A 288,358-nucleotide genomic window follows, 5' to 3' on the forward strand; every position below is an offset into this window, starting at 1 on the left:
TTGATGTGGTATTTTGTTTAGGAGACTTGTTAGAGAATTGTTATTTTTATTAATTTAATAATGTTTTTCCTAATTATATTTTGACTCATAATCTTGTACAGATACTTAACGAACCAACTCGCATAACTCAAAATTGAAGCAAACTTATGGATCCAATTTTTATCGGTGATACCACATTAGTTACACTCTCTGCCGATACAATTTCTGATCACAGACTTGTATTTGTTGACTTAAAACTAAAATCTAACAAATCTGCATCAAAACTTGTTACGTATCGTTGTTTTAAAGGTTTTGTTTTAAATGATTTTTTGTCCGATCTCTACAATTTGCCTTGGATGGACATTGTTTATGAAAATGATATAGACAAAAATGTATTTCTTTTTACTGATTTTTTAAAGCCACTTTTTGATATTCATGCTCCCTTTAAAGAATCTGGAGTGACAAAACCTCATGCTCCGTGGCTAACAGAAAATTTGAAGTCATAAAGGAGCGAGATAAAGCCTTACAAAAATTTAAGCGTACTAAAGAACCTCAAGATTGGGACCCGTACAAAGAACTGCGTAATATTACAGTGTTTCTACCAATCCAAAAAAAAGGCATATCTCAATTTTATTTCTTGACAGAGAAACAAAAAAACATGGCCAGAACTAAGATCTTTAAATGTCCTAAACTAAAATGATAGCAAGTTGCCTCCTAATTTAACAGATCCAAATTTAATAAACCAGCAATTTTCTCAATCTTTTAACAGCAGATCTAATGACTGTGACAAATTTATAGAATTTTACGAAAACAACAAATTCAGCGCAAGAGGTTCATAAAATTATTCAAAACATGGAAACTAATGCTTGTGGCACAGATAATTAAAATCACGTCATCTATGTTGAAATATTGCAGTCCTTACAAAATTAATATTGTTAACAGTAGCATAGAACAAAATTATTTTCCTCAAAGTTGGAAAATTGCAATAGGAATACCTTTACCAAAATCAAAAAAACCAGGGACCTTTAATGACTTAGCAATACTATAGTGATTTTACCTGCCATGTCGAAAATAATGGAGAAAATTTTATACAGCCTGTACTCATATTTAAATGATAATGGTATGATCTCAGAATTGCAAAATGGGTTTCGTAAGGGGTATTCCGCCAAACAATGTTGGCTGTTGTAACTGATGATATAATTGAGGCATTTGATCATGGAAAGTATTCTTATACTATTAGATTACTCCAATGGACTATAGATATGACGTCGACTCATTGTCACTTATTGCATCGTATTTCTCTAACACGTCACAAAAAGTGTTTGTTAATGGTGTGTACTCGAAGTCTAGTGCCATATTATCATGAGTACCTCAGGGCTCTATCCTTGGTCCTCTTTTCTTTATTATTTACACGTCTGAACTTATAAACTCTCTTCATGTCGGAAAGATACAAGCTTTTGCTGACGATAATCTCTTCAAAAGATCAGTTTGATACTTGTAACGAGACTATTAATCATGAACTAAACAACCTAAAAAAACTCTCTAAAAAACACGGCCTTCAACTAAATCCATCAAAATCAAAACTTATGCTGTTTGGCAAAAAAAACGAAAACGAATATTTAAAAAATAATATTAAAATCAAAATAGATGACCAAATATTACCATTTTGTAATTCTGCTCGTAATCTGGATGTTATACTTGATTATCAGCTTAATTTTTCCGATCATGTTAAGCAACTTCTACAAAGGTCATATACAGGGTGTCCGGAAGCTAGATGCAATCCTTTAAGGGGGTGATAGCTGACTTAATTTCAAACATAAGCTAAATATGTGTAGGTCAAAATTTTTTATGGCAATTTTTGCATTTTTCTCAAGAAATACCAAAATCTCACACTTAAACGGTAATTACAGAGGCGCAAGTTACAAGGCTTAGCTAAAGGTTAAACCAATCTCGATCAGAATTAGCGACCCTAAAAACTACAGTATACTCTAGCGATACTCTGAATGAATTTGAATTGAATATTAATAATTCAAATTAAAATGAATTTTTTGTCGCCTTTGTATATTTTCTTACTTTACTATACTTTCTACTGGTTACGTCGTCCTGAAGAAGCCAATAAGCAGAAACAAGTATTGATCTATCTAAATAAATACTAACTCTTTATTATTCTGCTTTAGATTTTGCGGATTATCTCGTTAACTTTTTTCCTTGTATATAACATACTGGACTTGCAGGCGTTGTTTGTATAGGTTTGATAGGTTGGCGGTTAATTGGTTCAGGGCTTAATGTGATATTATCATGTGGAATCTAAATATTTTACTTAAAGTATGCCAATAAATTCTTGTTTTTAGAGTTATGTAGCTTCTGGCTTGATAGGGGTGATATTTAGAATTTAGAAGGGCTTATCTCATTTTAAATATACAACATACTACAATAAAAATTTTGACAACATCAGATTTTCATAAGCTCCCAGCGGGTTCCTTTGAATGAAATACAATGATTTGATGACGAGATATGAGATATCCGAAGAAGTAATAGTAACGATGAACTATTATCAAAGTTAAAAGGGAATTTCATTCAAGGTTGAAAATAAGTAATCGCAATTAGTTAGAATAAAGAAATAGAAAAATTAATGTGTTTGAATAGCGTTATAATAGTTTGAATAGAAATAGAAAAATCATGCATATAATATCAACGTTGTTCTAATGTCTCCATTGCATAACACCCTGAAGATATTTTTTAATCTTGTGCTATACTTTGCAGAATAATCCTGGGATGTTATCTAAATATCTCAAGGTTATATGCCTGCGGTAGGTGTCTTTTCGGTATTAGAGATTACAAAAATATACCATATTAAACAAGTGTAAAAAAATTAATTCTCGAAATAAGTTACTCTTTGTATAATTAGTTATATATAAATTCATGCTTTATTTAGTAACGAATTTTAAAACAATACTCTGAAAATAGATGGATAATGCGACGCGTAAAACCCATCGAAATAACAGATTTATATAGGTCACAGATACTTTATTTAATAATCGTTCCCTGATCGTGCCCAACTGTTTTCGACATTTTTAAATTTAACCGGAAATCGGTCCAAATTATTAACAGCATGTAACGAAAAACATCATTTTCATATCAATTGACACCCAAAAAAATTCCACCGAATAATTTTTTTTTGGGTTAATTAACCCTGACGACCTATTTAGGTCGCCTATCTATATTGTTTTTTCACAAAAGGCATTTCTGTCCAGCTAAAGTCTTTTAATGAGAAATACAAGTTAATTGGGGTAAAGATTTAAACGAGATGATGATATAGGGATCAAAAAGAAATTTTTTTGCCCTAATAAATCCAACATTTTCGGTCACTGAAAATTACTTTTAACGAATGTAAGTGAAATTGGTTCCACTTAGAAGTTTATAAATTTTTTTAAGATGTTTCCGCTTTATTTCATGCGTAATTGGCGTTTTTGTCATTTGTCTTCCAGGCAGTTAAACAGAAAATTAACAGTTAATTAGTTACCGATCTAAGGAACTTAATGAAATAAAATTGAATGTTCCAATGGTTTTAATAAACTTTTCCAGTTTATCGAACGGAGGACTGAACGGTGTGGTTCCCTCTAATTCTCTCTCAAAGTGTCGAACGGAGGACTGAACGCATTTCTTAAGTTTGTAAAAAGTCTAAGATAAAATATATCCTTATTCTGTTATCAATTTCAGCTTACAATAGAAACAGAGATAGAAAAATTAAGCAGGAAAATTGGGAGAACCTGATTGGTTCCATGGTCCTGTACCACAGAATTCAACTTCTTGTCTTAGAGAATATATTTGTAAAATGGGTTCCAAACGATAATGGCAATTATTAACAGTTATGATCGATTTCCTTCATGATAAAACTCTATAAATATAACGTCACTTAAAATATAAATGGTTTTCTTACGTCATTGGACCTCGATGTCAATAACAGTATAAAATAAATCGAACTGAAGTTCTTCCCTGTTTAGTTTCTATTATTTAAGTGAGCAGCTAATACACGTTCGGTTTTTAATAGCTCCTTATATGCGGCCCTGTTGACGTAATTTCTCTATTATGCAACGGCTTGGCAAACGTCCAAAAGATGTCGAGTTTTTAAAAGATATACGGCACATGGCTAAATTTTAGTTAATCAAACAAAAACTTATTGAGTGACTGATAGAAGGTTACAGAGCTTTCTAGTTTGTCGAACGGAGGACCTTGTCCTGTATTGTAGTCAAATGGGTCGGACGAAGAACTGAACGATCTTTCTTATAAAAAAAATTACCAATTTTTCATTTAGGAAGGAAGGAAGACTCGATGTTTGTCTTTAATTGCCATTTTCATTCCAGGGAGTAAACCAGATAATTATCTTTAATTAATGAAACGAGACAGAATGTTAGAAGACATTATTTATTCAGGTTTGTCGAACTGAGGACGGAACGGTTGGCCAAAGTCGACTTGGATTATCTAGTCAAGGTTAAATGTGTCGGACGGAGGACTGAACGATCCTCCGATCTAAATCCGGAATTTTTCACATTTTCTTTCTTTTTTTTCAGTTCTTTTTGGTGTAAATTGGATCATTACAGGACAATGAAGAATTCTTATGGATAAAAATCATTATTTACCTAAGAAAAATATAATTCCCATAAGTACTGGTACCCGAATTATAGAAATATTTTTTTTTTAAGACCTTATACTATTTATTTACATTTTTGATACAATAATGCCATTAAAGTCTTATAAAAAAAATGTTTATTTTTACGACTAACACAGCTAACGACCTAATATTTAAATGTAACATAAGCAGAAAATGCCCAAAAAAAATCACTTTTAATATGCAATCTTAAGACAATTTGCTACCAAGTAAAACTCCAAGACAGTCACAGTAACAGCATACCAAGTGACAACAAAATCGTATCGAGTGGAAAATAGCGGATTTTGTTGCGACCCATGTATATAAATTTATTAGAAAAGTTCGTTAACATAATAAATAGAAAATAAAAACATCAATAAACAAATGGATCAGACTATTATCACTTTTTTCTGATGGCCAGGCCGATGCCCACCATTGCTCCAACTGCTAAGACAGCGCCTCCCGCCAGTGCCATACCTAGGAGACCCTCTTTTTCCATTTTCTTTTTTATGTTTTGTTCAAGGCTTACTACTTGTTGGTTACCTGTAAAAAAACATCACATTAAAGGAAATAATTTTTTTTTTCAAATATAAATCGTTACTGGATCTATGGTACACATGTACAAAGCTACCTTAAAATGATTGTGTGTAGTACATTATTTGGTATCTACTACGAGGTAGTCTTTTAAGTTTTGCATATGCAGCTGGATTAAAACAAAAAATAACTTTTAACGACTTTATTGTTTTTCAAAGTATTCTCCACGAAATTTAATGCACTTTTGCATGCGCTCAAACCAGTTGTCAAAGCTGTTATTCCACTCGTTTGTGGGTACTGTCAAAATTGCATTTTTAAAGGCGTTAACTGCTTCCTCTGGCGTCTGAAACCTCTGACCACGCAGTTCATTCTTGATTTTTGGAAAAGTATAGAAATCGTTGGGACTTAGGTCGGGACTGTACGGAGGATGATTCAATAATTCGACGTTTTGATAAGTTAAAAATTCAATAGTTTTCCGGGCTGTGTGCAAACTTGCATTGTCTTGGTGGAGGATGATTCGTCGTTGTGGGTTCGCTTTTCGAAGCTCAGCGATGACTTTCGGCAAACAAATGGTAATGTACCAATCGGCAGTAACAGTTCGTTGATTCTCCAGAGGAATTGTTGCAACATGACCTGCTTTTGAGACAAATGTTGCAACCATCTTTTTGGATACACTTCGAGAACGAATGACTTTTGTTGGCTTTTCTTCATCTTGAAATACCCATACAGACGACTGACGTTTATTTTCAGGTTCATATGAGTAAATCCATGATTCATCACCACTGACAATGCTGTACACTTTTTTAGAGTTTCCTGCCTCAAAGCGGTCTAGAGTTGTTTGACACCACATCACCCTAGCTTCTTTCTGTTCTTCAGTTTACAGATGCGGTATCCAGCGGGAAACTAATTTTCTTACCCGTAATTCTTCATGCAAAATTTTTTGAATTGAGGTCTTTGAAATCGCCAATGAAGCCTCAATCTCACGATATGTCACATGTCGATCTTCCGTGATAAGCATACGCACAGCATCGATGTTTTCTTGGGTGACAGCCGTTTTTGGTGCACCTGACCTTGGATCGTCGCTAAGACTAACCCGTCCACGCTTGAATTCTGCATACCAACGAGAAACTGTCGACTGATGTGGTGCTTCATTACCGAAAACAGAAATCAACTCAGCACAGCATTCTTGTTGAGATAATTGCCTTCGAAAATTGTAAAAAATGATGGCCCGAGAATGTTCTCTGTTTAATTCCATGGTATGCGCAATTTGCTACCTTTAAAAATTCACTGTAGCTGTAAAACTATATGTATCGCACTGACGTTTTGAATTTAAGAAAAGTAAAGTTTGACTAATGACATTTGATTAGTGACGCCCTCTATATTTCTATATGCAAAACTTAAAAGACATCCCTCGTAGTATCAGAAAACGAATAATCATGAAATCAAAATTTTATCCTTCATGGGAATCTGGTATCTTTTCTTCCTGCCTTGTTAAGTTATTCTTCTTCCTAAAGGTGGAACACAAGCTAATCTCTCTGAACTTCAAAAACTAAAATCCTGGTGTGACTCAAATGTTCTTTTTCTGAGCTTGACCAAAACTAATGTCCTTTAGTTGTAATGGGGACATCCTATTGAATAAAATATTGAAATTGAGTGTTGCTCTGGGGCAAAATTTCTGGGTGGTGTTATTGATGAGAAACTTAGTTTTAAGCCTCATATTGAATCCACTTTAAGAGAGTGTAGCGTTTTATTTATGGTTGCTTTTATAATATTACATTATTTAATATTGTATGAAAATAGTACTGATCGCGACATCTAGTGTAGAGTCGGTTAATGACCTTGTAAAAAAATAAAAACTTCTAGATGGCGTTAGGTATTGGCATTTTCGATGCCGGTTTTCTTTCCAAGTGATGTGTTCTTCAGGTGAACAAGTTCAATTTCTAGAGGTTGGGATTGGACCCCACGGTTACCTAATAGCAACACTAACCATGTAATGTGAAAGATTACTTTAATACACTTTATAAAAGACCCCTCTCCACAGATGCTTGATTCCTATTCTTTGTAAACATTTTAAAAGACTGAACTTGGACATTCGTTGGCAAGGACAGTCTATGTTGTCTTGGTTGAATCAAGGCTAAGAAATGGAATATGATTTTAAGGATTTTGAAGCCATTGTCTAATCGACTCTCTTTGTTCTCCAGAAAAGACCTGAAAAGATACATCTGTGGACCGAGACCATTGTAGACCTTTGTTTAAACAGAAAAAAAACCTTAATTTAGACAGTCTCTCAGTTTGTTTTTTAATGATACATCATGTTTTTGTACTTTTAATTTACTAATATTTATTCTTTTACTGTAGGTTTAATTTTTAAGTTAAGCATTTTATTTGTACTTGGAATATTTTATAACTTATTGTTGCTTGGTCAGGGAGGCTTTGTCTTTTGATAATATTTTTTGTTTCGACTTTGACTACTTATATAACTAGTATTGTTTGCAAAAAGAATAAAATTCAGGTCATTCATGTTTTTTTTGATAAGCTGTTATTAAAGTTTTCAATTTTCAATTTCCAATGATGAGTCTTTAAGAGACACAATCAAAGGCTTTGGTCAGATCATAAAAAGATGCCACTCAGTCCATATCTGGTTTCGAATCTTCAGTCGCACATATTTGTTCAGAGTGAGAAGACCGTCTATTGCTTGGTTGTAGATTGTTTGTTATAGAATGCACATTAATAAATAAATTGTGACTTTTTAAATACTTATTTCATTAGAATTACTGAATAGATATATGTATACAAGCCCTATAGAGTTATTAGAAATGCATGTAATTACTACTATATAAGAGTTGTTCAATGATGGATTTTAATTTTATAAAAGTGTGTTTAACCAATTTTGCTATTTGTTTCTATCTCTTTTGTTGCATGTAAATGGATGATTATCTATTTTTTTTAGTGCTTAGTATCTGTATGGGTACTAAGAGAAGATCCTTCCTCACCTGAGTAGAATAGCAAGGACGAGCTTAGCGTCGGGATACATTCCCAGTAGCTGGCGAAGGGCAAAAGTCACCTTCATACCGAAAATAGGAAAAAAAGATGGGACTGACCCTAAATCTTTTAGACCTATCAGCCTTACGTCTTTCATTCTGAAAACAATAGAAAAAATTGTAGACAACCATATCAGGAATGACATTCTGGAGAGAGCACCTCTACATCAGTGTCAACATGCTTATAGAGCGGGCAGATCCACAGAAACCGCACTATATCAACTGACACAAATCATCCAGAAAAGCCTGAATGAGAAAGAAACAGCCATCTGCGCCTTTCTAGATATATCTGGGGCATTTGATAACACGTCACATGTAGCGGTAAAAAATGCCCTGGAAAAAAGAAATTTGAACAAAACCATAATCCGACGGATTTGTCAAATGCTTGTCACGCGTACGGCTGAGACTACTGTGGGCGAACAGACCACAGGCATCAAAACTACTCGTGGCACGCCTCAAGGAGGGGTAACTTCACCCTTACTATGGAGTCTAGTAGTCGATGAACTACTTGAGATATTGACAAATCTCGGTTTCACCTGCATAGGATATGCTGATGATATCGTTATTATAGTCAAAGGCAGGTATAAGGGCACTTTATACGACCTCATACAAAGAAGCCTAAGCATCACGGAAGAATGGTGCACATCAGTGGGGCTGAGCATAAATTCAGCGAAAACTACTATCGTACCATTCACTCGTAAAAGGAAAATGCAACCCACCAGGGACATCCACCTGGGCGGACAAGTTGTACATACATCGGATGAAGTAAAATATCTAGGAGTGACACTGGATAGTAAGCTTAGTTGGAACAAGCATCTAGAATTCACAGTAAACAAGGCCACTAAAGCCATTATGATCTGCAGGAACCTAACAGGTAAAAACTGGGGATGCTCCCCAAAAATACTGCGATGGATGTACACCATGATGGTTAAACCCATAATCACATATGGGGCAGTGGTGTGGCATGACACTACAAAGTTAAGTACAGTAAGGCGTAAACTTGACAAGGTTCAAAGACTTGCATGCGTATGCATTACAGGAGCTATGAAAACATGCCCCACAGCAGCACTGGAGGTCATAGTTGACCTGGCACCTCTTCACCTGGCAGTAGAGGGAGCTGCTAAAAGGGCCATGTTCAGATTAGCAAGGGATAGAACGAACAGTAGGGACATTGATCAGAGAGCCTGGGTATCTCAAACAAGATCCATTCCCCTGTTCGATCTTCCCAAGGACGATATAACTCGGGAATATCACTTTGTTAGGAATTTCAGTACAAAAATTGACAGCAAAAGTGACTGGGAAAATGGATCTGTCGCCCGCTCACTTAAACAGAATACTATCAAATGGTACACAGATGGTTCTAAAACCGAAAAAGGAACAGGAGCTGGAGTATTTGGGCCTGGCACCAAATACTCAGAGCCACTGGGAAAATACACCAGTGTCTTTCAAGCGGAAATACACGCTATAGAAAGATGCGCTCAATTAATCCTGAACAAAGACTACCTCAAGCAGGACATCGCAATCTTCACCGACAGTCAAGCAGCCATAGCAGCACTGAGTTCACATGTCATCAGTTCTAAAATGGTAAGAGACTGTTTGGGCAAACTTAATGAGGTAGGAAAGAGAAATAAAGTCACAATATTGTGGGTACCTGGACATACAGGTGTGCAAGGTAACGAAGAAGCCAATATTCTGGCAAAAAAGGGATCTGGTTCTCAATTTGTAGGACCGGAACCTTTCTGCGGCATAGAAAAGAATACTTACCTATATGAGCTTACAAAAATGGAGGATCAACTCAGAGAAAGCCTCTGGGATGATCATCCAGGGTTGAGACACTCCAAGATGTTCCTTGGAACCCTCGACCCAAAAAAATCTAAAGCTCTAGTAAGTTTAACTAAAACTAAACTACGGATTGTCACAGGATTCCTAACAGGGCACTGTCACCTTCGAGAACACCGCAGGAAACTAAAACTAGAACAGACAGGTGAATGCAGATTCTGTGGGGAAGAGGAAGAGACCCCAGAACACCTAGTAACTGCATGCGAAACAGTTGTCGAAAGTCGTGCCATGCACCTCGGTAATTATGAAATTCCAGAAGGAAATATCTCATTACTGGAACCGTCACAACTACTAGCCTTTATTAAAGCCATAGGATTGTACGAAGTAATTTGACTTGAGAATAACATCAAGCAGTAATTAGAAAGGGGCACACAATAGATCTTTTAGGTCGCAGTGAAACTTCACCCTTATTTTAATCTAATCTAATCTAATCTGTATGGGTGCATTTCATTTAGTATTTAATTATTTTTCAATATTTATGCTTAGACAAATTATTAAATTTTTTGTCAAATCATTCAAGTTACATTAAGAACTGTCATTTCAAAATCAGCTTAATTAATGTTTCCAGCTTTGTAAATAAGAGTGTCGAGCTCTTTGTACAACTGGTCACAAACAAGTCTTTAAGGTGGCATAGATGTCTAGTGGCGTGATTGATTCCAGCTAACTGAAGTTCAAAGTTTGATTTTATCAAATGCAACAGTGACAGTTATTATATCATACATTTTATCAGTATTGAAATATAGGAACTATCATTATCAAAGCATTGCTTAATCACCTTATATTAATGTAGGATAACAACACAAAAAGCTATGACTCACCGGGTTCAATTGATAAAAATGACCTCACATATTCCAGAGCTTTGGTGTATTCTTTGAGCCGAGCATTACCAATAGCTAAATAGTACAAATAGTCTCTTTGTCCCTCCTCATGGGTTTTATACAGTTCCTCGAGTAAGACTATGCCCTTTTGTATATCGGCAGGGTATTTGCTTCGGACTAAGCACCAGGCATACTCAAACTGTGCCTTGGGGCTTACATCACTTTTGCATAGTTGTTCGTGGTAGATTTTTTCAAATTTCTAAAAGCATTTAAGGTGTGAATTTTAATGAATTGATTTGAAATTGTGTAATCTTCAAAGAATCCCTCGACTTAATTCGGTTATTGATGATATTTAAGGTGAATGGGTTGGACTTACTTTTAAATCCTCCGGAAGAACCGTTTCGGCTAGAATATCAGCGGTATCGGCCATTTTTGTAGTTTTTTTTTTTTATTAATAATTTTCAATAAATTTTCGGCAATGATACGTCAAAACAATAATCAGTTTTATTTTTGTATGACATTGACAGCATTAACATTTATGTGGCGTCCTCTTGCGGTAAGCATCCAAGGCTAACTGAAAAGTCAGTAAGGAAACTGCTTTTTGTGTTTTAAATTACAGATGCCTGTAAGAGGGCAACTAGTTAGATTTTTTTTCTCAGAGATGGCCATATCGTGAGAAAAATGGTGGAAAGTTATGGAAAACACAAGAAAAAAACTTCAAATTTTTTGATGCAACTTCTAAGAAATAGCCCTAAAGATATTAAGTTACAGATGCTTAAAATGAGCACGTTACTTATATTTTTTTAAAAAGACAGCGTTTCAGATGTGGCGCCACCTAGAGAAATATTTATGTAACACTTTAAAATAGTAAAAGAAACCTAGAAGAAAACTTCTTTTTGAAGCTTCAAATTATAGATTCCTTTAAAAACCAGATGTTAGTTAGTGTTTTCTTTAACAGATGGTGCAAGAAAAACTACTTTTTAATCTTTCTAATATGAATACCTTTAAATACTAATTAACAGCTGCAATTTTTAAAAAGTAGCGCTATAGATATAAAATTATAGATGCTGGTAATGTGGTTTATAATTTAAACAACAAAAAAGATAGCGCTTCACATGTGGCGCCATCTAGAGAAATTTTTACGTGCAATTGAGAACAGAAATGCTTCTTCTAGAAGCTTCAAATCATAGATTCCTGTAAAAAGCAGTAATTAGTTGCTGTTTATTTTAAGAGATGCTGCTGTAAATACAGCGGCCTCCTGTGAAACCTGTTTTTCTCTCTCCAGAGATTAGTAAGAGTATCTGGATTGTGTAATGTTAGTTTATTGCTGTAAATTTCTCATCTCTGTAAAAAGATCTTTAGTAAAATGTTTTTCTAAAAGACGGTGCCCTCTAGTATGTGTCATTGGAAGTAAAAGTTTAACACCGTAAACTGATTAAAAAAAAATAATTTTTAAAGCTTCAATTATAGATCCCTGTAAAAAAACAGTCGTTACTCAGATGTTGCGCTGTAGGTATTACATAACAAATGCTTGAAATGAGGTTGTTAGTTATGTTTTTTTCTAAAAGATGCCGCTTCAAATGTCTGTGTCAAGTGTGTGTGCGATTGTGCGAGTTTATTTCTTGAAATTACAGATTTCTTGAGTTAAAAATTTTCTTGAATGATGGTGCCCTCTAGTACGTCTCAATGGGAGTAAAAGCGTCGTTTACAGATTCCTGTCAGAAAAGATGATATTGATTAGTTATAATATGATAGCTTAAAAATATATTAAGAGGTGTCGCTTTTGACGTCCACTAAGCAAATAGGGTCACTGGATTATGAAAGGTAACATTTCACTTGGACAAGCTAGGAGAGAACAGTCAAATTATTTTATCTAAGGGGGGTTTGTCCTCAAACTATTATTTTATTTACATGAGAACAATCTGCGTCACAAGTTGAAGAAAAACTTAAATTTATTATTTTGCGTTCAAGCTTTATGGAGTAACTGTCTTATGACATCGTTGACATATGACATAGATGACAGATAACAATAGTCAAGTTGGATTTATAATTGCAAGATATAATAATACGCCTTAAAGGCCTTGACAGAATCACTAAATTTTTTGATACTGTGCATCTATTTCATACTCTTTTAAGTAATTTTGCGCTTGTTCGAATTTGTCCTATATGTGTACCTTTTGCGGGACATGTAAACGCAGCCTAGTGTTATCTGTCATCTATGTCAAGACAGTCATTTACCCCAATAAAATTGAACTTAGGACAGGAAACTTAGGTTTATCTTCATGCTGTGACGTAGCATAATATCGGTTATTTAAAAGAATATTTTAAACTCATAAGGTTACGCCCATCAATATAGCTTGTATATATCTTCATACTATTGCTATGTGGCATTAATGTTTTAAAAAATTGACAAAGGATGACAAATACAACAATAAAAACGTACGACCTATTATGCCCCATTGTCGTAGCCAATGAGAGCCGGCGTCATTGTCTGAGCTTAAACTTTGGTTCGTTAAGTGTGAGTTTTGCCTAATTTTAAAGAGAAGGCACTCTGTTATCTGTCATATGTGTTAATTGTCAAGAATGTCATTTACTCCATAGACCATAAAGCCAGGACGGAAAACTCAAAGTTTTTTAACCAATCAGCCAAATGGTGAAATAAGAAACACACATTTTAGACATTTCAAATGTTTTTATTTATAAATTAGTATAATATAGTTTAGAGATAAAACCTCTGTACTCTCTATGTACAAAATGTCTATGGTATATATTACTATTCACATAATATAAAAAAAAAACACTAAATTTACAGTATTTTATTATGCCACTACGAAAGTAATTTATTATAATGATGACTAGTTTAAAATTGCAGTAGTACGTGGATTATAAATTGGGAAGTAAATTTATATTTCTTGACTAAAAGTGTAAACATAGCCTTACTTGAGGTTATTGTGTAATCTGTCAAGACTGTCATTTACCCCGTAAAGTATGAATTTAGGACAGGAAACTTGAGGCTTCTCTTCAGGCTGTGACAACCGCTCGTAGCATAATATCGGTCATAACAAGAATATTTTAAACTCATAAGGTTACACCCATCATTAGCTAACTTTCTATTGCTATGTGGCATCAATGTTTTAAAAATTTACAAATACAACAATAAAAACAGAGGGCCTATTATAAATGTCGAATTGTCAATGAGAGCCGGTGTCATTCATCACTGGCATGAGTTTAAAAATCTTGAGTCTTTAAGTGTGAATTTGACATTATTATAGAGAGATGGCAGGCACTCTCTTATCTGTCATATATGTCATTTTGTTCATAAAGTATAAACCCAGGACAGGAAACTCGGAGTTCGTTAACCAGTCAACTAAAAGCCAGAGGGTGAAATAAGAAACACACATTTTAGAGATTTCAAATGTTTTTATTTATAATTGAGTATAATATAGTTTAGAAATAAAACCTGTATGTACAAAATATATATGTTATATATTACTATTTATATAATAATAAAAAAAAACACTAAATTTACAGTGTTTTATTATGCAACTTTGAAAATAATTTATTATAATGATGACTAGTTCAAAACTGCAGTAGTACGTAGATTGAAGTTTTGAAAATAAATTTATATTTTTTGACTAAAAGTGTAAACATAGTCGTACTTGAGGTTAATGTGTAATCTGTCAAGACTGTCATTTACCCCGTAAAGTATGAACTTAGGACAGGAAACTTTAGGCTTCTCTTCAGGCTGTGACAACCGCTCGTAGCATAATATCGGTCATAACAAGAATATTTTAAACTCATAGGGTTACACCTATCATTAGCTAGCTTCAATCTATTGCTATGTGGCATCAATGTTTTAAAAATTTACAAATACAACAATAAAAACAGAGGGCCTATTATAAATGTCGAATTGTCAATGAGAGCCGGTGTCATTCATCACTGGCATGAGTTTAAAAATCTTGAGTCTTTAAGTGTGAATTTGACATTATTATAGAGAGATGGCAGGCACTCTCTTATCTGTCATATATGTCATTTTGTTCATAAAGTATAAACCCAGGACAGGAAACTCGGAGTTCGTTAACCAGTCAACTAAAAGCCAGAGGGTGAAATAAGAAACACACATTTTAGAGATTTCAAATGTTTTTATTTATAATTGAGTATAATATAGTTTAGAAATAAAACCTGTGTGTACAAAATATATATGTTATATATTACTATTTATATAATAATAAAAAAAAAACACTAAATTTACAGTGTTTTATTATGCAACTTTGAAAATAATTTATTATAATGATGACTAGTTCAAAACTGCAGTAGTACGTAGATTGAAGTTTTGAAAATAAATTTATATTTTTTGACTAAAAGTGTAAACATAGTCGTACTTGAGGTTAATGTGTAATCTGTCAAGACTGTCATTTACCCCGTAAAGAATGAACTTAGGACAGGAAACTTTAGGCTTCTCTTCAGGCTGTGACAACCGCTCGTAGCATAATATCGGTCATAACAAGAATATTTTAAACTCATAAGGTTACACCCATCATTAGCTAACTTCAATCTATTGCTATGTGGCATCAATATTTTAAAAATTTACAAATACAACAATAAAAACAGAGGACCTATTATAAATGTCGAATTGTCAATGAGAGCCGGTGTCATTCATCACTGGCATGAGTTTAAAAATCTTGAGTCTTTGAATGTGAGTTTGACATTATTATAGAGAGATGGCAGGCACTCTCTTATCTGTCATATATGTCATTTTGTTCATCCAGGACAGGAAACTCGGAGTTCGTTAACCAGTCAACTAAAAGCCAGAGGGTGAAATAAGAAACACACATTTTAGAGATTTAAAATGTATTTATTTGTAAATAAGTATAATATAGTTTAGAGATAAAACCTGTATGTACAAAATGTCTATAGTATATATTACTATTTACATAATATTAAAAAAAAAAACACTAAATTTACAGTATTTCACATACTTATACAACCACGAAAATAATTTATTATACTGATGACTAGTTCAAAACTGCAATAGTACGTAGATTAGATATAATGGAAATAAATCAATGTCACTGTCTAGAAAATGTATAGAGAGAAAAAAAAGAACAGTTTTCTTACAAAATAATAAATATTTTATATATAGACATTTATTTTATAGAATCGTACTCTTTCATATATTTTATTTATGTACATATAGTTTATATTTAAATAAATACAAATTTGTTTGTTTTTTTTTCCATCTAAATTGATATATTTACAAGATAAAATTTTAGGAGGGGGACTATTTTATGGCCTAAAAACATGATCCGTAAATATTTTATAAAACAGGCAGATTTAAATATATTTCGCATTTATTCGAAAATATAAAATCTCCCCACAATGCCGCTCTATTTATTCGGTGTTTTATTTGATTATGACCTTTGTGTACTTGCGAATAAAATAAATTTTATATTTCTACTGTCTAAATAAAAAAAATATTTATACATACATATAAAATTTTATTATTTTTGAAATACACAAAAGCAGATTCGGTAAAATTTTAATACATTTATAAAGGCGACCGTTAAAATATTATGTATAATAGTATTTCCTTTATACACGTTTTTGTACAGTAATGGCCTCGGGATTTTATACAATATAATAAAATCCAACACTGCACATAAAAGCGTTGTTACCCAACGGGCACACACCAAATTATTATGCCCAGTATATTAGTAATTTACTAATTGGTCAGTCAATAGTGGTACCTTGTGTGCCCAGGTGTTCGAGGTACCATAAATAAAGATAAAAAAGCCTTTACGTGTAGTCGGTGAAAAAGTAACGGACTTTATTTTATTGACCCTTTTGACTTTTTTATCGCTAGGAAATAACTGGAAAATATATGCCAAGAAAAAGATTTCTCCTATCAAAAACTGAAAAAGAGCAGCCGTTTTTTATAAAATTAGTTCAGAAAAAAATAAAAAGTTCAGTTTTATATGGATATATATAAAAGTCCCGTCAATACGGTCCCAAATACTTTAAAACTTAGAGGTCACAAATGACTTTCTTAAGGTTATATACCATCTCGTTTCTTAATAATAATGATATTGGTTTTTCCGGTTAATTAATCATATTTAGTGGCTTATTTTTTCACTATAAAAATCCTTAAAAAGAACTTAAAAACTTTGATGAAATCATGGTAAAATCAATCATGTTTCACATGAGACTGGAATTGAAATAGGTCCTGACCCCTGTTTCCTAGTTTTGACAGATAGTAGTTGCCTCTAATTATTGAATGAATTCTAGGTTAGGTCGATCCACTTTGATTTTCAACACTATAACATATAACATAAAAACATATGGTCGAATATCGAATTTAAAAAAATAGAAACGTCAGCACTATTCAAGAACACACGCTTTTCTCAAATAATATTTTGAGAATCTTTTTGATCCCTGATTATTCGTTTTAACAACTCGTAGGGTTTTTAACTATTGACAGATTTTTTTGACCCCTGTCATTATATCACTTTTTCGTGTTTATGACAATAAAGGCAAAAGTATATTTTAATTTTAAATTATTTCTATAGTTTTTACGTATGCTTTTTTTTTCAAAAAGGGAACAAAAAAGATTTAAATTATTGTATTTCAAAATGTAATTTTTTATTATCGCGCTAAAAATTACGCGTCTGTATCTCCTAATTTATAGTAATTGACAGATGATAGAATATAAGAAAATTATAGAGTATATTTTCCCTTGTTGAGGATATTTTTATATGCGAAAATACTCCCATAAGTTTGATTTAAGACCAAAGTCACGTAATTGTTTTTTTTTTTGCTATCGATTATTGATCGACAATTTCTTTGCTAAATCTCAATTTTTTTTCGAACAAATATTGTAGGCAGTTCATTAACATAAGTCGAAAGGTAGCCTCGTTTATCATTTACTGAATATACAGGGTGATTTTTATAAGAAGGTCATGCTTTTGGGGGATGATAGGGGACGTTAAAATATAACTTTTGATATAAGACACTATGGGTCGGAAATGCCTCAGAAGCAAAATACAGGGGGTTAAAGTTTTTAAAAAAATGAAGAAATTAATTTTTAGTTTTTTGACTGTTTAAGATATCGGTGTCAAATTTTCTCAATAAAGCTACCTAATAAAGATGCCTTAAATGTAAAAAGTAAATGTTTTAGTTTCAACCAGTGGCATAGATCAGATAGGCATTAAAGTAATTTTTTAATAAAGAAAAATAGTGCGCCACTGATAATCAAAAATTTTAAGAATCCTTGGTTTATTTAACAGAAAAAAAGGTATGCTGCATCTTTTTCCCAAAAGGCACCATTTTATCACAATTTAAAAAAAAATAACTTTAATAAAAACTAAGGAAAAAAAAAATTGGATAACGTTAAAAAATACTAAATAATAAAAATTTATAATTAATTTAAAAGGTGCTCAAAGTGCCCGCCATTTTATTGGATACCGAGCCTGCAGCGTAATGTTAAATTGTTGGAAAACTGCCTCAAGTGTCAATAAGGCAAATGCCAACGTTGTCAGAAGTCAACTGCTCAAAAGTATGTAAGCCAGGACAGAAAATACGCGTGCTGTAGATTGCACGGACAACTTGTCATTTCTGAGACCATCGTGAAAATTAATAAAAAAATTTACGGTACTGCACGGCTTACAAAATAGTCCTAATTTAAGTTTTCACTGCTTTGTAGCCCGTCAAAATCATTTAACTGTTTTTTTTTCCTCTCGATCATTGTTTGACAATTTCTTTGTTAAATCTCTTTTTTTGGATCCAACTATTGAACCCAATTCATTAAGGAAAGCCCGGTTATGATTTACCGAACCTATAAAACAAGGAAAGTGTAAACGCAGCTTCAGTTTTGCTGTCAATACGCCAAACGTCAAAGTTGCCATAAGTCAATTATTTAAGAGTGTGTATAGCAGGACAGCAAATTGCATGAACAAACTTATAATTTCCGAGCCAATAGTGAAAACCTTCAAGTGCTATTACAAAATGTGAGAGCATAAATTGGGTTATACTATTAAAAAAAATAAAAACTCAGAGAGCATACGTTGTATAAGGGTCTGGACACATAGAACTTTTATGAAGAAAATTAATTAGAAAAGGTAAAATATTTATCTAATGGAATTAAATAGGCAATTTCTATTCCAATTTTTAAGTCTATAAGTTTCTTGGCTTTTGAGTTATGAGCAAATGGTGATTATCTTTCGGCAGAAAATTAAATTTCACTCTATAACCTGATTTTTTTTAGCACCTTGCACATAAATTAAGAACGCTAAAATAGGTATCAAACTGAATTACTTTGGCATATTTTTAGGAAAGAAATTATATTTTAATCCATAGTATGATTTTTAAGAAATTTAGAGACTTTAAGAAAGAAAACCGTCCAAAATATGCGCAGAAGATTTAATTAAGGCGTACACATAACACTGTAAATGTAGCCTAATTTGTATCAGTCTAAATCATCTATCTGAAGGCTTGTCATATGTCAACTAAATGTCATTTAAACGACAATGAAGTTCTTCTATTTTGATTGATGAATTCGTCTCATTGCAGGGAATTATTTGATTTTTCTTCGAGATGTACTGCCTGAACTTTTAGAAGATGTGCCATTGGATGTTCGGCAAATAATGTGGCTTCAACATGATGGTTGTCCGGCACACTATGGTCGCGTTGTCAGGGAATATTTGAACCAAAGATATCCTAGACGTTGGATTGGGAGGGGAGGCCCAGTGGCTTGGCCAGCGCGCTCCCCCGATTTAAATCCCTGTGATTTTTATTTGTGGGGTCATTTGGACCAACTTATTTATTCTACACCTGTGCCAGATCAACATGATCTTTTGGCTCGCATTGCAGTAGCTGCAGGCGAAATTAAAAATAGGGGTGAAGTTATTCAGAAAATTCACGACAATTTAACATTACGCTGCAGGCTCTGTATCCAACAAAATGGCGGCCACTTTGAGCACCTTTTAAATTAATTATTAATTATTATTTAGTATTTTTTAACGTTATCCAATAAATTTTATTTCCTTAGTTTTTATTAAAGTTATTTATTTTTAAATTCTGATAAAATGATGAAATAAAATTCTTAAAATTTTTAATTATCAGTTACGTACAATTTTTTTTTTATTAAAAAATTACTCTAATGCCTATCTGATCTATGCCACTGGTTGAAACTAAAACATTTACTTTTTACATTTAAAGTATCTTTATTAGGTAGCTTTATTGAGAAAATTTGACACCGATATCTTAAACAGTCAAAAAACTAAAAATTAATTTCTTAATTTTTTTAAAAACTTTAACCCCCTGTATTTTGCTTCTGAAGTATTTCCGACCCATAGTGTCATATATCAAAAGTTATATTTGAATGTCCCTATCATCCCCCAAAAGCATGACCTTCTTATAAAAATCGCCCTGTATAAAACCAGGAGTGCAAACGCTGCCTCAGTTTAGTTGTCAATAAGGCACATGTCAAAGTTGTCAGAAGTCAACTACTCAAAAGTATGTAAGCCAGGACAGAAAATACGCGTGCTGTAGATTGCACGGACAACTTGTCATTTCTGAGACAATCGTGAAAATTAATTAAAAAATTTATGGTACTGCACAGCTTACAAAATAGTCCTAATTTAAATTTTCACTGCTTTGTAGCCCGTCAAAATCATTTAACTGTTTTTTTCCTCTCGATCATTGTTCGACAATTTCTTTGTTAAATCTCTTTTTTTGGGTCCAACTATTGAACCCAATTCATTAAGGAAAGCGGGGACATGACAGCCCGCTTATGATTTACCGAACCTATAAAACAAGGAAAGTGTAAACGCAGCTTCAGTTTTGTTGTCAATACGCCATACGTCAAAGTTGTCATAAGTCAATTATTTAAGAGTGTGTATAGCAGGACAGCAAATTGCATGAACAAACTTATAATTTCCGAGCCAATAGTGAAAACCTTCAAGTGCCATTAAAAAATGTGAGAGTATGAATTGGGATATTCTATTAAAAAAAATAAAAACTCAGAGAGCATACGTTGTATAAGGGTCTGGACACATAGAACTTTTATAAAGAAAATTAATTAGAAATGTTAAAATAGTTATCTAATGGAATTAATTAGGCTATAAGTGTTTTGGCTTTTGAATAATGAGCAAATGGTGATAATTTTTCAGGAAAACATTAAATTACACTCCGTAAGCTGATTTTTCTTAACACCGTGTAAATAAATTTAAAAAACGCTGAAATAGGTGTCCAAAAGCAAAAATTTGGTACAAATTTGTGCAAATTTGGTATCAATGTTGGTATGGTATAAATTTGGTATGTGTGCAATCTGTGTACAAATTTTCAAATGTGGTGATAATTTTTAGGAAAATAATTAAATATAACCCCATAACCTGATTTTTTTAACATCTTGCACATAAATTAAAAAACGTATCAAATTGAAATGATCTGCCAATTTATTTTTAGGAAAGAAATTTAATTTCAATCCATAGTCTGATTTTTAAGAATTTTAGAGACTTTAAGAAAGAAAACCGTCCAAAATATGCGCAGAAGATTTAATTAAGGCGTACACATAACACTGTAAATGTAGCCTAATTTGTATCAGTCTAAATCATCTATCTGAAGGCTTGTCATATGTCAACTAAATGTCATTTAAACGACAATGAAGTTCTTCTATTTTGATTGATGAATTCTTACTAGATGGCGCACTAATTGGGTTTTACGTTTTTATCTGCGCTTGCTTCTAATGAAAGGCTTAATTTATAAATTTTGCATAAAAGTTCTGTATTTAAATATTTTTGTTTTATAAGAAACATGGAGCACATCAAGCTACCCCTTAATTAAAACGAGGTTTTAATGCTTCAATTAAAACAGGTGTAGAGCGCATAGCACGTAAGGCCTATCTACCTTTAGTACTAAACTATTGAAGGCAGATCCATAAAAATAACTTCCATAATCAATTATGAATGTTATGTAAGACTTATAAAAAATTAAAGCCGTCGTTACCTCAAATCCCCGTCTAAAGAAAGTTAACTCTTTTTCAACAATTAGAAGACATGCTGTTAATATGCGCTTTCTAAGTATGTTTTTTTGTCTAAATCATTTAAACTTGTATTTTGTTATAGTAATTCAACATGAATTTAATTCTTCAATATCAATTTTCTCAAAACAATGTATTTTTGAATTGTGACACTTTTATAGCGGAGAGTGCGATTTCCAGTTATTTCGTTTAATAATAGCCTTATAACATCATGGTCGTCGATTCAAACACGCTTTACAAACCGATTAATTATAATTTACAGAAAAAAAAACCATAAAAAAATCTTACAAATCTATATTGTACAGTCTTATACTTATATCGTAAAAAATCACATTTTGTGGAATGGATTCATTCTTTTATTGCTCAGTCCGCGCAATTATTTTAAGATGCCAACCGATCTTTGTGCACGCTTCAAGCTCTAATTTGTTGATTTTAATAACAAAAAAAAATCTCAAACTCTTCCTCAGACCTCTACAGGCCTAAAATCAACAAATTAAACTTGTTCTCTTAACGAGGCGGAAACAAGTCACTAGGACAGTCGTACCTGCGCGGACAAGTACCGGGATCGATAATATTGAGAGTCCGCATCGAATGCGCCCTACAAGCGCCATCATTGGTGCGAATATAAGTGAACCCGGTGGCGGGCAAGGTGCCCCCAGGACCCCTAGGGCTCCGAGCACGCCGCCCCGCTTCGCCCTCCAGACAAAACACCCCTGAGGGCGGCGCGCTCAACTCTAGCTACAACTCTGTTACAGGAATATGCTTGATCGGCAACTGTCCCGTTCTCAACGTGTACTCATCCTCCGAAAATGTCTTTTGGTACTCGTGCTCCTTGCGACTGATCGCCCTTTTATTAAACTTATAATCCTTTAGAGCATCTCGTACTTTCAGCCGATACCTGAACAGAAACAACCCTAATACAGCTAAAAGAATTACGGCACTAACACAGAAAGTTACTATGATGACCCTTTGGTTCGGATCGCCGAAGGAGCAACCCAAATCGTCACTGGTTAAGGATTTTAATGGTTTATCGCGCAAGTTTAACGGACTGGCGCACTGCACGTTCGTTAAGTTCTTTTGGTTAGCGAGGTTTAGCAGCCAGAGCAGTTGGCAGTCACAATTTATTGGATTGTCTGTGAGCTCTAGTGCACGCAACTCGTTCCACGACACCACCGACTCCGGAAGGCTTTTAAAAGCGTTTTCTCGTAGCACCAGGTGCCGAAGGTTCGGTAGCCCCACTAAGGCACCCTCGTCTAAGTTTTCCAGCTTCTTATTGCTTACCAGCAATATAGTTTCTAGGTTCATGTTATCTGTGAAGGCTCCCTTTTCGATATGTTCTAGGTTCTTAGCACCGGTAATGTCTAGCTTTCTTAAGTTGGTCAGGCTCTTAAAAGCTCCCTTTGGTAAAGTGACGTACTCATTTTGCCCAATGGTGAGCTCCTCTAAGCGAGATAAGTAGCTCAACTGATTGGTTGGGATCTCTTTCAGTCTGTTGTCGGCTAGATTTAGGTTTCTTAGGCCAGTTAAACTTCGGAAGGCGTGTTCGCTTATGTTAGTGATTCCGCCGCTGCTTAGGTCCAAAACGGATAACTTGCTCAGACCCTTAAAGGAGTCGTCAGGTAGAAAGTGGAAGGCATTGAGCCCCACGTGGAGTTCAGCCAAGCTATTCATCACTGGGAATGACGGAGTTGGTACTGAGGTAAGTAAATTGTCATCCAAGAATAAAACCCTTAGGCCCAACAGACCATCAAAGGCTAAAGCATCAATTTTGGATATCCGGTTTTGTCCTAAATTAAGCTCCTCAAGCTTTGGAAGTATCGAGAAAATCCCTTGACTAAGCTCTTCCAGGAAGTTCTCTCGCAAGTTCAGCACAGTCAAGGCCTTAAGGCCTTGAAAAGTCTTGTTATTAATTGAGGAAAGTTTGTTCTTGTTCAGGTGCAGCTCCTGGAGTTTCTCTTGGTGAAAGAAGCTCTTGGTAGGTATGTTTACCAAGTGGTTATTAGACAGGTCAACGTACTGTAGATCCTTGTAGAATTGGAATGCGGCGTCCACCGTTTTGATCTTGTTGTTACGTAGCACCAGTCTTTGGATGGCAGGGTTCAGGGTTATGGGGATGACATCCAGTTTGCTTCGTTCACAATGGACCACGTAAGTGTCATCGTTGCACATGCAGCCTGCGGGACAGCCGAGCATGCTGCCTGCTATGCTTGGACCTGGTAGCAGAAGTGAGATGAACAGGAGGAACAGCATTGCTTTGAGGGTTATGATCTGAAACAAAAAAAAGAAGTTGTTAAATTGGGGATTTTTTTTAAGGTAATTTTGTGTCTTAATAGGACATTTATGTCAGATTAATGATTAAACGGATAATCCCAGTATAAAGCGAATCCGAATAAAGAATATCGCCTGAAAGGGAGAAAACATCCCCCCGTCGGTTCAGTACCGAAATATAAATCCGGTATACATTTCGCAGCTTTTTGTGCCCTCTCTTTTATTTACTTATGAAACGTTCTGTACCCTCTCGGCGGGTCTTTTAGTATACAAAAAATCGACTGGGAAGGAGCCATAAATAAAATTACTTTCACTGTATCTTTTATATAAGCGCCTGAATATAATTTCAATGGATTTTAATATTAATTTTTCAGGTTATGTTACCCCGGTGAATTCACCTTCTGTTTGGGCCCGCTATAAATTTAATTTAGAAGAATGAATTATTTTTATGTGGAAATTTTGTACGGAGGTGTGGAATTATTTTTCAATTTAAAAGCACTGGTTTTCTCATAATGTATTTTTTATTAAATACTATATTAATTAAAAAAAAATGCATTCTCGAACTCCCCCTGTTCGTTCTCTGACCACGCCCAGGTTTATTTGAATATATGGTTTTTTAAAAACACCGTTTGACACTTTAACGATTAACATTTTTAAGAAAAAAAAACACACATTTATTATCATTTTGTATGTTTAATTATCATATACACCTGGACTACACAACGCCTACCGCAACTCTTGACATTCTGCGCATATTTCCTCTTACTCTAAACCAATGCAAATAAGTAGCACAGGTGCATGCTTATTAATCTTTTAGTCCAAGCGCTTTTGAACTTTATTTCTTTGTTCATTATATTTTTTATTTAATAATTTTAACAAAAAGAAATATTAGTTAATAAAAGATAAACTGGTTATTTCTTATTAAACATTAAAGCAGTAATAAACACATACATATGTATGCTTTAAACTGAAATAGAAAGTGTTGTGCCTACATTCTTAAGCCTAAGAGTAGCAATACTTTTGTATAGTGCACGTGTTTATGTAATAAAATAAACCCTGAACTTAATTCTATTTTTTTCACTCATAATTTCATTGCAATATAATTATTTAAATTAAATCTAATTTTGTGCTGAAAAGAAATATGTTAGTTCATATTGAAAATGTTTACCTTTTTTACGTTTGAGATGTTAGACTGACTCTCTTATGTAAGTCATATTTATTGTTCTTTATAGTTGCAATTTTTATTTAGGATAGAGTAATTCTTTTGACTGTAATTTTGTTTAAGAGAAAAATAAATCAATTTATCATTTTGTCGTACCCTTTATATATAAACATACTTTTTATTGTCTTGAAGTTTCTCCTAAATAAGTCACTAAAATATAGGACCAAATATTGAGAAAAAACAAACGAGTTTTATTAGTCACAGGCCGCTACCTGGTAATAAGTTTGTATTTCTTCAAATAGTACGAATGATAACCAAATTTATTTTATTAGTTCATATAATGCATAAGATTTAAAATTCAATTTTAAAAAGTTTATGTGTAATTATCATATATGACCGGACTACACATCGCCTACCGCAACTCTTGACATGCTGCGCATATTGCTTCTCACTCTAAACCAATGCGAACAAGTAGCACAGGTGCATGCTTATTAATTTTTTAGTCCAAGCGCTTATGATTTTCATTTCAATTTCTTAATTATAATTAATTTATTATTTCATAATTAATTGTTTCGAGCTTTATATCTTTTTTTTTTTAATTAATTTGAATATTATTATAACGCGTTTCTACCTTGAAATGTGAAGCAATGACATATGATCTGATTATTTTTTATTAAATATTAAATATTCATTCAAGCAGGTATAATAGCCTGGATTTTGGATATTTTAAGTACCAGTTCTACGCAATTAAAGGAAAAAAATAATAAACGTGGAAAACTGAGTCTATTTAAGTCACAATACAACAATTATCGACTTATGATGATGTATACATCTATAAAAAAAACATGCACACTAAGCGAAATACCAATTTACTTGGAATTCATATTATTTAATAACAATTAATGAGTACGTAATGTAAAGTTTACCGAATAACAAAAGATGCCCTAGAAATTTAGTAATAACTAATTGTTGCTAGGAAAATCAATTTTACACAAGTCTATTTACTTGGTTTTCAGCGGTTAAAAAAATTTTGAACAAATTGAAACATAAACACTTGGACTAAAATAGTGATGAATACTACACGTGTTATTACACATAATTTTGTACATACGTAATTTATTACGTTTTCAGCATTAAAAAAAATAAACCTTATTGAACAATTCGATACATAAATGCTTGGACTAAAACAGAGATGAATACAATATGGTATGATTAAGAGTGAAATATAAAATGTTGTGCGACGTTTTTAAGCATAGTAGTGGCCATACTTTTATACAGTCTGCGTGTTTAGGTAATAAAATAAACACTTATTTAAATTTTATAATAAAAACATTAACTAATGACAAACATTAATTAAAAACGTGCACGCATTTCATTTTTGTATATTGCAGGTCCACTATCCAAATTTAACTTTTAGTTATCAGATACTCCCGGACTATACAACTGAACCTACCGCATCTCTTCATATCCTGCGCATATTGTATTCTTTTAGTACAAGCGCTTACGATCGTTATTTCAATTTGTTTATTACAACTTTAAGAAGAGACAAGAAATGTTAATAATCCATATTTCAAATGCTTCTTGCCTATTTATTGTGTTATTCTTCAATGTCCAGCTTTCAATACCATACAACTGCATGTACCATACATAACATTTTGATAACCTTATTCTAAGTCAAAGTTCATAAAGACGTTTTTGAATCTCATTAATAAGCTAAAGACCAGGCTTCATATAACCAAGTTCCCAGCAAGTCAAACTTTTTTACTGGTTCTGCCTTCCTCATATTGTCTTTCTTATGTTGCTGTTAATTCCCATAAGTCGGCCGTGTATGTCCAGAGGCCTTTGGAGGTCATTCATTTCATCTTCTATTAGGTCTGTGTCCTCTGCATACCATAGTGCCACTTTTTGGAAAATATTTTCTATAGTAAATGTTAAACAGTGAAAATAGGTCACATTCCTCTCATATACCTCGAAGGGTTTTATGTGACAATTCTAAGTACAGCTGGATGACCTATTTGAATTATATCAAATCACCTCAATATTGGAACGAGTTTATGACGTTGCACTCAATCAAATGCTTTTTTTGTAACCTATGAGATACATCAGTTAATTTTTTTCTCAGATATCACAGATATAAATTTATTTTAAAAGTATTTCATATCGAAAGCCAAGCCACTATAACATTTAATATTCTATTTTTAATTGTCATATCATACACGCCCGGACTACAAAACTCCGCCTGCTCTGGACATGCTGCGCATGTTTTCTCGCACTCTAAGCCAATACAAACCATAGGTGCGTGCTTATTAATCCTTTAGTCCAAGCGCATATGATTTTATCATTCATTTTTTTATTTAAATGCCTGTAGTTAATTCCCATTTTTCAGGCATTTCTCTTTTTGGATTTATTGATTTAAAATAGATATATTCTATAGCTATCTTTCAGCTATTAATAATTGACATTTACCAAATTACGGTTCCCTTAAAATAATCAATATGGTTTCTTAAATCATCAGGTTGTGAGTGAAATTAATATGGCGACAAACGAGAACAGTGGATGAACAACTTTTGACGTTTATAGAATAAAAAATCATCGAAAAACGTTAAATGGCCGACAATAGATAATCTTATTAATCATGTATTATTGCAAATTTGTAAACACCTTTTCAGCATTTTTTTTTTTAAATATATAGAGCAATTTGATACATAAACGCTTGGACTACAACGGTGGCATTATGTTATAATTTAGAATAAGACAAAAACCGTTTTGCACCTTTTTCAAAGCGATGCTGGGTGTGCTTTTATAGTCCGTGACTCTTATAGGTAATAAAATAAATACTTAGGTTAATTCATACTTTATGCCATCATTAATGGCGAAATGTCGAATTAAAGGCAGTTAATTTGAATTGTGCACCCTACTGAGTAATTTCAGACATAAACGCTCGCACTAAAACAGTAACAAATACACTATGTTATGATGAACTAAGTGTTCTCAATGCAGCGGTGGGCGGACTTTTATAGTATGCGCGTTTAAGTAATAAAATAGAATCTTAACTTAATTATATAAGATATATATGACAAAAAGGATTAGCTAAATTTAAAATGCTACCTTATTTCAGCGACTTATATTACCATTATTTTACGACAAACCAATAGTCCAAACATTTATTGCTAAAAAAACCCTTACGACAAGCACCAGATTATCCTAATTTTCAAAACACTACTTGCATTGTATTCAAACTCTTACATAATATTCAATTACCATTTAAAAAAAAATGTGCCTCATTTGAATGCCCCGTTGACCCAAATACTTGCGGTGTCTCATATAATTCATACGATTATTAAACTTAAACTAAGAGTTATAAATAAATATGAATTTAAGAAAGAAAACGGTTACTCAATGTACGAACGCCATTGGGTCTCGGCGTGCCTAAACATAAACTGATACATTATTAAAATCAATTTAGTTACAAGACGCCCATTAATCATTTGACGCCATGCATTATCTTATTAATATTTAAGATGAAGAAGCGTCGGATTTGAAACGTGGATATTAAAAGTTTTGAATTAATTATGAGGCATTAAGATGCCGCCAGGATGGGGTCTTTTAATTTAGACGGCTAACGAGTCAAATTGTTCATTTATTTATGGTCTTTTGACGCTCTGTAGGCGTGTTAATTTTTTACGTTTGATCGGCCTATAAAATAGATAATTTTAATGAGGTTGGAGATATTTTTTCCATTTGCGACCGGACTATTGGATAATCGCTCCAGTAATAGAGTGGCCCATGATAATTACTGTGTAAATTAAGGACTATTTTCTATTGGACTATTCGCTGTGACTAATTCATTATTGTAAGTCGAGAAGTAATTTTTAGATGGGACCGTATTGTCTTCGGATTAGTTACGACTCTTTGGGTTTGTTCACCTTTTAAATCGACCACCAACGTGCACAGGTTCGATCTGTCGAGATTTTTGCATGGGAAAACAAACTCTCGTTAATGGTTTGTCAGTTTACACGAATAAGCAATTATATTTAATTAATTTAACAAGGAATTTGTATCATTCTTTACCAGGTGCACCCTTATGGCTTCATTCACAGATAAGCTTACTTCGATTTAAAAGAGAAGTTGGAAGTTTACTTTGAAGAGCTCTATATTAGATCCAAATGCCTCTTAGGGAGATTAGTTTTTCATCCAAGTTTACACTAGACTGATGTAAATATTCTAAGTATATAAAGTCGTTTCAAATGCTCAGGAAATACTTTTAAGTGGTCTAAGTATGCCTAATTTCTTGAAATGATTGTAAACATGTTCTTCTAGAAACTTGGGTCAAGTAAACTTGTTCTAATGCACTTGCTTTGCGTTTTTGTCATATAAGTAATTGTTCTGTTTTATTTGTTCAGTTCAGGCCTTTTTTAGGTGGAATTGCTCCCTAGAAACCACTGCTAAGTAAGATTCATTTATAACTTATTGTAGGATCTTAATTTACTACTTTTGAACTTTGAATTTTCTTAATTTGCGCTACTGACTCCATAAAATAAATATTTGTCGTGTTCAGGCCTTTTTTAGGCGGAACTGCTCTGTAGGAACTAATGCCAAGTACTTGCTCTTAATTAACTTTATAAGTCTGTTTTTGTAATGTAAATATTTATTACGTTTTTCCAGGTACTTTCTAGTCCGCCAGAATAATTTTTCAATTTAGAGTCGTTTTAATTTGCCCTACTGATTCCATAAAATAAATATTTGTCCTGTTCAGGCCTTTTTTAGGTGGTATTAATCCTTAGGAACTACTGCCAAGTTTTATGCTGCTTTGTTACCCTTGTGTCTTAATTTACTTGACTAGTGCAACATTAGTATCAAATATCTAAAAATAAGTTGTTTTACGAATAAAAAAATAAATTTATCTACCAAAGCGAGGAAAACTAAAGGAGTCATTAAAATGTACAAAACAAACGGGAGCTTACAAGATAAAACCTTTCCGACCGGTTTAATGCCTTTTTACCCTGTTTGTTTGTATAATTTTTTTATACGAGAGCATTTTTGTATATTTTTAAAACAACATCGCGAAGCAATTATAAAACTCGTTGCAGTGAAAAAAACTAGAAAAGCAAATTGGCGAGGTGTCATTTGAAAATTGTCATTCGTTTTTTTGTTGTTAATTTCAAAGCGAAACTACTCCTAATTAAACTGTTATAGTTTTGAAAATGTATTAATAAAAGCGTTGGCCCTTAATCTTGTGGAAAATACAATTCAACTGGGAAAACCGGGAGGCTAAAATCCATTAGATTCAATTATCGCGAAGTGGCGAAAGGAGTCGAAGAGAGAAAAGAATTCCAGCAATAAAGCATAAACAAGTGCTTTAAGGGGATTTATCGCAATTTCATCGCGTAACTTAAAAAGTAAGATAAAACCGGAAAAAGCGTCTAGCTGAGACTCGCAATTATCTACAATAACGAGAACGAACAATAAATGGACTATATTTTCAGGGTGCAGATTAGAAATAAGAGCAGTTATTTGCAAAGCCTCTTGGACTACAGAGCTACACCTAGTTCAGGCCTTTTTTTAGGTGGAATTGCTCCCTAGAAACCACTGCTAAGTAAGATTTATTTATATCTTATTGTAGGATCTTAATTTACTACCTGTAATTCTCTTAATTTGCCCTACTCACTTCATAAAATAAATATTTGTCGTGTTCAGGCCTTTTTTGGGTGGAACTGCTCTCTAGGAATTAATGCTAAGTACTTGCTCTTAATTACCTTTATAAGTCTGTTTTTGTATTATAAATATTATGTTTTTTCAGGTACTTGGGTCATTGCCAAATTCTCCAGTATGCTTATTAATCCTCCAGGATAATTTTTTTTTCTCTCTTGGTCTTGTTATAATGTAGAAGTTTACTTTGTTGAACAATAGTCCAAGTGTTCATGCAGGTTGGCACATACGACGTTTATATCTGGCCTTTTGGTTGTGAATTTACATGATGATTTACTACTGGATATCTTTTGAACTTGGAGTTATATTAATTTGTCCTACTTATATAATAAATATTTGTCCTGTTCAGGCCTTTTTTAGGTAGAATTGCTTCCTAGGAACTACTTCCAAGTAATTGCTTTTAATTAACCTTATAAGTGCGTTGTATTATATCAATATTTATGCTTTTTCTGTATATAAATATTTATGTAATTCCTCCAACATGCTTTCGTTGCTGTTGCTGTAATGGATAATCATCTCAAAAAATTTTAGTTTCTTTTTAAATTACTTTAAATTTAGATGTAGATGAATAAATGAAAGAAATGAGGATTTCTGAATTGCCAGATCAGTTGTATCATTAATAAACCGAACAATGTTTAAGAGCATCTTTTCGTTATTTTGGCACAAAATACCATTAAAATGGAAACTACCTTTTTGCCTTCAGGAGTACCTCTATAAGCATCTGGACTGAATGAGTTCTAGTTGAGATCTAAATTTTTGCGATCTGTTCAAAACTTTTATTACGGAAGTGCCATAGTTACTATCAGAATGTCAAAACCAAATTAAAAAATTAGTACCTTACAAAGGCACTTGATTCCGGTATAGAAGGGCGAAATAAATTTAAAAAACTCAACTGTCCAGCAAACGTTTAGCACTTATAAACTATGGATAGTAGCACTCACACAATTAATAAAAATACCGGAGCAGATTATATACCGTTTATTCTTGTTTTTATTTTTATTAATATAATAATTTATTCTCTCGACAAATGATTAACGAGTATATAAAAGACCTGGAACTAAATTCCAACAAACCAATATTCGTCAGTTAGATGCTTCTGGGTTTGGGGAAGAATAAGCTTAGGTGCTCATCCTACCTACATTTCAGCAAGATACTTTAAATGCTGACATTTACAACGGTATGTTTTGCCCCATTTGTTGGTAATAAGTTTTCATTAATTCATAATATGCTCGACCACACACAGCCCTCATAGTAAGAAGGCTCTTGCAAGATACGGATACGGATGTAATAGATTGGCCAGAGAGATCGCCAGATCTTAATGCATTCGGAAGGACTCCGCCAAAAACCCTGGAACAGCTATCTGAAATGCTTATAGAAGAATGAAAGGGTATTTCTCAAGAGTATACGAAATTTTACTAGCAGCAAGTTCAGGAGAATCAAAGAAACAAACGCACAAGAAAATGACAGATTTACATAGATTCTTTAAAATAGTTTATAAAATGAGAAGCCACGAAAGTTGGCATACACGACGTTTATATTTGGTTTCTTGGTTGTGAATGTTCAAGCCTATTTTAGGTGGAATTGAAAGCCAGTTTAACTGCCTATAGAAATCCAAGTATTTCAATAAAAACTGTCTCAAACAAAAATAATAATTTCAGTCGAGGTAGTTGAAAAATTATATAGCTTAACTGCTTAAAAATGGATTGCCTAGAAGAAATATATTATTCTATTTAGACCAAGCAGTTGGTACCTGATACTCTTAATTTTTTACCATTTTTTTGGGATTACCAGGAACAAAATATTCATTTCATTTATTCCAGGAAATTTGTCACTACCAGCTATTTTATTTGATCGTTCTAGAACTGCCTGGAAAAGAATAATATTTTGTTTATTCTAGGTAGTTAAGAACTAAAATAGCTTAAATGCCTAAAAGGGGATACTTGGTCTTTCTGCAACTGCCTGAAAGAAACATATTATTGTATTCATTCCAAGCTATTGAGCATAGTGTAGTTGCCTGAAATAGAATACAATTATTAAGATTCTTACTTTAATTCACTTCCAAAAAAATAAAAAATACCAGTTCCTTTTTGCCACTATAGGCTTCCACTGCCATTAATTTTTCAATCATTAACAATGACTATAGACGACGAACTTAGCACTTTCCGTTTGACCTTTTGAACCAAGATATCTATCCATGCTTGATAAATTACATTTATTAAGCATGCTCTTTACCAATATTTCTATTTAAGAAAATGCTTCTTAAGACATATGTTCCAAAGTACTTGTTTATCCTGTTCAGGCCTTTTTTAGGTGGAACTGCTTCTTCTGAACTACTGCTAAATACTTGCTCCTAATTAACTTTATAAATTTGGTTTTTAATATGAATATTTATCCTTTTACAGGCAGTTGAATTATTGCCAATTCTTTCAAGATGCTTTAAAAAATTAATTGTTACCAAAATGTCAACTATCCATGCATGGTTAATTACATTTTTCAAAATATATCAGCCTTTTTAAAGATCTTTACTAATATTTCATATTTCCGTTTCATAAAATGCTTCTTACAGCAACTTGAGTCAAGTCAAATTGTTCCAAACTACTTACTTTGCGTTTTCGAAATATAAACGTCTGTTCAGGCCTTTTTTAGGTGGAATTGCTCCCTCTGAACTACTTGCTCCTAATTAACTTTATAAATCTGTTTTTTAATATGAATATTTATCCTTTTACAGATACTTGAGATGTTGGCAATTCTTCTAGGACGCTTTAAAAAATTAATTGTTACCAAAATGTCTACTATCCGTGGATGGTTAATTGAATTTTTTAAAATATATGAGCCTTTTTAAAGCTCTTTACTAGTATTTTACATTTTCATTTAAGAAAATGGAGCACTTCCTTTTCTTATCTTTCTGGTGTAGCCTCCAGGTGATATTGCCTTTGCCTGTGCTTGCTATTTGCAAGAATAAAAACTGCCCAAATAACAATTGTGTAATAAAATTATGAAAATGTTCCATTTATCTCAAATAATGGAAGTAAAATCAAGTGGAATATAAATATTTATTATGTTCTTTTTATCCAGTTCAGGCCTTTTTAAGGTAGAATTGCTTCCTAAGCCTTTTTTCCAGGATGCTTAAAATGAACCAAAATGTCTACAAGCCATGCTTTGTTAATTAGATATTTCAAAAGGGAATATTACTTTTACCTATGCCATTTGCAAAACTAGTCCATAAAAAAATAAAAAAAGTTGCCCAAATATCAAACGTTCAATTATGAAAGCGTTCCATTTATCTGGATAATAGCTGGGCAAACTCAGTTCCCAAGTAGCTGGCAGAAAAATATTATAATCCAGAAATACCTGATGACGACTTATTTTTCACAGGGACAAAAACATTTCATATATCTTGTTTCCTCGCCCGAAAGTAGTTTCTCGAATATATCCCGGGGACGACTAAAAAGCGATTCGAAGATCCCGCGTATAAATACACGGCAAAACAGCGCCTCGAATAATGGAAAAAGGGAGAAAACAGGAGCGTGGAGGCGACTCGCCCCTGGCCCAAATTCAAAAATAATTCCACATACTCCCCCGAATTCCCTTAATATTTTTTTTATATCAAATTTGTTTTTGATACCGAAATTTGTAATTCGGATACACAAACTTGTATTCGTTCCTGCGCCGGTTTTAAGGCGCGGAGGATTTTTTTTATTCTTATAAAAATAAACTTTTTGCCTGTTTTTTTATATCTCATGGATTCACTGGTCTGTAAAAAATTCCTTGTTTGTTCGAATCCAGTTTTTGTTTTTTCAAGTAAAATATTTACTGGGGACTCTTTCGAACTGAAGAGCAATCAATGAAAAACAATTAAAAAATGCTAAAGTCAAAGAAATCATTTGAGATTTTTTTTCGTTGTATTTGCTCTCGATATTTACAACTCTATAGGAAAAAATACTCATATCTTAAGCTTCTATGCAAAATATTATTACATATACGCGCTGACTATAAAACTCCACCCATAGCAAGTTTTAAATATCAGACGCAATAGCGTTTATCTCACTCTGAACCATCGCATGTCCTACAGCTATTTAGCCCGAGCGCATATATCATTAAGAAATCTTAAGTATGTCAATATATAATGAATGCTTTATAAAAATGTATTGAAATTGACAACAATGCATCAGCTAAAATATATATACATATATTTTCTAGTCCGTCTAGAAAGTATTCGGATTTTTTTAATTCTTCTAAAAATAAACTTTTTGCCTGTTTTCTTTATATCTCATGGATTCACTGGTCTGTGAAAAATTCCTTGTTTGTTCGAATCCAGTTTTTGTTTTTTCAAGTAAAATATTTACTGGGGACTCTCTCAAACTGAAGAGCAATCAATGAAAAACAAATAAAAAATGTTAAAGTCAAAGAAATCATTTGAGATTTTTTTTCGTGTCTATTTCGTTGTATTTGCTAACTCTATAAGAAAAAATACTCATATCTTAAGCTTCTATGCAAAATATTATTACATACACGCGCCGACTATAAAACTCCACCCATAGCAAGTTTTAAATATCAGACGCAATAGCGTTTATCTCACTCTGAACCATCGCATGTCCTACAGCTATTTAGCCCGAGCGCATATGTCATTAGGAAATCTTAAGTGTGTCAATATGTAATGAATGCTTTATAAAAATGTATTGAAATTGACAACAATGCATCAGCTAAAATATATATACATATATTTCCTAGTGCGTCTAGAAAGTATTCGGATTTTTTAAATTCTTCTAAAAATAAACTTTTTGCCTGTTTTTTTATATCTCATGGATTCACTGGTCTGTGAAAAATTCCGTGTTTGTTCGAATCCAGTTTTTGTTTTTTCAAGTAAAATATTTACTGGGGACTCTCTCGAACTGAAGAGCAATCAATGAAAAACAAATAAAAAATGTTAAAGTCAAAGAAATATTGTGAGATTTTTTTTTCGTGCCTATTTCGTTGTATTTGCTCCCGATATTTACAACTCTATAAGAACAAATACTAAACTTAGTAGTAAAACCTCTTATAATATCTTAAGCTTCTATGCATAGTATTATTACATACACGCGCTGACTATAAAACTCCACCCATTGTATGTTCTGGAGTCGTTTAGCCCGAGCGCATATGTTATTAAGAAATCTCAAGTGTGTCAATAGAAGGCTTGAGCTAAGTCGTGAATTTGAATTCACAGGTATAACTGTTAACGCGATTTTCTATTCGCTGTGAATATAACCTGTGAACGTGAATTCACGATTGAGCACCGGTTGGCGAGTTTGCTTATCGTGTAGTTTAATATCGTGGCAGTGAATTCGCATAATAATAAGAAAAGTATTACTATTCTGTGTTTATTGTGTTAAGGATAGTTCATACCCAGATGCAAATGTTAAGGGGGCTAAAAGTAAATAAAAATTGCAGGCAATAGCATTGACAATGACAACAATGATTCCTTGTCCCATTTGAAAAAATATATATTTTCATAGACATTTTTAAAGATAATATCACGATGTCCTAATAAGAAATAATTGTCTTTAAAAGTTTAAAATAATGATAAAAACAAACATATTTTAATATTTGACCTTCCGCAGAAATAGATAAATTAAAATCATAATAAAAATAATTTATAAAAAATAATTGTTCTCTCGTTTTTCCCCACAAACGAGAGAGATGGATAAACGATATAAATACATATATTTTTGTATTATTATTTTCTTATATACTATCCGCCTTATTAGTATCCCGAATTTTGTTTTGATTTGAATTTCTTCTAATTTTAATATATTTTCTATTCGTAGCATTTTAAGACAAAATTAATGCGTCAAGTAGATTCTGCCGATAGTGGACTATGATGGATAAAACGGCATAATAACAGTAGCTATCAAATATTGTTGACTGAAGTATTCTGGTTTTATGTCCGAAACGTTAAAAAACTAATGCAATTGATTGACAAGTGATTTCGCAGAAACAATTTAGTGAAATTAGGTGGAAAAAATCGAGCCTAGGGCCTTGAAAACTGACCAGCAGATTTAGAGATCAACGGAGAATAAATGTGTGTCCAGAAATTGTCCGCATGGCACTCAAAAGACAAGGGTATATGTCCAGGAAACCAAAAAAAGATACCTGCAATAACACCTCTACAACAGCACCGAAGAAGGGAGTTTTCAGCAACATTCTTATACCTGACGAGAGTTGCTTCCAGATTGGTGCAAACCATCTCAAAATCCTTTCAAGAGAAAATGTTACCGCTTAACTTTCTAAATTTCCTACTAAAATATTGGTTTGGGGAGCAATATCTCAACGTATTAATGTATAGATAGATCTGTTAATAGTGCAAAGAATTATGATATTTAAAATGGCTCATGCTTTATATCTAGAGATTAAATTTTTGGGAGATGTGCCTTTCAATTATTAAATGGTCCATTTTAATACATGCCAAATATTTATGACTGGAAAAAATCTCTACTTATTATTTTCTTGAAGTTGTGCAGTTATTCGAAAATTTCAGCGAGACTTACAAATTGTCATTTTAGGTCACCATCCCATCAAACTATTTCATTTTTACCGAAAATAAGTCCAAAAAAATTCACTGCCTCCCGGACTATATATAGGTATATGTGTTGCCAATGTACGCAAGCCATATGCGCCGCAAGCTTTCCCATTGAGGTAGGAGGAGCTTATTAGTCCAAGCGTATATTCTAAAAATATTTAAAAAAAATGTAGGCGTAGACAGTAATAAATAGGCATTAAACAATCGCTTTCAACCACTTTTCGATATAGCGTGACTATTCGAAATTCATAAGTTAACCGAGAGACGCCTTAGCGTGATAGTCGCTATTTGGTCGTTTTTAATACCGTTTTCTCGAAAAAAAAGCGTGTCTTATTCGAATAAGAAATTAACCACGACGAAGGCGAACATCGTATGCCGTCGGGGACATTTTATCTGTCTCCTCTCGTTTTATTTTGTGTCCTTTGCATTTTAATTTAAAACCGGGGGAAGTATTAAGGGCGAGCTTTGTCTTAAGATTTATTTAGAGCGCGTATTCATTTTGTGGAAAATTTGCGGGATTTTCCGGCGGGAGAGAAATGGGTTTATAGAAACAAGCTTTTTTTCCATGTCCTGTTCGCTGCAGAATTTTTTTTTTTAAGGTGAAATTTTAACGGAAATCACGACGTAAACGTAGTTGTACAGTCATGGTGCGGTCGTTCTAAATCTTAAGAAATAAGACGACATTTTGAGCACAACTCAAGTACACGTTTTGCAACGAAATGTTATTCTGTGGCATTTCGTGTTCGAGTGGCAGCGGTTGCGGTTTTCCTTTAAGTTTTGCGAAACAATTTAAGCTGCGGCCATCTAACTATACATTTTAAGCTTTAGGAATCTCATTGTTGTAGAATAGCGGAAAAAATTTCTGTAAAATTTTCATAATAAATTTATCCGAAGCTTTTTTTAATATTACTATAAAAATAAAGGCAAAATACTTCATAGTGCTTAACAAAATTATTTTCTTGAAATAAGGAATTCGGATAGAAATACCTATGAAGCCTTTTGATAATCCGATTTCCATAGAGTTCCAGTGTTTCGTCTATAATAAAAATATACTTTTAAGTATTAATTTTATAAACAAAATAGGATTTAACGTGGATGAAAAAGTGTATGTGGCAATGTGGAGATCTAGATAATCATATTCTGGGATGCTGTTTTCACCATAAATTAATATTTTATATTCTTATTTATTAGGACAGTTATTAAATACGTTTAATATTATCATAAAGTATTTCTCTATATCGAGAGTTATATATATACAACGAATATTAATAGGAATATTTATATTTTGGAGTTAATCTCAATGTAATAAAATTATTTTTTGGGTATAAAGGTTACATACAAATATGTATATGTAAATTGTAGTAATTTGAACCAATTTAACTATTTTATTGTTTTCTACCGAATGAGGTATAATTTCAGTAAACAAAGACCTTGAACTTTAGTTTTTTTTTGTTTTATTACAAATAGAGAAACTGGTTCAACCAGTGTCATAAATTTAAAAAAAAATGATGATTTATCATGCTAAGATAGATATTTTTAATATGAATTTAAACAATAAATTATGAAAATCTTATTTAATCATAAAAAGTCGATAACTTACCTGCAATTTTAAGTTTTCCATTGAGAAAAGCGATATCTGAAACAAAAAAAAATCCTTTAGTATAGCACATATCCCAGCTAAGCCAAAAAATGATCAAAATCAACAAAATCGTAAACCAAAGAGTAAAGGACGAAAAAAGGATGATCCCAAATTTCGTTTTTAATTTTTCCTCTAATTTTTTTTTTATTCGTAGGTATACAACAAAGAATAATTCAACTTTGTCAGTAAAAATTGTTATTTTGTTCTAACAAGAGTTTTGATTTAATTCGCCTTAAAAGTTTTTCTAGAAATAATTATTTTAATTAGTTGAAAAGACTATTTCATATTCGAATGCCAATAAATTTAAAAGAACTTTGCAAAGCCGCTGTTCTGCTTTACATAATATTTCTGATATATAAAGAAGTACATAGAAAGCCTATTAGTATTATCACAGATATAACCTGTGCTACTACAGACGCGCAAACACTCCGGTTTTATAGAGTTTTAAAAAATAAAATACATGATAGCTTTTTATAGCTGCCCCATAAAGATGAAGAAAGACATTTTATATTTAAAAACGTATCAAAAGTACATATATAGTCAAAACAAAAAAAAATACATAAGGCAATATACTAGCTCGTCACCTTTGAAGTGTTTGGGAGGGTTGTCAGTCAGAAGCATAAAAATTGCCTCATACATAAACTTCTCAGCGTATAAGATAAGATATCCTATAGACTTTCTTATAAAGGTTATTTTAGTCTTTTTAAGGTTATTTATAGTCTGTTTGATTTACATTTTACAAGGGAAAAAGTGTCTGATGCTCACGGTCGTTTATCATAACAGTCAAAGTATAAAACCGGGATAAAATGGGAGTCCCGTGTACAAGCACACACACACACACCCTGATATACAACAGAACACCTAGAAAATTAATTTAGACGAAAACTTATATACGTTTCACAGTTGATGGTTCCAGGAGGCCGCAATGCGGTGTTTCTTTCCAGATGTTCGCAAAATGTTTATGAACAGAGCGGTTGGGGCACGATTTGTTTATTTCAAATGTTATTTGAAACATTGCTTTGCTGAATGTTTCTCCCTCTCAATTTGGGTGGATTTAATGAGGGATTGATTTAAGGGTGGAGTTTCACAGAACAATTTAATTTCTGAACATGTTTCCATCGTATTTATTAGAAAAGTCATATCTTTGAATTGGATTTTAAATCTGTTGGGATTTTTACATTTGTAATATACAGGGTCCTGCAACAGTGCGTCGGTTTTCATAAAGCCTAAAAAAAAATTTTAATCTCTTAAAAAATGTTTTGGGACCACTTTAGGCTAGTACTTATATGTGCTAATTATGGCTACTTTGTCATGCGCAGTTACAATAATTTTTTCTACCAAGAAAAAATAACGAATCACTACATCATTTAATTTCATCTTGATATCAGAAATATCAATTTAATATCAATATTATGTAAATTCGGATTTTTAAAATTGACGCTTATTTTGAATTTCAATAGCTTCTTTCTGTCATATACAGTGTGTTTGTAGTTATCATTGAAATTTTACGAATTTCAAAGCTTCATTTCTCGCTTTTTTTCAATGGAACACCCTGTATATAATTATGCATTTATTGAAGAATTAATAAATAAACATTTTTTCCTACGTAAACATATTAGCCAACTTTAGTCATTTTTCAAATATTCACGATAATAATTAAACAAGCATATTAAAAACATTATATCATTTTATTATTATTACATCCAGTGTTCAATGTTCTTCGTTTTGTTCAAAACATAAATTATTACATTCCTGAAAACTTTCTCCTTCATGTAACATTTATGGAGTTACTTGATCAAATGCATCTCGTATTCTCTGTTCCATGTTTAACTTCTTTTATAAAATCGCATAAAAAAAAATCTAATTTTGTTAGGTCAGGCGTTCTGGCTGGCCAATAATTAGGTCCATTCCTTCCAATCCATTTTCCTTCAAAGGTCATATTGAAATGTTCAGTGACATTTCGAAAAAATGTGCAGGAGCTCCATCCTGTTATAGCCACATTCGGTTTCTAGTAATTAATGGATCATTCGCAAGTAATCTAAGCAGTTGGCTTCACCGACCTCTGGGATCTCCTTAGTTCATATCATTAGCCTGAATATTATTATCAACCTTTTCTATAATAAAATCATCATCACTTGTTACATTAGTTGATTCAAATACCTTAAAATTTAACTTCTGAAGTATCATCAGATAAGTTTGACTGATTCCCACACCAACACCATTTATTTCCGGTAGTTCTTGAAAGAATTGAATTTAGTACATTCTCTATCCTTTAATGTTATCACTGAAATCTACTAAAGCCATTTTTTTAAATTTCTTCTCCCACTTTTGCTTCTTCTCTTTTGCAACCAGCACCAAGGGAATGGTGCTACCAAATATGCCTATAGAAATTCACATCAGGTTTTCTGTTATTTCACATTTCAAACTTCCACGATTCCTCAGATATACTGCTGTAACCACAGTCTCTGCTCAAAAAAGGTTCTCAAGATTTGCCTTATATAACAAGCACTTTCTTTTCTAGCCTTTTCAACCAAAGCACGATACATTTGCTCATAGATACCGTTTTGTTGTATTGGTTTCTTCATCCAGAATTCCAAGCTTTTCATAAAAATTATTAAATTTATTGCTATAAGATTCAGTGCCTTGGTGACTTCAAAAAATGTTATTTCTCGTATCCTTCTAAGTCTTGTTCTTAAATTCTTAAATCTTTTTAAATGCCTCATCCATTTTTAATCATCATCTTCTAAGATATCCATAAAATATCTGGAACATCCAAGAGATATCTATTCCATTGAACCATATAAGTCACCATGTTTTTTTCAATGGACTGGTTGTTTCTCCTTAGAACAGACTTCACAAAGTGCCTCACAACTGGTAACCAAACCATTTTTCATTAAATTAAAACTTGCTACATTTAAGTGTGGTTTCTTAAAACAATGTTTATAGACGTTACCCACAAAAATAGCAGTGAGTTGATCATATTTAATAAATATGTTACAACCTTTATTATGAAAAGCTAATTTATTATGATTCTTTATAAGGTGACTTATATCGAACCTTACACAGACAATATATTTGAAGTTTTTACAGCAACCTGCTCTTTAGCAACTGTAGTGGTATCAATACCACCTAAATATACAACTTGGTGTTATTTGCCACTATTATCTCCTTAACTGGCGATTCTCTGAGAAAAATTGCATTGAAGGCATGGGATGAATTCTCACTTTCCCTCTTATTTTCTGGACACTTGCTCATAAAATGGTCCTGAACATCTCTTTCATTAACTTTCTTCATGGTACTACCTCGCATGCTCAATAGCGATAACCATTGGTTCATACTTGTCAGTCAATCTAGCAAGCATTAAACTACCAAATAACTCTTGATTAAGCTAAAGGCTACATCTCTGAAGTTCTGAGAAGTATCTTTTACCTGGTTGACGTAATGCTCTATTGATTCACACACATCAATCAAGTCTAAATGATAGTAATTTTCTCAGCAAATTAATTTCACGTGCGAAACCCGAATCTTTTACATGTATAAACCAGAACGAATGTAATGTTAAGATCAAATTGACTTTGGCTTTGCTTACTAACGTGATATCTGTCTCCGAACCATCAATACAGTTTGATAATCCCTCCAAGCCGAACACATTTTCCACTGCAAAAACCGAATTTACATATTATATCAATAGCTTCATCATGATCTTCTTCAAATGCCAGATATTGCATGAAAATTCCTCCATTTGACTAGATCAAAACCACTTAAATATAATATTAATAATAATAATAATAAATGCCTTTATATTACGAAAATAGTTACAAAAGTTATTATCCAAAAATTCGGCGAGATCTAGCCTGGGGCTACTCTATCTAACCGCACTGCTAACTTAACATACGAAAGCATAACAATGTAAATAATAAATAAATTGAATAAGTTTTAAACATTATGAAAAACATACAGAAAAAAAAGAAAAAAAGAGAAGCCTAAAATTATAAGAAACCTAAAATAGAATTTTGCTTATATCACATGACGTAATTAATTATTAAAATAATTATAATTATATCTAGTTTATAAAAAAAAAGTAATTAGTGATATAACTTAAAATTAAATGAAATATATATTTTTTATATTTTAGTTATTAGTTCGCAGTGTTAGAAAAGTAAGATTTGACAGCTTTTCGAAATAAGACAGCCGAGGTTTTAGCTTTAAGGTTATTTGGCAATGAATTATATACCTTAACCGCACTATAACTGAAAGACCCTTGGAATTTGGAAGTTTTATGATTTGGTATCAAAAGGTTTGATTTCATTTCACGGCCATGTATGCTGTTATGACTGGATAATTTGTCATATAGATATTGGGGAAGTTTATTATGGAGTACCTTATAAACAAGAATAGCCATATTGATTTTATAACGTTCATCCAAAGTCAACCAGCCAGAGGCAAGAAATAACGAAGTGACGTGATCAAATTTTCTTCTATCGTAGCAAAACTTTAGGCAAGCATTTAGTAGCTTTTGTAGGCTTAACTTGTCCTTTTGAGCAAGAGCTGGCCTTAATTTGAGTTTAACATCAGAAGATAAAATATCCTTATGCATGTATAGAATTCTCAATTTATAATAGGCTTTTTGTAAAATACTGGAAATATGTTTTACAAAATTAAGCTGATTATCAAGAAGAATGCCTAGGTTTCTTTCGCAGTCAGATGGTTGTATAATATTTCCATCGACAATAACATTTAAATTCAAATGATAAGATTTAGGCATTCCAAAAAGTAATAGTTTAGATTTAGTACCGTTGAGAGCCAGCAGCCATGAAAATTAGACACCTGTACAATTTGATTTAAATCGGTATTAATGCGTGCTAAGCCAGTCATCAGTTCATTTATCGGAAAAGCTGAGTAGAGTTGGACGTCATCTGCATATTGGTGAGACTTGCAGTTATGCAGGAATTCAGAAAAATCACAAGTATAAATCAAAAATAGTAGTGGCCCCAAAATGCTGCCTTGAGGAACTCCCTGATTAATATTTAAATATTCTGAAAAGGTGGAATTTAAGCGCACTCTTTGCTTTCTATTACTTAAGTAATCACAAAGTAGACTCAGCGCCGACTCGTGTAATCCAAAATATTTTAGTTTGGTAAGAAGAAGAGAGTGATCCAGAGTATCAAACGCTTTGCTATAGTCCAGCAGCACTAATGCAGTAACCTCTCTATTATCCAAAGCACTAAAAATATCATCACATACATGCAATAGTGCTGTCATGGTACCATGCTGCGATCGAAACCCTGACTGAGTACTAGGAATTATGGAATTAAGTCTAAAAAAATCATTTAATTGCATATACATGGCCTTTTCCAATATTTTAGAAAGGGTTGGCAATATACTTATAGGTCGATAATGAGAAAATTCCGTAGGGGTATTATTTTTTGGGATGGGCAGTAAATCAGCATTCTTCCATTCAGATGGAAATTTTGATAATACAAGTGCTTTATTAATTATAAAAGTTATATAGGATGTTAAATAAGGAACTAAAAGTGAAATCATTTTAATGCCCATGCCATCAGAACCAGTTGCAGTAGTTTTTATACTACAAATTATTTTTTCGACTTGCTTTTCAGAAACTTCTTTAAATTGAAATAGTTTCTTAACATTAGGGTGTACTTTATTGGTATACTTAGTTTTAAGGCCATTATTAGTGCATACCGTATTTACCTTGGGAATGCTATTAATAAAAAAAGAATTAAGTCCATCAGGTGCGTTTCGAGAATCGCTAATAATTATGGAAGGAGAAACTTTAGATGTTATGTTAAGAGAATTCAATGTTTTCCAAAAACAAGTAGGGTTAGATTTAAATTGTTCATTCAAGTAGGCTTTCTTTTCGCTACGTACTGCACCCGTTACAAAATTCCTAATTTGTTTGTATTCATTAAGCGCAGCATCAGTTTTTAGTTTTTTATACTTCGTGAGGGCTTTTTGTCTAAGTTTCATCATAAATCGTATATTGTCAGTAATCCATGGAGCTTTACTTTTAGTGAACTTGGAGGTTTTAAAGGGCGCATGAATATCAAATACATCAATTACGTTTTTTTGGAAAAAAGTTACCATTTCATCAATATCAGTAAGGTTAAATATATTTTGCCAGTTAATTTTTAAAATGTCATTAAGAAAATCTACAAAAACAAAATTTGAATAGTCCCTGTAAGTACGTAAAGACTTTGGTGTACGGGTTTTTTCAAGGTTCAACTTACTTAATACTAAACAATGATCGGATATGTCATCCATATTAATAACCTGCACATCCGTGATTAAGCCAGGAGCCGAAGTAACAAGAACATCAATTAACTTGGCTCCAATGTTTGAAATTCGAGTTGGAGACTGAACCACTTGGGTTAAATTATATTTATTTAAAAGACTGTTAACACAAATATACCCAGGGCTGCCAGTATCCAACATATCTACATTCAAATCTTCCCCAAAAACTACATTATCAGAATGAGTTAAAAAACTAACTATAGAATTTTCCAAATCGTCCAAACCAGAATCAAGATTAATAGATGGTGGTCGGTAAAGTGAACCAAAGATTATAACTTTGCCATTAATTTTTGCGCGGAACCATATTTGCTCTAAAGCACTAATTTGTGGTGGGGCGTCTAAAACTTCAAATTTTAAAGAACTACGTATATAAAAAGCGACACCACCGCCACGTCCATTTCTATCTTTACGAATAATATTGTAATTAGAAAGATTAATACCACCGTTTTTAATCGAATCGTTTAACCAAGTTTCGGATAGTCCAATTATATCATATTCCTCGGCCTCCACAAACTCGTAAAAGCTGTCAAACTGTGAACAAAGTGAATCAATAAGCACAAAGAAATTTGGAGGAACCCATGCCATCTTCTTTAAGTACTAGTGAAATTAACAGTAATTGCTGCTCAATTAGTGGTAAACTGATTAATGGCATTTCCATGGCAAGATGCTATTGATTCGCTTACTAATACTTTTGTACTTTTACTTTGCTTCCATTAACAGAGAAGAGAGTAAAAAACAATTATGTCTATCGAAACTAAAAATACCTTTGGTTGGAATGATATTTCAATTAGATGATTATTTTCAATTTTTTTATTGAACTTGGACATTTTCCAGATCTACTTCAAAAGAGCTTCGGTCATTCCGATTTTCAAGGGGAGGAGCCGGGAATAGGCCAGTTTTTCTTTTGCCTTACCAAAATTGTGGAAAATCTTATTAAATCTAGAACGATAGCCTTTCTCAAAAAGCATCCTTAATAAATTTCAATATGGTTTTCAAGAGTCTAAAGGCACTAATGACGCCACTTTTGAGGTGCTAGAAAAATTATATTTAAACCTTAATATGGGTCACTGCGCGTCTATAGTATTCTCCGACATCTCTAAAGCTTTTGATTATGTATGCTTTAATATTTTATTAAAGAAATTGGAGTTCAATCTGTAAATTTTAAAAACGCCAGCAAATCAGTTCCGGCGTTCTTTAATATTTGGTATTGAGTCCCCTTTTATTTCTCCTCTATGTAAATGATTTATCCAGTAAAGTAAAGTGTGTAGTTTTTGCCGATGACACTACCATTTTGTGGCATCACAAAGACTCCACCTATGAAGACCTTAAACAAGACCCAAATATTGCTCAGACGCTAACCTGTTAACTTTCTAAATATCCAAAACTAATCTAATAGGAGCCAATTACTGTGTAGCAAATTTAAAAGAATGCAGGTTCTTGGGACTCTTTATTGACAGCAAAGTGAAGTTTGAAAACTCATATTAGTAATTTATGCAGTAAGGTATCTTCTTTTATGTTATGCCATCCGCACTATGAGAACCGAGGTTGGTGCCGTACTGGCAAGAAATGTGTATTTCGCTCTTGTGAAATTACATCTCAGATATGGAATATGCTTCTGGGCCTGTTATAATATGACTCTATTCAAATCTGTTTGCTTAATGCATAGAGTACAGCTCAATGATCTTTTATCCAGACAAAACATATACTCGGTCTTCGCACGTTATTAGCCTACCTATACCCCATTCCACTTTGACAAAGAAGTCTGTGATTTTAGATAGTAAAAAACTATTTAATCCTCTACCAATTGGCATTAGGAAAATTAAAGACTAAAGAAAATTCGAAGCATTAAAAAATGCTAACTAACTATGGATTTTATCGTGTGGACAAATATTTCGAACACCAATTTTAAGGAAAGTTATAGTAGTGTTAGTTCTGATATTGTGCGCATTAATATTATTTTATTAATTTACTTTCTTTTATATTTGTGTTTTTATTTTGTTTAGATTTGTCAATAACATTTAATGTTATGATAAAAAAGCATATTTGATTTGATTATCTCAGATTTTTTTCACAAGTAATTTGCAATATCAATTTATCCTTATTATTAGGTGAAAAATTATCCTTTTTAAAATTGTAAGGAAAGATAAATACATGAAAAAATCATGTTTTTATCTTTAATTACTACATTCATCAGGAAAGGAAGGATAAGGACAAATTAATCAAAATGGTTCTTTTTTATATCTACTCAAGTTCAGGGATGTTAATTGTTGTTTCGTGCATCACCTAAATCTTTAAAAACTAATTTTTTTTATTATTTACTGTATTTATTTACAGCTATTTAAATCTCGCGCCAATATTCCGAACTGAATAGACAACTGACTTCCATCTGCGACGCCGCTGCTTATATACTCGGCAGAACGCTGTTCCGCAAGATTCTCGCCAACCTTCGAGACGTCGTGCGGCCACTTGTGTCATTTCAGAGAAGATGATTTCAAAAGCATCAAACTTTTGCAAAAAATCTAAAAAACCATGTGACTCAAATTTTTAAAATTGATGTACTGTTTCACGCATATTAATTAGAAGGTTCCTGGGTGGTCCAACTGACTTAAATTAAATAAAAACTGTTTAACGTTAAACATTTTAGTGTAATCTCTAAGAAAGACGTTAACATTATCTCCAATGACCCAGCAAAATCCAATTAAAGTACACAGCTCATTCTCGGGCGTTGCAACTAATTTCCTCGACCACACATAAAGACCCGCTCTGTTTTACCCAGTTTTATGTTAATTAGTTTAATATCCGCGCTATGCTACGCCTTTTCAATCGCCGCATAGAGAACTAATTGAATTTTTTCCATTAATCATGGAGAATGTTCGGTGCGAGGCCTTAGCGCCCCGAAAACGTCATGTCAAATTATATTCTGTCTTTTTTTCTCCGTGAGGATTTGGAGAAAGAAGGATGTTCTCGTGGGGCCATTGATGAAAAAAAAACCCGACCGCCTCTCCCTCCCTCCCCCATGACTAAATTAGTTTTAAAAGATAGATTAAATGGGGGTTTTTGTATTGTAAAATGCGGCCGTGTCAAGTGTCTTGATAAATTGCCTTAATAAAGGTGGGATTTTTTGCACGGTTTATTGTCCGGGTAGGCTTAATTTAAAGTGACTCGTCGATTTTAGAGTAGCTTATTTGGGATTTTTATTTGCTTAGTTAATTGGATTTTTTTTATCGATGATGGGCTTATGTGGGTCCGTTTTAGGGATGGTATTTGGGGGGTAAAGTCAAATACAAGCAATGGATCTATCAAACGGTTTAACTGAGGGCATCTTGGGTTTAAATTAAGCTTTATTTATAGCTTTCATCGTTTTGTCCTATGATATTATAGGAACAGATCAAATTATATTAAAAAGTTATTTCCTACACTATACCCTAATTTCAAATTTATGAGAAATCGAGTTTTAGGAGTAAGTGACAAGAAACTATGGAGGTGATATAAACCTAAATATTTTGTAAAAAATACTGGAGAATCTTGGCAGAAAAATGTCATCATATCTATGTACCCCTATCTATAGTTATTATGTATTTTTAATAAAGACATTCGTAATAAGATTAGTTCCCGATATAGCAATTATATATATATTATCTCATGTGCTATAAAATAAGTGATGTAAAACTGATATTTATTTAATAAAATACAATTATGCAAAATGGTAAAAATTTGTATCTGAAAACACACTATTAAGAAATCTATAAAATATTTAATTTACATAAAAATTTTTCTTACTAGGTTGACCTTTATTCTTAAAACACACATGCATAGTTCCTAAACGGAAATATTACTTATATTTAAAGCTAACTATATCATTAATAAATATTTTTTGACGACGTCACTGGTGATAATTCCTTGTGTCGGTGGCATTGAGCGGCATTGCCATGTCATTACCTTTTCCTCTAAAATTACATTATCTACATCCACTTAACGTTGAATATCAACTTGATTAGAGTGTCTTATCATAGTCTTATATAGTATTAAAAAAATGTTAGATTTGAAAAAAGAGCAAATACAGGGCGGAAATCATACCAAGAATCAAAAAAAATTCGACAAATTTAATAAATACAAAGAATACAAAAAATATTTGGAAAGTCAAAGCCTCAAATAGAACATTTAAATAATGTTTCTATCTATACAAATTATCTATACAAAAAACCAAAAATAAAAAAGAGATCGCTGATATCTATTCTAAAGATAGATTAATTACAAATAAAATTCTAATTGCAAATAAATAAATAACACCTACTTTTCAAAATTAGGTCAGGATCTAGTAGCCTAAAAATCCTTCAATTCTCCTCTAAAGTATAAAATTAATAATAACCACCACCAAATGAGACCATGTAGTAAATGCAATAAAGCAGCTTAACGACAACACACCACATATAACTCATTAATTTCTATATTCAAAAGCCATCAACATACTGTTTTAATTAAATAATTTTAACAGGAAAGTATCCCCAAGCTCTTAACTTAAGACTAATTAAGCCAATTAATAGTGTCTAATTAATGTCCAATAATAGACATATTTTCATATCTGCACTATTTGCAAAAAATATTTGAGAAATTATTAAAAGAACAAATATTTGCTTTCTGAGAAATATACACTGTTCTATCTCCAAAGCAATTTGGGTATAAATCAAAAATTTCAATACAAGACGCTACTGTATAACTTACCAATAAAATTCATTCCGGTTTAGATAAAAACGAAAAAAATTATGTTTGCCTAAGTGAATAACCGAAACTTGAACATGATTTACCTCAAGAAACAGTTCTTGGGCCAATACTGTTTTCTATTTATATAAACGGAGTATTGCGAGGTAAATACGAAGGGCAAATCTCTTCATTTGCCGATGATACCGTTATATTCTATGACGAAACTTTTTGGGGATGTAAAGGCACAAGCAGAGGGTAAAATAGCTAATATTAAGAATTGGCTTGATGAAATGTCTCTAACATTGAAAGACTAGAATTAGTAAACAACAACTTTGTGAGGCAACAGGATATATCTTATTCCAAGCAAAAGAAAATTATAGACATTCTTATCCCTAAAACCGCTTCTAAATTATTCCGCTTATGAAGAAATCTATAATAATTATAAAATATTTAATTTCCATAAAAATTATTTTATTAGATAAGTACATACCTTTACTCTAGTGAAGTACGCTAAAAAATGCATAAAGAGTTTATTAACCGGTAATATTATTTATAATTTAAAGCATAATCTATTATTAATAAATATTTTTTGCCGACGTCACTGGTAAAGATTCCTTGTGTCGGTTAAATCAATCATGCGATCGAGCGGCGTTGCGATGTTATTCCCTTTTTCTCTAATATACGTTTTCTGAATTTATTTAACTTTAAATATTGACTTTTTATTAAAAATACTTCATATTTTATTAAAGAAAAACAGTAGTATTATTTTTGTGCGTGTCAAAATAAGTGACAAATGTTTATGATATTATAATTTTTTTTTTACATAAGTAATTGGCCTCATTGCATCAGAGATGTTTCAAGCAAATAAACTGCCTATAGTTCTACAGCAATGCTAAGCACAAAACAATAAATATCTAGGAGTGTAAATTGATAATTTGTTAAAGCAGAACATGTACATGTACATATCGAGAATGTCGTCAAATTAAACAAATATTAGACCCTTACCAAATTAAAGTACTATACTACTCGTTTTCTGTATTCTCTCATATTCAATATAGAATTTTAAGTTTGGATAGGGCATACGAAGTACATCTAAAAAAAGCTGAAAACAATGCAAAAACTTCTAAAAATAACGTTTAATAAAGAAAAGATAATACTCCAGCGATATACTGTCTGAGGAGAGTGGTTTGTTAAATATTCATCAAATATTTTGCTTTAAGATGACAAGAGAGTATAAGGATAGAACCGAACTACAATACAAGACGAGACATAAAAAGACAAACAATAATATAATTTTAAATACGCATATAACCCACGCACAAATTTCTCATTTCAGTGAGTTTTAGGGATTTATTTATTTTTGCACATTTAGAAAATATTTTGCATGGTTAAGATAATTTTTTTTTCTCACTATTTCTAACATTAATATTATTTTTAATTTATATGTTGATAGTGAATTATTTTTCAACCGAATTGAATACAAATTAATTTTATTCTAGGACTATATTTTCTTCATTATAATCATCATATAAGCAGGGTGTGTAAAATTTTCTTAGACTTTGAGTGTAAAAAATTAATCAGGTTTTAACCACGACCTGATCAGCTGATTCATCTTGTATGTACTTCCAGTATTCCCCCTCCAGTTCCTCTTAGATTTATGAAAATTTTAAATCAAAGTGCAGAACCTTAATGAGTCAAACTGCTTTAGTCTGCCTCTTTGGCAACTTAATCTAATCAAGGCCTTTTGCGTATATATATATATATATATATATTTTTTTTTTTCTTAAGGGCAGTTAATGCACCTTCAATGGATGTTCCTAGTTTTTTTTTAATTGGTGTTTTAGATAATTAATAATTTTTGATAATTAGTTTTTTTTTTAAATTAAGCCAAGACGATCAGTACACGTCAATGTATGTAATGAATAAATAAATAAGTATGTAACCTTATCAAAGTGAGCAACCATAATAATAGTAATAATAATTTTAATTATTAAACATGAATTAATAAGTAATGACAGTTAATTTTACTGTAATTATAACCACATAATAGTGATAGCGCAATAAGCTGACCGAACAAGGATTAATGTAAGTACAAAACATTTTAAACGAAGATTATCATGAAAGAAACAACTTACATCGAATTCTTTCACAGTTTACCAATAAGGAATATTCTAACAAGATGAATTATAATTTTTTTAAAATTATAAATGTTATACGACTGCGCCTGAAAATGTTTTTAATCTCTTTTGGCCAATAAAATTAATATTCTTATACTATTTTCTTAACTAATCATATAATATTTTTCGATTTATTATTATTGTTCATTATTATTATTTATAATAGAGAACATTTTTAAATATTTTGAGAATGAAGAAACTTGATTTCGTCATACAAAGCAAAATGGTCGTAATTGTACCCGCTATAACTAGCGAACGGTTTATCGGCCAAGAAAATTTTTTAAATGAATTTTTTAGGTTTTTTGAGACAAACAACTTTTTCATTGACAATGTTGCAATAGATAATTTTTTTCTATCCCAAAAAGCGAACAAACACTTTTTTGGGTACTTTGGGGCCATCTATAGGTAGAAAAGTTTATAAAGAACCGGCTGCTCAATATGCGCACAAACTCATTTTTCAACACAAAATCGATAGAAAATCCGGTGACGACCGCAATATATTTTCTCTCGCTTCTTATTAAAGAAACCGCAAGAACAAAGCAGCCGCCGTACTTCGTTTCTTTGTACCTGCCGGGGATTTAAAGCCTATGACGTAGCCTGAAGGCCTACTCAGTGTCGTCTCGTACGGGAAGTGAGTTAATCGTGTTACAAGGCATTTAAAATCTGTTGTGTATTTTTTTTTAAAGTATAATAGTGAAATAGACTATAGTTTTTTTAACTAGACTATCCGATTTTTATTGTAAAAGATAAGTAAAATTGGTTTAAATTATTCAATTGTCTAATAATTTAAAAAAATAAATGAAAATTAATTACTGTTAAAAATTATAATATTTAAAATATACTTTGATTTTGAGTGACAAAATAATAGGTATTTAACTTGTAGGTATATATGTACAGCCTAGAATGTGCATGTGTATATTAATTTTTTTACTTTCTATTTTTTTTAGATGTCACCTAAGAAAGTAGGCAAACAAGGACAAATAATTCACAGCCAAGAGAGAGAGATTATTTCTAACGTGGCAGCTTTTATGAAAAAAGAAGCAGAGCAAGGAATTACTATTCCTTTGAAAAATGTTAGGTAAGTGAACAATATAAATTCATATTTTATTGTAGGATGTTTCCAAATTTTAATTTTTATTGTATTGATAACCTACAATAATAGTATATAATTATTTTAGACAACGTACGTTAGCTGCCACTCGAGTATCCCAGTCAACTTAGAGAAGAGTGGTCTAAGAGTCAGAAAATATAGAAAATATACCTTCCTGTTCCTTTACCAGTCCAAGGAAAAAAAGGTTAAGAAAATCTTAGAAGATTGGTAACATTACTTTGACCCAAATTAAACATATAAAACAAATAGTGTATTATTTCTACATAGTTGAAAAAAGAAGACCTACTCTAAAATGTAAGTACAGTATATTTCAGTTAGTTGTAAAACCCAAGTAATTTACTTACCCTACATTGCAATATAACACCAGAATGCTTTATTATTTAGACAAAAGTGGCACCTGTTAAGTATTTTTTTGGGTTTGACATAAAATAACCATATAGAGTATATTTATTTATTTACATTTTTAAATATAAACTTATTATGTTATGTTATTTTCTTTCCAGTAATACTTCAAAAGCTTCTTGATCGGGCTATTATTCAAGAGCCTATAAGTACACCAACCTGATCAAAATTGCTGAAAAAAATTGGATTTAATGCTGGAGGAAGAAATGGTTTCATAAATAATGGGTTACTGATTTTTCGCTGAGGTAAAATTTTTTAGTTATTTCTATATAAAGTAATACCAAAAATGATATTAAAATGTAATACGCAGAAATGATACTCTTAGTTCGTTGATTGGATAAGCGGGTACTTATACTTTTCAGTCCCAGTTCCCTACCCATATTTTCACCTATAATATTTAATCAACCTTTTACCATTATCAATATTGATATTTTGATAATTAATACCACACTGACAACTTTATACGATTATTTTAAAATCTTTTATTCTTCTCTTTTTAGGGTCAAAAAGCGCAGACTATCATGATGACATGAACCATCACAACTTCATGAAATGAGCCGAAAATCAGTTAATTCCAAATTTACTACCTAATTCCGTCCTAGTATTAGACAATGCAGCTTATCACAATGTGTCTGTAGTCAAGAATGTTACATCTGGAAGTAAAAAGCAGGAAATAGTTGACTGGCTCAAGGAACGTAATTTTACATTTGATGCAAAACTCACCAAGACAGAGTTATATGAAATAGTGTCTGAAAATAAAAAAAAGTATCCTGTAAAAACCAAGTTGGACGACCTAATGGAAAAGCATGGACACATTGTGTTACGTTTGCCTCCATACCACCCAGAGCTTAATCCGATAGAAAAAATTTGGGCAACTGTTAAGAATTGGGTGGCAAGCAGAAATTCCACTTTTAAATTGGCGGATGTCGAAACTTTGACAAGGCAGAAATTTGCGGAAATTTCAAATGATGAGTGGATAAATATTTGCAACTATATAGACAACATAGAAAAACAATATTTCGAAAGTCATCACCTTTTTGATGAAGCATTGGATTCTTTAAGATTTACAGTAAATACAGGCTCATCTGATGAAGAGATCGAATGGTCTACATCGGATGAATCTGATTTAGGTTGTAATACACTATCTGATAGTGAATAAAAATATATAATATGTAAAATAATGAAATAAAACTTTAAGCTTATACCAAATTGTTTCTTTACACAAGTCGTTTAAAATACCTAATCCTTAAAAAAAATGCGAATAAAGAATAATTTTCAGCTACCTATTTGAAGTCCTGTTTTAAAAATAATTAGCGAACTGCATCCTCCTGTAAGTAAAACTATTTTTTATTAGATTTTTAATAGGCACATCACAATGCTAAATATATAATTATAATTTTAATAATTTTAATTTATCTACATTTTTTTAAACTAAATCAAACGTACTTATAATATCGCTAGCTATACCTACTAAAAATCTAGGGCTATTTAAACTCTAGCACAAATAAATATCAATAATTTCAACAAGTGTGCCGCCTCCACTGTCTTCAGACCTCGACATAGTCATCTGACCCGACCGATAGAATAAAGAGATGCGCGGATTTTGCCGCCTGTTGATGTCACCGGTTCTTTATAAACTTTTCTAACTATACTTTCTGTAATTTTCATCGCAGCAACTGGACTCAATGAGAAGAGTTGTAGAAAATGATGTCCCTGACATTTTTTGTCCTTACACATTTTTCCAAAAACTTACCATTCCCGAGATAAAAGAAATCCAAAAAACTTTTGAGTTTTTTCAAAAACCCGGTACGTGTCGAGGTCACAAATTTCAAGTTAAGCCTTTGGTATCCTCGTTTAATGATTTCCGTAAAAAAAAGTGTGTAGGTATTTTTTCGTCACAAATTTGACAGACTTACTGTACTACATCAACCAAAATCATTTCAATTCTCGCATCATAAAAGCGGTGCCGAGGAATTTGCCAATTTAAACGAAAGTAATTACGGGAACGACCGTCTGGAAAATAATAAACCGATAAACATGGAATTTTATGCTGTCAGTGATGTCTTATGGCTTCGCAGCAAGAAAACTAATGAAGCGGCCGTAATACCTGAAATTAAGAAGAAATAAACCGAGAATAGGTACACGCATCGTCTGGGTTAATAAAACCAGTTTATTTAGCGAATAAACGTATATATGTTACCGGGTTTAATGAGGCGCGTTTTGCATGTGAAACCCATCAAAAAAGAACTTTTAACCATAAGAAAGCCGAAACTACCCTAATAAATATTTAAAACGGTGGAAAGGACGTTTGCCCTTTGAAGTAGCGAAATATGTGGAATGCGGACCGCAAAGCGAGATTCTTCTTTAAACCGATTTAATTCATCCGGTTGTAATTTATAACCTTTTTAGGACGTTTTACCGTGAGTCATGTAATAATTGTCGAATGCCAAGTGCAGGATTTACAGTGCAAAGAAAACCTGGCAATAATAAGCGTGATGGTGGAATTCCGAAATGAAATAAGCCGGCTGCGAACGCTCTCGCATTTAAGGGAAACGAGATTATGTTTTAATGCCAGCGGAATTTATATTATAATATCTTTGGTATGAAGGGTAATCGGTGAAGGGAATTATATAATGGGTCCGGTGTTATATCATTTTTGTCTGGATAACCGGGTTCGTTTAATAATTTTTTTTTTAAACGAGCTCTCTCTTTTATATAGAATAAAATACATGATCAGACTTTTTTCCATGTTTCTCTCTTAAGGCCCAGTTTTAAGTTAAATTAACGCAAGGTCAACTTTTAGCTTATAATCTAGGTTAATAATAACCCTTTGCTGTTTTTTAGCTTTATATTCTGCCTCTGAAATCAGGCATCGCAATTATCCGATTAACTGTGCAATTTCAGACGGTGTATTTAAATTTATTTTATTGAATTTTTTACTGTCTAAATGAGTGATTTGAAGAATAGTTGGTTCTTAAAAAACAAATCCTGGAGCATTTTTTAATTTAAAACGTTAAACCTGTGTTTTTTTATTTATTTTATTTTAAATCCATATTTAGAAGTTTTGGAATTAGGGAATTTTTGCAATCTACGGACTTTTTTTTTAAATATTTTTGTTTTTCTTTGTTAAATTGCATTTTTAAGTATTAAAAATTATAGCTTATTATAATTATTCATTGTGTGATTTTTTTGCTATTTTGTAGTTTTTTGTAGCATTGCATAAATTCTTTTTTATTTAAAGAGGTTTTATGTATCGGTTCTGTTATAATCGAGATGCATACCTATTTGCTAGATAATTATTATGATGAAATTTACTAAGTAACATTTTGTTAAATAAATATAATTATTATATAAATTCATTGTAGAACGTATAAATATTTCTTCGGTACTGGATATTTAGGATCATTATTGTTGTATTTTAAATATTTTTTAATTTATTAAATGAATTTTTGATAAAATATTCATAGGCTAAAAATTAGTGAATGATTTTGTTGAATAATCTGTGAGCATTTTTCTGCATGTTTTTGTAGTACTACTTTTATTAGAAAAAAGTATTTTTTGTAGCTGCCGTCTTACTCAAAACTTATTCTCTTAATGTATACACAGGGTGTCAAAGTCTATACTCAAAAAATATGACACACTGTGATATCATAATGATAATGATAGAGTTCAAAGAGGAACAATATATGGAACAGAACATTAGTTGGTACGAGATGAAATATATATTCGAATATATAAGATATCTATCACTACGAAAGTATCTTTTAAAGAAGGATACAATAGCATAATATAAATAGCAAATTATCAAAGTATTAAAAAAGCTGCGCAGGAAGCATTGAGCATTAAAGAAGCACTAAATTATGGAGGCCGATAAAGTCGAAGAACTAATAAAGGCAAAAAAGAAGCTCTAACTAAAGTGGTTAAATACAAAATCAACGAAAAACAAACAAGCGTATAACAGGGCTAAACAAGAAATATAAAATAAATCACTTAAAATATTTGGGATAAAAATTGGCCAAGAAATAGATTGAAGTAGATGTACATAAGTACAGCGATTCATTAATAAATTTACATTAACGGGCCCTGAAAAAGGATCATTCCAAACAGATACAGCACTATAAGAACCTATTAACAGAAACAAGAAATAAACAAACAAACAAACAAAAAATAAAAAGTCTAATAATTAATTAATAATAATAGATATCACTAAATTTATTATTTTATACAATTGTTTACTTTGCTATTATCTGAAATACTTTTGTTAAAAATCTTACATACTTAAATTTACACCACAAAAAGAGAGGCATAAAAAAATACAAATACAAATAATATTATTAATGAAACTCAAAAAACTGACCTTTGGTTTCTTCAAATACTATATTTTTTTTATTAAGCAGGGGTCAATTAAAAACTTTGCCATTATGTGTTTTTAAAATTTTCAACTAAATTATTTTCTTCTTCATATTCACTTTAATTAATTAATTCTTCGGGCAATGATTGAAATTAAGAAATATCATTTTTCTGTTTCAATAATTCTACTTTTTAATTTTTTTTTTACGGTCTCATAAGCAAATTTTATTGGCTACACGTGTTGCGCCCTGTATAAGCAGGGCATCATTAGGCCTTAGGATCTACACATATACTGTAAAACTAACAATTATAATAAAAACAAGAAGACAACATAGACAAGAAGAAATTAAATAAAAATTTAATAAAAACCGCTATTAAAAAAATAAGAAATGGAATGTCTTGCAGACCAGAGGAAGTGCAATTAAAATTATTAAAAAATGACACAAAGAAAATGATAATATATTTAACACAAATGTGTGAATGGGCAAGAAGCTCCTATCCAATGGAAATGGCATACATATCCTTCATCTACAAAACAGGCAACAATGCAACTAATCATCATTATTTATAGGGTGGAATCAGTTACAAATACAATTAGCAGATTGTATGGAAGGATATTGAGAGTTTATGGAAGAAGAGAAATAGTGCGGTTTTAGGATGTATGGACATCGTATTCTGTATAAAGCAGATAATGGAAAGGTCAGCACTTAGTTTAGAAATATATATTTTTTTCATTGATCTCTCAAAAGCCTATGACCATAATCCAATTAATCAGCTATACGAGGTATTGCAAATAGCTTCCATTATTCAAACTCTTATAAATGCTACCAAAAACCTGTGTAAAAATCCAGTTCGAGAACAAAACTGGGAAAAATACTGTATAAAAACTTAAAGTCAGTACCTCTTTTAAAAATATATGTTAAGAAGGCCTTACTAAAATGGAAACAATCATTTTCGAGAATTGGAATACCTCTAAATAATAGAACAGTATCTAGTCAGCACAGTTTATAGACGATTAGGCAGTACTGACAGGGGATAAAAAAAACCTTTAATATATGGCAGCCTACGAAGATTAGGGTTACCTAGAAGCTATATTGGATAAAACAGGTTCAGGAAACAAAGAAATAAGAACGAGAGTGCGATACAGGAATGGAAATCAATTAACTAAAGGCTGAATGGAATTCTCCAGTGTAAAAAAGATATAACGACGCGTGAGAAATATAATATATATGTTACGCCGAATTTGTGTAATTGCCGATTTCATGTATTCGGCATAAATTTGCTTAATTCGTGAAATAAGCAGTAAAGTTGCCGAATTCTTGTAATAGCCAAAACCGTGTCTTAATACGTGAACTCGGCCCATATATATTTGGCGAATAGGTGAAATTCACAGCCAACAAAACTAAGCGCGAGTATGACAAATTTAAGGTTATGTTTGTAGTTCAATAATATTGATAATTAGTTTTTTTTTGGTCAACTCAATAATATAGCGTTTTCTTTAATGTTAAAAGTTTTAAGATGGATGAAACTCAAAAATCTGGTCTGATGTCGAATGAGGAATATGAAAAAAGTGTAATAAAAACGTTACAAAAAATAGGCAATAACGAAGCAGTGAATAAAAATCGACAGTTCTATCATATCAAAAGAATTAAAGATAATAAAATAATGACTACCAAAATGAAGGCGTGGAATGTAATTCGAGATTTACATACAGCTTGCCGACATAAAGGAGAAAAAAAAACCACAAATAGCACAGGCATTGTCGTCCGACCAATAATAAGTAGAGATCTAAGTTCAAGAGCTCAGATTGATTTGATAGATTATCAGTGTTTGCCCGATGGCCCGTATACATTTATTTTGCACTATAAAAAACTCTTAACAAAGTACAGCATTTTAAGTCCGCGCATATGTAAAAAAGCTGTTGAAGTTGCCAAAGAACTTCTAAATATTTTTTTAGATTTTGGAGCTCCAATCGTGCTTCAATCTGATAATGGTAGAGAATTTACTGCTAATATAATTAAAAAGTTAGGATCTCTCTAATGGGAGGCCAAGACATCCACAAAGTCAAGGAAGTCTGAAAAGGGGTAACTGTGTTGTAAAAGAATCATTAGGGGCTTGTATGCGAGACCATAACCCATCTTCTTGGTCTTTGGGCTTGAAATTTCTTCAGTGGGGTATAAATACAACTTATCACGAAGCCATAAAAATGGATGTTTGGACAACCTCCAAAAGTAGGTTTGGGTACAAAAATACCGCAAGAATTTCTGGCTGCTATTTCCAATGGAATAATGAAAGAAAAAAACAACGAATGACTTGAAAAATATGCTATAACGTCTCATAATGAAGAAATATTAGAAGAGATAAAACTTCAAGCAGATAGTATCATAAAAAATAATGCACAAGATCTGCAACCAACAAACTGTGATAACGTCTCACACGGAAAAAACACGGATGTTACTTCTGCATTTGTTGAGATAGAGACAGTTCAGTCATTATCATTATCATGAAACTGGTGTAAGTATTATTTTAAAATACTAATACCCTTTCAGGAAAATGATGAAGAACCGTATGTACCTTTCCAAAAGGATTTACTTATTACTGAATCTCAAGAAATAGGCGTAGATTACGACATTGGTGATGATGTGGTAAACAAAAATTTTGTTATTTTAAGCAATCAGGTAGGTAAATAGAAAAATCATTTATATTGTTGAATTTTTCTTTTAAGATAATTGGCGGAGCTTTTACTGAAACTAAAGAGATAATTTCACATGAAGTCGCCCCAGACAATTTACATTGAAAATCAAGACGAGCATCCTGCTGTTCATTTAAGGAAACTAGCTCACGAAAATCTTTTAAAGCAAGCTTCGAACATGACCGAAAGATCAAATAAAGAACTGGGCTCATTAAATATTAGTGAAAATGTGCTTGTAGGTAAAAAATAAACAATTCTATTAGAAAATAATTATTTTATAACTATTGGCGAATTTGACAGAAGAAGAGGGGATCCAGCCAACCTTATTGGACTAGTTATGGATAAGAAGGATGGAAAATTTAAAATTGGTACAAAGCATGGCTTTGTAAATACTTGGCTTGAAAGGAATTATACAATCAAAAAAATTTAAGAAGCTAAAATTAGATTCAATGGGTTCTAGACAAGGTTATAAAAGGTGTAATTGTATTTAAATGTGCAAATCAAAAAGATGCAAATGTTCACAAAACAACTATATATGTAATTCGGCGTGTCATGCTGGACGAAATTTTGCAAAACAATTTAATTTTTATTTATTTCTCATTAAAATATGTATTAAATACATATTATATAAGTTGGTAATAAAAAAATACCTACCATCTTAGTTCAAATTTCGAAACAAACATTGTGCCTATTTCGTGAAATAAGCAATTTTAAATAAAATATTTGCCTATTACAAGAAATCGGCAACTCCACTGCTTATTTCACGAATTAAGCAAAATTTTGCTGATTACAGGAAATCTTCAATTAAACGAATTCGGTGTAATATATATAACACTCTAATTAAAAAAAAATTATTATACGGTTCAGAAACTTGAAGAATGAAGGAAAACGTAAAATACTAGGAGAAGCAACCGAAATGCATTGAGAGAGGATGCACAGAGATCAGCCAGAATATCAAAATCCGGCATAATTAGAAATTAGAATATCTGGAAACTAATGGGAGTTCAGGACGCAATTTTAACTGGCATAGAAAGGAAAAAACTTATTTGGTACGGAGATGTACAACGTATGAATGATAACAGAAATCCTGAACAAATAATGAATTGGATACCATTGGAAGAATAGAGGACGCGCAAAAAGAACTTGGAGAGAAAGAATTTTGCTAAGTAATGAGGATAGATGGAAATAGAGCTTTGATAGAGAGATATCGGACAACGTCGTCGCAGGTTTCAAAACGATTATATGTAAATAATGATAATGATACTTAGAAATACAGGATACTTTTTTAAAAGATCATCATACTGAAAATACGAAATACACGTCTAGGAAGTTTTTTTTTTGAGTTTTTAAGCCGCTTACTAAACCCAAATTATTTTTTAAAGCTTTTATCCACATCTGAACTCCTCATCCCCGTCATGATTTCTAAATCCTCGCGTAGCAAACACAAGGGCCAATCTTGGGTAATGTGTCTCGCGGGCGCCCTAAGCTGCTTATACTCGTCAGCCGCCATGATTGAACCCGGACTACGAAGGGCTGCAACATTCCCTTCCAGGGCTCCGGAATGTTTAAAACAATCCGAATGTCTCCCTGGCCGTTTAAACTTTTTGAGCTTTCAAGGGTAGTAGTCGGTCGGCGACGCTAGATGAGGAGGGAACAGGAGAGGCCGCTAGGGAATTTCGTTGAGGTGAGGGCAATTATTAAGTTTTAAGAGGAGGGATAGTTATTAACTCAAAAAAAAATACACGAATTTGCACCGCATAACGAGATGTGTTAAACCGGATTGCGGGTAAGTTTATAATTTAAATTCAAAGTGTATATTGGAAAAAAACTAGCGGTTTCTAAAAAAAACTAGTGGGTCATAATAAATTGAAGATATTTTTAATATGTATAATAAAAAACAAAAAAAAAACACTTTCGGGATGAAACGTTTCCTAATACATGGATTGAGAGAAGGGGTGCTACCGAATGTCCAACGAGATCACCCGATTTATCTCCTCTTAATTTGCACCGCATAACGAGATGTGTTAAACCGGATTGTGAATAAGTTTATAATTTAAATTAAGTTCTAAATTCAAAGTGTATATTGAAAAAAAAACTCTTTGTAGCTAAAATATAAACTGTTTATTATAAAAGAAACTAGGGGTCTCTAAAAAAATTACTAGTAGTTCATCATACATGAATATAGTTCAAAGCGTATGAAAAACCAACCTAATTAGGGGTTTCTACCGGTATAACTAGAGGGTTTTATTATTTTCAATATATTTATAAAAAATATCCCATGAAACATGAATTTTATGAAAATTATAATTCTAAATTGACTTTCGAGAAAAGAAATATAAAAATTCCCAATTTTACTAAACATTGCTTTTAAATACCTCAAAACATCCCACACAAAGCTCCTATTAAACAATAAAAGAAAATCAGAAGAGACCTAGGTGAGGGCAATTAGTAAGTTTTAAGAGGAGATATAGTTATTAACTCAAAAAAAAAAAACACGAATTTGCACCGCATAACGAGATATTATGTTAAACCGGATTGCGGGTAAATTTATATCTCGATAAGGTAATTTTTAAAATACACGAGTGCACGATAACCTTAATTAGCGCAAGCATAAAATACAAACGATGATATTTGTTACGGTTCCGCTTGTACGTTGGCTTAATTAACTTTACGAATTCGCCTGAAGAGTCTATGGGGGGATTCCGGATTTGAGAGAGTGCCTTTTTAATTATGTTAATTGTAGAACGTTAGTTTTATGAGTTAAGGTTTTTTAGTATAAAATATTAAAAATTTTCTTGCACGAATTATAGGTGAAGAAAACCTATTAGGATATACTTAAATACTCTTGTGGTGTCGCGCCTCAAAAATTGCTTATCGATACTTTAATTCAAGCCCTTATGTTACTTCTTTGGGACAAAAATTGCTTTACAGTCTGAAAAATATTTAATTTTTATACCAAGTCTTGAATATATACTAAAATAGTAGACCGAAATATCTCAATGGTTTCTGCGAGGAAACATCAGTGCTGTGCTGAATAAACAAACTAGGGGTTTGTAAAAAATTACTAGTTGGTCATCATACATTAAAGATAATTCAAAGTGTAGGAAGGCAGAAACTAGCGGTTGCAAAATAATAGCTTGACTGATCGTTGTAGTCAAAATATAAAGTTAATAGTGAAACAAACTAGGGGTTTCTACAAAAATTACTAGTGGGTTATCAATTGAACGTACTTCAAAGTGTATAGTGGAAGGAACTAGCGGTTTCTGAAAAAAATACTAGTGGCTTACTTTACCTTTAAAGTTCAACATAAAAAAACTAGCGGATTATAAAAAAAATTACTAGTAGGTCATAATATATAAATATAGTTCAGTGTTTGAAGGACCAAACTAAACTAGGGGTTTCTACAGATATAACTAGAGGGTTTTCATATTTTCAATATATATAAAAATTTATCAGGAAGCATCCTAGTTTTTATGAAAATTACTCTTGTAAAAAAGGCTCTTGTACAGTGGATAAAAAACCCACACAAATAAAGCGATGAAAATATGAAAAAATCCTTTTAAATACCTTAAAAAATCCCACAGATACTTGAAAATGTCCTGTTTTTAAAAACGCCTTTTAAATAATGCACATAGACCCAAGGTACTTATTAATCATACTTAGATTATCCACAAAATATTCACAATAGTTTGTGTCTTGGGAAAGCATGTCCTTCAATTTAAAAGAACCCACTTTTTCCAAAAATATTATCTATATCCATTCAATAATTTTTCTTAAATATTCAAAATTTGCACCTTGTAAGTGTGATAATAATAGTGAGGCAACTTTTAGTTCTGGCATTTCTTTACGGGTCTCATTCATCCTTTACTTAATTTAAAGAGAATGCATATGTTTTGATTTATTCATTTATCACAGAAATATTGACATCAGCCACTATTAGGTGCTTTTATAGGAATTTTACAGGAATACATTAAACCTACATACATCATCTTCAGTATGATCACCTCATCATCTCCATGTTCTATATTTTCGTCATCATTGTTGGTTTCAATTAATTGATCCTTAGATTCTCCTCGTGTTTTTAATACTTTCTTGTTGAAAAAAATCAGGCAATCTAAATTAATCAAACTCTATACCTGTCTTCTATACATCATAATTTTTATCTGTATGGTCATCATCGTTCAGCTTAACCAAGGTGTGTAGACTTTTCTCGGATCAATATATTTGCTTTTTTAATTATTTAATTTACGGAATAGTGCAATTCCGCTTAAATGCCCAAAAATCTACTTAGATACCAAGAAATACCTACAAGCTCTTTTCAATAAGCTCTATTAATAATTATGAGATGACTTCTCTATATTTTACTTACTTGACTGTGAATAACCAATTTTTTTGAAGGAACTATTATAGTAAATTCATTGAATTTTAAAGCTCTCCTAGATATAATTTTATCCTATAACATAATACAGCATCTACTGGTTGCAATTTATTTACAGTAGCTCTCCTTCATAATCAAGTTCATAGGTATACATCAACAATTAAATTTTTAAAGATATGGACGCTAAATCTAAATAATTTAAATTGTATAATCTGTTTTCTAAGCATTATCATCATCTTTTGAATCAGTTGATGTAGAAGATCAAAATTTGTAAAATGGTGCTCTTTTTTAAACACCCTGTAAGCCCCACTATTAACATTTTAATTAGGCTTCAAATGCCTTAAGTCGGTGACACTCATTAACGTATCCAATCAATTAAAAGATCCTATATCTACATATCGCAATAATTACATAACATTCTTATCCTCTATACACTTATATATTATATAACTCCCAAGTTACGGCGACAGACAGTCTTAAAGAAGCGATTTTTTACGGTCGGTCCGTAATAAATGAGATACCGTATCGGGGACAAGCCACAATATTAGCATAAAAGTTATAATTATAAATCTTTCGAATCCAATAACGATAATCTCATATTTACTGGTTTCCGATCTGACCGCATTCATTCTTCGTAAATGCGGCATGAAACGGCGGATGGGAAATGAATGTGAACGTGCAGGCCGTAATACTTATAAATAAATAAATAAATAAATAAATAATGGCTTTATTTGTACTTTTCAATAGTGTACATAGGCGAAGTCTAGCCAAAGGCTAATCTACTTAACCTATTTAAAAAAGTAAGCAAAATTATTTTAGATAGCACAACTGAAAGAAAAAAAATTAACATTTGTAATAGTAACACTAATATTAATATAAAAATAAACAGATATACACCCATTGGTCCATAAAAATCAAAAAATTATAAAATAAGAAATACCTACTGACAATTTAGCTATTCTGTTTTGTTAAAAAATGCAGCTTTAGTTTTTTCTTGAAACCCGCTACTGACATTTCTTTTATAGGATTCGGAACAAGGTCATTGTAAATTGCCACAGCATTATACAGAAAACTACGACGAAAGAAGGCTGTTCGATATCTGGGAATTGACAACTTGTTTATAAATCTCAGATTTGCATCATGTAAATTTTTCCGAAAAGTAAGTTTTTTGCGGAGGTAGGGAGGAGTAGACGACGCTAGCAGTCTATGCACAAAAACCGCCAATTGCAAAGAGAATAGATTTTCCACGCGCAGCCAACTAAGTTCACATAGCCTTGCAGAGACTCTATCATACTTTCTCAGTCCATAAATAAATCTGCAGCATTGATTTTGCAGCTTTTGCAATCGGTACGCAGTGATTTTGTCTAAACATGGATAATAAACAATATTGCAGTAATTCATAATAGGTAATACTAGAGACTCACACAGTTTTTTCCTTACCTTAAAATTAATTATATTTCTGTTTGCATACAATGGCTTTAAAGAATAGTATGACTTTTTAATAACATTAGAAACGTGTAACTTAAAGCGCAATTCATCATCCAGAAGCAATCCAAGATTTTTTGCACATTTAACCATACTTAGCTGATTACCTCCCACAAAAAGCTTTAAACCGTCCAATGCTATTCTTTTTTTGTTCTTAGAAGTAAAGCACATAACACAACACTTTGAAGGATTGAGTTTTAAATTATTTTGAGAGGAAAAGAAGGAAATTCTAGAAAGATCGTCGTTTATTTTATTTGATGCCTCCAATACAGATTCAGCTTTAAAAGAATGATAAATTTGCATATCATCCGCGAACCCCTGGATCTGGCAGTGTTTTACAACTTTAAACAAATCCGAAACATACATTAGAAATAAGAGAGGTCCCAAAACAGATCCCTGAGGTACTCCAGATGTTATATATTTGATATTTGAAAAAGTCTGATCTTCCAAGACCACCATTTGCCTTCTGTTGGATAAGTAGGATTTAAAAAACATTTGGGAAACATTATCAAAGCCATAATAAGCCAATTTTGCCAAAAGCAAATGATGATCCAAGGTGTCAAATGCCTTGGAAAAATCAAGCATTATAAGTGCTGTGGAGTCTCCTTTATCCATTGCAGAAATTATCTCTTGGGTAACGTTTAGTAAGACAGATGTCGTGCTATGTTGTTTTCTAAACCCAGATTGCTTATGCGGAATAATATTATTGGAGGTGAGAAAGTCATAAATTTGCTGCTGTATAAACTTTTCCAAAACTTTAGCGATGACCGGGATAATTGAAATAGGTCTAAGGTCGCTGAAATTAGTTGGATTATTAATTTTAGCCAAAGGTGTTAAGAGAGAAATTTTCCACATACCCGGAAAATACCCAGTTTCTAGGCAACAGTTTATAATATGCGTAATATGTGGAGATAGCTTTGGAATACAGTGTTGCAACATTAACGCTGATATTGAATCACAACCGTGTGCATTTGATTTTAGGCTTAAGACTATTTTAGAAATTTCCTCAACTTTGGCTAATCGAAATGAAAAATTTAGATCATGTTTGAACTGTTTGTTCTGAAAATTAGCAACTTCTTCGGGGCAACTACCTAACGGGCTATAAATTGAAGCAAAATAGTCATTAATTTTGTTTGGATCTCGGAGATTTAAAGGAATAGAACGATTAGAGACATTTTTTAGACTTAGATTATTAATAGCTCTCCATAACTGTTTACTATCTCTGATGTTCTGATGAAATTGCAGATAATTTCTTTTTTCTCGTCTAATCATTCCCACCACAAGATTACGCATCTGTCTATAATATGCCCAATCAGTCAAATTTTTAGATTTTTTAAAACTTGACAATGCCTTATTTTTTTCTTTTATAAAAAGCTGCACATTTGCAGTTATCCACGGGGTATAAGGCTTAGAAATTTTTGACGTCGTAAAGGGTGCATGTCTATCAAATAATGAGCAAATATTACTAGTAAGATACTGAATTTTTTCGTCTAGATTATTGATATAGTACACATTATCCCACACAATTTTATTCAGGTCCTTATAAAAATAATTTTTATTAAAATGTTTAAAAGTTACTTTGTTCGATTTAACTTGAATAAGGTTCTGATGTAACCATTTAGGCAAGGATAAAAGAAGAGAAAAATAAATCGCTTAAAAATAGTTGCAATATCATTTTTGGACATTGTTATAGCGACATTGAACTTGACAAGGCCAGAAGTTCTGGTTCACTGACATCGTGACGTTTATATCCTGTTTTAGCACACGTTATTGTTTTAATTATGTTTTTATCTCGATTTGGGTGGTATTGTAGTTATTTACTAGACCGATAATATAGAGATGTCAAGCTCGCTTACCATCAATCAGTTTATTGTTGTCTGTCATCTTTCATCATCATTTTTTTAGTGTCTATGTCTTAATCAAACGAAGAAGGAGAATTTTTTTACATACTTATATACTCTTTGAAGCATTAATTGAAATTAACATTATTTAATTTAACTAGTATTAATAAAAAATTTTTAGTATTTGGGATTATAGTATTTGGCAAAATTCTCAAAAACTAATGATTTTTTAGAAAATTTATAAAGACATGAAATCAACTCTTAATCCCATTTAATCCATCAACATTAAAATCACCTTCCTAACTAACATAGTAAAAAGGTTACAGACAATTTATTAAAAGAATTTTTTTTTTTTCAACTGTCCGACACCATTTTGACATGTTTTTTCTGAAAATTTACTAAGACACAAAATAAACCTTTAACCTTTTTCAATCCAGCAACATTTAAATCACCTCCTTTACTAACATAATAAACAGGTTACAGCTAGTTCTGTTATAGAGCAATTTTGGCAGATTTCTTGAAAACTAATGATTTCTCAAAAAATTTATTAAAACATGAAGTGAACCCTTAAACCTATTCAATGTAAGTAACACAATAAAAAAGTTACAGCCAATTTAATTAAAGAATATTTTTTTTCCGACTGTTCGACACCATTTTGGCAGATTTCGCAAAAACTAATGATTTCTCAAAAAATTCATAGAAACATAAAATAAACACTTAACCTTATTCAATTCAGCTCCATTTAAATCACCTCCCTATTTAACATAAAAAAAAATTACAACATTTTTTTTCCAAGTGTCTGACACCAATTTGGCAGATTTCTCAAAAACTAATGATTGCTTAAAAGAATTATAAAGACATAAATTTCTATGATGCACAGTCAGATATGATTCTATCAATTATTATGTTTTTTTTGTGATTTTTGAATGATCTACTTATCTGCAAAAAATCCATACTGTTGCTGAACAAATTCAGACTTGAATGTTATTTTTGTTAAAAATCCTTATAATGCAGGAATAAATAATTCTAAACTAAAAAAAACATTTATATTAGTAATATATTAATTGCCACACGCACGACCTTCATTGCTCGGACGTGTATATACATTTCACGATAATGTAGATTTTGGAGCTAAAAGACCAGTCAGTAGTAACACATTACGATCAACAATTAATATCAAAATATAACACAGTAATGACCGATATTAAGACAATAACAGTTACCAATATGGATTTTGTCAAATCCAGGTTGTTGGATGAAGAAATAAAACAAAATTCCAAAAAACATATTGAGCAGAAAACAGTGTTTAAATCCAGTACATCTGGGGGTTGTTAAACATGTGGAAGTACCCTTCATATTCAGTTTTATTGACTAAAAAGAAAACCAGCAAGTAGAGGTAATTATCAACAGAAATAGGAGTCACACCATCATATAAGGAGACAAGAAGCTTATGCAGTAGATGACTATGGTGTCATATTGTATGGAACGGATGTAAATACTGAGGAAAGTAATAAAGTGTCATTTGTCATTGACTCAGATCCAGTAATCATTTTAATCAAGACAAGATATAACGTTAATAAACTAATTAATTATGTTGAAACATAATTAAGGAGGAACGAATGTGGTATTCTAGCAGAGATATGTTAGCGACAAACTGTGCTTATCGAAGCCTTTATCACACCTGAAATAAAGCACAATTTATTATCAGCATCAAAGATCCATCTGCTTTATTTTTCATCATTCTTCTTCATTATTAAAAATAAAGCTGAAGATAATTTAAAGAGATATATTAAGTGCCTTGAAAGACACACTAATAGTAAAGTTAGGAGATTTAGACTAGATAATGGAGGAGAGTTTTAATAAAATAGTTTTAATGAATACTGTAGACAAAAAAGAATTAGAGTACAGTATACTCTAACCTACATCCCTTAATAAAATGGAAAATCTGAAAGAATAAATAAGAATTAGAATTTAATTAAAAGCTGATTCAGGCTTATAATCTAAATAAGACACTGACAACAGTCTTTCAAAGAGGTCAGACACCATCCATGTTGCATAATGAAAGAAATGATTTAACTAAGAAGAATAAGCTAGAACCAAAGCATTGAAAGATGCAATGGTTGAATATTGTAGATGGGAATACAGACTATGGTCATCAGAGGAGAGAAAAACCATTAAGTGCCCTTTGATGAGAGTGGTATGGAATCTATGCAGCAAAATTCAGAAACTAAACATAAATAGCCCCATCTGAAATAGAACAAGATCCTACCGAAGAAAATTTGATGGAGGAGCATACAAATGTAAAAGAAAATTTAGACGAATATACAGATCAAGATGCAAACACCGAGAGCTATGAAGAGGATCATAAAAATGATAATAAAAATAGAATCAGGAGTAATTTGAATGAATATGAGATTTATCTGCTTCTAATGAAAACTCGAAATCTTATGAAGAAGCTATAGTATCAGAAAAGTGGCAATGGACAACAAGTAGCCATAGACACTCAATGGTTATTTAAATTAAAAAAAATATGGTAAAAAGAAAACCATACTTACAGCTAAAGGTTTTTAAATGCTATTTAATTTAAATGAGTTTAGCTACTCCCCTATTTATAGAGTTTAAAGTATAAGAATACTATTGTCAATGTCTGTTCAGTGTAATTGGTTACAATTGATGTACCAACAGTATTCCTTTTATACAGAAAACTTAAGGCTTAAACAGCAAATTTCAATATTTTAAACTAAACCATTATGCCCTTCATAGTTTAAAAAGCGCCTCTGAGCGCTGGAACTTCAATTTTACGGAAGTTGATGATAAAATTCAAAAGGTCTTGTCACTGTCTATATATCAATAAAGATATTTATTTGGTATTGTTTGTTGATGATGCATTAATGTTAGGATCAAGTGAAAAGTCACAAAACTTGTGCAAGATTTATATGACGATATTTAAATTAGGAAATAGACTCAAAGTTACCTAAACGAAGATAATTTACAAGGCTTTAAAGGAATTTGGTATGACCGAGTGTCATTCCATAGAAACGTCCATAAAACAGAACTTTCAAGTGGATCAAAATCAACCTATATTAAATGTAGCTTTATGTATCTATAAATTATAAGCAGGTCAGATATACCATATTAAAGTGTTTGAGTTTTCAGCAAATATCTGGATAGAGTAACGTTGCAGCTGTGGACAGCTGGAAAAGGGATATTAAGATAGTTGAGTGCTACAAGCGAAATAAAAGTAAAAAGAGTATTAGCATAACTCAATGGAGGATGATTATGTGTTAGCTGTTGTTGCAGCACAAGAACCAATTAATTTGAAAGCGATCTTATTAAAGTTTGGCTAGTGCAATCCAGTTACGTTAAAAATAGATAATTAAAAAGCTATCTATTAAATCAAACCTTTGAAAGGAGCAAATATATTAATCTACTAGCACTAATTAATTATTATGTTTATTATTATTATGTAATTAATTATTATGTTATAGTTTTTATTGTTCTCATTCTTAGCATATGTTAGTTAGTTACAATTTTTATAATCCCCTCTGGTATAAAATTGATTTGTAAAGGTTGTATAAAAGTTACAGCCCTAATTTCAATAGGTTAATATACATAATTTTATTGCCTTTAAAATGATATTAAATACTTTTTTTTTAAAGAATATTCTGAGTAATTTGAGTTAAAGATACCAAGGGTCTGAATGACCACCCTTTGGCCCATTTGTCCCTGGAATAAAAAATTAATTTTTTACGAAGGATTTGCATTTTTTTATATTTTTTTCCAATTAAACTTTCTTTGAAAAACATGAGATAAAACAAATAAACGATAGATAAACACAATTTTTTAACTAAAGATGATCGTGTTATTTGAATCAAAAATTTAAATAGAACATCGCTCTAATTGGACAAAAGTAGCTGAAAACGAGTGAAACGCAAAAATAAGGTTTTGGTTATAGGAGCATATCTTAGGGTCAAAAAATAATTTAAAACCAAAAATTGTTTAAGTGCTGTAGTTTCTAGAATAGAAATTTTGAAATGTTTTTATAACCTGATTTTTTAATGATCTATGAAGTGAGATCTTGTTGCTAGTTAGTTTAAAAGATCCATCAAGAAAATCGTAAATTAATAAAATTGAACTGCATGGAAGAAAAAATAAATAATGGCATATTAAAAGTTAATTTTAAAATTCCAGGCAATTGAAAAGTAACAATTTATCTTAAAATTCTGCCTATTCTTTTAACTGCTTCGAGTAAATAAAATGGTATATTAGAAATTATAGGCAATTGACCTATGAGTCTCTTTTCAACTGTCAGTTAAACTACTAATTTATTTTAAAGCAATTTTTTTTCCAAGTACCTGCAATGAATAAGTAATTATTTTAAAATTTTAGATACTTTAAATAAAATTATTATGACCTAATTACTACGTTTTGTCGTTATTTTCAACTGCCTGGAATAGACAAAATATTATACTGAGATTCTCAGGCGCCTATAAAGTGGCAATTGACTTTATAGTTTTATCAATTTCTCTCAACTGCCTAGAATGAGTGACTAATTATTTTAAAATTCCAGGCACTTCAACTACAAATAATATTGAAGCTTTTTCTTGTTATTTTCGACTGCCTGGAAAAAATTAAATATTATTTTAAAATTCCAAAAGTAACAAGTTCTTTTAAAATTCTGCCTCTTCTTTCAACTGCTTCGAGTAAATAAAATGGTATATTAGAAATTATAGGCAATTGACCTATGGTTTCATTAAAGCTAATGTTCTTTACTTTTTGATCATCTAAACGTTATCAAAACGTATGATCTTTAAAAAGTTACACCCCTGAAGATTTCTATACTCTAAACCATAAAGACGCCACAATCTTTCAAATAATATTTTGATATTCTTTACTTTGTCAAATGCCTTTGCACTGTCAATATTTTTTTATTAATTTCATGAAGTATTTTATTGTTTCTGATTTTTTAATCACGTATCTGCAAAAAATCTATACTGCTCCTGGCCAATTTCAGACTCTCAATGTTATTTTCGTTGATGCAAAAATAATTAAACTTTGCCACATACATATTACTCCTGAACGAGCATTATGATTTTAAATAATTTATTAAAAATAACTTTTTCTATTCTTATAGCATTTAGTATTTGCATGATGCAACTAGCAACAGTGAATCAATTAACCGTTACCCTGCATGGTCATGTTTCTTTTGTTGCCATTTAAATCCCAGCCTTGGTACTGACATACCTGATGCACCTAGACGTACTTCGCATTATAACTGTCAGTTAATGTAATGTATAATATAATCTATTGCGGTGTTCTTTAACGTGGGTTGTGTCATGCAATTTCTAACGCTAATTCCATGCCAAACACACTGTGAACGGCTACCAGGCCAGACAATTGACTCTTGGGTATTTATTTTATTAGCAATTTAAAGTGGTTTTTGTATGTTGACTTGAGACGTGACTCTCGGACTGTTGATCGGTGATTAAAAAAGAACTTCAAGAATGCCGCCCATGAGACCAAGAAAGGACAAAAGGACGGGCATTAACATTAATTACCCCGTACGTTTGCTTGATTAAGCAATATTCGGCTTGTTTTGATGTTGCTTGTAAAAAAGCGAACAAATGTGGTAGTTTTTGTTATATTTTGCGTGCACCTAACCGAATTGTTCGCCGTTAAAAGCAACGGTAATCGACGAACAGGGTCGCAATCGTTACCAATTTCGACTCGGAAGGGCCGTTTTTATTTTGTTATCCGACTGAAATTGCAAGGGCTCGGTTCGGAATCAGAATCGTAACAGGTTTTTTATGGCCCTGTTGTTTTTCGAATAACTGTTGTACTGAGATATTCGAGTTGAAATGATTAGGGCGTTTGATTGAAAAGTATTGGCACGAACTGGGTCAGCGTTAGTGATTTTGTTTGAGAGGTATTAAAATGAGAAAGACATACCGTAAATTTGATAGAAAAGTTACCTGAAACTAAGAAAGGAGCCAGAAACAGGAAAACTTTAAGTGTAGTTTTTTGTGCATCAATAAATAGAGAAAAATTATTTTTGAATAAGGCTTGAACACCTTCACTTAGTGTTAAAAAACATGTTTTAACTTTCTATTTAATATTTTTTTATCTAACTGCCAGAAGAGTTACTTTAAATGCGTGGAATAAAATCGAAAATTACTTTGATTTCTGGAAAGAATACAAGATAAAAACTACCTAACAGAAATTAAAAATTCCTGGAAAAAAATTACGTCAAAATATTGCAACATATTGAAAATTACTCGAATAGCCTGGAAAACATACAAAAATTATTTTAAATTTCTGGAAAGCATCAATTATAATATGCTATAGTTCTCGATACAAAATTACCTCCGATGCATGGAAAATATGAATAAATATTTCCCACTTCTTGACAATGATTTTACGAAATGAACACGATACAAGTAACCTCAATAGCTAGACAATTTTTTAACGTCTGAAAATGAAAAAAATAACAACGGAATAAATAAAAAATATTATAAAAGGAATACGTTAAAAAATACTTCAAGAACCTGATAATTAGAATGAAAAATGTAGTCCATAAAGAAATAAAAACATGACTCCAAAAATCCCAAAAAAATCCAACTGTGAAAACATGAAAAATTATTCGAAATGACTGGAATATTAAAAAAAAATTACACAAACTATGATCGATTTACAACGCCGCTTTATTCCTCACTTAACAGAGATAAAAAATATTTTGCGTGTTTTTGGACCTTGCTAAGGCATTTGATACGGCTGACCACAATATCCTGATGGACATCTTGCAAATGAATAAAATCAGGTGGATTAACTTTTGTTTGATAAGAATCAACAAGCAAATAATGCAGTACCTCAGGGGACTGTTTTGGAGCCTATTTTATTTAATTCCTATACAAATATTATTTTTTTAAATTTGTAATTATGTGGAGAAATTACTTGTTTTACCAATGACTTTGCCATAATATTTAAAAGTGACTCCTCGAATAGGCTCAAAAAAAAGCAGAATCTTATTTGATCAAAATGTAAATTAAATCAAGTAATAGAACTCTTACATATTGTATTAGAGGGATTTAAGTTTTAAATGTTAGGCTACGACTACGCTAGTTATAACAGTAGTATAATACAGTTTTTTACTTCCCCTTTTCGCCAGCAGGATGATGGTAATTTTTCTATTAATCTTGAATGGTAGCTGGCATTGTCCATAATAATAATTGAATTTTCGGGAATTGACTTGATCATTTCGGAAAAATAATCTTCAAAAACTTCGCGTTCATTTCTTCGTGGTAATCCTTAGTTGACTTCGATTCCCATTCAAACAGATCGCCATTTAAAAATCCTTTATAGCTCCCAATATGTGTCATTATTAATCTGTGGCCAGTCGATAATCCTTCTATAAAAGCCTCTTTAAGCCAGGTTTCTTCCAAATAATAAATGTTTCTTCCTTCCTTTCGATACTCCTTAATTTGCCTTAAATACTTTCTTCTCCAACATACTATTTCTTCTTTATCTATTAATCAAAATAGATTTTCTATTTTGCTTTTGCCAAGAAAAATTTAATTCGTGTAAAATTTTCCATATTTTTTTTTCCCATTTCTGGTACATTTTCAAAATTTTGTCGATAGTTGGCATTTCATTCTTAAAATAAAATGAATGTACTGTCCTCCTGATGATATGCTTTGCTGTCTCATCAACTGCTATCGGCTTCCTACCGGCAGTTTTCTTTACACTCTTCTTAGGCAAGTTCTCACGGTTTTCACTTTTTCTGTCACTAAGAAGTCTGTAAATTGTTGCTTTACTTATGCCTGTCATATTGGCACATGTAGAAACTAGATTTCTAACAGTACTTAGAAGCATTTGATGCACAAGTGCATCATGTACGTTTAGTACTATAGTCCTTGCTTTAAAATCTAAAACACCTTTACACACTACGGGGCTAAACTTTGACATTCAATGTGCAACAATACTGAAAAATAAATTAAGTTTTTAGGATATATCTACATTATATACCATAAAATATAACTACCTGTTTGCATTTAAGATTGCACAATTTAGGTACCTATAATACTTATACCTCCATATTTACCTACCTAGACAATTTATCTACTTACAAGGGTTAAAAAGAACTTGTACATTAGGTACTTAAGTAATTCAAAGAATTTATAGCTAAAATTGGCCTATTTCTTGCACTATTAAATAAACCCAACAAATGAAAACATTCAGGTCTTAATGTACTTGAAAAGTGGGACCCTTTCGTGTGCTCCTACGGATTAAGAAATGGACGTTTTAAAATATTATAGTTTTAATTTTTGACCACTAACAAGGTTTTACCTTCTGATGATTCTTTGTTTATTCATTGTCAATTTATTCTATTTATAAACAATAAGCAAAGAAAACAACTAACTGAAAGATATAAAACATGTCGTGAAATGCCTGAAATTTATTAAAAATTGCTTCTGTGACGTAAAAATGTAAGAAATTATTTTAAAAACGGTCAACCAACTGTGCAAAATTCATTTTATAATTTTAAAAATCATTTTAAATCATTGGCATATAAAAAGAATACACTAACCGAAAAATACAAAACATATCGTGAAATGCCTGGAATAAATTAAAATTTACTCCCATGATGTAAAAATATAGCCTATACATGTAAACACTAGGGTTACTTTAACCCTAAATAAAACAATTAATCTTCAAAACAAAGGACAATAATTTATTATTAAACTTATACAAAATAACTTGACGCTACAGTTATACGGTGCCCGCGAAGACTGATGCAACGGTGCCAAAACGCGCCACCCATTCCCGTGTTCCCCTCGCCTCAAGCTCAGCTTTGCTGAGATAAATAAATAAATTAAATAACTCTTGCAAATAACCAAAATCAAGTCGATGATCTCATCATCAGGGTTATGCACAGGCATTCCGCTTACATACATATAAAAAATTACCCGAAATTTAGGGTAAATTAAAATGTTAATTAAAATGCCTGAAAGATAAAAAAAGCCTCTGGAAACCTAAAAAACTTTAAAAAAATGTGATAGTTGCTTCACATAATAAAATACTTTAAATTCAAAAAGACTTTGCTTGGAATAAAAATCACCGTAATATTTAAACAAATCCTAAAATGATTTTAAATGATTGGAAAAACAGCCTAGTCCTAGGACGTTAAAAAAATTAATTTAAATATCAGGAATTAAAAAAGTATGCAAAATACCTGAGAAATTATTTTAAATTCGTAACAGGCAAAAAAGTGACTCCAGTGAGAAAAATCCAATTGCGAAAAATTCGAAAAATTGGAATAATTTTTCATTTGAAAAATGTGAGATATTGCATATTTAATTTCAGCAAGTTTGAAAGTTCTTTAAAAACACCCTGTATTAAAAAATTACAAATTATCATAGTCAGCCTAGAGGAGGTACCCTAGACTAACTGTGATACAAGTTTCATAGGCGCAAAGTAAATTTTAAGTTAATTATGATTTTTTAAACGAACCCTCTAAAAGGTAAAAAATAACATAAAAAAATTAATTTCGTTGCAACGCCGCACGGAAATTTTAAAAACGTTATACCAAAGTAAAGTACTCTTTTTGCCTCACATTTTAGTACCATAATATACAGGGCGTACCATTTAAAAAAAATAATATTTTATAGTAACTTTTTTGTGACACACCCAGTATACATAAAAATATTTTTAGTTCGTAGGTTTTTGTCAACCTTACAACTTTGCTGTAGAACTTTTTGCGCTACCTCGTATAGTTAAGGCGCTATCTTAGCCGTACACCTTGTTGGCACACCCTCTATTACAAATCAGAAGGGAAGATATAAAGAAAGACTTCAGAAACCTGGAAAATGATTTATAAAAAGCAAAAGTCGCTGCTAAAACTGCTGTACCCAAGAGAATTTTTAACTCAAAACGACATTTTGCATATGAAATTCACCCTCAGAATTTGCTCTCTACGACATAAAAAATTATTCCGTAAAACTCAAATTATTAAAAATAGCATGATTTATGAATTTATAAGGCATAACTTAAATGGACACAACTCTCACTGTTTTATTAAATATTAATTTCTTAGGGTCTTTAATGTAATATTGCTTCTTATAATATTTTATGAGAAAAACTATGTATAAATAATAATAATAATAATAATAAATATTTTTACTAAAAACATAATAATTCAAGCAGAGCTGAAAAATAAAATTGTTAAGTGTAATCTAGCTAATAGCTACTCTACTGAACCAATCAGTACACCTTAATTGAGAACTGTCAATGTGTATTACGTATAATGCTTATAGGGATAAAAGTAAATTTTTTTTTTGAGCCTGCACCACTTAGAACACCTTTTTTAGACTAGGAACTCAAAATCAATAACAAATTATTAACCTCGTTAAATTGTAATGTTAGTCTTAAATTTATATTAATTGATAAACTTAGTAGATTTACTAGTAATTTATTGTATATAATACTGTTCATTTATATGAAAAAGATATTTGAAATATAGCACTTCGATGAAGTAGAACTGAACTTAAATTATGAATATTTGTACGAAAGATCTGTCTTTTTTGAAATTGATTTCTTGGAGAAGATGAATCATTAAAAATAAGTAATATCTAAACAATAATTTGTTATATAAAACATTTTTATGCGCATATTTAACCTACGAGGCAGCGTTATTTTAGAAAGCCCCATTACCCCCGGGTGAAACTGATGGAATATAAAAGAAGGTACGGCATAAAACCAGACGGGGTAGCGAATACGAAACTTTAGTTGCAGCTTTAAGGTCTAGCCCATATAAACTCGTAAAGGGGGTGTTTTATTTTCTGCTATGGGATGTGTAAAAATATTAGTAAGGGCACCGTAAACTTTTATTAAGCAATAAAGAGATGCTTTGTTTTATCTATTGGTGACACAGTATTTTGGGTTTAAATGAAAAATTCGTCATATTTAGGGAGAAACTTCGTCGGCCTTAAGAAGTTAAATATTGGGATTCGTTTAACGGGTTTCCAAATAAAGAACTTTTTGGGAATTAAACAGTTAAATGAGTGTCAGTTTAGTGTTATTCAAGTCTATTAATTTCATCAATTTTCTGGATGAAAGGGATGATGATGTTTTGTAAATTGCTGTCGAGCAGAAAAAATAAATTTCACAAGCTAACAAGTCTGATCCGTCGAAAATATCACGTCTAGACGCAGCAATCAAATTATTGGAAAAGTTGTATTTGCTGGAACAATACCGCCACATTTCGACAGCTGAAAATCCCTCGTCAATGAAAATATGAGCCAATTGAACGAATAAAGATACAGAGTTTAAGGTAATTCTTATTTTGTCGAATACAGAGTTTCACAGTGGAATCACGTAATTTTATAAATTTTTTTATGGAATCTACTTACTTTTAACTATAAGGTTCTTGCAATAAACCACTTTATAAGGTCTGATATTCTAAGTAGTAACCCTTTTAGTTCTTGAAACAAATAGGATATTCTGGTCTTTTAGAACAATCAGCTGTCGTAGACTACACACTACAGTAAAATCAAATTAAAAAAAACAGGTTTACTATATTTTCGTGGCAAAGAATCGATTTGGAAATAAGCGCGACGTTTCAGCAGATGTTTTTGGTCTTTTCCTTGGTCGATTCATCCTATAAAAATAGTGATGAGAATTAGTGGAATTAAAATGAGTTTTTATGTGCTATCCAAGAAAAACTCTCAACTAATGCTAGTAATTTTCTTCTTAACCTAGCTGGAAATCAACATGGTACACTCTATTTCCAGAATAATTACTGTATATGATGTAAAAATATAACGTAAACCATAAACAACGCGAAATTAAATTTTAGAGCCGAAAACAAGAAAACATCAGGAGGCAACTCTTCCTCCTACTGAAAAAAAATAACAGAATATTTCCAGAATTAAAAAGAGTAAGTGGAAACACGACGTTTTCGCCTATGGTTTTTTTTCCACCCGGGGGTAATTCAATTTGCGCTTAGTTGCAGCCAAAAATTAAATTATAACATTCCTTGGTTCTCTGGCTTCTGAGCACTTGTTATAACCGCACGTATATGACTCTGTTAATTCAATTTACGGTCCAGGAAACATTTTTAATATTAAATCTGCTTTTTTTTTTAGGTTAATTAATTGTGAGTGCGGCTTAAACAAGAAGAATATTAATGATAAATAAATAATAAAATTGGTAAAAGAAAATTTTGTAACAAGCTATTTTTTGAAATATGACCTCGTTAAGGTCACCAAAAAAAAATCCAAAAACCCTTTTAAGCGTGAAATTTTTCGCTCTTTCTAATAGGGGCTCATTTACAAAAGTTCACTTGATTTTTTAATGACTTAAAAAATGAATTCCCAAAGAGAAGATACTTTATACGTTATACGTTTTTACGAGTTATTTGCAGGTTTGAAATAACCTATGAATGTTATTGAGAAATCACCTCAAGTTCAGCGTATTCAATGTCACTATGTATCCATTGTCACAGTTAAGGTCGATCATACCTACAAAAGCAACTTTTTAAATAGTTCAACTTATCAAAGTTACCTCCCGTCTTCTTCTTCTTTAGGTATATAAGTGAAATATCAAAGATAAAGTTTTTGTTTTTCAGTCGATCTCCATCAGGTCTAAATCCAGTACAAATTTGAAATTTTTCTGATATCTGTATCATCCAAGCCTGCCTCCATCAGGATAGTGATCATTTAATGATGTCAAACGCGGTCAAAAGAGTGCCTCTCTGGTTCCGACCGCATTTATAACCCTAAATTGGTTCTCGAATATCTTTTCTATCTTTCGCATTTGTTATAGATTTTGAGAAACAGTTTTAGCATATGACTCATCAGACTGATAGTTCAATTTCCCCGCTATTCCAGAGTTATAGATTTTGTTGAAGATGTCAGTAGTCCAGGCGACTCCTTTATCATTCAATAGCTTCAGAAATTCAGCCGGTATTCTATATGTGTATCCTAGCCGGTTGTCTAGTCCCTCTGCTTTCCCTGATAACCTCCTGAATATCTGTTTGAGCGATAAATATTCGATTTTTCTAAATCGAATGTTCACAAACGAGTGATAAAAATCCGCATACTTTTCGAGAAATATACGATATACAGTATCCTTAAAAAGTTAATGTTTAGGCTATTATGCTTTAAAATGCCGTTACTGGTTCTGTATTTATTAAAGGAAAACTTGACAGGTGGTCTATACCTTAATATGCATAAGGAGACTAATAATCGTCTTATCATAATTTAGGACAGTTTTACAGGAGTATTTGTTAACATTCCAGCAAAAGGGTGCCCTACCTCATTATTTTTTTCCGGTCCGATAGTGGTTGAACGCAAGATTTCCAGATACATGGATTGGCAGAAGGGGACTAATTAAATGGCCTCCAAGATCACCGGATTTCACACTGTGAAGCAAAATAAAATTAAGCAAATTTTCCAGGCAGTTGAGGGAATATCTTTTTGAATTTAACAAACATTATATGGCTAATGTAGAACATTCCAAGAACATTCAGGTAACGATATATATTTTATGAACGAGAATAAAGCATTTATTTATAAACTAAAATATTCCTAGTCTATTCAGAAAACATCAACACCAACTAGGTAGGTACTCAAAAAACAGGAAAATTCTCTTCAAAGAACTTTCGTGGTATGATCTGGGTTGATCTTCAGATATTGTTCTTAGGAATACCATTATTGATATAAACAAGTATGCATTTAACATTAGATTGTTCGTTAAAAATTAGCTGAAACAGAACTGCCATTTTAAAAGTTATTATGGGAATATCTTGACCCAAGGATCACTAATTAATTACAGTTAAATAAAATATTAACGACAACTTCTTACTTCTGAAATCAATTGATTTTAATCCTGATCTGTTTTTAAAAGTGGTAGACTATTGGTTAAGTCGTGAAACATTCTTTTTTAAATCCTGATCTAATATTGAGAAAAATTTATTATAGAGAAGATCACATGCTACATCTATTTAATGCTTTGGGAGTCATTGTATTGGGTCTTCTATCCTTTGGTAGAGACTTTTAACTTCCTCTTCTTCTCTGTCTGTAGTGTAGTATGTTTGGACACAAATCGGCCAATATATCTAGCAACTCCATATTCCAGCTTTTTATGTTCCCGAATAAAATACTGTGGCTTCTTTATTGTCTCTACTTCTTCTCATAGCCTAGATATTCATTTTCTTTATTTCTTGGATGGAGGTTGTCTATTTTTTTTGCTTTTGGCAGGGTTCTACCATTCCAAGGTTTTTGTTTATTCATTTCACATTTGGAATGTTTTTTTTAGAATTGCTAACGAGGAACCCAGGTCCACTATAATGTCAAAGGTGTTGGTTCCATTGTCATTTTCCCAAGATGATGAAGACGTTGTGGTGTATGTAACTGGAACGTATATTACTGACCTGACACGTATATTACTGACATGATTTTTTTTTCTTTAGCGAGTCCATGATTGAAGATGTACGATTATTCAAATATTTCCAGCAGCATTTCATTGGCAAATACGGACGAATTTTCATTGAATGGTTCTGTTCATGAATATATTGATATATACATAAATTTTTTATTACAGAATTAATTCACATAAACTTGAAATTGAAAAAAAGCCTCGTCCAGATTCTTCAGTTATCACTGGCAACAGAATTGTTGAAGTAGAGTACTTTGCAGAAGTTTGCATGGAGCTGCAATTTAAACACAGCCAGAATTGCACTCTGGGCCTTCTCAAAGTACATAAAGAGAAACGGAAAGGACTTGTTAGTACCATAGTGTTTCGATGCAACGTGTGCTCGTATCAAATTAAATGTTCTACTCAAAAAGGTTTACAAAATATTGAAAATCATGATTACTTTTTAGTAACTGTTTATTCTCTAAGGTGATGAAGATGTTCGTCTCCAACTAAATTATGGTTGTGTTTGGGCAACATTATCTGGAGGTAGTACTTATAAAACAATGACGGAATTTTTAAGTACACTGAATATACCTCCTCTATCACCTCAACAGCTTACTGAGGATTGGAAGAAGGTGCTTTGAAAAAGCTTAGAAGATGCTGGAGCTAAAGAGAGGCGTAATGCTGTGGCTACTAATAATGTAGATCATAATGGAATTCCGTGGATCACTGTATATCTTGATGGTGGTTGGAGCCACAGATCTTACGGTCATAACTATAATGCCGCATCTGGAGTAGTAAGTATCATGTCATTATAATAAAATATACATGTAAATCTATCTTTTGTGTATCATCAGGCAAAATATTGTTTTTTATTGTAGGCTGTGATAATAGGCAAATACACTGGCAAAATATTATTTCTTGAGGTAAGAAACAAATATTGTTGTCTTTGTGCAAGGGCATCAGAGAACAAGGATGAAGTGATTCATCTGGTGCTATGGAGGCAGATATTATAAGCGAAGGCTTTCGAGAAAGCATTCATCATTCATAGCCTAGATATTCATTCTCTTTATTTCTTAGATAGGAGGTTGTCTATATAATTCTAAGCATTGCCATAGATGATTTTTACTAGAACTATCCCATCGGATCTTTAATGTTACTATTGCACCATTTAAACTTGACTCGTTTAATCCTTGACTTTCAAATCACCTTGAAAATGAATCCCAAGATCAAACTCAAGGTCGTTATAATTTTTCCTTTATTGTCCAATATTCAACACCGTTTTAAGATAATACTTCTAATGATGGAATGGCTTTTATCATCATCGGCATTCATCAACATTTCTGTACTTCTTCGATTCCTTCGTTCTTTGGATGAATCCTCTCATCCCTTTATCTCTCAATTTTCAATATACATGCTGCTCCTCACATGCTTAGTATGAACCACTCAGTTCTTTCATTCTAGCACCCTTCAAATTTGGCTTTATCTGATCTCCAATGGACCAAACAATTTAGTAAAGGTGAAATAGACAAATTTTATGATTAAAAAATATAAATGCTTTCATTTACTCGTCACGTAGGAATGATATCCTCCAAAATCTTGGAATTACCCTAGTTTTTGGAACCTTCCATTTAAGTTCTTAATATATGTATATACTAGAATAGTACGTTTAGGTTTATAGAATGTATATTCTCAAGAATAACAAATCGGAGAATATTTTCGATAATATTCTCAGTATGGACAATATATGCGCGCCTAAGAGTACTTTAAAGATAAAATAATAATCATGAAGTTATACACAAACATATGAGAAGAAATAGTGTTTTTTATATATATAAAGAATACAAAAACATACAATTTCTTTAATTAAACAACATAAAAAAATTGAGTTTTCTGCAATAATGGAAGCGGTGATTTAAGCTTTGCCCTCAGATTCAGAATCTAATTCTATCATTAACTCAACCTGGTTCAATGTCCCAATGAGGTTCAATGTCCCAATGAGAAGCTGTGGAATTTTGTTCTTCATGCTCAGTCATGTATTGTTCTAGCAATTTTCAATTATGACCTAATAATTTTTCAGCGTTTTGTAGCAAACTTTGCTCTATTTCGATACATCACCAATTATTTCTTATTAATAGAATTTGCGAGAGTCCAGACAAAAAGGAATCAAAACAATTAACTGCCCCCTAAAACCATATTGTTCAAGCCTCCACGGTAATACATCATGATTGACACTGTCAAAAGCTTTGGCCAATTCACCAAATATTCCTACAAGGTTTCTTTCCTGAATGGAATTTTGAAAATTCGGCTGTTCCGACCTTTTTCTCTTAATAAATGGTCAAATGGTGCATAGTAATGGACGTTCTATATTGAAAATATAGAACGTCCATATAGATAATATAGAAATATAGAAATAAGATAATATAGAAATATAGACGAAAATATAGAACGATATTCTCATTGTCACTTGAACAATAAGAAAAATGTTGATGTTTCTTTCATTTCTTCATGCTGTCTCATTTATTTTCTTTTATTATTGTCCAAATAATTTTTAATTTTCTACATTTCTAGATTATATAGGATGAAGTAAAAAAAAAATCCTAATTGTTGTATGGCCATCTCAGTTTGCGGTATATTTTCACTACATAATTTCTCTCACTCCGTCACAAGCATAATTTTATTGTGATTCCCGATGATTCTTGTATAAAACTCCCTTTTTCTTTCTCTTATCCATCATAAAAGAGAAAATTAAAAATTTTATTATTGGGGATTGTCTAATTTTGCTTAAAATCTATATAGACTAATAAACCAGGAATCTTTATAATTTCTAGTAATAGAGCTAGGGTTAAAAGAGAAATTATAAAAGAAACAAAAGAGTTATAGGATTAAAACTCCTCCTATTTATCCACGAAAGTTTTAGTCTAAACCAAATCAAAACTATAAAACCTTAAAACTGTTACTTACGCGACTTCCTATAAATCTAATTCTACTAAAGCCCTCCCAAACTAGGGATTATCCTAACCTCTATATCTTTATTCATCGAATTGGCTCATATTTTCATTGACGAGGCATTTCCAGTTGTCGAAAATGCGAAAATACTCAATTTTTCCGGCACATACAATTTTCCCAATAATTCGATTGCTGTGTCTAGACGTGATATTTTCGATGAATCAGAATTAGCTTTTGAAATTTATTTTTTTTTCTGTCCGATGGCAATTTATAAAACATCATCTCTGTCTATTATAAAGAAAGTTATGAACTGAACAAGACGTCTACTCGGAAGGAAATTAATAGGCTCCGCTTAATGGTATATTAATAAGACGGTTTTATTTTTTCCTTTTGCTTGATATGTTGTTCTACGTGACAGGGCTTATCCGATATCAATAAGGTTTGATTGGCAGGAAGAGATTCCTAGATATAATTGTTGGTGTATTTTTATGCTTCAATGTTATGACAGTTTCAGATAGAATCTTTAAAAAAATATTTATGTTTCATTAAAATTGATTATGAAGCGTATAAATAAGATCGATATTCAATTGATCACGTTTATGGCCAAATCGATTTATACTCCGATCTCTAGAGAAGTATTCTCTATAATTATCTCGAAAGCAAATCATACTAGAGATATTTATATTGAAAAAACGTTATTCTCCAAGAAGCCATAATATCTTCATTTGCAATTGACTTTCAAGTCATTAGTATTAAAACCATAGTCCAATAATGTTCACTAGGCACAAATAAAGTTGGTTAATTGGTTATCGTAATTCATCTACAAATAATGACCACTGAACATCTTCGACATTATCTCAGGACAAGACACAATATTCCCTTTGTATGGCTTTATATTAGTCATAAGCATCACAAATATAGTTACATTTAAGACAATGTCTTTATCGGATTAATCATTTACGAGATATCATCATTTAAAACTTAATTTAGGTCAACAGACCCTTGCGAGATCAACCTCCCACTTACTGAAGCATAAAATAACTTCCTTTTAAAACCTTATTAGTCAGGCTTGCTTACCATCAATACTGCAACTCCAAGCTATCATTAATCTGAGAAAATCTACCAATAACCTCATCATGAAATCCTGAAGACTGAGCTAGTTCAATCAGATATTCTTGCTCAATAAATACTAAGCTAAAATCCTCAAAGAACTCCAAATTGGCTCCACTAAGATTCTTGCTAGTGTACTGACAAATGCGCTTTGAAATATTTAAGTCACTTAGAGGTAAAGCCAATAGAAGCTCGCATAACTTCGTCACTTCACTTAAGTCCTTTTCCAGATCATTCTGTTTGAGAAACTTGAGGAAGCTTAAAGCGTCTTTGCCTTTATCAAATACATAGGGACAGGAGGAGTTTAGTGCGGAAATTTGACTTTGTAGACCAGGAAGGTTAATGATATCTTCATATCTCTTTAATTGACTGAAGAAGTCTGCATCGATCAGTAAATCAAGAGACTTTTGAGCTTTTATAAATTGTAGTTCATGCAGATTATCAAAACGGAGGTTAAGCTGCTCTAACAAATTATGAATAATAGCAACAAAAAGATTTTCTAAGCGATTTTTCACTTCGGTCTTCGCTCTCTTCGCTGCTGGTTCTTCATCAGTTTTATTTAAAACTTTATGCCAAAAATGCTCGAACTGATTCGTTTTCTGCTCAATTACTCTAATACTTTCCTTGATTTTGGGGCTGCAATCGAAGCTTTTTGACACTTGAGACAATACAGTTAGTTGTGGTAATATCTCCGAAAACATTTGCAGTAAAAAGTTAAAAACCTTGTCCTCTTCAAGGAGCTTTAAATAAGTGATTAAGGTGTTAAAGGTCTCTGGCTCATAAGATTCACGAGACTCAAGAAACCTCTTAAAGAGTTCTATCAAAGAACTTCGAATCAAATTGAGTATTTTCACCAGATCCCCCATCTGGCTCCACCTCTGTCTATTATCAGGAAACGCCGAAGAAACCTCTGGCCATAACGTTTGTTTCGAGAAAAAGTCTGCCATATCGTTTAGGGTTTTAAAAAAGAATTTTAGCTCTGGCATGTTGGAACAACCTTGAGCCAGGACCGTATCCAGCTTTAAACCAAAGCAATGCATAAAGTAGGCTTTAGGATATCTTTCCATAATCGTTGCTTGAAAGTGGTTTAATTTAAGAGACGAGACGCTCCCACCATCACAGGTTTGAGCAATAAGCTTTGGTCCACAGTCGAAGCTATCGATGGTGTCACAAATAGCTTCATGTAATGGGACTTCTTCATTGAATATCTTTAAAAATCTTTCCACTGGTACCCCTTGAGGATTAACGTATCGGATGATTAAAGCTGGCTTGGATAATTCTTTCTGATCAGTTGCTTCTAGTAAAATGATGCTTGCAAAATGTGCTGTTTCCAGTTGCCGTTTTATGTTTTGTCTTATGGTTGCTGCTAGGCTTCTTACGATATCTGTTTGAATTTTTTTAATGTCTTGGTCCTCCAAATAGATTTTTAGGGATCGATCATAGTGTTTAACAAGTTGGATCAAGCTAGTGCAAAAGCTATCCTTAGTTTCCAGGTCATGTTTAAACATGAAACAGATAATATCTATAAGCCGCTTTATAACCTCTCTGTTCCTATCCACAATAAGGCTATGTTTATTCTCAGTTTTCAGATTCAATTGAGAAGTACTTAGTTTTAGGCGAATTTTCAAGTTTAACACACTTTGCATGTGTGCTTTGGTGTTAGAATGAGATTTAATTTTGTCTTTATTTGTATGGTAATTTCCAGACCAGGGTCGCATTTGTTCAGAAAATAAAAGACATGGCCAACAGAAGATTTTATCATTATTAGTACATGAGGTCAGCCAGTTGATTTTTTCAGGAATTCCAAGTTGTAATGGAGAATGCTTTGGTCGATCTTTAGTAATGATTTCGTCCTGAGCTCCAGCCCCAAGTGCCTTAAAACCATTTCTGGATAGGCTGCAAACCACACAGCCACATTCCAGTTCTTCGAACTCGTTTTCCGAATTATTCGGGCTATCGGGTTCCTCTTTGATATCCTCCAGATCGCATTGTTCTTGTTTAATTTCTGTCTCCATTATCGATGACGCTTTTTTTCCAATGAAATTCGACCGAATTAAATTAAAATCCGAACGGAAACGAAATGCACGATTGTAACTGACGAAACCTCGAACGTATTCACCCGATGACGCGTTAAACTGGGACTCGAGCTTGAACTTTGTATCATCAGTAAACGCTACGACGTTACCGAGTTTTAACGAGGGTAGCCGAACGTGGAATGAAAACGATAGTAGGGTAGGGTATAATATGGAGAGTTACGCAGTGGTGCAACGACCAACAAGAGATGGACAAAAATAGTTTTTGGATATTTTGGAATTTTTGAGGAAATGTATACACAAAATTTTCTTTTTTATTTTGTAATTGCTGTATACTATTTGAAATTGGTTTTATTGTTTCTTACTTATTCTCTCTTATTTTTTAATATTGATCTGATTTCTTAACTTTTTAAATATTAGATATTAAAGTAGTTGAATTGTACGAGAAGCATACTTTTAACAGAAAAAGGGCATACATTCACTTTTATTGACATAAAGGGAAGCACATATTTATTTAACAAATGTTCTTTATTGACACATGACGTCTTATTACCGGAGACCAATGTCAGGTATCAATTGCAACATACTTTAAATTTTTTAGGAATAATTGGCTAAATTGAGTCATTATTCCTTAGTGGTTTTTTATGAGTATCCTGCAAATTAAACCAGATGTAATTTATCTTAGTCTATATAAAAATCGAAACCCTTAATTAAATATTAAATAATTTCATTGTAAATGTTAGAACGTCCATAGGCAAAATTCTGGCAAATAAATTCTCTATTAAAACTTAATACTTGAAGTTATTTTTTCCACATTGTTAAGACGTCATAGAGTTCCATTAACTTTTTGTTAAAAAAAATTTTTTTCTGTATATTATAACGTCAATGAAAGAAGTTTTATTATAAGAAGAACCAACCGGCACATAGATAAAGAGCGTTGCTTTTATACGGTAAAAAAACATTTTTGCAGTCCATATTTCTTCATTTCAATGTTCTAAGGTCAATAGAACAAGATTCTGATGATTTTCCCAATTGGAAATTTTATCTTAATTTTTTTCCAGGCATTTGTAGCTTGGAAAAATATGAATTTACTAAATTTTTTAGTATTTTGATTGAAATACCTGGAATAAATAAATTTGAATATTTTCAAATTTTTGACCTAAATTTACGGGAGATTTGGGTTACTTTAATTTTGAATTTTTATTCAAGCATTTGTAGATTCAAATTTTTAACTTTTTTCAGAAATATAAAGAAAAAATTAATTTTTATTCAAACCAAAACTTCTTTATTCAAAGAGCCAAAACTTAAGTATATACATTGCACAAATAGTAGTAGTCAAAAGTCAGAGCACAATTTAATTTAGTAAATAATCTAATGTAAGACAAAACATTTATTATATAGAAACAATAATAAGTAAGAAACACATTAAAATATGGCTGTTAAGTATACAAAAGACAAAGCAAACAAATTTTTCAACAAACAATTTAAATTGAAAATTGCAATAAAAATCACAAGTTTAAATAATATTATAATTCATGAATTCCTCAATGCTATAAGGTTCAATGTTAAATAAAGATTTCTTAAAACATGGAATGTTGTTTTCTTCTATTTTAATTTTACTGGTAACTTGAAGTTGAAATAAGAAAGGCAAATATTTGTTTGTAATTTCTCAGTAGATATTAATATGTAGGGAGCCACATTATAGTTTAATGAGCGTGTATTATAATTGTGCTGTAAATTTCCAAATTTTAGAAGTTTATGTTGTTTTTTTACCAGGAAAATAATATATTCAAAAATATATAAAGCATACACAGCTAATAAATTCTTTTTTTGAATTTTCCTCTACAGGAGTCTCTAACTGCCATACTTTGAATTGTTTGAATTGCTCTCTTTTGTGTAAGAAAAAGAACCTCCAACATACTAGGCCCACCCCAAACCCCAATGGTTTTTAAGAATTCGTAAAGTATAACAGACAGTTTAACTTTTGATTTGTGTGCATTCCAAGGAATTTTGTAGTGTCAGAGTAACCTCACTAGTCTGTAACCCTGCAGATTCCGGAATATTACTTCGTCGAAGTATTTACAAGCAGATAAATTATGTTTTATCTTGATTTAATGGTAAGTTTATTTTTAACAAACCAATCCTCTGCTTTTACTAGAGTCATCGATGTCAATTGACACAGATTTTCAAACGAGTCAGACACTACTGTGATGTTAGTCTCGTCTGCAAAATTTGCCAAGTCTGTATCTTTATTTTCTGCCTTCAAACCTAGGATAAAGAAGTAATAAATATTTATTTCAGGGGCTTGAAATATATGGAAAACTACTTTAACTTCCGTGAAAATTTTGAAAAATTAACTTAACTACCTGAAGGAAACGAATATTTATTCCAGGAGTTTGATGTGCATGGAAAACTACGTCAAATGCCTGAAAATTTTGTAATGTGACCCCTAGTACCTGGAAGAAATAAAATATTCTTCCAGGAGCTTGAAACATATAAAAAATTCACTAAAACAGACCTTTGGACGACCCTTGCACCACAACGAAATTTCTCCAATTTGTGTTCCCATGAAGCCTGTTTTAGTTCAATTTGAATACAAAACTGAGGCGATATTCTCACCAAGTTTTCCTTTCAAACTGTACCATCTAGCGGACTTTAAACATCATTTACTACCAAAAAATTGCCAATATATCACAAAAAATTCGGTTTCAACTACCTGGGAAATCGCGAAAAATGTTCCCAAGTGCCTGGAAAAACAAAAGATTTTTCTAGGAGCACATGAAAAGTTCAATTGCCTGGAAATATTGAAAAATGACATTAACTACCTGAGAGAAGAATTAAAATTCAGAAAATGTATTCATCTTCAGTCTCCTTTTTTTCTTATAAATCAGTGTATTTATTATGTTTTTAGAAAATACTTAATTCTTTGTAAGGTACAATATATTATTATAACATAATAATATTCCTTTAATCAGTGATAGTCACTGGTAATAAGGAAATAGCTTAAAATTAAATAACAATGGCATTCTGTTAATCCCAACATATATTACAAATATGTAAATTTTTATGTATATATGTAGAGATCATACGATGACCAACAAAAAAAAAAAATACAACTCTTAACAATTTAATATTCCCCATTTATTAATTTTCAGCCAAATAACTGTGCAATAATTTTTTGAATTTTGGAATTTATTGGATTTTATAATTGTTTTTGTATATTAAATTAGAGAGTTTGTTTTTTGGTTGTTATTTATTATACTGTACAGATATTCACATTGTTTAGAATTTCTTAATTCATACCATTGGTATTATTTTATTATAAATTTGTGTAATATGTTCCTTCCAATTTATGTTCTTGTCTATAAATATCCCTTAATATTTAATGAATTAAAATCGATCTAGCTGCACATTATTTAATTTAAGAAGAGGCTGTCTAGTCACATAATTTTTTTGTTTAAAAATATGAAAGTACTTTGTTTTTGAAATGCTCATTTTGAGTTAGATGAATACCTCTATACCTCTATAACTTATTTTTTTAAACTTTTTTTTTTTTATTACCAGGATCAGTGGATATTTTGTTTACAAGGTCCATACTAGGACTTAAGGCATTACTATTTTCACAAAATCCTTATTGATATTTATCGGTTTTTATACATTTGTGTCATTTGTATTTGTCAATTAACTTGGAAAAAGTATTTATTACTCTAATTGGTCTATAATTTTGCATTGGAGTTTATTTCAATTATTAATTACACTTATTTTGCAATTTCGTTCTCCTAGTCCAAAATAAAAGTTTTTGATATTCAGATAGAAATTTATATTCCATACCTAGTATACAATGACCTTTAAAAATTTCATCGGCTATATAATGATTTATTATAGAAGTAGATATACTAGTTGCTCGCGCAGCATGCTTAGCATTATTGGTTTTGCCGATATAAAAAGTTCTTATAGTTAGTACTGTAGTATTATTTGTTAAAAGGTGTACATTTAAATCACCCACAATAATATGGTTTACTGAATATTAACTTATTAGATTTTTGATGCATTTCACCATGTGTAAACGAAGGACGACCTGTAAAAAAAGGATAAACTTATCTAGATTATAAGATCCTCTGCTCTTGACTTCCCTTTTTTCTCGAGACACATATATTTAATCATTCACCCTAAAACCAATAAGTAACCAAACAGCAACTTACCTAATGCATCACCTTCAAACTCTTATTAATCTGACTAAACTCCTTAAAAATCCTCTCATAAAAACCTTCTCCAGACAGTTTCAGTTCTTCCACAAACTCTCTTTCAATCGAACACACTATAAAATCCTCTGAAACAGCACCCTTCTTCTTGTCCATTTTGCCAGCAAACTCACTAATCCTGGCTACTGTGGCCTCACTAAGCTCTTTGGTATTTATCAGGACTGGCATGGTCACAATCAACTCAAATAATTTAACCAGCTCTACAAACTCCTTATCAATATCCATTTTTCTTATAAACTTTAGTAAATCTACCGCACTGTAATTAAGGGTTTCTTCAATACCCCGGATCAATGCCACTTGTTTGGAAAGATTTACCGTATCAAAGAGCTTCAAATAGTTCTTTTCCAGGCTTTGCAGTGCCGCCCTATTTAACTGCTTGATAATATCCTGTAATTCCATAAACTTAAGTGCCTTGTAGTTCTGGAACCGTATGCTCATCTCGTTGATCACTGTTTGGATTATTCTTGTATATGCTAACATCATGCTGGTAGTGACATGCTCTCTTGGAAATGACGTCTTATATTCCGACCAGCGAGACCTAATTTTTGTCCATATAAAGACTCCATTTTGCTTACTCAGGAGCATTTTCTTGACAGTAAACATTGTGACGCAGTCTTCGTTGGCTGACTTTAGTTTGTCTGTTAGGTCGCAAATATGAGAGAAAATATCTGCAAAAGCAACTAAAAAGAATATAAATTTTAAGTCACCTTCTAGCAAATGTTGGTAAGCAACAAGGGCACAAACCGTTTTGGAATCAAAATCTTCCCCGCGCTGCAGACAAATCTTAAAAAGCTCTAAAATTTTTAACCGGTATTTATACAAGTTCGCTATCAAATCCACTGGATTATTCCAGTGTTCGATAGGTGGAAATAAGGCTTCTAATGTAGCTTTCAGATCTTCCTGGTTGAAAACCTTGACCATTCCATGGATGATTTTAAAAAACCACTTTGCTTCTGGTATGGTTGACACGCTGTCAACTAACATCAAGTTCAGGTTGTGTCCAGAGCATGGTATAATATTGGCGTATCTGTAACGTTTATTTATCGCTTTTTCCAGGTATGCTGGACCTCCATAAAAGCTCTGAGCCATCAGTTTGTTACCACACTCATACATTTCAATAATATTGAATATTGTCTCGAGGAGCTTCTTAGAGCTATTATTTAGGAAAGTGATAAATCTCTCTTGTGGGCTTCCAGCTCGGTTCACATAGCGAAACACAATTGCTAGTTTGCTGGAAGCTTCTATTAATATTAGTGCAATAAATTGGGTTTGTTTAATTTCATTTATTATGCAGTTTCTTATGTGCGTTGCCAGAGTTTTTTCGAGATCCAGATAAATTGACTCATAAATCGTTTGGATCCCTTTGAAAGTAGCTTTAAAGTTTCCGGGAAACAGTTTAATCAAATCTGGATATATGTCGCGGCGTCTCTCAGGCCATATATCTTGGCTGTTAAAGAATATTGTTATATCAATTAAAAGCTTCAAGATATTTCGGTTCTTTTCCAAAGTTTCCACATCGATGTAGGCTGTGTCCATTACTGTAAGAGATTTAGCATTGGTCTGGAATATTTTCATATCAATTAAAGCTCCAAGATGGGATGCAGAGGAGACATGTTCTGCCAGATTTTTCTGCAACAATTCTTCATTGTTTCTAAACCCTTTAGCGCCTTTAGATGAGCTGAATAGCAAACAAGGCCAGCAATAAAACCGATTATTTTTAACACACGCCGTTAACCAATCATACGCGTCATATTTGAAAACTAAATCCGGTCTGGGCTTACCAGTATTTATCAGTTCAAGTCGCTTATCTGTAGCCAGTTTTTTGCCCAAATGTTTACAGATTATGCATAAGCAGTCTTTACGGTTTTCCGGCAGGTCCTCGTCGCTACTCAATAATTCTTCTTTTGGCCGGATGGTTTCCATGATGTTGACCCACTGGAGCAAAATCGAACGTACGTGGAAACACAGACAACTCGGTTCACGACTGAAAATCGAGTCGTCGTCACGAAGTGAAATACCCGATGATGCAGGATTCTCGAGGGAAGCCGAGTATTGCCGAGTGTAGTAAAGTTGATGGTTGTATTGGAAGTATGTATGAAGCTTGTATGGTGAGGATCGGAATCGTATGTCGGCCATCTTGCTTGGCGACATTGACAGAGAGCTGACAGATATTATGTTGATGGCATGGCCTGATGGAACTTGAGTTTGTCTTTCAATTTATGCCGTAAGAATGGATCGGAATTTATGTTTGTGTTAATAAAATAGGTATATTATTAACCGAATGATAATATCTTTAGATCTACGATAAGAAAATTGCACAAACATTTTCACCCCCTTTTCTAATCCGTTTAGGTTGGGGTAGTTTAGTGCTAACAAAATAACTACTAATTAAATAATAAATGTATTAAAAAAAAACATTGTTTTATTTAATTGTTAACTGATTATTGCAGTACATTAACCCATTTAGATTTTATACCAGAAAGAGTTTTATTTTATCCTGATCAATATCTGATACCAAACACAACGTCAAAAACGTCCTATTTTTTACCAGTAATTTTGGGTTTTTTGATGTGAGGTATGGTACTATGGTGAGCAATTGGGAGGCAAGTGTGAGATTAGAACGTGGAAATTCTGGAATTATTTATCTGATTCACATTTAATTTTTCAAAAGATTTTGTTTTTATTGGAGACTTTTAATAGAACAACTAGCCTTGTGTAGGTAAATCTGGAATTATCAAACGTGCTTTTTAATTGCAGAAATCTACGCTCAGAAAATGCAAAAGCAAACAAGAATTAAATTGGTGTTTGCATTGCAATTGGCATTTTATTGCTGCTTATTAATTTATGCGGTCACATCTATTAGATAGTGAAGTTATATGAAATAAAAAAAAAACGTAAAAAATTAAAAAAAAATTATTCACGGAAAAATAGTGCCGAGACTAATTTTAATTATTTTTAAATTATGGAATAGCAGAGACGAATGAGACTATCCTGAGGACTGTAGCTCTTGAAGTATAGGCGTAATTTTCTGCATTCTTTTATTTAATATTCTCGAAAAAATTATGTGAATTTAACTGAAAATCCTCGGGATTAAATTATTAAAACAAAAAGTAACCAAATACATAATTTGATCAGGTTTTTAATATTAGCTTAGAAATTAAAGAAAAAAAAGGGGTTCTAATCTGTTTAGGTATTTTTCAGTATTCTTGGAGATTATCTAAGTGACAATGATTAAAATTGTAGTGCTATTTAATTTTTTATAATATTCTTTGGCCAATATAATGTAAAACATTGAACAACTCGACAAATGTAGGTAGTGACTCAAATTTTAAATTTTCTCTTAATTTTTCTTGATTCTAATAAAAACATTTTTCAAATTATTTTCTTATATTTAAAATACATTCAAGCATTTCAAATAGTTTTTTATTCGAGACTTTTGGTCTAATTGATCTTTCAAGCATATGGGAGTTTTTTGTTTACAGGATTTCAGAAACATGCTTTATTTTATTGCAGATATTTATTATGCAAATAATTATTTCGTATAGTCCAGGCACTTGAAGATATTTTTTCATGTCTTCCAAGTATGTGGAATATTTTTTTATTTCAGACTTTTAGTCTAATCTATCTTCCAAGCATTGGGAATTTTTTTTTCAGACGTTTGGGCTAATTTTTAAATTTATCCTACTAAAGTTATTTGAAGGATTTAAAAAATATTTAAAATAACTTTCGTACCAGGATTTTAAAGATATATTTTATTTTATTCCAGGCATTTAAAATCATTTTTCCTTATAGTATAGATACTAAAAAATATTTTTTAATGTCTTCCAAGCATGTAGAGTATGTTTTATTTTAGACTTTGGGTCTAATTCGCCTTACAAGCATTAGGAATTTTTAATTTTATATCACTGAAGTTATTTGAAGGATTTAAAAAATATTTAAAATTATTTTCGTACGAGGATTTTAGAGACACGTTTTGTTTTACTTCAGGCCTTTAAAATCATTATTCCGTATAGTTCAGGTACTTGAAGATATTTTTCCATGTCTTCCAAGTATGTGGAATATTTTTTATTTCAGACTTTTAGTCTCATTTATCTTCCAAGAATTTGGAATTTTTTTTCAGACGTTTGGGCTAATTTTTAAATTTATCCCACTAAAGTTATTTGAAGGATTTAAAAAATATTTAAAATTATTTTCGTACCACGATTTTAGAGATATATTTTATTTTATTCCAGGCCTTTAAAATCATTATTCCGTATAGTCCAGGCACTTAAAGATATTTTTTCATGTCTTCCAAGTATGTGGAATAATTTTTATTTCAGACTTTTAGTCTAATTTATCTTCCAAGCATTTGAAATTTTTTTTCAGACGTTTGGACTAATTTTTAAAGTTATTTGAAGGATTTAAAAAATATTTAAAATAATTTTCGTACCAGGATTTTAGAGATATATTTTATTTTATTCCAGGCATATAAAATCATTTTTCCTAATAGTATAGATACTTAAAGATGTTTTTTAATGTCTTCCAAGCATGTATAATATGTTTTATTTTAGACTTTGGGTCCAATTCGTCTTACAAGCATTAGGAATTTTTAATTTTATACCACTGAAGTTATTTGAAGGATTTAAAAAAATATTTAAAATTATTTTCCTACGAGGATTTTAGAGACACGTTTTGTCTTATTTCAGGCATTTAAAATCATTATTCCGTATAGTCCAGGCACTTGAAGATATTTTTTTATGTCTTCCAACTATGTGGAATATTTTTTATTTCAGACTTTTAGTCTAATTTATCTTCCAAGCATTTGGAATTTTTTTTTCAGACGTTTGGGCTTATTTTTAAATTCATCCCATTAAAGCTATTTAAAGGATTTAAAAAATATTTAAAATAATTTTTGTAACAGGATTTTAGAGATATATTTTATTTTATTCCAGTCATTTAAGCACTCCCAAGAATATTCTGGTAAATCGAAATTATTCATGTTATAATATTTCTTACCTAAAAGCACCTTTTAAATAAGTGATAAAAAATCTCCAAATAATAAACTAGCTAAGTGATTATACATTTTACATCCCTCATAAATCAAGGATCTTTTTTTAAGATAGTATTTGTTATTGATAGGGGCAAGTTGAGACCCTGGCGAGTTACCTTGGAGCTTTTTTCTATCCCTGAAAATAAGAGATGAGGTTTCCAAAATATAAATTGATATAAAAGTGAAGAAACTCCAATTTCAGAACAAGGTTTTTTCTGCTCTTTATTAACAATTTATCTAATCACCTTTTTTTAACGAAATACTATATTTAATAGATCTTGATTAGTGTAGTTCCAAGCTCAACAAGGTTTTTCTTATAAGCTCTATTACTAATTTTTTTTTCTTATTTGACTTGTTTATGTATTTTTTATTACTTAATAAATATACATAATGTATATCTTTAAAATTTTTGAGTTTTTGGTAAAAATATTTAAAGGCATTCTTGCAGTAACTATTGCATTACGATTAATATAAACCCGATATTTTCATTAATGGCTGAGAAATTAGACATAAAACAAAATTTGAAATCATTGCTATCTGATATTCACTCAATCAATTGTTATTTAATATTATTTGAGAAATTCAAAAAAAACATTTTGATTCTATTAAAAAATTTCCCTGAGTAATGAAAATATAAAAAATGATCGTTTTCTGATATTATCATCGATTATTTTTTTATTATTATTTGACTAACTCGCAAAAGAAACGAGAAATTTAAAATTAAAATTTTTCAGGTTTTTTTAGACAACTTTCAAATTATATATTTTCTAAAAAAAAATTAACAAATTAAGTAAATAATAATATTTTAAGTAGTAGATAGATTTTGATTATTTTGACGTTTTAGATATTAATTGAGAAATTCAAGCAACTTTGGTTTTAAGTTTTGAAAAATTAAATTATTGACAAAAAAATTATTCTTTCAATTAAAAAAAATTATATAAACAATTTTAAAAAAGCAAGCTTAAATTTTAATTTAGGATTTTTTCAGAAATAAAAATAGTATTAAATTAAAAACAGTTACTTGCTACTTAAAAAAATTCACAATAACTAAGATTTTCTTAATAATAATAATAAGTTATAAGTAAACAGTTTTATTTTAAAATATACACTAAATACTCTTGAGAGTAAAAGTCATTTAAAATCTGTATTTTCACACCTAAACAAATGACTTTCTATGTAACAAACCTACCCAATTGTGAAATCCCTAATCCATATCATAGTATCAACCTCTATACCACTTTGAAATAATAATTTACGTCTAAAGCGTGACTTTTTCACGTGTGTCAGCAATCCATGTTGATGCAACAAAAATAAACAAAGTATAATAATAATGGTTTATCGTAAAAAGCACTGAATAAGCTTGTGAAATATGATCGAGCTGCGTCGACCCGTAAAATAGAGGAAGTTAATTAAAATATGGAAAGTAGGTTGGATACGGTTCCTTTCTTTTGAGGTTTTAAGCTCCGCTAGACCTTGCCACGTTTAATGGATCTTTTTCGGCTAGTCAGCTTTTATAAAACAATTTTTTTTTTCTACAGAAAAAAAAAACTTATTAGCACTAGTATGTTCTAGTTAGTTAAAGGCAAGGTCTCCGGAGCTAGAAATTACCACTCATAAATATGGAGAATTATGTACTTTGCAAAGTAAATTAGGGGATCTAGGAGAGGGCCTCGCAATGAGCGAAGAGAAAGGAGAAAAATACGCTATTATTTCCGAGATTTATGGCCTGATTAAGTAGAGCTGGGTTTTTATGGCGCCGTGTTTAATTATCTGGATGAAATTTGTCGTGTGTTTTTACGGTTTTTTTTGTTGGACCTTTTAAGATGTAAATGAGTCTGTTTACGTAAAAAAATTAGAGGAAGTTGGTTCTACTACATGAAAACTTCAATTCTTCCCTTGCTTTTTCCAATATCAAAACTATAAAGTATTTACTAGAAACCTCTAATTATATGCCTTCATACAACTTGCTTTCTCATACCCTTCATTTTCCTGAAGATCTTATCGGTCATGTCATAATAAAAGTCTTGGGACAGGTCATGTTTTGCCCCTTTAAAAAATAAAAATTATGTACTTGATGCCGTCCACGTTCGGTTTACGACCCGTTTTAAATTAGACGATAATTCAGGACAGGTCGGACGTGACCATTTGAACTGTTTCTTTTTTTCTCTGACGTTCCCACAGGCTTGACTTTACTGCTGGTAGGAATGAGCTTGTAAATTATAAATGCGTGTGTTACTTTATTAAGTTTGATGTAAGTTATATGAGGAATGCTTTCAGTAGATGAGTCTACTGAATAATTTCAATTAAATTTTACTATTTTTGGTCAAAGTTTTGCCATTTTTCATAGTCGTTATGAAGCAAATTTTTATATACATGAAGGCAATTTTTTATTTATATATTTTTGAGAATTAATTTTTACGAAATATATTATGTCAGAGAAACAATAATATATTTAATCCATAAATAAGATTGTACCAATATTTAAATTTTTTGATCAATTTCATTGGAGTTATTTGAGAAAAACTGATGAAAGTCTGTTTTTTTCGTGAAAAATTCATATTTTTAATCAAGAACTACTCGAAATAACTCCGTAGAAAATTACCTGTTTCAATTACCTAATTCAATTGTACTCCCGTATAATTTGCATATTTATGGGAAGAACAAGAAGAACAATAAATAGAAGAAGGAGAATAGAAATATAAATATCAAATATTTATTTCCAAATTCACAATATTTTTAACCTTAAAATTTTCAATATACACCATTTTACGATTAAAAGAAAATATGGAATAAGTCCGAAGACCCAAGCAAGGCTTTGGACCTGAGCAGCAGAAAAAAAAGAAGAAGAAAATAAATAGTTTCTGGCAGATGAAGCAAAAAAATATCAACAGTCTGCTAGAAGAACAACAATTGAACAATATCTGAAAAACTTAAGATTATGAAACTAAAGAATAATGTATAAGTATACTTTATTTCAAATAGGTAGAGAGTAATAAAATTGTAGATTTCTGAGAGTTTTGTTTCTCAGTTAATGAATAAAGCGAGATAAAAGGTCCATACGCTATAAGAAGGGTACAACTAGATGCAATTTTTTAATAGAACTCATATTAGCATAATATTTAATATACTAATTTTGCAGGTCACATAAACTTCATTCTTTATTTTATTTTATAAAACACTGCGTGCACACCTTCGTCGTACTATTTTCAGTGATAGATAACAATCTAAAAAACTCATTAACCGACCCAAAAGCGGCAAACCTGCAATTACATAAAAAAAATTAATTTCGCAATGCAAACTATCGAAGTGAAAATCAACCTGTATATACCCTTCTTGCATACTTAATAAGGTTTTATTACTCTCTACCTATTTGAAATAGACTATAGTCAGTTATTCTAGTTAGTAGCCAATATTTTAGTATCTATCATTATTTTCAGTATCTTTCTACATTATAGTATTTTGGTAAATACAAACATACTGAATGTAAGTAAAAAAATTGTAAAAGAATACTTTTTAATATAACTTAGATAATGTCTATATTCTATAAGGGTCAGAAGCGTAGACTGAATATAGAGTAAGTTCCCTAAATAACGTCTTTGATAAGGATGCCAAAGATATTAATATGCTTTATGTGGTGCTTAAGGAAGCTTAATAAAAATACGCCATCTTTAACGTGCTTAAATATTTTAATAAATCAAGTTAAAGAATAAGAAGAGAAGAAAAGATGAAGAAGAAGAACAATTCCTGGCAAATGAAGAGTATTTGAACAATATCCGAAAAACTGAAGAAAATGAAACTACAGAATGACGTAGTCAGTTCTAGTTTATAACTAATATTTTAGTGACGAAAACAAAGAAAACCCAAAGTCACGATCTCACACCATAATCACAGGCTACGCGTGTTTCGCTCTAGCTAGAGCATCGTCAGGCCTTTAAGAGCCACACATGTAGTGTGAAGTTTGTGTATGGGTACAAAAGAATCTTAATAGACAATCCATCAATCCCTTAAGTGTGTTTATTCTTGACTGTAGGAGAAACACCTTTAACAATGTATGTGCATGTCTGAGTGAAGTTAAAGGAGTCTTTGGCTTGACTAAGGGATCTATTGGAGGTATAGAGTTTCTTTCAGATTCTTTGCTATTGAGCAGGAAAACTACATTAACATTTTAAGCACATTTGCGTCATTTGGATAATATTTATTTTCCATTGATTTACCTCCGAGTTTATTAATAATGCTCGAATTTCCATTAAGTTTATTGCGTGCTCTGTCGAATCTAGGCCCGTAGTAATCTTTCTTGCGTTTCTTATAGATGTCAGGTTTAGGATTTTTGATCCATTCACTTTGAATCATCCAGTTTAAATCAAGGACTGAAAGTTATGGCCAAATAATGCTTAGTATCTTGGAGTCTTATAATCTAGTGAATTGATCACCTGATCCTTTTGCTCTGGGGGTTTAAAGTTTGGTTGCTCTATTTTAGCCTGTAAAAAGTATGGAAAGGAGTTCCACGAACCTTTTGAAGGAAAATAAGGTAAATTTTATCTGAGGTTACTGGATATACTCGTAATTGCCCTTGTAAAACATATTTTATTTTTATCATTTTATTATATTATATATTTTTTTTATTTTATATTTTAATATATATGTTCAGATTTAAAACAAAACTCTTTTAATTCTATCTCAATTTAATTCATTCCATATTGATTTAAATATATCAAAATATCACTTAATATTTTGATATATTTAAAATAACTAATAATATTGCTAAAGATCTCTAATATTTATTGAGTCAAGAGGACACCCAAAAATATATAATAAGGCAGTCAGAAAGCAACGTTTAAGGGAAATGTGTGTAAGTTGGTATGCTGGAAAAAGAGTTGTGTTTACTGGTTAAATCAGACTGCTAAATTTAATAGTGGTGAATATGTGAGAAATAGTTGATCTTGAGTAGATATGTGGCCATTATGAGTAAGTCTGTACAGATCTGTTTTTATTTTGCACATCTGGAAGATGCCCGCACAAGTAGGTGCGAAAGCCTCTGTTCAATTAGGAACGAATGCGCAATTCCTCGAGTGCTGTCTGGTAAGACTGGGGGCCTTACCTGGGGCTCGATTGACACGAATAAACAGAAGGTTATAGTAGAAATATATCCTTTGTCTAATTCGCTGAGATGCTTACTGTTTAGCGGCAGTGGAGCGTCTGGGGAAGCCCTTACTATTCTAGGTGACACTAGCTAGTCGTCAAATAAAGGAAGATAACATATTTGACATATGTATATATTGAAATGTGACATTGTGTAAATTGATGCTGACTGAGATGATGCAAGGGAACGGAAGGTTCCCGGTGAGTATATTTTATTATTGCCAAAAGTTGACAGAACAGTAAATATTGTTTTTTTTTATTATTTTTATGTGATGTTCAAGTTTATGTCTAACAATATGAGAAGGATGACTGTTGAGTGAATTTGCATTGTACAGACCCATTGGCTCTGATAGGTAATAAACCACATTTTAAAGCGTATTTTACACCCTTTATATTGATTTTTCAATCAGATTTCTTTTGCTTTGTGTCTATCTCAGTAAGACTTCCGTTACAAAACTTCAAATACAGTGCAGTAAAAATTTTAATATTTCCTTATATCCTGGCTTTAAAACATCAACCGTACAAATGGATTAGCTCTAGAAGAACAGGCATAAACATAACGTTATTAACGATTTCCTTTCTGTATGGTCTCTGTCGACTCGGCGAAACGGATCGTGTAAAATAACACCTTTTTCATTTCGAATCTGCATATGTCATTGAGCGCATTTACATTGGGGATTTAAATTATGTATAAAAGAAAAGTAACTTTCATACATTACATGTTATCTACATACCCACTTGAGTTATTACATTCTCGCCTATCGCTTTTTCCACTCGAGAACATTCGTCATGGCAGGATGCAAATACTCACCTGAAAAAGAGAAGAGAAAATTAAAAAAAAAATTGAATTCGAATGCACTAAGAGATAATGATGCCTCTTACGAATAAAACGTCATTAATTAACGGTTTGACGGGACGAGCTGAGTTGGTGGTAAACATTCAATTTTTTTTTTTTTCGATAGAAAGTTTCCAAATTAGTTTAAAATCAGGAGATTCATTAGGGCTCTTAACTGTGGAATACTATTCTAATAATAAACCGGGAGGACCCGTTTCAATTGAGAGCGATTTGATTAATAATTCCGCTCGGTGAAGATCCATTTATCAGGCCTCCGGTTCGAATAGTTGCGAAGCCTTTTAAGTGGTAAAGATAGTCGCCGTATAGTCGGGACTAGTTTTAACGTAGATACGGGGGAAAAGTTTTTCGGAAAGTTGAGAAAACGAAAACGATTTTTAGCTACAACAGTTTAAAACCTGGCGGCGCCATAGTGGAGAGTGGTTCTTTCAATTGGGGTCAATAGATTAAGGCTTTGTAATTGAATTTACGCAATTCGATATTAATTGTTTGGCGAGATTTATTGCTTAATTGGCAATCGTTGTGTTAAGAAAAAAAGCTTTTAATGGGTGTTAAGACAGTGACGTGGTGAGAATATGGAATGAAGAAAAGAAAGAAATAGCTTGAAAATTGATAAGGAAAGCAAAAAATGACAATCAAGCTTTTTCAATAGTCACAATTTCAAAATTAAAAAAAAAATATACAGCAAAAATAAACATGACACTATAAAAACGTCTTGAAAGGTCTTAAAAGCAAACATACATGAAAGAGCTGACATTAAATAGAATATAATTAAAATTGCATTAAAAAACTTTTTGCCATTTTTTGAGGAACTGCTTATTAAAGTATAATCTCGGTATGACTTCATTTCTTATATAAGCGATTCTAATATATATTTTTTTAATGGCTGATAGTTTTAAATTAAATTTGGAATCTACTTGTGACACTCAATTAATGAATGACTCAATTAATTAATGAAACGCAATAAAACAGCCTTAGCTTGCCATTACTTTGACACTGGACATGCTTTTTTATTTATTAAAGTTGGTATTTTGGTTCGGGAAGCAAACAACACTAAAAGAAATATTATTTAAATGATTCATATCTATTTATGTAAAGATAGTGTAAATTTAAGAAGAGACACTTTGAGCCTTTTAAATAAATATAATTCATTATAGTCGACAACTCTTAAATAATAAAAATAGTAAGTAAATGTGACGAAAAAATAAATTGCTTTATAGGCCTACGGAATCCGTAGTTTTTTACCTTATTTGTTTATTTTTGCTTTATGTTTTTTTGACTACCGCACAGTTGAATTGCTAACTGCAGAAAGGGGACTTGTCACATTAAACAAAATGTTCAGGAAACGAAAAAACTGTACTTTCAGGTAGGTTTAATGAATTGCTATCATCTAATTTTAAAACTTGGAAATGCCATTTTTGACTTATGGATATGACCCGTTTCTGCAGTAAAATAAAACCTACCATTTATTATCAAAATATTAAAATGGTGAAAAGAGGCAAGAGTAAAGAAATTTTTATGAGACCCTGGAATCGATTTATTGCTAAGATATAATTTTTTATAAAACTTCGTCCATCAATTTTTAAATTTATATATTAATTCACTGAATATTTGAAAATGTCTTTTGATTATTGGAGGCCTTTGAAATTAGTTCAATTTATTTGTCAATAGTGTAGAATCGTTCCGTTTTATTAAGCTGTCTCTTTAATAGGCCGAAGTCTCGGTCACAGTCAAGTGAGAGTATGTACCGTTTATGCAGTAAACGAACTATTTTTATTATTTTTAATAGCGAAATAGGTCAATCTCGAATTTGCTAAAAAAATGAAGATATCCTCTTTCTGCAGCTAGTAATTCGGTTGTGACCATCGCATAGATATAGGTATTCTCTTTTATCAGTTTGCGGTTAACACCAAGCAAGAGTGCGTTTTGTCAAATTATTATAATCATTGATCAGTGTCTATAATATTCAAGTTAGAAAATTAGTAATGTATCTCATATATTTTTTTTACATGTTTTTGGATTACCACTGATTAATAAGGTAATTAGTTAGTTTTTTTTAAAACTTTTTTTTCTTTCAAATCTTCTCATCTATTAAAGAAGAAACTAATGAAATGAACTAGCTGATTTTTGTTTTGTTTCTTGTTTATGAACTCTATGCTTTTATTAGTAAGTTTCCAATTCTTTTAACTGTGATGTTTTTTTTGTATTTATGTTTGAACAAAGGCAGTTAATTCTTGCCAATTTTATTATGTAAATCCATGTCTTTATTTCAGTGCCTGAGGAAGCTGGAATTAAACCGGCGAAACGTTGCACTAAACTAATAGTGTTTTATTCCTACTCCTAAGTTCCGACGAATCCTGCCATTTGCAAAGAAGTTAATTTAAGGAAAAAAAACGGTAAAGGTAAGGACACAAAATCACGGTCTCATCAAATCAATATAATTTCTTAAAAAAGCTCAAAAGCTACACGTATTTCGCTCCTGTCGAAGTATCATCAGGCCTATGATACAACTGAGTTGTAATGTGATCTGTGTAGGTCTAGGCCTGATGATGCTTCGACAGGAGCGAAACACGTGTAGCTTTTGAGCTTTTTTAAGAAATTATATGGATTTGATGAGACCGTGACTTTGTGTCCTTACCTTCGTTTGGTCTCTTTGAGAAAAATGGATGATACGTTTCTATTTAATTTAAGGACTTACAATAATTAATTAATGATCTTACTTGAATAACTGGTAATTTGTCTTCCTTAATAAGGGAGTTTTCGGTTGTCAATTTCCGCATTATTTTGGAATTTTTAGTCAATTTAATAAACTACTAGAATCTACCTCTATAATTAAACTTACGCAATTTTCGTATCAAGCATTAAAAAACATAAATACTTTAACCTTTCAAACATATCCTGGGAAAATTCCGTTTGGTAACATACTGGAAAATCAGGATATTAATGAAAAAAAATTGTTTTTAAATAATTACGCTTTTTAACAAACGTGCAACTTTAAAAACTAAATGTCTACAAAATAAAAGTTTTTATAAAAAAAATAAAAAAATTTAAAACTTTCAAGTTAGGATCTAAGTGGGATTATTATAGGCAACTACGTAACTATATAAACTCTGCAATAAAAATTGAAAAGCGAGCATACTACAAAATAAAATTTTAAGGTAGGTTAAATTTTTAGTATTAAAGAGAAGTGGCAAAAATGAAATACATTAAAACCAAATTAATAATCAATAAGTTTTTATATGAAAAACGTTGATGACTTTAATCAATATTTTACTAATAGCGGTGTAAGGCCAAGAAATGCAAATTATAATAAACTTTTACAAATTTACACAAATAACAGTGTTACAGAGGATATAATTTATTTTAAAAATGTTCTCTTATTCAGCTTTGTTGCCTCATTATTGTAAAATATCTAATCCATATGGTTAATAAGAGATTTACTTTTCCAAAATTTGGAAAGAAGCATTTATTATGTCTTTACCTAAGATCTACAACTGAACTAAGATTATCTTAGATCAATAAGTATTGTACCCACCCTTTCCAAAGTACTAGAAGGGATTGTGAAACATCAAATGCGTCACTTCTTACTACGACTGACGTATTTGATGATGTGAGATTTCGAGACTAGAGTAAGGCCTTTGATTGTGTCGATCTGACATCAACTTTGCATAATTTCTAAGTGACAGATTTTAAAAAGTTAAAATTGATGGTGAAATGCCACAGGCTCTTAAAGTGACATGCGGCATTCCACAAGGGAGTATCCTGGACCCTTTTTTATTTACAATATACATGTACCGATTTTACTAAATACTGCGACATTGTAAGTACCATCTATACGTGCATGATAAATAAATTTTAAAATTAGCGAAGATCTAAACGTAGTGTTGTATTCTTATATAATCAAAACATATGTTCAAGATTAAACCTCTGAAATTTGATTTGAAGCTTTTTATTGGCAACCTAGCGACTAAAATAAATGATGATGAAAGACCGATCGCTGATAAATGTAAGAGTTTGGAATTAATGGTGAATTCTACCCTTTGTTTTAAAAACCATATACTCAGAAAGGCTTACATTGCACAAAAGTCTATTTAAATTTATAGGCAATATCTGCATGTAATTATTAAAAAACTCCTATGTGACTCGCTAGCTTTATTTCAATGTTATCATACTTGGACTATGAGGTTAAGAGGAGAATACAAAATCAATGTATTCGATTTATTCTTGGTATTTGCAGACTCAGTCATGTATCACATAAATTGAGTGAACTAAAGTGGCTAAATATTTCTATCCGCACATTTAATGTGTTTTTATTATAAAATTAAAAAAAATATAGCCCACCATAACTTGAAACTTTGAAGCAAAATGAAGTTTCAAATTCCCAAATATCTGAATTCTTTAAACCATCGTTTTCTTACAATATAGCTAAACATTTTTTTTTTTTTTTTTTTTGATATCGACCTAAACTTTGCCAATGTGTTCAGAAAACATATATATGTACAGTAAATAGAACCCTCTGTCCGCCATAAATTTTGCTTTTTGATTTATTTTAAAATTGTGTTTTATTTGTGTTAAAAAAGATTATAAATAAATGTTACATAGGCATGTTTATAAATTTAGATTTTAGCATTGTCACACTTGAGAGATTGTTGTTAAAGGGCAGAATCTGAATTAAAAATTTAAAACATTCTAATATTTTTTTTTTAAATTGTTCATCTTTACCACACTTCCATATTTTAATGAATATTTAAAAATCCTTAAATTGTATTTTTGTCGTATTTGTTAAATTCAACACCCCCATGCATTTCTTTCAAAAGTTTACTAAACAGTTTTTATTTACGCATAACTTAAATGACTATTATACCGCGCTTATTATTACTTCAAAAATAAATTAGTAATTTCAACAAATTTGACGTAATATATTCGTTAAAGTATCTTTCTATCTATAAGTAAATACTGTGCAATGTTTTATTCATAAAAAAAACTATTAACATACATTTTACAATCCAATTAAATCCAATCCATTTACGCCACCAATACGGACGTAACTTTTTCGCAAACAGCCATAAACACAGTTTTATGCCTAAACAGGAATAAGCGAAACAACCGAACCCCCGTTTTAGGGCCCTAAACAAGTAATTTATTAGAATTAGTATATAAAGTTTGAAACAATCTATGCGTGACCGGTGTTGGTTCAGTCACGCACGTGCTATGCCCTACGGTAGCCCTTTAGGGCTTAGTTCACTAAAAATCCCACTGTCATGAAAAAAACGTGACAAATAATTTCCGGGGTATTTCATATTTGCACGATAGGGTTGACGTTTAAGCCTATAGTAAAATCGCGAGGGTATTTATAGTTTTCTCTACCCCATTTGGGTTTATTTTCTTTGTCCTCGTTTCAGGGCCGTTATTTAAGTAGTAAAAAAGTTGTTAAATGGCTTCTTTATTGGATAATTAAAAAGCCGAATAAACGGTGTTTTAGGGAGTAATATCGAGGTTGTTAAGTTGGGTTGCATTTCGTTTGTGGGTGATTAAAATCTGAAATGAGCATAAATTTTGATTTAGGCATTTAAAGGTTCTTTCACCGGCAGCATAGTCGATTCAGACTGATTAAAAATTGTTGTAAAAAATACCGTAAAGAGTGATGTAAAATATGCCCTTTTTTTAAATTTTAAATTGTAAATTATTGCACGTCATTGTCATTTTGTTATGTTTTTTTAAATAAAATTTGTCTCACTAGAGCTGTCATTTTATTGCAATCATTCCTATGAAATTGTAAAAAATATTGAGTTTTTTTATCTTTATCGTATTTTATTTTTTTGAATTATTTAAAAAATTGTAGTTTTGTTATAAGAACCACGCAAGTTTATTAGGGTTCTCCTTGCTATGAAATATCAGAAAATAGGAAAAAAATAATATTTAAATTTTCTGTATTTTAATTTTCTCTTATATTACCTAAATTATGTTTAAATTATTTTTTTTGTACTAAATTGAGGTCAGTACAGATAAAAATTGTCAACATCAAGATGTGAAGGAAGATTGTCAATTCATTCAGACTTACGTGAGAGAAAAATCCTAAGGGAAATTAAGTAATCAATGGAAGATAAATTGACCCTTCTTAAAGCAAAAACATTAATTTTAGGTAATCAAATTAATTCAAAGTTTTCCACTTTAGAAATTCTATTCAATACTTCTTCTGATATCATAATTCTTCTTTTGAGAAGATATTAAAAATAACTTATCATATCTCCCAATTAAGGAATCAGATCTTCTTGTCTTCCTGACATTAACAGTTTTCAAAGAAATTTAAGGCAAACTCTAAGTTCTAGGAGTTTGAACTTTTTATTTTATTCCAAACTTGTGACTTCATTTCTTATGGCTTCCAAATATTTGACGTTTTTTTTATCTTATTTGCCTGAGATTTCAAATATACCATTTTCTATGGTTTTATGTTTTTTGGAAGACGCATTTATTTGCTTATAATATGGACTTAGATGCCCAACTAGGTGACGTCTATAAAACGTCAAGTTGACATTATTATTTCATACCCTCAAGACGTCTTAAATATAACTACTTAAGGACTTTCCTAAAAAATACTACGACTCGTATATTTAAAATTCAATTTTTTTTAAAGGCTACCAATACCAAAAATATTTTAAAATAATACCTTTATTACCAGAAATACCAAAGAACCTTAATAACAATAAAACTGAAAAGCTGAATCTATTCCGATGCCTAAGTTTTAGGAAGAAGGTTACGTGCTATTTTATTTTAAACAATACTATGAAGACATACTAATTAAACCGTATTAGTATGTTCTTGAATTGTAGTGTATGACATAACACTAACGCTTAAAAAAAGCAATTCTTAACAAAATTAATACCTAACATTTGATCATCCAATTTTGATACGAGGGACCAATATCATATTAGATCAGAACCAAACAAAAAGCAAAAAATCGATAAGTAAGTAAGTTTGGAAGTAATATTTTATGTTATTTCAAATATTTGATGGAATTTGTAAACTCTGTTGGCTTTTAGAGTCATTTTTACCTTATTCTAAATTATTGACATCATTTCTTATGTTCTTCACATAATTAACGTATTTTTGAATGTTTACCTGAAATTTGCCAAAATAAAATTTTTTTCCAGACTTGAGAGTTATGTCGTATTTTATTCCAGACTTTTGATGTCATTTCTTGTATCTTCCATATATTTGACGTATTTTTTAATATTTGTCTGAGATTTTCAATATACAATTATTTTGTTTTGCAGGCTTTGAAAGTAATTTTGCCTTTTATTCCAAGCATTTGGTGGAATTTATTACGTCTTTTAGGCTTTTAAAGACAATTTTATTTTATTTCATATTTTTCAGTAGATGATTCAAAATCGCTGTTGATAATAACACTTCTTAGGTGAATTATATTTAATATCGTCTATTGGAGTAACTAATTTTTTTCTATGCATCATGCATATCTAACATGTTGAAAGGAATATAAACCTGTTAATCATCCATAAATAGGTGGATTTTTTAGTATTTAAGGCTTTTATTCATGTCAGCTATATACAGAAAAAAAAGCAGACTTCCCAAAATAAAGCAATAATAGCAAACCTTTTGTAACGTCTTACCCGTTATATCTGAAGTACTTACATTTACCATTTTTCAAGGTCTTAACACAGTGAACACGAGCCTTTAAATAAGATTCAGAAAATGTTATAATATTGTCCAAAATAGTGTAATTTGGACAATAGCATCTGGTGATCAAATGCTTTACTAAAGTCAAGTAAGACTGGTTATAGTACTATACAACTTTTGAAAGCCCGATTGGCAGTCAAAAATAATCTTTAAGGGATATACAAACTGAGTTATTTCATTGTAAATGGGACATTCAAAGATGTTTGATATTACATGTACCATATTAATAGGTTTGAAATCTTTAGGAGAATAAATTTTAAATAGAGGTATATTCGATCACTTGGAAATGTATTTTCTATAATAAAAATCAAAGTCAAAGTTTAAGATATTTTATTGAAATTCCATCCGTATTTATCGCGTTTGTCCCTAAACTATTAACAATTTTTTGTTCTTTTGCTAAGCTTTGTTTGAATAACATTGCACCTATTTGAATAATAAAAGTTCATTTTTTCATAAAAATATATAGAAAAATACTGAAAAATATATAGTTGTTTAAGTCCTGAGCGTTATTAAATTTTAGGGTATGCAGTGGTTTTTATTTTTTGTAAAATTGAGTTTTGTAGCATTTGATTAGAATTTCTTGCCCTTTTTTAAAGACGTTTGCTTAAATCAAGTAATTGTTTCCTTGTTTATCGCACGTCTTATGTAATTTTCTAATGGTTTATAGTATGCTAAATTTGTTTTGTAATATATTCTTTATACGCCTTATTTTTTAATTTAATTAAAAATTTTATCAAGGCATAAAAGACTTATGCTTTCGTAGACTTTAGATTTAAAAATTAGGTGTAGATTTAATTTTTCATGTTTTAAATGTAATTTTTTTATCTTATTTAAAGCATTTGGTGGAACGTCTATCAGGGTTTTAAAGACAGTTTAATATTTTTATGATTTAGTGATTTTTTATATTTCCTAGGTACTTGAACGTTTTTTTAATATTTGCCTAAGATATCACATATAAAATAAATATATTTTTTCCATAGTTTGGAACTAATTTTTCATCTTATAATTCGAAACATTTGATGAAATATTTTTGTCTCTTCCAGGCATTTGACGTAAATTTTTATGTTTTATTAGGATTTCAGATAAATTTCATGTTTTTTAAACTTTGTAAATTTTCTATTCTTACTTTCACTTTTCCTAATTATTTTCTTTTATAGTCAGGAAATATAAATAAAAGAAAAATAAAAATAAATAAAAAAGCGTTCATTTTATCCTCGGCGAAGAGCAGCAATGCTGTTGACTTAACCAAGTACAAAGAACTACCACAACTTTTTAATTAAATCCTTTACAAAAAAAGTAAAGCAGGGGATACAAAAACTCCACTATAAAAACAAAAAGACAAAAATAACTTTATAAAATAGTATAATAGTGCATCGACAATAAAATTTACGAATAATTTAAAATAATAATAGGATCATTCAATTACTACACTTATGGATTTTAGATTAAGAAAAAAACAATATTAAAATACCAGATAAAACAAAATGACGAAAATACTACTACATGTACTGTTTCATTTATTGTTGACTTCCAAGCAATATTCAATTCTTTAAAGTCTTTTTATCAAGTAAAGAGACATCCGATATTTGTTAATTTTGAAGCACACAATATGACATTTTACTTAATTGAATGCGTTTCATGTAATTTTTTATGTCTTTCAGCATTTTAGAGGCATTTTTATTTTATTTTAAGTATTTGATATAATTTTGTATTTTATGTATTTTTTTTCCGACTTTTGAAGTAATTTTTGACAATGTTTAAAAAATTTGAAATAAATTTTTACAAATTTTGATTGTTTGGGTTATTTTTTAAAAATTGGATAAACAGTTTTCGACGCACATTTTATCTTTTCTTCGAGGCAATCTCGTACGATTTAAGCCATTTATAAATTTATTATTTTTATGTAAATTAGAGGCAAGAATCAATAATTAATGAAATTCTCCTAGGACGAAAATATCTAAGTATTGGATTATATTAAATGAAAATAACAAGAAATATATACTTAATATTTCTTAGAGATATTTTTTACATTTTCTATAAAAAAAAAATAATAATCAACGAAAAGAAAGAATTTTACATTGAAACTAATACCCAACTAAGGTAGTGGCATAAAATATTGGTGGATCACCAGGTACCACTTTTGCATACCTAATGAGGTTTTATTGCTCTACACACTTCTGAAATAGAGTATAGTATTTAAAATCTTAGGATATATATATAGAAGAGCAAGTTTTTGTTCAAAGTTCAACTTCCAAGTTCTTAAAGTTTCTGATCTTTTATAACATTTAGCTTAAATTTCACAACGAGAAATACAAATGCATTTCCAAAGAAAGAATTCAACGCTCGTACTTTACATTTTAATTGGCAATAAATCCTGGACCAGTAAAGTTTTCGGCGGATTGTACAAACAATATGACGCCCCCCTCGCCTTTGTCATAGTTTATCTCAGTTAGAGCAGCTAACTAATAACGTTCTGAAATATGGTGATATAATTGTCTGCCGAAAATAAAGACGAAAAACGGCAATTTTTAAGGCCGCATATAATGGCCCTTTTGTTTGTATTTACGGCGGACCTTTTAACGGTTTGACCTCGGCCTTTTGTCTTCTCTGTGTTATTTTTTTTATATGCGTACCACATTGTTCGCTAACCCTGTGTTGGTTATTAAATTATGATGGGTGAAAGAGCGATGGTTAATTTTGAATTTAAATTGATTAGTGCAACGTTAGCATCGGTTTTCTCGGACATTATTGATTATTTAAAAGCTTTTTTTTATAGCGTATATCATATTGTCATGTAGATGTTTATAGCGTATTTCATAATATTGATACATCTATTTTTAACCACAAAATCATTAACCTTGATTTTTTTGTAAATAATATACTTAAGATTTTTATTGATAAGATACTTTAATGGCTTTCCTCAAGCCTCAATATTTAATCCATTCTTTTTAACCTATATACTATTCACCTTTTTAATACTACCTAAAGTAAGCATATTTCAGTATGCTGATTATTTTTGTTTATAGGCAAATAAAACATTAAACCAGTGTTTGCATGTCTTAAACGATACTGTCAACGACTGTCAAAATTGTTTTAACTTTGTTGGCTTCATAGAAGTCAGCAATTTCAATTTTTACAAGGCATAGAATTAAACATCGGAAAAATGTATGGCTAGGAAATTTGCTCATTTCTTAAAGATATCTTAATAATTAGCACTTTTGGTTAAAAACTTAATTAACTAACAACTTTTGTACTTTAGAAGACTGTATCTTATTGGAAGGTTTATTTTAAAAAATGTTTATAGAAGCAATTATTTCTAACTAACAAGTCTTAAGTTTCTCAGTTAAATACTTAAGCTATAAATACTCGCCACCGCTTTCTGAAGCATTTAAGGAAACTTTGCATTGATATTGTCAAACACCATAACTTACTTTCTTTCGAGAGTGACTATGAAAATATTCTTTTGGATAGAAAACTTTAAATACGCACCTACTTAAAATCGGAATATAATAATAATGTCCTGTACCAGCACCAGGGAATTAGTGTTAACATAGATGCATCGAAAGCATTGGATAATGTTAGTGGTACATATTACCTACATGACTATACAGGGTGTCCAAGATAAGGATCCTAAGCATGGGGATCTCGGTACCTGTTGGAGATACAGCTTCGGTTAAATTAGGAAAAAGTTGTGCACTTTGAGGCGTATTTACATGCCGTTAAGAAACTTCAAAAATTTCCATGGCCTGCTGAGATATTTGGAAAAAACGGAAATTTGCCAATATCGATTTTATTTTTTCCAGGCTTTATCACATGTCACATTTTTTTTGTTAGTTAAAAGGAAAAATGCAAATTTTCTATTTTTTTAAGTCCGGGGATCGCGCTGGCCAAGACACTTCATTGGAGGTTACAATCCACTTTTCAGGAAAACGCTGCGAAAGGTACTGTCGAATGTTGAATTGTATAACAAACTTAATACTGGAGAGAGTATTGAGTTTGTCTCAATACTCTCTCCAGTAGGAAGTTGTAAATGCATAGTTGTTCTCCATATCGCCATTGTGCTCTCCAGTAGAGTCACAATGCGTTTTATCTATTTTATATATTCTAAGGACATCAATAAGCCATTCATGTGGGATAGAATCGAAGGCCTTCTTGTAATCGACATAGGCGGTGTAGAGATTTCTCTTATTACTATAGGCCTGGTTGCAAATTACGGAGTCGATGGTCAATTGCTTCTTACAGCCCATGTCTCCCCTAGCACATCCCTTCTGTTGAACAGCAATAATGTTGTTGTCCTCGCAATGTTGGTATATGCGCTCTGTAAGACACGCGGTTATCAGCTTATACAGTGTTGGTAAACATGTTATTGGCCGATATTTCGCTGGATCTTGTGTGTTCTGTGGATCTTTTGATAGCAGAAAAGTTGATCCCTGAGTGAGGAACGTTGGAAGTATATTCGGTTCCATCAGCAGATCATTTATTAGTGTGGTCAGTTGATTGTGGGTTGACCATAGCTTTTTGATCCAATAATTATGTACCTACGTGGTCTGGACCAGGGGCTTTCCAGTTGTGAAGGCCTTTAATTATAGTGGAGACCTCTTCAACGGTAAATGGCTGATGATGCATTTGCTCGAAAAGTTGAGACTTTTGTCGCTCTTCATCTATCCAACTTGCCTGGTTATTACATGGTGTTGTCGTTGTTAATTGACTACTCCAGAATGTTGAAATTTCATCGCTGGTTGGATAGTTATTTTCGCAAGGACTGGTTGAAAACTTAAGTTTTCTATAAAAAGATTTATTATTATTATTATTATTATTATTATTATTATTATTATTATTATTATTATTACTATTATTATTATTATTATTATTATTATTATTTTTCTGTTTTAGCTCGCTGATTGCAGTGTTGTCAATTTTATCGGCCTGAAGGCAAGATGAATTTTGCTATGGTAGATTCAGGAACTTTCGAACAATGTTGCATGTATTCAGTATAGTGACAATCGTCCAGGAGGTTTTTGGACAGTGGTAAAGGGACAATTCCAGGGGATGAAATAACTAGAGGGAGTATATATACATTATCTTGCCTCCATTGTTGTTTTATCTCGTGAGCCAGATCTGCGTATTTAGCAAGTTTAGTGTGTGCCGTTTCTAGGACATTATTGGTATTTGGCACTGCTATGTCAATTAGAAAGGTTCTCTTTTGGGCTTTGTTTATTAAGATTATATCTGGTCTGTTTGAAGTCAGCGTTCTATCGGTCAAAACAGTTCTGTCCCAGTAGGGGCGAAAGTCGTCATTTTCAAATACAGTTTCTGGTTTGTACTGGTAATAGGGGCAAGTTTCGCCAATTAACACTAATTAACAATTCTTGATTAATATTTTTTGCCGCACAGTTATGTCGGTGCAGATATTCGGCAGCTGATAGAGATGTACATCCTGATGTTATATGTTGAATTGTCTCCAGTACGCGCAGGCATTTTCTACATCGATCGTGGATTATTATTATTATTATTATTATTATTATTATTATTATTATTATAATTATTATTATTAATATAAATACTTGCCATGAAAAATAATTTAAAACACGTAAAAAAATATCAATCAATCAATGCTTTATTGTCAAGAAATTGTTACAATTGGTAGACAAAGCTGTAAAACAAAAAAGACACAAAAATACAAACAAAACACAATTAAAGAAAAGAAAAACAAAACAAAATTTTAAAATAAATAAATAAATAAATTGAATAGAATATCTACAATAAATACAGATTAATACAATTTCAGTAAGTAGTCAAAAATATTATTATAAAATATACAATTTAATGTATACAATGTCAAAAAAAAATTATCAAAAATCTCTCTATGTTAATCTAAAAATGTAAAAAAAGTAAAAAATTATAAAAAATCCTAAAATAGCTACACAAAGCAGTATACCAAAATATGTACAGATAGTAAAAATATAGAATCAGCTAGGGCGAAATTTCAAATCAATGATTACAAAAAAAAATCGTTAACTGTGTAAAAAGCTCTCTCCAGTAAGAATGCTTTTAATGCTCTACGAAATGCAAAAAAAGATGTGATGCAAGTGAAGCATGTTCCGTGTTTCTAAGTGGATAACTATGGGAAGGAGTATCAGATGCTGAATTGGGTTTGCGTATTAGACAAACGGACTCAAATATGAATAAAGATGGAAAAATTATATAAGAAATATAATTATAATATTTTTTATGCCTTTAAAAAAATGTCTAATGTAGACTTTGGAAATCTTAAAAATGCCGTCAAAAATCTACAAGATAGTAAAAAAATATATTTTATATTAACAAATTAAAATACTGTAAATATCTTAAACGTAAAAAATGATTTATAAAAGTCGAAAGAATAAAAAACTCTTTTGAAAGTCTGAAAAAAAATATTTGCTTGAAAAACACTAAAAAACGACTGGATGGAAAACCATAATACGAAAAGTGACTTAAATGCCTAGAATAAAATGGAAATCTGTTAATCTATTTAATATTTTTAATTAAAATTTGGTCTTTGAGAAAAATAAACATCTTATAAATGAGATTTAAAAAACAACTACTTTTATTACTAAAGCACTCTGTAGAATAATCCTGAAACAAATCAGTGTCTTATTAATGATAATTTATGTTGTAAACATTCTCCAATAAAGGTAAATTGCGTGCAAATAAACAGCAGGTGGAACGCGAAAACAGCTCGAATTAAAGCTAACGAAAAAGCACTTAAAACGAGCACTAAATCAGGTATATCGTGTTATAAGCAATAAAATGATTTGTTTTGTATTGTTTTATTATTTAGCTAATATTCTATCAATGATTTAGAGGAGGGTTCTTAAAATAACTTCTAGTATCTTTACGTAAAATATGCCAACCCTTCTAAGGCAAAAAGCTGTTTCCGGACCGACCCTTTATAATAATTATAATCCAGTTGACCTTTTGTATCAACCCCTTGACCCAAATTAAATTTGTCTAAATATAGTTTCTGATAAAACTACAAAAAGAAAAGGGTAAAAGTCTGTATTCGTTTAAGGTAAAACTTGTTTCCTTAAATTCCCTTTTCCCTCTATTTTTTTTCTTCTTTTTTTTTTTTAAACAAGAGAGCTTTTCGTTTTCGGTTGAAAAACCAGTTACGTTCCATTTATCTTTTGTAACCGTGCGCCATATTTCTTTTCTTTTTAGACGCTATAATTAATTTTACGGTTTTTTTTTCTCCCGGGGAGTCGGAGAGTAGAGAAATAACATACCGGGGATTAGAGAAATTAAAATGCTCGGGGATGCTTAAATTTAATGCCACCGGTAATTTGTTGGGTATTAATTGGGTTAATTTGTCTTCGGACCACGCCGGCAGTAGTATTTGGATTTTTTTAAATCGGGAAACAAATGACCGAGTATAAAGTTAAATCAGGGCAACATTTTTTTTCTGAATTATTGAAAGAAAGACTCGATGATAACATACTATAGTTTATTAGATTGGCTTAATAAAATTAGTAAAAAAGTGACATATACTAGTGGAAATATTTTTATTGGTAATCTTAACCTAGTTAAGTTTAAGGATTAGTGGCCAATATATGGACCAAAAGATCTTTGACCTAACCTCAATATGATCTGCATGATTAAACTATTTACAATTTTCCATTTAGCCCTTAATATATATACGAGATATTGAAGCCAATTATATTTAAATAGTTATTCAAAATTCACGGCATTACCAATTTACTGTATAGCAAGAGAGATATATGGGTCAATAATTTTTAAATCCTAAACTATTTTTAAGCTTATCCACTGAATAAGAGATATTTAGGCCAAAATACCCATAGGCCTTAAATACCCATATGATTTACAAATTTTAAATTAAGTTTGTAATCATACCTTTAAAATGTGAGATATTGGAGTCAAAGATTTAAAAACTCCATATGATCCACATGATCTAATATGATCTACAAATTTTAATTTAATTATAACATTTTAATTAACCCACTTAAAGGGGGACAAATTTATAATTTATAATTTTTTTTAATTAACCTACTGGAAGATATTCCTATTAATAACCTTTAAATTCGAATAAGATTTGCAAAAACTTAAATCTATAAAATTGTAATTTAACTTTTGAAAAGCGAGATGTTTAAGCCAAAATGATCTTTAAGTTTTAACATGATCTAAGAAGTTTAATTTCATAACATTTTTAAATTAACCTACTGGAAGGGAGATATTTTAGAGACTGATCCTTTAATTATAAAATGATCTGCAAATATAAAATCTACCAGATTTGTAACTAAGCCTTCAAAATGCGAGATATTTGAGATACTGATTCTTAAACCCTAATATATTATAAAAATTTACGCTTCATTATATTTTTTCCCACTGCGAGGGGATATATTTAGAGTAATAATCTTTAATTTTCGTTACGATCTGCAAATTTAAAATCTATTAAATATGTAATTAATAGATTTTAAATGTTAAATTTATTGTTAAATTTTAATACGGTTCGCGAATTTTAAATCCACCAGTAACTTAACATTTAAGATGCGATATCTTTAAATCACAATTTGATGTACAAATTTAAACTTTATTTTAACATGTTTAAATTAACCTACTAGAAAAATGATATTTATGATAATAATCTTTAAATTCCAATGTGATCTGCAAGCTTTAAATTTACGAAATTTATAATTTAACTTTTAAGATGCGAGATTTTAAGGCCAATGATTTTTAAATTCCAATACAATCTGCAAATTTAAAATCTAGCTAAGTTGTAATTTAAACTTTAAAATGCAAAATGTTAAAGCCAATGATATTTAAATATCAATATGATCTACAAATTTTAAACTTCATAGCATGATACGAGATATTTAAGTTTTTTATTCTTAATATAATCTCATATTTAAACTTAATAAAATCTTTCATTTAACTCACTGGAGAAGATATATTTAGCTTAATAATTTTTAAATTTCAACGTGACCTACAAAATTAAATTTCATAACATTTTTAAATTTATTTGCTAAAAGAAAAATATTTATAATAATAATCTTTAATTTGCAAATTTAAAATCTACCAATTTTGTAATTTACCTTTTAAAATGCGAGATATTAAAGCAAATGATCTTTAAATCACAATATGATCTACAAATTTAAAGTTTTTAGCATAACAGAACATATTTAAAACTCTTTAAATCCTAATATGATTTTTTAATTTTAACTTCCACCATATTTTTAATTTAACTTTTAAGGTACGAGATGTTGAAGTCATGATCTCTAAAGTATGAGATACTCTAACTTTCACGATTTTTGTAATTAATCCAATATTTTTTAAGCGTTAATTTTTTAATAGTTATTAATTTCATGATAAAAATTATTATAGATTTTTTCCAGAAAATACACCGACCTACAAATTCTTTAGTTTGGCCCTTAAGAAGTTAAGCCACTAATCTTTAAACATCAATATCTTAAAAACTAATAGTTTAGCATTAACAGTTATAATTTCACATTTGTTTTTTTCGATTTTGTTTTGTAGAAAACCTCTGATTTTTCCTACTTAACTATAACCTGTTACTTATAAAAGTCACCTTGGTACCATATCATCTTTTAATTTTATCCGATCCTCCTCACTTAAAATTACTTCTTTCAAGTGCCGATTCAATTCTTCTGGATTCTAATCATACCCCTGTAACACCATTAAAACCAAAACTTCAACCTCCATTATCATCATCATCATCATCATTATCAACCGATTCAAAATATACCCAGCCATTATGCATAATCTCGATGATTAACGTCCTTCTTTGGAGATAATTATTCGACACAGGCAACGTATTATTAATTTTTGTACTTATTTTGCCAAGAATAATTATATATGTCTTCCGTAGGTTCTCTCACCCGGTCATTAGGGCTCATCGATTTCAAGGCAGAATCTACAATAATAAATTAGCGTTTTTTTTTTACACTTTTAGGTCAAGCCTATTTACTTTAAAATGAGCCATTTTATGCAACGAAGCCAGAAAGTTTCTTGGATCTATATATTTCTTTTGCCAAGCACTCCCTTCTTCAGACTCATAAACATGAATTATCGTCCCCATAAAAAGTGTGATTCTATTGTAGTTTATAGAGTACATAAACCCAAAAATTGGTGTCTACAATACGGGCCATAATCTGTAAATTATAGAAATGGGGCATATAAATCTGTGCGGTTCGGCGTTTGGCATAAATGTCAAGATTTATAGGGTTTCTTATCGCGTGTTTCGGGGTTGGTATATACAAAATAAATAAATCCCGTGCCAAAGGGCTTGTTTTTATTTATTAAGTTCGTTGATCCGAGACCAGGTTTTTTATTGTAAATTAGCTGCATAACTTTAATGGATGTGATGCCTTATTTACAAATGTATATAAATAATGGGTTTTCTTCTTCTTCACACGAACTTTCTTAGCATTATCGCGTAATAGTTGAGTGGTTGAACCACGTTCTTAAATTTTTTAACCTCTTAATATATTCTCCTTTTGCCCACTTCTCTAGCTTCGTATACCTTGATTTGGAAAATCTTCTGCAAAAGGACTTTCTTTAGCCTAATTCCCATTCTCTCTCTCAACGGGTTATAATCCGATGGTACATCTGCTCCTGGGTAGATTTTATTGATTCTGATGCTGATTCAGTCTAATTAATGATTCCGAGTTTTCCTATCATTCGAATTTCACATGTACAATCTTCTAGGATGATGCTGAAAGAATGTATTGATTACAGGCAAATCATGTTTTGCTGCGAATGTACTCAGAGTCTCACCACGAATAAAGGTTTACTTTTATGGAATGTCCATTACATCCTAAAATCAAACTTGAAATTATTAAATTTTGTATTAGCAATGACCATATTATAATATATAGGTTTAAATATTATTTATATTGAGATATACATTTTTTATTAAAATTATATATAATATAGACATAGTGAAACTTTTTTTAAATCCAAATGAAAACTTATCCATTTTTGATAACAATATAAAGCTTATTAAGTAGCATAATTAAAGTGGATATAGTTTTCTTTTTTATAATTTTTAATCAATTTAAGGTTTTATGAAATAATAGTAATGAAATAAATAACTAAATCAATTGCTTCGTATAGAAGCATCTGCTAGAGGTAAACTAATATAATTAAGAAATATACATCGATTATTTAGACTAAATAAAAATAGTAGTGCAAGTATGTATAAATAATTCTTTTAATATTCAAGCAATTAAGGACAACTATAATTTAATAAACAGTTATATTATTTTATAATAGAAAAGTAACTCAAAAAGAGAGGATAGAAAAAAGACAGAAGGAAGAAATGAGGAAAGGAAAAAATATATAAATCGACGTAAATATCTTTAAAGGAAAGTCCATAACTTTATACAAATTTAAAAGGTAGGCTATTTGATGACTTTTTAAATAACTCAGTTCTGTAAATAGGTCCAAATATTTACATTATGTACATCTATTCTATATTTTATCTTCGGATACAGATATGGGGGATATTTATATTTTATTAAAAAAGTACGACCAAATGCAAAGTACCTCAGTCGGCCATTTTAATGCTGGTACGTTCTAACAGATTATTTGCCTATGCCTTATGCCGAAGATTTTGCGTTTTTTGAAATTTTCTTATATACAGGCTATACAAAACCCATATAAATGATCAGCAAAATTAGAAGGAGAGAGCACTAATACGTTACAACACAATCTTTCAAGAGCAAGACAGTAGCATTAGCAGAATCTTGACAACTGACAACATTAACGGATTTAACGGATGTTCGTGGTCAGAGCATAGAAAGTTTAGTTATTCATCACAATAAAATCCCTATTTAGCTGCATAACTTAAATGGATGCGGTGCTTACTTTTATCAAATAATAACAACATTTTGCTATAGCTTGTTAAAAAATTACACTAATAATCATAAAAAGTTGATATATTTTATTAGGTATGGCAAAAATAGCCAAAGATATTTAAAATTTTGAAATCCTGAAATTAATTGTTTGTTTAAATTAATTTTATATTTTAGGTCGTCATAAAACTACAATTTGTGGCAATATGACAAATTCTTACCTTAGTTATATAACATTTTGTTATAATAGTATTTAAATAGAATTGAGTAATATACAAAGATGTACAGTAATTAATTAGGATTTATGTCCAGAGCAGTCCAATTTTCAGTTAAACACTGGTAACTTTATCAGTTAAATAATATTTCTAGAGAGAATTCACATTTTTTGTTAAATGTACCGGACATTATAGTTTTAGATATGCTCTTCTTTTCTACCACTAGATTGCCTATTTCGTAGCATAACTTAAATGAACATAGCCCGCTCATTCATATCAGGTAAATCTTTCTATATAGATAGTATAAATGGTATGTCTTTAATCTTCCATAAAGCTTAAAAGAGGGTATCGCTAATCTTTAGGCCATCCTAATCTAAAGTTTGTTATTTTCTTATAACATAACAATTTTATTAAATGAAAGCTTTAACCCAAGAAATTTTTACCATGCAAAGTTACTTGTATAAGTACAGTAAAACTTTTGAATATATCTATTGCCTAGGACTCTTTTTTTGAGTCTCATAAACATAAATAATTCCCTCATCGCCCCACAAAAAAGCACGTTCCCTGCTGGTATTTTGAGTTCAACACCCCAAAATGACTGATCCAAAGCAAGTTTTTGTTTTGTAAATATTTTTACATCCAGACGCATAAAAACTCTTTTTAACTTTTATTCTTGACAAGTGGCTTCTAAGTTTTGATCAAAACTGTCATATAAAAAAAATGTCATATTTTATTACATTGGTTTTTTACTATAAAAATCTTTAGAACCGAATAAGAGATTGAAAGTTACTAATGGATATTATATATGGTAAAAATAGCGAAAGATACTTAAAATCCATCTAAAAAAAAACATTTTATTATGGAAATTATTTATTTAATGTTATTTTTAGCGAGATATATTTTCTTGTATGTTTTTTCAAAATAAAAAGTTTATTTCGCAGCATAACTTAAATGGATACAGTGCCCTCTTTTTTATGAAATACATAGATGGTAAAAATAATCATATTTTGAAAGAGCTTTTCGTAAAGCTTGAAAGATTGTGTGGTTAGTTTTCAGGCAATCCTAATCTAAAGTGTGTTATTTTCTAGTAAGTCATAACAATTTTCTTAAATGTGTTTTCTAACAGAGGTTTTAACCCAAGAAGTTTATAACATGCAAAGTTTTAACTGCAGTAAAACTCTCAAAAAATAAATTATTTCTATTGCCCCGGGACTCTCTATTTGAGTTCATCACCCCAAATCGAAAGCACTTTTTTGTTTTGTAAATATTTTTACATCCAGACGCGTAAAAACTTTTTTAAACTTTTATTCCTGACAAGTCTCATGGTGACATTTAAGTTTTAATCAAAACAGTCAATCAAAAAATAAAAAGAGTTTCATATTTCATGACTTTGACTTTTTACAATAAGCATCTTTTAAACTGAATAACAAATTAAAAGTTTCAAAGCAAAATTAGCCCCATAAAAAACTTTTGCAACTTTCCAAGTTATTCCAGATTTATTGTTGCTTGATTTACATAATCCGTATAGAGTTTATGGTCTACGATATTGCATTGCAGATCAATTCTATTACGAAACGTAATATAATGCGGTAATATGCAAACACAAGGTAATCGATAACACAGATATTAATTTATCCCGTTCTGTTTAAATACGTAATATTATCCAGATTGTCACTAGAAAAAGCTCTTCTTAGACAACGCGATCCATAATAGTCCCTCGGCACCTCGTTAAAAACACTATTTGCTTTATGTCCCTATTAGTTACAGACTCTATACGCAGTGTAACATATCCCAGGAAATAATAGAATGACGGTTCATGGTCAAAATAATTATATTGCCTTAGACCCTCGTTGCAAATGGATACTGTTTTCAGATGGGTCTATGGGGGTGAGGTTTGACTATGGAGACATAGAGCAAGAATTTATTACATTTGTTTTTTTTTTCTAGTTTTACGGCGGTTATTATTTTTTTCCATAAAATAGTTTATAATTCTCAATTCTCATCTGGTTTAGTAATTTGAATGATTATTGATGACTTATTTATTGACTAGATGGGATAAATGTGATGATCTTCACGATATTTTGCACTGGTTGGTAACAGTATAATTCAATAATAACAGAGTAGAAAGCAGAAGAAGATATGATCCTTCATCACAAGCAATTCTACTTCACTTTTAATCAATTCTTAATTTACCAAATTGATAGTAATCAAATGAATGAATCCCGCTTTCTTCTATCAATTTCTATGGATTACTTACATGCTGTTGAATACAAACGATAAATAAGAAAGTAAGGAAAGTAGAAGCACGTCCTGCAAAAAGCTTTAGTCAAGCTGAACAGAGACTTTAAGAAACTTCCAAACAAAATTAAATGAGAAAAGACGGAAATATGTGAGTTAAAGTGGTTAGATTAGTAAAAGAGCATTAAGAGGAGTAAAGAATTTTGATTGATAAAAACGAACGATTTTTTTCTGTTAACATAAACAATTACGTACGAAAAATAACATTTCAAGATGATTTGCGGCATACTAGAGACGTGAGATGTAGTAAAAACCTAAATTTGCGACTTTTGACTCACTTTTTGGCACGAAAAGCAATCTGAGACTCAGGAATTATAGTTTATTGCAATGAATTAATACTTTACATGTGTAGTAACATTTTACGATGATTCAAGGCATATTAGAGAGGTGAGATGCGGTAGAAACCCAAATAATTGATTTTTGACTCACTTTTTGGTATGAAAACTAATCTAACACCCAGGCATCATAGACGATCACAATGATTTATGCTTCATGTCTTTATTTGATTCAACTTAGCAACAAGATTTAAGCTTTATATCTATTTTCATGTATATTTGCAACTTCAATAAGAAATTTTGATAATACAAATGTGAAGGTTCTAAACACTAAATTTTCATTTCTAGTTGAAGCATGCGCACCTTCAAGACTTGAGATTGAGATTGGATACTAAATAGTGATTCATTGTGTGCTCATGATTATTAGTGATTAAATCGGAAAAATTAATTCCAAGTACTATTAAGGCATTTTAACGATGATCTATAAAAATGTAAGAAATTTGAATTCATCTTATATTTTCATCTCACTATGAGAAATAGAAGAGTATAGGAATAAAGTGATATTTTTCTTGTATAATGTGGCAAACTACGCAAGAAACATAAATTTCCCAGTGATCCAGACACTATTTAGAAAATTGGTAGAAAAAAAGTTAAAAGGTTGAGTTTTCATATCCTTGTATAGTTTTTCTTATTTGACCTCTAGGGAAACTACGCCTAATATTAAAAAAATATTTTTTTCTGACTTATTGTTGATTTTCTAAAAGTTTCTTAATATTTTTCTATTTTTCCACTTTTTTTCTGATTTAAAATTCAAAAGACGTGTATATACGTGGGACATTATATTTTACTTACACTCTTAGTTTTCTTACTCTTTCTTCTCCTTATTTTTTTTTTCTCTTTAAATGTATATTTTTCTTCGAAGATCGAAGATAATGGAAGCCATATAAACTTTCAAATACCAAGCATCTGCTACGATTTTTCTGTCCTCGAATAACATCCTTATCCATCATCCTTAAATTTATTACCCAATATGACACAACAAAACGATGACTACGTTCATATTCAAGCTCCATTGCTTCTCTTTTCCATCCCATACACACCGCCCAAAAATAGTAATAAGGGTCGCATCTGAAACGTACCCTTAATGAATCGCAAAGTGCGAGGGGTCCGAGATTAGGGTAGTTAAGAGGGGAGCAGAGCAACAGTAGTTAGTCCAGATGGTTATCTGCGCTTATAGTGCGTTTGCTTCGACCCTATGGGGTTGCCCTAGGCTTAGAACTATCGTTCATTGTCCTAGAGTGTAAGAAATTTTGTTAATCGTATCGATTTTGGCTTTTGGGGGAGATTTAGACCTTAGCAATTAGAGATATACAATGAGTTGCTTAGGATTCACAAACTTATACTCTGTTTAGACGAATTTCATATACATCACTATCTTTTTAATTAATTGAGACCCGCCGAGAAGTTTTGGTTGGTTTAGATTTGGATTCCTGAAGTTTTGTGACAAAAAAAAGATTTATTTAAATATCACGTGTATAACCTTTGCTCCACCCACTCGAAAACGGTCTGAAAAAGGTTAAAAGTCGTTAGCAAGCTATTTGGCTAACAAAAGTGAAGTAGGTTATCGAATTTGGTCCGCATATCTTTGGAGGGTTTTGTGTAAACAACTTCCGAGGGCTGCCCGGTCATGTTCGAAATAAAATGCAAATTGACGACAACGGGGCGCGTTTTTGAAAGTAAAATTCGCCTGGAGATTTCCCGCAAGCAAGCGGGTCCCGAGAGGTGAAAGATATGGAAAAGAGAATGATGAAGCAGCTGAGAAATTACATTTTTTTAAAAACTACTTAAATACTTTCTAGATATTATCCAATTTTCTGTTGTTTATTTAATGATGAAACGATTAAGTATTTTGTGTAATTTTCTTGAGGCTCTATTGAAAATATTGTTACCGATTTTTCTCATTTGAAATTTCATCGGATCTGATCGTTGCATTTAGGAAAACTTATAATATCCTAAATCAAGGAGATCCCAAGATTTTCCAGAATTCTTGAAAAAAACACATCCTGAATTATACCCTCGTTCTTAACAACTACACTAGATAAAACATACCATTTAAGTCACCTGAGGCTTTAAATCACTGGCTACCGTACCATAATGACTGGTACTTCGAACGGTTCTTACGTTTCTCTTGCTCGGTACATCTTTGCATATTGATGGCTCGATTTATTACCTTACAAGTACCGGAAATTAGTTTCTGGTTTTCTGGTTTCTTGGAATTATTACTTTCATTCATGTAAGTGGACAAGGCCTTGATGCTCTCTTAAAAGTAAATATATGACTTAATCAAATGAATGAACCAAATTGGGAAATTTATAATTACTTTATATGATGGCAGAGAATTATCATATGGTTCATTAATCTTTAGATATTATAATACTGATTGGACATTTTCGAGAATCGTTGTAATAATAATATTTTAAATTTGTTTACATATTTATTTTTGATTGTAAATTGAAAAAGCAAGATGGAAAATGCAAAAGCAAACATCGCTTTTAGAAAAACAGAGAGAGGAATTTTGACGGAATTTATTGGCCCTTATAGAAGCTATCTGTCCTAGTAGAAGGTGAAGTTCAAAGAATGTTCTAATAAATTTAAAAGAAGCTTATTAAGTTTTAGTTGATCATATGAAATAAATAAACCGAGAAATTAAAAAGAATATTGTAATAATTTTAAAAAGAAAATTATAAATATTTAAACCGAGAAATTAGAAAAGATGTTATATAAAAAAAATTATTTTTTTAAGAAGTTCTAAGACTACAAGAAAATAATTTAAGTGTTCTTGTGTTTTAAGACTTAAGTTAGGCATTAGGCTGCATTATCGCTAGTAAGCTGATAAGTTTGAGAATTCTCTTGAGGGTTCCATATTGACGTGGTCAGGTGACCAAAGAATGGTTCTATGTAAAGAGATTTCTGCTTAATGAGTTAAAGACACACAGAATTGTTTTTTCCCTTAGTCAACCCAGCTGAGAATGATGATAGCGTCAAGATTTCTTGAAGTAACCTTGGACCCCAAATTACAATGGGGTTAACACATTGACCATCTTAGTAAAAGACTTTCTAAAGACCTATTTTTATGTGGCTTAAGTGTTTTCTTATTTCTCAGTCTATTCAATCTTTTATTCATACTTATCAGTTGCGATTTTGTTCAGGGGACATTTAGAGGAGATTGTGCGAGTCTTTGGTCTTCAGAGGAAAACTATGAGATTTCTTGCTGGGATTGGATATAAAGATAATATAGGACTTGAAATTTTCACTATGAGCTCCTGATGATCTCATAAACATGAAAAAGGCCATTAATATATTTCTTTTCTGCTTTCTTTTTTCTCAGTCATTTTCTAATGTACGCCTTCATGTTTGTTCATGTAATTCTATCCTGTACGACCTGAAACCACCCGTTTCCTGCATGTTGCTTGATATCATCAACCATCTTCTTTGTGGTCTTTCCAGGCCGTCGTCTTTGAGATCTTTCCAAAAGCCATTCAAGTTAGTCTTACTTTTTGTGTTATCTCTGCTGGTTGCCTATTCTTATTATGTGTTTAGATCAATATACTTATCTACTTTTCTCATTTTCCTAATATGTACCATATATGTATATGTGTTCTGCAGTGTTACTGATGATCTCGTAATATAATATGCCTTTAGTTTCTCATTATGTTGATGCCCATGAAAAAATCTTGGCCTTTTCCCTAAACCTTTTTCTTTTCCTACTACCCTATAGCAGCCTCACTATAGGTTTAAGACAAGCTGGCTTGGCCGTAGTAGGTTAAGCAATGAAAGACTACTGGGTGTAGAACTCAATACTCTTTGGGATTTGTGGTTTTTCTCTAAATTAAGTGCTTCGAGTAACTAAAACCTTCTTTTTAGAAATTTTAAAATCTCTTCTAATGTGGAGACTTCTAGAGGGTTTTCTAAACTTTCTTCCTACCATTGGATACCAAGATGAAGTGTCAAAGCCTAGATTTTTAATGCCTTCCAAGCATTCGATGGTGACATCATACAATTGTTTAAGTTTTTGTACTGACTCGTACATAATTGTCGGGAACTCGAAGATCTTGTCGACCAACTTTGACACAATGAGTCGCTTGTTTTGATATCGCTGTTTCAATAGACTCCATACGCCATCGTAGTTTCCATCTGTTGCGGGTAAATGTCTTATGGTGTTTTATGCTTCTCCTCGAAGAAGGGACTTGAGGTGCTGTGCATTTGATAACTTGTTGTTTTGATGGATAACTCTTGTAAAGAGATCATCGAACATCGGCCATTCTTTGTACAATCCGCTAAATGTCGGAATGTTCATTGTTGGAATGGGTGTGTTGTTTAATACAACTTGCCCCTCCTTGATTTTTTCTTCCAGTTGCTCCATAATCTCATCGTAAGACCTTTTGACTAGACGGTGAGCTGCTAAGTATTCTTTGATGGTGGTGCCTTTGCAGAGGATCTCGTTGTTAAGTTACTGAATGGGCCCCCATTGATTTCTGGTGTCTTTTTTTAAAAATTCGTAGCTCGAGTTGTAGATTTGTTCCTACGAAGTTCATTTTGAATTTCTTCAATCAGGAATTCAAACTCTTGTACCACCACTTCTTTTCTTTTCAGCAGTGCTTCGCCCTCTTTTGTCTTCTTCTCCTCTTCTGTTTTTTTGCACGTCTTCATATAGGTTTTCATAAAGTCCATTAATTTGGTTAAAATATTTATTCGTAAAATAAGTATGGCTGGCCTCTCCTATTCTTTTCAGCTTCTCGTCGTTTTCTACTATGGCTTCCCATATCCCGTCTCCCTGTTGTTGGTGTCTTTCTTGCATGTGAATTTTATTTTACGTTGACTAGAAGTTGCTCTAATTCTCCCGCTAGCTCCTGCTGGCGGAGGACAATTTTATTTGTTTCTTCCATTGCTTTTTCGATGATGGACGTGGCTGTTTTGGCTTGATTTGCCTTTCTTGCTTGGCTACTTTGGCTGGCTTGACTGCTTTGCGTGGCTTGATTGTTTTGACTGCTTTGATTGGCTTGCCTGCGTTGACTGACTTGACTGCTTTGATTAACTGAACTGCTTTGACTGCATTTATTTGAAGATGGAGACAGCCCTTTTTTGCGGTTACTCCTGACTTGACTTGACTTGACTGCTCGAAGAACCATAAAAAGATCTAGGGCTTTTCCCTAAACCTTTTTTTTTCTCTACTATCCTAGAGCAGCCTCACTATAGGTTTAAGACAAGGTGGCTTGGCCGTATTAGGTTGAGAAATGAAAGACTACTGTGTGTAGAACTCAAGACTCCTTTATTCACAAAAATTAAGAACTATTTATATCAATCTTAAGATAACAATTTGTGGTAATTGTAAAAATTAAGATGAGCAACGTAATCATAATTTCAAATATTTGCCAATTACAACCTTGCGAACTTGAGCTTAAAATCCATCGCAAACACCTTGATCGACTAACATAAACATTTTTATATAATTATGCATGGATACTTAAATCTACATAAAAATGTAAAAATACTGGCATTTTCTTTGTATAAGGCATTTTCCAAAACTAGGGCGAATAATTTTGGTAATATGGTATTTATCGCCTTGATTTACTCTTTAACTCTATTTATTTTTATAAGAAGATGAGAAAAGAATTACGTAAAAAAAGTGTGGCAAAATGCAGAAGTTATTATGTGATTTAAGAAACAAAAACAGTAGCAATACGGCAAATTATCAGGATGTGTGTCAACCAGTCGAGCAAGCGGAGTTTTGTAAGAGGTTCAGTAGCATCGACTACCTATAATCCATAAGAACATGAATAGATAACTTTTATAAAACGTTTTATTCAATTGAGGCTCGCTGGTTCTTATTGTTGATAAGAGACCTTTACAACTTTTCTATTTGAAATTTTATCCAATTAATAATTATTAAAAAATTGTTATACCAAAGTCTATATTATTCAAATTTCGATTTGAGTTGAATTATATAGACCTTGGTTATACGTATTTGCTGTTCTTTTTTTAAGCTAACATTGAAATAGTATTAAATGCCAATTAATTTTTGCCTCTGTTTTTTTTGTGAATGCTAATTTATAATTTGAAGGTGCTGAGCCCCTCCCCAATTTTGCCAAATACTGCTGATAATAATTATGTAGTCTATCTCTCCTTATCTAGTTTAAGAGGTAAATTCATTATACATATACCTCCTTTATATTTTTACATTTGAAAACTTAAAAACAACCGCTTTTGCTACCCTTATATAGATTACGTCTAGCGTCGGCGTCGCTTCAGTGGCGTCTCTCTCCCCGTCCAACTATCCCATAAATTTCCCGTTGACACTCAAAGGTCCAGGACACGTTGATTGAAGGGGGGCGCGTGCGGAAAGTAAACACGTTAAGGGTGCACCGGAAACATAAAAAATGGTAATAAGACATTTTTATATTCCGGAATATCGGAAGATGTGTCGGGGGCAGCTGCCATGCCGTGGGAGCCCGCCTATATAACTGGAACCGGCGCTGTATTATATAACTTTCGAAAGAATATAAATTCAAGGCGGTTGACATCAAATAATAATGCCGGCGCGCGACATTGGGTTTTGTGTCACGTAAACCCTATGCTTTACTAGGCAATCAGTAGGAATAACATGTGATGGGAATCTTTAAGTGGGCTTCTGAGAAAGAACCGACTTTTTTTTTTAATAAAAACATATTTAATGATGGATTTTTCGATTTATCCAACTACCAGAAACAAACTTTTATCAAAGGTTAAAGCTTGAGTCGGAAATTTGTATTTCAGTTTTCTGGGCTGCTTAAATTGTGAAATTTTCAATTGCCTCAAAGCCAAGGGTAATATTTTTCCCAGGTGGTCTGAATGGCCTGCAAATATATAACAATAATAATTATTTTTAATAATAATATACTCTTATTACATTTTAAGCTAATAATTTTATTAACCGTTCTGTCTCTGTATATACAGGGTGTCCTGAAATTATATCGCAATATTTTATCAGCTGCACTTTAAAAACTTTATATATAGGAGTCTTGAAAAATTGTTTTCATGTTACAGGGTGTTTTATAATTCCTATTGAAGATGGTTTTTTATCAATATTTGCCAAACCTGGTCGTAATTTTTCGAATTTTTTATCGTATACTACTGTATTGTTACCAACTGATTTTATAACATTATGCTAAAATGTATACAAGATAAACATGTCATAACTTTTTTTCTAGTTACTTTGTAACTAATTGGATGTTGTTTTTTCATTATTTATTTTTGAGCACTGGTGATGGCTATTTTTTATCCAAAAGCGCTTTTATAGTGAAAAAAGAGGGCGCCCACTGAATCGGATCGGCTCGGTCGGTTCGGCACGTTCGGTCCGGTCAGTCGGTAACTAGCGCTCATACAATCCGCAGAATGAAGAGACGACGACGTTTAAAAGTGGTTCGACTATTCGAGCATATAGAAGTATTGTAATTAATCTCCCGTTTAAGGGTTTCTAAAAAAAAATGAGCAGTTCCTCAGATTCTGAAGAGGATGTTATGATTGCAGTAGCCTGTGCTGAAGTAGAAGCGGTAGAAAAGCGGCGGAGATTTTGAATGCATAGTTTTTTAAAAAGAAGAGATTTCGGAGAATATCATCATTTATTTTATGATTTGCTGGAGGAGAAAGCAATGTTTTTTAAATATTTTAGAATGAAAATATGTTCAGGGTGATTTTGTATAGTGTCATGCCGCCTCCGCCCTCTTAATTTTTTTATATCCCACTATTTAGAAAATAATTTAGAGAGGATTTTTGTATCATTAAGAGAACTGGTTTTTGCGCCATTTCAAAATTATTTCACCCGAATTGCGCCTCAACGTTGGTATACTGTCAAATTTTAAAAATTTCTGAACTCTACTTTACGACATATAGATAGCCGGCATTCGTTGTGGGACACCCTGTATAGAGTCAAATAAAACAAATTATAACATAACATTCCAACGTGCATTTGAATACAAGGTATATTTTTTGTGTATTTTTGTAAAAACATAAATAATATTCAAAGCAAGAGTTGTACACCACTTAACACCAAAACGAGAACTTTCACACTCGCACATTTCGCCAACCAATTTGGCATCCTCAGATAATTAAAACTAAATAACGAAAAAACTGATTTAAGATATAATAAATGACACTTACCAGAACATCCAGTTAATTTGGATACTTCCTCCCAAGCGTTTTATTTCCTTAAATTATCATGATAATATGTGTTTTGTTTATCATACAATATTCTAAAACTGCGAATAGCTTCGACTAAAATTTCGTTTGACATATTGATCAAATCAACGGTTTTTAAAATTCCTTAAAACAGTTCCCCACTTTATAGGAAAAAATGCTAAAATAGTCGCAGGCTTTCGGTGCAATCGGCAAAAGTTGCCCTCCCCACAATATGAGATCGTCGCCGGAGAAAACCGAACCGACCGAACGTACCGAACTGATTCAGTGCGCGCGGCCCAATTTAAATACATGTGAAGCAAATCCGGCCAAGATGCCGATTCAGTGGGCGCCGTGCTTAAGGAACCTTATGTAAAAGGGATACACAAGGTGATCTTCCAATAGTTCATAGTTTGCATTGCGAAATTAATTCTTTGTACAAAAAGCAGGTAGTCCAACCGGGTTTGTCCAGTTTTGGGTGGGTTTAAGAGCTTTTTCTATTGTTATCCATTGGATAAATACAGAAAATGGTACGACAAAGGTAGGGTTAGATAATATAAATGGCCTGAAAATATTTTTTTTTTATTTAAAATTCAGGCAGCCAAGGCTTTTGAGATAACTTATGCCTTTAAATTAAAAAATGCTTGTTGCCTGGAAAACAAGTTTGAAATTTCTTTCTGAAGACCCATTTTTCTTAATATATTTTCAAGACTTTTAGGCAAGTTTTATTTCTTATTACTTTATATTCTGTTTTTATTTTATTTCAGGTATTTTTGTTTTGTAGTTTGAATGTATTTTTTTTTTTTTTAATTTTGATCTTAGAGAAAATAAGAAGTGGCTTTTGAATACATAAAATGCCCGAAATAAGATAAAAAATCACTCTTAAAGCAGGAGTATCAAATATTCAAAAAATTAAAAAGATTAAAGTTTGAGTTGAAAATTTGCATGTCTTGCTTTTCTTGAGTCTGAAATTGCTTAGTTCAAATCACATTGCAACATGTTTGAGTCCTGAAGACTTATCTAAAATCTCAAAATCATCTACCAACAGCAAGTTTATTGAAAATTTCATATAGTAAGGTAATTTTGTAATAAATATGTGTTACCAAGTTGCTACCTTGTGGTACCCCTGACGTTAATATAAATGGCTTAGATAAACTATTCTCTATTTTACCTTAATTTAACCTCACAAATATACATGCTCCTAAACCAAAACCAAATTTGCTTAATTTTTCAATAAGTATAGAGTGATCAACAACGTCAACAAAATGACATCCAGTTTTCCCCATTTGAAAACTTGTCAAATAACACTAATTCCCTTGTAAAAGCATATTGTTCTGCACGACACCTCTCTGTAAAGTAATTTAAATTATTGTTATAAAGCACGTTTCTCATATAGTTCTCAACTTTCAGATTTAAATATAAGTTTTAGAACTGTCTTCAAGTATCATAAATTCCCAATGTAAATAAGAGCCTCTGCACATCCTTTAAAAATATATGCTGGTGTGTTGTCCATACATGTGTATTTTTATATAAACAAAAAACCCCTTACAAAAAACCTCCTGCAGCCAGTAATGTTTACATATCCATAAGAAGCATCTTGTTAAGGACCAAAGTCATGTATTATTCTCAATATTTTTATTGTGACACCTATATGCCTCTCTTTTAAATTCTTACGTTTAATATTAAATGTAAGCTCAAAAGTAAAGAAACTAGGATACCTATTTGTTGACTGATTAAAAAAAAACAACAAAAAGGCATTTATTTCCAACAGATTTGTTACCCAATTACAGGAAAGAATTTGATTTAAATAAGAAAAATAAGAAAATAATAAAATGTATACAAATCGAAAATAAAAATTCTTAACATTCTATGTACTTAAACAGACTATCTGTATACATACTAGAAAAACTCTGCATCACCTATCTACTTTATACTTTATTTAATGGACCTTAAACTGTCAACAAAAATATCGCTTCGTTCATGTAAATTATTATTAATATAATTTTGACATTAATAGGAAATTTAAACAAAATATTAGTCCTAGCGAGATTTACATAAAATAATTCAAAAAGGACTAGAGTTTAGAGACGAGAGGAGTTTATTCTTGGAAAATTTAATCCAGCCAAAAGCGTGGGACAGTCAATCTTGTTACAAATAAGGTTATATAAGAATTTCATGGAAAGAATTCTCTTCTGTTTGCTAAGGGCTATAATATTTAGTTTATTTAAGTATAATTGACTATCCAAACCTCTTACCGGAAAGACACCTTTCTCTCTAAACCAAACATACTTCATAAACCTGCACTGAATACGCTCAATATCATCTATCAGGTCTAGAAATCTGTATTCTAATTTTGAGCGTATGTAAGAGAAGAAAAATAGTGTTAGAGTATTAATATTTTCAAAATGCCGAGAGTTTCAATAAATAAAACCCAAAAATTTGGCAAAATCAGAAACTATTTTTGCTACATGCTTGGCGAAACTTAATTTCGCATTATAAGTAATTCCCAAATCGATTGCCTCATCCACTTTGGTTAACACGACATTATTTGCTCTATAGTTAAAATTAATCGGCAACAGTTTTCTAGAAAATGAGAGAATAGAGCATTTATTAACATTTAAATATAGACTGATCAATGGTGACAACAAACAGGTGCATGCATACATCCAAGCTCTCCTCTAGCTCTGTCCAGTCCATATAAGTCTTTATTTCTTAATTTTTTCTTAAATTTAGATATTCATTAACATCTAACCACAAATACACTGCTTTCGACCCAACCGAACTACCTTTATAACTCACACTCCGTATAATCACGAATGCCTATTTAAAATTTAAAAAATACATTGCCCCCCGGACTAAGAACCGTTACAGTTGAACTTTCTTAACAAGTTTGCCCTCAGAAAAAGAGATAAGGTTTCAGGAAAACGGCGCGTCAGCAGGCGAGTAAGGAATCGACAAATATTTGCATACTCGAGTAATAACTCTCGGCCACCATTGCAGTTATATTTTCAATTTAAAAACTTGCTGAACCGGTCGTGCCTTTTAAAAATTCAGTTATTTTAACTGATGAAGGAAATGCAATGCGGCCAAGTAGATCTGCTGCTCATTTTGTTTTTCGTTTCGACTATTGTATTTTTATCTCCTATTCCGATTGCAAAAGCGATACAAAAGGCATCTCTATCAAAAGTAAATAAGGGTCTTCGGCCGAATTTCGAAATGAAAGAAACTGGGATTGCTTAATCCTCCTATCTGATTCTATTGGATTTTTATCATGGGGGTCTTTCGGTTTTATTGTGGGGTATCCAGGATCTTTATGGGCGATCTTAAACCGGGAGCGGATATATTTTAGTCGATACTTCCTTCTGTTTTTGTTAATGGCATTTTCGCTATTGTCGACGATAACAACTTGCGGTTTAGAGGATCTCTCGTTTGGGCAATGACGCACCGTTTTATCATCATTTTAATAGTTTTGGGTTTAAAAAAAACTTAAGTAATTATTATGAGGTCCAAAGAGTATTAGCATAATTATGTTACTTAATTGACTTAAATATAAGTGTGGTGGTTATTTTGAATAAATCAAATATCGTTAAAAGCATCATTAGAGGCTTTATTGGATCGAAATTCAAAGGTCGTTTATTGCACAATTAACCTTAGTTCCTCAAGGTCTTGTTTAGTTATTTACTCAAAGAGATTTTCGTCGGTCTTCATAAAATTACTACTTGAAATTTAATATTTTTTTAAATGTTTGAATACAATAACCCATCTGTGATCCAAGTATTCAAAAGAACTGTAATGAAATAATGGTTTTCATTTGTGATGAACTAAATTGGGCAACAAATATAGTATTTGACGTTATCTGTAGAAATGATAACCGATCTTTCACCCCTTTGTCAATTAAGCTTATAATGAAATAATAATTCTTATGTGTAAAGTACTTACTAAGTAAAATATGATCGAGTTGAAGAAAGTTTTTTAAAAAATCATATTTTTTTAAATTTTAATCTAATGAACGAAATGAGAAATGTAATTCAAAGGCGATTTGGGTTTTAAGTGAAAAATAAAGTTGCAAAATTTATATATATATTTTTTTATATATTATAACCCAAGACTAAGTTATTTCTGACATAATAGAATTTTGATGAATTATTGATTTGCATCTCTAATTTGCATGAAAAAATTAATTTGTAGATAGTTTAAGTAGTAAAAAAAATTGCCTTGCAGAGTGTCTAAAACGTGTACAACTTAAAAAGAAATAGCTTAAAAAGTCGAAACATAAGACGGATTATTTTAAATTTCTATATATATTATAATATTACAGGCAAGTGGGTTCTTTTTATTTATTTTATTTTGTGTTATCATGGGAAAAGGCAAGGCCTATTCCAGCGACATTCGCCAAAGAATTTTAGATTTTTACAATCAGGGTGTTTACAGGCAGCGTAATATTGCTCAAAGACTAAACGTTCCTAAGAACACCGTGTCACGAATAATTAAGAAATATCGTATATTTGGAAATGTGGTACTAGGTAAAAGCACTGGAACACCTAAAGCCACGAGTACCCGTGTAGATAGGCGAATTTTAAATATTTCCTAGAATGATCCATTTTTGTCTTTCTCCAAAATTTTACAAAAATTAAATGAAGGTGAGCCTTCCAATATCTCTGCAAGAACGGTAAGAAGGCGATTGTGTTCTAGTGGACTTTTGCTGCAGAAGAAAAATGTCAAGTTATGCCAACAATTTGCAATGGATCATCTTAACTGGACTGTACAAGATTGGATCCAAAAAATTCGTCAAAATTGGTAAAAGAATGGTTGGACCAAGAAAAGATCGCAGCTTTAAAGTGGCCGGCCCAGAGTCCAGACTTAAACCCGATTGAAAATTTATGGGAACATCTGGATCGCAAAATTCGGGCATCTGGAACAGTCAAAAATGCTGATGAACTATTTCATAAGCTTGTTGAAGCCTGGACTCACATTGACAGACAAATAATTGAAAATTTGATTGAATCAATGCCCAAAAGAATGCAGGCAGTAATTGATGCTAAGGTTTACCATACCAAATATTAATTATAATATTATGGTTTCAATAAGTTATGTTTTATGTCATTTTTAAATAAAAATCATTTAGTTCCAAGGATTTTGTCCAGCTTTTTTAAAATTTTTATTCCGAACTGCTACTGGTCCTGAATTTTTGTCCACATTTAAATTAATTAACACGTTAGTTTTTCGTATACAACAACTTTATAAAAGAAAATAAAATGCTAATTAAAAGGCACACAAAATATAATAAATTTTCAAAAGTTCCAACTATTATGGCCAACACTGTAAGCCTGCATAAACTGATACTAAGAAACAATACGATAAGTTACTTCATAAAAAAAATCAATTTTAAAGGATCAATAATTTTTCTGACAATAAAATAAAATTTATGTGGGGCATAATTAACAAAGGAGATAAGAAACAAAAGTCAAAAGTTATTTTATTCGCGACAAACAATAAATATTTGAACAATTTAATAAATAATTGGTAACTAAAATCCCAGAAATATTAAAGAACCAGGTATGCTACTTAATGTTATGTTAATGCTAGCAACCAATCTCTTTACCGGAGACCTGTAGCAAATAAAGAACACATAGAGATATCATGTAAGTAAAAAAAATAACTACAGCAGTGTTAAAGATGAAATTCCGGCAAATATTATCAAAGTCTCTATGTGTAAATAATAATAAAAAGTAGATGATCCCTGTCTTTCAAATATATTAAATTCCTAATGCAGTAAAACATTGCCTTTGTGAAAAAAAAAACAACTTAAACTTAACGACTCTAATGACCAGAATAATTTAATCAATTTAATGCGCCCATTAAACCTATCTTTGTCTTGCCATTATACCGGAAATGTGATATTAAGACGGATTATATGACCTGTAATTGAGAATAATGTCGATTTAACAGGAAGTTTGTATCTGAATTACTGACATGGCCGTATCATATGAACCCGTCATCAAAAACAATCAATTTTTTTGGTAATTCCTGTATATCATTTACCGGGAAAACGTTCTATATATGAATTTAATACACGTTGTTCCCCATTTTAATAGCAAACGCAATAAAATTGGGACGTACGGTTTTTATCATGCCGAGTGAACAAACAACGGTATAATGGAAATGATGACTAAATATTTACTTTGCAATTATTCGTTGTACCGACCCTGCACGACGCTATATAAATAATTAGACATTTTGTGCACGAATGAAGTTTTTATAAAATAAATTTTCAATTATTTATTTTTAGAATTGGTGGGAGGAAATACAGGAGGATTATCTCAATTAGGTAAACTGTTATTTTAATTCATTCATTTGGGATATTTCGGTTTGAGATAGGGGTTATAATAAGGGCTAAAAATTTTATTCTTTCAATTTTCTTGGGACTGTATTATATTTCTTTTCTGTATTACTTGTATTTTTTTTATGCAATTTGGGTCACCACAACATCTATGTTATTTGTCTTTAAAATGGGTTATCATGTTTAAAAATAGGTCAAATTTTGAATCTATCGCATTTAATCTCCTTATTATTTTCTAAGACAATTATATTTTTCTTATGTAATTAAGCTTAATATATACGAGAAACTATTATATTTTATTATTAAAAAATTCGCTTTATTAACGTTTTGCTTAATTCTATATTGGAACACGTTATAAATTCTTGCTGAGTTGAATGCCGATCGATCAAATTAAGCCTCTGTTATCCAGATCAACTTTTTTCTAACACAGTCAAGGTGAGTGCTTCTAATATTCAATTTATATTAAGATTGTCTTACGTTTTGCTAATTTTTCTATTGTAATTGAGACATGTAGTGATTTGATTTTTGTTTTAATCATTTTTGATTTTTTTATATTTCCCCTTGCTGCATTCCTGCACTATATTCGAGAACGATTTTAAACTAGATCACCTGCTGATACTGTTAATTCTTATCTGTTCCTCATTAGGAAATCACACAAATACATTTTTTTATATTTTCTTCTTGATAGAACAATATTTACAAACATGCATCGTCATCTAGCTGAATCTTCCAGTTTTAAAGCTAATTATTCCAAGGATCCAACCATAAGTACGCGGCAAATTGGTATGTTATTAAATATTTTCTACAAGGCTGTATGAGAAATTTTAAGAAATTTTTTATGATATTCTTTTTTACATACAAAAGGGTTCAGGCATTAATCCTAGAGATCTTGTACATGTAGAAGGTATCTCCAAAAAGTAACGAAAAATCCTCATTTCGATGCCAACATCTTGTTTAGCATTTTTTTTTAAAAATCGCACTAACTAATTTTCATAATAATCACTACTGGGTTCAAGAAAACCCATATGCGATTACAGAAACAAATTTTCAAGATCAATTTTCACTGAAACGTTATCGTATCTGACCATTTTTTTACCAGGACGCCTTGAACATGACTTAATTTTTTTAAATGTTCCTCTTTAGTTACGGCAAAAGCTTTGGTATGTGCATGATGGTTCTCCATCTCACTTTAACATATTGGCTCGTAAACATTTAAATAGAGCCCCTTTAAAATAAATAGATAGACCGCGGGAGAGCCACCCAAAACACCTGACCTAAATAGTGTAGATTTTTATTGGCTTGCCATATACCAACTGTGACATTAGAAGAATTAAGTAATAGAATTATCGACGGATATGAAGCTATACGAAACACGCACGAAAGTCTTGAAGGTCAATTTTACAATGAACCACATACGCTATAATGATAAAATTTTGTTAATAAAATCAAATGCTTTTGAAAGGTCAGTGTTAACAGCATGTACCTGACTACCATCTTCAAAGGACTGAACAATAAAATCAACTCAGTGGACCTGCTTGACATAAAGCCAAATTGTCTATTATTGATAGTAGAATTAGGACCAGATAATATATCATAACAACTAAGATACCTGATAATTATGTATCAATTTCTAGAAAAGTTTGGGAATTTACTAAAAATATTTTAATTTGTAGCTTACTTGGTATTTTATATTAACAAAATTATTAGTGGTCAGATTGACTAAAAGTAGCGTCCTTAGTAAGTAGCGTAGATGGAGTTCGCAGGTTTAGGTTTAGAGCCACAGTTGAACTAAAATATTATATTGTGCCAATTAATAATAAAATTAAAAAAAAAGAGTTATTGTCTATTATGTGTTATTTATGTTATGTTTGTATAAAATATCCATCTACATATATTGGTCTGTTAGTATATACATATGCATCGACAAAAAAGCTTTTTCACAGTAAAGAGGTAATTTTTATAAAATCTTTAGTTTGTCAGCTTTATAGATATTGTGATTTTAATATTGTATTCTATTTTATTTATTTATTATTTTTGTCCATTTTTATTGCTTATAAATTAAGTAAAAAAAAATAATTTTTTATAATATAAAAAAAAACAATTTATATCTATAATTTTGATGTTTTATAATAAAATTCAGTTGCGTGCTTAAAAAAAAATTGTTCCTCTTGCACATAAATTTTATTTTGTCCCTTTTTAAGAGACTTATAATTGTTGCAAAAATATCATTGTTTATCATAGAAATAATCGTTTGTTTATCAGAAAAATCGATCACAACATTTTTAAAAAAACCCCTAGAAAATCGATCTTTCCGATTTAGGATTATGGTTTTTCTGTTGTCATTTTCTTAAATTCCATGGCAAAATAAATTTTTTTAAGGATTTTTATTTTTTTTTGTTAAAAAAAATTGTAACTTTTATATACGCAATTTTTATAAAAATGCTTTTTCTCTTCTTGTTCTCCATTTTTTCCATATTTTTTATTCTTATTTTTCACCGTAATTTTTAGGAAAAAAAAAGTATTAAAAAATTTTGAAAAAGTCTTCACGAAAACATTTCTACAACGATTTTAAAGGATATTTTCGAAAAAAAATCAATTTATAAAAAAAAATTAAGGTTTAAATATTAGATAAAGAAGCATAAATTAAAAGGCAATGATTTTGAAAGCCATTTTATGAAAAAAAATGCTAAAGTTTGACAAAGGCATTCCAATATATAAAATATATCAAATTATCAAGAAAAAAAAATAAATAAAACACTTATAGGGAAAAAATCTGTTTTGAAGTTTTATTTGAAAAAAAAATTAATTTTCATAAAAAAAAATGTAAAAGTTAAAAGTTGATTTTTAGCAAAAGAAAAACGACTTAAGGCTTATCTTGTAATCGAAAATCTTATTTAAAATATAGTTTAAAAAGTTCATTATTTTTTCTATTTTAAAAAATTGTAAAGAATATATCACGTTAGATGCAAATGTTAAGAAAATATGACCATGAAATACTGTTTTTTTCTAATTGTATAAGAAAAATCTAAAAGTTTAAAAAAAAATAAAGATTTCAAAGAAAAAATCCACTTCTTTGTGGCACTTAAGCCTTTAAAGGATCACATTTTTAGCAATAATGCAGAAGCATCTCTCCCTAAAAAAATCCAAAAACTCTATTTCCCTCCCTTTCACAAAGACGTGGCTTGCCAGTATTTTTTTTACCTCCTTTAGGCCCTAATTTAAGCACTAATTAACAAAACAACGCAGAAATTTCGTGAGGCAACTTACAATTTATTAATAAGCCTTTGAGTGGGCATTTTTTTCATCTCTTTTAAAGATCTTATTAAAAAATCAGCAATAAGACATTTTACAGCCAATTAAAACCAATTTTACACATTAAAAAAAATGTCCTTCACAGGTGATTCCGTCTGGTAACAGTCAATTTAAAACATCAATTTAAAATGCAAAAATCCATTCCTCGTTAATTGTTTTGCCGCGGTAAAGTCACAATATGTGGGCATTCAATAACAATTCTTCACTGCCCACTCTCGTCTAGCCACGACTAATTTTTTCTTTTTTTTGCCCCTTTTTGTAATTGTTGTTTGGCTAAAGTTTCCGGGCGAATTCATACCGTTCGAAATAACGAATTTGTATGTTACATATGCGGCAACAAAGTCACGTATGTGTAAATATGAACCCGCAACGGCTACGCAAACTATGTAATGCGGAACTAATGCGAAATTGACTTTAGATCAAAGGGATCGGATTGATGAGAAAAAAGGCCATCGAGTTAATTGAGTTTACCCATATTGGGTTTTGTTTAATTAAAATAATCTGGACCGCACACACTGAAGGAGTTTAATTTAAAAGAGGAGTTGCTATACGATGAGGACAACCTCTAAGCCAATACATCTTTGTTTAAGCAGAATACTTTCCTTGGAGTTGGTAAAGTGGTTATTGTGGTGCCGACTCTTGACAACCAGAAAATTACATACCAATATCACTAGCATTGTTAAATTTTTCAAGACCCATAGCCAGTTTGGGTTTAGAGATCAAGGGAATATAAATTTCAGTACAGTTATTTCAATTCAGTCTACTCAAGTAAAAAATGTTTATGTAGTGACACAAACTCTTTCAAGAGAACTAATATGATGCCAAGAATGAACCACGCTATATACGCCTCAAACGTTAACATCAGATGAAAACGTTGAAGCAGTGAAGAAAACTGTTTCGGAAAATCAAATATTTGATGAAGCATGTATCGGCAAGGCATATTCCAAAACTGCTTAATTTTGACCAGAAGAATGGTCACGGATGTTAAATAATGTTAATGACGACCTTAATTTGCTCAAAAAAAGTTTGCTGCTCTGTCACTATTTCCTACTTCTAAAACTAAAAGGATTGAAATGATAGGATAGTGTATATCTTAGTCAACTAATTATTGCAAATCTCGAACCTAAGTAAGGATTGGTTAAACTGAACGACGATTGAGGAAAGAAAAACTAAATCGCTGAAAAAGGTTAAAGCTATCCAAAATAAATATATTTCCATAAAAATACAAAGTCTTTTATAAAGTGTTTAGCTCTTATTAACAGAAAAATGAATCAAATCATAGAATACCTTCAGATAAGAGAATGCCTGCTTCATAACCCGATAGAGTTATGAAATTGAAAATCTTAGTATCACGAGAAAAGAAATTTAAGTGTCTTTTAAAATCGGTTAAAATTCTGCAATGCCCTTATTTAAGTTCATTGAATTTTTAATATAAATATAGTGAAGTGAGTCTAGTAGCCTTTTAAATTATGCATTAAGCTCCTATTAAAATCTTTATTTTAACCAGTATCTGAATTGTAGATTTTTTTTGTGGAGGCCTAAGGGTACTTTTTTTTAAGATAAATTAATTTTTTTAAATAAAAGAAACAGCAAAATATCAAAATTTGGCCAAAAATAAAATAAATAGCACTAAAAGTACATAGAAAAATATTCTTAAGATTGATAAGGAGATTATGTTAAAAAGTTCCAAAACTATAGGGAAATGACTGTCTGGACTTAATTATTGCTTTAATCCAGGCAATTGGAGTTGAATTCTATTTTGAAGGTAGTAGTAATCCAGAATTCGTGTTAAAAGGGCTTATAACTAAAAGGAAATGACTGCCTAGACTAAATTATTACTTTATTACAGGTAGTTGAGGTTTAATTCTACTTTCAGCATAGCAATGATCAAAAAATCATGTTAAAAGAATGCAAGACTCTAGGGAAATGACTTCCTGGATTAAATTGTCGATTTATTTCAGGCATTTGGGGGTTAATTCTACTTTAAGAGCAGTAATTATCTGGAAATCATGTTAAAACGACACAAAACTCTGGTGAAATGACTGCCTGGACTAAATTATTGTTTTATTTCAGAAAATTGGGGCTGAATTTTTCTTTCAGGGTAGCAATGATCTAAAAATCATGTTGGAAGAATACAAAACTGCATGGAAATGATTGCCTGAACTAAATTATTACTTTATTACAGGTAGTTGAGGTTTAATTCTACTTCTAGGCTAGCAATGAGCAAAAAATCATGTTAAAAAGATGCAAGACTCTAGAAAAATGACTTCCTGGACTAAATTGTCGATTTATTTCAGGCAGTTGGGGCTTAATTCTACTTTAAGGGCAGTAATTATCTAGAAATCATGTTAAAACGACACAAAACAGTAGGGAAATGACTGCCTGGACTAAATTATCGTTTTATTTTAGAAAATTGGGGCTGAATTCTTCTTTCAGGGTAGCAATGATCCAAAAATCATGCTGGAAGAATACAAAACTGCATGGAAATGACTGCCTGGACTATATTATTACCTTAATACAGACAGTTAAGGTTGAATTCTACTTTGATAGTAAAAATGCCTTTGTATAATTTTTTTTAAATACAACTTTAATTTTGGATTCAATTTAATTTTTTTTAAAGAGAAGCAACTCATCAAATTTGGCAATAATTAAATAAATATCATTGCCAATAAATAGGAAAATATTTCTTGTAATCTTTGGCAATTTGTCTCCTGCAATACTCCGTAAAATGTAATAAAGCGAGTCTCATAGTCAGTTAAATTATGCATTAATTCTCGTATAAAATTTCAAAGAAACTAAATTTTTTTTCGACTTTAAATGAATTGTTATTTTTTTATATAAAAGCCTTTGTATACTTTCTTTTTTTAATTACAATTTAATTTTGACTCCTATTATTTTTTTATGAGACGAGCAAAAGTAAAACAACATAATTTAGCCAAAAATTATGTAAATATTAATCAAAGTAAATAAAAAAAAAACAATAAAATCCTTTTTATTTTAAAACTAAATATAATAAATGGAGTCTCGTAGAAATTTAAATTATGCATTAAGGCATCTATTAACATCTCAAAAAAACTTTTTTTTTTTATAACTAATAAAATGTATACTCCTTTGTATACTTTTTTTTAAATAACAATTAAATTTTGGCTAAGTTTCAATATTTTTTGAAAGTAAAGCAAATGCAAAATATCAAAATTTAGGCAAAAATAAAGTACTATTAGAACTAAATAAAAAAACATTCTTTAAAAATTAATTAAATGCTTAATGCAATTATAAAAAAGCAAAGCTCATAGTCATTTAGGTTATGCATTGAAATTTCTAATAAAATATGTTTTTCTTTTTTTTTTTAATACCATATATTTTTTTTAAAATAGCTTTTAATATTGATGAGGTTGTTCCTCAAGTAATTTTTTTAAAAATTATTTCTTTGAGGTTTATATCAAAATTTAAAAAACCATATCGTTCCATGCAGGTACGTGCCTTAAATTCAAATTCATCATTGTCTATTTATGCAATAAAATAAGTAATTTTCTATAAATTTTTTTTTTGTTTTACAATTATTAGGTTTTCGAGACACATATGTTTTTTTTTTCTTAAAGATAGCTAATAGAACACTTATAGTACGAAAATCTTAAAAACCTTTGGTACAGGTTTTATAATAGTTTTTTCTACTCATTTGGAAAAGATTACATCAACGATTAACAATCAATTTTCTTCCTAGAACCTACATTTTATTTGATTAATATACTTAATTACTAGGCCTTGGTTCATAAATTGAAAAGCAAAACTAAGGTTTTCATTATTTGTAATTTTATTAGAGTTATAGAAATATATTTCTTCTTATGAGACTGCATTGGTTTTATTGATAGATTGTTGGTTTTATAGATCTTAAATATATTGATTTCATTGATTTTTCCAAGCGTTTGATAAGATTGATTATACCACTTTCCTAACTAAACTTGAGAATTTTCGTGTGCATGGAGCTGGTTTAAGATACTTTATATGCAGACGATTTAAAAGTATACATATATAACTATTCGAAACACTTCGGATTTTGTCAAGTTTTGTCTTTTTAAGAAAAATTGTTGGGACACCTTCATGTAACCTGCAACTCTTGAACTCTAGACCTAAATGTGTTGATACTATGATCTTGGTGTAACCTTTGATAAAAAATTTGAATAGCATCTAGTAATAATTTGTCTAGAAACTATAAAAAATTTATGATTTATTATGTGAGATACAAAGGAAATCTCCAAAGCTTCTTCATTACTAAAATTTTATAATTCCTTAGTGAGGCCTATATTAAAGTATACCACTCTAATTTAGACTTTTTTTTATCAAGTATATATAACACGGATAGAGAGTAAAAAAAGTTCATAAATTTTCTTAATCAAATTTTTGTATATACAATGATATGCTTCCAATGTTCTTAAACCTAATTGTTAAAAATGCTTACCGTTTTATTGTAACCATGAAGTAAAATCATCTGAAACAAATAAAAAAAATCATCAATAAACCAAAAGACAATGTTACGCGTACATCCTAGACAAGGACGTACGAACGAGCTATAAATACCATTACACTCAATTCCCTCCAAAAGAACCCCGATAAGCCTTGAGAGTCATTTTTCTTTCGAAAAAGTCCCGCACCGAAAGTCATTATTATAAATCTCGGGCATAACAAAACTGTTTATTCTACAAAATTCGATACAAGATATACGCCGAGTCAGCCGTGGAACTCGAGAATTTGTATGCATTTTAGGCGAATTGAAAGCATTTTTCTTAAACTACGAAGTCGTATATTTTATTAAATTCGATCGTCGATATGTAGCCGAGGAGGAATCGCTAACGTGGAGTCTGAGTAATCGTTATTACTGACATTTTGACAGAGAAATAATACGACGGGGATCGTGCATGCTTAAGTTATGCATTTGGGTTTTCATTCATGTAAAAAAAGGTCATGGAAATTCCATAAATTATGGAAAATGTGGTCGTTAGGCCAGTTGAATAGCTTGCGTAGACTTTATCTGACTCCATGCATATTCAATATGTTAATATAATCACTACGTTAACCCCTTTCCTAACTCTGTTATTAATTTTTATGAAGTTTAAAATTGTTTTATTCTGTATTTACCTCCAAATGTTTATTAAGACTCACATTACTATAATAGTAAATAATTTTTTATTTATTTACTATGATTTCTTTTTCTCTTTTTATTTTTTTTCTGTTAGTATTGGCATTTAAGACCTTTTTTATTATTTTAAAAGTTAAATATATTAATAATTTTTTTCTTGTTTATACAGTTTTTTATATATAAGTTATTTTAAATCCTAGCTTTTTATTATCACAATTTTGCCATTTCTTACATATTTCATTAAATTAAAAAAAAAAAAAAAATTTCTGTTTTCCAGTTTTCACAAGCGTGCTATTAACAGGTATTTTAATTCTTTTGTCTAAAATTGATTTATCAAATTCTGAATTTAATTTTCATTAATAAAAGTTTAATTACAAAAGGAAAATTAATTAATATATTTCCACTAATTTATTTTTTGAAAGGTATAAAAAATAGCGTATAAAAATAAGAAATTAAAAGTGTCTTTAATTTTTTGACTTTTAATTTTTGAAAGTTCTTCCCTTAGTTTTTTATGTATTTCCAATTTTTCAAATTATTTATTATAGGAACTTAATCCTGGTAATAGACTGAACATAGAAAAAACTTTAAGAAAAATGTTTATATCAATAATTAGCTTAGAAAAAGAAAAATAAGATTTAGAATAGCAAAAAATAAAAATTAATTTAAAGGTGTCAGCAATTTATAAAAAATGAATTTCTTACATGTTTTCATAATTTTTTTGTTACGTTTTAGTATAACTACTTGCTATTATTAGGTATAAGAAATTAATATTTTTAAATAAATGTCTACACACACAATTTTAAATAGTATACAAAAAAACTACTGTATAAAAATTAAATGGGTCATTAATTCTTTGACTGTTAATTTTTTTTTTCCACTTATTGACACTTTTTTATTTAATGTTCTATGTTTTTGCAAATTTCCTTGTTCTTTAATTTCTTACACACATTTTCCTGATAAACTAAATTTTTGTAGCACAGTACATTTAAATTTTATGTATTACTTTCTTATATTTGTTCCTTCAAGTAATTTTTAATATATTGCCTTTTAACTTTTTAACCAATATATTTTTTGCTTATAGTACTCATGTTTATGATTGACATTTTGTTGATTTTCTTGTTGTTTTTTAATTATATTTAATTATTTATTTAGAAGAAATTGATATAGATAAAAGAAAAAAAGTAGTAGTAACTAAAATTGTGATTAAGAAAAAATTTAAGTTAATTAAAAATTGCCAACAATTAATATTAATAAATTGTTTACGTGTTCTAATAGTTTTATGATATATTTTAGTAGAATTTAAACATTCGAATTTTCTTTCATCTTGTTTGATTTTGTCAAACTTGCTGTTAATAAGTATTATAATTCTTTAAATTTGTTTATAACATTTTTTAAATTAACTTATTTATTTTCCTTAAAAAAAAGCTGTACAAAAGCTTAGTTCTTAAAAAAAATACAGAAAAACACTTTAATTAAATATATTCTTAAAAACTTGTTTTAAAATTTTTTTATTTAATTTCTTAATAAATATATATATGATTTTCTTGTTTCTTACGCTTTCTATTAATGATATTTTAATTGATTAGGAAAATGTTATTAGATAAATTCTATTACAGATTATAATTCTATATTTTTTTCCTTCAATCGTCTTTTAATTTATTGCATTTTTAGATTTCTTAATCACATGTATCTTTTCCTTTAAATACTTACTTAACCTATTAAATACAAATATAAAAATATAATAATTAATTTACTTTATTGTTTATCAAATATAAATACTTACTACTATAAATCGTTGAAAATCAAATACAATTACTTAGTTAAGAACAGAATAGACATAACAAAAAAATTAAAATCAATGTAAAACTATTAACAATTTATGAAAGTAAATTAACCTTTTTTCTTAGAAATTATTTATTATTAATGACTGAATTATTTTAATGAACTTCAATATTAGTAAACAATAATTTAAAAAAAAACTTAAATAGTTTGTCTTTAGATCGATTCAATCAAATAAAACAGCAAAAAAAAACGAGACTTAAGTATCTAAAAAAGAAGCAATCAACAAAGAACAAAAAAGGCAGACAGGGAATAGAATGTATGAAATAACACAAAAAACCAAAGAACTATTTTATTATATTATTAGCGTAAATGAAAGAAACATTTTTAAGAATCTGGCCTAACGAATGCCCTTCCGAATAAACAAACTTAGGTCCATTGCAATTTAACAAATAATAACAATAATAAAACAAGCGTCGTAGTTATTTAAGTTATGCATTTAGAACTCTGCTAAGTAAATAATAACTTTAAAGCAAATCGACAATCATGTCCATTTAAATTATGCATTAGAGAATTCACTAGGCCGGAAATAACCCAACAACGCCCTGTTCTGCCTATAAAATATGTTTATTCTTATCTGGTAAATGTTCACAATATTGAATTTGGCAGGATTCAGTTCGACATTTTCGTTAACAAACTTATATTATCGGTTTTTATTTGTATATTCTTTGCTAGGCACCTTTCTAAATTAAATAATCGTTTCTTTGTACGGTCTCTTAGCTGGAGGTACTCCAGAGAGCCTGATTAACTTGAAAACTGCTATTTTCTAGTATCTTGATGGTACTCTAAAAAGTTCTTTACCTAGTTTAGTTGTCATAGTCGATCACAGTTACTGTTACAGTCAGGTTAAGTCACTGTCACCGTGATGTAGTGTGTGATACGAGTCATAGTCGCGGTTGCAAGTTGCTTACGGAGTTTTCTCTACTTTCCCTAGACGGGTTTCTCTATTTTTTCACCCTTTTAGTGACCAAAAAATAAAAATAGCAAAGGCATAGTTTACAATATAGTTGCGTATTCTGAATAGCTGCTTCTAACTTACTTTAGTTCCAATGCATTTTTGCAATGACCATTAATAAATCGAATGTCGTAGACATGCAAATTATGCCTTAAAAATTCCCTCAATATAAATACCATTTTTTAAGACTGTTCAATAAAAAACTTTAAAGAAATCCGATCGACAATCATATCCATTTAAATTATGCATTAAAGAATCCAAGATTGGACTGTTTCAGAACTTTATTTGTTTAAGTAAAATGGCCTCCAGGCCAGACGTATAAATTCGCCTTCTTACTCCCAGTTAAAATACGAATCTGTATCCAAAAAATATGGACCAACTCCGGGGCGAAATGGGAATTTCCAAATTTAAAAGACACTTTTATCTCGGCCCAGTTCATGTACTACGCCTTCGATTCGAGAAATACGATTTGCGTTTTATACCCTTAAGGCTTGTATTTTAAAATTTAAATAAGAAAGTGGATCCCGACATGGCGTGCATTAAGAATAAAATTAGAAGTACACTTTTGGAATTTTTATTTCTAATTTCTTTATAGATTTATAACATTATCGAAGGGGGCAACAATTTAATCGTCCATTTCCGATATTGCACATTTACGATGCACATACAAAGGCCCTCGAGTTCTTCGCATTCTCGATTCTCGACCGCATCGTACAATATTATGTAGATCGTAAAAAGGATTTTTGCGGGCACGAGAATCAGCGTTTCGTGCATCTCTCTGAATATTACCCCGGCTATATTTAGCGAGAAAAATCGTGACCTTAGGCTACATTCTTGCATAATAGACCCAGCCGGCCATAATAGCTTCTTTGAGTCGTTTTGTATGTTGGAGTAAAGCGAGCCAGCCCTTTTGGAGATGTATATCTTTTTTGAGCTTTTAAGAAACGACTATGCCATAAAACTGTTAAGCAAGTGGGAGAGAGGATGTTATTTAACATTTGTTTTGTTATTGTTGTTCTGTTCCTGTGTGAACTAAACATGCAATGTTGTTGATTTTGAGGCATAACTTAATTAAATATTATGCTCTTTTAGTTAATCGAGATATGTTTAATGAACTGGCAAATAATTAAAAAAAAAAAATTCCTTTTATTTATATAACTACCATTTAATCAAACACTAAAACTTCAGAGACGCTTGGAAGATTTTATTTAGGTTTAAGAAAACTTCATTAAAAAAAAATTCCAGTGGAGTCAAATCAGGACTGCTTGAAGGCCACCAGATTAATTTTCCTGAAAAATTTTTACATTTAACGTTTTCATACGATGATCTGAATTCACTATAAGGTGACGTCCTTTTTCATATTCCAAAAAAGTAAGTGTCTCAAATATAATATATTAAGAAGTTTATCTTATCTGCCATTTCGTTATATGAAACTTTAGTGGAGAATACTGCGACAAAAGGAAATATTTGGATGATATTATTTTTAAAAAGTGTATTTTAATAGGGCAACATTGTTGATTCAAATGCATAACGTATTGGACCATGATGCTCATTTAGATATGATTATATAGTGTGACGGACAGCGTTAATCAGGGAGAAAATGCATTTTTTTATATTTGTTCAAAATCAAAATATGTTTGTTTATTACAACAGAAACTATTTTTTACAAAGCAAAATACATGGTTCATGCATACAGTAAATTAAAAAAATCATAATTGCAATTGGTAACAGCATAGAAGATAGAAAGTTACAATCAATAATATAGATAAATACATATTGTCTTAAGCGTAGAGAATTATAAATTTACATTATCCAAAGTGAAATGGGTAAAACACATATAGATTATGTGATATATAAGCAAAATTTGAGAAATATAATAAATTCCTGAAAGAATTACTGTAAAACCCCAAAAGGCTGAAGTATGCTCGAAGGACCAAAAAAACTGAAGTCTAAATCTGGTCAAGGAATGTAGACTTTTAATATTGTGTGAAAGTCTATTGGAAATCCTCACACCCTTAAAGAAAACAAATACCATGATCAAGTATATCTCTATAGGTACCTGGAGTCCCTGGAATAATCTTTTACGTATTCTCAGCCTTATTTCAGGCAATCAAAAGTATCATTAACCAAGTTTTGAACTAGTTTAAGGTAATTTTTAAGGAGTGCTCTCAAATATCTTCCAGGAAACTAAAGGTAATTCAACCAACATTTGAAAGCAATTTAAGGATTTTATTCCAAAAATGTAAATCATATTAAGTGACCCAAATAAATAAAGTACCCTTATACCTCTTAGATGTCTGAGATACCTTCAGTGCCTTGAATAATCTTTTGAGTAATCAAAGTATCTTTGACAAATTTTAAAACTAGTTTAAGGCTTTTCTTTTCCAAATCTGGGTTACTTATAGTACCTGGAATACATTTCTAAATACTCTTTTGATCATTAAATCTGAAATAAGAATTTTATTGCAGGAATCAAAGTCACATTATGTGCCTCAAATAAACTTTAAAGTACCCTGATACCTCTTCTAGGCTATTCTAGAGGTCTGAGTTACCTTGAGTGCCTGGAATAGTATTTTGAGTACTCTTAGACTTCTTTCAGACAATTAAAAGTCTGTTTAATATATTTTGGAACTAGCTTGAGAATTTTATTCCCGGAATTTGAGTGGCTTTAAGTGCCTAGATTAATTTTCTAACTACTCTTTTAAATATCATCCAGACAACTGAAGGAAATCTTGTTAAATTTCAAAAATAAATTAGAAATTTTATTCCAGAAATTTGCGACATATTAAGCATCTGGAATAACCTTTTAAGTACCCTGGGTCCATTTCAGGCGATTCTAGATATCTAAGTGCCTAGAATAATTTTTTGAGAGCTCCTCAGTTTTCCAGGGAATTTAAGGCAATTTTACCAAATTTTGAAAGCATTTAATAATTTTATTCCGAGAATTTAAAGCATATTGAGTGCCTCAAATAAATTTTTAAATACATTTATACCTCATCCAGGATGTTCTAGATATCTGAGTCAACTTGAGTGTCTAGAATAAACTTCTGAGTACTCTCAGACTTTTTTTAGGCAATCCAAAGTATCCTTAATAAATTCTGGAACAAGTTTGAGGTTTTTGTCCAGAATCTGAGTGATTTTTTAAGCCTAGATACTCTTTTAAACATCACCCAGACAAGTAAAGCTAGCTAATATGATCAAATTTTGAAAATAGCTTAGAAGTTTTATTCTAGGAAGTTGAGGTACATCGCCTACCTGGAATAACCTCTTTAGTACCTTTATACCTTTTCAATAGGCAATTATAGATATCTAATTGCCTAAAATAAATTTATTCTTATTTCTCTACCTGGCTATTCTGGAAATCTGAGATACCTTGGGTGCCTGGAATAATCTTCTGAATACTCCTAAGCTTAATAACTAGTAATTTTAAAGTTTTATTCTAGAAATTGGAGGCACATTGTGTACCTGAAATAACCGTTCAATTACTTTTATACTTCTTCCAAGTAATTCTGGATATTCCAGTACATGAAAAAATTTTAGTTTTTTAAAATTAAAATTTTTTAATTTTAGAGTGCTCTTAAATAACTTCCAGAGAATTAAAGGTAATCTTTCCACAGTGTTGAAGTAATTTAAGAATTTTATTGCTATTGGTATTTTAATAATTGCATTGAGTGCCTCGCATAAACTTTAAAGTACCCTTATTTCTTCTAGACTGTTCTAGATATTTGAGTTACCTTGAGTGCCTGGAATAATCTTCCGAGTACTCTTAGAATTCTTCCAGGTAATCAAAAATATCCTCAGCTCATTTTGGAGCTAGTATAAGTATTATATTTCCGAATCTAGGCAACTTTGAGTGCCTAGAATAATTTTCTAAATACTCTTTAAAAAGCATCCAGGATTCAAAGGGTACTTTACCACCAAATTTTGAAAGCAATATGAGATTTTTATTTCAGAAATCTAGGTCGTCTTGAGTGCCTGGAATAAACTTAGAATTCTCCCAGGCAATCAAAAGTATCGTCACATTTTAGGAATTAGTTTATTCTTGGAATCTGGGTGACTTTTAAAGATGAAATGAGGACAAGTAGCTGCAGATCACTTTGCTGACGAGTCTGATATCCGAGATTTTTTATTTTTAAATTATGATGAATTAGACTGTTGATTTAATGTATATAAAGATCAATATAACAACACCACCTATCACTCCGTTAAAGCACAAAATTGTAGTCTTTTTTAAATTGAAACTGAGAAAATTTATTTTTTGATCGAACTGATATTGTTGCGTTTATACTGTGCCAGAGGATTTTTGTGTCACTGTGTCATTAGCCAATAAAATGATCTTACTTCTTATGTCAAGAAATTACTTAGCTATAAGGCTTTTAAGGAGGTGAGAGAGAAAGTAAGCATTGGTTTATATTTAAATTTTTTTTTAAATAATTTATAAATTCCAAAGAAGACATGACATGCCCAACAACCAAAAATATACAATCACTTTAAATACTTAGAAGAAGCCTTAAAACTGGAAGTAGACCTAAGACTCTGGAATATATAAAAAAATACCTAGAAGATGTAGAAGATATTAGTCATTATATTCTCTAATTTCAACAAATGCTTTTAAGTACCAGAAAAGTGACTCACATCAAACAAATTATCTTAAAATTCAAAAAAAAAATAAGTAACCTGAGACCAAAAAATTAAAAATTGCATTTAAATACCAAACACGAATTTAAAATAAATCAAACAAAATTCGAAGGGAGTTTTGTCGAAAAATATATACTGGTGAAGAAAATCCGAATCTTAAACTCTTAGGCGAAAAATGACAACAAATTAGTGCATAATTTAATGGACTATGACACCTCTTTTTTTATTTTAACATTATTTAACACTTTCTCAGAAAACGTATGCTTAAACTTATTCTTTTTCCAAGAAATTAATACGATGTTCCAATAACAATTTTCTGAGTTATTTACAACTTGAAAGTTCAATAGAATTGTATAATTCATATTTGACAAAAATAACTTACAACCCTCTTTTCTAAGATTATACTGGTCCAAAAAAACTATTTCCCCCCAAACCCTCTCGAAACAATTTTCCATGCCAAACCACTCGAATACCCTCCCACATTTGCAAATCGCAAATAAAATTCAATCAAAAATTCATTATCAGACAATCTCTCGACAGACATTAAAGCGTTTAAAAAACCATCTGTCGAATTAAGCGGAGGCCTCCTGGGGCTCCGAACATCCATTCGTAACTACGGGTCGATGGTGGTGATGATGATGATGGCAAAAACGATACACGTTTTGCTTCATTCTCCATGACTAAAACATGATTTATTAATCTATTTACTCGTTTTGTAGATCGTATCTATCGATGATACCGCGAAGGTGAATCATTTAGCTTAAACTATCGCACCTGCAACGTTAATTTCTTAATTTGCTTTTAAGCTTTAAAATACTTCTTCCTTGGTCTTATTCAAGCTTATATTGGATGCATTCGTGATTAGGGAAGCGTCCAACTTTACGACAAAAGGGGATTTACGGGGAGCGACTTCGTTATCAAACGTGTGGATCTTGTTTGGGAGCAGCGCGATAACTTAAATGCGGCTTTTGTCTGTAAAGAAAGGGCTTCGTTTTGTCTATAAGTGAGATTTTAAGGCCGACAATTTCCTCAACAAAACTTTTACGTATTTTGTTTTTTTAATTTATTGAAAATCTATGGTTAGAAGCGATTGAAAAAAGCTTCTTGCAAGAAATTTAACTAACCAGTTCTACAATAAAATGGTACAAACTCATGCATTCAAGGGCATATTTAAAACAAACCAATTTTTTTAAGGATGTTATTAAGGGTGGTTTGTTTTAAAACGAAAGCACTGCATATTTTTTTATATGATATAAATCAATCAATATTATATTTAGAACTTATTTTAAGTGAGTTGATAAAATGCTGACTAAAGTCCCTTTTGCATTATGTAACATTAATCAGTAGCAAATTAGTGCATAATTTAATAGGCTATTATCAGTATGGTCTTATTTTGTACACAAATTCAAGTCTAATTTTCTTCATATTGACTTATTTTATTAGTTTTTTTAAATGGTGCTGACCCAAAAATTCAATTGAAAATGACGTCAAATAGCGTCCATTATCTTTTTTTTTTTGGCGCTCTAATGCATTTGACTAGATTTTAATGTTTCCTTTTCAATAATGTATGTACTTGCATACTAAAAAAATACTTTTAAGAAAAAAAAATTATTTGTAAAGTTTTTCATACAAATTTTTCTCTTTTTTATGGAAGTACTATGGAAATAATTAAAAATAATTGTCTAGAAACTTTTTGGTAAAGAAACTCCTCAACTTTTATATGAAACCCACGTAAAATGATGAAGTTACTTGTTTTATGTGTACTTAATTTATTTAGACTTTTTGAAAGCCTTTGATTGTATCAAGATTTTTTATACCATTGAAACATTACTCAATAACACCAAACCGGTTGTATTAACAAAGAAACTTGTAATAACCTTTTTGATGAACAAACTTATCGGCTTTCATATAGAACTAAAATAAATAAAATACAAAAACCAATAAATACAAATTAATGTTCTGAATTTTTTATAATAAAATAAATTTTATAAAAAACAAGCTTAAAAATAATTATGAGGATAAACAAAAAAATTTATTTATTAAAAGAATTCTAAGACTAAGATTATTTATCAATAAATAAACACTGATTTTTTTTTGACAGTTTGATGAGATTTTAATTTATTGGCTTTTTTGAATTTTTGAAAAATGCTTAAAAGATCTTCAATTGATTTAATTGAAAAAAAATATATATATAAATTTTATAAAAGTCTTAGTGAGCCTCGTTTTTGAGTTATGGACGTTTGTTGAAAAATTTAATAAAAATATATTTATTTCAAAATTGTTTACTTTTGAAAATTCCTGAAATACGCATCCGATCAATTTAATTAGAGAATATGTACACAAATTATCGAATGTATCATTTTAATAATTTTTGAGTTATAAGCATTTTTCTAATTATATATTCTACATACAATAAAAATATTTTTATTAAAAGCAAATATTCCGATTTCTTTTAAAAAATGCTAAAAAATAAATTTTTAAAAGTATGTGTTAATTAATTTTTTAGTTTTGTGCTTCTTTTTGACAAAATAAATAAAAAAGAAAATTTCCAAAATTCGCTTTTCCGAAAATGCTTAAATAGGACTCTAATCAAATAAAATTAAGAGAATACGTTGACTATTATTCGTACGAACTTTTAGATTAAAAAATTGAATTTTTGAAAAAAATCTTTAAACTAGTATTAAGTCTTAGAGTCCCCTAGTTGTTTTTTTTTTAATTCTACATATTTTTCTAACCTTTATCCATTAGAGATTCTACGGACCGATAGTTACTATTTTACCACCCACCCTTTCATATTTATTAATGCCAATAATGCAATACTTCCATAAAAATATCCCAGAAGCCTCTAGTTATTTTTCTACCTACTCCTGCATATTCATGATAAATATTCGAAACTTGTTTTCACTAAATAACCAAAGACAAAATCCATCATTCTACTTGACCAAAAAGCTAATTAAAGTCGACAAATAATAAAATGACTTACGGTATACACGCCTTAATTAACTAGCTTTAATTAAAAATAAATGAAAAAACGGTCCACTTATTATTGTAGTAAAAACAAAAAAATAATGATTGCTGTTGTTTATTTGAAAATCCACGTAACGACTTAACAAATTTTAACAAATCAACATTATGTTAATAAATGGTATTTATAATTTTTTATGATGTGAACTTCATTTTTTTTCTGTTTGTTCATTTTTAAGTTGTCCAACATCCATCCTTGTTAAGGAAAACGTTAAAAAAAGCAAAAATGACAAATTTTGTTTGTTTTAGTTTAGCATATGTATTATTCAAAAAAAATATAGTTTATTAAAAAATTATTTGTTTAAAAATGATGTTGATTTTTTTATCGTCTTTTTTTTTAGTTAATGTAGCATTTCCCTTTCCATTATATATACATGGATAAATTATTTTGATAAGTACGCACGAAAATCATGATTTTATTACAGTATGAAAATAGGAAATATTATTGACTTTTTTATTAACTAAATTAGTTTCAAATTGTGTTTTTTTAAAATGTAGTTAATATCCAAGTATAAAAATACATTTAAGTTATGCATGTATTGTCGTTATTTTTTTCATATTAAGATGGTCCCTTTTTTTCTTAATTATAAATATTATATTATATTTGATTTTTTTTTTGGTTTCTTGAAAATAGAATAAATCAACTGAGCTGCCTGGAAGAAATGAAAAGTAATTTGATGATACCTGAAGATAAGTCAAAATAAAAGGAAAGCTAATTAATGAAATTTCTAGGGCTCAACTGTCTGGAAAAAATAAGGCATATTAATTGCCTGGAAGAAATAACAAATTAATTTGATGATACCTGAACAAGTAGTTAATTATTAAAAAATCTAGAACTCAACTGCCTGGAATTTCTTTTAATTTTTTCCAGGAAATTGAAAATAGAAAGGACTTAATTTCCTAAAAAAAGAAATGCACGTCAACTGCTTAAAAAAACTAAAAAAAATAATTTGATGATACCTAAAACTAGGCCAAAAAGTAATAAATTAATAAAAATTGTAGGGATCAACTACCTGGAAAAAAATTATAAGAAATTAAAAAAAGGACGTTTATTTTATTTAGACAGTTGAACAACTACAGGAAAGACTCAACTGAACTGCCTAATATAAAAGAATAATAAGGTACGTCAACTACCTAGAAGTAATAAGAAAAGAAATATAGTTCAAGTAGTTGAAAATATAAAGAACACAAATTAACTGCCTGGAAGAAAATAATAAAGTAGATCAACTGCCTGGAAAAATATAAGAAGTGACTTTAAAAACATATTTAGCTGCTTTTAAGCAACTCAAAATAGCTTAACTCAAACCTAAAATTGTTTTTTCAAATTATGCCTGAGCTAGTATAAAAAATATTTATTTAATAATTAAAATTAAAAGAAAAATCCTGATAAAAAATGTACATGATAAGTGAGTTAACTTTGACTCAGTTTATTAACCTATGCCTTATGGCTAGTGAGATCTCCGTAGTGAAAGTTTTTAGTCAAATGTATATAAACGAGCCGAATATTTTAGGTATTTTTTATTATTATGATAAAAATCTAAAGAAAAGAGTTAAATAATAAATAGAGATCTTGGCCATTTAAGTTATGCATGATTTGTCTAATTTTTTATTTATTCCATTTCTAGCAAATCTATGTTTACCTCTCGGCAAAGAAACTTATTAGTTTTATATGAAAAGTTGATAAAAGGATCAAAGTATTTGAAAAGCCTTTGACGATATAAAGAATTTTTGATTCATTGAAAAACCACTTAACATAGCAGTTGTATATAAGGAATCCTATAATAACCATATAATATATAATTACGTATTTTGTTTAGAATTTGTCTTTGTTACTTATTTAGAACAGGGTTAAGGGTTTAAAAGTTAAAGAAATATGATTTAAGTCTGTTTTCTTAATGAATTTTTTTGCAGGAAATTTATTGCTTTAACTAGTTTTGAAAATTATAATACAAAATTCAAGGGCATATTTAATTAAATATAATGCTCTTTTATTTAATAACCAAAACGAAATTGCCAAATATTATTAAATTGGTAAATATGTTGTCATTGCAATTTTAAGCATGAAATGAATAATCATCTTTAAAACTGTATTTTGTTACATATTTGAGTGCAGGATCAATGTTATTAAATGAAAAACTATAAGGCCTAAAAATATAACTTTTTTTATTAAACTAATGAAGTTTATTTATTTCAACTTCTTTGAAGGTTTTATCACCCTAAAAATAAATTTCCAACGTCAATTTATCACGTAACAAAGGCCTAAACAAGGTCTTTCTGAAATTCCGCCAAATCCGGATCCTTTTACTGAACAATCCATCTTCTCTCACTTAGGCTAATAGGCATAAATCCGCGAATGAGAGTATCGACGTATACCGACCGAGCAGCGAAGTTTTTTTTCGCTTTAAATATTTATTTACGTCTCTCAAGATGTATTACCGAAAAGATAAATTATTATTGAAGGAAGACGCGAGTTGCCGAGTAATAAATTTTAATGACATAGCAAATATACCTTTAGCTAACAACTTCCTCCCTGCTTTCGGTAAGTTTTTCCGTTTTTTTTCCTGCTTGATGTTTGAAAAAGAAATTTTACGCTCGCTATAGTTACGCCCATACGAAATGTGGGTTAACATAACCTTGTAAGTGTGTGCAAGAAATGGTTATACAATTAATTTCTTAAATTTATAAAAAAAGAAAGGCATATTGAAAAAAGCTTTAATTATTTTTTCAAAAAATTACAAAAGAAAGTGAATATAATTTTTATGGAATAAACATAACTTAAATGTCCACGATTTCCATCTTTTTATTTAGCTCGTTCCTTCAGTTTTCTATCGTAATAAATATAAATACCTAAAATAGTTCTAGATTCTTTAAAATCCGAATTAAATCCCGGTCCTTTCTATGGGTTGATTGTGTGGTTTAAACTTCCTAGAATAAATAGGAATATTCTTCCAGGCAGTTGGATTGCAAATTCTAATGGGATGATTAAACATATTCAACAAAACTGAAGGTTGATCCTTTCTCTGACATAGCTTAATGCCTGGAAGAATATCTCTAGTTTTTTCAAAATCAAAATGAAATTCTGGCCCCCTTTACAAGCCTATTTAATGGTCTCAACTGCCTGGAATAAATAGGAAAATTCTTCCAGGCAGTTGGATTCTGGTGAAGTTTAATTCAAGCCTGACGCTTCTTATGAATTAGTGTAATTGCTGTTTTATTTTATTCCTATAGTTAATGTTAAAAGAAAATTATGTACAGAATAAGAAAATATTCATCATGGCCTATTAAATTATGCATTAATTTGTTTAAGTTATTTTAAGTGAGCATTTTTATAACGCACATAAAATATAAAAATGCAAATATTCTAAATAAGTAATTATAAATAATATGTAAAGGTTTTATTTATATTATATAAATATACAGTGCTTTTATTTTAAAAAGTAATAAGTTAAAGAAAAAAAAAGGTACAAAATCTATATTATACATTGTAGATGTAGAACTTTAGATCAAATTTTTAACCAAATTTATCCAATGTCTACTATCAAGATCCTCTAGTTAGAAAGAGCTGGGTACCAAAAATAAAGAAGGGCATAAGGGTATGTTATTAGTATCACTAAAAATTTTAATCAAAGTATATGTGCTAAGTTATGTGAAAGTCTTGTTTTGCTAAAACAAAAATATAGTTCTGTTATATGGTCTCGGCAATGTGATACTTGGGTTAACTATATTAAATATATCCAAAGAAAGTTTCTAAAATACTTTTACGTTTCTTTAAAGTTTGATTACTACTCAGAAAGAGGTTTTTATGACTGTACTCTGCTTCATATTTGTGAGTGTTTATCTATGGAAAACAGAAAATTATGTATTATTTGTCCTTTTAAGACTGTTAGAAATAAGGTGGATTATCCCAGGATGTATTGCCAGAAGTGTTAGATTAGGAACAGTTTCTACCTGGATTTCCCTTACACTCTTACATAAGTAGTTTTAGGATGATTTATTTTATTTTTGATAAAAAATATTCTATTTTTATAAAAAATTTAATTTTTCATATTCCCAATAGTTCTTGAGGAAATGAAGAAAAACGGCTAAGAGATTTTTTCAAAGTTTCTGGAAAACTAAATAAACTAGCACTAAAAATTATTTTTCTATTGCATCTGATGCCCACTGACTTATTTGGAATAAAATCTGAAATAATAAAAATTAATAAAATTTGAAATAAAAACTTTTGTTTAAATTTAAACTATTTTTTTTGTTATTCAATAGTTTTTTATCAAAAAAAAATGAAAACCTACTTATGGAAATTTTTCCATAAGTACCATTTACGTTTTTTGGGAAAATTGGGTATAACATTTTTGTAGGACATTTTTCAAAAAAGTTTAATGCGACTTTTTTAAAGTGTTTTGGCCAAATTATGTCATTAATTAAAAAAAAAAAACTATTTTTTTAAAACTCTTTTATTTTTTAATTTATGGCTTAATTTTATTCTTTATGGTTTGTTTTATTTTTTATTAGGATTCCAATGCTTAAAGAAAATTTTCCATATTCTCAATAGTTTTTTCGAAAATGGACAAAACTGCTAAGAAGTTTTTCCCATTTTTCTCAACAACTATTGGAATTTTTTTATTGCATCTGATGCGTATTGATATTTCAAACAACTTTTGCTTCAACAATTTTGTTTTACAACTAATAGTTTTCCAGACAAAAAATTAAAACCAAAATTAGGAACATTTTCCAATTAGTACAACTTACCAAGTCTTTTTCTAGGAAAATTGGGTATAACTTTCTTTTTGAACATTTTTTAAAAATCTTTTATGAGTCTTTTTGAAGCTTTTTAAACGATTTTTCAACTGAAAATAAATAAAAATTTCTCAATATTTTTCCAAAATTTTTATCCTATAAATTTTCCAATTTTTCAAAAATTCTTCAAAAATTCTTTATTTTGAGATTTACGACTGAATGTTCTTGTTTATTATTTGTATTAATTTTGATTGGAATTTCAGTGCTAAAAGAAAATTTTCGTTATTAGTTTTAGAGAACATTGGGAAAAACTACTTAAAAGTTTTTCTCAAAATCGAATTTTTGATTCCTTGACTGGGAATTTTGGTAATTTTGTCCCTAGCATTTTCTCCAAAAAATTAGACTGGAAGCCTTAGAATTTTTATAAAAACTTCTTTCCAGAAATTCCAGAAGACATGCAGATTCCATAAATTGTGCAGACTAACCTTACCGATCACCTCTGAACATTAAAACAGTAGATATTGTTGTGGATCAGCTTCTTATTAATGTAAATGAAACTAATAGCGAATCATAAAGTGATACAGATTTTAAACAAAATAGTGGATTGTATGGAATCGAGGTATTACACAAGGAGGATTCTGGATTAAAAATCTTCCTAATTTTTAAGTTTGACTTTAAAACAATAAATGGATTTGTATATATTATTGTGTCTTTTATTTACTTACACTCCTGTGTACTATAAATGTTTTATATTAAAAATATATTACCAAGTGATGCAAAGAAGGATTAGCTACAGTAACTATATTTTATTTACTATAGGAGATATAGGATTCATTGTAAAATATTACTAAAACTTCAAATTCGTAAATTTCACGGCTAAAATATACCGAGTATAAACTCAATAAAAACATTAAAATAGACAATTTCATATAAAGCTTATCGCTTTCGTCTGCGTGTTACATCGACCATTTGGATATGATTGACTTGCACAAGTATTACTAAAACCAGAGACAATATCGTGGTATCTCTTAATCCGGAATTCTGAATTCACTCACAGCTTTGACCTTAAAACCGATCATTATTTAACCAATACTTTCTAGAATAACAATAGTTCCTCACATGCAACTACCAACCTAGAGGACAAAACTTAACGGTTAATACAAACAACTAAAACGGAGCGATCTTGCGAGCAGACCCATAAAAATACGTAATAAAGTTTTACAGCTCCCGCGGCATTCAATGCATCAAGCCATAAGGCGCAGAAATAAAAATGATGATGACCTCCTGAGCGCTTAAGAAAAATGATTACGAAGCTAGTCCGAAAATTACGAACCGTTAAGAATATTATATTGTGACATAAAAAAATATGAAGGGACGTTAAAATATAAAATTGCCATCATCAATCGAACGGATAAATATGTCTCTGGCGGGTGCAATCTGGTTAGCATGTGTGCGGCTCAAGATAGAGCCGAACCGCTTATTTTAACATGTGAACCTGTCAGCATAGAGCAGGAATAGTTAAGTTATTAATAATAATTGTGATTTAGAGGCAGGAAACGTTGCCCGTGATAGAACATTTATAATAGATGTATATTGCAATAGCAATTCGGTTGAAATTGATTTGAGTGATGAATTGTGGCTGGAATTCATTTTCTTAATGGATATTTTAAAGTACTTTGAAGCAATTTAGGATAATTAATTAATTTTCTCGTATTAAAATACAAATATTGCATAATTTTAATGGATTTTCCACGCTCTTTCTTATTTTGTTCAGTTTTAAGCTTTGTATGGGCCTGTTATGGTAAATACATTTTTTAAATTAAATAATTGATAGCCAGCAAAGTGTAAATTATAGAAGAAATATAAAAGTGTTATTATTTTAATATAATTTTGTCCTAATGCATTAAAAAAAATGCAGAAATATAACAAGAGAAAAATTTAGAAAATGTTATGATGACAACAAAATAAGATATAAAAGTAATAATTAAAAATAGTAAATATCTGATGTGAATTAAATTAACTTAAAAAACAACAAAAAATACTACAAAATCACTGCATAACTTAAATGGCTATGATGTCTATTTTGTTGCACAATTTTTAATTTTTATTATAAAATTATCAAAATCTTATTATAAAATAATCAAACTGTATAAAATTGTAGGTATTGTAGGATTGTAAAAAGATATGGAACAAATAATTATTAAATTACATTAAATAATAGTGTGTAAAATCAAAAAGTTACAATATAAAAAAATGTAAAAAAATTATAGAAATTTTAAGTAAAACTAAAAATATCTAAAGACCAAACTGAAGTAGTACTGAAAAGTAGAATGCACATTAGCTAAAAAAAATATAAAAATACAAAAAAAAATACTTACATTAATACTACTAAAAGAAAATTCCTTACATTAATTTGATTTAAGATTTAATTAATTAAAAAAAATCTACACTAAAATTAAAACTTATAATTAAAATTGCTATAATACCAGTTTTTTTGCACGATTTTTAACTTTGAAATTGTTCTATTTCACCGAAACATAAAATTATTAACATGTTTTTTTTAAAATTAGTTTTAAAATTATTAATATGTAAAGAACAAGAAAGTAAAATAAAAATTAAATTATGAACCTCTATAAGATTGTAGATTTAATTATATCTTAACGAAAAAAAAACTTAAAAAAATATTTAGAAATCAAGAAAATTTACAACATTATTGTTATTATTCCGGGATTATAGTTTCAATATAACAAAATTGTAGGGATTATTTTTACAAAAGTAAGAAAAAACCAAATATATCTAGTATGATAAAGTAAATTGCACATTAATTATAACAAACCTAAAACTGAGAAAAAAAGACTTTGAAGAACATTTTTTACATAATTTTTATATCAGTTTAAAATAATAAAAGGAAAACCCATATTAATAATAAAATGCATAATTTAAATGGCTGTGACACCTGTACTCTTTTGCACCATTTATAATCTTTAGATTGTTCTATTTCACCGAAACACAAAATTAACGTAATTTTATTAACATAATGTTAGAATAATATTATATTAATGTAAATATTGAAGTCATAAAATTAAAAATTAATTATAAAATATTATAATTGGGAGCTAGCTTGAAGATCAGTTATATGAGGAATAATAAAATCTTATTATTCTATAAGAAAAAGAAAGAAAAAGTTAAAGCCTTTTATTCAGTATTTAAAATACAAGAAACAATTAAGAAAATTGACAAAGTAATGAAAGTAGGTAATAAAAAATTATAATAAAGTAAACTACAATTTTTTTTTAAAAGGATAAGGAAAATCTAGGAAATAATATAGACATTATAGATTGGATAATATATTATAGATAAAAGATTGCCAATAAGAAGGCAACATTATTACAACAATTAAAAATGGTAAAGCAGCTTAAAGGAATCATTACAAAAATTATAGTAAATTTAAAAAAACTAAATATTACTAACGAATCAATACATAATTTAAATGTCTAATTTTTTTACACAATTTTGTTAACCTACATTATTTTATTGCTTTAAAATTCAATATTAATAAAGAGATTTTCTTAAAAAAATACTACAATGAAAAATTACGTAATAAAATAAAAGTAAATTATAATATCGAGCTGTATTAGGGTTCAAACTATTCGATTCAATGAAAAAATAAAAAAATTATAATATAGAAAATATAACAAAAGTATAGGGATTATTATAAATAATATTATATAGTAAGACGCATACTAACTTAAAAAAATATGAAAACTTATTATAAGATTAAATTGATAAAACAAAATTCCCTTGTAAATATTATAATGTACTATTTAAATATTTTATATATATTTTTTTTATTTTATTAAATATTTTTCACACTTTTTAATAGTAATTTTGGCTAATTTTCTGAGCTTTAAATAAAATAGTTTAGAACAAACTAAAAATGTTAAACCAAATGAAATAATAAGAAAAAAAAAATTAGCTAGATACAAATTTAAATAAATAGACAAAACTTATATTTTAAGATCCGTAACATCGAGATAGATAATTATCTATAAAGAAAAAACAAAAAAGAAAACAAATATATAAGATAGCCAATAAGTATTTTAAATAAAAAATGCAGCCAATTTAGTTTAAAATTATATGAAAATTGTACAAATTAAAAAAATATATAAAGAAAAATTCGAATAAAATAATTTATAAAAAGTTAACCTAAAGGAATTAGTGCATAATTTAAATGGCTATGATACTTGTCTTTTATAGAAATATTTTACCTTTTATAATTAGTAATTAATTTTTTGAGGCAAACATTAAAATAGGTCATAAGAATAAAACATGCTGAAACAAACTAAATATTGTAAAAATAGTAAATGCATAAAAAAATAGTGACAATTTCACATAAATTTTTCAACAATAAAAAAAAGTCTAAGTAGTTATAAAGTTATAATAATTAAATAATAAATAAATAATATTAAATAAAAAGAAGGCAAATTTGCATTATTAAAAATGATATTCGTTGTATATAAGAGTTTTTATTCTGTAAGCATTTAAAATAGATACAAATACTAATCCTTAATTCTTTACATTTTCTATTTTTTTATTTAATATATTTCTTTAAATAAAACCTCACTCATTTCTTAGAACTAAACCCTTTAAGAATTGTAGGTTAAATTCTCTTAAGAGACATTTCATATTTTCTCATAAAACTCCAGCAAAAGTGCCAAATATTCCATTTATCTTCTAAGAAAATAAAACGACGTCCTTATATCAATTTTCTGGGAAATATTTCACTTAAATTCTTTTCAAATAAGTAATAAAAGCACATGTCTTGTCCAATATTTGGGTCAATAGAAAAATAGGAAAAATCTTATTGTATAGCGAACGAATAAAGGGTAGATTTACTTCCGCACCCATAAATGAATGCGCCATTTTAAGGGAAAAATGAGAAAATTGTTTAAAGGCAATATATATTTGTGTATACAGAGCGTTTTTTAAATTTACGTTAAAAAGGCTCTGATACAACAAGAGAACAAACTCCAGAGATTGAGCTTTAAATAAACAGATCTGAGGTTTTGAATGACTAAATAATGTAACTTAGACAGCTAAAAATCAAAGATAGTTTTACTTTCAAGGTAGGTAATCTATAATTTAATATAGAAGAGAGATCCAGAAGAAAAAATATTTGAAATAACCTGGTCCACCTTACATAAATATCACGAGGCAAAAATCATGTACGGGGTGTTGAAAAAATCCCACATATTCAACCGACTCTCACATCTATAAACCTGTTTTCAAACTAATTTCAATACTTGCCCGCTAATAAAGATTATGCAAATGACCTGTAGACCGAGAGGCCAATTCAGAAATTATGCGCGTATTTAAACAATAATTATGATCGTTTATCTGTGTGCGATGGCCAGAAATATCACATAAGTTACCTAAACGTCGTTCCAATATTGACGAGACCGACGCAGTGTATGTGATTTATCATTTAAAAACTTAACCCACGTTTGATATTTTTTCCAAACTCTCATCCTCACAAGCGATATATACAATTCAAAAGAAAATATTGACTTTGGACTTAAAAGGATTTGGTAAACATCACGACGCATTGAATTTATGTGAAATTAATGTGCTTGTGAGCTTTACATAAACAGAATACACATTTTTTTTCTTATTTACATTTTTCGATCGGACGATTTTTACAAGTATTATCGTTGTAAGTAAATTTGAATAACATGACTGAAGGATCTTTTTCGAACACCTCTTTGGATATTTATTAAATGGTGTGTAGGTTGGATTAGTCTTTGACAACAGTAAATGGGCTTTAAAAGCCATAATTGAAATAGCTATATAATAAATAAACTTATTGCGACATGTGGTTTATTAGTATCAAATTTTTATGCATAACTTAAATGGGTAAGTTATATTAATTACATTAATAGTAAATAAGCGACTATTTTTTTGTAGAGAACACATAGAGCCTATAAAAAATATATAAAAATTAAGCACAATTAAACATGACTGCAATTTTTTTTAAAGCGCATTCAAATCGTTAACATAAATAAATGGCTGCATAACTTAAATGTATATTTGTGAACTTTTGAATTTAATCTAATTTATACCCATTCCTATTAATTGTAATTAAAAATAATAAAACGAACCTAAGAAGTAACAAAAATAAAACAGTTAAAAATAAATAATTAATTTTTAGGAATTAAGGAGTAAAATGTAAAGAATTAAAGTAATAAGCAAATAATTTTATTTTATTAAAAACATTCAATATATTTGGTCTATTCCTAATAAGAAAATATAAATTTAATTTGGGAGTAGGATCAAAATTCGAATATAGAAATTACAAAGGAAGTAAGTACCTTAAAAAGAATAAGGAATTACAATGATGAATTTAAAAGTTAAATATTTGTCTTCAAAAGACTAAATATTTAAAAAGCAATAAAGTATTTAAAAATTGAGGTAAAAATGTTCATCACTATAATATAAAATAAAGAGAAATTAAAAAGAAATTATATGCATATTGTAAAAACTAATAAAAATTAATAATTTAAAAGTAGATTTTAATTGTTAAATGTGTCCATAACTTAAATGGATATTTGTGGATTTTGTTTAATCCAATCTAATTTACACTTATTCTTTTTATTTAAATCTTGAACGAACAAAACTAATTAAAAAAAATAAAAACAATAAAAGAAGTCATATACGAATAAAAATTTAAAAAAATTAATGAACAAAATATACAAATTAAAAGTAGAAAAAAATAAATATTTATTTACATGTTGAAACAATTTAAAAGCCTGTTTATACAAAATGTAGGAATTCAATAAGGGGTTTTTAAAAATACGTAAATTGCTTTATTTTATTAAAAATATAAAAAAAAATAATTTTAATAATTATAGTTAGGCATAACTTAAATGGGTGTGTTATCAGTGGTCTATTAAATTAAAAAATATATATATATTGATAATAACAAGAAATTATAACACCTATGGCTAATACCTCGAATGAAAACTTTTAATTTTCGGTACAATTAATGAAAATAATAATTTAAAAGTAAATTTTAATTGTTAGCATAAATAAATGGCTGTATCAAATGAATGCATAACTTGGATAATAATAAAATAATCGAATGGATATTCGTGAATAGTATTTTAACTCAATCTAATATACACTTATTCCTAGCAATTATAAAAGCAGTTTTGAAATAGTAAAAACAAAAATAGAAATAATTGATTTTTAGGAATTAAAGAATGAAATGTAAATAATTAAAGGAGAAAAAAATAAATATTCATTTGGATGTACAGGCAATTAAAAGGCATATTTATACTAAATTTAAGTACTCAATAATAAAAAATTATACAAATAAATGTATACTATTAAAAATATTTAAAGTAATTTGTTAATAAAAATAATTTTATATGTAAGTAATTCTTAAAGTTGATGAATTAGAGATAAAATATTATTAGGTGAAAAAACTAAATTAAATTAATTTTTACAAAAAAGTAACAATAATCAATAATTTTTTAAAATAATAATTAAAATATACTTTATCAACTTCTATAATCTATTTGTATATATAATATATCTATATACAAATAAAAACTGAATTAATTTAGACAGGAATTCAAATTGTTGACATACAAAAATTCTGTATCAAATACATAACTTAAATGGATATTTGTAGTTTTCCTAATTTAATTTAATTTATGTTGACTTTCATCAATTATAAAATTAGTAAACATAATTTTGAATAATATACAATATAATATACAATATACAAATAGAAATGAAAGTTAAATAGAAATATTATTTTTTTAAGAATTAACGAAAATGTAAACAATAGAAAGTAAAAAGTTAAACAGTTAAAAGTCATATTTCTACAAAATTTAAGAACTCATTTATGAAGAATTAAAAAATATACAAGCAATTTTATTTTACTTAACAAAAATTAATTTCAAAAATATTATTATAAGAAAATTTAAATATTAATAAAAGTTAAGAAGTTAAAAGCAGATACTATGAATTAAAAATAAAGATTAGCTAGGTCTTACCAAAATAGGTACCAAACAATTTTCAATTGAAATAATAAATTTTGGAAGAAATAAAAATTAAAAAAAAAAAGAAAAATCTACCAATTTTTGATTAATATAATATACAAAAAAAAATTATTTAGGATAAGAATCAAAATTTAGAAAAATTTACCTCCAAGGAAAGTATATCTTAAAAACTGGGGAATTTAAATTAAAAATAAAAAAGTTAAATATTTTCAAATAAAAAAATATTAAAAGCTGAAATTTTCCAGAGTGTTGGCATATGGTATGACCCCTTTACCCTAAAATATTCAATTTTGTCATCAATCAAGAGTTATTAGATTCCACACATCATAGTAGTGCATTGTTTAATTGTGCCTTATTGTAATTTGCTTATTTTTAAATAAAAAATAAAGGGGATACTTAACATAGAAATTAGCTAAAATTTTCTAAGTTGACTTAAGATACCGCTCATTTACTCTAAAAGACCGGTACTTGGAAGTTACAATAAACAAAAGTAATTAGACTCCATACATAAGAGTAGTGCATAATTTACAAGTACTTTATTATAATTTGCTTATTTTTAAATTAAAAAGTATTTAAGCTAAAATTTTAAAAAACTACTGAATATTTAAGAGTAAAAACTATGGTTACTACAATTGCAAATAAAAACTAATAAAAAAAAAGAATAAAAGTAATTTAAACGATTTTTTGGTTTTAAATTAAGTAAAACTGGTAATAAGCATAAACATAATTAAAAAAGTAATAAAATTAAAAAGAATTAAGCATTTTAGAATAAGAATTTACAGAAAAAAAAATGGTTTAAATATAATACCCGAAGGACTTATTAGATGTTTAATGCTGGCCTAAATAAAAAAATCACAGTCTATAAAAAAAAGCCACGTAAACCCACAATTCCCGAGCCCGCAATTGATACCGAACCAACAACAAGAAAAATCCCTGCCCAGCCATTATTCCGTCTAATAAATCGCCTAATTGACAGTCATACTTGACTGCCTTTCAATTTTTCCATATTTTACAAGAACCCGTCTGTTACTTTCGCTTTGGTAATCACAGGAACTAACTAACGAGAAGCTCGGGGGGTCTATACACAACACCAACGCGCCAATTTATTCAGTTTCATAATGGCGTTTTTGTTTTCCGAGTGCGATTGCTATAATTTTTGTTCTTTTTTTTCTCTTCATTGCTTTTCGATAAAAAGGTAAAACGGTCGGCATCTCGATGGCTGAAGAGCGTGACGGCCATAGGGCATAACGAATAGAGAGTTTAGAGCGGAATTAATAGTGAAAGACTTGATGGATTAACTTTAGACACGTATTAGGGCATTTAGAAACTCCGATTGAAGGAGTAAATTCAATTTTGAATTATAAGTTAACGAAAGTTCAATGGATGTCACATTGATGAAAATAATATTTCTTGTATCAATATTTAAAAAAGCAAATGATTTCTTAGTGTATATGCAGGGTTTTGTTTAAAATCATCGACATATTTAAACTGGAAGTGATATTTTATTGTTTTGTGTAAAACCAGACTCAGACTTCAAGCACCAACTTCTTACGTCCATATTTTAACATTTTTTTAAAAAATGTCAGGAAACCATACATTTACATTTACAATCATATATTTAGCAGAGGATCCAGTACTACTGAATTCAGCTGCCATAAATCCACATCTTGCGTGATAATCATTCAAAAGAGGTTGTTATCACAGAAGTTATCACTCAAACTCACGACAACTGGACGAAACTCTTTTACCAGACAAACATGAACATATATAAAGGCTTAAAATAAAAGAAAATATATAAAGACTTGTTTTAGAAAAATAAACTTTTTACTCGAAGAATTAAGCCAGAAAATTGAGGAAAAATTTGCTGTTGATCTAGATCAGGTGATTGTGGTATGGTATTAATATAGTATGGATTTGTAGGCTGACAATGACTATCTTAAGAATCGCGGAAGCAAAATCAGTTTATTTTGCTCTCGAAGGTTTAAGCTGCCATAAACAAGCTAAAATTTAATAAGTCTTCTTGGTAAGTTAATTGGATGTAAGGTTAAATAAAATTCAGGTTTTAAATTTTAATATTGTCGACGTTTTCGCCTGTTTTAGGCCATCTTTAAGTTGCTACAATGGATATAATGAGTGCCTTAAATTATAGAACTATATGTTTTTTTTGTTTTTTCTTTGATTTTTAACTAAGATAACTCTACTTAAATACTTTTTTAAAGTTTCCAGTTCTTTGTTAAAGTTTTAAAAATAAAGTTTTTTTAACTTAAATTACTTTATTAAAAATAAAAGCATACCATAGAGAATACCAACTTGACATGGTATGTATTATTGTTAATGCCATATAACGAATGTCAATATATTTAAGTAAACTTACATAAAAAGTAAAAAAACTATTATCCATAAATATTATATGTATAAATATGAAAAACATACAAATGTAATGAAGCACAAAAAAAATGCATATTATGTACAATGACTTTCTTGGTTTTTATATAGAAGTAGAACCAATGAATGATTAATTTATAATAAAATCGATGTACTTAAATTGTCTGTGTCTTACTTTTTATTTGTCCCTTTATTGTGTTTCTTATGTTTTTTCATTTCTCAAATTATTCTGTTTTTATAATTTGATTGTTTATTCAAAATCCTTACATTTTGAAAATGTTAATTAATGTTGTCGGATATCCGTTCTTAAAAAATGTTTTTATGTATTAATTGTGTGTATTTTTAGATTTTATAAGTAAAACATTCAAGAATCATATCTTATGATTTTTTTTTGTTTCGGTAGTAAATTGTTATTTTGAAGAACTGTTTGAATCTTATTTTCGTTGCAATACTCGGAAAATGTATTGCAACAAAAATAGGAGACTTATGTTGCAATATTATGTATAAATAAATTTATGTCATTTTGCAACTTGACAAAATCTGAAGTGTTATGAATATTTATATATACTTTTAAATCGTTTAAATGTTCAGTAAATGAAAAGCACTAGCCCACGTCATTTAAACAATATTAAAAGCTAAGGCAGCGAGGTGTAAGCCTTCAGATACTCCTGATGTAATATCCACATATTTAAATCTAAGGCCATTAACTACCACAAATTTAGTTGTGTCCTTAAGATAGCAAAAGTCTGAGGACTGCTGGATGCACATCAAAATTCTCAAGCTCTATGATGCACCTTATTAAATACTTTGGAGAAATTATTGAAATAATTTTTTTTTAAGCTATAAAACCAATAATCTACCAGTAAAACCAACGCAGTCTTATAAGAAAAAAATTATTTGCATAACTGTAATAAAATCATAAATAACGAATACTTTGAATGTGCTTTTCAGCTTTTGGATCAAGACCTGGTAATTAAGTATATTATTCGAATAAAAAGTAAGGCTAAGGAAGAACATGGATTATCAATCATTGATGTAAAGCTTGATGTAAAGGTTTATTTCCAAATAAGTACAAAAAGTTGTTATAAAACCAGTACCAAAGGTTTCTAACCTTAAATTACTACCTTCTGTTTAAGATTATAGAAAAACACATATGTTCCAAAAAATTGGAAATTATAAAACAAAAAATGACAAATAGAAAATTACTTATTTTATTGCAAAAATATGCATTGATAAATTTGAAAATGCAGTTTGTTCTTGGTATAAGCCTCAGTGCACTAGTTGTAAAAAAAATTACTTTGAAGAATAACTTTGTAGCTAGTTGTCAATTTTAAAAGCCATTTGAAAACTATTTAGCATAAGAAAAAAAATATAAGGAATTTTAATGCATAATTTAAATGACTACTAAACTGACTTATTTATTTTTATTTTAAATATTTAGTGGACTTAAATAGAGGCATTGCAGGAAGCAATTTTTTTAAAATTCTGAATGTTCTGTATTCGTTTTCAATGGTATTCATTTTATTTTTGGCCAAATTTTGATATTCTTCTTGTGGAAAATTTAATTTGTATTAAAGAAACCATGCAAAGGCCTCCAAAAGAAAATTTTACAATTTATTTACTGATTAAAAACTTTAATGAGATGTTAATAGGATCCTTAATGCATAACTTAAATGGCTACGCAACCTGCTTTAATATATTCACTTTAAAAATTTAATTACTGTTTTTTGAAGATTCCACGGAATATCGTCCTATTTACTTTTAAAGGTGTTATTTAATTTTTGGCCAAATTTTAATATTTTACTTATGTTTTTCTTAAAAAAAATAAATATGCAGCTAAACTGAATTTGTATTATAATTTAGAATTTCAATAGTTGGGACGCAAGTAATGATATCGTCCACATATCTTTTAAAGAAGGGAACCTTAAATGGCAGTTGTTACAAGCACTTATTCTGTAGTACCGAAATGATTAAATCGGTCTAAACTGAAGTGAGACAAGTACCCATCCCAAATTCAATTTTTTTTATAGAAATTATCATTAAAATTAAAATAATAATTTTTTAAGGAGAACTTTAATAACTGAACAAATTGATCTATTGTTAAATTGCAATGTGATTGTATTTTTAACCAACGCTTTTTTATCATTTGTACAGTTAGGTCTGCTGGAATATTGGTAAATTGGGACACGACATCTAACGAAATCAGAATATAACCTTGGACTAATAAAATTCTGAATTGTTGAAACTAATTGCCTGTGGTATACTGTTTTACATTTTTTTTAACTATTTTAAACTCAGATGTAAGAGAGTATTTCAATTATTATATTTAATTTATTTTGAATATTATTACTTAGTTCTTTCAGAAGGGGTATTTAAGTATCATTGTCTGCTAAAAGCAAATTGTTGCTTTTATTAAAAAATATTTCCTAAACCAACGATTCTATTTCCCTTGTCTACCGTTGTTATTATTATATTGGGGTATAAAAAACAATTTTGTTTTTAACTTTATTAGTTAAAGTTTTATCTGATTTATGGGTAAAATGACTATCATTATTTGTGTAATTTGTTGTTATATTAGTAACTGTATTTCTATTCTTAATTTTGAAAAAAGTCTAAATACTATACCTATAATAAATTATTCTAAAGGAACCTAAAAAGGAAAAAAAATCTAGGTCTGAGTAAATTGCTATAAATACTATAAAACTCACCATCCAAAACCAAAGTTTTCTTAATAAAAAAAATACAAAAATAATTAATTTTGACTTCCAAGGGATCGAAGTACTTTTCAAATTCAAAGGTGAGATTTCTATATAGTAAGATGAAAAATTGAAAAAAAAACAACAACTTCAAAATTAAATAATATATAAATATACAACAGATAATATTTAAAAAATGCTCATTTTTAGACTTAAAATACAAAACTTATTTCGCTATAAAAGATGCTAAATGCTAAAAAAATAACGCTGTTCACAAAAACTAGAGCACATGAAAATTATACTTTTAAAAACATTTCAAAATTTATATTATAAACAAAACAAAACCCCTTATACATTTTTATTATGTATGACGATTTTGTACCAAGTAGCTTTTATTTAAAACTCATATATATTTAATGAAACATTCCAGGGAGGCAAAATATATAAAATCCTCGACAGAGTTGCCTGAAGGAATGCCCTATTACATTAAAAGCATTTTAAAACGTAAAAATCTTTGAAAGAAAAAAAAATTATCTCATACTTCAATAAACTAATGCACTTTCGTAAAAATAAAAATCCCCCATAGAAGCTGAACATTTTTCAATAAAAAAGGTGTTAAAGTTCGACGTACGATAAGCTGTAACCGATCTATCAGGACGTACTAATAAAGGCCTTTGACACTGAAGAGGGCTTTGCCACGGCAAATATTTGCTTTGACGTTCTATTTTCGAAAATACATAAAATATTATCTCGTATAGGTAATCATTGCTCGTATGTAAAGGTTAATTATATATAAAGCAAGAAAAACAGCTTATTCATATTTAAATTATAACCATAGCAATTATTATACCTCTCATACATACATTTTTTTAGCCCATATTTGCATTGGTAATGCCTTCTGACATTTATTGGCTGAAATATTTTTATCGGGCATGCGATCAATTATTATTTTCCTTGTACTGGTTCAATTTGCATTTTTATTTTATGGCTTTCTTTGTACAAATTGCGTTAATTAATTGTTGTAATTTAAGTGTATGAATTATAATAATAAAATTCGCTTTTAATCGCTACGAGCGAGAAATGTCAACCCTCAGGCACTAAAGTAATTTAAACAGAGAAAAATTGTAAATGTCTCGGTTTTTGTAATAAATTATTTTGTTGCTATGTGGGTAGAAGATCTGTATGAATTTCTTATTTTTCTTACTAATTTATTTCGTTCCACACTTTTCAGCAAACTTTTATTTTAAAATAAATTTTTTATAATTAAAAATTAAATTAATTTGGATTAAAATAATAATATAAATATATTTTTTTTAAATAAATAATAAACACCTCTGATATTGTTTTAAACAAAATAAACTTAGTGGCATAATTTAAATGGATATGGCATTTATTGTATAAACAAAAATTTTAATTCAGCAGATTTTAAAAAATATGTTCATTTTATTAAGAAAGAATTTAAATAATTAAGATAAAAGGGATTCAAAAAAAATTAAATACATAAGATTTTGGAACAAAATACTGAAAATTTAAGACTATGTACAGATTTGGAATTTTCCAAAATAATGCAGCAGAAATTACGAGTATACAATAGAAAACATATTTATTTTCATACTTTTTAATAAAATAAAAAATTTTAACTTAGTCTTAGTTGATAAGAAAACACAAACAAATGAATCACTAATAATAATAATATTTAAGTCTTTTTTTTATTAAAAACTAAACGCTGATGCTATCAATGGTTCGAAACGTTGCCGAAACAATTTTTTAATAACTTTTTCTCAGACTTTTTATCCTCTTGAGTTATGATACACCAAGCATTTGAAACTTGGCAACACTACATTATAAATAGTCGTATAAGTTGAAAGTAGTCGTCCACGTTTTCTTAAAGGGATCTACTTATTACAAAAAAACTACAAATTATATCAAAATTCTCAAACTTAGGATTGAAAATAGTTTATGCGTGTTTCTAAAAATTGAAAAACAGCAAATTTAAAACGTGCACACTGCGGATAGATTACAGATGCTGTACTATCGGATACTAAAGTATCCGTAGTTTATCGGTAGTGTGCAAGTCTTAAAATTGCTGTTCTGACAGGATTTGTAGTTCGACAGTATTGGATACTGTGGTAGGAATTAATGTGCCTGATATTCCCGAAGTAAAAGTGGGACCCTCACTGTAATTTCAAATAACTAATATTACAAACGGCCGAAATGTATTGTCTTTAATACTAGTTAATTACCACAGTTTAGATTATTATACGAAGGTTTTAGTGATTTGATCTTTATTTTTTTATTTGTGGAGCAAAAATAGAAAAAAATGTAATTTCGATGGTTTCTTGAAGTTTTTTCTCGGTGTGTTTTCATAAATTGACTTGTGAGGCTTTTTAGCCTTATAAGGTCAGCAAATGTGTTGTAAAATTACTATAAAATAGATGTAATTTCAAGTAATTGTATAATTACTAGAGTAGAAGAAAAAAGTATATGGCTCTAATAATTGAAATAATGAATAAATCATTAATTTATTATTTATTTTATCTTTGGAATAAATAAGAAATATATCCATGGTACAATTGCCTGAAGTAGAAGGAAATAATTTGACTCAGTTGCCTGAAATCACAAAATAATCATGAATTTGTTACTCGACTGCCTAGAATAGAAGAAAAAAGTATATGTCTCTATTAACTCACATAATAAAGAAATCATTAATTTATGATAAATAAAAATTGGTTGCAAACCAAGATTTTAATTTAACCTTGAATTTTTAAGTTTACAGCCTCAAATTTCGGTAATTTTTAAAAACTTGACTCAAAAGAGTTGTTTAGAATTTTCAGTTAGTACAAAAATTTCAAATTAACGTCAATATTGCAATTTTAACTTTTAAAGCATCAAATTTTCTACAGTAGCAAATATTTTTTTATTTCTATGGACCATTTTTTAAACGTTATTTTCATTAAATGTGTCCGTAAATTTAAAACCCGTTCGTGATGACCCTACAAACTGTTTTAAAAATCAACAATGTTTATTTGGAATTTTTAAAGGGTCAAATGATAGTTTTGTTTTATTTTCATTATTCTATTGACAAAAATCGACTTTTTTTTTGTGGGTTTTTTATTTAACGCCTAATTGTTACTGGTACATCAAAAACTACAATAATAATTATTAATTGTTTTTTAGAATTTAAGCTAAATACTAGCTTAAATTCTATACTAAGAAAATGTATAAAAATAAAAGTAAGGAAAAAGGGAAATGAAAATTTATAGAAAACAAAAATAATTATCTGTATTATTTTATTATAATACATTTTCAATATTAAATGTTTAAAAGAAACAATTAAAATTCTAGCGCGAAAATCCATCAGATAAAATTAAAAGCGAATACGCATAAATCAAAAACAATTACGATAAATTTCCCGGGAGTATGCAGGGCGTTTTTCCATATGCAGCAAATAAGCAGATTAAATATTATTACAGCGCCAACATTTTAAATGGTAATTAGGCAATGAAAACAGAGATTTTATTAAATGTATATAATTCTTTTTTCTAAATTATTATATGTTATATTGATTTTACTTGAACGCATTTATAGTGAAAAATTTTAGGAATTTATATTCAATTCTAGATACGATCCGTTCCGGTTATATGAGAGATTTTTTATTAGAATAAAAGCACTTTAAAATGTAAATATTTTAAAATAAAAAAAATATTGCCTGGATTTGATTTTATTCTGCTTCAAAAAGCTGGATATACGGGAAATCATATAAGCTTGCTTATTTAAACCTTTGAAAGGAATTTTCGAAACTCGAAATAATTTTTAATGTTGTTTAAGGTATTGAAAGTAATAAAAAGATTGTTACATCGGATAAGATAAAATACGTTAAAGATTCACATTTATTTACTAAAAGCAGCTGAACTAATAACAAATATTTACACAACATGCGACTAATAATTATCGCAATTAAACTAAACGACAAATGGCGCAATAACCCTTAACTTTATGACACTAACAGTGATAAATTCAACATTCCTCATGACACCTTAACTCACATAACCATCTTTAAATTGCAGTTATTAAAACTTAAGAAATTAACTAATAATAAGTAAGTCATCTATTTTTAGCTCACATGTTCCAAAAACATTACGCAATAACAATTTAATTGAGTCTTAAAACGCATTCCAATAGATTTCGTCCAAAGTAGGTCATCATTCAGATCGATCTAACGATGTTTACTTTTTTCTATAACCAAGGCGTAAATAATGGCACATTATTTCCGCAAGCGAGATAAGATAAGCGTGTCTTAGTGTGCTGTTTGTTCCATTGAAATTGAGTCATATATTTTGGTCATAAAGGAATTTTTGTTTGAGAAAAAAAATTGAATTGCATCAACAACGGTTCTAAGAACAAGACTCAAGGTTTTTCCGCGTTTTTAAGGTAGCAATAAAAACGGTAATAAAAACAACAATAAAAACATAACAAGTTCGCATTAAAACAATTAATGGATGTGTGACGAGCATCGGCAACGTAGTTTCGACATGCAGGATGTTACCTTGGTACAATTATTTTAAATAGTTTTAGAGAATATAAAAATACTTAAGTTTATTAAGCTATTATATATAATTGCATACAGGGTGTTAATTTAAAAAGGTACCCTCAACATTTCGGCCCCTGTATAAAATTTATAAATTTTTCAAAAACACGTAAAATTTTTTTTTCAGGGGGACAGTTAGTTTTCAATCATCGAGGGTTGATATAACCTCTAAAATCTTAAATGTAAAGGAAGGGTCGAGTGATAAATTATTAGTCGACCTTTTGATTGAGAAGTTTGCAAAAAATCCAGCAAACATGATAGACTTCCTCAACTAGTACTTGCGTGGGAATCACTTTAGAAACTTAAAAAAAAAAACTCAAAAAAGTCAAGCGTTTTTAAGTATTTAAAAAAAAATTGTGTTTAATCTTGAGCAAAGAATGGGAATTATTCCTATTTTCAGGGAAAGTCAAAGATATGCAAGAAAAACGGCAGTATTCTTTAACGAAAGATATCCTAATAGTCAATTTAATAATAAATATGATTTAAAATTAGTTGCTAAGTTTATGGAAACTGGTTCGGTTGCAAAGAAAAAAAGAAGTAATCATAAACTGGAAGTTTTAGTCACCTAAATTCTCACGGGTGATGTATTTGGCCAATATTTGTCAATTGCATACACTTATCTTGTCATATCTTGTGAATGCTTTACTTATGCAATTATTTGTCACTGGTTATTAATTATTTGCCAATTTTTTTCCGTCGTCTGTCGGTAAAATGGTGGCAAGTCAAAGGAGTCTGGCACATTTAAATTAAACCAATGAAAACCATGAATTAAACCACATAAAAATTATTGAGGAAAATCTCAAAATTCAGCTTGAAGAAGAATATTTGGCAACATCCGAAAAACTGAAGATGATGACACTACAAAATGACGTAGTCAGTTTTTCTAATTAGTTACTAATATTTTAGTATTTAATGCATATTTCATTTTCAATATACCAGAAATAAGAAGATACTAAATGTAAGTAAAAAATTATTTTCCAGTAAAAATTACGAAATATATATGGATATGGATCAGAAGAGTATGCTGAATAAAGAGTAAAATTCCCAAAATAACGGTTTAAAAAAATAGTTTTTTATTAAATATGGCAGCGAGATACTTGGTCATATAGTTAATCCGTGTTTTTAGTAATAACAAATGTACAACTCTCCTAATATTTTCGCAGCTCTACAATTACCTCTATTCACTCACCTCCAGTTATTATTGTACCAGCAGAGTGAACAATTTTTATATGTCTTCATGCTCAGCCCTGTAAAGGTTATGTAAGCTGGCCAAATATATTTATTTATATTTTTTTTGGTGTTAAAAAATATATACCATCTTAAACGAGCGTAAAAGTACTAATAAATCAAATGCAAGAAGTAAAAGAAAAATACGAAGAAAAAGATGCAGGAAAAGAAGAATAATTTCTGACAGATCAAGTAAATTAAGAAAAGTAATTAAGTCGTGGCGAAGTATTTCAAGAGTCAGCCTTAAGAAGAACTGAAGATGACGAAACTACAGAATGATGTCGTTACTTTTTCTAGTTAGTATAACTATTCAGTATAATAGAATTAAAAGATAGTAAATGTAGGTAAAAAATTGTAAAATAATACTTTTGTGTATAAATTAGGTAAGATCTATATACTATATGGATCAGAAGAATATGCTGAATATAAAGTAAATTCATAAAATAACGGTTTTAATATAGATACTAATATGCTTAAGGAAAGTTACACCTAAATAAAAATACGTCTTTAACGTGTTTAAATGGTCAAACGAAGTTATAATTGGGTTTTTCGACTTATATGAAAATGATCCCATGACATGGAGTGCTAAGTGTAAGATGTAGTTTTTTTCCTTTAAAAAATAACTATTAGGATTAAGAAAGAATTTATGGACAAGCCATACAAGAGTAATTCGATACTTGAGGTTCGATCTTATAAACATCCAGTCTAAGAGCCCTGAGATCCAAACTTTGCTTAAAAGATCTTTTTAAAACATACTCGACTTTTGCAGTGAAAGTAGCGTGCGTGAATTTTATTTGTTTTAAGTGCTTGTGCCTTATTTTGGATTATTTTTATACTGGTGAGTTTTCTCACGGAGCATATCCAATTTCCATTATTTTTTATTTCCTATTTTTATTGTTGTTGCTTTTTACATTTCAACATTTTATTTTAAATATATGTGTTTTACAAGATAATAATAATATTTGACATAAAATATTTAATACCTGTTTAATTTATATAAAATATTTACAGTATATATATAATTCATTTAATAAAAGCAGAGTGCTAGAGCTGCATATCATCTTTTTCCTTTTACCTAAGATGGCCATATAACGTAGATTTATTTACCAACAAGTTGCTTATTGTGGAGTGATTGAGCCACAGAGCAATCTTTCTGTATTGTATAGTGTTTGAGCCACTTGCAGAGCAATTATTTTATTTATTGTAATTGTGGAGTGCTAGAGCCACTTAGCACTGTATTGTGGAGTGTTTGAGCCACTTACAGATTTGAATGTTGCAAACTACGTTTTCCTGTACTATTTATAGTATGAAACTCTACCTTTCCAAATATCCTATTTTACTATCTGTTTAAGCAGTTAATAGCAGATTTATATTGCGCTAGTGGGTGACAGACACAATGCGTAATAATATTCCAAATATAATAAATGGCTATTAAATAATAATTTAACTAGTTATAAAAGTTTAAATTTTTTAATAATCAAAATATCTAAATACTAAATAAAATAACATAATTAGGAAATTGGTTGCTCAACACATTTATTTTTTCCAGGTACGTACGTTATGTCATCTTAAACTTGACTACATGTATCAACATAATCAACAAGTAATTTAAGTATCGTGGTTTTTAAATATATAATGTAAATAATTATCACTAAGACTAGTATTTGATTTATTTGATTAATATTGTTTTTATAATAAAAATTCGTAAACGCTTCATATATTAAAATTAAAATATTTATTTACCGCCACCGGATTTGAATTTAACATTTTTGGCCTGACATAAGCATGAAAAATACAAAAATGGGAACCCGGTGAATGATGCATGGGAAAGAATTGCAGAGAAAATAAATAAAAAATGTACCGTGCAAGAATTGGAGACCAAAAAAGAACCTCTAAACACCGCTACATTGGAATGTGCAATAAATCAGTGTCCTGGCGTATTTGTTTGTTGGTCCAATTGTTAATCGACTTGTCAAATACACCACTCGTGAAAATTACAACTTCACAGTGTGTCACGCCAGATAGGAATGTCTCACGAAACAGTAAGAAAACACTGAAGTTACATTAATTTCACCCACACAAAAATGGAAATTATTCAACAGTTTTTTGATGACCATTTGGAGAAAAGAATTGACTTTTGTAAAACAATGACTAATTTTATAAATGAAAACCAAAATGTTTTACAGAATATTTGCTGGACTGATAAGTGTTCGTTTTTTTTACATTAAAACTTCAAGTAACAAAATTGCCGCTACTGGAGTAATCCGCAAATTTTTAGAGAAGGTCACACGCAGTCTGCAGAGAAGATAATGTCTGGGCTCTAAATTCTATTATAAGATCATTATTTATTGAAGAAAATCTTACCGATGAACTCTACCTTAATCTGCTGTAAGACACAATAGATCCCTTAATAACATCTAGCAGATCAGGCAACCACGGAATGACGTACGACGTGAACCAAGACGTCAAAATATGGTCATTTAATAACGTAGTCAGGAAAATGCCTTTTTTGTGACAATAAAATAACGTCATTTGAATGATAATCAAAAAGAGAACTTACATTAGTGTTTCTAGAATGTCAATTTTGAAAGAAGGTCTAATATTAAATGTGTTTATTGTTATCAAATGACTCACTCATTAACAAATAGGTTAAAACCATATTTACATTTCTAAGTATAGAATTGACCAGTCTTTCATAGCGTTCTGTGTTGCCAAATTAGATATTTTCTAGCTAGACCACTGAATCTAGTTTCGATTTAGGATAGTGTAGCGTGTAGTAAAATAGTAACAATATTATTTAGCTCTGATCAGGTTTAATTTATAAATAGAATAAATAATTCCTGCAAAAAAAAAACTAATTAATAACTAAACTCATTAGTAAGTTTTGTAATATTTATTGCAGTACACTCATACGAGTAAGTAGGTATAAATAATCTGATTCTATTGATTTACATCTTTAAGAAGAAAAATTTCCTATATTTTGATGTTTTATAATCTAATTACCCCTATACTCTTACAGAATTTCCGTTTGGCAATTGATAGTTGCCGGTTTGGTCTTTCTAGTTTCTTTATAATGCAGGGCTCAATCGTAATAACCTTAATTTGATATTGGTATATACGTCTTATTATGCTTTGTATTGATTTTAGTACCTTTAGTATAAATAAAGGTTAGAACGAGTATTGTATTTAATTTTGTTATAGAATAATGTTTTTTATGATTTCTTACTTGGTCTAAAGGTCTTTAATAGCATTAAAGTTTTATTTGTTTAACTGCTATTGAAATAACCATTAAGTTCATGTATGAATACTTTAAAAAAAAATAAAAAGTAAAAGAGGTTTTTTGCATTTTGATTTTCAGTACCTTAATTTAAAATAAAAAAACTACCTAACCTTACAATTTTTTATATTTAGTTAAATTTTGTCCTGAGAATGGTGACCTATGAGTGAAAATTAAATCATATCATAATAAAAAAGAAAATAGATATAAATAACATTGCATTTTTCGGAATATAGTTTTATATTTACAGAAAAAAGACTATTACATTTTTATTATAAATAAAATTATAATAATAAATAAAACTATTACATTTTTATTATAATAAAATAATAATAAGTAAATGACGAGTGAACTGTAAATACCGAGCCAGCGGATACACCTATTTCACCAAATTTGAAGCTCTGTATAAAAAATTTAGGCTCATTAGAAACTCAATTAAACATTTAAAGAACAAGTCAGTAGAAGCGCCACTAAAATGTCATCAGTAAAAACGTCTTTAACTGGTTAGTAATAGACATCCTATTTACGTCTCCCAAATGACGTTATTCCCGTGATTTTTGTAGTCATTATATAAAAAACGTCATTACAGTCATTTGCTGGCGTTTTTGTCATGATTTTACAAGAAAAATGATAGATTTCTTGGCAAATGAATTGGTCGACGTGGAGCAATTGAATGGCCACCACGATCACCCGATTTATCACTTTTAGATTTTTTTTTAAGGGGCCTATAAAATCAATTGTTTCTAAAACACAACCTAGTAATTTACAAGATTTAAAAAGAAGAATCACAGCTACGGGTACAGAAATCTAGGCAAAAGTTTTTCAACATGTTAGAAAGCAGTTTAAGAGCAGATGTTATTTATTACTGTTTGAAAAAGAATGGATAACATTTTAAACATTTTATTAATTAAGTTACCTTTTATTAGTTCTTTATATTTTATTTCATTACAATAGTAATTACTTAAAAAAAATAATAAATTTGCGCTTTTAGTTTGTTTTTTATAAAGTATTAACAAAAAGATAAAGTATGTGGTAACTTAAAAAAATATAATTAAGAGACATTTTCATTTAAGATTTTATAGGTTATGTCCGCCCCAGCCAGAGGGCTGCCGTAAATTGATTTTAAACTAACCTAAAAAATGCACCCCTCAAAAATAAATTTGAGGTATTTTTTAAAATTTTTAAATTTTATACAGGGGCAGAAATATAAATATAGAGGGTGGTACCTTTTCAAATTGACATCCTGCAAATAGCGAATACGTCATAAGAGAAGTTCTTGACGATTAGAAGAAAATCAACTGGATTTAATATTAGATTTTGTGTTGAATATTTTATCAAAAAAAAAAGTGAAAATCCTTGAGACCGTAAATAACAGTAAACAATCCTAAACACCAGCATCACAAAATGATAAACGAGCAAAGTTTCGCGGGAAAATGATAATAGCGTCTCGAAATCGAACTACGTATACCTACGAGGAGAGCATTTCCTCTAGAGGAAAGGATGAAACTTCTAAAATTAATATCTTTCCGGGATGCATCCCGCCTTAACATTTATTATAACGGTGTCGACCTCCCGGATCAAGGATAGAATTCAAATAATCGCAAATCACCGCTCTCTCACTCACGAATGAAAACTCCGTAGGGAATTCGAGGTGATGAAACTAATCTAAGTTTCTAACAAGTTCGCGCCCCAACTTCGACTACGACCGAGTTTTGATATCGACGTCGAGGTTTTCCATCAAAATGCACTTGAAATTTTTTAGTTTCGTTTTTGCGATATTAAATGGTCGATGATCTGCGTTAATGCTTCTTATAGAATATTCTAAAAGTACATGTACGATATTGGCAGGCAGCAACTAAATTAATTAAAAAAAATTTAAGTACATAAGTTGTAGATTACCATCCAGGCTTTAAAAAGTCCGAATGGATTGCTTTTTTTATTTCCCCTTGAGATTCTGCGGTAATTATAAGTTATTTTTGAAGAAGTATAGTAAGAAACTTGTTTATTAGTTAAATAATTCAGTTATTTGAATTATTTTATTTACTGAATTAAATAATTGAAAAACAGAATTACAAAAACAATATACAGAAAAAAATGTAAAGACACAAGGAAATACTAAAAAAAATTGGTCTATTATAAATGAATTGCGTCATATACGCCGAAAAAATGTAAAAAGAATTATACCTAAAATCACAATTAAAAATAGAAAAATATGCACCAAAGGTAAAGTAATTGCTAATGTTATGAATAATAAAGTCCCAACTATTGGAAAGGAACTGGCAAATATAATTGCAAAAAAACTGGATTAACGTGCTATGAAGAAGAAGCAAACTATGCAAGAAATAAAAATTGTATATGATAAAAATAGACTTTTTACTTCTAATTAGTTTTTTACTATTACTGGCATATTTGATTTGCGGTAATTATAATATGTGCAGAAATTGCTAGTGAACGTGCCTAAAGAATCTGTTAAAAATGTAGTTTATTCCTATGTAACTCGAGCGCAGAATCAAAATGCATTAGAACCCTAAAGTACGAAAACTATTGGTCAGAACTACAGTACGTATTAAATTTGATCTTCAACTGTATTTCCCAAAATATTAGAGATTAATTAACTAATAAAAATGTTAAAACGTATGTTAGAAATTAGATACAGATGGTAGAGAAAGATTTAATAATTTAATAAATAATACATAGAGTAAGCTACGGAATTGCGGATCTCAGAAAGTAATTTATTCTTTAAAAAAAATTAATAAGGAGACAGAAAAAAAGGGAAAAAAGGAAAAAAAAACCTGAACAAGACATATACGGATATGACCCACATCCCAAAAAGAGATATTAAAATCTAAATTACAGAAAATAATTTATTCTTAAAAAAAAAATAAGGAGAAAAAAAGAAAGAGAAAAAAGGAAAAAAAAACTACTGAACAAGATATATAAGGATATGATGCACATCCCAAAAAGCGACATTAAAAACTGAACTTGTCAAGATCTAAATGTATTACTTGTAGCTACGACCTAAGATAAAAAATCAATTGTTATTATTATTCTTCATGTTTATCTATTTTTATTATTATTATTATACAGGGTGTCCTATTTGCTATGTGTGACTATTTCTATTTCCGAAACTATAGGAGATACGAGGGCGATTAAATTAGAAAAAAGTTGCCAATTTGGACGCTTAGTCGAAATCCTTTTACAATGTTGCAAAATGTTTATTAGTTGGTGAATTACAGGGTGATTTAAAAAAAACGCTAAATTTTATTTAAACTATTGATTTTAGAAACTTACTTTTAATTACAAGGTTTTATAATTGTTTATACTTTTACAAAATTTCACCTTTAATTTTTTATGACGTTTGGTATCTTGGCAACGGCTATAATCGGCCTGAATTTTTTATAATTTATTTTAAAAGCATTTTTTATTCTTTTTAAAATGATTTATCTCATTCATACGGTTCCCAACATTTAGACGTATTAATAGTGAATTTTTCCTTAATGCGGGCCTGACTTTATCGGTCGACTCACATTAAGGGTTCTCTTAAAATCCAGAATTGTGCAATTAATCTTTTACACACGTTTCCAGTAATTTTTCATATACAGGGTGTCTACTATAAAAACTGCCAAAGTTGAAGAGGTGATTATACAAGTCATTTGCACCAAAAAAGTCATATAACATTTTTCTGAAGAGTTGTTAGTTCTTCTGGTATTTAACATTTTTTTATTTCATCAAATTTCTTTATTTTTTTTCATATAAACAAGAATATCTTCGTTACTCTTATCACCACATAAAATTTAGATATACCATTTGAAAGAGAATTAATATTGCTATAAGATGGGTATATTTAAGTTGTTGAGTAATTTTTTTATACCGGGTGTTATCAGAAGTTAAATGTAACATTTGGGAAATGTGCAAAATTTGTGGTATCTTCTTCGTTGTCGTTTTTCTAAAATTTGGTTAATGTTTTTTTTCAGCAAAAACTACTATTAATTTGAAAATTTTAAATTTTTGGGGTTTTCTTTCTTTTGCCAATGATATTGCTGTGAAAACAAATAGCTATCACAAAAATAAGTATATCATTGGAAAGAATATTAAATGCAGTATAGTATCGTAAGCAAGTATAGTATCGTTTTGATGTAATCGGTTGATTAGGCAAATTGTTCGTTGACATCCTACGACATGGATAATTTATGCTTATTTAGAGCTGCCATTTTATTTATATTCTTATGCATGTTGAAACTATCATACCTCTTTTTATATTCCTCTATCTCTACATAGGCAACCGAAAAATAACAAATTCTTTAATAATGTCAAATTCTTTGCCTTAGTAGGCGTCCCAATCCCAGATGGGATCTAAAACTCAGATAAGATGTCAACATAGAAAAAAATCTCGTTTACAAAACTACAGTTTTCGTAATAAACGAACAAGATGAATGGCCTAAGATAAAGAGCGACTAATTATTTTTTATCTTACTCGAAAACGAATTCGGATATTTCAATTTATCTTTTTCCTCAAGACCAATTAAGATAAGAGTGATGAGTATGTGTCTGCCTAATGTTACGGTGATTAATATTTATAAAAAAGAGCCTCTTGATGGTTTTTACGTTAACGGAAAAACAAGATTCCTTACAAAAGAACCGTTGTAAATTGAAAAAAATACAAGTTGCAAGAAATAAACTTTAGAATTCAACCGAGTTTCCTTTTAGCGCGGAAATCTCTCTAGATAATAATGTTTCATTTTTAAGCAACCGGAAAAAGGGAACGCGAACTTCTACTGGGAGAAACTATTTAAGAGAGTTTCGGGTTAAGGAAATTGTTTAAGTTTTGTTTGTTTTGCGGATAGATTGTGTTTAATTTAATGGTTGTTTTTGAGTAGAATAGCAGGGATAAACCGTTGTAATAAGACGATACTCGGAAATGCTTTTTTTTAAGTGATTTTAGCAAATCATATCTTTAAAACCTAACAGTAAGATAAAGAGAACTATGTTATAACGCATAAGTTGATCTCACAATATTATTCACATGCATTAGCGAGTTTTCCATTGTAAGACAGTTTTAGTCAAAATTTACATGTTTGATATTGCTCTCTTTCTTTGCCTTAAAAGTTTTGAGCTTGTAAATAAACATTTATTTAAATATCAAATAAATGAGAATCTCTATAATAATAATAATAATAATAATAAAAATGACATGTAAACCAAAGATTTATCTCGCTAATTACACGGGACTCATTATCGCAGTTAATAAATTCATGCCAGGGTTTATTTACATACTGTCGCGAATGTAAATAATTCCAATTTTCAATTGAAGGCAATTTAAATATGCGACGCGATAAATCCCCGTTAAGTAACGAGACAGAGCGCGCATATTATCGTGAACAGCTTTCAGCTGACCAAACAAATTTAATAGTGAAACCACGAACCTCATGAGTGTTTTTAAGCTGTAATATTTTTAAGTAGATTAAAAATTATTAAACCAGCAAAAAAGTTATCACAGTCCAGAACAGATTGGAAATGCTATGATTATTTTATAATAATAAAACAAATATAGGTAATGAGAAAATTCCATAATACAAATCTTGCGAATTTAAATGTTTTTCGCTTTTCTTGTGAAACTCTCTATGTGCCACTAAGTTGCTGTGATCTTGAGTCAAAGAAAACACTTTACTTGGTCATTACTAGGAGTTGGAACATGATTTCTTATAGTAAATACTCAAGTACTTTTTTCTAGCATTTACTTTTTTTTGAGAAAATGGACTCTGATCTTTTTTGCCTTACTTTTGATATTACATATGCGTAAGAAAAGTATATAAAAACAGTAGCTTGGTGCTAAATTTAGCCCATCACCTTGGCTCTAGAATATTAACAAAAAATTATTAAAAATACAAGGTTTGTTCACACACAGGTAAATTAGATTCAGATAGAGTAGCAGCACCACTTTAAGAATTTTTGATGTCCTTAAAAATGAATTACATCAAACATCACAGATAGTACTTTTTGCGACCTTAACAAAGCATTTGATTTTACCATGGTGACAATATTCATACTTAAATGAGCGCTTTCAGGAGATGAGGTTGAGAGGGTTATTATACTATTAAAAATTAAAGGTCCACAAATATGAAGCATTTTTTTTCTAAATCACATATCTAAATGTCATCAAAATGCAATATTTGTGTTCTTTGCGGATGACACCCCGACGTAGCTAAAATATCACAAATTTAAATGCAGTAAATCACACATTTTGTAAATTCTTTCAGTTGGTATTAATGCATTTATTGATAAGAGGGTCTTTATAGAAATATTTTAACCTTTAATTAGATGCACACTGTTACCTAAACATAAAATTAGGATCGTAGGTATGATTAAATAAAACTGTTATGTATATCTTTTGAATTTAATAGGTTTGAGGATTTTCTTATTGCACTTATAAGAGGAACTATTTTACTGATGGCACTATTTGCATGTGTCTTCCAACTTAATTTATTTGTAATTATTAAATATAGGTATTTTCATTCCTCTACTCTTTCCATAACAATATAATTTGTTATTACCATAGTATGCTTTAAATATAGTCATTATGTTGTCAAAAAATTCAAGTTGAAGACATTATTTTTTCTGGGTGTAACATTTATTAGCATAGAAATTAGTTTTTGGATTTAAAATAAATTATTATACTTCATTGCCTAGAAGTACAAAAAGTTAAAGTCAATTATTTAAATGAATAAAAAAATTGGCTTTAAGTGAAGGAAATATACGAAAAAATGGCTTGAGTTGCCTGAAGTAAAGACTATTAAACAATATATAAAAACAATTAAAATGATTAATAGCTTTCGAATTTGTGCTCCAATAAATATGTATGTAGTCATAAAAATTAAAGTATTATGGGTTATTTATTAAATTTTATAGTTGACGCAATTTTTGTAATATTTCAAAAAGGTATATTTTACTTTTTACATATAGTTAAAAAAATTCTTTCAAATGCTAGAAAAATTTAAATTTACTATCAACTACAAGAAAAATATTAATTAAACTTTAACTTATTGGTAAATTAACTACGCACAAAAAGTATAAACTTAAATTACTATGTAACTTATGTTAAATTACTATTTAACTTAGATAATTAACAAACAAAGTTGTGTTAAAAAATATGTATGTAACTGAAAACTGGCAACATAGGAATGAACATATTAATCTAGTCGCTCGCCAAGACTCTCCAAGTTAGCAAACGTGACATTTAACCTAAATGTGACAGCTTAGGTTTTTAATATAAAAGATTTGACAACCATGCATTGCCTAAATTTTGTAGTTGCATGGTTGTATGTATCACTATTTTATCAATCTTAGAATAAGTTGTTGGTTATATTCTCTTGATAAAGAAAAACGTGACTGTGTAATGTACACTTGTCTAAAGTATAATGTACTAAATATATTTAATATGATCCTATTGTGCTGTATTGTGTGAGGAGATTTTCTGAAATCTAGAAAAATAACTGTTTACAACATTAACGCCATAAAAAATACTTTTTTGACCATCAATCTTAATAATTACATTTTTTAATTATTAATTCCATATAATCAATTAAAAGATTATTATGGCAATGTTATAAAGCGAGTAACTTGGTCTAGTTTAAAATTGACACTAGAACAATCTAAATTTTAAGGTTACGTTGAAATATAGATTTATTATTTAACACTGGAATGGGCATGTAACTTTATTCGCTAGTCCACGTTACATCTGATGACATTTGACACTAATGACAAACGATCTATTTTATAAATAAAGCGCTTTATGGTGATGTAATAAGTTATAAAACAATTGGTTTGCCCGATTTACGATGGACGCTAAAACAATCTAAATTTTAAGGTTATTTTCAAACAAAAATGTATAATTTAATACTGGGAACACTGGAATGAGCATATAAATTTATCTAGTCCACGTTACACCAGATGATATATGTGACATTTGACAGTAATGACAGACGATCTGATTTATAAATAAAGTGATTTATGGTGCTGTCATAAGTTATAAAGCAAATGGTTTGCCCGATTTACGATGGACGCTAAAACAATCTAAATTTTAAGGTAATTTTCAAAGAAAAATGTATAATTTAATACTGGCAACACTGGAATGAGCATATAAATTTATCCGCTAGTCCACGTTACACCAGATGATATATGTGACATTTGACACTAATGACAGACGATCTAATTTATAAATAAAGTGATTTATGGTGGTGTAATAAGTTATAAAGCAAACGATTTGCCCGATTTACGATGGACGCTAAAACAATCTAAATTTTAAGGTTATTTTCAAAGAAAAATGTATAATTTAATACTGGCAATACTGGAATGAGCATATAAATTTATCCGCTAGTCCACGTTACACCAGATGATATATGTGACATTTGACACTAATGATAGACGATCTATTTTATAAATGAAGCGATTTTATGGATATGTAATAAATTATAAAGCAAATGTTTTGTCCGATTTACGATAAATGCTAAAACAATCTAAATTTTAAGGTTATTTTAAAACAAAAATGCAATATACAACACTAGCAACACTGGAATGAGCATATAAATTTATCCGCTAGTCCACGTTACACCAGATGATATATGTGACATTTGACACTAATGACAGACGATCTAATTTATAAATAAAGTGATTTATGGTGGTGTAATAAGTTATAAAGTAAACGGTTTACCCGATTTACGATGGACGCTAAAACAATCTAAATTTTAAGGTTATTTTCAAAGAAAAATGTATAATTTAATACTGGCAACACTGGAATGAGCATATAAATTTATCCGCTAGTCCACGTTACACCAGATGATATAAGTGACATTTGACACTAATGACGGACGATCTAATTTATAAATAAAGCGATTTATGGTGGTGTAATAAATTATAAAGCAAACGGATTGTCCGATTTACGATGGACGCTAAAACAATCTAAATTTTAACGTTATTTTAAAACAAAACAATACTGCAACATTGGAATGAGCATATAATTTTATCCGCTAGTCCACGTTACACCAAATGATATAAGTGACATTTGACACTAATGACAGACGATATAATTTATAAATAAAGCGATTTATGGTGGTGTAATAAGTTATAAAGCAAATGGTTTGCCCGATTTACGATGGACGGTAAAACAATCTAAATTTTAAGGTTATTTTTAAACAAAAATGTATAATTTAAAACCGGCAATACTGGAATGAGCATATAAATTTATCCGCTAGTCCACATTACACCAGATCATATATGTGACATTTGACACTAATAACAGATGATCTAATTTATAAATTAACTGATTTATGGTGGTGTAATAAGTTATAAAGCAAATGGTTTGCCCGATTTACGATGGACGCTAAAACAATCTAATTTTTAAGGTTATGTTAAAATATAAATGCAATATTCAACACTGGTAACACTGAAATTAGCATATAACTTTATCCGCTAGTCCACGTGACATTTGACACTAATGACAGACGATCTAATTTATAAATTAAGCGAGTTATGGTTTATTAGCTTTTTATTCGCTAGTCCTCGTTACAGTAGATGACATTTGACACAAATGACAGACAACCACTTTGATTACAAATATGGTTGATATAGTTGGAAAAAAGTGAAAATAATTTTTAATATGCTAAACTTTTGAAATTTTTGATAATGGTATTTTAATTCATTAGTAACTTTAAGGTCCATACACTTTAACATTAATCACTTACTAATACGAAAATTACCAAAGCCACCTAATTACCCATTTTCTCTGATGGGTTTCACCCTTCATCAACCAAAGGGATAAAGGGATCCAGCGAGGGTCGCCGAGAAAGATAAAACGTAAAAATAATTCGGGAGAACCTTATAATAGATTTTTAGAGTCTCATTTAAAGGGTCAATTACCATTTTCGTTTAATCAATTCACGTTAAATCGCATTTAAACAAACACTAATTATAATGTAATTATTTATTTGAAACCTCTTCTGAACAGCTCAATAAAAAATATAACTGACACCTTTTGGGTATTAATGCCTACTTATACTAGACTCTGTAGGTGTAAATGCCTTTTTTGTCGGATGCTCGTTATATTTAAATATTACGTGACATTTGCTGTATGCATTGGATTTAGTTGGGTATAAAAGTTTCGAAATGGAAACGTGTAAAGCTGCTTGGATTAGGATAATCGAAAGGTATCCAATTTTCAATTTCTGTAACAATATACTCCGAATAATACAATGAATTGTAATATGTGTCCCTTTTGACCCTCCTTCTATAGATAATAAATGCTCATTTATAGCCAATATCAACTGTTAAAATTTTTATTATTAATATTCCAAAAATATGCTTTGTTGATTCTCAATTAAAATTCATAGTAAATATGAAGTGGTTTAATTAATGAATAACCAACCACTTGTCCCGATTTCCTCTGTTTTATTAATAATAATAATAAAAAAAAAACAGACACATCGAAATTTGAAATTTAATAATTTTGCTTTTTAATTAAATTTATCGGAGTGTACTTCACGTAATATTCATTCAAATTTGTTCATTTTAAATACGTTATCGATCATTTTCGAATGTTTAATTAACAACTTCGCGATCGAGGAGGTATTGTCCGCATAAAGGGGGATTTTCAAGCTACATTAAATTGAATAAATAGTTATGTAATATTTAAATTTAGTTAAATAAATAACAGTTGAATTGAAAGTATTTTTGTTTATTTGGAATGTAAAATTCAATAAATTTTATTTAGGTCAATATTGCTGATTTAGGAGGCACCTTTTTATCATATTAAGTGAGTTCAATTTTTAAAAAAAATGCGTAGTGTAATTGCACTGCACTTTATGCAGATAAAAAAAAAGTTGCAAAAAACCATAAAAATTTCCATCTACCACCTTCAAAAGCGAATAATTATAAAAAAAACATGACTAACTCATGTAAATTGATGATGCAATAGAGCATAAAAACAACTATAAATAATTTGCCAACATCAAGGACTTTGTCAGGCCAATTCCACTATTATACGCTATTTAATTCTCCACTAAAGTTATCACCCGGAGACAACGAAATAATGAAATTAAAACTTCTTCTTCTATAGGTCCAGTGACGGCATGTTTTTCCGTCAACGGTTTTCCATTATCTCGTCTTGTCCCTTGCAAACAATTTTCCAGCGCCTGTTTTCCTAGGAAAAACACGTTTAAAAGTTTCCAAGTGAGACAATAAACTTGGATGATTAATGAATGACTTATTTCTCTTTTGTTATAATAAAAAATGAAATAGGATGACTTTATAATTTTTGTAATATATGGCTTTTTAACTGGGTTAAACTTAATAATTATATATAAAGTTTGTAAGGGAGGCAAGTCCATGTTGAATATTAAAATATGGTATAAATTTATGTAGTTAAAGAAACGGTTCAAAAGTATGTTTATTTAATATAAGTTTTTATAATAATGTTTACAGTTTTTTCAAATTAGAGACTGTGAAAGTTATGCAGAAATTTGTCAGATAAATTATGTTTTATAACACAGGCACTTCTGTAAGAAAAATCCAAATATCCCATGATATACTGTACGTATTTCAATGATTCCTTTGATTATAGTTAAATAATACTTTATAAAAAAATATATAAAAATAAACAAGAAATAGCTTTAATAGAACTCAATTTATCACTAAAATTAATTAGATGGTGCGGTCTTATTTACTTGCTATCATATAAGTCAAAGGTGGGTAATATTAAGACATTTTATGCATAACTTAAATGGAGAGGATTTCCCAAAAATAAAAGTCTTGTTTTTTCGTGCCATTCGGTATATAAATCCATAATGAAACAACCTGAAGCTGCTGATAATTTAAAAAGTTTATTAAATGATAAACAAAATGTAGTGGATCGTTATTCAGTACTTCTTGTCTAATCACCGTTAATTTGTAAAAGATAAATAATGTTTTATAACACAGGTACTCTTGTATGGAAAATCCAAATATCCCATGATTTGCTAGACATATTTTGATGATTTTTGCGACATTAGTTAACGAGTACTTCACGGAACACAAATAATTAAGACTCATATTATTTTGAATAATTGGAGTAGAGTTATGCACTAGTTTGTAAGGGATAAATGATTTTTTATAGCACAGGCACTTCTATAAGGAAAATCAAAATATTTCGTGATTTGCTTTACATGTTTTGATGATTTTCTTAGATGTGCTAAAAGAATACTTCAGGGAACCTCAATTATCAAGAATCACTCCAATATGAGCATTTTCTATAAAGTTATGTAAAGAAATTCTTAATTAAAAAAAATGATTTGCTATACATATTTTAATGATTTTCTTGATTATAGCTAAAAATATTTAAAAAAACCCCAGTCACCAAGAACCACATGATTTTGACCATTTTAAGTAAAGTTATGCGCTAATTTATAGGAGTTACAAGATGTCCTATAGCACAGGCACTCCAGAATACGTTATTATAACGAAGAATACTTTACTATTTTCAAGGAAATCATACATACTACTAAAATAACCCTAATAACTAAGAATCACAACATTTTGAATAATTGGAGTGGATTAATGCACTAATTTGCAAGAGATAACTGATGTTTTATAGTAGAGACACTCCTGTAAGAAAAATTTAAATATCTTATGATTTTCTGTACATATTTTAATGATTTTCTTAACAGTAGTTAACGAATACTTCAAGTAATCCTAATAATCAATAACCACGTCATTTTGATCTTGAGTAAAGTTATACGCTAATTTGTAAAAGTTAAAAGATGTTCTATAGCACAGGCACTCCTGTAACGAAAATTCATATCTCCGATGATTTGATGTACATAGTTAAGCGATTTCCTTGATTATAGTTAAAGAATCCTTCAAGAAAAAAATATATTAATATAAAAATAAACAAGAAATAGCTTTACTCAAACTCTGTTTATCATTAAAAGTAGTAAGAGAGTGCAGTCTTGTTTATTTGGTATAATATCAGTGAGAGCTATATTATAGTAAAATATTGAGACATTTTATGCATAACTTAAATGGATTTAATTCCTCGGAAATAGAACTTTTGTTTTTCCATGTTTCTCGGTATATAAATCCATATTAGACTTTGGAAAAATAGATGATAATAACATGATAAACTAAATGTAAAGGATCGTAAGTCAATGTCTACTTCTAGCCTAAATAAAAACTGAATTCCGAAAAAAAAATATTTTTTATTAATTAATAAAAGCAAAATTTATAGTTTATTTTCATCAAAATATTAATTAAAATGAATATAAAATACTAAAAGTACAAGACATCATTCCAAAATCACATCACACTCACGAAATTCGCAAATGTGTTATTCAAAGTGTGCTAATGAACTGAACATATCGTTTAATGGATCGTTTAGTGCCCGAAACTGTTACCACGCACAACACGTGCAACGCATTAACAAACGTGCAACGCCATTTCGAACTGAAGGAAATAAAAATGTTCCTAGTTAACCTCACACATTGCACTCGGGAGTTGAGTAATCCTGGTCTTAGAAAGACAATTATTTTATTTAAAAGGAACGTTAACCCATATATTTAACAACCAAGGGGGCCTTTTACGAATTACGTAATTACATCGAACACATTAACGTTACAAAAGCTAATAATTTAATTACGGGACGATAATACCCAATTTGACGACATGTTATATTATTTACTACCGAGGAAGTCGATTAAATGAAAATCGTCAGACAATAATAAATGTGAAAGGAGGAGGAGAAGGCGACAAGTTGCCATATTTAGTTTCAAGGTGACATAGCAGCTAGGATACGCTTTTTTTTAATTGTTATTAAAGTTCAAGTTTTAATTATTGCGAAATTTTATAGCGAATCCGTTGCATCAACAGAATTTGTTTAGTTCTTTTATAATTTATGTAATATAGCCTGTGGCTTCACACATAGTTATATAACAAATGTGGGGAAATTTTCGTACATTAACGAATTATCATATATTTTAATTCAAGGCCAGATAAATATAGGTGAAAAAAGTTAGTGAATATAGAACACGTTGACAGTTGAATAGAATGATTTGCATTGGCACTTTATTAACTAGAAATTTAAATAAGTTAAAACGTTTATGCATGGTTAAGTTAAGTCTCTATTGGTTAATTGAGTGCTAGTTTAGGATTATTAAGACGTTTTAAGGATTAGCTTAGTAGTAAATGCCGTTAGATGCATAATTTAAATGGCTATGATTATCATTTTATATATGGTAGCGCCACAATTTAAATGTGTATATTTTTCTAAAAAAGATATGTTGTTTGCTATTTGTAAGTTAAAATACGTTATTTATTATTTTTATTCATTTATTTAAAATTATTTTGCTTATATTTAGGATTAGTAGCTCTGTAAATTTTATATTTTTTCTTGAGATTTATATTATCATTCATTTATTTCATTTATATATAAAAAACCAGACTATTGATATTATTAAAATAGTAAAATAAACATGAAAAAATTTCACTTATACTTTATTTACTCGTCACTAAAAGCAGAGTTAGAAATTTTATAGTGTATTCGTAAAACTCAAAGGTGAGTAATTTCTTCACATTTTATGCATAACTTAAATGGATATACTTCCCATAAGTATAACTATAGTTTTTCTATGTAACACGGTATATAAATCTAGAGTTTATCTAAAATTAATGATAAATTTAAGAATTTGTTAAATAATAAATTAAATGTAAAGGAATGAAAAAACATAATATTACTAAATAAGTTTTCATAAAAATTAATAAATGAAAAATCATAGTTTTCAGTTATTTACTTTAGTAACAACTGGAGTATTTTTAATTTAATTTTTCTAATTTCAAAAAAGCATCTTAACTTAATTTTAATCAACCCTGAATTCATTTTTAATAATCCAAAATTTAACTTGTAATATTTTTATTTAAATCAAATTAATTAGTAAATAAAATATTTAAAATTAAAAAAAACTTCAATAATATCCGATTTATATTCGGATAACTGATGTTATGAGAATATTTTAAGGATCCAAATGACCGGTTGCTTTTCGGTTTTATGGCCTAACCGTTTCGTAATTATTCATTAAAATAATCTTAAATAATGACCAGAATTTTATTGAGTATTTCGTGAGTTATATGTAAAAAATTAAGGTAAACATCATAAAATACAGTTAAAGCACTTTAGAAAAACATAAACAGTGATTTTGGCACTTACCTGCTAGATACCAAAAAAAAAGGTGAAATAAACAATTTCTTGTTTTTTTCGACATATAGATTTAATTCTTAATAATAAATTAATACTTTCACAATATATTTTTAGTTTAATAAATACGACAATTTCTAAATTAAAAATGATTAGAATATTATATCTTGGACCATTTTCGTACAAAAAGTACGAGTAGTTTTTCCTAAATCTAATCATGATATAAACAAAATCTTTTAAAAGGCTACTTATACTTGGAACAAAAAAATCACATATAATGCATAATTTAAATGGATATCAATCAACATCCCAACAAATCCCTAGTATAGAAATATTATAAAAAAAAACAAAATAAATTAGATAAGCCCTTTAATTATGTTCCTATTATTATGAAAACAATTATTTGCGAATTATCTGTTGTATTTTGCTTAGTCTATAAACAAATACCACTCTAGCCGTATAACTTGCTTGTTTAGGAAGAAAAAAAAGCAAACAATAGTTCTCTATTATATATAGGTTTTCGTTTTCATGATTTTTTCATTATGGTTTCATCATTGGTTTCCAATTATGTTTGTTTAGTGTGCATAGTATATGCAGTCGAAAGTATGTATACGAGCGATGATAAACAAATATTTTTTTAAATATATAAAATTTGCATATGGAAAAATGAGTTCAAAAAATAACTGCATGCATAACTTAAATAGATACTATTAAAAAATATGATTAACCCTTAGTAACGTAAAATTTAAATTATTTATCACCTAATAATCTTTATATAATTATATATCAGTTAAATAAAAATTTATATATTTATTACTCATCTATAACGTCATAAAACTGGTTCGAACTATATTATAAATGATACAATATAATTTATAAATGTTTGGAAAGTGATAATTTCTATAAACGTATTTTATTGCTTTAAAAATAGCCACGTATACAAACATTTCAAATATAATACTTGTAATTCCAACATTATTTCATTTTGATTTTAAGCTTTCATTTGAATTTAAATTAAAATTATATCTAACAGATTTTTTATATTACTAAAGGGAAAGTTTTTGGCAAAATTTTGTGAGACAATTACATATTTATGCATAACCTGATTGGCTACGGTTCATTTTGTTAAATTATAAAATATTTTACAAAAAGAAAGAAAAAATTAAAGAAAAATGCTGTTTGAAAATGAAGTTTTTATAATTTAATTTAAATTAAAATGAACACTCTAGAGATAGAAAACGATAATGTTCCTGGGCTTGTAAGTGTAAGTTTTAACGATGTGTCAACTTTTTTTTAGTTTTCTATATAGCGAATTATTAGAATGGTAATCTAACCAAAAGTGGTTTTTGAAAAAATACGTAAAATGGTATAGACATGAATTATTAAGTAATTTAAGACAAACCCAGTATTATTACCTTAAATCGTTGAAAAAATTAATTTGTCTGGAAAAAAATCATAAACTATATACCTGAAAATAGAATAATTTAACTGCCTCGAAAAAATTACAAATGACGACATTGGCTTGTAAAAGCACACATTTTCTCTCACTCTCACATAAAAACTAACCACCAAATATACAAAATACAAGAAGAAAAAAGGTAATATTCTAGGGGGTAAATTGTTTAAAAAATTAATTTATTTACATTTTCTTGCATTATCTAATTTTTTATTTCGTAATATTTTTTTTAATCACTCTAGAGTCTATTTTTTATGTATAATTTTTATAGTTTTGAGTCCCTGTTTCCCTTTTCTAAAAAGTTATTTTTGTAAAAAATTCTTAGGAGGGTGCAATGTTTAATTAAAAATAAAAGTTAACATGGAGTTGGTTGTAATGGAAAATTAAACCTTGACTATGGGGAGTCTGCTAAGGCTGGTTTAATTGTCTTATTTAAATTTGTCAAAAAAATATTGCAAAACCACTCTTTTGAACTTTTACATCCACACGTATATTTGTTATAATAGGCATAACTTAAATGGCTACGATCTCGTTTCACTAAAATATTAATTAAAATTCAAGATTGACTCACTATTAAGCAAGTCAATTTTCTCCTTTATCTACCACTACTCCTCTACAATAATTTAGCAATTACTATCAAATATACAAAATACAAGAAAAAAAAAGCTTTGATAATATTTTATGCTGTAATTTATCTAAAAAATAATTTATTTATAGTTTCTTTATCTTAATGTTTCGTCATTATATTTTTTCTTTATAATCTCTAATTTCTTTGGCTAACTTAAATAGTTGCAATTCAGCTTTTTTTTTCTCTTTTGTTAAGAATTCTGGGGAGGATAATATTCAAATTGTTTGGATTGGGATACTAAATCTCGACTGTTGGGAATTTCTGCTAACTTAATTTAAGTAAAAAACTAAACAAAATGAAGTAAACACTTTACGTTATTATATAATATAACTTGTGGAATTTGGAGAAAGAACTACCCCAAATTAGTCTATCGCATTCGGTTAATTTTTCAGTTTATTTTATGTTTTTATTTTAATACAATAATGATTGTGAATTGGAATTTGTAACGCTGAAAATATTTTAAATTCGGAAATAAGCGTTGTGTGGTGAAAAAAAAGGCGACGAGGTTGAGTTTAGTTAATTTTCAAACAAATGACTTTTTGTCAAAAAATACTGCGTCCTTTATATTCTTGTTTGAATATTTTAAATTTTTGGAAGAATTAAAAAAGAAGCACAAATGAGCCCTCTATATAAAAAAAATTAAGATTCAGCCACCAGTGAGCGGGTCAAATTTTTCTTCCATCCATTACTACTCGCCAAAACTAATCACCCAATATACAAAATAAAAAGAAAATAAAAACTTTGGCTCGGTTTGATTTAAAAAATTATATTTTCTTAATCTTAAATAGTTGCGATTCTCCTTTTAAATAAAGGGGGTTTTTGCCGAAACTTATTTTACTCAAAAATTCTTAGGAATGTATAATGTTTAATTAAAAATAAAATAAAACATTGGAATTGGTTGGATTGGGACATTAGTCTTGACTGTGAAAAATCTTAACCCTCAACCTATATCAAAACTGTATATCGAGAACGATGATGCTGTGTTAGGATAATTTTCAAGCAAATGTCTTTTATAGTCTAGTTATAAGAGCTTTTTTTGCCTTGCTCAAATTTGTCAAAAAAATGCAAATACAACTCTTCTAAACTTTTACATACATACGTCTGTCTATTATAATATGCATAACTTAAATGGCTACGATATCCTTTTACTAAAAAAATTAATTAAAATTCAAGATTCACTCACTATTAAGCGAATGAAATTTCTCTTTTATCAACCACTACTCCTCTACAATAATTTAGAAATAACTACTAAATATACAAAATACAAAAAGAAAAAAAAGCTTTGATAATATGTTATGTTGTAATCTGTCTAAAAAGTGTATTTATAGAAATCTTCTTGCATTATCTAAATTTTTTGCAATATTAATGTTTCCCTATATTCTCTATTTTCTATGCATATCTTGAATAGTTGCAATTTGGCTTTTTTCTCCTGTGAACAGTTATTTTTGTTAAAAATTCTTAGAGAAAGCAATGTTCTGCCAAATTAATACAAATTACTACAACAGGCATATCAAAACTGTATCGTGAGTCCAATAACTTGAGGCAATGAATTTTGATAAACCGATTTAAGACAACGATGGCTTTTAAACTAAAACAGTTTTTTTTATAGACATTTTTGTATTTTGTTCTGTGCATAGCAGTCTATGAAACACAGCAAATACTTTACGTTATTATATAATATAAATAATTTTGGTGAAAGACTTTAAAGACACCACAAATTAGTCTATGGCGTGCGGTTAATTTTCAGTTTATTTCATATTTTAATAGTAAAATAGTTGTAAATTGAAATTGGTAAAGTCAAACATTTTTTAAATTTGGAAATAAGCATTGTATGTTAACAAAAAAAAAAGAGCGACGAGGTTGGGTTTAGTTAATTTTCAAAATGACTTTTTGTTTTAAAATACTGTCCAAGCATTCTTTATAGTCTTCTTTAAATATTTTGAATTTTTGGTTTTATTAAAAAAAATCGCAAAACCACTCATACGTTTATTTATTATAGTATGCATAACTTAAATGGCTACGAGCCCCTTATACAAAAAAAAATTAAGATTCACATATCAGTGATCGAGTCAATCTTTTCTTTCATTTATCACTACTCACCAAAACTAACCACCCAATATACAAAATAAAAAGAAAAAGAAAACTTTGGCTTTTTTGACTCCTTTAAATTTTTATATTTAATTTTTAAACCGTAGTAGTTATTTTTTATTTTTAATTGTCCTATGCCCTTTTTTCTATGTATAACTTAAATAGTTGCGATTTTCCTTTTAAATAAAAGGGGCTTTTGCAAAAAGTGTTTTTCTGAAAAATTCCGAGGAACGTAAGATGTTTAATAAAAATAAAATATAACATTGGAATTGGTTGGATTGGGACATGTCTCGACTGTGGTGAATTTCATCCCTCAACCTATATCATATATTGAGAACGATGATGCTGTGTTAGGATAATTTTCAAGCAAATGTCTTTTATACTCAAGTTTTAAGAGCCTTTTTATTCTTGCTTAAATTTGTCAAAAAAAAAACTCTTCTAAACTTTTACATACATACGTCTGTCTTTTATAAGATGCATAACTTAAATGGCTACGATCCCCTTTTACTAAAAAAATTAAAATTCAAGATTCACTCACCATTAAGCGAGTCAATTTTCTCCTCCATCCACCACTACTCCTCTACATTAATCCAAAACTAACCACCAAAAATACAAGAAGATAAAAAAAAACTCTGGCACTATTCCGTGCGGTAATTTGTCCAAAAAAAAAATAATTTATTTACATCGTCATACAAAAAATATTCAAATCCAATATAGGGAAACGAATATCGTAAAAATCAAAAAAATTGTTCACGACGACGTAAACTCCGAGAGCTTGAAAGCTTCTGCAGCAAAAACGAGATGCGTGCACTAAGCGGACCGTAGCTCGAATCACACTAACCAGCGGCATTGGCGAAGTTTTCGACTGACGAGACCAGAACGACGCGACGACGTTTCCGTAACGTGCGTCTCTTTCTCGCACTCGCGGAATCGTTATCGTCTTTCATGCGGATTGTGGCGCCACCGTTGATATACAAAAAAAAAACATTTTTTGGGGTGAAAAGTCTTTAGATAAATGAATATATGCTAGGGGTTTGCATCTCTTATAAAGTCGCGGAATTATACAATTCAACAATGCAATATAACAATTCTGGAATTATGAGTGTTATCTTATAAAGATGACATATAGTGTACTACACTTGGCATTAACTGCAACAACAAAAAAAAACAAAGTTAAGTTTATAACCCAGCAATAGTACATGAATTCTGTTTTTTCTTTGATTGCTAGCCGTAAGGCAGCCTAATATTTTATGTCTAAATTAGCCAACAGAAGGGACTTCTTTAATAACAAAAGTAACAAAAAATAATAATAATACATGACGCTTATTTGTTCAATATTTTTACAAATAATTATAATAAAAAGGAAAAGATACAAAGATACAATACAAGAAAAATACAATATATGAGCCATATACTTGGTAAGCTTTTAGCTACTCTACTAGATCAAGTTATAGAGCTTGTAAATTTATTCTAAATATAATAAGTATAAAGCTATTTTAGTAAACAATTAAAAGAAAAATAAATAAAGAAAAAATTAGAAGCTAAAAATGCAATAAGCAAAAAACAATATATTTGTCTCATAATCATTACTAATCTGTGTCATCATTAAAATGTATACATACAAAAATAAATACATGTCAAATAATTGAAGCATTTAAATTTAAAATTTAGTTTAATAATACAGAAAACATAATTAAGAAAACCTGTATATCTAATTAATATATTCTGAATCTACTACTTTTTTAATAAGCATTCCTTAATTTTTCGTTTAAATTTTGTTTAGTCAAGGATCAACAATAGTGAAAAATTGATCAGATGCTATTTTAAAAATTTGTACACATATTCCCTCGACAATTTGGTTAGACGCCTATTTCAGCATTTTTTTTTAAATTCCTACAAAATTTTGAAATTTTTTTTTTTTTTAAATGTTGATTTTTTTTTCCAATTATTAGACACAATGTCCATAACCCAAAGAAATAACCAAAATTATTTTAAAAATTTGAATACATTCCTTAGAAAATTGGTTGGACATGCTCAGCGTTTTTCCAATTTTGTACAAGATTTTAAGAAAAAAACAATTTTCTGAAAATATTGATTTTTTTCTATATACTCGACACAATGTTCGTCAGTTAAAAAATTGACCAAATACCATTTTAAAAATTTATACAGATATTCCCTGAATAATTTGATTGAATACGTATTTTAGTGTTTTTCCAAATTCGTACAAGATTTCGAGACTTAACTTGAGACATCCCAATACCTCGAAAACTAAACATGTATCCAAAAAATATTTCATATGAAGTTTGAATGGTTTCCAGGGGGCCATAAAATGACGCCATTGGTTTGACCTTAAGTGGACGTCTTCAAGGTCAAATGAAGATCAACTTCTATTTTTTTTGAATAGTATCTGATTTAGCGTTAAAAAATAAGTAACTTTATTACATGCAACCTCTCATTTTCAAGATATTAATTCTTGATTCTTTTACGAATTTCTTCCTTGACAATGACATTTGCCCTTGTAGGTAGTATCTGATGATCTATCAAAAGGAGTGAAAATATCTTATGATAGAATTTTATTATTAACAGAATCGAGCACTTGAAAATAAAACGTACAAAGTTCAAATAAAAGAAATTGAAACAAAAAAAGTCATAAAATTATTTCAATAAATGTTCGAAGTGTTGACCTTCTACTTCTATACATTTTTCGACTCGCTTTCTAAACGATCGACGAACAGAGTGCAGCATCTGTAGAGTTATCTGCCCGCAAACCTCCGTGAGTCGCAGCTTCATATTTTCGAGAGTCGTTGGTGGATCGATCTTCAAATAACCTCATAGAAAAAAATCTAAGGGCATCCATTCAGGTGTCCGTGACGGCCAGTGGACTGCTCCAACGCCCATTGAAGTGATGATCCAACACATAGGCGCAACGCGTGAATAATGTGCAAGATAACCATCATGCTGGTACCACATATTTAGTATCACTTCAAAACACACATCTTTCAAAAATACTGCTAGAATCTCCAGCAAAAAATTACGGTATTTTTGGCCCGTAAGGACACCATCAATAAAATAAGATCCTATGACTTTATCATTGATGATGCCTCACCAGACATTCACAGACCATGGTCGCTGATATTCTATCGCTCGAAACCACCTAGGATTTTGAACTGCCCAATAATGCATGTTATGACGATTAACTACACCATGGTTTGTAAATGAAGCTTCATCGGTAAATAAGACGCGCTTGTTTGATGTTTTGGAGATTCCAGAAGCAGAAGAAATTGATCGTGAGCTGACTCCAGGATTATGGGCAACTTCAGCTAAGACGGCAATTTCAATATCTTGACTGGTAATACTTCTCTTTCGCGTTTTATCGTTTTCACCCAACTTCTATAAAGTAACGAAAAACAAATTAAAAAAAGTCTCCTAAAAAAAGATATTCCCTGAATAATTTGATTGGACATGCATTTTAGTGTATTTCCAAATTCGTACAATATTTTCAGAAAAAAATATTTCTTAAAAATATATTTTCTTTTTCCATATATTGGACACAATGCTCGTCAGTAAAAAAATTTATCAAATACCATTTTAAAAATTTGTACACATATTCCCTGGATAATTTGGTTCGATACGTATTTTAGCGTTCGTACAAGATTTTGATGAAAAGTTGTTTTTTATTTCTAATTATAAGATACAATGTTCATAACAAAAAAATTGACCAGATGCCATTTTAAAAATTTGTACACATATTTCACCGTTTTTCCAGATTCGTCCAAGATTTTATAAAAAAAAATATTTTTGGAAAATTTATTTTTCTTTAATATATTCGACAAAAAGTTTGAGAGTTTTATTATTAAAATACAGCGAGTGATAGGAAGAACTGAGTTAAAATAGAACATAAGGCATTAGTTTGGTAATTACTCCAATGTTAAGATTATGTACATTATTACAAAAAATTTGCTTTTCTCTTATTGATAATGGAGATTATTTATAATTTCCATTATGAAAGTACATAAATAAAGTATCCTACGGCCCTTCATTCTAAGCCAATTTATTTGTTGTTCTAATGGCGAAAAATGGTCAAATTTTTTCTTACCAAATAAATAATGCATACACGAATTTTGTAAAACAAAAACCATATAAGAAATCGCAAAAGTTAAAATTACTTAAAATTAAACTCTCACATAAATCTCGGTTTCTCGATCGAAGAGTTTTATTCAAATTAAACTCATTATTATAGAAAAGTTTTAAATCTAAGCTGTCCTTGAATATGCCCAAATTCTTTACAGACTCAATAAAACCGTGTCATTTGCAAATGCTGCTATTTTATAAAATTCTAAGGACTTTCATAATACCAAACGTATAAATTAAAAACAGTAGAGGTCCCAAACCAGCACCCTGCTGCATTCCGGAAAAAAATCTGCTTACTTAGATTGTGTGGCATTAACACAAATCGTTCAAAATCTGTTGCTTAAATATAATCCATAACACTCTAAAATTGCCACTAATAATCTATGATAAATAGTATAAAGGGCATTAAAAAAGTCTAAAAAAACTAGGTAACTGAATAATAATTTATCAACTGCACATAGTATATTATACGGCATATGTATTTCTCAATACATGGATTGGAATATTTAGGCATTTTGGGGATATTTCATTTCAAGGTTGTTTAAAGTTTTGTCAATGACGCATAGTCAGGCATAAACTTGTCATCACTTATAGAAGTACTATATAAATCGTTAAACTCAGTTTGTAGAAACACAGATCTTGACAATTTGATTGTTTGACTAAACTCCTGCACCTTTTGTAATATTTTTTCTAAAAGAATCTAAAAAGGTAAAATATTATCATCAAAATATGGCATCACACCAAATTCCCGCGTAGATTCAAAAATTTATGATATCATTTTTTATAATCCCTCTAGAGTAACAAAAGTTGTTTAATTTACCAAATCTAAATCTACAAGACTTTCGTGATAACCAGCAGCTAAATCATAAGTCGAAAAATATCTATACTATACTGTCTATGTTACAAATTATCAAAAATCGAGTTTTGGTCTATGGCGTGTATAGATTCCACTAAATATTATAGTTTGTTGATATATCAATAGATGAGGCGAGTATGCCAATATGGCGAGTGTAAAAATAATTTTTCAAGTTAGAACAACGGTCTATGTGAGATCAACTTTGAGTACGGATAGCCGCTGTGGTCGTTGATACTTAACCCAATGATTCTGTTTTATGGTTCAGTGTGAATAGTTATCGTTTGTTTACCTTGTAGTGTGTGTAGTTTATTTAGATTATGGAAAACGGGATAGAAAGATCCAAGACTGTTCGGTTTTCACCTACTGATATTCGTAGACTCAATAAATCAAAAAGAAATACCAGGCAGATAAATGCAGAAACTTGGAAGGATGTGTCTGGAAAAAATCGCAGAGATGCGGGTCTCACATACACGACAAGGAAGACAAAAACATTAGTTCCTTGTAATGTAAGTTGAAATAAGAAAAAATTATATTAATTAACCGACTTAAAAAAAGAACTTAGAAAAAGATTTTTTTTTACAAATTAATTACCTACATGTTTAGTATAATATTATTAAAGTAGGTGCCAAGCAAATGTATCAAATCATTAAACTTGTAATAGGTTCCAGATTTCAAAACAGCTTTTTAAAATGGTACTTGCTTGTCACCGACTTCAATAATATACCAGACCTGTAGGTAATTAATTTGTAAAAAATATGTGCTACTTTTTAGTTCTTTTTTTTTTAAAGTCGGTTATTAAAAAAAAAATCCATAAATCCCTCTAGGAAAAATCATATATCTTTTGATGTACGTCATCACTGATACCATGCGCATTATTATGGCATTTGCTGATGACACTATTATTATGTGCAACAAAAGTTATATGATTTTTCCTCGGATTTTTCCTATACAGTGAGCATTTTTACCTTAGTTCCATAGGAAAAACATGCAATGAAATAGTTGAGTCATTGAGAAATATTCCAAAGGGTTTTTAGTGCATTACGAATAGTAGCCTACAATCCACAACCAAAAAATTCAAACTAATCAAAATTCAAATTCACACATTCAAAAAATACAATAATAAGTAAAGCTGAATTTTCTCGTCTATTAAATATATTTTAAACGTGAAATATTTTTGATTTGTTTTGATATTTATCAAAAACTTTGTGTTTATCACCTGACAATGACAGTACCTTATGAAAAATTATATTGTTTGTGTGCCGGTGTTATATTGTCAGTATTATAATATTATATTTTTCTATGAAACATTTTGAATGACTCAGCTTTTCTTCATTACATGTTTTTTTTCATGGAACATAAGCAAAGATTCACACTGTATATGTATAGATTTACTATTTATGTTATTTTTTTAAGGTAAACATATGCAGCAAATCTTGTAAGCAAATGTGCTCACATTTCACCCTTGATATGAGAAAAGATCTCTTCAAGTTCTTTTATTCACATTCGTATGATGAGCAGTCGGCGTTTTAAACAAAATGTATCAGAATGGAGGACCAAAAAGAAGAAGAGCTGGAAAAACAGATGCTACATCGTTAAAGTTGTGCACTTTCACGTACTTCATAAATAACACAAGAAAGTATGCAAAACTACGATACTCGACGTGTTCAAAATCACTCATAGACGAATCCAAATTTTACAAGATAAACTCAAACTCGGTGTTCATATTCCTTTGGCATCATAATAGATCAAAGGCGATTCTACACGAGAGTAGGAACTTGGTTATGGAACATATTAACAAATTTCCAAGGCAAGAGTCACACTATTCTCGTGGTAAAACACAGAAAGAATACTTGAGTCCTGATCTAAATTTGTCAAAAATGTATAGATGTTTCCAAACTGACTATCCTAATGTTGCTATAAGTAAAACGTATTATGACAAAGTTTTTAAGAAAATGAATTTGCGTTTTGGTGCTCCTAGAGCAGATACGTGTAAAATATGCGATGAATTCTATATACAACTAGCTTCTGCAAAATCAGAGGATGAAAGGAAGAAAATACAGCAGGAAAGTGACTTGCATCAAAGTAGAGCCTCTATGGGATATCAAGAACTTAAAGTGGACATAGTTAAGTCTAAAGTAAATAACTCATATCGTCCTTTGTGTTGAAATGCAGCAGGTTCTATTTTGCCCGACATTATCCCACTCAGATATATTCTACCAAAGGCAACTTAGCTGCTATAAATTTGCTATACATAATATGGGAACTAGCAAAGTGGCAATGCACTTATGGTACGAGTGCATCGCAGGAAGAGGCTCTACAGAAATAGCATCTTGCATAATCAATTATATTAATAATTTTTGTTTATTAATTTTTTTCAAAAAACGATTTGTACTTTTAATTGTGGAATAACGGTCTATGTTACATTTTCATTCATAAAATTTCAAGAAATGCAACAAAATGTTAAAACTCGCATTTTCTTGAAAATATGAAGTTATAACATAGACCGTTATTCGTCCGAACGCTTCAATTAAAGGTAGTACCTAATTTGTTTTTCTGTTACTTTGCTTAAGCTTCTGTAATTTATGTTATAAATTACATAAATAATAAGTTGTTCTTCACCTTTTTTTATTTATTGAAAGCTGACATATTCTAAGTAATTTTTTTGAATAATTCCCGCCAATAAAACTTCTCGAATTTCGGTTCTTAAAACAACCCGATTTATAGTATTAATTTAATGCAATTAAGTAAGTTGTTCCTAATTTATTTATACATACAAAAAAATAAGAATTATATTTTTCTAATAATCTACATAATGCTTGTTTATGACTATCACTTGATTTAAAAGTAAAGTTATCACCTACCTTCTTGTAAAAAATATTTTTAATTCCTGAAAAGTTACGCCTAATTAATAATTTAGTTTTTATAATTTGTTCAGTAATATATATTTTTGTATTTGATTAATGACAACCGTTTATTGTCACATATATATAAACACATTCATGTATATGAATACTTTGGCCAGTAAAGTCGGATATATTGCAACAAATATTGAAAGAAATGAGATGATGAGATAAAGAAAAATTTCGCATTTCAGGAATTTTTCACATTTTTATAGAAAGAAGTTGATCATCTTAATTCTGTGCATTTACCTACAGACATAAAACTTAAAATTAAACTAAACGTAAAAAAAGAAAAATGTGTTAAATAGATGGTTATTTTAAGGATTTACTTTATCTCAAACCTCATGTTTAACTGAAATAATTGAGAATAAATCAAACAAGAAAAATGAATTATGATGCTTTTGTGATGTAAATAACGAAACTTCATCGCACAAAATTCTTTAAGCTCAAAACCGTTTTAATTCTTAACCTTTTTGCAGTCATAAAATGCAAATGAAGTAACACCCATTTAAAACCCTCTCTCTTGATTTATAGCATCGAATAATCAAAGTTGTATACAGAAGCTTTAAACATGTTTCAGAAACAACAAAACAGATTACAACCTTCTTTTAAAGAGATTACCGGTTCCGAAAACACCGACATCTGAAAAATCTACCTAACAAACTTAATTAACTTTCGGGGGTCCTAAATCCCTTGTACAAACCTGACTTTTTCCGGTAGAAGTTAATCCCATTGTGTCATAAACCTTCCCGAAAACAGAAAATAAAAATAGGCTTCCCTTTAGGCCCTTTTATAACCTTTCATCGTTGCGGGATAAGTTTTCTGTTAATAAGTGTTTATTTAGTATTTATCGTTTTGTTTGGGAATAATGGTGTTATGGGAAAAGATGATAAAAACTGGCGAATTATAAGAGAGAGGTAAAAGTTCAGGTGGTAATAGAAAAAATAAAAGTGGAAAGAGTCAAAGAAATTTTCAAGGTAGCCTAAAATAGTATTACCTAAATAACTATTTTAGACTGTATAAGTCATTAAGAAAACTTAAATGAATCGTATGATAAAAGTTACCTTATTTATTATCCAGTTTACTTCATAATATCTTCAAAGTTTCAACATATTTTACACACTTCTATACAATTTCTTAACAAGTTGTTGTTTCTATTATTGCTGGTTAAAAGGAAACTAGTTTTATGTAAATATTAGATTTTGAAATTAAGTGAATATAGTTTTTTGAATAAATATTTTGTCTCCAATTCTGCTTTAATATGTAACCATTTTAACAAATATTCTTACTATCGTACGAAATCAGGGTATTCAAGTGAATAGAGACTACTTTGATATTAATACTTGAATAGTTCAAACTCTTACAATTGCTCCATTGACCAAATTAGTATTTAGTGTAATTCGACCGGTATTTTCACAATTGTACTTAAAAGAGCAAAAGTGGTTCCTGTATTTAAGGGTAAAGGATCTTAGGATAAATTAACAAGTTCTCGCCAAATTTCCTTCCTTCCCATACTTTCTAAAATTATTTTGAAAAAAAAATCTATATACAAACACCCAATTTGGGTTTTAGAAATAACAAACTACAACATAGGCAATTGAGAAATAGCCAAATTGTATATGAATTTATATGGTTCTCTTTAAGATCTCACTAAAGTAGTGATTGTATTTTTCATGAGATCCTTATCCAGATATGAAAATTATGGCATCTGAATGTAAATGGTGTGAGACTAATTGACTGATACTTAAATATGACGTCCAATAAGTACTGCTGATATGTAAGAAGTTTAGTTAGGGCAGGTTTACCCTCAGAAAAACCGCGTTGCTGATTGAATGGTCGCTGGTTCAATTGTGGCTTATTTAATCTCAAATTAGCCAATCCACCTTCGATATATTGCTGGTTCTGATTACTATTAAGTTTTTCCTTATACAAATGCCCCAAACTCTCAAATCTTATATTTTCCCAATGAAGGACCAATAAAACACTTTTTCACTTAAAATGTTTACTAATTATATTAATACTAGATATTTAAGGAAATAACGGAGATCGAGAGTCAACCGATTTCAGGAAGAATGAAAACATAATAACGAGAGACGTAACCAATATTATGAAAGGCGAAGAGCAACTGACTTCTATTTTACCCCTCTTAATAGCCAAAAATAAATCCCAGACACGTTTAATAATCGTATGATGGTTTCCCAGAAGTATAATGAATTATGTTTTAGTTAGGGTTAAAGTTGGCCTATAAGAAATTGTCTTAGTGGTCGGTTATTAGCCGGCTTTTAAATTGGAAATCCAAACACTGATGTTTAATTATATTGTGACTAAGTAGTTGATAATATTGTATCGTGATTTTTTTAATTTTCCAGGTTTTTGGAATGACTTTTTATATTTATAAAAAAAAATTATGTTCCAGGCTTTTACAGCCATTCTATTATCCAGACATTTGCAGTCATTACAAGTTTCTTCATTGTATTTGAATCCATATCTTACACACTTCTTGTACTCCTAGACTTGTAAAGTAATTTTTTAGATATTTCAGGTTTTTAGAGTAATTTTTTATGTTTTTTAGGAATATGAAATAAACTGTCTATTCTAGGTCTTTGAAGCTATTCCAATCTCCAGACATTTGAAATAATTCTAAGCTTCTTCCTTGTATTTGAAGCACACTTCTTGTGCCTCTAGACTGGTAACGTAATTTCTTAAACATTTCAGGTTTTTGAAGTAATTGTTTATGTTTCCAAGATTATAAAATAAAATTTTATCTTTCAGGCTTTGGAAGTCATTTCCACGCATCTAAAGTCATTTTAAATTTCTTTGTTGCACTTGGAACCTTAATGAACACACTTCTTGTACTCCTAGAGTTGTAAAGTAATTTCTTAGATAATCCAGGTTTTTGGATTTTTATAGAAATATGAAAAAAAATGTGTCTTCCAGGCTTTTTCAGTCCGATCAATTTTCATACATTTAAAGTTATTTCAAGTTTCTTTTTTGTTTTTTTTTTTAATTTGAATATTCCTTACACCTTATCTTACACGCTTTTTGGGCTCCTAGACTTGTAAAGTAAGTTTTTAGATAGTCCAGGATTTTGAGGTATATTTTTTGGTTTTCCAGAAATACTCAATGAAATTATGTCATCCAAGCTTTTAAAACCATTTTAATTTTCAGGCATTTGAAGTCATTTTATGTTTTTTTATTGTATTTGAAGCCCTATTGCTCTAGAGTTGTAAAGTAATTTTTTACATAGTCCAGATTTTTGGATTAGTTTTTCAAATGTTTTAGAAATATGAAAAAAAATTGTGTTCCAGGCTTTTAAAGTCATTTCAAGATTCTTTGTTGCATTTGAAGCCCTAATGAAACACTTCTTGTGCTCCTAGAGTTATAAAGTAATTTCTTAGATAATCCAGGTTTTTGCATTTTTCTAAAAATATGAAAAAAAGTGTCTTTCAGGCTTTTTTAGTCCATCCAATTTCCAGACATTTAAAGTCATTTCAAGTTTTTTTCTTGTATTTTTGAATTTGAATATTTGATGCCTCATCTAAAGTCATTCTAAGTTTCTTACACGCTTTTAGTGCCCCTAGACTTGTAAAGTAAATTCTTAGATAGTTCAGGCTTTTGGGGTAATTTTTTGGGTTTTCCAGGAATACTAAATGAAATTGTGTTCAGACTTTTAAAGTCATTTCAATTTCTAGGCATCTGAAGGCATTCTTAGTTCCTTTTTTGCACTTAAAGCTCTATTGAACACAATTTTGTGCTCCTAGACTTGTAAAGTAAATTTTGAGATATTCCAGGTTTTTGAAGTCATTTTTATGTTTTCCAAGAATATGAAATTAAATTGTATTCTAGACTTTTAAAGCCATTACAATTTCCAAACATCTAAAGTCATTCCAAGTTTTATTTTTATACGTGTAAATATTTTATTCTTAGTTTAAGTTATTTCATTTTATTTATACATAGTTTCTTTAACTGTTTTATCCCTCATATTACCTTTATTTGTGTAGTTGTTGTTTCGTAAGTATATTTATTTTATTTTAGTTTTAAAATTCTAACTCGTACTTTGTTTTATTTTGGTAATTTATTTTAGACTCATGTTTTATTTACAGTTTTTCTGTAATTTTTATTTGTTTATACTTTATTTTATCATTCGTTTTACCTTTATTTATGTAATTGCAGTTTGTATTTGCATATATTTTAACTCCTATTTTGTTTTATTTTTGCTATTTTATTTTAGGCTTAAATTTTATTTATAAATTTTCTGTATGTGAGACTTACTGTATTCTTGTATATGTATGCCATTTTGTGCAAGCACACACTTTTTTCAATTTATTTCCATTTTTTTATTTTTATTGATTTAAAGTTTTAATTTTTTTTTTAAATATGTATTATATTATCTATATTATGTATTATTATTATTATTATTTCTTTCTTGTATCTTAGAATTTTTATATTTTTGAATTTCGATATTTGAAGTCTTATCTTACATACCTTCTGTGACTGTTAAGACTTGTAAAGTGAGTTCTTAGCTATTCCAGGCATCTGCAGTCATTCTAAGTTTCTTTCTTGTATTTGAAGCCATTTCTTACACACTTATGCTTTTAGACTTGCTAAGTAATTTCTTAGATATTCCGGATTTTTCGAGAAGTTTTCTATGTTGTCCAGGAAAATGAAATAAACTTGCGTCTTCCAGGCTTTCGAAGTCATTTCAGTTTCCAGGCATCTGCAGACATTCTAAGTTTCTTTCATGCATTTGAAGCCCTATTGAACACGCTTCTTGTGTTCCTAGACTTGTAAAGTGGGTTCATAGAGTGTCTACGCTTTTAGGGTAATTTTTTGGGGATTCCAGGAATATTAAATAAAATTGTGTCATCCATACTTTTGAAGTTTATTTTAATTTTCAGACTTCTAAAAGCATTTTAAGTTTCTTTCTTGTATTTGAAGCCATTTCTTTTATAGTTCTCATGCTCTTAGACTTGCTAAATAATTTATTAGATATTCCAGGTTTTCCGAGAAGTTTTTTATGTTTTCCAGGAATATGAGAAAAAATTATGTCTTCCAGGCTTTTAACATCATTCCAATATCTAGACATTTAAAGTCATTCCAAGTGTCTTTCTTGTATTTTTGAATTTGAATATTTAAAGCGTTATCGGACACGCTGTAAAGTAAGTTCTCAGATAGTCCAGGCTTTTGGGGTAATTTTTTGGGATTTCTAGCAGTAATAAATGAAATTGTGTTATCCAGGCTTTTTAAATCATTTCAATTTCCAGGCATCTGGAAGCATTTTAAGTTCCTTTGCTGTATTTGAAGCCTTATTAAACACACTCCTCGTGCTCCTAGACTTAAAACGTATTTTCTTAGATATTTAAGGCAATAGAGTAATAAAAAATGTTATAATAAATCCGAATAAAAATACACAAATATATATACACACAATTATATTAACTACAAAATACAAATACAGCATGACAATAAGAGAGAAATAAACTGGGAGAAAAACGTGAAAATAAAAATAAATAAATGTAGCTCTAAAATAGTTTAATACTGTACTATACTTAACAACTTAAATTGGAACCTTTGATAAATAGAGGTTCTTCTATTTTATCTCAACTAATTAACCCATAATAAATTTAATATTTATTTAATAATGTTAATAGAGCTACTCATTTATTCATTTATTTTAATTAGGCTCTGTGCTGGGTTCTTGTTTTTTGTTTTCTTACTAAATTCCTAGTGTTTATGCTACGGGATTTCAAATATAGGGCATAATGTAGCGATTATTTTATAGTAAGTAAAGTTATAAATTCTTTAAAAAATTTTAGGTATAAGGAAAACAAAATAGGGATGTGTTCAAGATAAACTAATAATTTAATTCTAAGATTACTAAGATTAACTTCAGAGTAATAAACTACTATACTCACTGCTTCACTCATTTGAAAAAGGTAGAAAAATAAATGATTCCCTTCTAAGTAAATTCTAATTGAATCTCTGCAAAGTTAAGAGAATCATAATCCTCAGAACTCGGCCCGCCCGGATAACATCTTAATTCCGAAAAACCGTCGTGTAAACATCACTCAACCGCTCAACGAGTCAGCATTAAAAATAAAACACACCCCGGGTGCAAAATGATTTATTTGTAATTCCCACACACTGAGCTTATTATCACTCCCAAAAACCTTTTTTTTTTTGTTTCGGTATTATTCCTCATGCCGGCTGTGAACGTCTTATTTTCGGTTTACCTGGACCCGGTTCAAGGTGTGCATGTGTCCACAGCATCATAATGGTCAAATTTCAACCGAGAGACGCCAGCGTGACAAAAGTTCTCTTTTGTAAGGGAGTTTTTCTTTTATGTCTGTTTTTTTTTTCCGTCATTCCATTAAAGTCGTGTTTGCCAAGAGGGATTTGATTTGTGTTGTTGCGAGAGTATTTGGGTTAGATAATTGGACTTTTTATAAAAAAGTTTGCAGGTTTTGTAAGTTTATTAGGAAAAGAGGATCATAGACATTTAAGTTATGCATATTTTCTTTCAGTTTTAGTAAAATAGCTAAGAAATTTATTACATTAGTTTACTGGAATTAAGAAATAATATGCAAGATATCCGAGATAAGAAAGAAGAGCCTCAAAATTTGGTTTAAAAGTAAAAGGAGCAGACATTTTGCACGTAAGGGTTACATTTATTTAACACATTTTCAGGACCAGTCAGTCAAATAATGCAGGATTGCCGTCTCGTTTACTAGATTTTAGAGAAAGATATCTGTATACTCTCTGAAAACACTATTAAATTATTTATTTATATTGCGAGGAAACGCAATAGAAATAAAATACATAGAAACATAAGATAGGTAAATAAAAGAAAAATATATTCTTCATAACTAATAAATATTTACCTCTCTTGCCTGATCATAAGCCAGTTTTTGTAAGCTCTTTTCAGGTACATCCTCCATTCTACTACCCATTTGACTATTTACTCTCCTTATTGCATAATAACTAGGGTACATAATAATACATGGAGAACATCCCAATAAGCTTATTGCTAAATCTATATTATATATAACAACATGGGTATTAATATAAGACATTCAAATTAACACAACTGCACCACATATCCGAACGGCAAACATGACACCCTCCTAATTTGCGGCTGACCGTAATCAGCTTGAACGTGACATTCGGCTGTACTCGTGCACCAGACCTATCAAGTAACGTGTTACGATAAAAATCTTTAAAACAAAGGAACCGTGGATTATTACACTTGGGGTCTTTTACCTTATTTTTCACCCCTCCGTTGTTATTGAAGCGGTACAGTCAACGATTTAGAAGCAGAAAAAGTTGTAAAGAAATATCAATAAAAAGCAGAATCAGATTATTGAGAAAAATATTTTTTTTTTTAATTAGAACTTAAGTGATTTTGTACGTAGCTTCGTAAAAATACACATGTTGCAAGAGATTTTAGAGGTAATAAAGAAATTCAAAAAAAAATTAAAAATTTTAGGATTTGGCCATGAGAATCTTCAAACCAATGGGGGTTAATTTAATTTTAACACTCGCAATCTTAGGTCTCATCAATAAAAAATTTATTTGAGCTTAATAAAATAGTGCATAATTCGACTGAACATGGTTGGTATTTTTTTAATTAAAAACTACTAATGCTAAACAGTTTAAATTTTCTGGAGTGATGACGTGTAGTACTACCTACAAACTCTAGAAGTATTATCTATATCATCGCGTCATTTTCTTAATAGCGTCTGGATTGCCTGGAAATATGTTTTTCTTCCTTAATTTGTCAGATTAGACCCGAAAAACATCAATTTATTCTCATACTTTTCTAATTTTGAGACTGAAATAGGGATATATAAATGAAAATTCGGATTTTCCACCCTTTTTGTATATCCTCGCATTATTTTCTTAATCGTGTATGGAAAGCCTGAATTTAGTGTTTTCTTTCTAAATTTGTCAGATTATACCCGAAAAACATCACTTTATTCCCATACTTTTCTAATTTTGAGACTTAAATAGGGATATATAAATGAGAATTCGACTTTTCCACCCTTTTTGTATATCCTCGCATTACTTTCTTAATAGTGTCTGGATCGCCTGAAATTAGTGTTTTTCTCCCTCAGTTTGTCAGATTATACCCGAAAAACATCACTTTATTTCCATACTCTTTTAATTCTATAACTGAGATAGGGATATATAAATGAGAATTTGACTTTTCCACCTTTTTCTATATCATCGCATCATTCGTAATTTTAATTCTCATAAGTCAAAAGCTATTTGAGCATATTCACTAAAATGATACACTACACTATACTTTACTACAGCTTTGTAAACAATATAACAACTTTGTAAAAAACATCATTGTAATAAAAAGTGACAGACAAAATGCGGATTAAAAGGCGTAATTTCAGCTTCTCAACGCAGTTGAGGGCTGTTGTAGCCTATAAAGTAGAATAATTTATCCAAAAAAAGTATTTAACAGTAAGTACCCAAAGAAAAATAAATAAATAGTACTAGAATCGAGGAAACACATTTAAAATATTTTTACATAAATAAAATAAAAAAGAGAATAGGATAAAAACCTATAACAGGAACAAAAATAAAAACCTATAACAAATCCAAAATTCATATTTTTAAATGCATTGCTCTGTTTTTAAATAATATTCTGGAGCTTAGATTTCATGCATTTTCGGAAGCAGTTTATCGTCAGCGAAAGATCAGTAATATACTTATTTACTACAGATGCAATATTATAAGAAAATAATATATAAATATTTCTTTAAAAGTAAATTAAATATTCAATAATTTAACCAAGTTTTAATGACTTCCATCAGAATCTGTAAAAAATGACTTAATATTATCCCCAGTTTTATATGTCCTGATATATTTTGCAGAACTACGTCAATTTTTTAATATCTAATATGTGGTCTATAAATAAGGTGGCCCTATATCATACAAGATACAAAATAAGATTAATTAAGGATTTTTTGTTTATTTTAATCGCTGATTAAACTCTGATGGCTCCTTAATTAAAACTTGACTTATTCAATGAATTCCTAACGTCCAAATCCGTACGAATCAATTTCTGGTTTGATTAAACTCTCTTGGAAAGAAAATGAATCGGCCCGAAACAACTTTGCTTTTCTTCAGTTCGAACTCATTAAAGATTTACGATTTTTTTCATCTCAAACTTAAATTACGTCTCCGGAAGATTTAAAAATACATTGATTTAATTTTCGCCTCGCTTTTCAAAGTCGGCCGATTTAGAATTATCGGCGTATTTTTTTTCGTTCTTTTAACCCCCGTTAATGGATTCGGGAGATAATAATACGGCTTAAAGTCTTCGGCTTTGTGTACCTTAGTAATGACCTCTTTGAAAGGTTAGACGCTAATGAGTAATTTATGAGTGAGTTTTTAAATTTTCATTTGTTTATTTTCAATTATTGAGTGAGTTTTTTTAAGGAATTTAACAAAAAATAATAAGGTAAATATTGTGTAGAATATAAAAAGGAGGTCTTGATTTAAATGAGTTTATACATGAAGTTGGACTAGGTTGTTTTATTTTTGTTGGTTGTTGCATTTTCAATAGGACATAAATAAATTATTAAAAACGAAATGTTAAAAAAAAATCCGTTAATTAATTTTTTTGTAAGGTCTGCTATGAACACAACTAGGTTTAATTACGAAATTTTTATAAACCTGTATTGCTCATAGATAAACTCATTTTTCTTTGAAGACTATTAACGGAAGACTAAGGATGTAATTCTCATAATGTGTGGCTGTAAAATACTAATAAAACTATTTAATAACTCAACTTTTCATTCCATTTCATGAGAACCATGTATCCCAAGACATCCATATATATCCCATCTATCCCAAACATAACGTAAACCTCATTAATGCAAGACTAACTAGATATTACCCTTTACAATCCTATTTTATGTGCGAAAAAAATTAAAGTATAAGAGAATAATTACAATTAAATAAGTCAAGGCATTGCGTTGTCCGATCCTATCAAAAGAAAATATATATTGTGCATAACTTAAATGGAGATAGTGTCCAATTTCATTAAAAAATTGAATAACTAATTAAATTGAATTTATTGACATAACAGACAAATTTTCTTCCTCTCAGCATAAATTCTATAGAGCCAACTGGAACTCCAATACAAAAATGGGATGAAATAATTTTAAGCAAAGGATTAGTAATAATAATCTTTTGTATGTCTCAAATATATTTAAAAAGCTTAAATTTCTAGACAATTTAGGATATGGGGCTCTACATTAAATATAGCTATAAAAAATCCAATCATGGAATCAAATTAGGTCAGCATAACACAAGCGCAATATAGAGTCAACTAGATTTTTATCCAAAATTCCAATAGAAAAATTTTGAGCAAAGGTTTACTACATCTTGTTTTACTTAAAGGCAAGAGTGAGAATGATTGACAGAACCTTTACGATAAACAACAATATTTTTAAAGGTCACTTATTCTTTAGGTAATCTTTTGAAAATATTTTTTTTTTATTTTAAACTTTAAAGACACACAAAAATAAACTTTTAAATTTATTAAAACTGTTTTTTTTTTATCAAGCTAAACTAACTGAAATTTTCGTACAATGCATAACTTAAATGGCTATAAAGCCTTTATTCTAAGACTTCTGAAACAAATTATATCAAATATATTTTTTATATTATTTAGTTTTCTGCTTCTTGTTTGTCTTTAAAGTTTGCTCTTGAATGTACTAAAAATTTCTTATAATTATTGGTTTTTTATGATTTCATTATTTTTATTTAGCCTCGATAAGGTATTTTAAATTTATTTTTCGCTATTTCTTGAATGTTTTTTAATTCTATCTGCTTTTTCTTATAATGTTCTCGGTTTTTTTGTATTTTTTTCTGCGTCAAACTGCTTTGACACGGATTTCATTAATTTGCCCGCCTTTCTTTTGACTTTTTACCAGTATCTTCATCGTTAGCAAATATAGAATAAAAAAAATATTATTCTGCATGAAAAAATTACTTTATTCTAAATCTAGATACGGAATATCTAGAACTATTTTTTTTAACGAAATTAATGTTTTCCTTATTTCTATACCAGGAAGACTTTATTGTATTAATTAATTTTACGGTTATTATTTTTTATTCGTGTTGTTGTTTATTTATTTCTAAATTTAAAACTGCTTTAGCCAGAATGTTGAAAATATCTAGACTAATGAACGAAGTTACTGCCTATGAGCCCTGAAAGTTTCATCAGTGAAGCGCTATTTCAGCCCAATTATTAAAATGTACATAATTAATTTTACATATATTTTATTAATTTTTAACTTAAAGTGCTTAAGTTCCTTCACGGCAAGGACATGAAGAAAACAAATATTGTCAAATGGCAAATTTGTTAACTAATCTATTTATTCTTTTAATTAGAACCTATTTTTTAATAACTAGGATAAATAAGAACTTAATTAAAGCGTGAAATCCTAGTTTTAATCTTTTAGAGCCTCACTTTTTTATATCCAATATATAACCTCATCCCAAAAACGTAAAAACCATAGGTGAGTGATATTACTAAACCAATTTTGTTAAATTTCTTAAAAAGTGCCTTAAACTTTTTTAAAAAATGAGCACCATAGCCATATAAATTATGCCTTGTAAAGGAATTTTAGTCAGTAAAGTACGTTATTATTTTCTAGCATCTACAATTCTCGTATAAGTGTGCAAAAATATCAGCAGCAAGTATATAATCAGTGAATATTTAAAAAAGCTGAAAAACAATATAACTGCTTTAATATAAAAGAAAAACTAATTTTAATTGAGTTGTTTCTTCTTCGTTTCTCGTCTGTACCATTTAATTGTGTTTTCCTTTGTTCTACCCCAAAAATCTTTAAAAGAACCTCCGTATCCCGGGCAATTTTACATCTCAAGATGGCAAAATAAATATTTATATCGGCCCCCCGGGGGTGACACTAGCATACACAACTTCCTCTTATCTCCATTTCGGGTTTAACAAATGTCCTACTTTGCAATCTCCGCAGCCCGTTTTTGTCTCTAACTTTAATATTTAGGTGATTAGAATTCATATTTTAGTAGGGGCTTTTGCTCCATTTTATTGTTTAAGTGCATAGCGAAAAATTCCTTCTCCCGCCCTGTCTTTCCACAGGTGCAATCTGGATTCTGGGGGCTTCCTACTTTTTAATTGGAATTTAAACGGGTTCATTTAGCGGGGATTTCTCGCGGTAAGAATTAGCAGTCGTACCTTAATTGGAAGTTTTATAGGAGTTAAGAGAATGGGGCATTTAGCACAAGGTTTCACCTATTTTCGCTGCCAAAAAGGGCAAACTGTTAATGTTGTCGAGCTTACTTGTAAACTAGTCAATAAAATATTAATTAAAATTAAAAGTTTGGCGTTTGATGAAATATTATTTAAACCCTTATACAAATCCCGGTCAGTCCTTAAGGATCCGCCCAGAGAGAATCAATCCCTGCTTAACCGAAATAACACAAATTGTTTACCTGATGCATTACCCGTACAAAGCAAAGGGGTTTTGATGGAAACAGGAGAAGCAGGAAGGGCTCGTTTTGCATTATTGGCTTAAGGGTCAAACAGGGCAAAGACAAAAGGGAAGGTGGGGTGTAATATAGATCACACACGTATTTGTTCAAGACGGACGAACGGACGTTTGACGTGGGGCATTTTGTAATATATATCGCTTTCTAAGGGCGAATACCAAGGGAATATAAAGGTCAACTGAATCAAAAAGGGAATATTAAGTAAGTAGGGTTGGCAAAATGTCAAGTGGGTGTTGTGTATAAAAACTAAGAGCAAACAAATAAAATAATTGAGAAAATAATAACTTAACAAGGGAAGCACATGAGGGTGGTACTAGTGGAAGAACTTGAGTTTTTAAGCGCAAAAGCAAAAAACTGGTCAAGATATAAAGAAATTAAATTAGCCAGTGAGGATGCAAAATAATAAATACGAAATAAAACAGTAATTGATATATTAATAATTAAAGATAATAGTGAGAAAAATAGCAATGCAGTTGACAATTGCAATTTTCCTTACAAATTGTAAAGAAAATCAGGAGATTTATAAAGGAACCTATAAATCTAAATATTAAGAAAAAAAACACACATAACTAAATTAATTATAGACAGATGAGATAAGGGACAACAGCTTACAAGAGAAGAGTTAATTTTCTTTGTTTTGTTTAATTATTTTGGCAATTAAATGCAAACAATACAGTTAAGTAAGGACTGTTAAATAAAAAATCATATGTAAAAAATGAGAAAAAAAATCATATGTGTAACATAAGAAATAAAAAAAATTAGATGAATAGAAAAAGCTCTCTGGAGCTTAAAATAAATTTAAAATATTAATGCAAAAAATTAAAAAAGAAAAGAAATGTCTCTGTAAATCTAAATTTATAAAATGCTTAGCAAGAAACCAATGGATTATAGTTCATTTAAAATAAATCATTAAAAAAATATATTATTACATTTAACTAAAATAAACAAAAAAAAGATAATTGATACAAGGAACTACAAAGCATTAATTTAAAGATTAAATTTGTGTTAAAAAAAAACAACTAAAGATGATAGAAAAAATTAAATTAGCCCAAGGAACTGGGAAATCATTATAAATTAAAAAAAAAAGACGAAGTTGAAAGTAACGGTAATATTTTTTTTAATATGAACAAAAAAATTAATGAAGACAAAAATCAAAAGAAGGCAGTTGATAACGGAAAAATTCAAAGTTAAGAAAAAAAAAATAATCTGAATACTTACAAAGAAAATTATATATGGTTAAATGAAAAACTTTTTTTACTAAAGATAGTTCTTTTTGCTGTACAAAAAAATTAAAAAACAAATAAGTCAAGATATAAAAACAATTAAATAAAATTCTTGGTTAATGCTTAAGTATTTAAGAAGTAAGCTAATAGTGGGAAAATAAAAGGAAATAGTAAAAGAAGGAAACAAATTCAGGAGATTTATAAATAAAAAAATGTATTTGAGTGAGTTCTGCACTTACTAGCCTAAAAATCTGAATATAAAAAATCGAAATATAAAATATATAGTTGTAACAGTGTAAATTAAAAACAAATAATGTACTTGTAGTCAAATGTGTATTTAATTTATTTTTGTTTTACAATTATAACTCGTATTTTATTTTATTTTTGCTATATTATTTTAGCTTTAAATTTTATCTACGCTTTTCTGTATGTGAGAGTTTTTGTGTTTTTGTATATGTATGCCATACTCGCTGTTTCATTTACTTCTTCTTTATGTTGTTTTTTAATTTTAATAATTTTTAATTATTCATTCAAAGACTCTTGATAGTTAATTTTTTAATGCTGTTATTAAAATTTTTATTACTATAAATTCTATATTATGTCTGTCAAATTTTTTTAATAAATTTTTTATTTAATATAAAAATTCAAAAAAGATCATTGGCTTAATTTAATTCTTTCATTATTTCTTTTTTAATTTCAGTTTATTTATTGCTTTTTCATTTTTATAATTAATTTCCCCACTTTTATATTTTTTTTCATTGCAAATTTATCTTGCTTCGCAAGCTTTGGTTTTGTTACTATTTATTTCTCTTTTATTTGTTAATATTTGTTTATTGTTATCAGTAAAAGAATAAAATATTTTGATTAGCGTGCGTTTCCTTTAATTTAAGGCTCCTAATATTTTTCTTTCTAATATTTTTTTAATTCTATTAATAATACTGTATTTATTTAGCTTCAGCTACAAAGGTAATACATAATATAGATAATATAATATATATTTAAAAATTAAACATTTAAATCAATTAAAACATTGCAAACTGTGTGCTTGTAGGTGCTTGTACAAAATGTAATAATAAAAAAGACACGTCGTGTGGACACTCAAGAGAACTACTTAGGAATTTTAATTGCAAATTGGAAAGGAAACCAGAAGATGTATAAAGAGAAAGTATAAATCTAAATATCAAGGAAAAAAAACTAATCTATGTAAGTATGTTTATACAAATAAATAAATATGAAAAGAAGATACCCTAAGCTTTTTAAGGCCTATTAGCATTTAACTGGCAGCTTCCAAAATTTTTTGTAAAAACATATTTTTAATCAGATCCTTATAATATCATTCCAAGCTATCAGTCCAGTTTTCGTAAGAGTTTAGCAGAAGTGCTTGTTTTGTAAAGAATATTAATTATATAAGACATAATCAGGATAAGAAACTAATATCTTGCTTAAATCTTCTAGGCTTTAGTAGAGTACTGGTTACACTAAATAAGCTACTACTTGCAAAGGTGCACTATTTTGGTTTTTTTCTTCTAATAAATTTAATTTTTAACATTCTAAACCATCAATTTTAAGATCAAATCATGCATCTTTAAAGACTAGAGTGCTATAAGGCTTCTTTATTAAAAAGTCAAAAAAATGTTTCTTAGATTCGAACTTTAAACATTTCTCTACAATTTGAAACACAAATAAAATAAATTCTTTTGCATACGGAGGGGTGGTAAGACTCAATTTTTTTCTTGTAAATTTCTTGAAAGGTTTGGTATTTATAGCATCTTAACCTAGATGTCAGCACGTAAATCTAAGCATGTCAGTCAATCACATTCTTACCGGAAACCTCTAGTTTAACATTCCTAACGACAAAAAAAGCAACCCACTTCCGTCCCGTCACGTTACGTAATATTTTTAGCTCCTTATTAGAAAGCCACCGAAAAAAAAATCTAAAGAATCCTGCAGAGCAATAAATCACCCTGTCAGAGCATAAAGGTGTAAATCCGTCTTTGCCATTGTTTTGCATTTAACAAGGGGTCTTATACCTGGCCATTTTAACTTAAAGTCTCGTAGTTATCGGTGCGGAGGATCGGCATGGAGCTCAGAGGCTCCGTTCCGTGCATATCTTAGCATCTCTGGCATTTTTTAAGCGTGAGGTTTTCGGATTTTTCGAGTACCGCAAAAAGGTCGGACTCGACCAGGGGTCCGGTGTTTTCTTTCTAATTTATTTTATTTTTTTAGTCGGTCACTGTCGTCAATACTTTTTCAAGCGGTCGCTGATATTTTAATGGCCGCTTTGAAACCGCAAAAATGCCGAGTCCGTAAAGGTATTTTGATATTGACAACGCTTGAGTTTGCATAAGAAAATAGCAGTCGTATTAATTTAAGTTATGCATCCTTAAATTGAAATCATGATATTTTGGTCATCTTACAATTTCTCAATAAAAAAAATTCAAATATTTTTTTTACAAAAAGATTATTTGCCCGTAGTGCTTGAATCCATCGTTGGACATATAGACAATCTCTCATCATTTCTACTCTTTCCAGTCTTGTTCTCGTCTTATCCAGCTATTTCCAATGCGTCTATTGACATCGTCTCTCCATCTGGTCTAGGGTCATTCTCTGTTTCTCTTACTCGTTCACGATCTCCAATCTATTACTTTACGTGTTTAACGTGAGACCTCTATCCAGGCTATAGATCATTTTAGATCAACGCCGAATTTTTTTGCTGTTAAATCGGTATCATTCTTGGAATTGCAAATAATCAAATCAAATCAAAGGCTCATACTTTTATCTTTATTTTGAGGATCTATATAAAGAACATGTCAAAGACTTGGGTCTATTCATTCTAGCTTTGTATTATTGACTTATATATTTATATTATATTATTTTAATTTGTCTGATATTTTAAGACCTAAGTTCTTTCAATTCCGATTCAACTCCAAGTTGTTTTCGTGCAAATACAAAGATCTCGTTCGTGAAACGAACTTGGCTCAAGTAGTCTCTATTTCTCTGTACTTCTTTGGTATCCCAATCAGTTTTCTTAAGCATATCCTCTAACGCAAGTGTAAACAATTTTGGTGAGATGGATTCGGCCTGTCTGAGTTTAATTTTGTTTGTACAGTCCTTCAATAGAACTTGAAAAGTTGCTTTATCATATCATATATTTTTAATCAAAGTTGTGTATGTTTAACGCGTTTAATACAGCCCATGTCCAGCGCTTTTTCATGATCGACAAAAACTATCCAAACAGAAAGATTGTACTCATTTGCCTTTTCTATAATTGCTCTTATAACTTGCTTTTCTGAAACCGGCTTGCTTTATGACACGACAGAAATAAATTAATTGGTCTGTAATAACTAAGTTTAATTTTCTCGTCATTTTTAAAAAGTAATGTCAGTAATATAAAATTAACAGTAGTAACACTACCAAAGCATTTTTCTAGTTCACAGGTACATCATCTTCTTGCAGGCAGATTTAGGAGATATATGTCTCCTCTCCATATGTCAATATATCCATTATAATCCAGTCTTCTCATGCTGTTCTTTCTTTTGGCATTTTTAATAAAGCTGTTTTAATCTGTCGACTGGCTGTATCTCGGGCTTCTTCTAAGCCAATATTAAGTATCTGATCTTGATTCACCTCGTGGTGGAGTGACTTTGCTTACATATAGTGATCGGTAGAAGTCTTCTGTTACTCTTCTTATTTCTTTTTTAAATTCTTGTAACATCCATGTTATTCTCGCCTACAAGTTTTGTAATGTGGACTGTGAAACTCTCTTAATAGCATTTTCAAATAAAATCTTTTCATCCTGTAACGCCTCTTTAATTTGTTCATTCTATATTTTTTGTTTGAAGTATTCACAACAGATATTAGGAATTAATAAATAAATTTTATTTAGTAATTTTGATAATTATATGAACGTATTTTTAAATAGATAGGAATTAACCATATCCATTTAAGTTATGCATAGTACTAGTCTCAACACTTTATATTATATAGTTTTTCTGTTTTAACAAAAAGAAAAAAATTAAACAATTTTGGTGGGAATATAACGAAAGGTAAAATTAAAAATGCTAAAAAAGTTACAAGTAATAAAAAACATACGAAGAAAATAGTATTAAAATCAAGGAACTTGAAGCAAAATAATTTAAGCAAAAAAGATGAATTTAGCTATATATAGCTATATTTATTTATATATTTAGCTATATAACTCTAATTAAGTATATATAAAAATCTAATGCAAAAAAAAGCATTCAAACTCTTAAGAAAAAATAAAATTAAAGCAAGGATCAAAAAATCAGGAATTAATAACATTAATCGAATAAACAAATAAAATTTAGGGAAAATATAAGAAATAAAGAATATAGACATACTGCATTATTTGCTTTTTTTTTACATATAAAATGGATTCAAAACATGAAAAGAAACATTATTAATATTAATAAACACACTTTAATTCATAATTTTGGCAATAATATTTAGAAAACTTATATTTACCTAGAATAAATAGAAACCAGTTATATCCATTTAAGGTATGCATAATTTGTACACCAAAATTTTGTAATAAGAAGTTTTTATGTTTTAATAAAACGTTAAAGGAGATCATAAGAAAATTGAACAATTTACTAGTAATAAAAAGAAAAGGAGTTAAATATGTTACCAGTGAAGAAAATAATAATAGAACCAGTAAGTGTGAAGCAAAATAATTTAAATGGTAAGTTTTCAATTAGAATATATAAAGGCTCATTTATGAATAATTAAAAAGTATAATAATTGCATTAAGAAAAAAAGCATTAGGACTTTGTCAGAAAAATAAAATTTTGCCAAGGATTTTAAATTAAACTATATAAAGTAAGTAAGAAAAAAACAGATTTAACAGGATAAAATATAAAGTGGAAAATATACAAAAATTCTAATATTTAAATAAATATTAAACAGAACTAGTAAAAAACATATTGTTTCTTTAATTAAAAAAATTAAGAAGAACACCTCGGTTTTTCTATATTTTTTAATATCTTTTAATGGTTTTCTGTCTCTTTTTTTTATCCTTAAAGTTTTTAATAATTTTTATATAAATAAGAGCCATGCCCATATAAATTATGTTTTAATTTTGATTAAAAAATTTTCATTTATGTTGTCTTAAAATACTTTTAATAAAAAAACTGTTTCAAAAGATTAAAACCAAAATAAAAAACAAGTGGCTTTTTTAAAAACTAGTCTTTCAATTGCTTTTACTTGATTTTAATTTTTTTTGTTAGTACTTTTTAATCTATATAAATTAGATTATAATGATTTTAAAGCTTTATACTTCATTTTTTTTTAGCAATTTTTACACAATTAAAACTTCTTTAAAATACTCTGTTTTTTTAAATAAGTGTATTGATCTTAATAATTTTGCTATATTTGTTCCAATATTCTCTCTTTATATTTTTAGCTTATAGTCTTTCTTTTTGCCCTTAAGATTTCATTAAATTAATTAAATGGTAGCTGGTCTTATCAAAATTATTTCAAATTAGGTATTTTTTAATGCATTACTTAAGTGTATATGATAGCTACTTAATAATTATTAATTAGTTTTTTATGTTTAAGGAAATTATATGTAAACAGACTTTACTTTTTATTATCCTTTAAGATAGGTATTTAAATTTTTTTAATGAACAATTTTAATAAAAATACTAGTTTTATATAAAATAAATTTTTTTCTATATTTAATACATAATTCAAAAAATCAAGTATTTAAGTATTTAATAATATATGTGCGCCTTAATAATGATGTTGATTTTAATTTTTTACAGTTAATGCGTCAAACTATTATACAAAAATATCAAGTTATTTGACTTGAAAATGATTACCTAAACGATATTCTTCCATGCATAACTTAAGCGTACTCGATCGCTGCCGCTTAATATTCAATATTTTTCTTTTTTTTTTGTGTTTTACAAAAGACTAAATAAAATCAAGATTTCTCATGGTAAAATCAAATAAAACAGTTACATTATTTATACAGTAAATGCATTTAGCCTATTTGCTTAAGCGAGCGCATCTTAAAACCATTAAAACGCAAACCATCCGTGGTGTAAATAAGCCCCTGAAAAAAAAAATTGAGTAAATGCCCATAGGAAATCGTAAAAGCGAAATCCATTAACCCACCTGCGTGTACGTCCAGAGGAAGTGGGATTGCTGGGATGCTAATTTTAGGTTTACACAGTGACTGTCTGCATGGATTTATGACTACCACAAATCAATCCGCTGGGGGGCTGGCTGGTACGTTTATTTCAACATTAATTTATTTAAAAGCCGCTCTTGTAGGGCAGACAATTGATATTTTATTTTGCAGGTGTGTGACATTGTAGGAGAAGGCTCTTTATTAAATTCCTATCAAAAACCCTGATCAATACCGACACCTTTTTTTAAGAGAGTAAGAGTCGGCCCTGTTATACGTCTAAGGGCTCGCAGCCGCCCAAATTATAATATAAATGATTTAAAAAACGATTTGTCATGTTTTGGTGCCTGCATCCGGACGTGTGTTTTGATTTATCGGTTTTTTAACGAGCTCCAACGTTAGAAAGGGCTCAACAGGGTGTCTATTGCGTGGAGCAGGTGAAAGTCTTATAACGCATCTCTCTCTTTAAATTAAAACATTAAAGAAACCACTCTGAAATCTAAAAAGGAGTTTTATTTACGACGTGCATTAGAAAAAGAGTTGTCCGGGGGGGTAAGAAACGCCGTAAGGGGCTCTTAATGAGTGTACAGCAGGGGTTGAGAACGACAGTATCAGAAACAAGCTGTGAGTAATGAGCTAAGGCGGGGCGGAGCCATTCAGACAGCTGATAAATAATGGAAGTAAATAAATTAAATGCGTTTTCGTGTTGAAATAGAGAAGCAAGGATTTTCTTTTGCAGAGGGGGTTTTTTCCAGGCACTATTAAGCTTAAGTACATTCAACTTTTTTATTAATAGATTAACAAGATTGGAATCAAAGTTTTTAGTTCTTTGTTTTATTTATTTATTCCACGATTAAGTGCGGACCTAGAAAAGCTCTGTTTTTCAGGTTCAGACTTCAAACGACATCTCTCTATGGTGTTTTAGAAGATACGCTCGATACTCTTCAGGAGTTCAAAAGAACGGCAAACTATTGAAGTAATTTTAGTATTTCTACATGCAAAGATTTGGAAAAAAATGGCCCTCAGTCTTCAGCAAAAAGGAGGCGCTTAAGATCCTCGAAGCTTAAAATCATTTTAATATAGGATCATGGAATGTACAGAGTCTATATAAGATTTGTTTATAGGAGTGTCAGCGACTATACAACAGTGAATTCTGAAAAGAAAGTAGTTAACATTTTATAACCTCTTAAAAGTTTGAAGTTGGTGCGTTATAGCGCATGTCTGAAAGATATTTTCTAATATTACTAGAAACCGAATGTGGTTTCAACAGGACCGAGCTCCTGCACATTTTTCTTTAAATGTCGCTAAATTTTCGAATATGACCTTTGAAGGAAAGTGGAATGGACTTATTAATTGGCCAGCTAGATCGCCTGACTTAACAAAATTAGATTTTTCCTTATAAGGTTTTATAAAAGAAGTTTTTAATAGAAATTCACCTACAATGGCAGTAGACATTGAGCAGAAAATACGAGATGCATTGGCTCAAGTAACTCCACAAATGTTACATGAAGTAGACAGAAGTTTTCAGGAACGTATTAATTTATATTTTGAACAAAACGAAGGATATACTGAGACTTTCGTTTTTCTCTTATTCTCAGTTCTTGTTTACAAAACAATAGCTCTATTATTATTAACCTATGTAGTTTAAAGTTTTATTAAATCCATGTTTGGTCCCATTCTCATATACCTTAATTCGGTTTAATCTTTTAACCTTGTCTGAGGCACTAGATCTATAAGATGCATTGACAGAACCCCTTAATTTGTTGTCCCTGATGATGGACAAGTTATATGTCCGAAACAGGTCGGATTAATATTTTTAAAATAAATTTAGTGGAGGATGACCGAAATATTTTTAGTTACTCATTGAAAATGATTTATATTTTTAATCTGCTTGTTTAATAATTTTCGTGAATACTTCAAAAGCGACTAAAGATAGCGAATATATTAATATAATAAAAAATATTCACTTATTAATTCTTTATTAAATGCATAAAAAATATACGGGGTGTTTTTTTTGAAAAATTTGAAAAAAGCGAGAAATGAAGCTTTGAAATTTGTAAAATTTGAATGAAAACTACGAACACCCTGCACATGACAGAAAGAAACCATTTAAGTGAAAGTAATCCTCTATTCTTCTAGAATCCGAATTTAACCTAATATGAACATTAAATTAACAGTTCTGACGTCAAGTTAAAATTAAATTATGTAGTGATTTTTTTGTAGTCAAACTGCACATGACAAAGTAGCCATATTTAGCGTATATACTAAGTAACCTAAGGTAGTCCTAAAAATTGAATAAAAAGAATGGCACTATTCTAAAAAAATGTTGTTTATATCGCCGCAGTTTTTTGAAGCACCCTGCATATTTCAAAATATTTTCGAGACATGCGCTATTACGCCCTAAACAAATTTTAAGAGGTAAGAAAATGTTTACTCTTTTTTTAGGCTTTATAGAAGACCGACGCACTGATGCAGGACTTGCATGTTTTTTTGAAAATAAAAATTCATATCTTTGACTGTATAAATAGTGAAATAATGAAATTTGGCATGTCACCTCTCAAGACATTGAGAATAATGGATCCGTAAATAATTTTTTTTTCCGGCACCCTTAAACGGAGCGGTACCGCCTCAAAATCAAAAATTTGTAAAAAAATGGGTCAAATTTCTTTCGTTCACAAAAACTCAAGTTTTCAACTTGAAATTTTCAGCACATAAGGGCTATTGGGGGCTTAAGAGCTGTATATTTTTTGGGCCAGATCCGTATATAGGGTGAGTCATCATAAGCGAATAAAAGTGAGTAAAAAAATCCAAATCGCTTCAGATGCTAAGTTTTGGAGCTTTTTTTTTTGAAAACAATTTTTTTAACGATTTCTGGCATTTTTAGCTTTTTGCAATTTTACGATAAATAGTAACTATTTCGAGAAAAAAAATCCTAAAAAAAAGCTTTATTATTTGTCTTTTAAATCACATATAAACTAATTTACTGTAAATTACACAGGGCGAGCTTTATGAAATAACTAACTTATTTGATGAAGGTCCAACCCAAAAATCATATTTTATTTAATAACTTTCTAGTGGTGCCACCTGGATGGTTTATATTTTCAGGTATTAAATGCTATAATAATATAATTTTAATGTGTTATTAAAATTCTTCTGGCGTTAGTAGTTTTTAAAGATATTTCAAGTTTTGCGTTTTATTCATTTGCGGCGTCCCTGTACAGGGTGTTTAAAATTCGAGCCTCACCATTGGGATCTCGTAAACTAGAAGAGACACGAGGTCGGTTATATTAAGGCAAAGTTGCGCAATTTGGTGCTCATTAAAATGCCCTTATGAAATTTCAAAAAATCCGAATACTTCCTAAGATATTTGGAAAAAATCGAGTATTCGCGATTTAATTTTTATTTTTTTACGATTCTATTTAAATAGATTTAAAAAAATAAATTATTCACTCCTATTGCTACTTTCTCTATTTTAAAAATTTATTTTTTTAAATACGGTCCTGGATTCTTTATTAATGAGATTTTTTTATATTGAGCTTTTTTTATTAATGCGTAATTATAAAAAAGGTGTTTGTTTGTAGTCCCATTAAAAATATATTTTTTGTCACATGAGTCTTTAAATAAGTGCGATACATCATTAGCTTAGGAACATAAGCGGCTTTTAAAATGCGTAATAAAAAATCCAGGTCCGTATTTTAAAAAATAAACTTGATGATGACAGCTCAAATACAAAACGTCGGTTTGAAAATCTGACGATACCATTAAGATCCCAAATTTTATTTTACAACACATACTAAAATTGCAAAATTCCAGCTGTATTACAAGTAACGAAAAAATATGTTTTTCTCAAACAAGTTCATTTTCCTCCGTTTTTTTCATTAAACGTCACCACATGGGTGAAGTAATCCAATATGGCCGTAAACAACAGGTACCTCGGCATATTTTTTTTTTTTTGGAAGGGTCTCACAGTTTCGTTAAATTTTTAATAAAAATTATCTAGAAGCTGTCAATTAAAGGTACCTCGTCTAATCAGAATACTCTGTGCTTTCTGAATATGTGCGTATCAATTGGGAAAATTGTGTATTGCGGCCAGGAAAATTTTATACAAAAATGCCTTTTTTTTAACCAAAACCAAGATGAAACCGGGTGATTGAAAAGCAAATTGGCACCGTTTATTTATATAAAAATAATATAATTTATACTCGGTGGATCGTATTGATCTATTTAATTTAAAAAATGAGTTTTAGGATATTGAAAAAAAGTATAAAAATTATGCAATTAAGAATTTCTTGAAGATACAATTAATAAATATTGACAGATAATTGACATTTAAGTCTCAGGACGGGTGGTAACTTCCGTAACTTTTTTGCAATTGGTCCAATTGGGCTGAAATTTTATTTCTGTGACTATATAACACAATATCGTTCCTTGAAGTATTATATGTCAAGAACTGCTCCTCAATTTCCTTCGCATATAAGCTTTAACTTCCCCGACTAACCAAACTTAAGTACACCTAATAATTTGTAGTTTTTATAAGAATTCTATTTAATAATAAAGGAAGAAATAAGCAAAGCTTCTTTGAAAGCCTCAAGACCACACTACCAGTAGAAGTCTTAAAGTTGATTGGTGAGGAAAACAGCGTTGTATCATATAAGAATGCAATACATATATTATGATACCCTCGAAGCCCGTTAAAGTCCAAATTCATACCTCTATCCAAGAAAAATTAGGCCACCTGATGAACCACTTCCTAAAAATATTACTCAAATTACACAAATGTGAGAAAAATATTAGCCCCAATCAGTTTTGCTTCAATTCGATTCGATGTTATTCAATTGAAAAAAAAAATTTAAATTTAAATCAACAACAACAAAAAATGTCTCTCTTTGTTTGCATGGCAATTTATATAATCGGGAAGCTTTCTGTTTTTTCGAACAAAAATCATTTATACTAAAAAAATCCCGTTTTCCCATGACCATTAACAAAACAGCTCTTTAAATATGCATGTAGCTTGTCACCGGGACCTCGTACCAAAATTCAAAATCATTTATCTTTTCATTCGAAGCTTGAATCGTTAACTTGTGTCTGTCCGTCACTACTCTACGTCATTCATAGGCAAATTCATCCGCGTAATTAATTATTTTTGGTTTTTGTTCGCTTTGTCTAATATGACGTTCGCTTCATAACGTTTTGATGTATTTAGAGCAGGTTAAACTAATTTGGTTCGCGATATAAATTGGAATTAATTAGGATTTGCTTTATAAAGTTTGCTTATGGCAGCAGAATCGTTTTAAATGTAATAGTTATTATAGAAATCATATTATAATTTTTTGCATAATTTAAATGAATAAATTAGTCAAAAATAAAATTAGCTTTAAATGCAAACCATGTGTGTATTATTTCTAATATCTTAGATATATTATGAGCTAGTTTAAATATAGGAAATACCTGACCTATGAGTGAAAAAAGGCCAATTAAATAGAATATTAATTATATTTTAGTAATTTGTTAAATAGCTAATTTATATAAGTCAAATAATTTTTAAAGAGTTCTCATTCCTTTAGCTCTGCTTATATGCCATCATAACTAAGTTTTTTCGTGGCGTATGGTATAAGAACAAGACGCTAGTGTAGTAAATTCAATATCAATAAAAACTGTCGATCCGGGAGGACGTAATCGGAACAAGCCGCTGGTAAAAAGTTCGAATTCGAAAAAAAATTATTTTTTCTAAAAAATATAAACAATTTTTCGATGCACACTGTAGACAAAAATCGAATCTTGAAGTGGTTCCTATCCAATTTTTTAGTAAAACACGTGAGAATGCAATTCAGGTTTTTTTCAAATTTTGGGCTCACATAAAATAGTCCAGGAGATTCATTCATGAAAAATCACTGTGCTATTTGTTGGTCATTTCCTCATAGTGAAGGCAAGTTAAAGATAATATAAATTATGATTAATAACTACTGGTAGATGCTCTTCAATAATACAAAATAGTTTTGAAATAGTCTTCAGTTTTATAAAGTATAGGAAAAAATTGATAATTTTCAACTTTGACTTGAGATATAAAAAATATGTATTGGGGTTTTTATTTTATCATAATCTGTGGTAAATGTTCTTTAGATAGCCCTTAATCACTGGGGTTACCGCGAGAGGTCTAAAAACAGCAATTTATAAATCAATGTCAAGGGGTAAGAGTCAAGAATTGTGAAAAAACTGTTAATATCAAATATTTTGACATTATTAGTAGAATATTATAGAACCACAAAAACCAAGGATTTTCGCGCACCTGTTACTATAACTTAAATTATATTTCGTATTGCCGTTCTCGAATTACAGTAACTACTTGTAGTCGCAATTCTTTCTTAGCTCGGTCATCACAAATAATTTAAAGCAAATTCCCTTAGTGCGTTCCAATTCCCTGCTTCTCACTCACTCTAGCTCATATTTAGTCACCGCCACAACCAGTCTTCACTGCAATTTTGCTGACAATTTTGGATCAACCAATCCGGGTGGGATAATGGGGTGGGTTTGTAATTCTTCGGCAATACTCATACAGTGCTTTCATTTCAAAACGATCCACCCTTAACAACTTTCTTAAAAAAAAAAAAAAAAAAAAAAAAAAAAAAACACGTCAAATTAGATATACAGGGGGACGTTTAATTATGCATTTACTGAAGTTCTGTCAATCACCTCCTCACCTCCAGCTAACCTCACTTTAATATGTCAAATAGAAACACCCATCCTGTGATACATTATTTTAAAGGGCATTCATTATGCTATCAATGGTTGTAAAAAAAAAGTGATTGACCAAGAAGCAATTAACGTGTAAATCGGTAGGGTAGAAAAATAAATTTAATTAGTTTAACAAATTTATTTTATTAAATGTTCGAAATGCACGCCGTTATTAGCAATACAATAAAAAAGCCTATTTTCAAACTCCTTACGAACATTGGCAAGGGTCTGCCTGCTAATTTCTCTGCATTCTTGAAATATTCTATTTTTTAAATTCTCAATACTCTCAGGTGGGGTTTTATAAACTTTGCTTTTTAAGTAGCCCCAAAGAAAAAAGTCTAGTGGGGTTAGGTCCGGAGACCGCGCAGGCCATTCGATTGCACCACGTCTGGCAATCCACTTTTCTCGAAAATTTTCATCAAGCCACTCTCGAGCTACCAAAGTGTAGTGCACGGGAGCTGCATCCTGCTGAAAATGTATATTATTTTCATTCAATAATATAGCACCATGTTGATCTACTTGATTTTCTATAGATTGGATGATGGAAGGGTATGTTGCATTTTCTAAAAGGTTTAAATAAATTTCGCCAGTCAAATTTTCTTTCAAAAAAATGGCCCGATTATTTCATTCCCATAAATTCCTGCCCAAACATTAATTTTTTGGGGATATTGGGTATGGCCTTTCCGAAAAACATGCGGATTTTCATTATCCCAGTATCTACAGTTATGTCTGTTCACCAGGCCATTTAAAAAAAGGTCGATTCGTCACTGACGCAAATGTTCTTCAATAAATGGGGATCGTCGTCAATTCGCTGGCACATCACTTCACAAACTTGAATTCTCCTATCAAAATCATCTTCTCCGAGTTCAAGTTTGGCGTAAATAAAATATTCATTATTTCTAGACATTTTCGCTAACTATTTGCTTACACATTTACCGATTTCATTTTTTTGGTACCGTTGAATAGAGAATTTTACGCTGCTTACTATGATGTATCACACGATGAGGGTTCCCTTTTGACATATTAAAGTGAGGTTAGCTGGAGGTGAGAAGGTGATTGACAGAACTTCAGTAAATGCATAATTAAACGTCCCCCTGTATATCTAATTTGACGTGTTTTTTTTTTTAAGAAAGTTATTAAGGGTGGATCGTTTTGAAATGAAAGCACTGTATAATATAGATTAATTATCCTTAAGGTAAGTCAATTGATCATTTAATTATATTTCGTATTGCCGTTCTTCAATTACAATAACTACTTGTAGATGTCCAAAGATTAAGATCTAGCATTTTCTCCAAAAAGATATTGGTTACAAGATATGAATATAATATGAGGAATTCACTATATTAAAGGAACACAATAAAATATAAGCACCTAAGTAGCTAAATCTATTATTTAGAATGCACTACAAGTAGTTATTGTAATTCTTCGAACGTCAATTGATCATTTAATTATCACCTTTTTGCCTCTTCAGAATCATTTAAAGCATCAGATGCAAGGATATACTGAAAAATGGAAAAATCCAAACTTTGGTGGTCAATATCTCAGCTTCTATGGCCACTATCAAATAAATTTCAACAGTTTTGTTTTAGTTTCGTGTTTCTAAATCCAACGAGACTTATCGAAAGATTGCAGACGTCAAAAAATAACTCATTTCCTTAGATTTGCTCGGATCACCTTATAACCCGGTGTTTTCGTGATATACGTGATGAGAATAAGCCGCTAATATAGTTAGTTCGAAATCTAAAAAGCTATCAATTTTTAGCGAAAAAATTCTATATTCCTACTCAGCTTCTATGGCCAATATAGGGAAAATTCCAACGGTTTTAACTTAGTTTTGTCCTTCTAAATCCAACGAGACCATTTGCATAATCGTTGCTCCCATATGGCCTAAAGTCTTGCATTTTTAAAAAAGGGGTCAAACAATTACATTTTCTGAGTTTTCAAAGTGCTCTCATTCTATTAGTTCTGATCGAATCCCGTTATAACCCGATATTTTTGTGATGTAGGTGATGGGAACAAGCCGCTAATACACAGGGTGTTCTTAAAATAGACGGACATATTTCAATAAGTGATTTCTTGTAAAAAAATATGAGAAAAAGTTTCTATAAACATGGGTCCAGAAATACAGTTTTCAAGATACAGGGAGATATTTTTTTTCTTAATATTATTTTTTTATTAATCTAAAAAAAATATATTTACTCGATTCTTTTGAAATTTATTAGTATTACTTATTGTATTAAGAGGCTAATTTAGCCCTAATTAGATTAAAATTATAAAGTGGCGTTCCGGGGGACATTTTAGCAAATGTTATTGGCAAAAAAATGTACACCACTGCCTTTTTTTAACTCTAATATTTGTTGTTTGATTAGGCATTCAAAAATACAACTTTTTTACCTCTTGTATTTTTTTTATATCTCACTTCACGTTTTCTACAAAAAAAAAAAATACCGTTTTATTACATGTCTTGGTTTATTAATTTTTGGTAAAAAAATAACAGGTGCTTTGCAAAACGATGAATTTCGATACCCGCAAATAGAAAAATAATTTTAGAGGCAAATTTTGGTCTTAAATTCAAACTGCTCTTATTCCTTTATTTCTGCTCATATCCCATCACAAACTCAGTGTTCTAAGATAAATTTGCCTTAAGTATCTCTATTACCCATTACATACGCGAACAAAACAATAATAATATATTTATTAAGTCGACAATTTATACCGGGCAAGTAAATTTATTCTGACACCTATAGCCTAGACCCCGCGGTTTAAACAATCTACCTAATACGCCCATTTACTACCTTTATGTTTTACATATAAATTATAACCCATTGTTTATATCCTCGGCCTACCTAAGCACTTACACGGGACCTTTTCCGTTTAACACAACGTGATCTACGTCCCGGTTTCTTGTTTTTAATTTTTCCAACTTATAACTTTATGTTAATTTATCCCCCGTGTGGACAAGCAGTAAAAAAATTTTAATCAAACTGTGGGAGATACATTTCATTTTTTTTGAACGGGTAAACGAGTTACAACTTAATTTGGGACCATTGAGAACCGCTCAAGTGGATGATCGGGTTTTTATTATGGAGTAGAATTAAGTGGTTTTATAGAAACTGACTTTTGACAATGACGATTAAACGTTTTTTTTTAACTATCTTTAGACAAGTTTTATAAATAACGATGTTAGGACGGTGAGGAATTTTTGTTAAATAGTTGCTTGTTAAGAATCGCTTTATCATCTATTTTTCTTTTATTAAAGATATTGATTAAGAAGACTCACTGAGATGGATTTTTTTTCAGTTTGATCAAAAGAAATAAGCGTAAGACGATTTACTAAAAATAAGTGAAAGTAATTTTCTAAAAGAAAAGCTACTACCTAAAAATAGACCGTAAAATTTTTAAAATACTGTAATAATAAAATAGTTTTACCTTCCTAGAATCGAACTTCTAAAAGTTACATACAAAGTCGCAACATTTCGTAACCTAGCAATAAATTTGAATACAACCATTGAATATCGATATATAGGGTCATAAAACCCCCTCAGCGGGTATTTGCGCAAATTTTTCCCAAAAGCGATTCTATCTCAAAATGTTTATTACACCCTAACAGAAATTTAACTATGAAAAGCGGTAATAAACCCGTAGTAATAAAAGTAAGGTTGCGCATTTTTATGGCCGGTTGTGTCGACAAGTCATTTTCAGCCCCGTAATAAAATTATGACATAAGCCATTTGTGTTAATTGCACAAATGAGTTTTTTATAGAAAGTGTCAGGAGTTATAAAATTCTTGAATGAAATATATTTTTAAATCTCTTCTTTGAGTTCACCGCCTGAAAGGAATCCCCACGTGTCCCATTTTTCTATTGCGTCCTATACATCATTCGCACTAACGCATTATATACAAATTAACTACACTCTATTACTTACCTTCAACGATGCAAAAATCACATACAACAACACAAAAAACCTTATTATTGTTCTCCGGGTTTAGTTCTATTCAATTCCAACAATGACATCATCAATTCCTTTGTATTTAAAAGATTCTCAGCGTCAAGGAATTGAAACTGAATTTTCACAGTCCATTGGAAACCGAAGGCGCTGCAAGAGAAGAAAAAAAAATTATATGCGGTTTTGTCAAACCTCTGGGGTCGCTTTTGTTGTTTTCTGTGGGATTTTTGGGACTTTGCGGTGTGTTTTCGATGAAAATATATGACGATGTAAAAAGTGTATCCTACCATAAAGCTTTTAGGTGGATACACTGTGAAGATGGGGCTTTTGTGTGAGGGTGTTACGTGATGATCAGATTACGTCATTTTATAAATCTCGAATTCGAAATATTTTTTAGGACCTACACAATAAATTAATTTTTATTTTTATAAATTAATATAATTTAATGCTTAAGTTATAACACCATTTTAAATAAAAATATTTTACTTACTTATTGGTATTTATTTTTAAAGTTAAATCTAAAATTAATTGGGTTTTTTGATTTTTTTCTAAATTTAAATTAGTTTCTTATATCTTTGTTAAGCTGTTAATAATAATAGGGATTCTTATAGCAAATAATAAAAAAAAGTAACTTATTCATCGTTTTAATTAAATTTAAAAAAAAAATGCATATTTTTTAACATTTAAATTTTTACTTTTCTGCTGATTTTTTTATTTTAGGATTTTTATAATTATAGTCAATTTTATTAATAATTCAGGGAAAATTTATAACTTTGTTCAAATTAAAATTTCTTTAATAATTTATTTGACTTGCAATTTCGCGTCAGTTACATTTAAATAATTTTTTAAATATTTCTTTTACCACAAGTAACTTTTAAATATTTTTTTGTCATTTAGATAGTTCATTTTTATTTCAATAATCTCTTAAAACGTAATTTTATATACCAGTATCTATTTATATTCGGTGGATATTAGTAAATTTATATAGATGTAAAATAAATATTTTTTAAAATTTAAAACCTAGTTTTTGTATTCATTATATATATTTATAATTTGCTTAAAATATTTATAATTTTTTTTTTATTCAGAAGGCTTAACTAATTTTAATTATTATGCGAGGACCCGCGGTGTTCCTTTTTAAACTAAATTAAATTTCTTAAACTCTTTTTCAAATTTATTTTCACTCGCATTTTTTAAACATATTTTGTGAATTTAATATAATTTTATTTATTATTAAGTTTGATTTTAGGTAAGCAATTAAATTGCATATAAATCTGATGTCTTAAGACATATGTAAATTAATGTTAAAAACATAAACAATTTTTTTTTTAAATAAATTTCGAATTTGAATTTAATTTTTTTTTTAATCCCATAAAGTAAAAATAAATTTGGTATATATTTAAAAAAAAAGAAAATAATTTTTCTCTTAATTTATGTAATTTTTTATAATTAAAAATAATTCGTTAAATTTTTATACTTACGTAACTAATAATAAATTATTAAATAAAAGAATATAAATTAAATTTAAAAAAAAAATAATTTTTTGTCAAATCTTTTTTAATTACTAAGAATTTTTTTGAAACAATTATTTAAATTTAATTTTAAGTTGACTAACGAAAAAAAATATTTAAAAAAATATAATATCTTTATTTAACACTTACCTCATTTAAATTAAAATAAGTTTTTACTCTGTAGCATTTTAAAGCTGTTAATTTCAGTTTTAATTTTTATCAATATATAAATTAAATTTATATAGATATTTCGTTCAAAATTTTTTTAGTTATTACTGTAATTTTTTTAAAATATTTAAATAATTAATTTTTTAATGAAATTAATTTTTTCCAATATTGTTTTTTAAAAAGTAAAGAGTTTTTATTCTGTAGTAATTAAAGTAATTTTTTTATAGTTTCATATAATTTTTTTAAAAAAATTACATATTTTTTAGCATTAAGAATTTACTTCTTGAGTTCACATACTTTGTTTTTAAGTTCTGAATTCCCTGTTAAATTTATTATATATATTAAAATTAAATTTAAAATTAATCATCTTTTTTAATTTTAATTTAATCTTTTTAAAGTAATTTTCAATTTTTTTTTAATTTGAAATTTAGTTTATTTATTCAGGAAGATTAATTCTATTAATTACCGAATTTTCCGTTGTAATAATATTAATATAATAATTTTAAGTTAAAATTAGTTTTTAAGGGTAGTAATTATTTCATTTAAATTTAAAAAAATTACATTTTTCTTTAAAAAAATTTATACTTAAATGCTTTCATGCTTATTTTTTTTTTAATTACCACCTGTTCGGTAATTAATATAAATCTTAAATTAAAAAAAAAAAAACATACTTTAAAACAAAATCTTATTTAAAATCATTTATTTTGTATTCAATATCTAATTTTTCTATTAGTTTTATAAATATTGAAGTAAAAATTAAATATAAAATTATTTTCTTAAAATTAAATTTTAATTTTTTTTTGGAATTAATCATTTTGATTTTTTAAGTCAGGAAACCTAATTTTTTATCAAATACCAGACTTTTCATTTATTAATATATGTTGTATATGTAAAAGTTTTAAATTTAAATATTTTTTTTAACTACATTTAAATTTTTTTATTCAGAGAGCTGTTTTTTTCAGTGACCGAATTTTTCATTAATTAAAACTAGTTAATTATTTATAGTAATAATTTACAGCTCTCTAATTAAGATTATTTAAATAATTTTTGCAAGCCTCAATAAATTTAATTAAGAGCTAAATTTCTTTTTTGATTACTATTCACTTTTCAATCAAGTTCCAATTCCTTATGACTCACATCTTTTTAAATTATTTCCCTAAATTCTTGTAATTAATTAATTAACTTTAATTTAATATCAAGAGTTTTCTTAAATTTAGTTAAGCATTTAACTTTTATTAATTTTTTCTAAATATGTTGAATTGATGTTAAAAAAAGCAACTTTAAAATTAAAAAGTACAATTCGTATTGTTTTTTAATTAATTTGGCTAACTAATTTTAGCTAAAAAATTACCCAAAAATAATTAATAAATCTTTGAATTATTCAAGAAAATATTAATTACTTTGATATTTTTCAGTATTTTACAGAAATACCATTAATAGGTGCGGATGTAACTTTGTCATAAGATCCCAGGAATATTTATGATAACGGTTGATCTGTGGGCATATATTTTATTTAAATTCTTCTGAGACCTAAGCACATAATTTTTTCACTCTATCCTCCCTATCACCCTTTCCCTTTCCAGTCGTTGCTCGAAATCGAGCATCGTGACCTAAGATCAATGAGTGTGTGTCATATCGTGCACAAGTTGAAGTAACATTAAAATTGTCTGCGGTTTATCCACAATCAACAGACAGCATTTGGTCCTGCTTAGTTGTAGACTTGATTCCAAACTAGCAGCTTCTATTCGTTTTGTGCCAGAACTATCGTGTCATTATGATTTTGACCCTTTTTTTTCGTCAATAGAGACTTCGTCCGTCCAGTTTTCTGGAGCCTTTCAATAATCCATGTTAAAGAATATTGCAGAAAGATTGCAACCTTGTTGAGTGTTTATTTATGCGTCTGCTTTATTCTTGTCATGCAAGGCTTTTGGTACATACGAGATGTTTCGGGACTTCCATCTAACTCAGGATCCTCCATAGTTGTCTCCATTGTACGGTGTCAAAAGCTTTGGTGTAGTCAAGCAATCCATAGCTGATACGTTGCACTCGAATGATTTTTCTATAATTTGTCGTAGGTTCATAAATTGATTTCGCATAAACCTTGTTTTTTTTTCAGGGGTATCTAAGGTAGAATCTAGTTTTTTAAGCGTTTCTATAAGCTTTATAAAATAATTTTACTGATATGGTTCTATAAATGCCACATTAATTTTTAGCTCCCTTTTTTGTATCTACCCTATATCACTTTTAAATTAATTTAAATCATTCCAATTGACCGGAGACTAACCTTAAACGCCGCAATAAGCCCCGACCATTCCGTTTAACATATTATCCAAACAGAATTTCCATAAGATCAAACAATTCTCAGGGGGGCCGAGACTCCGTTTCCATCTTCGATGCATATTTAAGATTGTCTGAGGAGTTTCGATAAAAATTCGGGACCACTGAATTCGGTGTTTCCTTGTTTTAGATCGGATTACGGATTAGCTTTCGGTTACGATGACGACAGACCAAGATTTCGAAATTATTCGGGTTTTAATTCTTTTTATATTGGGCTACCATTTCAAAGTGACGTAAAAGGTATTGTGGAAGAAAAATCGGGTTTCTTTTTTCTTTTAATTTGCATAAAGTGTCACGGGTGGCCTTAAAAAATGGGTTCGACCAGTTTCTTAAAGTTAATTTAAGTCACGACCCTAACCTAAGTAGTACAAATATGCTTGAAATTATCATATATTTAGCACACTCTATAACGTTATAAAAAAAACTTTATTGTCAATAAACTTTAAGCATTTATTTAATAATGTCTTATTACATAGTAATAATACATGGTCACTAAAATAACCAAGACATAAAACTCACGTTTAAAATAGTTTTGTTAATGGGTAATATTTATAATATTTTAACTCGCTTATAAGACTCTATATAAATACAGTTATAAATATAAATATGATGTATTCTACATTGATATTAATAAAATTAAACATTTATATGCCCCATACGTTTTCTACATAGAAAAATTAATTGGCGAAATTAAAAATAGCACTTTTGTTAAAATATAGATGCATATATGCATTTCATTTTTAGTAATTCTTCATATTCTTAGAGTCTTTAGGTGTGTAAAAAGAATTTCTTAAAATTAGTATTAAAAATGGCCTTTCGCTCAATTTTGCCTAAAATTTATATAATATAAATAAATAAATTAGAAATATCATAAACAGTATCGTAACTGAAGTATGTTTTTCCTAAAATTGTATATGCATTTAATTTGAAAAAACCTACATGGCAAACATAAATGTCATTAAAAAATGGCGTTATCAGATAAATCTATTTCATTTTATAAGAACGTTATTATAAAATTATTATTGTATCTTTAATGATACATATTTTTATTTTATAAAAATATATATCCTCGTAAAACATTAATATAATATATGTATAAAAAGGTTTGCACTACTGTTATGTATTTTTAATAAATTAAGCATTTTGACTTGTTTGAAATTTTTTTATTAAATATCATCAATAGTGCCCTAAGTGCATCTTGACTTATACTATAGGTTATTGCCCACATCTTTGCCCATAACTGGTCTATAGATTTTTAGAAATGTCAGTAATTCATTTATAAACCTTATTATTATTTTTATTTATTACTCCCTCTTAATCCTTGAGATGAAGATGGTTAATTGTCTTACTAATATTTGCATCCGAATAAATGTTTTTTAACAATATAATTTTTAAAATATTCCATAACAGTCGGTTTTTGACTTGAATAAAATATAAAGTTCAGAGAATGCCGGAGCCTTAAAGAAACATAATTGGGTTAAAAACTAAAGCTTAGAAAATAGGATGAAATTATAAAAATGCATTATAGATAGGTACTGTCTAAATGTCAAGGTATTGGTGCTATCATGCAGAGAGATGCTTGGATGCCTGTAGTCAAATTATTAGTTATTATTTATCTATTTATCAAACACACTTTTTAAATAAATTTATATGTAAGATTTTTAGTTCTCTCAATGCTTTGTCTCTTTTTTATTTTTTAACTTTTTTTTTTTTTTAAATTACTTAAAGATCTTTAACTTTTAAAACCTCGTTTAAAAAAATATTAAAAATTTATTTTTAATTATCTAGATTATGGTTATCCAGAGAAAAAGATGTAAGAATATTTTCTCAGTAATCTGATCTATCTTACGTTTTCCTTTTCATATATCTAAATAGAAATTTTCTTACATATTTTTATAAATAATTTTCCTTTAGTAGTTTTTCTTCCTGTTTTAGTGTGATAATTCCTTTATTTATTTCTTATTTTATTTTAATAGATTTAATGTTACCAAACGAATACTTTTCTAAAAAAAAATCAGAATTTAATAATGAAAATTAGTTTAGAAGGGAGCAAAAGCTTAAAGAAAATTTTTATAAATTATAGGCTTTCAGAAAATCTTAATTTAGGAAAAAATAAATTTAAATTGAAATTGGACATATTTATGCTGCAGGTTAATAAACCAAAAATAAAAGAGAAAATATTAATTTTATAAAATAATAATTAAAGATTTTGATGAAAAATAAATGAAAATTTCTCTAAATTTAGAAATTTTACATGAGCTTATGTTCTTTTTTAAATTATTCCGCATATCTTATTGCCACTTTAGTTTTTGAAAAACAATAAAAAATGTTTTCAACTGCCTGTAAGTAACACGACATTTCTTCTTTCAGGCAAATTGGCAAAAATTGCAGAACCTATAAGTATATTTACAAAATAATAGCGACTGTATTAACTATTTTAAAGAAAAACCTAAAAAATTGAATTTTTTCTTCATATATAGTATTAATCTAACCATTTATAGTAACACGAAGAAAAATTTTTTTTGGTCTCAATAAAAACTGGAATAAAATTAACTGAGTTTTTGGTTAAAAAAAAGTTTCTGGGAAGATTATAGGATTACAAGAGAGATCTTATAAATTTTACGAATTTTACATGAGCCCATCCTAGTCCTAATATTATGCCTAATGTTTTATTGCCACTTTAACTTTTATTAAAAAAAAAACTGGCGTTCAACTGCCTGTAAGTAACAAAAAATTTTTTAAGAAAACATTTTAAATAATGCTAAAAACGGGAAATAAATATAGTATAGTATTTTTAAACTTTTTTTTAGCTGCCTTTTATTACTCACTGTTTGTATTCTGAAATCCTGGCAGCTTCGCTTAATAAAACAATATATTTATATAATAAAGGCATCTACTTTCTGTTTTAAGGAAAATCTTTAAATTATCGGCAACTTCTTAATAATATTTTTTTATAAAGAAAACGGGAAAAGCTTTTCAAATTTATAGAGGAAAACTTGTGTTTTTCTAGATTTATAGTAATAACAAGAAAGTGTCAAATGAACAAACATTTTTCCATAAAAACTGGACTAACGTAAAATAAAATGGACAATTTTCTGGTTAAAAAAAGAGTTCGTGGGAAGATTATTAGGTAAAAAGTATAGACTTCAAATTCAAATTCAAAACAAATTTATTTATCATGAAGGTAAATAAATAATCATATATAAAATTGTAGCATAATAATATACATATGTTGTACAACCTACCAAATACATGATAAATAGGACCATGCCTCGATTATAGAGAATCGTTTACACAGGTTCATCATAAGATAGAACCTGTGTGGCATAGCCCTTCAAAAACCTTAAAAGTAAAAAGTAAAAAAAAAGATTTTCTTAATTAATCGAGACATGCATGGGTTGAGTATCATATTTAAGTATTTAAGTAAGGCGAAGCAGGCGGGGGTTCTAGATATGCAGGAAAGGTAAATTAATTAATATTTATAACAATTATAAGTAGACAGCAATAGAAGATCGAGCGGCTCAGCTCTTTTGATTTTTATTGTTTTTTTGAGAATCAAGTAGTTTATTACGAATATATTTTTTATATGCAGTAAACGGAAAGCTTTTGCAATTAGCCGGAAGTCTATTCCAAAGTTGAGAGGCGACAAAAACAAAAGATTTTTGAAAATTTGCTGTTCTATGTTGTGGTATTCTAAATAAATTTATAAATCTAGTAGCTCATGAAGAAAATTTGTAAAATTGTTAGCTAAATATAATGGCTTCCTAGTTTTTATAACTTTATACACGAAGGAATACATGTGATATTTTCTACGATTTTTCATATTTAGAATTAAGTTATTGTTTAAATAAGGAGAAATGTGACTTTTCAATGGAATTTTGTAGGAAAAACGCATACAACAATTCTGAAGTTTTTGTATTGAGTAAGCGGAGTTTTCAGTCAATGAATCCGAATATGCCACATCACAATAATCAAACAAGGATAAAACAAGTGTGTTACATAAAAAATATTTAGTTTTAGGAGGTAAATGATTTTTTAAGCCGTAAAGTTTTCTTAAGCGTATATATGCAATTTTGAGCTTATTCTTTATATGTGTTTGAAATGAAATACCGCTATCAATGTATACTCCTAAGTTTTTGACCTCTCGTACTACTGGTAGCTGCTCATTACGAATTTTTGCATTTAAAGTTGTTGCTGCATTAAGGGCGTTCTTTCCACCACCCAGAAAAATTATATATGATTTAGACGAATTTAATTTCAAATTGTGGTCCCAGGAAAAGTTATCTATATTTTCTAAATCCTTATTAAATTGTTCTTCTATTATGGGTAGAGTTTCACGTGAAAATGAAGTATACAGCTATGAATCGTCAGCATATTGTTGTAACATTGAGTACTTTATGCAGGATTTCATATTTGCAACATACAATGAAAAAAGCCACGGCCCCAAAATAGAACCCTGGGGAACACCGGTAGATACAGGATAATAACTTGATTTTTCAGTTGTAGAAGCCTTGTTGATTACTACGCAATTCACTCTATTATTAAGATATGACTTAAAGAAATCAATCGCGTTATTCGAAAAACCAAAATAATAAAGCTTTGCTAATAACATTTCGTGGTTTAAAGTATCAAAAGCTCTACTAAAATCCAATAATCCAAGACATGTTATTTCCTTTTTTTCCTTATTTATCCTACAGTTATTAAGAAGGTGTACTAGACTCGTGGTAGTGCTAAAGTTCTTTCTAAAACCCGATGATGATTGGCAGTCCGGGATGATATTGTAAAAATCAACAAAGCTGCATATTTGTTAGTGCACAAACCTTTCTAAAATTTTAGAAACCAGAGGCAGTATACTAATGGGTCTGAGGTCTTTAAACCCTTTTGGATCAGCTACCTTTGCTAGAGGTTTCAAAATAGCTTTTTTCCAAATTGTAGGATAAAAATTTTGTAATAATTTTGTAATTACCTATTAGCTTTATAAAAATTAAGTTTTTCATTTGAAGTTGTATCAGCTGTAGTATTTAAACCTGAAAAATAGTTCCTAAGAGCAGTTGCATTTCAAAACTTGTCTGGTAAGCCAGAATTCCTCTTACAGCCAAGGTTTAATTTTCTTGCAGCATTCCAAAATTCTCTTCCATGCTTTTGTGACATTGTGTTGAAATAGGTGATTTTTTCCCTCGCAACAGCATGCTTAGAGACTTAAAGACATTTATTAATTGACCTAAAGTCAAAGAGAAAAGTATTATTAATCTAACCTAAATTTAAAATAATATAACCTCACATTTGTCCGCCTCTCAAGTAGCACATAAAATCCAATACTAAACAAAATTACTTTAAATTAATTATATTAGGGGCATCTTAAATAATAAAATATCTTACTAACAGCTTTAATTAAAATAATTTTGTCTTATAACTATATATTATAGACAGTTTATTAAGATATTTTTTTAATGAAAAAGTAATTTAGTATTTGCGCATATTGGTAATGTGCAGTCAAACCATCTTTTAAAACTATATTGTGTTAAGCAAAATTTGTGATATAGTTGCTTTAAAACTATGTCAAAACCCATATTTAAAACATATGAGAAATAATATTAATAAGTATTGTTAAATTAGGTAAACGATGATTTTATTATATAACAAATTATAACTTTCATGAACTTTTAAGGATTATGTTTTTAAACATATTTAATTTTACTCTCTAAAATGTTTTTTATATAGTATTTATAAAATAAATGTTTCTTTGTCCGTGAATTATTGTTTAAAAAGGATATATAAAAATTGATTTATTTCCTGTTTTCTCCATTTTCCTGGGTGTTCTTTTATCTAACTTTCTTTGACTTTTTTTACCAACTAGTTCTTACATCCTCTTTTGCAGAATTTTTAACACACTTTTATAATCCTATTCCACTTCTATCTTTTAATTTAAAGTATGCGTTTTTTAATTTTTGTTGTAAAATTTAATTTTTTTAACACAAGTACGTAAAACAGTTTTCCTCTCACGCAGTATTTTTTACAAATTTATTCTCTATACATAATTGTTTCTTCTAGTCAGTTGCTATTTCTTCGTGTGATATAAAAGTCTTTGTTTTATCAAAAAATTAGTATATTGAGTCCTAGAATAGTATCTTGTGTGAGTTTTTCCAGGATCTATAAGAATTTTTCGAAATTTAAATCCAGTATTGAAAAATTTCACGGAAGTCAAATTATTAAAAACTATTTGCATCCTCTTCTTCATATAAACATCCAGCAGGGAATACAGCATTCGCTAAAATTCTACATTCAACTTTTTCATTACTTCAAAATTGTGCCAGTTATCGTTAAAAGAAAGTAAGTAGTTTTTCCTACACTCTAAATAAACTACTGAAATAAAAACACAAATGTACGTAACGATTATATGCATTATAGTAGTGCCCTATAAAAATTCTCTTGACCAACTTCATTCAAATAAACGACAAATTTAAATTACTTTAAAATTTTCCCTCAGATCCATCTTAACGAGAGCATCTATGCTAATTATCTAATGTCCATGTCAAAGTTATTTAAATTTAATGCAGCTTTTAGGACAACTGCTACGTCCAAACGAAAACAAACTTTATTTTGCGAAATGTTTAAACGAAAACTTTATTGAAAGCTTAATTTAAAATTAGGAACATTTCTACCGTATTTATTAAACAAATAATTCAATGCCCTACTTGAAAACCGCAAAATAGTCTAATTTATTTAAATATTTCAATAACGACCCCATTTATAACCGACTCTTAACCGATAAATTATTAAAACTACCATCAATACCGGGAATTTCGTTTTAAACCGTATATGCAGCTTAATGTGTATATTCAGATGCATATTTCTATGAGCGTGCCCTTTTATAGAAGTACACAGTCAATACAGTAAAAAAAATGATAACTTAATAACCACCCCACCTAAAAACCTAAAATTCAGCCCTTATTATGGCATGCCCTACCCCTCCCCCAGAAAAAGACCCTAAAGCGGTAAAAGACATCAAGTAAAATCCAAATGTTAAAATAAGTGGCAGTCAGTCTGGTTTTCGTAGTGCGAGCGAACGCAGTAGAGCAGCAAGTGCGTGTGTCGTTAACGGTTTCGCATAACATAAAAGGATATGCGGGACGTTTCTTTATAATTTCCTGTTTTGGGTTATGGTTTATTGACTTTTGAAGAGACACTTTTATTATATTTTTGTTTTTGGATTATTGCGCTGTTTATGTAAGTATTTTTAAATATTATGGTGTTGGAAGAAATTTTCAATAATGAAGAGCATTATATGGTATTTTTTTATGTAACTAAGTTGGAAAATATACTTCTTCCTAATGCATTTCAATAAGGTTTAGATCCGGAAATCAGGGTGATTAAGAAAAATTATTTGAGGTAGTATTGTGTTATTTAGGACTTTTCTATTCAACTCAAAAAGTTTCCATTAAAAAAATTAATTTTTAAAGTTTCTGGTCTAATGCGTAAAAAAATCCATTAGTTGGGTTGAGTGGAAAAACACTTTAGTGAGGGCTGAGTATTACTAAAGTGAACTTCGCCTTTTATATTTTGCCTTGCAGATTATGTGATTGTATCTTTTGTTGGAAAAAGTAAATTTGTTGTATTATTTTAAATAGTTGAAGCAGAGAAAAAAGGTAACGAGTAAGAGGGTAATTAAACGATGAATTTTCTTTTGAAAAAATTATTTTTTTTTCCAGGATGTTACTAAATAAATAAATAAACATATTTTTTTTAATGGTATTTTGAGTAAAATTTGATATATCTATACGCGGAAAGCCCCCATCGTATTGATTTAGAAATAATTGTAGCTATCTTTAGCATTCTTGAGTCAATTAATCAGTCAATCAAATATGCTTTATTGTCAAAAAATTTAAAAAAAAATTTAGACAAAGCTATACATAAAAAGCAAAACACACAAATATAGAAACGAAAATACAAGTACTAAATAAATATATACAAAACTGGGTACAAAAGACATAAATGTACCTGATCAAATTTCTTATACTAAAGGTCTTGAGACAATTGGTTCTTAAGGTAGTTAAAAAAGTAAAGATAAATGGATATTGCTACTTTTCACTTCAACCGCTTAGAAAGAAAAGAAAATTAATTGTTTTATTCCCTGAAAATCCATTATGTTAATTTTGAGCAGTGAAAGCCATATTATTTTTTTTTAAGATCTAAAAAAGAAAAACCGTTTAAAGTAGTTAATGCTATTCTTAATTTTCTTAGGAAAACTTACTGAATTCTAGTTTATTCCAGGCACTTAAGGAAGGCCTGACTGCCTGGAATAAATAGAGAAATATTTATTTAACCTAGAATAAACCATTACCTGTAATAAAGCTGTTAACATTTTAACTGCATGATTATTTTATAAATATTAATTCTTCAACTAGCTGAAAAAACCATAGTATTCATTTTAAATGGCTGATTTTTTTTTTAGAAAATATATTCATTTCTTTATTCTTTTACGTAGTTAAGACTGAGCTAAACAGGCTACTGTCTTTGTTGTTTCTACCTTAACTGCCTGGAAAGGCTATCACGCAAATTTTAGGTAGTAGCTGCCATTTCTAATTTCCTAAAATTCATTATATTTTTCTAGGAAGTTGAGGAAAAGTTAAGTAGGCTTCTGTCTTTGTGTTTCTTTTTATTTCAAATGCCTGAAAGGGCTACAATGCAAATTTTAGGTAGCTAAAGCCATTATTAATTTTCTTGAGATTCATTAACATCTTTGTTTATCTGGTTCGTTGAGAAAGATCTAAAAAAACTTTTGGCATTTTTTACTTTTTTTTAATCAGAAGATCAACAAGTGAAATATACAAATCTAAGAATAAAAAAAACACAATGATTGGAATGATAGAAAGTCTTTAAAGTAGTTCAGAAATAAAGTACCCTTTCACGTTAATTGCTAGGCACTTTAAGGCTCAACTAAATCTTAATTTTAAATTTTTTAGGCAAATAAATGATTAATATTCCAGACAGTTAAAATCATTCAGAAAAATTAGAAAAAATTATTCTAGGCACTTGAAACTATAAGTCGTTTATTTTATTACTGCCTTTGAGTCATTTCTTAGGCAGTTGAAATGATAATTTTTAATTTATTTCAGGCCAATAAGATCTTGCAGGATTTTTTCCAGGCAATTGAAACTTTAATTAAACCACTTTAATTTCTATTTTCATAATGTTTTTTTTTTAATTGCAGACAGTTGAAGAGTGGAAAAAAGTCATTCATAAATTGATAAATTAAAAATTTTCCAGGCAATTGAAACCTCCTGTCACTACTTTTTTTTTCCTTCTAGTCACTCTTTATTTAATCTAGGCAGTTAAAAAAATAATTTTTAATTAATTCTAAATAGTTTAAATCTCGTAGAAATTTATTTTAAAAATTTTCGCATGCACTTTAAAGCTTGGAATATTTATTTTCGGCTTTTTAAAGCAATTATATGACTAAATTTAATTTTTTTTATTTATTCCAGGCAATTAAAAAAATAGGAAAAATTAGTCTGAAAAACTAGAAAAATAAATTTATAATTGTTCAGTCACTTGGAACTTTAAGTCGTTTACTTTTTTATTATTACTTTTGAATAATTCTTTTATTTATTCCAGGCAAATATGGTTGAAATATGGCAAAAATCATTTCTAGTTTATTCCAGGCAGTTGAACGAACTATTTTTAGTTTGTTCCGCATAATTTAGACTTCACATACATTTATTTTAAAATTTATTTAAGAAACTTTAAACTTTGGCTCTATCTTATTTTCGACTTTTTTTAGTCAATAAAATGACTAATTTAATATTATTGAAATATATAATTTATTTCAGATAGTTGAAAGGTTGAAAAATCAGTTAGAAAAATTACATTAAATTTTTTCAGGTCCTTGAAATCTTAAGTCGTTTAATTTATTGTTGCATTTGAATATTATTAAATTTATTCCAGGCAGTTCGTATTTGTTCAGTAAAATATTTAAAATATAATTTCAGTAAATTATTATTTCATGTGAAATGGTAGGTATGGTGTCGTATAAAATTTAATAAAGCCATTATTGTTAGCGGAATCTTGTAATAATTATGAGGTGGTATTCGACAATTTTTGTTAAAGAACAATAAAATAATTAAATATTTCCAAAAGTCCCTTTCAATAAAAAAAAGGTTTTTATAAAATTATGAGAAACTTTTATTTTGTAGGAAAATATTTAGTTCAAATAAGGTAAAAATTAATTAAGGTACTCAAAATGAACGTAATTTTGGAAAGTTTTAGAAAAATCTAGAAATAAAATTTTCTTTTTTGCTTTTATATATTTTTTAAAGAATAATACATTTAGCATTTTAAAAACTAGGAAGTACAAGTGGACTAAAAGCCCTTTATGTTTAATTGATTTAATTAAAAAGATTTATATAATAATATCAATAATAAAAATCAATTCAGTATTTTAAAATAGACGGAGAGAAAAACTAAATAAAAATAATTTTAAAAAAGGAAAAAAGTTTTTGTAAAAATATTTACAATATTCTTATTTTATCTTACCTGTATAATTTATACCATAAGAATACACGTATTAAAGTAGAATAATTAAGTAAAAGATAATCTTAAAAAAATCAATTTTTTAATAAAATAATTTAAAAAGTTTGAATTTATATAATGATATTTGAATCAATTTTTGTAATAACAATTCAAGATAAACCAAATCAATATTTGCAAGTAAAAGTGAATGTGTGATTAACGGTTTCGTATAACATAAAACTAAAGTCTATTTATTTCAATATATTTCAAGTTGAAATATACAGACTTTGATAAAACTATGCGCGACGTTTCTTTATAATTTCCTGTTTTAGTTTATGGTTTATTGACTTTAAATAAGACACTTTTATTACATTTTTGTTTAGAAGAAATTAAATGTTTTCTAGCATCATTTGTTAATATATTTGGGACTAATAATTGTTTACGACTTCTCTTATGCATTCGTCATAATCTTATTACCACAAGATTTAGATCTGGAAATCGGGGTGGCCATGTAGAAACTTTTACCATATTTTCAATATTTTATTTGCTTTTTTTATTGGAAGATAATATTGTTTAAGGTATTATGGTGTTACTTAGCACCCAATAATTATAGGACACAATACCAAAATAAATAGCACACTTAATAAATATGCAAAAAACCGTCAAGGAATTGGGAGAACTTAATGCCACATTTAATTCAGAAATTAAGTCCTGAATATAGCAAACACCAAGAAAAGCAAATATAGTTCGTCAGAACATGAGTACAATACGAGTTAAAAAGACCCTAAAATAAGGTGGTTATATATGTCAATTATAAAACTAAATAATAAATATCCTTTAAACTGTTCAAACGAGATTTTGTCGAGAGCAACTACCATACTCCTTTATATTATTAGCAGAGCAAATTTAAGACTATTTTATAAATATGCTTTTGGGAATTTGTATCTGTAAAATATAAAATATACACTAGTCGTTCATGATGTGTCAATACTGGACAAACTTTTCCAAGCACATACAAATATGGTAGAGTCTTAGAAATAGTGAGGTTTCCAGTCCAAATGCTTGACTCTTATAATTAAATATTAAAGAAATTATAAATCTTCAGCTTATAAAAAAATAGTTGTACATTGGAAGAAATAAGTGGCAAGAAATGCATAACTTAATTGACCATGACACACTACTTTTTAATCCTTTGTAAATATTAGTTTCAGTGTAGCCTAAACATTACACTAACACCGCAAAAGCAATTTAACCAAATGAAAAATCAAATTTGACCTATTTATAGCTAAAAAAGTATTTTTGTTGAAACAATGGAAACCCTATAATTATAAATAATTCTAGAAACCTTCTATTGCCATCTCTTCTTCAGTAACTTGCTCTTTACATTTTACCATATTGACACTATTCCTTTACAGCTTATTATCATCCGGCTAAATAACCCTTTTCTTTATCAAATATTCTTCTATAACATCGTTCTTGAGAACCAACCAGTATACACCCAAATTCTTCCTAGAAATCAACAATTTTACACATAAAAACCATCCCAAAACGAGCCACAATTCCTATCATGCATAACCAAAATAAATCACGACTCTCGGTTCCCCTTAAAAAAAAAAATGCCCAATATAATCTAAACAACAATCAACTGGTTCCACATCTTTACACCCCATAAGAAATTTCATCACGCACCTATCAAATACCAAAAATCTCAAAAAAAAATAAAAACAAAAATTCTCCCATCCCCTACCACCATCGCCACCACCACTAGCACCGACTGAAGTAAAGACCTTTTTCTTGACCAGGTAGAAGATACTTTAATGTTAAAGTTAAAGAAAATCTTCGGTTAGTCGGTCGTGAGAATGCGGTGAACGAAGAAGGAATCGCACCGGATCTCTCTTCAGTTCGAACGTATCGAGTTTCACTGCTTCGTGGTTTTTTAGTTTTGATGTGAAAAGGATTCTGAGGTTCTTTTGTTGTGTATTTGGACTTTTGTTAAATTACTACTGGATTATTGGCGATATGTTGATGTAAGTTAAAAGCTCATTTTTATAGGGTAAATTGAATTTGAATATATGAAAGTATTTTGTAATTAAAATTTAATTGTATCTACCATTTTTCGGGTAATTGTATCTCAAGTAATGGTAATTTTTTGGCTTTAAATATTGTTTATAATAACTTTACTCATGTTTTTTTGGACTTTTTCATGTTGGATATTGACATATTTTAATTTTATTTTTTTTACGTTGCTATTTTTTTAACGTTTTGATGTTCTAACAAGTTTTTTAAATTTAAATTTATTTATTTATTTAGTGAATTTGTCGACGATTTCTACTCTGATTTATTTGTATATAAACCAAAATTATATTGGACTTAGTAAAAAATTTTTAAAATTTGGATAGCGCGTAATTTCATTATCTTCTAAGTTCTTTGATATTTTTAATGCCTTTTTTGATTTTTTCTATGTTTTAATTTGTATATAACATTTTTGTTGTCCACAATAAGTTATTTCAAATTTTTAAAATTAATAATTTTTTTAAAAGGTAAATAGTTAACAATTACTAAAATAAAAAAATTGGATTGATTTCAGATAAAATAAAGCTAAGAAATTTACTGTACGTAGGTTTCTTTGCGGTTATTTCGTGATTTTTTAATTATATGGATAATATTTATAATAAATAATTATTCATATAATATTTAGTTTTATCTAAGCAAATTGTTATTTCTTTAAAGTTTTATCATTTTAATTAACAACTTTAGTAATAATATGTCTTATATAAAAAGTTCAGTACTAAATAAATTCTTTATATTATTCAAATAAAATAAAGTACAAAATATACACAACTGATTTTTTGTATTATAAAAAAGAAAACTAAATTTTAATTGAACTTTTTGATGAAAAAAATACTCTAACGGATAATGAAACTTCTAGTACTAAACCGTAAATGGAGACTTATTAGAATAATTAAAAGAATATACATGAAAACAGTATAAAAAACATTTATTTTAATGCTGTTGATAGACTAATAGCTCAAATTTTCGATGAAATGTGAGATTTTAGGGATTTTCTAGCAGTATCCTTTATCACTCTTTGATCGTTACCTCAGAAAACCCCAGGGAACTATTGAAAGAATTAAAAAGAAACTTTTTTTAAAATTGTTTAAAGGGCAAAGAATGAGTTTCTAATGATTGAAATTTGAGTTAAAAAAAAGTCATTTTTAGATCTTGGAAAATATTATTTAGTTTTTTTTTTTTAAATAAGTTAAAGTTACGTAAATAAAATATAATTTTAAAATTGACAAGGTTTACCTTTTGTGGATTCTGTTTATTCATTTTAATTATATATAATTACTATGTAAAAAACTAACGTTACTAAATAAACACTTAGAATTAATATTACCATTTATTGATGCCATTACAAAAAATAAATATTTTTTTTATATTTAATTTTTAGTCTTAAAATTTAGTTTTTTTACATTATTATTAACAAAAGAACCTTCATTTTTATATAGGAAGTTAACCTTTTTTAACCAACAAATTCACTTGTTTTTTTGAATTAAAAAAAAAATAACATTCATAAAATTCAATAAAATTCATAAACAAAAATTATAGAATATTTAGGCCTCTAAAGATAAAAAGTTTTAAAAAATCAAGTTTAATTTTTCTTATACTTTAGGATATTTTCAGAAATTTATCACTAACATGTGAAAAAGATACAGTTTATTATTACAATTATTATAAGTATATACAATTTATTAATCATTTATAAGCTAGATCATTGTAAGCATTTATAAATTGATATTAAATTTCATATATCATTTCAAATTTAATATATCATTTATAACGCAAAGTTTTGAGTAATATTAATTTTTTTTTTTTAATAAGTTACATCTATGTAAACAAAACAATATTTTGAAATAAAAATAATTGTTACCTTAACATCATATTTTTATTTATTTTAAATGTTTAGTCTTTGTTTAAATTAATATTTTTATTAACAATTTTAATAAAAGATTATTTCATTAATGACAAATCTTAAATCCTTTAACATTTTTTTTGGTCAATAAAAAAATTATTTTAATTACAATTATTTCTCTTATTTTGAAAATTCCTAAAAATGCGCCTTTCAAGAACTCCAAGGTCACAGAGGGTTCTCTGGGTGTAAAGAAGCAAGAAGAACCTTCACTTATGGAAGAAAAAAGGAACGAACTATTTGTAGTTAAAAACATTCATACTAAAAGAATTTCAGTTTTTATTGATACCGGAACTAACACAGATACACATAATGGGAGTATATATCATATTTCCACTAGAAAATTTGATAAACCATTACCAGAGGCCTAGGTAAATTAGAAGATTTTCCTAGTATTTACTGAAACTTCAATTCATAAGAATCAAGAATTTTCAAGGAGCTGTTAGGGCACAGAGGGTCCTCTGAAAGTAAAAAAGCAAGGAGAACTTTCACTAAGGAGAAAAGAGGTCGGATATATCCTCAAGTAATACTGCAAAAGTAGTTGTTAGTAATATTTAAACTATAAGTAATGAATGGAATAATGAAAATAGTTTGCGCCGCTTATGCTGTAAAAGTTGATAAGAATACGAGGAATACGTGGGATTTCTCCAGTCACGACCTAATACTCTCAGAATGGTACTGAATCTGATAGACTTCTTGAAGAGCCTTTAAAGAGTCATAAAATTTTAGAGTATTCTTTGAGGATAAAAAAGCAAAAAGAATCGTCTCAAATAGGAGAGAATAGGAAGGAGATACTCTCAATTAAGAAGATTAATATTGAGAATTCATAAAGTACAAAACATGAACACGTTTTTATTAATTATTTTTTAATTAGAACAGACAACAATTTACTTGTTTTTAGCAAATATGTTGAAAACTGTTGATCATACAGATTTGTATTGAAAACTTACAAAATAAATTATTGACAAATTGCATGAAATTAACGTGTAACATAAGAAAAATGGTATTCTATTGGTTTTATTTTCTGTAACATCCTGTTTACGAAAAATTAAATAGCCATTAGTAGTAATGAAATCATTTTTCCTAAGAATCATGATGCCTCCTTGAATGTTTAAGTATCTTCCGCTCATCAAACATCATTTAAAAACAAATTCCAAATTTAATTATTACATAAAACTAACGCGAAACTAATTGGAAACGATACCCATTAAACGTTCTGTAAAATCTAACGTATTCATTCGAAGCAATAACCAGCATATTCGAAAGCATCATTAAAAAAAAACCCACCAAGCAGTTAATGACTTTGTTTTTAACCCAACAGGTACCAGCTTTAATTAACCACTAATTGGTAACATGTTCGAAACGAGAAACTCTTGCCTATTAACTGTATAACCGCTGCTAGTTCATTTCCGATCGTTCTCTCTTCTTATATAGCAGTAATAAAACTAGCGCGGGACATTCTTGTGCAGTTAACTATATCGCTGAACTGGTTACCAGAGTCATAAACTATAAAATATTGTTATAAAGTCTAACTGTGGGAAACCGACTATTAACACGAACTTTTCGTATTATTTTTTCAAAAATTCTCTTCGTCGATTATTGTTTTCAAAAGGTTAACAATCGCGATGACTCGAAATAATATGCAGAACGCAATGAGGCCATTGTTCATGGAAAATAATAATTGCAAGGCGATTTAAGAGATACAAGGCCCCGTTATCTGTGTAGCTTTAGGCGGTTTTGAATTATTTTTCTGAAAAATTCATATAATGGGCACGACTTTGGATTTGTTTGCGATTTACTGGATGTAACCGACTGTGAAGCTTTAAAAAGTACCAAATAGCTTTAATAGAGAAAAATGTTGAAAATTGTTACAAAAACTATAGAATTTTTCATCACCTATAATTTTCTTAAATTTTTTTTTTTCTCAGTCAACTATTTTCTGCAAAAAAAAATCTTTTTTTTTAACATTACCTCTACCCCCCCACCCACCCCACACCACTTACTAGTAAATAATTGATTTCAAAAATCATTATTTTCCATAATACTACGCATAAATAACAGCTTGTTTCGTCGTTAATATCTTATCTATTAACACAGTTTGTTCATTTAAATTTGATGTAATTATATATATGTATATTAGTAAATATTTAATACAAAAAGGGTGCTCTTAGGTTGAATATTATTGACAAAAAAAGTTGATTTTTCAAAAGAATTTCTTGCTGGGCAAACGTTTGGGGTGGGTGGGGGGGTAAGGGTTGTGTCAATAAAAAACAATGTTTTTGCAAGAAAATATATATTCAATATTTAATTTATTAACAGTGTTTATTTACATTTGATAAAATTTTATACATAAATAGTTAGTATGAAAACAGCATTATTAGATTAGACAGTATGGACGAAAAACAGTGATTTCTCAAAGGAACTTTATCAAATATTTGAGGTTTAGTTATTAAGTTTAAAAATTAGATTTGTAAAGCCATGGTGAAGTTTTTCTAATGCCGAAATTTTCTTCCTTTTGTAAACAGATTCGATGACTAGATACGGTTGATAGGTATACGAAAACTAAAAATTTGCTAAAAAATCATTAATTTTTATATTACATTATATTATTATTTAATATATTGAACGATAATAATATATGCTGTGTTGCTTGGGTAGGCTGATGATACAGCAATAGTCTTTGCTGCAAGTAGCTGAAAAGCAATATATTCTGAAGTAGAATCTGATATGCAAGTTATACAAAATTGAATAAATCTTAGCCGGTTGACCCTTAATTTAGATAAAACAAAGTTCATTTATTTTTCCTTAACTTCTGCCGATCAGCCATCAAATAATTTATTTAAAAATCGCAGTGAAAAATGTAAGTTTTAAGTTGTGCACACATTAAAAAAGTCAAATTAATAAAATACAGATCAGTATATTATGGAAACTGCTAAGAAAATTCAAAAAATGCATTACAGATTTGATCCGTCAAGAACAATATTAAATAAGAAATTATTATTAACGGTTTACTATTCCTCAGTCGAATCTGTGTTGGGTAGAATTTTTTATCTTAAAATTATTTAAATGATATTTTATAAAGATCGTTTATACCCAACAAAATTCCTTTACAAAAATAATTCTTAATTTTTAAAGCTTGTTTATTTATAACTTTACAATTCACTTTTAAAAAATTAAAAACATGAAATACGAAACTTGATCTGTCATAAATGAACATTTAGAATCTACATTTTATAGAAAATCTCATTTGTAAAGAGGTGTTTGATACCTTGTTCCTAGATTCTATAGTCTCCTTTCGATTGAAATTAGTATTACTCCGTGATGTTGTGATAAGCTCAATTTGTCTTTGTTAAATTTTGATAATTTGGCATATATACTTTTGTTCTGTCTCTCCTGGTCTCGCGTGTTTATTTTCCTTTTTTTCTCTTTATTAATTATATTTGGGTTAAATTTAATTGTTTTTGCTTATTTTAATTAGATATATAGGTAAATAGTGTATTTCTGTGCAAATATCAGAATATTTGGTAAAATCTTAAATACAGGGTATGCTGACTCTAAATAACAACCTTAATAATGTTATTAACATAACAATATTGTAGAAAAAAGTTAATAAATAAATGTAGATGTAAATGATTAAAAAAAGCAATTAAAGAGACTATCTAAAGCTGTGAAAAAAGCGATGATGGTGACCAAAAGACAGAACCCCACACTAAAATCATAGAATCAGAATTTATTATAAAAAAATAATTTCAGCCTCAATACATAAAGTGTTTGACCAAGTTCCTTAATTTTTTCAACAGTATACCATATCCATTTAAGTTATGCCATAATTAGTAATACCACGATTTAATGTAACTCATAATTACTTACTATTATAATCATGCACTCGTTATCCTAAAATTACTAGTTAATAAAATGAGTCGGTGGGTTGTAAATGAGGGTTAGCTTTCAAATACTTTTTGCTGATTAAAGACTTAAATGAAAGTGATTATTAGAACTTTTAGACGTTGACTGTATTATTTATTATGTAATGAAGCTCTGGTATATTCGACTATTTTTTCTTCAATTACCAGCATACAATTACTTAATAATATTTAATACATCGACAACTATTGATCGATGTATTAAATATTGTGCTTGCAAATTAGTATTATGCGACTAGCAATACGCGTTTTTTTATATATCTTAATTTTGACATTACGTAGTTCAGATTAGTTTGGAATAAGCTGATATTCGAAAACATTCGTTGACGCTTTGAAAAATAAATAACGGTGTCTTTCTATATTTTTTGTTTTATAATTTTCTAGATAATTAATTGAAGGAAGTATATCCTACCTTCATACTGTACATAAGAGATTAAGGAAAGGCAACAGTTTATGGAAATTTCTTTTATTCATCAATAAACCTTTAATTTTATATTATTCTATTATACAGAGGGCTACTCTAGGCCCCAATTTAGGTTATTTCCTTATAACTTCTATTGTACCCAGTAGTAAGGTAACTAACCTAAGGCAACTTAACCTTCATTTCATATACTTGGTTGGATTAACTATCAGTGGTCTACATTGGTACAAAAAAAAAATTACAAATTTTCCATGCGCTTTCATCTATCGTGGGTCTAAGGAACTACGTTTTCTAGCACCTTATTGAGTTTTGTTGATCTTACAATTAAACGTATTAAATAGTTTTTTAATCTAATGTTGTGAATTAAAAGAGTGTGTTCCTGACATCTAAGGGTTTTTTCGCATCTGAGGTTTTTTTTTTTCAGCATTATGACAGTATCGTGGCCTAACAGGCCAGTAGATCAGAGCCAACGGTTTCTATCAAATTACTGATGTATATGTAGTCAAATGTGAATTGTAAATAATTGTAGTCCAAGCAAGGTCCTCTGAGGTAAACCATATTGTACTGGGCAAGATACTATTATATTTATCACCAAATTTAACTTGTTGAAGTGTTTTGACGCTGTGGAGGTGATCATTCGTTCCAAATCCACGACGCAAGCCTGCCTATTGCACAAGTTGATAAAAATCTAATTTGTTTTTCAGTTGAGTTATAACTCGAATAAATATTTAGCAGAGGTGACTTATTGGTCGCTAGTTCTGCTATATCTTCTTTTTTATGCAGGAGAACTTCAATGGAATTTAAGGTTTCCTATTATTAAATAGATAGAAAATTAGACGCTCTTTTATTATTCGTCATGTAGCTTTTATATTAAATTAAGTAGTCACTAATTTACCGACAAAAAAAAACACCAAAACTAACCCCTTCTATTTTTTTCCAGATTCAACCGCAAGATGACACCACTCCTGGTACTCCTCCTCTCAACCCTCCTCACCGCCGTTCCAACCACCACCTTCGGCCTAGGCTGCCCCAGCGGATGTAGTTGCAACGACAAAACCCTCGTAGTGCAATGCGAGGGTGGTAAACTCGATGTCGTCCCCATAACCTTGAACCCCGCCATCCAGAGGCTGCTGCTAAGAAACAACAAGATCAGAGTGGTCGACGCCGCCTTCCAGTTTTACATGGATCTTCAATACGTCGATATGTCTGGAAACCATTTGGTGAGCATCCCGACCGAGAGCTTCAGGAATCAACAGAAACTGCAGGAGTTACACCTGAACAAGAACAAACTGAATATTTTAAATAATACCACGTTCGCTGGTTTGAAGGCTTTGACGGTGTTGAACCTCAGGGAGAACTTCTTGGAGGAGATTACTAAGGGGGTATTCTCCATTTTGCCTAAGCTTGAGGAGCTGAACTTGAGCCAGAACCGGATATCGAAAATTGAGGAGGGAGCCTTTAGTGGACTGCTTAGCTTAAGAGTGCTGTACTTGGATGATAATCTGCTTACTTCAGTACCTTCAAACACGTTTTCTGGTGTAGCTAGCTTAGCTGAGCTCCATTTAGGCCTAAATGCTTTTTACACCTTACCAGATGAAGCATTTGCAGGCTTAAGCAAGCTATCTGTCTTAGACCTTGGCAGTGGTGGCATCAATAATATTAGCCAGCAAGCTTTCAAAGGCCTAACAAGTCTTAGGAACTTAAACTTGGCTGATAATCGCCTACAAACAATACCAACCACCCAGTTAGGGCTTCTGGAGCGGCTAGAGGAGCTCACCATTGGCCAAAATAGCTTTGGAGTAATCAAAAAGGAGTCTTTCAAAGGCCTAAAGAATTTGAGGAAGATCGACGTGTCAGGTGATAAGGAGCTAAAGCAGATTGAAGCAGGTGCTTTTGCTGATAACATGAATCTCGAGACTATTAATATAGTGGCTAATAAAAAGCTGGAAAGCTTGGACGAGGGATCTTTGGGAAGGTTGCCAAACTTGCGCCATTTGGTTTTAAGAGAAAATTCCTTACGGACCCTTTTGGATACCGCCATATCTTGGAACGAGCTGAGAACTTTGGATCTGAGTGATAATCCTTTGCACTGTGACTGCCAGTTGCTTTGGCTAGTGGTTTTGATTAACAAGAGGAATTTTACTTCAGTTGAATGTTCTAACCCCACGAGGTCGTTAAAAGATTTGACTATGGAGGATTTGGGTTGTTCTTATACTGATCCTAGACAGAGGGCAGCCATAGTGACCCTCTGTCTTAGTGCTTTGATTATACTTGCAGTGCTTGGGCTGTTCTTCTTCAGGTATCGTTTAAAGGTGCGTGATGCTTTGAAGGATTACAAGTTTGATAAGTCAGCAGAGGTTCCCAAGGAGTCTGAATATGAAGAGAATATTTACGAAAATGATTATACACTACATTCAACAGAGATTCCAGTTAAGTACAGTGGTACTTCTGAGCATTATTCGTTTGAGAATAAGGCTCAGCGTCCCTGGGAGGTACCAGCACCTGCCGGAACCATTCCAGTGACAGGGTTCACTTATATTCGTGCCAATGATGGTTGTAGAGTGCATTCTTTGAGAACTCTTAAAGTCGATATGTCTAGTACTAATGAATATGCGGAATGTCCAGTTGATTTTTACACTTCATTAAGGACAAATGGTGTTGTTTTAGAACCGAATTATTAACTCCTAAATTTAAATTTGTGATTGAGGTGAAGTCTGATATGCCTGTAAATTTTTTTATTAGCTGTGATACTAGTTTTAGGGCACATTTACGATTATTTTCTTGCACTATAAATTCGAATAAAAACATAAAAAATGGCCGTTTTAATGCGGTATCTGTTAAAGGTGAAAGCATTTTTATCTCTCGTAAGCGGCTAATTGCCGCACTTATCTGCACTTTCGGTATTTTTACATTTTTGTGCTTTTAATGCGGAGTTAATTGAGAAACACATAAAATCACTATGGCGTATGATAAAATGTATGCACTTTGTTTCAAAAAAAAAATAAAAAAAAAAACACAACGTATTGGGTCAAAAGTGCGTTTAGAGTGCTATGACCGATAAAAAGTAATTTAGTGTGTAAAAATTGCTGTAGATGATGTATATTGTTGCGATTTGTATGTAAATTATCTCCTATTGTATATTGTATATTTTTTTACTTTAGATCGATAGAATAATATATTTAGTAAAAATTATTTTAGGTGTTTTATTTGGTATTTTGATGATGATGGGACACTGGTATACAAAAGTTTCAAGTTACCTTAACACAATATTTTACTCCATTTATATGTTGTATCTTTATACATATATATGCATCAATTTTATATTAATAAAACTATTTATTAAAAAAACTAATCAAGAGTACAAAGGAAAATTTGTATTAATGGTTTTAAATTTATTTAAATTAGATGTATAGAAATGTGAACGAATAAAGGTATGAACGAAAGTTCTAAAACTGCCTAATTATTAATTCATATAATAGAAATTAATTAAATAAGTTAATTGGCACAAATATACAATTCATTTTCCAATTTTAGGTGCCGCTGCCCAATATGTATATATTGGAAAATTGTGCCTTTTAATGTACAATTTTTAATTAGATATTTTTTTAAAAATACTTTATAGTAGTTGATTGTAAATAAAGAACAAAACTATAATTTAAACTACAAAATTAAACTTTATTTTAGTATAGAACTAGAAGTACAAGTAAAATATAAAAAAGAAGTACAAATACTAATGAGATTGATTTTAATTTCATGTAGCAACAGAGTTGTATTTTTGTGGCTATTATGAATAAGTTTGATATGCCGGTAATCGACTCAACATCCCTAAAGTACATTTTACACTGTACTTTAGGATTTTATTTCTATTGTATCGAAGGCTTTAAGGAAGTCAGAAAAAAGAAATGATAAAAAATCTGATTTATTCTTATTGTACAAAGTGTTGAAAAGTTTTTAATGCAAAAACTCCTTTTAAGGCGATTGATCTTTAAAAACGCCCGCCCTTTCAGATTATCTTTGAATTAAGGGCTGTTATTCCTGTGAGTTTCAAAAAAATTGTTAAATTCATAACTCCGTAATCGAATTTATAAATTTCTTCTCTACCACATTTCATATCTTCATACCCCTTAAATCTTCTTAAATTGATCTTTTTATGATGTAAAACTTTGCCTTTTATTATACTATTTTCAGTTAGATATTTTGTAATAGTTGATTATAATATCCCAAGTTAAGAACAAAATTATAATTAAAATTACCATATATTTAGCGCAGAACCCATACATGTAAAATATTATTTTTAGATCCAATCTTATAAAACAATGAAAGTAATCTTATAAAAAGGCTTTGCTCTTTAAATTTCATATCGCAATATGAAATTTAAAAAAAAATTGAAATAATTTACGTAGAAGATTGAAGCAATAAAAAAGTATTCGACTCACAAAAAAGTAACTCAATGAACAGTCTTGATTATTTCATAATCATAGTCATAGAAATATTTATTGTGTAAAATACATAGTCAATTATACAATATATAAAAGGGTATTAAGCGCGCGTCTTTCTTAACACCGAGTCAAATAAAATACATCTAAATAATACAAATATATAAAATCTAAAAATACCAATATTTGGATTGAAAAAGACGACCCAATCGCATATTTAAATATTATATAAATGGCGGGAATGTCGGGCAACCAATAAAACAGCAATGTTTGCTTTAATTAAAATAAAAGATTGCGTTTCTAAAATAATAATAATTATTGATTCTTTAAATAAATTAAATATAAATAAAGAACTATTAAATAAATATATCAAATTATAAATCATATATCAAACCAAACATCACAAACTCCTGTCTATTATTAAATAAAATTATATTAAATAAATGTGTCTGGTCTTGTGATAAGATTTCTGGAAAGTTTCCGTTGTCCGAAACGTACAATATACTGCAGAACAAACTCCTGGTGTGGCTGGTGTTCTAATACTCATAGTGTTGGTTCTACTTACGTTTGATTTAACACTTTTTCCCTGTATCTGTATACCTCACTTTAACGTTAATGATATTTCTTTCTACGCCACTGACATACAAAAGATATCCCTACAATTTCCTTTCGATTAGCATTAAGAAATAGGGCCTAGTCCATTGTTATGATGATATAGATGAGCTTCGAACTCACTTTCGCTCTAATGGCCCGCCTTAAAAACAATGCCCTAGAAAAAAGGTCTTATAATATATCAAGATGGAAGATATACACATTATATAGTTGGATATATATGAATCAAAAGGTACTTAACATATTTTAGATTTTATGATAAGAGAATGAGATATTACTGACGTAAGCGAGCGGGGCGGATATATCTAATTAAATGACCAAAAATAAATTACGTTTTTATTCTTGGGGTGTGAATTGAAAATATACCGGCACATATTTTATTACGTAAAGCCCTCTTTATAATACTCGCTTGTAATATACGCAGTTAAGATAAAAAGGCCATTACGAGCAATTTAATCTTCGCTATGTACTTCGTAAGATATAATAAATTACGAAGAAAAAACGAATGAAAGGGGCTAAGTTGCCGAATTATTAATAGCCCGGGGGATTTCGTAATGAAAAAATGCGCGTACTTTGTTGTTTTTTTTTAAGGCGAGGATTGTGCACCTGCTCGATTTAATGGATCGGATCCCAATAAAGAACATTATAGAAGATTTTTTTTTGTTTTTGGTTGTGGTTTGCATTGATTGAATTGAAATGAGATTTATTGGTGAGATAATTTACAAAAGTTACCATAAAAACCACTTTAAGATTCCAAATATTAATAAGTTCAAATTTGAATTTCCTTCTTTCCTCTTTCAAGTACAAATATGTTCAATCTTATCGCTCGTCAAGTTGAAAAATCATGTTTTATTGCACCAATGATCTGTGTGTTTTTATTGAGTTTACTGCACGCCCCCTTTTCTTTACCTGTGCAAGGAACTTGTGCATTAAATTCCGGCAATATACACCTTTTTGTATCTTTATTCTTCTTTTATGCTATCTATTTTTAATGATTGAGTAGGAGTAGCCCTAGGGCTAGACTTCCCCATTATTTTCTATGTATGTATGTATTTTTTTTGGATTTAAATAAAAAGACTTATTATTATTATTATTATTAATATGATATCAATTGAAGGACTACAAAGATCCAACTGACTGTTCAGTTCTTCAGCAATAGAGAGTTGTATCGTTGATTGAATATTGGGAACTATAAATTAGTTAATTAAATAGAATATTGGAACCCCTATTATCAATCAACGGTTGTATGGTACTAGCCAACGCTTCCGTGTAAATTCTCTTCTGAAATAATTAGAACTGTCGCTATTGGTTAATAATTATTTTAAAAAGCAGATAACTGATTTACAAAAGCATTTTACCGCTGTAAGTGAGTATAATTACTTCAAAGGCCAGAAAAGCGTATTTTTTTTTACTTTTGCATTTTTCTTCCGGGTTATCTTTGATCATCCGATATTCTTGATCATCTAGGGCTAACTCAATAAAGACAACATAACTAACCTAAAATCATTTCTTCAGACTGCATATAAATAATAAATGTCAACTAGGCGTAATTTACACGGACTTCGCCAAAGCCTTTGATAAAATGGACCATGGATTTCTTGCTCAGAAGCTTATCACGCTTGATTTCCATTCTAATCTTGTTTAATTTTTTGCTTCCTATCTGGCGGATAGATACCAGTTTGTAGAATATAATGGGTTTAGGTCATATTTTTATAAAGCATATCGTGGTGTAGCAATCTTGCTCCTTTTTTGTTTTCAATTTTTATCAATGACATATCTGTTAATATTTTCAGCAATTGTTTTCTGTTTGCTGACGACCTAAAGATATTTCGCACTGTAACTAATCAGGATGACTGTTTGCTTCTCTAAAGTTATATTAATTCAATCTATAACTGGTGCAAGAATAATAGGCTTCCTTTTAATATTGAAAAGTGTAAAAAGATGTCCATTTCTTTGCTAAGAAATGAAATTAGCTTCGACTATATATTAAATATTAAATGTCTTTCTAACAGTGATTATGTTCGTGATTTGGGTGTCACTTTTGACAAGAAGCTTAATTTTTGTAATCATATCAATAATATCATAAAGTCATCTTTAATATCTCTTAGTTTTATTATAAGAACTACATCAGACTTCACTAATATATCTAGTCCAGTCAACAAGATCTCTCAGAACCCCAAGTCTCGGTCTCAAATCATAAGTGTTATATACATTTATACAATTATACATGTATATAACATTTATGTTTTGAGACCGAGGCTTGGAGTTTTCATTTTTTATCTACTTACGATCAACATCCTTAATATTCTGTACCTTAATATGCTTGAAGAGACTATTAAACCTCTTATCATCTATGAGCTAGAAACTCAAATTTATATAGAGGGTAATACAATTTTAGAGGAGAATTCGTTAACGTTCGGGCATGAGGCACCGCTCTTATAATTTTCTTCCTATCCGACGATGGTTGAAAAAGATATTCTGGATAGATAAATTGGCAGAAGGTGACCAATTGAATAGCCTTAATTGGACTTAACACAGACGCTACTAAAAAGCACCCGATTCCGTTCGTTTGACGTCATTGACGTGAATGACAAGAATTTTTTCACTTTTTTTGCGTTTGTTGGCTGGTTGTTTACTTTCGTACAAAAGCTCCAACTAATTTGATTGATTATACTGAACTGTCCTTTGTTTCTTTGTAAAATATTGACCATAATGTTGCTTATAGTGTTTTAAAATAATACCCAAAACGTTTATTTTTAAACACTATATTATCATAGACAAGTACTATATTACAGTGAGTGTTGGAAATTAGTGAATGTTAATAATAAGTAACGTACTGTAGCTGGGTCGGGTTGAGCCTAGGATTTTTATATATTTATTTTATAAATTACAAATTCTTACATATTTAATTTGTGATTAAATAATTTTCAGCTTTTACGCTGAAACGTTACACATCATTCTCTGACTGACCTGTTTCCTAAATTTGCATCGAAATTTGATAACGCACAAATCTAAGGGCTTTAAAGTTGATATTAATATAAATTATAGGTTGATGGAGGTAATTGAAGATTTTTGGAGATGGAAAGACCAGATAACTACCAAGATAAAGTGATAGTAAAAGCTCATAAAATGGCAGAAAAAATGGATATGATGGCAAATATGTTAACTGAAATTGGATTTGAACGGTTTCAGGTAAAAAATCCAAAAGAAGAATTTTATAATGTTTCCCTAAATGAAGTCTGCGAGGTTGGTTGCAAAAACATTGTATTGTAAATTATGTAAGATCCGTTTTCATTGCTACACATGTGAGTGTCCACAATATTGCATTAAAACAACAATATGCAAATGGGATCCAATTCTCTTTTAGGTGATGTCGCTGAACTCCTTGGGGAATGTTCTTCCAATAATATTGAAGCTAGCCATAGTGTAGAAATTGAAACGTTTGTTAATGAGAAGACGACCGAAAATCAACAAGTAGCAGTATAACCATTAAATAAGCAATCAACAAGAGAAATTGAAATTGAGAGCGTATCAAACTTTTTAAGATCTTTAAATGATGAAATTTATGATAAGTAAGTTATCTTTTTATAAATATATATAAGATTAACATATACCTGTAAATATCTAGGTGCATGAGACAACTGACATCAATGATGAAACAGGTAAATAATATAAATAATATAAATTATATATCAAAAAACTTCAACTACTTTAAAATTGACTAAACTTCCTTGAAAAGTTGCTTTAATCACTTGAACCTAAAGAGACTCTTCCAGGCAGTTGAACATTTTTTCAGGCAATTTTCTGGAAGAAATTGTTGCTGTAAACTGCCTGGAAGTACTGCAGAACGACTCCATATAGTATCAGTCTATATGTTTTCATAATTGCTATTTATAAAATTTGGTAAAAAATATTTTTGTTAATGAAACTTTAGGTAAAGTGGATAAGTTCATGGAGTGGATTTAGGCTAGACTTCGCCTATGTATATTTTGATATAATTAAGACATTATCTATTTATTTTTTAAAAATTTAACGTTACATTTACATTAAAAATTAAAATTATTTTTTTAGTTTTCAATGTAAAACGACTTAGAATTTTTGACGCATAATATGGTATTAAAGATTACTTTTTAAAAATTTTAAATTGATACTCTATTTATAAAAGTCCAGTTGGAAAGTATTTCATTATTAGATCATATTTTTTTAATATATAGGAAAGCAAATAATTATAAAAAAATCTATGTTTTGATTTAATTTATATGAATGATTATCTAGGGAGATTTTGTACAAATAACATAAAAGCAATCACTCGGTACTGAATAAATCCATTAGAGCACGTCGGCTTTTTTCAATACACATATAGAGAGCCCATTGTGCAATAACAAAAACAATTAAATAGCACTCAAACACAATATCTATTGTAATTTCGCCTTTTTTAATCTCGATCTAAGTCAGTCAAACAAAACACAACCTAAACCTCGATTAAATCGCCATTTCCGGTACAAATTCCCTCGGGGAGCTAAAGAACACTCAAACCCTCATTGACCTAGATAATACCTTAGGAAAGAGTAAAGAAAAAAAAAGAGAAGAGAACGGTTCATGTACCGACATAGAGCGTATTTTTCTCCTTTTCAGTTCCACTTCTTGACGCTGTCGAGCAAAGACCAATCTCGACTGGATATTATGCTGAAAATAAAACATCTTTTCAGTCGTCGGGGCCGGTGGGTTCATTCAGACGAGAGACTGAAGAACACCTGCCTGAATTATTATTCTGCATGGAACTCTCGCTTAAACAGCTAACCGGTCTTCTTGTCCCTTTTGTTTTTCGTAAAACAGGAACAGTTTTATGATGTGAAGGGGTTTTGTTTGACTCGCTCGTTGATTTAGTTATTTATTGTCGTAAATATTCTAAGAGATTTTATAAACATTTCGTGGATATATTCGCACCATTTTCAAACAATTTTTTAATGAATACAACATATTTTTCTCGAGCAAAGTATAGTGTAGGGTAAGCGGTTTTTCTTCAAAGTTTATTTAAACAATGTCAGTATTCAGTTTTTCCAAAGGAAGCAATGTCGCCTACAGGAGGCACACAGATCATCCGCAGTTTAAAAAAATACATCAGGTATTATTGGAATTAAGCCTAACATCTCAAAAGAAACGAGCTAGCTTACCCCTGATCTATTTATTAAACAACTCTTTTAATTCAGGTATTATTCCTGAGTTTTTAAACATAGGTGTGATGGAATGGATGGAGTGGTAAATGTCCTAAAAAAACAGTTTATAAGAAGATGTTCGTACCTATAAATCTATATTAAATTTAAATAAATCGAAAATATTCTTCAAAATTATAAAAAAACAGTACGATGTAATTTTTAACAGGAAGGGCCTATAATTTACCCTTGGTTATGGTTTTAACAGCCTGACCATACCAAAACATTACTTTAGTCACTTTAAAATTGCCTCAACAGCCTGGAAACGTTGAATTAACCGCTTGGAACTCAAGTGACTATTCCAGGTAGTTAAAATTCTTTCAAGCAGTTTTCAGAAAGCAATTGCCGCTTTTAACTACCTGGGAAGGTCGGAAAATGATACCCAATGGTCGGGGCTGGAAACGTTGAATTAACCGCTTGGAACTCAAGTGACTATTCCAGGTAGTTAAAATTCTTTCAAGCAGTTTTCAGAAAGCAATTGCCGCTTTTAACTACCTGGGAAGGTCGGAAAATGAAACCCAATAGTCTTAACTGCCTGGACATACAAAAAATACTTCAATTACTTTAAAATTGACTCAACTTCCGCGAAAATTTCCTTTAATCATTTTGAGCCTTAAGTAACTATTTCAGGCAGTTAAAACTTCCTCCAGACAATATTTAGAAAGGAATTATTACTTTCAACTGCCTGGAATGGTCTATAATTTACCTTTAATGATTTTAAGAACCTGGACGTACCAAAAAATTACTTTAGTCACTTTAAAACTACTTCAGCTGCCTGGAAACGTTGATTTAACCGCTTAGAACTTAAGTGACTATTCCAGGCAGTTGAAACTTCTTCTAGGCATATTTCTAAAAGAAATTGTTTGCATTAGTTGCCTGGAAGTGTCAGAAATTAATTCTCAATAGTCTCAGCTACCTCGACGTACAAAAAAATTATTTTATTTATTTTAAAATTGCCTTAACTTCTCGTAAAAGTTGATTTAATCACTTGGGTGACTGTTCCATGCAGTTAAAACTTTCTACAGACAATTTTCAGAAAGGAATTGTTACTTTCAACTGCCTAGAACGGTCTATAATTTACCCTTAATGGTTTTAACAGTCTGGCCGTACCAAAAAATGATTTTAGTCACTTTAAAATTGCCTCAACTGCCTGGAAGCGTTGATTTAACCGCTTGGAACTTAAGTAACTATTTCAGGCAGTTAAAACTTCTTCTAGGTATCTTTCTAAAGAAATTGTTTGCATCAACTGCCTAGAAGTTTTTAAATAGTCTGAACTACCTCGACGTACAAAAGAAAATATTCATTTACTTTAAAATTGCCTTAACTTCCTGTAAAAGTTGATTTAATCACTTGGGTGACTGTTTTATGCAGTTAGAACTTTCTCCAAATAATTTTTAGGACAAAATTGTTACTTTCAACTGCCTGGAAGAGTTTATAAATTACTTCTAACCGTTCTAAGAGCCTAAACGTAGCAAAAAATGATTTTAGTCACTTTAAAATTGCCTCAACTGCCTGGAAACGTTGATTTAACCATTCGAACTTTAATAACTATTTTAGGCATTTACAACTTTTTGTAGGTATTAATAACAGTACCAGAAAATTACTTTAGACACTTTAAAATTGCCTCAACTGCTTGAAAACGTTAATTTAACCGCTTCGAACTTAAGTGACTAATGCAGGTAGTTAAAACTTCTTACAAACAATTTTCATTTACTTTTAACAGCCTAGAAGGGTCTATAATTTAACCTCAATGGTTTTAAGAGCCTGGCGGTACCAAAAAATGACCTTAGTCACTTTAAAATTGCCTCAACTGCCTGGAAACGTTGATTTACCTGTTTCGAACTTAAGTGAGTATTCCAGACAGTTGAAACTTCTTCTAGGTATCTTTCTTAAATTGTTTGCGTCAACTGCCTGGAAGTTTCCAAATAGTCTGAACTACCTCGACGTACAAAAAAAAATATTTATTTACTTTAAAATTGCCTTAACTTCCTGTAAAAGTTGATTTAACCACTTGGATCACTGTTTCATGCAGTTAGAACTTTCTCCAGACAATTTTCAGGACAAAATTGTTACTTTTAACTGCCTGGAGGAGTTTAAAAATTACTTCTGACCGTTCTAAGAGCCTGGACGTACCAAAAAATGACTTTAGTTACTTTAAAATTTCCTCAAGTGGCTGAAAAAGTTGTTCTAACCACTTGAAACAAAAGTGACGAAAACGGGCCGCACACCTAAGTTACAAATGTGGCGCCACATTTGTCTTTCGACATAATTTCGTTCAACATTTTGTACATTTGCCACAAATGCAGGACAAGCATGCATATCAAGGCTTAGTTCTGCTCCGCATTTGTAGCCATGTCGTCGTCTTCTGATGACGATAATTTTATGACGTGGCAATTATTAAGTCAAAACCGAAGAAAACCTCGTTACTGGATTCATCCCTTTAATAATGGTTGTTCCAAAAAGGGACATTTTGAAGTATCAAAGCAATTATTAAATCATGATGATGATTTTCAAGCTTACTATAAATAGATTTTTTTTTTTAAATTTTCCTGGAAGAAATTAATGCTTTGACAACCTTGAATAGTTACTTGAGTTCCAAGTAGTTAAAACAACTTTTTTAGGCATTTAAGGCAATTTTGAATTAACTGAAGTCATTTTTTGTTACGTCCAGATAGCTGAAATTTCTTCAAAGCAATTTCATGAAAGAAATTCTTACTTTCAACTGCTTGGAAGAGTCGTAAAATGATTCCTAATAGTCTCAACTGCCTGGACGTGCTAAAAAATAATTTCAGTTATTCTGGAAAGATTAATGGAATTAAGTCTAACATCCTAAAAGAAATTAGAAACGAGATAGCTTACCCCTGGCCTATTTTTTTAAAATATATATCTCCTGAACTTTTAGAATAAGTCATGTCATGAAAATGGTTTGGAAGAAGATGTTAATAGCTACAGATCTATATTTCTTTTAAATCAACTGAAAAAATTGGAAAAAATTGTAAAGAGCAGAATGATGTGATTTTTAACAGGATACTTTCTTTTTGCATCTATTATCAGCCTGTCCAGTAGTAACATTCTTGATAACGATGCTCTCAGGGTTCTTTACTTTCACCTCGGGTCTTTAAAAGAAATAATTTTAATATTAATAAGACATGTATAATTTACTCAAGAAAAATTAGAAATATACAAATCTAGGTAAATAGATACAGTCAAGCAACTCAATCTTTTACAAATGAGAACTCACTGGGTTCTGTTAAAGCCTGCTAATATTAAAATATAAATTTAATAGTAAACGTAGTTAAAAAATATATATAAAGTTTCAATGAATAAAGAGTAAAGGAAGGAAAGAGGCTAGGATGTGACAAATTATTAATATTAATAGTAATTATGTATGCGATAATTTTAATTAAAAACAGGAAATATAGATATATAGATTTAATAGAATATTTTTCATATTATTTTTAAAAGGTTTTTTAAAAATGACTCGCTTATTTATTTTAACTTGTTAACCAGATATGCCAATTGAAGCACAAAATGACAATTTATAATATTCTTTGTTATGTTCTGTTATTATTTATAAATGTTTACCCAATATGTTAATATTATTAATTCGCTGGCTAATTTTTTTTGGCAATTATTAAATGAAATTTAAGGATTTTGTAAAAAAAAAGAATATGCAATAGCAATATGCGTCTATTGTACTTCTTAAGCCAGTTAGCGTATTTTAATTCATGAAAAACGTGATAATGTCTCTTTATTTGAAATACTATTGTCAAACAGCGCAGAATCACAAAGTAGCATAAACTGCAACAGAGCAAATAAAATTACATGGTTATTTATGTCAAACGCCTTTGTGAAATCCAAAAAGATCAATATATTGGCTTGGTTATTGTCAAGGGCTCTAAAATAGAGCTGAAATTCCAACATATCCAGGAATTCTTCAAAATTATATTAATAATAATTATTCAAATATTCAACCGTTTTTGGTTTGGTACACTCTTCTAATGAATAAATTGTTTATGCCAGTGAGATATGCTTTTCATTTCCTTGTAAACCGACAAGAAACCTACAAGTGATGGTATTTTACTATTTGACTTGAAAACCTCTATTTCTCAATATATGTTTATAAAGAAAATTAAAGTTTTTTTTTTCTTATTAAAGTTTGGACACTGCAACTCAAGACACCCTGTATATTAGCTTACATACTGTTTTAATTACTACTTGCAGTATTGTTGATAGCAAGAAAACGCAAACATTTTTTAACACGTTGAGCCCCGCGTGTCCACCGGTGGGCATTTGGATTTTACTTCCAGGGATCAAATTTTCATTCTGGATATTTTTCGTTAGGGTAAAACACCCAATTGTTGGCACTCGACCAAATATTGGCACCCTTAGTAGTTTTCTTTGAATAAAAAAGTCGAATTCAAATTAATTTAAATTCTAAGAAAATAGACAAATAGCGGCAACCCTGCCCAATAACCAGACTTCATTGTTCACGTTGTGTAATATTGTTTATGGCTTTAGCCGGTAAAAGTGTAGTGAGATGATGTGAATTCTATCAAAAATTAGCGTCAAGGTAAGAATCTGTTTGATAATTATGTAATATTTTGGTACTTTGGACAGAAGAATTGCCTGTAGTAGATATTTGATTTGTTGGATAAAGCATAAATTAAAGCTAAAAAATGGTTTAACCCATTCTAACCTAACATTTTGTCTTTTTTGTAAGGGTGCCAATTATTGGGCATGATAATTGATGATTTTCCAATTCTTTGGCACCCATGCCAACTATTGGATTTAGCATTTTAATTAGCACTCTAATGATTGGCACCTCCTTTTTATTACACTATTTTGATTTAGTAATTTACTTGCTTTTATAATTTTAAAATGTTATTTGAGGTGGCTAAAAAAATTGTATTAATGTTTGTAAGAAAGGAAAATTAATATTAATATAAGGGTGTACAATATTAATAATAACACGTGTTTCGTTCTTTCTAATGCATCACCAGAATATAAATCAACGGGCAAATTATGTCTAACCTTTAATATTACACTCCTACCTTTTTTATATCTACTGTAACTCCGACTTTGCATTTTTTCTGTAAACTTTTCAAATTTTTTCCTCCTTATAAAATCCCTTAATTGAAATTAATCTACCTAAATTTGTATTATTTCTAGATGGGAAAAATTACAAAGAAAAATAAAAAAAATGCTGTTAAAAAATATAGTGAAGAATTAATTCAGAAAGCTTTGAGCGAAATTAAAAACGGCGCAACAAAAAAGTCTGTAGCCAAGAAGTACCAAATCCCTAGATCTACTCTCCAATTCCGATTGGGAGCTAAATTTTCCAAAGCTAGACCTGGTCCAAATACTTACCCGACTGAAAATGAGGAAAAGCTGCTCGTAGCTTGGATTCTCGAAAGTCAGAAAAAAGGCTTTCCAAGACGGAAAATTGATTTACAGATATCAGTGAAACAGTTTTTAGATGATGATAAACGTCCAAATCCATTTAAAAATAACATGCCAGGTATCCTTTTTCTTATTCCTTTACACATTTATTTTAGTTGATTTTATAATTTATAATAACCTGCATATTATTTTTAGTTGACCACTGGTATAGGTCATTCTTAAATCGACATCCTATTTTAACTCATCGCACACCAGAAGCAGTAACAAGTGCATCATCTAACGTTTCTGAAAACGATATTAAAAAATGGTTTGGGGATATAGAAACGTACCTAAAAAGTAAAGGATACTTTTCCATTTTGGAAGATCCGTGACGAGTGTATAATGGTGATGAGACATGTTTTTTGTTTTGCCCAAAACTTGGAAAAATTCTAGCAGCAAAGTCTGAGAAAAATGTTTATGAAGTTGACAGGGGCCAGGCAAAGCAAAATCTAACAGTAATGTTTAGTTTTTCGGCCGCAGGGGATGTGACTCCGCCTCTAATAATATTTCCCAATAAGAGAATATCAAAAACTTTATCAGACAGTGTTCCAGATCACTGGGGTATTGCCTCCACTGAAAATGGCTGGATGAAGTCCGAAGTTTTTATTGATTATATCAAAGAAATATTTCATAAAAACCTTGTGAAACAGCAAATTTTATTTCCAGTTATTTTATTTGTTGATGGACATGCAACACATCTCACCTATGAGCTTAGTAAAGTGTGCAGTCAGTTGCAAATAATTTTAGTGGCTTTATATCCCAACTCAACAAGAATTATGCAACCGGCAGACGTTTCTTGTTTTAAGCCGCTAAAAACATTCTGGAAGTACGGAGTACTAAGCTGCAGAAGAGAAAATCCATATTGCCAATTAGGAAAACATCACTTTGCTCCCATATTGGATAAAGCACTAAAAAATTTAAAGGGCGAGGCTATAGTCAACGGTTTTAAAAGTTCTGGTTTGTTTTCGTGGAATCCAGAGAGTATTGATTATTCTAAATGTCTCAGTAAGAAACAAAGAAAAATTGAACATCTAGAGGAAATTAAAACCGACAAAAAAATCGACTATGATTTATTTTGCAAAATGCTAAATACTGATCTTCTTCAAGAGCTTGAAACCGGAAAAGCTGTCGAAAATCATAAAAATTGTAAATATTTTGACATTTTAAGAAACATTTACTCCAAGCTTAAACCATCCAGCGCTTTAAATATCTCTATAGTAGAAAATAGTCTTATAGAGGTTGAGCAGGAAATAAATGAATATGAAATAGGGGTTGCAGAAATTGAAGAAAATGTTCAATATCTTGAAGAAGAAATACTTAGCATGCCTGTAGTTTTTGGAATTGCTCGGATGGATAATAATGATGAATTTCCTGAAAGTGATAAATTGGATATATTTATTTCAGACAATATATACTCAATAAGTGACACCGCTACGGTATAAAGCTTTTCAAGTTGTGCGTATCTGGAGGATACACCTGGGATTTCAAACTATATACCGACAGAGAAAAATCAAGTGAATTTGCAGTTTCTGAAAAGGTAGTCATGGAATTGATGGAAGGTCTTTTGGACAGTGGCCGCACACTTTACACTGACAACTGGTACACGAGCATATCATTAGCCAAAAGACTGATTGACCGAAAAACGCATTTAGTTGGTACAATTAGACCAAACCGCAAAGGTAATCTTCAGAAAGTAATAAAGGAAAAGTTGAATTGAGGTGGAATTGTAGCTCGGCAAGATAATGACAAAACTGTAGTCCTGAAGTGAAAGGATAAGAGAGACGTCATCATGCTAAGCACTATACACGATGATTCTACCGTTACTTTAGCAAAGAAAGGAAAAGAAGTTATTAAACCGAAAGTAATTGTTGACTCTAATCAGGGCACGGCCTATATCGACTTATCGGATCAAATGTCAGCATACGCGCTTTTTCTAAGGCGAACTTCAAAATGGTACAAACGCCTAGTGTTTCATCTCATTACTGCTACAACAATAGTAAACGCGTTACATCTTTACAATAAAATAAACTGGAAAAAATCAGGATCACCACTTTCAAAGAAGAGGTAGTTTCAGGTCTCATTGAAAACGACGAAAGACTTCCGTCGTTTGGTATAGGCAGAATCAATGTAATCCATGCTCACGGATGAGCATGTGGTCCCAGAAAGCAAACTCGAAATGCCCACCGGTGGGCATGCGGAACTTAATGTGTTAAAGAAAGTGGTATTCAACATATAACTTCACACTCATATAATCTAGAATCCAACGCAATCAAGATGTTTAAAAAGAAAGAAGAAGAAGAAAAAAAAGAAGAAGAAGATTAAAACCATGTTGAAAGACATAAGAACCAACATATTAATTTTGATTTAAGGAAAAAACTACAATTCAAGAGAAAAGTAAGAGTCAAGAAGACAAAACAATAATTACTGACACAAAGACCTTTTACTGGCCTTGGGTCAGTAAGTTATGGCTCGTGACTATAAAGCATTAAACCACAAGAACTGGACATCAGCTAAAATATTAAAAATTATTGGAAAATCAATATATTTGTGCCAAGCTGGAGAGAATGTTGAACAATAAAATTATAACTTTAGTCAAGGATTCACTTAACAATTAAATCCGAAAATGGCCGCATCCTAAATGGTTAACTCCATATATTTTTCCGTAGTTATCTTTATAATCTTTTACAAAGTTACCAATGTTTTAACAAGTAATAAACGGTGCTTAATTGCTCGAAATATTTATTGATGTGGTTTTGAATTTCGAAACACAAAAAGGTTTAATTTGATATTAAATAAAATTAAATGGGTATTCCTTTTAAGGTAAAACTCTGGAAACTTAAACAATTCGAGTAACTTGAAAGCCTGAGAAAAGGTTTAACTTTTACAAGTAAAACTGTGCAATACTTCTGGTGCAAGTATCCGAGGCCAATTACTTATCAAATGAATTGTTTCTTGGGAAAAATTAAAAAAAAAAAAACTACCAATCTAGACTTCAATAAAAATAGTTTAGCAGATAATCTAGTAAAAACATTTTAATTCCCTTAAGTTTAATTAGTTTCCTCCAGAGCAATAATTTCCAAGCATTAAATCCTCCGAGTACGAAGAGCTCCCGTAAAAACAAGCAAACATAAAAAGAAATGACCCATATTATAGTATAATTGTTGTAATCTCGATATTAATCTCCCTGCTAATACCGGGCAGTGACTCAACTTTTTCTCGTATTTTATCTGGAACTTTTAATGGCCCCGAGATACGAGGGGGTTATAACTTTTAATTTTATAACTTTAATCCTTCGCGAGCGCGAACCTGACAAGGAATTTAATAATTTTATGCATACGAAATGGGAAAGACTGATTAAATTCTTTTGTAATACCCGCTATATAAAATCATTTTTTTTTCCTTAACATTTTTATGAGTCAGTTTATAGTGCTATCAATTATGCAAAGTTAATTTAAAAATCTACTTGTATATATATGTATAGGTTACCACATAATGATATATTTCATTCGTTTATCAAAAAGCTTTAATGCAGGTAATTTTTATTGCTTGAAGTGATTTTAACTTAATCTTAGGGCAGCCAAGAATAATTTCAATTGCCTGGAAATGTTAGATGATTTCTTTAATTGATTAGAAGAAATAAAAAATGCGTTTATTTATTTATTAGGAAAAAAATATTAAAGTGCCTGGACAACTGATCTCATTGACTGATTCAACAATTGCAGAAGATCTGGAGATAAAATATGAGAATTAACTAATTTGAACACAAAAAACACGTCTGAGTTAAAAATTCGTTTTTTTTAAAGGTTTAAGGTTCAACAGTTTTTATAGATAGCAGATCTATTCCTTTGGAAAGTTTAGAACCAATATATTGAAGACATTTAGTTTGAATATGCTCAATTTTATCAATATGCGTCACATGATAGAAAGACCAAAAACTGGTGACGATCTTATAAAAGAGTTGCATAACTCTTTTACAGTAAAGATATAAAGTGTTAAGTATTTCTTTTCAAAAATCCATTTTATAAAAGCATTTTATATGTCTTAGTACAGCAATATTCAATGAGATGACTAAGTGATAATTTCAAATCTAAATAAAATCCAAGGTCTCTGACTATATTAACATTTCTCATACAAAAGTCCTTAATTTTTTATATATTTATTACTGGATATACTGAGTAAAATTGTCAAGATTATAAAAATTCTTGGATCATCCGCAAACAATACAATTTCTGTTTGCCGATTATAGAGTAATATCATTATTGCAAATATTGAATGGTAAAGAAGCTAAATGTCCACCTTGAGCAACACCTGATGATACTTTAAATGTTGAGGACTATAATGCTTTTATTTTACCTATTTAGAACCTATCAGTAAAATAACTTAATCTACCTAGTCTAATAAAGTTCCACGCATACTCTATTTCTGTAACTTGAGAATGATAACGTCGATGTCAACCTTGTCAAAGGCCTTGGAGAACTCAGCAAGGGGTCATGGTATCAAATCACTTATGCAAGGTGAGTTTGAAACATCTGGAACCACAGCTGTTTTGTTCCAATTTTTTAAAAGAAGTCATTGGCAATCACAGAGGGGTTGCCAAAGAGTCAGCTACCCTAAAATTGTTTGATGTATTAGTTTGTGATCAACTTTGCTGGTTTTGCAAGAGAATTATTGATGATTACCAACATGGC

The 288,358-nt window shown here is 29.7% G+C and overlaps 3 protein-coding genes across 5 annotated transcripts; 1 reads left to right on the plus strand and 2 right to left on the minus strand.

Moving 5' to 3' along the window:
* Nucleotides 1–4,874: 4,874 nt before the first annotated feature.
* On the minus strand, nt 4,875–11,372 carry LOC126743834 (mitochondrial fission 1 protein). Its single transcript, XM_050451065.1, has 3 exons — nt 11,236–11,372; nt 10,860–11,118; nt 4,875–5,170 (listed from the first exon to the last, which is right to left on the minus strand). Exons 1-3 carry the CDS (start codon nt 11,287–11,289, stop codon nt 5,028–5,030), a joined length of 456 nt encoding a protein of 151 aa, XP_050307022.1. The 5' UTR covers nt 11,290–11,372; the 3' UTR covers nt 4,875–5,027.
* A 10,801-nt stretch (nt 11,373–22,173) lies between these two features.
* LOC126743828 (insulin-like growth factor-binding protein complex acid labile subunit) lies at nt 22,174–207,480 on the minus strand. 2 transcript variants are annotated; one of them, XM_050451056.1, is made up of 4 exons: nt 207,168–207,480; nt 149,140–149,169; nt 39,193–39,228; nt 22,174–24,162 (listed from the first exon to the last, which is right to left on the minus strand). In XM_050451056.1, exons 1-4 carry the CDS (start codon nt 207,168–207,170, stop codon nt 22,633–22,635), a joined length of 1,599 nt encoding a protein of 532 aa, XP_050307013.1. In that variant the 5' UTR covers nt 207,171–207,480; the 3' UTR covers nt 22,174–22,632. The 2 variants fall into 2 exon arrangements, with proteins under 2 accessions (XP_050307013.1, XP_050307014.1); XM_050451057.1 differs by lacking the exons at nt 149,140–149,169; nt 207,168–207,480 and adding an exon at nt 104,349–104,367.
* Nucleotides 207,481–256,202: 48,722 nt separating this feature from the next.
* Nucleotides 256,203–271,159, plus strand: LOC126743827 (leucine-rich repeat-containing protein 4C-like). 2 transcript variants are annotated; one of them, XM_050451055.1, is made up of 2 exons: nt 256,203–256,371; nt 268,908–271,159. In XM_050451055.1, the coding sequence occupies exon 2, from the start codon at nt 268,921–268,923 to the stop codon at nt 270,646–270,648; it is 1,728 nt and encodes a 575-aa protein (XP_050307012.1). In that variant the 5' UTR covers nt 256,203–256,371; nt 268,908–268,920; the 3' UTR covers nt 270,649–271,159. The 2 variants fall into 2 exon arrangements, with proteins under 2 accessions (XP_050307012.1, XP_050307011.1); XM_050451054.1 differs by lacking the exon at nt 256,203–256,371 and adding an exon at nt 261,515–261,680.
* Nucleotides 271,160–288,358: the final 17,199 nt, after the last annotated feature.

Source organism: Anthonomus grandis, chromosome 13 (assembly GCF_022605725.1).
Source record: "Anthonomus grandis grandis chromosome 13, icAntGran1.3, whole genome shotgun sequence".
Taxonomy (NCBI): domain Eukaryota; kingdom Metazoa; phylum Arthropoda; class Insecta; order Coleoptera; family Curculionidae; genus Anthonomus; species Anthonomus grandis.

Coding starts and splice junctions, on each gene's coding strand:
- LOC126743834 (XM_050451065.1), bottom strand. CDS start 11,289: ATGGCCGATACCGCTGATATTCTAGCCGAAACGGTTCTTCCGGAGGAT. Junction 11,119..11,235: donor TTCTTCCGGAGGATTTAAAA/GTAAGTCCAACC, acceptor AAATGCTTTTAG/AAATTTGAAAAAATCTACCA. Junction 5,171..10,859: donor ATTTTTATCAATTGAACCCG/GTGAGTCATAGC, acceptor GTTTTTTTACAG/GTAACCAACAAGTAGTAAGC.
- LOC126743828 (XM_050451056.1), bottom strand. Junction 39,229..149,139: donor TTCATGGTTACAATAAAACG/GTAAGCATTTTT, acceptor TTTTTGTTTCAG/ATATCGCTTTTCTCAATGGA. Junction 24,163..39,192: donor TGGAAAACTTAAAATTGCAG/GTAAGTTATCGA, acceptor TTTTTGTTTCAG/ATCATAACCCTCAAAGCAAT.